Here is a 267780-nt window from a genome sequence, read left to right on the forward strand (position 1 = left end):
TCTGACACGAGTTACAATTTTCACCCTCAAGTAGTTCCAGGAATATTCTTAAGTATACTGGTCTGCTGACGTTTCGCTGGCACTCCAAAAACGTACGGAGTGTCAGGTATGGAATTTCATAACCGTGATTTTCTCTCTTGAATGTGGCCAGATTTGTGCAAACTCCCTTGAAAAAAGTGACGGAAACAACTTGGCAAGATCTGAACAATATTTATAGTTGTTTGAACTCCTTGTGGTCATGGTATCTAGGTGAAAATTGTGCTGACGAGTCCCACAGCAAGGCCTTTGAAGTTCTGCCCGTGCTGCCTGTTTGCAGTTTCCTTAACACCACATGTTTTATTGTATTTTGACACTATGTAAGTACCTAATAGTACCGAATGCTGTGATATTTTGAGGACGGTATACTGTGGACTCTTAAAATCCACTACCACGTAAGTAGTGGGCAGATAGGAGAAATATTTGGATGAATTGTGCCTTTGATGATACAAACATGGCATTTGGCACACAGTCTGATTATGACTTAAGAGAGATATTTGGCTATAGGGTCATCGCAGATTTGTCCTTTGAAAAAATATAGGTAGAATAACAAGCAATTTTCAAAATTTTCAAAAAAGTGCTGGTTATTCCACCTACATTTTTTTTCAAAGGACAAATATGCGATGGTTCTATAGCCAAATATCTTTCTTAGGACATACTGTGACTGCGTGCCAAATTCCAAGGCACAATCTCATCACCTGTCTACCATACTTAAGCCTGGCTGTCTCAAGTAGTTCCGTGGACCTTCTGATTTAAAAAGGTTTGCTGATACTCCAAACATTCTGGCAGAATTTCAAGTCTTTCCTGGAGGGACGTAAGAATACAGTTGAATCTTTTTGGTCAACTCTCTCAAGCAGTTCCGGGTACCTTCCACTGCAGGCTGCGTCCCTCACTGTACACTCGTTTCAGCTCCTTCTGCCAATCATCTGGGTCCTTCTCTGTCAGCTCTAAGTATTTGCGGTAGAGCTGTAAGGCGGTCCGTGCATCCTCGATACTGTCGTGGGTCTCTGACTGGATGTTCATGCCTAAAGACAAGGAGGAATAGGACACATAAGTAGGAGAAGAGAACGAGGCTATATAGACTAATTCGGTGACCAGAAGCTATTTTTGAGGTTGAACCAGGCTCGCGCTCAAAAATAATGCATGCACTCCGGGCTCCTTCGGCCAATAGGGTTACCAAGATGCATGGGTGCCTCATCTTTAAGAATACGTGCAGCATGCATGTTCCACCTAAAAGATAGTTTTAAGTTTTGTTCACCGAATAAGTCTATATAGGCCATATTTTTGGGAAAAAGAGGGTGCTCTGGACACAAAGCAATTTTCTGTTTAAAAAACAATAGAACTATCATGTTAAGTGAAACAATTTAGTTATTCTTCACTTCCATCTAAAAATTAGAAATTGTAATATTGTAATTAGTGTTTCATAGCAACATGTGTAAATAATCAATTACAAATGTTGCAAAAACCAAATGATTGAAATAACTTCCTCTCAAAGCATGATATACTTGTACAGTCTGTAAGACAAGATGCTATTTCCTCTTACCAAGGAAGAACCAGGCCAGGAAGCGTAGGGACAATATCCGCTGCTTGGGGAGGTTGAAGAGGGCAGCCGTGTCTATGATCTGCTTGTGTGGAACCTGCGCAGAGTCAAGATTACACATGTGAAGATCGTAGTTAAATTTACAAACATGTTTGCATACATGGCTTTCTATACTAGATCCATGGCTTTCCACTTCCGATACCAATGGACTGGGGGGGGGGGTATCCTGGGAAGACAAAGTCCCCAACACAAGGATCTTGGAGATTACAGGAGCATCTGACAGTACGCAAAGCTCAAGAGCTCGAGGTTTTCGCTGGACCGGCCACATTTGCCGGTCTTGTAATTTTTTTTTCACCCATTACTTGAAACTTGACTTGCAACTGACTACAACTATTTCCTGTCGGAAAATCATTGGCAAATCATTGTATACTCCGGGATCGTCCGAGGACTTACAAGGAAAAATTCACAAGCTTACTCCAGTGGGACTCAAAATGTTTGGTTGCGGTACCTGCTGTTACATCAGACTTGAACTTGCCAGCCGACCCCGGCAAGCTGGGTGGTTGAGTGGTAAGACGTCTGAATAGTTAGCAGGAGGTCGTGGGTTCGAGTTCCATCCAAGTAAGCTTGTAATTTTTTTCTTGCAAGCCCTCGGACAACACTGAGCCTACAGTGTGTATAAAATACATCAGCGAAAGGCAAAACCCAATATAAAAATGTCGTATTGTTTGAAAAGTAGCAATGAAAAAAATATGCTATACTACAAGCAGTGGCGTAGCCAGGAATTTTTCAGTGGGGGGGCGCTGGGGGGGGGGGGGGCTGGAACATTTCATGGGGGGGCGTCAAGCAGGGGCGTCAATCGCTTCTCAAAAGTGGGGGGGGGGGACATACCTTGATCATAACTGATGCAAGCGCGAAGCGCGAAGCCCTTACGGCGTGGGGTTCGGGGCCCGCTTAAGGGCCCCGAAAAAAATTGGATTCTAGATGTTCTGTGGTGTGATTTGAAGCAATTTCTTACGACTTTCCTCCATGCTTTAACTAATATTTTCTTGGCAAAAGATAATTATATGAACATTGTTTTTGAGGTTGGAGACATTGAATCAGCTGTCGGTATTCTGAGCTATTGGCGTGGGGTTCGGGGCCCACTTAAGGGGCCCGAAAAAAATTGGATTTTCGATGCTCTGTGGTGTGATCTGAGGCAATTTCTTACCACTTTAACCAATAATTATCTTAGCACAAAAGATAATAATTTAAACATAATTTTCGAGGTTTTCTCAGCTAAAGGCATAAGAACATTTTGTGAACATTGTTTTCGAGGTTTGAGTCATTGAATCAGCTACCAGAATTCTGAGCTATAGGCGTGGGGTTCGGGGCCCGCTTAAGAGCCCCGAAAAATTTTGGATTCTAAATGCTCTGTGGTGCTATATCTGAGGCAATTTCTGACCACTTTAACCAATATTTTCTAAGCAAAAGATACATTGTAGTACATAAAAGGCCCATGGCGTCATGTCGATCAATGATAATTTTTTTAGAAACTCAAAATCTCAGTGGGGGGGCGACTGGGGGGGCGACAAGGTTTCATGGGGGGGCGGTCACCCCCCCACGCCCCCCCGGTGGCTACGCCACTGACTACAAGGCATCCATGGACAGTACAGCATTAACTATGCCCTCACCAGGAGGTTGATGACCCTGAAATCCTTGCGCAGTCCGTGGCCAACAAACTTGACTTTGCAGTCAATCAGGTAGCGCAGCTTGAGGTAGGTGGCCTTGAGCGTAGTCAGGTGCTTGGAGGAGATAGTGGCGTCTAGATCACCGGGCTTGATGCCTGAAAACTTGGTCAGGTAATCCACGACCTTAGATGAGGAAAAACAGGACAGATGAAGGATAATCAGTCTGCCTGCAGAATTCTGCACATAATAAGAACCAGCTAATTTGTATACTCTCTAAAAAGAATGACCAGTCTGCATACGTAGAAAAAGCTTCATGCTTTAAAGGAGGGTAAGGTAATCCATGACCTCTGGTCTGGGGGAAGACAAGCATGATAAGGACAAGTGTCAATAGAGAGTCTGCAGACCGTCTGCAGATTTACGCACATTTCTAGAACTGCCTAGTCTGTATACTCTTTGAAAAGTTGACTTGATGCCAGAGAAAAACTTTGTCAGGTAATCAACAACTTGAGAGGAAGGGCAGAGAAACGTGTGACGATTAGGGTCAGTGTCAATAAAGAGTCTGCAGACTGTCTGTAAACTGTCTGCAGAATTCTGCAGTTTACGACAACTGTGCAGGCTGCATATTCGTTGCTTGACGCGAATGGCCAGCCTATTGTTTTCTGACTGACCGAGTCACAGAGTATAAATAATGTCCTATACTGAGGCTTTCAAGTGCAGCTCAACTATGCAAGCCTAGTCTTTTTTTTTTAAATGTATGAACTTGGCACGTAACTGTTTTCGAGTGATGAGATTACATCATCGAAGACACAATATAACAAATTGTAATGTAATGCTGCTGGGCAGATTTCTTCTCATATTTTTGAGTTAGATGCATTAAACTACTGCATTTAGTGCTGTATACTGATTGACTTGACAGCTAAAATATGCTCAATTGTTATTCATTTTGGCTATCCTGCTTGTTTTCCCGATTTAAACTTTTGAGCAGATTCGTTAACCCAACAGTCCCTGTACCACCCCAAATCACCCTACCAGCTGTGCTCTGTACCACCCCAAACCGCTCCAGCACTGTATGGCTGTACAGTACTAATGGGTAAAAAAAATTCAAAACCATCGAAATATGATATGGATACACAAACAGTTTCACGATAAATATGACTGACTTGTTCCTGTGTGGATATGTAGTCATCAATGAAGGCCTGGCTAGTCAGGGGTCCCTGGCCGCGGATCACGCTGATCCTAGCAGCAGACATCTGGCTGGGCTTGATGGTGGATCGTGTGCCGTCGCTACGAATCTCAGCCTCCTCCTAGAAGAGGAAAATCACAAATAAACAGACAAAATGATGAACATTCAGGAGTGTGGCTTGGGTGTGTATGTTTAAGAATTGCAGTCCAGTCCATCCATAGGCAAGTCAAATGTGGGTCCATTTTGTTGTGTGTCCCTGTTACATCTGATGGAAGATTTTGAAACTTCAGGACACATTCTTTAATGCCTTCTATCTGTGTGATTATGTAAAGCAAAGTACCTGCCAAACAAATACAAAATCGTGTGAAGTCAATTTTAATGATACTTATACGGCAAGTTACACAGGTCAGGTGTAACAGGGACACAAAAATGTCACACTTTTTGACCTCCTCATTCACGGACTGACCCAAATCACAAGTCCAGCACATATCTAGCCAAAAGAAACATGGATTGAATAATAATATAGGACTGCTTTCATCACAGTCTACTTGAACAGCTTGTGACTAGACTTGACACTGGAGGAGTTGCAAGGGACTTGTGATGGCTTGTGAAGGCCTCTGGTTGACCCGACTACAACAGTGACCAATTGTGATCAGAGAGTCAGGGGTTTGAAGCCAGATGCTGGCCACGTGCTGTGTCCTTGGGCAAGGCACTTTACTCTCACGTCTCCATTTACACCCAATGATACATGTATTTGTTATGAAGTAACCTACATTAGAATGTTATACCACATATGGGGGATTTTCTGACTACTTACATTTACATATCAGTCTCAACTTGAACTCATGTGCTTGGTATAATTCTACACTGAATATGGATTCTAATTCAGTGAAGTAATCTGCCACTCGGTTGTGACAGCTAGTAATTGATTGTGCTAGTTCATTTTGTCCCAGTATTTTTTGTGTTGAATTCTTCCTTGTGGTATCCCATAAAGGAGGTTTTGAATGATTTTAATATTTGGAGATTATTTTTGAAGATTCAGTGTGCCTTATAAGTGCTTTGTATTATTATTATTTCATGCCAAGAAACAAGGGCTGGAACTGCCGCCTGATCAGCCATGTGGGGAGTGTGGCCTCATGATCAGAGGGTCAGGGGTTCAAATCCAGCTGCTGGCCATATGTTGTGTCCTTGGGCAAGCCACTTCACCCCATTTGCCTCCACCCAGGAGTACAAATGAGTACCGGCATTAGCTGGGGAGTGACCTGCGATGGACCAGCATCCCATCCAGGGGGAATAGAAATATTCTCAGTCGTTTCATGCCTGGAAACAAGATAAACGCCAGCCTGATGGGCCATATTGGTCCCTGACAGACTTTACTGACTGATCAGCCATGCAGGCTTGGAATCATTACCTGATTGAGCGAGACAAACTCAGCATCGATGCCCACAATGTCGCCCTCTTTTGGCAGCTCGTCGACGTCCAGCGGAGTGAAGGTGCTGTGACTGAGGGCGCCCTGCGACAGGGACGCCTCCGGCTGCAGGACGGTGTGGTCTATAGGGGTATTGACTGCAAAATACCAGAAACAAGTACCTTAGTACGTGTTCTACATAGCCCCTGAGGACCGACACACAAAGGGAGAACAACAGATCCTTTCAGTCCTCGGGAGTTGGGTCTTTTGTTGGAAACGGTCCTCTGTAGTAAGTTTGTGTGCTTAGTCTACGGAAGAGTGTTATATTACAGGGACAAAGGGAAACACAAAGCATTGTCCTCGAGAGTATAGTAAAACAGGACTGTATGGACACACAATGACTTTGGTTCGATGATTAACCCAAACAAAAGACACAAATTTGTTTCCACCTTGACCAAGCATTTTTTCTTTGAACACAATGTCTTTCAGATTAGGGGCTAATAACATAGTGCTGCTTAACACTTTGCTAACCTTAAGCACTATTTCATGCGGTGGATGTGCTAACAGTTGCAACAGTGGCAACTGACCCTTGTGCCTGACTTTGGTCCTTATTTTAGTACCTGTAGGGGCTTTTGTGATTTTCATTTAAAATTTTGTAAATTTCATTAAAAAAAGAAAAGAAAAAAACAGGGTGAGTGATTTTTGCTAGAATGGAAATGTCAAATTATTTGGTACTCAGAGAGAGAGCTGAGATGGTCTTTGCAATGTTTTAATGGCTTGATGAGTAGGGATAATAGTGATGTACGTGCTTGAGTGCAAAAATTTGTATGTACACTTTTGTTGATATATAACGCAAAGGTTTCCCTAAATGAGGCAAAAGTTTAAATGTCTTTTTTTTTTAATTTGTTTTCAAGATAAGAGTATTAGCCAGAATAAAATGAATGAAAAAGTGTTTTTTCTATTAATTTTGAAGCCTGAACTCCAGGACAGAATTTTAAAAACCTTCACATGTGTATCGGGAAGAATTTGTTTTCAAAACGCTGTTAATGCATTTTGTCACCCTTTGCAATCCTGCCCTCTCCCGGTTGTCCAAAGTCAGTTCGAATGGCTGTTATATAATTAAAGAATACATGTATAATAAAGTTAAAACTGCATTTCAGAACAGCTGTTGTGCTGTGCATGCTCTATAGGTTTTCATAACCGTCCAACATTATCACTTTTTTTCAAATGGATATTTAACATTTTGGAAATAAAGTCTTCATTTGTTTTTAAAATACAGGGGTTTGAAAAAGGTTGGCCATCTGCAGCCACTGTGGAATTTCAGAAGCGGTTAATCAAGATTTCAGATATTATTTGTCCCTACTTGTGATGTCATAGTGGTCGTTGATGTCTTCTCTCATGTAGAACAGGACGCAAGGTGACTTCCATTCCATGTTGAACTGGACCACCTCGTGCCTCTCAATGGACTCAATACTGAAGTCATTGAAGATATACCACTGCATATGCGTCACTCCCTGTAAAAAAATACAAAAACTACAATTTGGTGACATAACTTTAAATGATGGACTTATTTTGGCAGAGTGTGGCCTGTCCTTGGTGTTCAGGACTTGTGATTGATGGGTCAGCTGTTTGAATCCAGCTGCTGGCTATTTGTTGTGTCCTTGGGCAAGGTACTTTATCCCGACTTGCCTCTCCACAACCACAAGTATAAAATAGGTACCAGAATTCACTGGGGAGTAACCTGTGACGGATTGGCAACCCATTACGTGTAAGAAACATTCACCGTTATGCATACAAAATAACTTCTTTAATGAACAGTCTCTCTATGTACCAAGTGGTGAATGTCCAAATCCTTTCAAAATATATCCCAACCACGAAAAATAATTGAGATTGCCTGATGCTATTTTACTGTAGCAACAAATTCTGTGCTTATGATCTGTGATATATGGCCATATGTTGTGTACTTGGGCAAGCCACTTCACCCCCACTTCCCTCTCTCCATCCGGGACTAGAGTTGTGCAAACCCGACCCGAAACCGAAACCGACTCGACCCGAAACCGACTTAGGGTTGGGTCTGGTTGATTTGTTCATCAGTTGGGTCGGGTCGGTTTTGGTTTCGCGTTTGCGATTTTCAGTTCTGGTTGGGTCGGTTAAACCATTTTGGAAAAACCCAAAATAAACCGCAAAAAAAAACTGAAACAGTTCGGAAACATTTATTACAGAGTCACTGTGCCCGGTAAGACCAAAATGGTTCGTGGTCTAACACGCATGGTCTACAACATGTAGGCCCACCAGTGGGTCACGTTGTGAGTGCCGTACAGTCAGTGAGAGACGATTTTTCACGCGACGTGGGTAAGCTCAGGCACAAAAAGCGGACACAGTTGCCCAAGCCAGATATTTTGTTGGGGGTCGGTTCGGTTTTGGGTCGGTTCGGATTAGTTCTCCTCGAATTTTTGTCGGGTTGGGTCGGGTCGATTTTAGGGAGTTCAGATCGTTTTCGGTTTGGATTCGGTTTGTATCTGTAATGTTCCGGATCAGTTAGGCCCGGACAACCTGACCCGATGCACAACACTACCCGGAGTATAAAATAGCAGGGGAGTAACCTGCGATGGACTAGTCCCATCCAGGGGGAATAGAAATATTCTCAGTCGTTTCATGCCACGGAAACCGGAGATAAACGTTCGCCTGATGGGCCATATTGGCCTGTGACAGTATTTGGAGAAACAGTACTTTGTAAATTTTTTTATTTTATTTTAAAGTCCACTTATAGTTGGTAGGAATGGTTTAGAAGTCTCACCTCTTTGCGTTTGTGGTAGGTCTTGCCCACCTGTATGTGAGCTACCAGGTTTCCTCCCGTCCGTACATCCTTGATGTGAGCGATGGATGCATGTAGGTAGTAGTCAACAAAGCCAGAACTGTCTACCTTCTCCTACAAAAACAATTACAACATCATTAACCCAGATTTTTTTCGTTAGAAACACTCCCTATCCTCTACTGTACTGCAAACCAGTGTGGTAGTCGAGTCCATCACAAGTCATCACAAGTCATCACATATCATAATTTTAACCGTTTCACAAACTCTACAAATAAACGTCAATTTGTCCCATGATGCATTGCATGAAAAGCACTGCCAACCATGGGGTACCAGTTCCTAATAGATGTAGTACTACCATTTAAGCAATTGACCAATGAGCAAAGTACACTTGGCCCATCAATATGCATGAGATGTAACAAAATGTATTATATTGTACTAACATCATCTCTGATTTCCTTGATCTCCAGGGTTCCGTCTTTATTCAGTCGCATCCTGAGACCGAGGGGTAGCCAGGATGCTTTGTTCTCTTCCTGTAGGAGGCTAGTTTCAGAAAGAAAGAAAATGTCCATTTTAAAGTTGCTTTCCCCATTTTAAAGTTGCATTCAATAAATGTTCAACTTATATGTTTTATTCCAACAGAAAAACCTTTTTTTCTCTTTTAGACGTCTGCAACCCTCTGGTTTTGGGCAGGAACAGATCCACTGTGAGAGCAGACTGGCTCCTGTGGGAGTTCATACATTATCGATGCTGATTGTGGGGCGGGAACCAGCCAATAATTAATAATTTGTAAATAATTGTAAATTAATAATTAAATAACTTAACATGGGCCGAATTTTTTGGTCGATGCCTCATTCAAAAGTGAATAACGTTTGTATTGCTAGAAAACTAGCAATTTAGAAAAGGAATCTACTTTTCGGGATTTACTCGAAAATAGCATGGGTAACAGAACTGTTCATTTGTCTACAAGGTTCTTTGGAAACATACCAGCTGTGATAATAATTAAAAAATTTTAAAACTAAAATTTATACAAGAAAGAGAAACTTACGGGTTGGATGCGTCTCTCTCGTCCATGTGCCTGAACTTACAGCCTTGCCTCGTGCATGCTTGGCCATATCGGCACATCTTGATACTGGCCAGGTTAGCTTCTAACTGCTGCTTATGGGCTTCTGCATCCCTGGCGTGCGCTAACTGCAATGGGATATGGATATCATGTCTATTGAATAGTGTTGCTGGACTTGTACATTTGTGAGACATCATACATCATACAGATTAACGCAATTGACTTCTTTCCTGAAAAAAAGTCGGCAAGAACTGACAAGAAACCGCAACCCTAACCTTAAATTTCGGGACCCAACAGGTTAAAAATCCCCAAGGCCACACTGCCTCAGAGGCTGTGGTCGCCAACTGTAGCAGGATACAATAGTGGCATTGTTCAATGGGACTAGCTCTCATTGTCTCAAAATTGACCGTTAATGCACTGGTGCTAAATGCAGCATGGTCCCACAAACAGCTGTTGCACTATGTTGTGTCTGGCAGGGTGAGGGTTATCGTCTATCTTTACCTGTTCCTGTATCTTCCAGAACATGATGTCCGAGTTGGACTCCAAATGGCAGTTGATGGATAACACATCGGGCAAGCGCTTGTAGGTCCGCTTTTGAGACTGTGAAGAAGGAGAAGACATACTTATTATAATAATAATTGATCCATTTTTACAGCGCAATTTCCAGAAAATATGCTCAAATGCACTTTACAATATTGGATATGAAACATTCTGAAAATACTACACTTAAAAATTTAAATTTTATTTAAATGATAAAATGGAAAAGCAAGCACTACACATCAAACCAGACAAAAACCAATGGACAATTATTAAACCATGACATAAATTGGTATGTCTGACAGTCAGCCTGCATGGCTATCTGTCTATTTATCTTACCGTAGGCTGGTACCTGTTGCAGTCATCACACCACGCCTGCATGGTCTGATCCAGCAGCATACTGTTCTGCAGGACGGATGCAAACGACACTTCTTTGGCAGGTCTTGTGGGGGCTGTGAAGACAACATAAAAAAAATGGAAATTTGTTAGGAGAAACACATACTTCATGGAGTTGTTACACAGATGTTTGTGCTTAACTTTGCCGAACAACAATTATCTGAAAACCAGTACGCAATACCTACATCACAGGATGTTTTAGCCTGAGACCTCATGCTCAGCAGCCATCATTCATAATTGTTGTAATTTACAAATCTACGAAAGGTCTTATTATTTAGTAGAATAAAAAATACTGCCCTCTAAGAAACAAAGTGGGCCACGGGTGGCGAAACCACCCCCTCCTCGAAGTGGGCGAGAGCCTCGTTTAAAACATATGCACATTTTATCGGGTCTCATAACTGGATTCCGTTGATGGTGCACATGAACAAGTGATAGCAATAATTTTACAGGGTATTTACTACCAGTCCTTTCTTCACTGCGAGTATCAAATAAATAGGTGTATGTCCCTACGTACTTTTAAAGGTAGTGCCACCATTTGTAATTTGTGCATTATGTTCGTTTGAAGCAACAAAATTGCTCAAAATCTAAAGAAGGGTGCTGAACAACTAAACTCATGAAGTTTCATCTCAGTGAACGCTGTGTATTCCGAGAAAACAATATTCTAGGATCTCGATTTCAAATCAAAAGTTGCTGAGTTGTGTTTCCAATTGGGCCTGAATTCAGCGTCTGAGACACCTTCTCACTGAGCCGATTGCAGCTACGCGATGTCAAGCACTGAACTGATGAATTATAGCAACCGCGCGCGCACATGCGTCGTGTCAACGCTTGCGCGAGCTTCTCCAAATAAAAAATCTACTAACGGAAATTTCCCATGATGCATCTTTAGACCCATCGTTGGAAAGGCCTTCTTTCATTGTTTTCTTCAATATGACAGCTTGCGAGACAGAATAATTCCACAGGGAGTTTAGTCCCCTTACTATCTTTAAACCAAGCATGCTTTTCAACACTAATTACGTCAGTTACTTTTTGGCTAGCTGCAAATGATGGACGGTACCTTTAAGTTTCATGGCTTTTGACTTACTTGGTGGAAGGAACTCTGGGTACGTGAGGGTGACCAACAGGCTAACTGACGACCTCTCCGTTTCCTTCCCACATCTACATTTGACTTCTGTCTTGACGTCTGCTTCAAACATCTGCTTGACCCTGTCTGTTCCTGTTTCCGTTTCTGATTCTGCTGTTGCTGTGTCCTGCAAGGAAATATTTAGAAATTCATCTTTTTATGCCATCAGTGCTGATATTTTTTTTAGCTGCGGGATAGCAGCTTAACAAATCATTGTGTCTCTCTGTTAGTCCGTTAGTTGGAAACAAACGTTGACATATTGCTCCTACATAGTTTGACCGATTTCAACCAAACTTTGTCAAAAGTATCAGTAGCCCAGCCCCAACATGTCACACAACCAAACTGGGGTCACAGGTCATCATGGCGTCACTGGGATCAAAAGCCAGATTTTTTTTTACTCAAAACACTACTCCTTTCCAGATATTTCATGGCACAATCACGTGACTCATGCATGAACACGAATTCATTGGCCCCCAGCTTCCAAAACATTTCCAATCGAGCTTGTTCTTCTAAACACTGGTGGCACTTGGACACATGGGAAGAACAGTATTAAGCTAGATAAATTAGCTATGATGTTGGCTTCTTAAGATTATGCCTCCATGAAATATAATGAATTATTGTTCCAACATCAATTTGATATTTTTCCTTTTGATGGAAAGAAAATGTTCTTGAATGACACAAACGTAATGGAAATGTAGAAAAAGTAACAATTTTTGAATTAATAATAAAATACCAAAATGGTGACTATTATTGTTGCCCAAATAATTTACTGCTAATTAAAAAAAAACACAACGCACCAATTTCACGGCAAAGGTTTTGTTTCGTGAAATTTGCTTCACGATCGGACGGGCCTCAACTGTTAACTGGCCTTACAACTAATGATGTAACTTACCTGTATGAGCTGAGCAAGCACGAATCTATTCCAGCTCTGAATGAGCCTGGGGAAGTTGGCCTTGCCTGCTGCCTCCTCTGCCTCACCTAGTAACAGGCCGAGCGCCGAAGCCTCAGGGATAGTACGGAATGCTCGCAGGAAGTTACTTGCCTGCAAAATCAATTAAAAAATATAAAATTATACCCTTGGTTCAACAAGGAACTTTTTTGGCAGTCTTTTTTTTGAGTAATTTTCTAATTACTCCGAAAATGTCTGGGTCAAAACATTTTGTATTTCACACGTTCCTCATTAAAACATTGGTCAATAACATGTGTGGACCCCTTTAAAATTGGTTGAACCATTGACCCAGAATTTCCTAGCCAAGCACTAGCCCCAGTAACAAGAACCATCTTGTTTATATCATCAACTGAGCTGGTAGGGTGGGCGTAAGCAATCATCCTGTCACTAGAACCGGCAACAAAACTTAAGTGAAAGTTGTTTCCAATCCTGTGAGATATACTACACCCCCGAACAGCTTCAAGACCATAGTTGTGTGTGTGGAGGGGCTATAGCCACAGACTGCATAGTGCATTACCGCAGTAGCGTGCTGTAACTCAATACAGTAATGCTGCATCCAAATCTCATGCCTAGAGCTACTGTCTAGGTATTCACCCATTACAACTTGGTGGGAACAAGCTGAAAATAGACATAGCCGAAGCCCGTAGCTCTGGAAGCCCGGTTGGTACACAGCCTAACATTTAAATTAAGATTGAATTTTGAAACAATGAGCAAAAATTGTTTCACTTGTTCAATGCTACTCAAGGGTCTAGGCAATAGACAATTATTACATAACGTTTACCTTTCTGAAACCAAAATCTATTTGGATTGACTTGACTCACTCCTAATACAAGTTGATTTAGGAATGCCAGTCCAAAAGAAGTGTAACACTAACAAAAAAACCCAGAAGAAAACATTTTCTAAACTCTGACCTAACCACTGTAACCCGATCGTTATAAGATATCAAATGTTTCTATTGTTCCCTTTTAAACGGACATAAAGTTAAGAAAATATATATCAGTTTTTAAGGAAAGTCAGTTTGAGATATAGAGGGCTCTCACTGAACCCGTGTCCTGGCCTACATACGGGTACTGGAACGTCAGCGTTGCCATTGTAGTAGGCAAAGATCTTATAGAACCTCATGCAGTGGGTAGTAGGCAAGCTTTTAAAGCTGTGATGGATGGCAAAAACTGTGAGAATAGTGCAGAGCCAACACCCAGTGCTGGGTCGGCATGATTATGACGACCATACATGGCACATGTAGTGACCATTATGCCATTTGATCCAAAATTTGCGATTAATTTACGTGAAAATAAACCCTACTGTCTAGTTTACAATGCACAACGTGGTTGCTAACCAAACGCTTGCCTACTGCAATGGTGGCCGATCACGGGGGAATCGGATGATCACGTGGCACTTTGACGTCATACGATTGGAACCTATTGTATATTGGCCCCATTAGCTTTTGCCAGTCAGATACAAATGCATGGTGCACACAGACCTACCTGGCAGGTTTGTCCCTTGGATTGGTCCAGCATGTAGAAGAGCAGACCCATCTCACAGGCTAAGCAGAACTCCTTGGTGCACAGGTGACTCTCCAGGACACAACGCAGCGGCTCAACGAAATATAACAACTACAACAGGATCAATATCAACAAATGAATCACAGAACGCAGCGGCTCAACGAAATATTACAACTATAACAGGATAAAAATCAACAAATCAATCACAGAATGCAGCGGCTCAACGAAATATTACAACTATAACAGGATCAATATCAACAAATGAATCACAGAACGCAGCGGCTCAACGAAATATAACAACTATTACAGGATAAAAATCAACAAATGAATCACAGAACGCAGCGGCTCAACGAAATATTACAACTATAGCAGGATCAATATCAACAAATGAATCACAGAACGCAGCGGCTCAACGAAATATTACAACTATAACAGGATAAATATCAACAAATGAATCACAGAACGCAGCGGCTCAACGAAATATTACAACTATAACAGGATAAATATCAACAAATGAATCACAGAACGCAGTGGCTCAACGAAATATTACAACTATAGCAGGATCAATATCAACAAATGAATTACAGATTACAAGATTACAATACAAAACCACTATGAACCAGAAATGTCTAAAACAGTTTAATTCTGGACAAAATTTCTGAAACGTGAGCAATGGTGATTATACTGACATTTGACATTTGGTCACCGTTTCAACATTTTTTTACGCAACAAATCATGGCATAGTTTAAGCAATCACTCTAGGTGGCTCAAGTCATGGCGTAGCGACCGAAAATCAACTATTTTACTGGCAAATTGTGATTGTTGTGGAGCCCGTCATTGCTCAACTTATCAACCTTCATTCAAGATACCCACAGCTTTGTGTTTGAAGTAATTGCTTTGCTATTGTACCTGTGACAGATTTTTTTACAGTTGCTGCACGATTCCACAGACAAAATGGATGGCGGGTGTGATTCAACAACTGTTTTGTGACTGAATAGTCAAATTCAAAAACAGCCGCTGTAGATGCTGTTGATTTCCTTGTCCAAGACATTTAAATTATTTAAAATGCTGCGCAGCTATGCCAAGTTTCATGAAATCGATCGTAAATTAATTGCGCAGCTAGGCAACAAATTTGTTTTGTGAGTCCTACGCATGACGTAAGTTACGCACTGTTTCGTGAAATCGGCTGCACGCAGCAAGTACAAAGGCTGCCTACCTGTAGCATAGAGTTGCAGTAGGCATTGGGGATGTGGGGTTCCAGACCGGCAAAGTTAGTCTGGTTGTAGTGCCGGAAGTCAAAGTCGTCGACCCCAAGTTTAGAGTATTTGATCTCCACCTTGCGGTAGTACTTGGGAACCATGTACATGTGCGTATCGGCATCTGTGATGCATTTAGGGTAGATAGCAAAAGGTCATAGGTTATTTAAATGAAGTACAAAACTACTGATTGAGTGGATGTATATGTGATCTGCATCAAACATGTAAGAGTTATGCAGCAAACAATGTTTTGGGTTTCTAGAGAACAGTTTACTGTAGATTACTGGAACAAAGAAGGACATTCCAAACTTTGGATAAGAATTTGGACATGATTTACCGGTACTTATAAACTGACTCATATTTTGTGAAGGCAGGCCAATTATTCAACACAGCTAAAAATGAATGTCCAGAGATAAATTTATTGTGTGCAAATGTATACGGCTGTGCACATTGCACAAATTGTTCCCAAATGCTTGGCTGGGTTCAAAACAGTATGTGAAGGTGTGGTTTGGAAAAGTTCAAGTAAATTTTAAACTAATTTTGTATTGAAATAAAAATACAATTTAATTGTATTTAGATTAAGTGAATCAGTTACGGTATCTCTTAAAATCAAGCAGAATCTGCGGATGAGGCGCTATAAAACAAATATTGACTGCTTTAACTCGTGGTATAGTAAAACTAGCCTCCTCTGGTGATCCACAGAGCATTTTCTTTTCCCTCGGCTTCGCATCGGGGAAAAATAGAAAGCTTCACGGATCACTTCTGGAGACAGCAGGGAGCCAGGACCAAGACATTTCTTGATTGCTTTTTGACAGTGTCTTGACTAGAGATGTTTGCACATTGCTATTAGTGTGTATGCACAAGTTACATCACAAAGCAACCACTAGTCGACCAACGGTCATGATGGCATCCATTCCTAGATGGGTCATTCTATAAATTTGAGGCCCACTTTTTTTCCTGTCCCTGTCACATCTGATAGATGTGACATGATTTTGTAATTGTGAATGCACTCCTTAATTACAAATAAAAATAAGTTTGAAGTCATTTTTAATGACACTTGAATGGCAAATTATAAGGTTCCAAGGTAACAGGGACAGGAAAACATTCACATTTTGGACCCTAATTTATAGAATGATGTAGATGAGAGTTTAAAATCATTGTATAAAGGAGATAAACACAAAAGACTCAGCATAGATAATCCTGAGATTTCTGATTACCGACCTCTTCCGAGTGGTGACTCTGGCACGTTTCCCTTGCCTTTGCGCTTCTCTGGTTTGACCTCCTTGTACATGACCTGGTTGCGCTTCTTGGTACCCGGGTTGGGGGCGTACCCGATGAATTGCACCACCTTCATGGAGCGCAGGATCTCAGGGTCAATGGGCGGGGCTTGCCTGCAATAAATATTCATAGGACGATGTGGGTGGGGCTAGTCTGCAGTTGATTTAAGTGGATTATATGGGTAGAACTCAACCTCGTCCCAAGTGCTTACTTTATTTCCAACGTTGTTCCAATAGTAAACCCTGGATAGGAAACTTCCTTCCTGCATCCTGATTCGATACCGCAATTGGCTAGAAATGGATTTATATCGTGTACTTGGTGTTGTTATTCACCGTCGTGCAGTACGTTTTTTCACGATCATTCGTCCACGCCTTCTCGAAAATGCCTATTCATTTCCTTTCCAGTTTGTTAATATTAATATGAAATGTGATACTGCATGTTGTCTCGTTAAGATCGTAACAGTTTATTTAAAATGAAATCATGTTTTCGTAACTCACGCCATGATCGCGCTGCGACGAATTGATTCTGTTTTTACCCCAGACACCGCATACAAAAACAAACGCAAATGTAACGCACAGGCAGGCACCAGACTACTCCTAATTTGCATACGTGTTCAAAAATCTTGCACATGCAAATGATCCAATACCAGGGTGAGAGAGCAGGTAGTGGTGGGCGCGTACTGCTCGACACCCTGGGGACGAGGTTGGGTGGAACTAGCCTGCATGACATATTCATAGGAGAATGTGGGTGGGGCATTTCTGCATGTGATATTCATTGCATTATATAGGCCGGACTTGCCTGCATAAAATATTCATAGGAGAAAGTGGGTGGGGCTAGTCTGCAGGTTATACGATCTGTATTTTTGTTGTTTTTTTACCTGACCACAGGATAGCAGTACTCTGCTGGCCAATCAGACAGGAGTGGCCCCTCACTGTAAGGCATTGGGACGCATGAGTAGGAGGCAAACTCATTACTGATGGACAGTGGTGGATGATGCTCCGGCTGAAGAAATATCACCAAGATTATATTAGAAAAGTTCATTAAAGGCACATAAGAACATTGGTAATTACTGGGAAATGGACCTACAGATTAACAAGATCAACCCTTGCTCAAAGTGAAGATAGGACTGGTACCAAACACCCTGTGAAATTATTCTGTCTGAAATGGCATCATTCGGAAGAAAACACTCATTGGCCCACGGGCACACTTTTTTTTTATGTGCATTGGCAATGCAATACGGTTAGGGGACCCAAACAAATTGTGCATACGTTTTCTCTGTGTTTCTCCATATGTATAGTATCCACTGAGCTGAAACTTCCAAGTAGTTAGTTGTTTATATGCACCCTTCTAAAGATTTTTTTAGCATTCTGTTGAGTCATTTTTGTGGTTTGTGGATATTCTAATAGGCAGATTGTTTTTTTTAGTGAATGATGGATTGGATTCCAGGTTTGCAACTTGATTATTGTGATGAATTTTTAGCTTGACACTTTGTGAGATCATGAATAAGTGGGTGTGGACAAAGAAGCGGTCGCTCACAAAGATGAGTCAAAATTTGTTTTCCAATCTGAAGGATTGAAAGAATCGTTTCGTTTTACGTACTGGATGAGCAAATTCTGTCTCTCTTGGAAAAGCATTGAAGGTCACCTCCTCTGAATCAGTCCACTGATGAACATACCCTATGAACAACAAAATTCAAAAAATAATTGAAAGCATTTTCAGTAATGTAAGTAAAGTCTGTCACAAGCCAATATGGCCCATCAGGACAGCGTTTATCTCCGGTTTCCTATGTATGAAACGACTGAGAATATATCTGTTTCTCTGGATGGGATGCCAGTTCATCGCAGGTTACTCCCCAGCTAATACCGGTACCCATATAAAGTCCTGGGTGGAGAGAGGCAAGTGGGGGGTGAAGTGGCTTGCCCAAGGACACGGCTGGATTCGAACCCCCTGACCCCGATCATAAGTCACAAACCCTAACCTCTAGGCCACACTCCCCAACTTGAAATGATAGAGCTTGACGCTGAATCAAAATAAAAAATGAAAACCAAATCTAACTCTCCCAACTTGGTACAAGCACAAATTTATTTGCCTTACCAAAATTATACATACAGGCATACATATCAAACACAATTCTAAAACCTGGTACAAGTGCATCATTGATTTTAAACTGTGCAATGTGCGACTTTGCTGAAACCATTACGTTAGTTAAATTACAGGGCTGTGCAATTTTGTATTATGTAGTATTTTTCGATTATTCTAACTTGGACTTGATCAAATAATTTATGCGCTGATCAAGTTTAACATGCGCCAGCCTATATTGGCTGCTGACTTGGATCTGCGTGTGGCTGCACTTGTTGAAAATTGACATAGAGCTTATTAAAACAATAGAAAGCAGAGGTAGCAGAATGGCTCGCAGTAGATGCTGACTTGTGAAGGACGCAACATGGTCAAGCCAAAGGCATGTCAAGGCGCCTTAGGCAGTCACCATACGATCCATGTCTGATCACGGAGCACAGCCAGATTGAAAATGTTGATTTTTGTGAAGGAAGGAAAACCGGAGAACCCGGAGAAAAACCCTTGTGGCACAGGACAGAATCAACGAACAACTCTACTCACATATGACTTGAGCCGGGAATCGAACCTGGACCACAATGGTCAGAAGAGTGCGCTTTACCCACTGCGCTACCCATGACAGCAGATATGCAAGTAGATGAGCCCAATTCCGAGCCCTGCCCGAGCCCCTACTATAACTTGTGCTTGCACCAAACAACAGCCACCAAGTAAACTATTGTTAAACTCCTCTCCAATCCAAACCATACCTCCAGAGTCCCCAAAAGCGATGGCCTTGTAGTTGCTTGAGACATCCACAGCGAGGGTCATGTCCCCTGCGATGTTGACCTGATAGAGAAGCATGGCCTCGGGAGTCACCAGACCACCGGGGTCAAGTAGCTGAAACTCACCGGTCTGTTCAGGAAAATAAATATACTATTATCAGGTCAAATTTAATGGAGAATTTGCACTGGGTAAATTCAAGGCTGGCCTTATAAGTGAAGTTGTTACGACAAATCAAAGTTAGACGAATGACACGTACTGACAAAATTTGACATCGTGTTAAAATATAAATGTGACCAGATCTGATGAACTTAATATTGTTCAGGACAGTTTTTCAATTTTCAACACCGTGTACTCATACTGGTTATACTAACAATACTAATTTGGAGGATAATCATCCTTACTTGCAGTCGAGAAGCTGAATTGCAAAGGATCCGGCTACAATGTGGTGGAGCCGAAGGCATGTAAAGGTGCCTTAGGCAGCTACTATATGACCAATGTCTGACCGCGGAGCACAGCCAGAGATCGAAAGTGTTGATATTTGTGGAGGGAGGAAAACCGGAGAGCCAGAGAAAACCCCTTGTGACACAGTAGAGAATCAACAAACAACTCTACTCACATATGGTCCGAGACAGGAATTGAACTCTGGCCACAGTGGTTAGAGGCAAGCGCTTTGCGTACTAGCCACCCATGCCACTTGGTTCAAGCGCGTATGGCATAATGTATGCACAACTTAGTTGTTTCTGAATGTGCACAAACCCCATCAGGCACCGTAGGCGGCGCGCCCATTCCAGTGTCCCTCCAAGTGTTCTCCCCTAACTCTTCCTTTGCAACTGTTGAGGGGGTACTTATTTTAATGTTGAACAAAGAAATTGACTGGAGCTGGGTTTGAACCTGCAACCTCCGGATTTCTGTTCCGGTGCTCTACCAACTGAGCTATCCAGCCCTATGTTGGCAGTCCCCCATTTTGTCAATGTCTTTGTTCAAGGGGCACTAGTCAGAAGCCATAAACCTGTATATGCCATGTAGCCAGGGATCACACCCAAAGTCACGATGCTAACGACATTAGCAATGTTGCAAACCCAGGAAATAGCAAATTGGGATTACTCGGACAGGATACAGCTTTTTATTACAATTTTTTTTGGGGGGGCGGGGGTACTTGTGCAGAGTCCATAGACCACCATTTGTACAGGATTTCTACAGAATACAACTTCAGAAGTTTCAGACACTTCCTTCCACTTACACCTGGAATATTGTTAACAAGTCAGGTGTGTTTACAAACACAAATGCCCCGCAACCGTGACTGTTTCCATGACATAACACCACTCTAACATCAACTTACATGTACCTTGGTCAAATGGAACGTTCATTGACAGCATTAGTGTCTTCTGTAGGTTTTATATGAATTAATCCCTAATCCCTATGATCTCAGAATAAATACAAGATTTCTATTGTTTTAGCCACTGTGACCTTGACCCTTGACCTTTCGACCCCCAATGCGATAGGCTCCTTAGGATTGCCAAGGACAATCCACAAACCAAATTTGAAGTTCATATGTAAAGTATATCTCAAGTTATCATGCTGACAAAATTTCTTTTGTTTTTGCCACTGTGACCTTGACCCTTGACCTTTTGGCCCCAAATGCAAAAGGGTTCTTGGGATTACCAAGGACAATCCACAAACCAAATTTGAAGTTCATATGTTAAGTATTTCTCAAGTTATCGCACTGACAAAATTTCTTTTGTTTTAGTCACTGTGACCTTGACTCTTGACCTTTCGGCCCCAAATGCAAAAGGGTTCTTGGGATTACCAAGAACAATACACAAACCAAATTTGAAGTTCATATGTAAAGTATTTCTCAAGTTATCGCGCTGACAAAATTTCTTTTGTTTTTGGTCACTGTGACCTTGACCCTTGACCTTTCGGCCCCAAATGCAAAAGGGTTGTTAGGATTACCAAGAACAATACACAAACCAAATTTGAAGTTCATATGTTAAGTATTTCTCAAGTTATCGCGCTGACAAGATTTGTCCGGACGGACACACACACACACCCACCCACCCACTCATTCTCAAATTTGTATCCTTGTGGAGACATTCCTTTGTTCTCGTGTAGTAAAGTGTTCAATTTTGAAAGTGAAGTTTCAAAATGCTCTTATTTTAACCAGAATTAGTTTCCTTGGCTGAAATTTGGACTTAATATCCCTTTTCTAAAACTCTTTCATTTGCGACAGATCAACCCACCTTGGAAATTCCTAGTTTTTGAGTAAAACCCATATATCTATTTCGTGAAAACCTTGTGGAGACCTATTCATCTATAGAAATTGCCCTGTGGAGACCTTTACAATGTTTTGTTCCCTATTGTGTGTGTGTCTCCACAAGGACACGAATTTGTAGTCACCCACCCACCCACCCACCCACACACCCACTAACACACACACCCACCCACCCACGGAAGGACAAGGCGGAAACAGTATGCCCCTTCGGCTTCGCCGCGGGGCATAAAAATGTCCCCATACCTGACTGACCACCACAATCCTATTGGAGTAAGTGGGTACATAGCGCAGGTACCAAGGCTCTATGGGGATGTGCAGTGGGTTCATAGGTCGCATGGTGCGTAGGTCATACACCATCAGGAAACGATCAAGTGATAAGCCTCCATTCCTGGTTAAGAAGGAACAATCAAACGAGGGAAATGTGTTAAAAACGTACAATTCTGTACTGAATATATGCATTCAGCATTGTTTTGGGGGGGCATTTTCCATGTATGTATTACTGAACCCATTAGTTCCTGTATCACCCAAAACTGCCCTGCCTATTACTCCCTGCACCGCCCCAAACTGCCCGAGCACCCTATGGTTTTATGGATTTTTCAGAGAGTAAAACAATGTAATACAATGTAGTACAGGTTATAAAGGGTTAAATCGACCTATTCAAAAACTTTTTTTAAGTTGTATTTAATTGATATCTTTATTTACATCTTCATAGCCAGAATCAATGCCCTTTAAAGGAATACACTCTTCTACAGTGAACCCAAAAATATAGAACTACCTTGCTTTAGTGACAATTCAATGAGAATTTGCATAAAATGAAAACAAATTATTTTACTTTTGGGCAGTCATTCTATATGATTAATGTACAGGATGCATGAAACGTGCAATTACGCCTTTCAACGTTTACCCAACAGCACCTGTAAATACACTGTGTTTATTTACTGGTGAATCCATGCAAAAAAAACCGACTCAGGTGGTTTCATGAAGTACTATAAGTAAAAAGAAAGGTGGTTTGGGGTGATACAGGGACAAATGGGCTTAAAACCCATCTGCTGAGTGATTGTGCTCTAAAATAAAGTCCTATTTGCTTTAATTTTTTAATTACGCCAACATTTTTGGTAAAAAAATTCATATATTACAAGTTCCTCATTCAAACATAGCCAAGTAATGTGGTGAGTGTCCCTTTAGCCTGACTTGAACTATTGACACCTGAAAATTGTAGCCAAACACCAGCCCCTTGACAAGAACCACATGTTTGTGTAATACAATCTTTATCGTGAGTCTAGCCGGCCTTGCTGCACATATGTGATGCGATCAAGCTACATGAGTCGTTTGTCGACCCTAGTAAAAAAAAAAATTATCACAGATTTCAAAAGAGCACAATCTTAGTATTACTGCTGTGAAAACCGCATGCTGATACCATCTTTAGTTCAAAAATTATGGAAGACAAAACACCAAGAGATGTGATGAAGTGATGTGATGAAGTGGCCTGTATCTCAACATAAAATTTCCCGACAAACGACTCATTTAGCTTGATCGCATCACATGTAGCACGATATTTGACAGAGTGAACCCCCCTCTTTTGTGTTGGTCACTGTGTTACCAGAATCTAAGGAATTCTTTTGAGACATCTAGGGGGGATGTGTTAGGTAACAATGGTCTAGGGTGTCTATAGGGTATAGGGAGATTGGGCGGGGGTGCCCTTCTGTCACATATTGTGCTGGGCATATTGCTGCAGGGCATGGATAATCAATCATCCTGTCAACAAGACTAGTCTGCAAGCTCAAATAATGGCTGTTTGCAGTGGGTCTGACCTCTATAGCATGTAGACAGCACATGGTAACATGGATTTTGACCCTATTTCCTATTCAAACTTGTTCTGTAGCTTACAGTATGACCATGGAACAGTAGGTGTAAAAAGCGATAGTGAGGCAAAGGAATTTAATAAAACACATTCTCCACAAAATGTAAAAAAAAAAAAATTCTGTGCAACGTGTTTTACCTTTCGCCGTATCCGCAAGTGACGAGTTGGTTTCCGTGGACGTCAAAATCAGAGAGCGTGCCTGAGTGTGGATCCAGGACATGCTCCACCTTCAGGTTCCTCAGGTCCCGAAGGTGAACCTTCAAGAGAAAAATGGAATGGTTGAATATTAGTTCACTCTAAGTAATAAATGAAGTTATAAACTATTTAATAATTGTTGTGGTCGTCGCTCCGTGGGCCGGCCAAGGTTGCGCTGGGTGGACAACATCCGAGAATGGTCAGGGTGTGATACCACTGAACTGAAAGCAGCAACACTGGAAAGACGGGCTGTGGTGGAAGCAGAACCAGTGATCCCAACTGTGTATAATTTGAGGAGACCACGGGCAAATGCCTAACGAATGAATGATGTCTAGCCTTAATCCTGCCCAGCTCACATTTCAGAGCCTCCTTGCAGCTCACTGCCACCACGGAATGAAAACATTCTATAAATTTCCCTAACCTTTCCACTGGTGTCCCCGCAGCAGATGAAGTTGGTTCCGTGCCTCATGATTGCCACGCCGGGGTCCTGGGCGGTGAAAGTAGCCACCTCGCGCCCCTCCATCAGGTCAAACTCCACCAGGAGGGTCTGATGACCCCCCATCAGCAGGTGGGTACCGTTGTAGATCAGCATGCACTGCATATCCTGCAAGGACTCTCCACTGGGGGGACAAATGTATAAGACACGCAAACTTAATCTCATTATAAGCATCTTGAGACAAGTACACGTACATCATGACCCAATCTTCACCACGCTAATTAGAGCCCATTCGAAATGGTATGCATACAGGATACGCATGCACCTCGGAAAAGTGGCGTGTTTAATCACCACTTTGTGTGGTTATTTTATCTGGCAGCGATTGTGTAGTTACGAGCCCCTCTTTAGTTTGGGTCAAATTTGGTCAAAGTCTAGGGTGTTTTTTTCCCAGAATTCCAAAATTACTATCTCAAACCTAGAACAGACTTTCCTTAATTCTAATGACACCGTTTTTAGTCATTTTGAACCATTGCTTGCAGTAGAAAATGCGATTTTTTTACGCATTACTGTTACTGCACTCTACCAACGGCTATCCAGCCCTATGTTGGTGGTTCCCCATTATGTCAGTGTCTGTGTTCAAGGAGCGCTAATCAGAAGCCATAAACCCATATATGCCATGTACATGTAGCCTGGGATCACACCCAAAGTCATGATGCTAGCAACATTAGCAATGCTGCAAACCTGGCAAATAGCAAATGGGGATCACTCAGAGAGGAAACAGCTTTTTGTTACAAGTTTTCAAATAAACCACAAGTCCATCATACTCCATCAATATTTAGTCACGCCAGGCCTTCTGAACCAAGTTCCCCAAAATCCACCAAAATGAAGGGATGGACTTGGATGGAGTTGGGGTGGTTAGGGTTAAAGTGTAAATTACCGATAATCAAACACCCGCAGACCCTGCCTGGCATGGCAGTGAAGGCTGTCGCTGGTTAGACCCAACACTCCATCGTCAAACGTCGTGATTTGTCGTATCTCCCTCGATGCGTGCATCTGAAATGATGTGTACTTCTGCATTTGGGTGCCGTAGTAGGAGGTCACATGACCCTGTGTTATAAACGGACAGATATAGTAACAGTAAGTCAATATGACAATTCATGAGAGCATAATAAACAGTTTGGGTAGATTATTTATAATTTTTTTTCCCAAAAAATGTAGCAGATGTCATAGTACTAAGTACTAGGAGCAACTTTTCACCGTCTCTGCGCAGTCTTACTTCACACAGTTGGCCATAAATACAAAAAATTTATTCTAAGACAAAAGTGCCATTCTGGATAACTAAAGAACTTCAAATAAGCCTCTCCTGAAATAAAAGATCATCATAAGGCCTCATCATGTCGAGTAATAAGCCTTTGGCTCGGCCATTATCTGTGTCCAGGCCCCTAGCCAGTTTTAAATGTACTTGTTTATAAAACCGGCCAAGCACATATTTATTCCCATTCATAAATACCTTCTGGTCAAAAAGTCAAAACAAGTCATTCTCAAATTTCCAACGATTTTGTTCAACAATTTTACTTCATGTTATGTGAAACACCCGTTTAGCCATATTTATGGTATGTGCCGCATGCATGCAGTGCTAAAAATCTACTAATATGGAAATTGGCAAGCGCAGCGCATACTGCGCCGAATGTAGCTGTGTTTAACTGGTGGTTACTCACATGATGGACTCTCGACCAAAAGGAATTGGTAAACTGTCTCATGTATTCATGAATAAGGGAATAAATCTGTGCTTGGGAGGTGTTAAACACTATGTTTAAGAATGCTGATAATTACCTGAGACGAACGTTTTGGTCAAAATATCTAAACTTTTCGGTCCAAAAGTCAAAACAGGTCAAAAAATACATATTTCCAGGCTGGAGTGTCCGCTCGCGAGTAAGGCGTAAACAACTTTTATGAAGATTGGCGCACGCGTCGTGCGTACTGCGCGATGACGTGCATCTATGCAGCTGTGGTGAGTGCGTTGTGAATTAAGGACTATGATACACTGGCTCACTGGTAGTATTGCGCATGCCTACGTGAGGATTGTGAACGTTCAACCAATAAAACGGTAAAAGGCACTGGATTTTATAGGAGTCCAAACTTCATGTGACGCTGGAGAAGTGTTTAAGACCAGCCAGCCATGTCTTTATCATCAGTTTAAGACCGGCCACGCGAGGGGCTCTCGACCAACGGGAATTAGTAAACTGTCTCAGGTATTTATGAATGACCATTAAAGAATCTGGTGCTAGTTTTATAATATAAACCAGCTAGACAAGAATCAGTTCTCATAACACAAAAGCGCGCACAAGTTTTACTGGCCAAACTCAAAACTGCCCAATGAAATGAGTGAATCAGCTTATGAATATGCATTAGGTGTTATAAAGTACCATGGGCCAAGTCCAAAATACTCAGCTACGGCTTGCAATTTCACATGCCCCTATGGGAAGCGATGGAAGCCGCTTCCCATACAAGTGTGTTTTACTGTAAGCCAAGTAGCCAAGTAATTCAGACGTAGCCATACCCCCTGGTTTCCCATCCAGAGCAGTTCCTCCTGCCTGTCAAAGGCCACCGCAGACACCCCAAAGTGGTCCCCACCGTCTGCCATCAGGCTGTGCAGTTCCCTGTAGGAGCCGGGTATGGGTAGTGGAGGGCCTGACCAAATATGAGGAGAACATACAAAGGCTGATTAGAATATTTAAAGACATATAGGAACATTGGTAACTACCCGGAAACACTACCACTTTGGTAAGTAAAACCTTGCTTAAAGGGAATATACATCATTTGCTTTTGCTGTAATTTTCAGAAATGGATGGAATTGGGGGGTTTGAAATATATAGCAAATATAGTTACACTGACTTTTTTGAGGTTTTGGGTTCAAAAATGCTATAAAAACCAAGAAAAACAATCATTTTCCTGTAGTCTGGTTCCCTGACTCCATTTAAGAAGAAAGAGCAGTTTACATACATTGGGGAATTGTAAGGTCAGGGAACCAGTCTAGCTGGCTTGTACCCGTTCATAGGTGTGTAATCGATTACAAACAAGTGCGATGGTCAATTGGGGCCAGTATTTGAAAAAAAGCCAGTTTTTTCCAACGCTGATCGGCCGATCAGCTTTGGAAATTGATACAAAAATACCGCTTTTCTTGAAAATGACAGTATACCAGGTGCCATGATTTTACAGGATGCTTTACACTGTCATTCACTAACAGTCCAGCAAGGTATTTCAAAATGATTTGGTAGTTTTATTTTTTGATGTTTGCAAATGTTGTATTTTCCCTTTAAAACGAAGATAGGACTAGTCCTAAATACCCTGTGAATATGTTCTGCCTGAAACGCCATCACTTGAAAGAAAATTTAAGGTGGTTTAAAACAGTGTGTTTTAAAAAGCTTGGTGGTCGAGTGGTAAGAGGTCTGCACTAGATAGCAGGAGGTGGTGGGTTCGAGTCCCACCGGAGTAAGCTTTTGAATTTTTCATGCAAGCCCTCGGACAATGATATAAAAATACATCGGTGACGGGCAAAACCCGATATAAAATGTCATCTGTCACAGCAGAATCTATGTAACTTTTGTGGGCACGTGTGGTAGAGCACAGGATTCATGATCGTGAGGTTGTGGGTTCAAGCCCCGCCGTGGCCATGCGTGTTGTGCCCTTGAGTAAGGTGTTAAATGGGTATCAGCATTATTCAATGCTGGGAAGGTAACAGACTCGCTGTGGAGGAGGTGTGGCGATCCCCCCACAGCAGCATATGAGTCTGGCCCAATCGCTAATGAAAGAGAGATGGGCACCCCGTTCCTGTGAACACAGGTTCGTCCCCTTTATGTAACTTTTAAAACATTACAATACATAACCATGGCAACAGGAGCAACAGATTTTCTAAAAGTGTTAATGACGATATTTGATACCTTCTGCATATTCTTCCACAATAGGGGCGTGGCCATCCTCTCCCACATACCCCTCCACAGGAATGGTCCCTTCCAGGTATTCAGTGGCTGGGTACTGCTCACCAGAATGAGGCTGGAATTCCATGGTCCAGGAACGAGATGAAACCTGGTTACAAAGTCAATCTGGTATTCCGGAGGGAGAGTGCATTAATTAATTACTAAAAAAAAAACAGATCTAAGGGCCAATCATATTTATAGGATCATTTGCATTTCGGCCTACAAGTTACCTACCGAATTATCAATAAGCTTACTTGGATTAAAGATGGTACTAGTACTAAACACCCTGTGATTTTGTTTTGCCTGGCTTACTGTCATTATGTCACGTAACCAGGGTTTTATTTGCCCGTTGGAAAATAAATTCATGTTTCGCTTATAAATTCACAGACCATAATTTTGTGGTAATAGGTAGACAGGATTCCCCCCCCCCCCAGGCCATCTGCCCTCCAGAAAATGCAAAAGCAGGGGGTGGGAGAAGGGAGGGGGAGGGGAACACACCATCTTCTGGACACTATGGCCACTAGTTGGCACTCTTCAACCCTGCAAATTTGCTAACAGACACACAATTTTTTCCGACAGAATGATTTCGCTGTCCCGATTTCACTTTTCGGAAAGAATTCCATGTTATGGCCATCAATTATTTTGCCCTGCAATGACTTATCAACCATCAAAAGCGATAACTTGTCCTAAAAAGCCAAAATTAGCAGGGAAAATATTGAAGCATTTACTGAGAAAACACTTAGAATTTTTCAGACAAGTCTCATTGGGTTTGTGCACAGGGTGTCAAGTGATGTCCAGGTATGGAATTCTTTCCAGCTTTTCAAATCTCTAGCCCGTTGCAATCTGCCACTCTGCAGGTCCCTGACCAGAAAACAAGTTTGGCGGAAAGAATGTAGTATCATGACACCACTTCAGTTCCCAGTCCTCCGTTATTAAAAAAAACCCATGGTGGTAGCTTGAGTTACCTCAGCCCTACATTTTATCATTGGGTTGTCCTGTAGGCCTGGAGGAGATTGTCCACATAGACTAGCATCTCTAAAAATTGAACTCCAAAATGTGCCATTTTTGTCTCTGTGACACACTAATTCCCCTTGGCACCTCAAGGAGAAATAGTATGGCACGGGGACAAAATGGCACATTTTGGAAATGGAATTCAATTTTGAGAGATGTTAGTCCATGTTGACAATTTCCTCCAGCCCTATAGGACAACCATAGGGTTGAGGTAACTCCAGCCACCATGGGGGGGGGGGGGGAGTGAGAAAAAAATCAATAATAACAGCTTTAATTTAATTCAAATCATCGCAGTTAAACGAGTATAGAAGCATAGACAATTTTCTTTTCTTGTTATATGAATTATTTCCCCTTTAACCACATTTAATTTAACATATATAAGGTGTTTCACGGTAATAGGCGCCATCTTGCAGACGGGGCAATTTTACACGCGTTGCTGTGTACGCATCGTCAATGGAAAACTTTGGCGCTTCCAAGTCATCATGTGTTCATTCCAAAATGTGCCTATGTCGAGCAACATGTGTTCTTTTTGCCCTGTGAACAAGATGGCGCACATGTGAAAATGCTTATAAAATTATGCCATGCAGTGTTGTTTAAATAACATTGCACAAAATTCATAAATTGCGCACGTAATATTCCCATGCAATCTTAAGAATGAGCGCTCATTATTAAGATTGCATGCTCATTCTTAAGAATGCGCGCTCATTCTTAAAATTGCGCATGTTGCAAGAAAGCGCACTGCCACTGCACAACAGGGATCGACAGCAAAATGCAAATAGGCGCTAGCCTACCCCCCCCCCCCCCAAATAAAATAATTACAAAAAATGTTGAATAAATATAAAATAAACCAATAGCTCCATGGACTAACCAAAAAAGAACACTCAATTAAAGCATGCCTCATCTTGATCATCGAATCATTTCTTGAACCATTATGCTTGAACCCAACTGCCCCAAAATGTATGAATTTCTTACCGAATCTCAGCGTGTAAATCGGCGAGACAGATTGTTTTCGTCTGTATACTCCAGCGGCACATGCGCCCTCTACGTCAATCCGGAAGAAGATTATATTATAGAGTAGACTCGCTTCATTCAGTCCTGATCCTTTGCCGTTATTCGTCCTACTTCGAGGGAAACAAGTTCTATATCTTCGCAAACTGTACCACCTTTGCTTAGATTTTCCTGCTTTTGTTCATAATAACATCAGTAGCCTTAGTGTGTACTACAAAGATGAGACGCGCCAAAGGAATAGGCGCTATAAATAAACAGAAATTGGCACAGGTAAAATACATTTTTTGGAGGTGGATTTGCGAGATGCAATGCCACTTTGCCAGTGCAGTGAGATTAGAAAATGCACTGTAAATGCGCTGAACAGAACTGACCGCGCTACTGCTGGGCAGTGCACTTGGGGAGGGGGGGGGGGGGTGTTTTGAGGATCCTGGTAACTTGATCATTGATGTATTGATGTTATTGTTACATTTTTCACGTATAAAATCCAGTGATTGTATGTTGCAGGTGTTACTGTTAATCTCTGGAGAGTGGAGTATTTGTTTAACAATAATATTGTTCACACATTCTTAAGCAGATTTGCTACAGACATGCGTTTGTTGTACCCCCGCTCCGTGGAGCCCCAAAGTTCTAGGGGTACATTTGTTGGCCGTGATGGTGGCTTTGCACTTTGTGCAGAAAAGAATACATCCTTTGGCTTTAGTAAATCAGATTTGAAGTCCCTTTTTCAAAACAATCCTCCAGAACCGTCAATAAAAAGAAACAGTGATTGATGGATGTCAGAAGGATCGACTGGCAGTGGCATGATGATCAACCATTAGTGCAGTGCATTTGGAAGATAGATCCCCAATGGCGCTGACAAAAAATTCACTTTCAAATTTTGCTTTCAGAATCACACGTAGATTTAGTTTGCTGTACTCCAAATTACCCAGGTTTTCTTTGGCAACAATGCAAACAATTGCCTGAATGATGTACATCTTTTTTCATATTTTTAAATTTGATTGATTTTATTTGTTTCTTGTAGATCAAATTTTGCACAGTCTTTTTTTGTAAAGTTCAGGTACACCTTAGAATTACATTTTACAAAAAGTTCTCTTTTTATTTTAAATATAAACCAAAGAGTAATCTAATTTTTGTCAGAAATATACATATCACGTTTTTGGTTTTCATTAATCGGTGCTGTTGAAGTCTTCCATATATTAAAGTTCCATCTCTACATCCTCTGCAGGCCAAGTATAAAGACAAGGGCAGTGAGATTGCGGAGGACCAGCTGAGCCAGATGTCTAAGATGCTGGAAGCCTTCCGCACTAACCTGGAAGAGTTTGCCTCTAGTCACAAGAATGACATCCGTCGCAACCCGGAGTTCCGCATGCAGTTCCAGGAAATGTGTGCCACGATTGGGGTGGACCCGCTGGCTTGTGAGTGGCCGTGTTCTAGTCAAATCCATCACAAGTAAATCACAAGTCCAGCCGCAAGTCCAGTCGCAAGTAACTGGGAATGAACAATAATAGGGGTGTGCATAGGAACCGGGTACCCCGCCACTGATGTCAGGAACCGGTTCCAGGTTATGGGATCGGGTACCCGTAACCAACCTTACAAATTACTAAGTACTGGTAACTTCTCAAACAATGGAAAAAAATGGTTTTGAATGCCATTCGCGGGGAATTTTCAAAGGAAAATCGGGCTGCATGGGAAGCCAAAACAGATTTCTTGTTATGTGCATTTTAACACATTTGGAAAGATTCCCATATCTGGCTATCAGTAATTTTTCCTTTAAGTGACCTATCGGCCATCAGAAAGTGATAATATGTCCTAAAAAGTCAAAATTAGCAGGGACATATTTTTAATTTTTACTGAGAAAACACTTAGAAATTTTCAGACCAGTCCCATAGGGTTTGTGCACAGGGTGACAAGTGATGGCCAGATATGGGAATCTTTCCACACGTTTTTGTGATTCTGAGAAAATCTGGAGGAAACTCAACATTTCGGATAGTATGCTCTGTTCGTCAACAGCTGTTCCACTCGTAATACCCGACTAGTCGAGAGTTGATCTCAATATTTATATCAAATTTAATGAGGTTCTTGAGTATAAACATGCATTTTTTCCCTTGATGTTCTTTCAGCCAGCAAAGGATTTTGGTCTGAAATGCTTGGCGTCGGTGATTTCTACTACGAGCTTGGGGTGCAGATCATTGAGGTGTGCATTGCGACACAGCATCGCAACGGGGGCTTGCTGAGCCTGGAGGAACTACTGAGGAAAGTCAGAGCGACGCGGGGGAGAACGAAACAGGCACAGGATGTCAGTCTGTAAGTGGGAAGGGCCATCAACGGAGCAAGACTATTGGTTTGACCTAGTGTTGATTAAAGGGATAATATCATGATAGAGGAGTTATAAACATGTGGTTTAAAACCGAGGAAGGGCCTGGCCGCCTATAATGGCCTAGCCGCCAATACTGGCCTGAGCCGAACACGAGAGGTATTATCATAGACCAGGCCCTACCCGGTTGTAAACATCAGGTTTATAACTGCTTCATCACACTATAATCCCCATTCATAATACCTTTTCAATCAAAAGCCATAAAAAGTCAAAAAGGTCACAAAATCTAGCGATTTTGTTCTAGGCACTTCTATTGTGGCCACTTCTATGGTGTGCGACGTGAGCACGATACGGTCAACATCAGGCCTTATATCGCGATCATATCAGTGGTTCTCAAGCAGCTGGCAGTAGCCGGCACTTCCTGCTTGCATGTGGCACGGAGCAATATTAAATACCGGACTTAAATGTCGCTGACCAGTGTTTAGATGGCATGGGTAAACTAGTCTCAGGTATTTATGTATTCACTGTGGTTTAGCTTGTGCGTGAGAATTAGCCTTACCCCTCTATGGTATTTTGGCTAGAAACAGTGCCTAATGCATCAACATGCTACACTTTTCAAAGGGAGAAGCCTGCTCAGTGTAACAAGGTCAAACAGCTAAAAACTCTCAGGCCAAACTGCCTCAGACTGTTTGCCAACTGCAGCCGGATACTTGGAGTTCACTGTAGGATACTGTTAGTAATTTTACGCTGCAGCCGAAAGTGCCCAATCAAAAATTGCGTATCGAGCATAAAGGCTCATTTTCATTTTGATACACAAAAAAAGTACATTTTCAAGTTCTATTTCATTAGGAAACATCATCAAAATCCAATTTAAAATTGCTTTTTACTAGAAAAGTCATTCTATTAAAAATAAGTTGTTTTTTAAATGTCTCAAAACACTTTTCTCTTATACTGAGCATCCTAAATTTTCTGCCATCTTTTTTCTCAACATTAATTTTAGTATCGGTTGTCTAATTATTTTAATTCCATTTACAGAGACGACCTGATGAGAGCCATTAAGAAGTTGCGTATCCTAGGCAACGGTTTTGCCCTGCACAGACTTCAAGATGGCCGCTACATAGTGCAGTCTGTCCCCGCAGAACTCAACATGGACCACACGAATGTACTGAATCTAGCAGAGGTACATGTAGCCCTATATTACTTTGTTCCAAGAATTCTATATTTGCATCTTGGTTAAGCCTTTGGTGACTGGAACAGATACAAATGGTCAGATAGAAATGACTATAGCAGCTAAGATGTTATCAAGTCAATCACAAGTCAGTCAGTGTCAAGTAAAGTCACAAGTTATGTAAATGAATTGGGGCCAAGGCATTCCCTTTACTTTCATTTGATCAACTCATTACAATTCTCGTAAACGGCCCACATTTTCGATTTTTAAGCTCTGGCAGGAGCTTCTACATGTCACTTGGTGGTCGGTCTGTCGGTCTGTCTTCTATCTGTCTGTCCCTGAAAATTGACCAAAAATATTTGACCAAAAATAATAGACTAATTGACTAAATGCCATGCCGTCGTCAGTAAATGCACTCTTGACGAAAGTTTTCAGAACACGGGCTTTGTTTTTATTGATGCGCATGCGCGTCTATTTTGCATATGAAGTGAGACATTCCGGAACCGGGCCAGAGTTTATTGTGCACTCGCACTTGTTTTTTAACAACACAATGTTGATGATCATTAAAATTGATCAGTTTACGTAAAGAAGAAATTCTTCATAACAGTACACGACAAACTTGTCACATTTAATTTATTTAGACATTCTCCATGTGCAAAGATGGATAGATTTTCAATTTTAGACAAGAAGTAAAATTGATTCTTATTAATCCATGGAAATTGATTTTACTCTTCTTTGAACAGGGTTCAGGTTATGCATCTTTCTCGATGTTGAAACAGCAGTTGAAATGGGATGATGATAGAGCACATCTTGTTATGGTGAGTCTAGGTAGTCACAAAGTAGGATGCATCATGGTGATTTGATAGACACAGTCTGGGTCTGTGTGTGTCAAAAGAAGAGGATGTTTAACTGAAACGGATTAGTAAACTACTGATTGCATTTTTGTTTTTACCATAAAGGCATATACGATCATTTGTATTTATCCCAACAGTAGCCTACCGATTTATTAACAAAACTCACTTGGATTAAAGGTTGTACTGGTACTAAATACCCCAAGAAATTATTGCATCTGGGTTGCTGTCAATTGGGAGAAATCTAGCAATGTAGGTGATTTCCAACGATCAGTCAATTGACTGATTTTTGAAAATAAAGACTCCTATGGATGAAATCATGTTTCCTGATCAAAAGGTTGTGCATGGTTTTTCACTGTTTACCCAAAAAGTGTAATATCCACTGAGCTGAAAGTTCAGCAGGTTAGGTTTTGAACGTTCTGCTTTGGATTTTGAGTGGTGTTATTATTAGAAACAAACAAAATGCATGAAAAGCAAATGATCCTATATGCTTTTAAGTTTGCAAAATCTTTGTCCTGGAACTTTCAAGACCTCATAAGGGACCCAAACACCCAAGTAAAGTATTAATAATTGGGATCTACCTTCCTCAATCCTGCATATTCTCCAAAATCCTTGTGGATTTTTAAGGATCCTAGTGGGTAAGGGTACATGTAGATATTTACACTTTTCTCTATTTGACACAAAAATAATGTCAGGATTTTTCCCTCTTGGTTTTTTTGGACAGGATCGTATGGTGCAGGAGGGACTGGTGTGGGTAGACGACCAGAACAAAGGAGAGCGTTTATACTGGTTCCCGGGCCTCTTCCCTGACACAACGTGATCAAGTCAAGACAGCAAAGTGGCCCTTGACCATGGATATTATAACAAAGAACAGTACTGTACTGAAAATCTAATGACCAGTCACCACAAAATGAGCTTTAAGTTGGAAATTGCCATTTTGCAGTACAGTGGGGCAGTGCCAACATTTGAAGGGGTGGTCAATTGTTTTTGTTTCCAGGTAAACCTTCATCTGTATTAAAGTCCTGTGCTACCTTTCTCCAATGTTTTTGTTCAGTCAAAAAACCTTTAAACCTATTTCATCCCGTCTTATGGAGTGTAAAAAGTGGACAACCATATTTTCTCATTTTCTGCTAGTAGAATTTTAGGTTTTTTAAAATGGCAACACCGGATTTTAAAAATGTAAAATTTTCTGCCAGCAGAAATTTGGATTTTACTTTGAGGACTTTCTCGGCGCCTCAAAAGTGGAAAACCTAAAAGTCTACCAGCAGAAAGTGGGAAAATACAGTTGTCCACTTTTGATGCTCCATACCGTCTTTTATAAGTTGACTGTTCAATCAAAATATAACTTCAGGATTTTTCAATGCCATTTTCTCGAAAATCAGTTTTACACCTTCAAGTAAGTTGGTGGTCTATATTTCCGTTACTGAACTCAGTACCCTTAATGTTGTATACCATTGGAAAGCTCTTGTTCTGCAGAATCCAGATACATAAATATTTCAAATCTTAAAAAGTCTGACTTCAAGCTCATTTTGTGATGACATCACAATTGTAAACTGACAAAAAAAGGCCAACGGGCAAGTTGCATCAAGTTAATGAAAGTCGTAGAAGCCCAACATTTGGAAGCAGAGTTTCGAGAGATTAGTTATGTTTGTAACAAGCATATGCACCTTTTGGTGTGCATATTGTGGAGAAATGTTCTCAGTCTGTCAAAATCAAACAACTTTCAGTGTACCAGTAATAATTTTTTTTAAAAACAAAATAAGAACAACCGATCCATGTAAAGTAATAGCAACAAGAAACTCCCTCCTACACAGACAGTCCAAAATGCCATCCACTTCCCCTGCCATGCCCTTTAACACAGGCTAGTCACTGACAGTCATGACTAGCCAAATTCAGTCAACAGACAAAAGCAGGAAACTGGTGGGCACAGCCGTCTTATCAATCACCTACAGTCAAAGCATAGTTGTATCAAGTTACATGAACAGTCACAGCCAGTCAATCCTGCTTTATGTAGGCTGGGAGCTCTTAACTGTTATTAAAAACAGTCACTTGATTGATTTTGACTGAAAAGACAACTTTGCACGGAATTTATGTTTGCATAGGAGGATTAATCAAGCAAAATATTCTGAAAATGTCCATTTAACAAAGGAGTATATCAACTGTATTTTTATGTAAATAAAGAAAAATAAACTAAAGTATATTAAATTCTTGTCTCACTTACTTTAAGATTAGTATTCTATTTTTAAACAATATTCACACAAGATTCTTTTTTTTCCACGGAAAGCAATCTGTTGTAAAAGTCATCAGTGTTAATATGAGAAACAGCAAAATTAGTTATTTACGCAATATATCCATCATTGCCACAATGCTGAAATTACTTCTTCAAACTACTCGAAACTGTGGTCAATTTCATGAAGCTTTTTAATTGGCAGAGAAAAAGTTGCTACGTTTTTTTTGCTATGCGCAAAGCAGTTGGGAAACCTGTATTACAGTTTAAAGGTAGAGTGATCATTTGCAACTATCCAAAAAGTAACCCACCAATATTTTTGTGTGAAATATCTTACTTGGTTAAAGATAGTAATGGCACTAAACTCCCTGTGAAATTAGTCCATCTGGCATGCTGTCATTTTGAAGAAATCAACAAAAGAAGGTCATTTTCAAAGATGTGTCAAGTGTCCAAAAAAGGTTATTAGCCAAAATGTTAAGAAATGTGATTGCTCGCTATTGGTTCCCAGGTGATTTGTGCTTAGCACACATATTTGCTGAATCAAAATTTCCTGCTTTATAGCAACTCCATAAAACCACATCGAGATTTCATTCGCGCATGAACCGTGCAACATTTTGATAAACAATACACTTTCAGGTGATCCTAGTACATGTACAAGCAATCTTACAACATCATGAGGTCTTGTTTATAAAAAAAAATCTGTTTACCAATTCCTTGGTCACATGAGATATCAAATTGGCTTATTTGGCCCAAGTTGTGTACATTCCTACCTATAGCTAGTGCGATCTGGGCGACTTGGGTGATCTGATGGGTGACTTGGCAGACCTCATAGGCGAGTTGGGTGACCTTAAAGGTGACCGGGATGCGTACCCTTCTGCCTGATGACCGCTGAACGATGATGAGGATTCAGCGTTGCTGGGCAAAATCTCATCCTCGTCGACCAGTCGGATCCGGTCTTTCAGCAGACCAATCAGCGCCAGTATGTCATTGCAGCTGCGCAGTTTGGTTTCGGCCGAGGCCAGTCTGGTCTCCACCTCTTGAAGTCTTGCATCCACGCTGTTTTCTCTGATGACAAGCGTGTCCAGTTGTTTCTGTAAAGATGAAATGTTATGTGGGGAGTCAGTCATAACATGATGTGTTATGAGAGCAATTGGTTAAGCGCGCGGGGGGGGGGGGGGGGAAGGGGGGTGAAGAGACCAGCCCAAGTGGTATAATAAAGGGAAAAAATATTGCAACCTGATGCCACTTCCTCAGCGGTTGTGTACAAAGTCTATGGAGAGTCAAGAACATTTTCTAAGTATTTCCTAACCAAATGGGAAATGTTTCTCAGTCTCAGATTCATGTCTTATCATCATTTTTGCAATGACTGACCTTCATTGAGATGATATATGAAGAAAAAAGGTGGCGTCAGGTTGCAACATTTTTTTTCCAAAAGTTTAAATGGGCCAACCAGCCGACCGGCCAGCATTGCAAATCCACAGGGTGTTGGACCTTTCTGATACTAGGACCGTACATTCTGTTCTCTTTTTTTCCCAGTTACTTTTCTTTATTTATACAAGATCGGACAATCAGCTTCACTTACTCTCTGGTTGAGTAATTAAAAAGGGCATGGGGGATTGGAGTATATCCAATGCAAAGAATGTTGTATCCCGAAGCTACTTTTTTTCATCATGGAGGTAGGAAAATATGAGGGGAAGGGGAAAGAATGTAGTATCCAGACGCCACTTCAGTGGTTGTGTACAAACTCTGTGGAGAGTCAACTTCAAGAACATTCTCAAAGTATTTCCTAACAAAATTGAAAATGTTGCTCAGTCCCAGATTCATATCTTTTCAACATTTTTGCAAGGACTAACCTTCATTGGGATAATATATGTTGAAAATAGTGGCGTCAGCATGCAACATTCTTTCCCTTAAAAACCCTGCGCAGCATGAGCTGTTTACCTTTAGTTTATCATCGCAGAGGTAACTCTCTTCTCCTTCTAGCGACACCGTCGTCTTCAAGTCCGGTGCGGGAGAAGAACCGGGACTTCCCGCCCATGATTGGCCGTCGACGTCCGGGTCGCCTCTGTCACAAGACACTTTGTCTTTATCCGGACTCTTTCGATCTCTGTCCATTTTTTAAGTGTCTGTGCTGCTTCCATACAGAATGCCCGATGTCGAAGAATTCTCCTGACTTAATCACAGAAACGTGAAGAGAATGAGCGCCGCGCAGTGAACCGCAACAGGTTTTTGTGCACCTTGCTTTCAAAGCGAAAAATGTTTCTTTAGAAACGCTCAACATCTGTTTCAGACTCAAGTTCCAGAGTCGCTACTTAAATTACAGGATGGAATTTTCTTTTCCAAAGTCGCGTCAAAACGACTTATTCCTGAGACTTGTAAACTTCGACGTTTGTAACCATTTAAGGACCGACTTACCCCGACTATTATGCCAACTAAGACCGGTTGTTCCAGTCATTCGGAACAACTCTCAAAAGCGCGTCCGAAAATACCCGCAACATTTGTTTTTACGAGGCTCTATAGCGTCGCCACGGAAACACGAACCGCCATTATTTTTTTCATCATGTTAAAGCTTGGCAACTTAGCTGTATCCCCGGTAAGTATTGGTTTGATTTTCAAAAGGGTTTTGAAATGATTCGTGTTCAAATAAAGGCATGTCAAAAACAAACTCAGCCGATTTCAAGGAAAATCAATCATGCGCATTTATTTTCTAATGTGGAAATGGTTCATCATGTTCATGATGTGACGATCTCGATGCCTTTTACTTTTTGTGTTTCCAATTATTTTCGATCCACGTAGACTGCACCTTAAATGAATACACAAATGTTCTTCGTTTCAAGTTCCATTTTGAAATTCACGTGCAAGTATGTACCTATTCAAAAAGCGCGCTCAAAGTGTGACTTGAGTTTGCATCTGATGTACCGCATCATCGAGTTTCCTTGAAATCGGTTGAGTTTGTTTTCGACATGTCTTTATTTGAACACGAATAATTTTAAAACTCTTTTAAATATCAAACCAATACTCGCCAGGGATAAATTTCAGATTCCAAGCTTTAAAATGGTACGGTAGGTGTTTCCGCGCCGACGCTAGAGCCTCGCAAACAAACAAGTTGCGGGTGTTTTGGGGACGTGCTTAGAGTCTTATAAAAACCAAAATCTCGGGTCGACACGAGTCGCTCCAAAATAGTGGCGTCCCCCTAGCGTGGCGCACTGTTTCCCCCGACTTGTTGACACGCTGTGTTGGCAAACCTCTTTGTTAAATTGTTGATAAGCTTAAAGTTCATTCAATTAAATACTGGTACTTTACTTTAATCATGCTTACTGATAAACCTTTGGGATCAATTCCAGTGTCATGAAATTTTGTCGGAAATTTAACAACGGTGGCGTCCGGAGATTGGTCAAAAACTCGGCCGACTGTTCCCTAACGTGGCGCACTTTATTTTGAACAAATATCTCAGAAATCCCCGATTGAATATTTAAGAATTTCTTTAAAGTTTACATATTCTGACAAACCAATTTTATCACCACTCATTTTCTTATTTTTGGGCGCATTTTGAAAGAGTTCACTGCGCACTTCCAAATAAAATCGGAAAATCGCGCCCAAGTACAATTTCTCTTTTACCTTTGTAACGGGAAGGTAAACTCAAGGTTTACGAACGGGAATGTTTAGAGCTTAATGAGAAATTTGAGGTAACATTTTTGCTCTAGCATAGCAAGGCACTAAAGGCAACAAATCTAAGTGCGCCATGTTAGGAGACACCAACAATACTATTTGGTTCGGATCGATTGTCGAATGCTGTCAGAAACGGGTGAAACTTATAGCAACCAAGCCTCGAATAAATGAACAGATTAAAACAACGAAAAGGAGCCCAGTTTACACTTCTTAGGGACAAATTTCAAATGACGCGAGTAGGGAATGGTAGCGATGGGTGTTTTAATAAGAAAAAAAAAGGCTTACGAGGCGATTCCATGTCACGGTTTGAGATGACTGCGCCAAATTTACGAAAATGGTTAGCAAATCAATGTTCTAATAAGCAAAATCTAGCTGGGAACCACCGAACCAGTCAAAAGCATTATGCTTTGCATGACACTTTGGCTGGTAACCTTTTTCTGCTAAGCGAACCTACACTGTATTAAGTAAATTTCCAGCTCAAACACATTAAAACATTTAACAACCATTTCACAGAGGGAATCTGGAAGAATAAATAAACTCAAGTTTCTTTTTTCCATCTTGTTCTCAATACATCGGTAATTTATTACAAAATAAATTAAATCACACGGATCATTTGTACAGTCACGCATAATTTACACACTGGGCATATTGTCAAACGCAGAGAAAAAGAAATTACATCTACCAAAATATATAACTGTACACTCTTTGAAACTCAAATTCTCCATTCTGAAAACAAAATCTCTCCTTAAAACGAAGAATTAATCATGCATAATTGATCAAATGAGCGCAATAACGCATTAAAAAAGCCTCAACTGTTGAGGCACTTTTAAGCGTTACTTAAAGCTCAAACTAAGCAGGGGTTGGGGATTTTAGCACCCAAGCTTGGGTACTAAACTATAGTCCCCTTTAGTACTCAACACGGTGTACACACACGTCGTAATCAACCACAGTCTAGCACACGGACTTGTTCCTGGCTTAGGACACTTCTATTTTATATCAATCACAACCACAGACCACCTATTAAGCCCCGCCTACTGCGCAAGTCATTTGCATGTCGGCGTTTTGTGCACGCACGTCGGACATTAATCATAGCTGTGATTGGTCCAAACGCCATAGGGCGGAGCTTAGCGGGTCAGTCTATCCGGTTCGTTAGTAAAAACGTCATACACGCGTGCGCACCACTGAGTACTAGCGCCCATTGGACAACCACCCAAGTTGCGTTAGCTTTCGGTTCCAGTGGTTCCAATGCCACTTAACGGCCAGTGGGCGTGGTTTAAACTGAACTGACGTCACACTAACGAACCAGATTGTAGCTGGAACATAACTTTAAAATTCCACATTTTAAGGAACTATAAACTCATAGCACAAGTAGGCTCCTATATAAGTTGATCGAAAGCAATCTTCCCAAATCCATTCTCTTGAGAAAAAAAGAGGAAAAGTTATAACATTACTTTTAACAAATTGTTTTAGCACGTTATATTCCATGACTTATATTGCACACATACATGACAATGTTTTAGACGCAGCACACTGCTATTTAAAAAAGCACACTATTATTTTTTTTCTGTCAAGTTTCAGAAATAAGTTCACAAATTCAAAAAATAATTTGTGTCGCCGTAGATTTCGACACAGTATCCGGCAGATTTTCATTTTGTTTGGACCTAATAAAACGCAAAACTGAAATAATGAATACTGCAATAAAGTATCTTTCAAATACTTGATTATTTTTAGCCCAACAACTTGAATATTTGTAAGAAGTAATGAAGTATCATCAACCATGATCCATATCCAGGCATGTTCAAATGTACGAGTAAAAAAAAAGAACTTAAGAACGCATGCTAAATACTGTAAGAGTGATGTTTGGCATGATTTTGTAAAGATATCAGACATTGCATTAGACACTGATACTTATGCAAAACTAATCCATCATAAAATATCGGCTACTTAAGCTATTTAGCATAGTTAAAAGAATAGGTAGAACTCACCATATAGCTCTCGATATAGACCTTATTGCGTAGCAGCTATCTTAGAGGGCAATGCCTTTGTTTTGTTGGGATATGCATGAAAGAACCTTTGTGCATTCATTGTTACTGAATTAAAATAAAAAAAGATGCCCTCTAAGATGGCCGCTAAACATAAGGTCTATAGAACCAATAAACGTAAGCATAAACTCCCCAAAACCACTCCTTTAAAGGTAATCTTATTTTATGCACAAAATGCCAAGAGACATGTCTATCATTGCAAAATAAAGTGATCATTGATAAAATAAATTTGCTACCGTTTCTTTCTTGTATTAAGGTGATAGTTTATACTTGTGCAGAAATTTTAATGGAATGATCGGCAACAAAATATGATTTCTGGATATTGGTATTCTTCATGATAGCACCTGACGACCAATTTCAATATTACAAATAAATATAGAAAAATTATCAAATATCTTATCAAGGTGGTGCACATTGAAGTAAATAGAGTGCCAAGGGGTTTTGGGTTTAGAACTTTTAAATTAATACAGGTATTATGATTTGCATTAGGAACGAACCACTAAAAATAGAGCACAACTTATCCACTATGACAGTACTTAACTTTACAATACTATAGTTTGGTATGAACTGCACAAAGACCCATTCGCCACATATATATACACACAGGGTTAATGCTATAACGATTTTAAGCCACAGTTAACTTTATATACAATTATAACCGTTTTGAAAAAAAAAAATCTTTCCACAAACACACTTCTGAATGGCCTTGTAAGAATGCTATGTCAATATTCTAGATGTTTCCATTTACGCTAATAAATCACTTTTTCTTTTCCGTTAACTTTAAATCTTCTTCAAATATTACATATTTACAATATTTATCTGTAGCCTATATACATTATTTAGCACACAATATATTTACACATAATATTGAATTCAATCACAGATATATATGTACATCTACCTCAACTTTTTCAAATTCTCTCTTTATGAGCAACCCCCGCCACCCAGTAAGATCTTCCTTCCGAGAAGTGTGGCACCAATTCTCTCAAAACCGTGAAAGTTACAGTTTTGTATTGTAGACCGGATATTCTAAATTTGCATTTTTTTCCTGTAAATATTGTTTAAATCTAAAAATATAACATCTTAGCACACAGCTGTTGAGTACTAGCACAAGGTGGTTCTAGCTTGTTAACAAAAAAGAGACATTTAAAATATAACCACGTATTGCTACTTATTAAGGCTATTATTCTTAAGTTATTTTCAAGCAAACTTGAATCTAGATCCTGATTGATATTCCATTGCAACAACAGTGTGATATTATTTCATATACCATGTCCAGATACCACTGAGAAAATCATGCTATTCTAAGATGAGAGTGTTATTCCTGCTACACGCACATGTAATAGGATTAATGCTGAAAAATGTGTAAAGCCTGCAAGTTCCATTTTTACCGTGGGTGAAGTTTACTTGAAGATAAATTTGTTGTCCCACTCGCACTCGTGGAACAAGAAAAAAGAAGTGTGTATGTGTCGCAGAGGCTGAAGGCCAAATGGCCAAGGGGACACAGACGCACAACATTATCCCGTATTCCACTCATGCTCACGCAATAATACTACACTTCTTCTTTGCCTTATAAACAGTACATGTTGCACCCTTTTCTCTATTAAATACATGTAAATACTTTATATCTTAAGACAGTGTAAAGCTCTGGTTCATAATTCATAAATGACTCTCTCTTCTCACTGGGAAAATAAATAGCAAGCTGCAAAGTTTGAATACATTTATATGAATCTGGATTTTGAAAACGAAATTACTCTTTTATTTTTGGTATGGCTCATTTCACACATATTATATTGAGTATGTACATTTGAATCTCCCATTCAATCAACTCGGGCCTAAGACAAGCCAATTTGACAAATATTTCATTTTCCAAACTTTTTTTTCAAACCATGGTTTAAATTCACAGTTTTCACTAAATCTGTCAAACTTACAAGCTCTTGTGTGCCTTACAGTTCAAATATATGTTTAGCTGAATAACTGATAATTCATTTTCAGCATTAAGTACTTTTTGTTTAAGACAATAAAATACAGTACCTCAGAAAAAGTATATTTGTTTTTCAGAAAAAAAAAAACAATCTGTGATGTTATCCTTCAGAACTCATATGCTATGAGCTCATCAAGTACTTTTTTTGATATCAATTTGCTGCTGTGGTCGTGACCTCACTTGGAGGTCAACTTGGTGCAACCATGATTATTGGTTTACGTAAACTGCAACGGCTCATGGTTTCGGTACGGGTATTGTAAATCTGTTTCGTAATTGGCTTGATTCAACCTCTTTGAAGCAAATACAAGCACAATGTGGTTGTAACTGGTGTAGTGACAATCTGCTGAAAGGCAGTGAACTATTTTCGGGTACTAATTTGTGAAATTGTTCTATAAAAGTAGGATGTAAAATTGAAATCCCTTATCATTTGTGTTTAACGTATGTGTAGCGTCGTTATGGAATGTACGTGAACCGTTGTCGAGGAAGAGAGCCTAACCCGGGGAGGAGGTGACGTCACACTTTCTCAGAGTATAAGTATCAGTAACAGAAAGAATGTTGCAACCTGATGCTACTTCAGCGGTTGTGTGCAAAGTCAATGGAGAGTCGAGAACATTTTCTAAGTGTTTCCTAAAAACAAAATTGGAAATGTTTCTCAGTCCCAGATTCATGTCTTATCATCAATTTTGCAGTGACTGACCTTTATTGAGATGATATATGAAGAAAAAAGCAGCGTCAGGTTGCAACATTCTTTCCTCAGTAACTATCAATAGCATCTTGAGTATCTATGTCATAAATTTCACTTCAGTACTTGACAAATTCATTGAACTGTTAAGAAATTCTTGTACATATAGATCTGTATAAGCTGTTGCTCTAGATTTAAAATATATGATTGAAATGGTTGCAGGATCATTCAAATTTGTAAAAGGGGTTTCAAACAAAAGTTAGCATCCAGTTATTAAATATTAAAAATATCAAGTAGGATGAAGTTATTCAAATATCATCTAGATGAAATAAGTTAGCACGTAGTGGCAGGGCAAACAATCCTTTAGCTTAATACTGATACATTCTCAAATACTGTACGGCTGCCAGTATTTCTTTTCTGAGCAAAAAAATATATTAATGCTTGTATTAATTGAATCGGAATACATGATTTCTGTGGCAAATTCAGATTAAAAGGAATACAATTTGGGAGTTTATTAGTATTTCAGCAATATCAAGCACCGCTGTGCAATGCCTATTTTATAATTGCATTATTTTAAAACTGGATACACGCAAATTGTAATTGACTGTGTTAATCCAATGCTGAAGTATTGTTGTGGGTTCACTGTAAAATTGTGAACTACCTTCAAGGGGGCCCACTGTTTAGAACTTTAGTTTTTGAAAGTTTAAAAACGCAAAATCTATGCTGAATGTAACAAGGACTAGATGCTAATACTTATACAATACATTTCTTTGTTTGGGCGTCCAGTCTCAACTGCCATTTTAGCAGAGAAGCGTGTGAATGTGAAAATTTGACAAAATGTATCATTAATTTTGTTCTATCAGCTTTCCATAGTCCGTTCATTGATCAAAATTTTCTAAGCTGGGTTCAAAGTACCATCATGATGATCTTGCCAAAATGCCAAAATTTACCTCACTGACTGAGACTGTCCCTTGTGAATTAGACTTGTTTAAGCCTCACCCTGGTCCAAAAAATTGACTTGGCTGACTACCCAGACAATGAGTCTGGGACCAGTTTTACAAGGCTTGCCTAGCCTGCTTTAAACAGAGTATGTATTTGATATTTTGTCTCGGTTACCAGCTAAAACTATTCCATGTTACACCAAAAAAATGACTGGTAGTGATACCAGTAATACTGCTAGCCCAAAGTAAAAATTGAAAAGAGAAATACGTAACAAACTTGCACAACATTTATTACATGATGCCAAATGATGGATTCCTAATCGGGCATACAATTCCTGTTTGGGTTACAAACTGACTCTATGAAAAAAATACTGTAAGGAGGGCGGCAAAACAAAATACATGTAACAGTAATACACTTTTTTTTTAAGACTTGTTATATGAATACAGTCACCGTAAGTTGATGGGCTTCACGATATTCACCAAAATGAGGCCTAACAATGGATTCCTAGTTGGACAGATAATTCCAATTTGGGTTACAAACTGATTCTATGCAAAATACTGAAACAGGCATAAGTAGGGTGGCAAAACAAAATAATAATACACATCTTTTTATAGACTTCCTATGTTAATATGAATACTTTCACCGTAAGTTGATGGGCTTTCACGATATTCAAATAAGACCAAACAATGGATTCCTAATTGGGCAAAGATTCCTACTTGGGTTACAGCTAATCCCTAGTAAAATACTGAAACAGGCAAAAACAAAATATTGATACACACTTTATTCACAGACTTGCTAGATGAATACGGTCACCGTATGTTGATTGGGTTGGGTGTTCCTTCCAGGAAGTAGGTCAACATTTCTCCTTTGCCTTTGACCGTCACGTAGCCCCTCTCCATTAGAGTATAACCGATGGGACGCAGGATGTTGGCCATTTCTTGTGTTATCTGCAAAGAAATGACATGAATCATACATGTAAGTGTGATTTCAACATTAGGTTGTCCTCTGTGATCAGACAAGTTAAAATAAAAACCACAGGCATGTCTAGAGTGTAAAAGTCTCACAAGCCAATATGGCACATCAGGCCAGCATTTATCTCCAGTTTCCAAGGCATGCAACGACTGAGAATAGTTCTATCCCATGGATGGGATGCCGGTCCATCACAGGTTGCTCTCCAGCTAATGCCGGTACTCGTTTGATACTTCTGAGTGGAGAGAGGCAAGTTGGGGTGAGGTGGCTTGCCCAAGGACACAACATATTGCCAGTAGCTGGATTTGAACCCCTGACCCTCTGATCACGAGTCACAATCCTCAGTTATCGTCCACACTCGCTCACAGAGGTTTTTTGTTTTTGTTTTATAATTCTGCTCACCTGAATTTTATCGGGGACGCCCGTGCTGTCCATGCGGCTTGCAACGTTGACTGTGTTTCCCCAAATGTCATATTGCGGCTTGCGAGCACCGATCACTCCAGAAACCACAGGTCCAACATTCAGGCCTAAAAAAAGAGAGATACATACATGTATTATTACTAACGAAATAACAGTGCTCAGTGATGATAGGTAGGAGCCAATTTTTCAGACAGTCTGTCCTTCTTCTGGGCTGGGTTGCAACTGCCACGTCAGGTGGACAGACTTGTATTTGAGTCACCAAACATCGAGTCCGAGTCTGTGCCACCTCTCCCGAGTCCGAGTCCAAGTCCAAGGCCCGCGTCATGCAGGTATAGTGCCTGTCCAGGTCCAGTCCGTGTCCGAGTCGAGTCCGTGTCCAAGTCACGAGTCAGGAGCCACACAGGTCAAGTCCTTTTCCAAGTCATTTGTCATCGTGACTCGAGTCAGAGTCACGGAAAATGAGACTTGAGTCGGACTTGAGTCGGACTCGAGTCGGAGTCCGAGTCACGAGTCGTACATCTCTGCAGGTGGATGGAACGCCTGGAATTCTACACATATATGTAAGGATTCCTGCACCTTTAGGACAAACAAATTCCATGATTTTCCTATGAATTTTCCACGACTAAATTATGAATATCCATGGCTTACATGTAGTTTATCAAAATTTGTTAAGGGGTAACAAAGTTTGAAATCGAAATGCTTGTATCAGCGAAATTTGTTGCATTTGTCGGTCCAATGCTAAATTATGAAGATTCCATGACTTTTCAATGATTTTGTCATTTTCACAAATTTTCGTGACGTTTCCAGACCTTGAAATTAAAAATATAATTCCATGGCTTTTCCAAGTTTTTTTTGTAGGGCGTGGGAACCCTATATGTGTGCATGGCATGATACATCATTATTATTAGCCCTGCACATTGGGCCAATGAAAACATTTGGAGGGTCGTCTCAGCTCCCTGGAGAGTTTACACGCCCAATGCTGCCATATAGGCAGAAATAGCTAAATCAAACACGACCACCTCTGCCCTGGGTAGGGAACAGTAAAGTGTCTTGCTCAAGGACACACGCACCACATCCCCAGGCTGGACGTCAGTCCACACTCTGTAGAAATACCCACAGATCATGAGACCAGTGCAGGGACAAGCATTGTGTGTCCAACAATACAAGGGACCATTCCATTCAGTCAGACTCACCCACTCTCATCTTGAAGCTGTTGAAGGAGTGTTCATTGACGTAACGCAGCTGGGCCAGTAAGTGGAATGCCAGGTCTGCCAGGGCAACCACGTGGGTGTTGCCTTCCCGGTCAAACGTCTCCTCTGTCAGGCCCGACGCCGCCATGTAGGTGCTGCCGATGGTCTTGATCTTCTCTATCTGGGAAAACTTCTCGTCACCGATAATCTGGGGGAGAATTTGGGAAAAGTAGGAGTCAGAGAAAGGAAATAGTTGCAAGTAGAAGTCTATCAACAACTAGGCAAATAGCTAAAACATTTTACTCAGTTAGAAACACTTGTAGTTTCAAGTAACAAATATATTCAGCAAGCGTTGCTCGCAATAAGCCAAATGGGTATTCCAAATGCGCATGTGCATAACAAGATTCAACGCTTTTAACTTTGGGATAAACGTGGCAGATAAATGCACAAAAATCTATGGGGGGACGTGGTAACAGAATCCGCATGCTGCAATATTTCATGCGATGAAGAAGACGATGTAAATTTTCATTGGGGCATATAAAATACCTCAAAAACACTTCGAAGTCCAAACTTTGTGATTGTTTTTGTTTTACTTCAGAACAAGACGTTTTTCTTTAGTCTTGCCGGTACCCACAATGATTTTGCACGCATACTGTGAATAGTTAGCCAAGGAGCTAGGATAGCAACAGGACCACAGATTTTCAATGAAAAAAAACACATCTGTTTTCCATTTCAGAAATTTATCAATTCCCTTTCCATCATAAAACTATGCAAGAAAATTGCCCACTGCATCATGTGGGTCAAGCAGTGGATTTTCATTGAAAACGGCTCAACAAAAGAACATAGTTCTGTCAAACAATTTTACTACAGAATTGTAATGACAAGAAGAACTCTGCTTGAAAATACAAATATTTACAAAAATTACTAGATTGGAACTGTTTTTCCCTTTTTTTCTGTGCAAACACTATAGAGTGTCTTGTAAAAAGCTGAAATCCATTTGAAAAGATGAATTACATTTCATTTTCTGGTCTATTTTCTTGTTCAGCCGAAAGCCCCCACCAGGATTAAAAGATCGTAAGTACTGCAGTTTGCAGTACACATTATGATAGGCTCCAAATTCCTTAATTTTATTGTCTATCAAATTAAGGTTTTCTAGTGGACAGAAGATTGCAAACAGCCATCACTTGAGCTTGCTGACTAGTCTTGTTGACAAAATGTTTGATTATCCATACCCTGTGAAACATGTGGTTCTTGTCAGAGTGCTGGAGTTTGGCTAGGATTTTCAGGGTTAATAGTTCAACTCTGGTCAAAGGGGCTCTAGCCACTTTATTTGGCAAATGTTTGAATGAGGAACTGAGGCCAACAAACGTTAAAAAAATTAAGCAAAACAGAGTGCACTTTGCTTTATGTTGCCTGCGCAGAGGGAGCATAAAAATTTGATTCGCACCTCATCAAAGTCGTGAAGGATCTCGTTCAGGAGTCGTAGGCACTCCACCCCCTCGTTGTTAGCCTCCAGCTCCACGTAGAAGTCGGAGAAGTTGGTGATGCTGGCAAACATGACGGCTACGAAGTCGTTGGCCCGGTAGTACAGGTCCATGTCCTTGGCGTTGTTCTTGAGGAAATGCTCCGCGACAAAGGAGGGCAGGATGTTGTTGAGGAGACGCTTGTTGTAGGCCTGCAGATTGGCCATCTCATCCTTCTCCTCAGTTGCCTTGGTAACAGATTAAAAAAACCAATACATCTTAATGATTTTAGCACTTGAGCATTTTTAGCACTTAACGAATTTAGCCCTTTCAAGTTAATATTGCCAAAAATGAGAAGCCATTTAAAACGTGGTGCGCCAAGTACACTTAAGTAAGGTATATCACGAGCTCACCAAGCTGGCGTTTATCTCTAGTTTCCTTGTCATGAATAGACTGACAGTATTTCTATTTCCCTGAGATGGGATGCCAGTCCAACGCAGGTTACTCCCAAGCTTAAGTAATGCCGGTACCCAATTTTACATTTATACTCCTGGATGGCAAGTGTAGGTGAAGTGGCTTGCCCAAGGACACGAAGGTTATAGCCACAGATATGCCATTTCTCACAGTGCATCACAGATTTTCTTTTTGAAAATTGCATTCACAACCATTGCAAATCAGTATTAACTGCTCACTTGGTGTCAAGAACTCAATTCAAACTATTTTTGAGATGGGCCTGATATACATTAGACTTTTTAGAGCTCGCTTAGCAGGGCACACATGCATAAACTAGAAAAAAAGACACAGTACTTAGCAACTTTATGGGATCCGCAAAAATCCAGCCAGGAACCAGTTACACATCATGCATATACAATGCATGACTTTTTGGTTGGTAACCTATTTTTCTTAAGCAAACATTCTCTGTCCTTAGAAAACTTTGTATTCAGAAGCTCCATTAAGTTGGGCCTCACTGCCCAGCTTGATCAAGCTGCTCGGCAGGAAACGACTGCTAAGCAAGTTTGTACACTAAGCACAAATCCACTGATCACCGGTTGCTTTGCTTACTGCTTACGGTCTCCATGAAAAAGACGGATGCTCTGTTAGCAGAGAATCATGTGCTTAGCAGTGCCATGAAATAGGGCCCAGCTCCATCACATTGGGCACAGGCAACTTACTTGTAGTTTCCAGAGGAAGTCCAGTCTGGCCGTGGACTCCACCTGTAAGCCATGCATCCATAGGGCAACAATGTAGACCACGATGATAACCGGACCGGTCCACTTCATAGAGACGTAAGCTGCATTGTCCAACCTGGAATGAATAGAGACCGACAGGATTTAACTTTAACATTTTCAAAGTTGAACACAGAAATTGACTGGAGTGGGGTTTGAACCTGCGACCTCCGGATTGCCGTTCTGGTGCTCTACCAACTGAGCTATCAAGCCCTATGTTGGCAGTCCTCCATTATGTCAATGTTTTTGTTCAAGGGCGCTAGTCACAAGCCATCAACCCATAGGAATTTATTGTCTAAACTGTTTAGCAACCAAACTTTTTCATTGTGCTATAGTGTATACATGCCAACAGCATTTCAAAAATGAGACAAATTTTGTGGAATTTTTTTCTGAGTGGAAATTTCGGACAAAACAACATACATTAACTGGCATCGTTTTGGAACCTCTAGAACTAACAATCAACTAAATTTATCAGAACAGCATGTTGACAACTAAAAAAAGACTTCCTGAGCACCAAAATTGTATTCAGTTGCTTCAGAATGGCTGAAACGTTTGTACAATTAGCTGAAGTGGTAACGGAATGGAAATTACAAATCTATTTTACGCCATTCACAAGGAGACTAATTGCCTAAACATGTATCATCCACGTACATGGCAAAAGCAGCACCAGACTAATGGTCAAAAAGCACCCTCTCTTATTTGCGCAGAGCCCATTATTACCCCTAGTGCCAAGTCTTTGCGACTGAGTTGCTTACCCGACGTGCGCCTCGTGCAGCAGGTCGCTGTTGTTGAAGAGGCTGACCTGGGCGGTCTCAATGATGGCCGTGAAGACCCCGCCAATCAGAATGAGCAGACACAGCTTGGTCATGCTGCCCACCTGCTGGAAGACCGCACAGCTGATCATGACTAGCATCACGCAGAATGTGAAGTACTGCAAAGACGTTAGGGAAGGGAAGAGTGTTAATCAGCAGAAATTAACAGCAGCCCAAGATATCACCATGAGATGTGTTCCAGTGGCCACTCATCACTATTTCCCTGATCAAACTTTCAAGCATTCCACTCGCTTGGCTGTCTCCTCACATCCATTCACCGTTACTAAATTTCAAAGTCATTTCTCAACCTTTTCAGAGATTGAAACAAGAACAATAAAAAAATCCTTTCTTTGAATCTTTTTCCCTCTTGTTCCAGCAACCCTATCTGACAGAATGAGAGACTCACAACACGGAAAAGCTGCCAGTGACAGCAACTATCCTGTTTTACCCACACATTTGTAACATGTTGCTACAGTATATAGGGCGAGTAAAAAACAACGAAACCCAAATGTCGGAACCATTTTGTAGTGAAGTTCTGCACGTAGCACTTTCAAAATCTAGGATATGTAAGCCTAATTCATAAGCTTTCTTTTAGTACTAGAATCATTCAAATCACTCATGTACTTTTGAAGTTACGGAATTTTAAACACAACCACCGTTTTATGGTTCTGTCCACGGATCACAAAAAAGTTCGGTGTTCTTTCAGCAAAACGAAAACAAATGACATAGGGATGTGTGTGAATTGCTTTCGTTTTGCTGAAAGAACGCACGCCTTTTTTGTGATCCGTGGACAGAACTTTAAAACGGTGGTTGTGTATAAAATTCCGTAACTTGAAAAGTACATAAGTGATTTGAATGATTCTTGTACTTAAAGAATACTTATGAATTGGGCTTTCATATCGTAGATTTTGAAAATGCTACATGCAGAACTTCACTAAACAAATGCTCCCGACAATTGGGTTTCGTTTTTTTTTTTACTTACCCTATATGGTACATGTATTCATTTTGCACTATGAGAAAAAGACTCAGCAGGTCAAAATTTGTTTGACCACACACAATATCAGTTGACAGTGAAGACGAAAAGCAGCATCTCTTAGGAATAGTTTGCCGGTGCACTCTATAGAGTACCGAAATGAACACATCACGCGCACAATATGTGTGTAAATGATTCAGCCCGTGAACCAACACGCGCACGTACTCCATTCATTTGCACTACACTTCCCGGTTCAAAATGATGTCACACTTCGGTACTCTATTACGAATCCTACCATTATCCAAACTCTCTGGATCTTTTTACTTGTTCCTACCTGTGGGAAGTGGCAGGCCGGCTTGTCTCCCTGGCAGTCGGTGTTTAGATTGTACTCTTCACCCAATGTCAATCCACTGGCATCCACTTGCTCCTTGCCGACGTCAGACTCCGAGACGTTACCTTCCGCCGTGGCCAGACAAGCGCGGAGATCTGTCGTGTCATATGCAAACTGGGCAGAGATGCGATGGACAGGAATCAGATGAATCATGTTTTGAAACTATTTCACAGCGCCGATTCACAGAAAGCAAATTTTTCTGCTTATTTTGGGACAAAAAAGTTGCTTAAGGGTAAATGGTTTTCTCCAGCAGTTGCTTAGTTTTAAAGCAAACAAATTTCTATATGTTCATCTGCAGCTATGGTTTGCCTGAAGTTGCTCTACCTGTGCGCTTCAACATATTCATATATTTTTCTCATAGACAACTTTTAATATGTATGATTTATTCAAACAAAAAAACCCCAACTTTTTCTACTTTGAATGTTTTCAACACTTTGAAAATATGTTTTGATTTTCGGTTGCTTTTGTGCCAATATGCAGTTTGACAAATATCACGGTACTCGAATTATTGTCGGGCCGCATATAATTTGAAATTTGAGATGTAATTATTCCACAAGTAAACGTGAACAGATGTTTTGTTTGATGTATCATTCGAAAGTACGTAAATTTAATATTGACAGAAAAAAAATGAGCAATTCAAAAACAAACGATTTTTCAGGGGAAAAGTTGGGAAAAAAAAGCAAAATATTTTAGTGAAAAGGCATACATTGTAAAATGGTAGACAAACACAAAGTGATAGTGACATTGGACATTTCTCCTTTGTCTTTGCATTAAGACTTTTCATAAGCCTTAAAGACGGCAAACATAAGAATAACTTTTTGCTTACTTATTGCTTAATGGTTATGATGAATTACAAAAAAATCTGTTGGGCATACCCTTTAAGCACCAAAATAGTTCTGAAATGGCACTAAAAAAGCTTGATCCATTAATTTCTTCAAGTGTTTCGCTACGGCAGGGGGTAAGCAGTTAAAAGACTTGACCATAACGCCACTCACCATGGAGCAGAAGGAGGCTACAAAGATGATGATGACAGTACACACAGCAATGACTGAACTCAGATTTCTCCTCTCCAGAATGCCATGGGATATCCTAGCAAAGCGGTCCGGTACGCACTGCACGGAAGGGAACAGACAAACCGGAGAACCATTCAAATATTATTATACAGTCCTACAGTCCATGTCATCTGCTGGGGGGGGGGGGGGGATGTGGACTAGTGGTTAGGGTTTGCGACTCATGAACAAAATGTCAGGGGTTCGAATCCTGTTACTGTCCTTGGGAAAGCTACTTCATCCCCATTTAACTGTCTCTCTCCACCCGGGGGTATAAATGGGTACCAGCATTAGGTGGGGAATAACGTACCATGGACTGGCATCTCATCATACAGGGGGAAATCAAAATAATATTCTCAGTAATTTCATGCCACAGAAACCGGAAACAAATGCCGGTGCCATGAGCCAATTTGGCTTGGAACAGACTTTACTTTCAGCTGGTATGCACTGCATAGGAAGTACAAGCAAAACAGCAAACCATTCTACTATTTATTCCTATCGACCCTATCACCTGCAGCATCACACCTATCATTTTCAGACTGGTCAAGCAGCCACCCAAGCATCTTCACATGTTTTTGTCTTGTATTGTGTTTTAAATATTTTTTTCTCAAAATCTAGCGATGTTTCAAGTAAAGTGAAAAACAAAACACTGTTTTTTTTTCTCAATGAAAGTGGACGTCATGTGACCAAAGCATGCATTTTTGTCAACAAGTGTGATGTGGACCCAAGTTCATAGTCCTAGGCATAGCGTAAGTTACGCACTGTTTTGTGAAATCGGCTGCAGTTCCTCAAAAATCCTCCAATATGAATTAATTGGACATTCTAGGATGGAGAAGGAAAATTAAAAGAGTTCAGCAGCTAATACTGCACTGATGCTCTATGAATTTAAAGCAGAGATAATTCATATTTTTCTTTCACATTTTAAATTCTAAAGTAGTACTCACAAAGCACTTTTCTGCTAGGACAATGAAGAGAGTGGAGGCAAGGACGACAACTGTGCTGAGAAAGACTATAAGCATTATCACGGTCCTAGAAAAAAACATGAAATCATTAGAAGACTTAAATAGTCATCGTAGAAGCTCTTCTCCTATAGCTGCTTATAATTCAAAACATGTCACTCAGGATGTACCTATAACCATAATTGACTTCGGGCTGAGAAAATTATTAAAAATGTCAACAACAAAAAAGGACACTTCAATATCAAAATTCTATTCAAGTGGTTAATAATGGCTATTCATAAATACCCGAGACAGTTGACCCATTCCTATTGGTCGAGAGCCCATCACGTGGGTGGTTTTAAACGGCTAATAAAAACACTGCGTTCTGCGCCACACCACGCAGTACACGCAATGCGCACGCCAATTTCCATATAGGAAAGTTTTCACCACTACGCGTGCGTGAGGCACATAGACATGGCCGGAGGGGTGCTTCACAAACAAAAAAGTGAACTGTTGAAGTAAATTGTTGAACAAAATCGTTTGAAATTTGTGAATTTTTGACATGTTTTGACTTTCTGACCCAAAGGTATGGATGAATGGGAATAAATATGCGCTTGGCCGGTTTTAAACAAGTGCGTATAAAACCGGCTAGGAGCCTGGATGCGAGTAATAACCCTTACCTTACGCTCGGGCCATTATCGGTGACCAGGCCCCTAGCCAGTTTTAAATGTACTTGTTTTATAATTTATTTATTCCCTCATTCACTGAGAGTCTTTTCTTGCATCTGGGCTAAACAATGGACTGGATTTAACCCATTCATTTGAATTGCGGGTAATCCCAGGGTTCGACCTTAACTTAACCTTTCACTAGCCAGCTGGGCTACTGAAACAGACTCTTAACTAGCCTGTGGGCATTTGCACTAGCCCGCATGTTTTTCTTTTATAGAGTGTCTCATAAACAACGATGTGCATACATGTAAAACGCGTATCCTGAGGCAATCTTGTCAGTGTTTTTAATAAACAGATCTAATAATTTAACCCTAAACAGTTAATAAAATTAGACACAAATTGATACAGATTTGCTATCTGAATTTAATGATTTATTTCTTCTTTCTTCTTGTCCTTTCATCTTTGCCGTATCCCAATATTTTTTGACTCGCCAGCTGGGCTACTTAAGGAATAGCTTGACTAGCCCGCCGCTGTTTTGACTAGCATTTGGCTAACAGGCTACGCTAAAGTCGAACCCTGAATCCTATACAATAGCACTGCCCAGCCCTCGTCGCCAGTCTACAACCAAACTAAGCAACAAGTACCAGTCATCAGTCCATACGAACAGGACACTAGACTGGCCCTCTGGGGCCAGCAACAGTCTTACTTACTTTGGGAAAATGAAAAGCTGTATTATGCAGATGAAGAGTAGGACGAGGAATGCAAACAGCATGTAGGAACTGAACATGTGATCTCTCACTTTGGAGTACTGCAGGGACAAGACGGATATCAAGGTTTAGTAATCTAATTTTACAGGAATTTTACTCAGCAGGAATCTATTTATATTCATAATTATAAAATTGAACAAAGACATTGACTGGAGTTGGGTTTGAACCTGCGACCTCTGGATTACCGTTCCGATGCTCTACCAACTGAGCTATCCAGCCCTATGATAGCTTTTCCCCAGTTTGTCAGTTAATTACAGTGTATTACATATACACCTATATTATTACATATACACCTACCGTATATTACATATACACCTAGTCAGTGGGGTGCTGTGGTCCAATGGTTAAGGTGTTCGACTTGTGTGCCGAGGTACATGGGGTCGAATCCTGACGGGGAACATGGTGCTTGTGCTCTTGAGCAAGGCACTTTACCATTATTGCTTCGTCCTTCCGATGGGACGTAAAGCCGTATGTCCCGTGTGTTGTAAAATGCACGTTAAAGAACCCAGTTTAAGAACCCAAAAGAGAAGGGGTTGCCCGAGTGTTTCTGGCAGTGGCTGCAATATGCACCGCAACGTAAACCCTTATGAAGGTGCTACATAATGCACCTTTAGTACCTATTTATTGGTAGATATAGTTATATAAGACTCTGGTATTTCCCTTTGTATTCATTTGATGAACTATTTATTTATGTCACTTTGTCATTCTTATATCACATATCACTGCCAATTATCTGTTTCAAAAAATGAATACTTTTGAAGAAAAATAAAATCACAGATTTGTAATTTAGTTCGCATGCAGAATTTTACATGCCTGCTTTCTTTTGATTGTTTAAGTAGTTCTGATCACGCAAAAAGAAAATGTTCCGCCATACCTTTTCCTCTAACTCCGGCTTGCGAAATGTCAGCGTCAGTCGTTTGACATGCTCCGAGCGTAGCCTGTCAATGCTTCGAGCGTCGATGGCGCGACCTAAGAACTCGTTGACCTCCTCATCTGGGTCAGCTGGTCGCTTCATGTCCTGTAGGCCGAGTCTAACGAACACAGGAGATAAGGGAAAACAATTATAGCTCATAAATGACTGTTATTTTGTGTATCTGATTCTGTTTTCATTGGTCTAGAAAATTGACTCACGTCAAATTCGGACAGAAATTTGACAAGGTTTTGTGACATCATTTAGATCATAAACGTCCAGGTGCTGTCTGGTACATCTTGGCACCACAAATGAGCAACAAATGGAGCTGCATTTTCAGATGTGTAGGGATCACCTCTACATGTCATCAATTTTCTGTCATCACCTCTGTCATCAATTTTGGCATAAATCCATCCAAATGAAGCAAAAAGGTCGCATTTGATACAACTATGCTGTAGTTGGTGCGCTGCTCTCAACAACTGTCTCACACAGAGGCAATGGAAGCTTAAGCCTAACTCCCTATAAGTACTGGACCAAGTCCGCCCAAATCCATCAATCACACTGCTTCCAATACATGCTTTGCTTTAGGCCTCCAGGCCCAAGTCCATCATACTCCATTGATATTTAGTCATACCAGGCCTACAGGACCAAGTCCTCCAAAATCCACCAAAATGGGGGGGGGGGGGGGATGGGTTTTGATGGAGTTGGGGAGTTAAGACATAGCACTGTACATAGTGAAGTAAAGTTATTGTGAAAGTAAAGTGCACGTGAATGGTGTGTAGGAGTTTGTTTCTGCATTCAATAGGGGACGTTGAACAATAGAGGACAATAGGGTCCCCAATTCTTGAAGGTCCCCAATTTGGCGATGTGTACAAAACATATGGGAGGTCTTCCTAAAAAGAACAAACAAGAGGGACACTTGTGTGTGTGAGGATGTGTGCCAGCCTTACCATCTTTGTGTGGACCTGAAAACAAAACAAGTCCACACTATGCAGTTTGTGTGAACCTCCTGTGGACTAAGCCAGGTCCACACAAGGTTTCCCCCTCTCTGGAAAACAGGTTTAGAGGCATTTTGGGATTAGGGTTATCCATCGCAAAAGGAAGAGGAACACTCAAGGAAATCATGATAAAAAAAATTGTGTCGAAAGACTGTTCGCAGTGCGAGTAAAAGTGCGAAGACAAAGGAATGTCCACGCTAGGTATGTAAGGTAGGCCTGGATGTGTGTGTGGTGTGATGACTGAGAACGTAATGCACATTTGTTGGTGTCTAGACTGTATTACAATGAATGAGTAATTTTTTTTTTAAATTAATTTAAAGTTGAACAAAGAAATTGACTGGAGCGGGGTTTGAACCCGCAACCTCCGCATTGCTGTTCCAGTGCTCTACCAACTGAGCTGTCCAGCTCTATGTTAGCGGCTCCCCATTTTGTCAATGTCTTTGTCCAAGCCATAAACTCGTATGCCATGTAGCCACGGATCAGGTCCTAAAGTCTCAAAGCTGCCAATCTGGGAAATAGCAAACGGGGATCACTCAGAGATGATATGGCTGCCCTCTGTGGTTTATTTGAAAGTTTTTAATTTAAAACAATTTTGAACATATATTATTGACATTGTCTGAATAACATTAAATCAAACCATATATGGTTGGATTTAATGTTATTCAGAAAATGTCTTGGTTTACATGACAAAAATGTCCATCATAACCACCTATGTACCTGTACGCCAATCCCTATTTTATTAAGATTTTGCCAAATCCAATACTATCCAACATGTGTAATTAAGGCCTGCTGAATCCAACTGAAGCTAACCAGAGGTATTTTTGATGACCACTAACTGGCTAAGATCAACGAACGAGGCCAGACAGAAACCGCTCCCTGATGATAGATCTTGTTAATTTCGGTGGAGTTAAGGGTTAGTGTGATCTTAATGGTGCCCACAAATATGAGTGCTTGTTTGATATCTGCAATATAGTGTGCTGTGATCGACTCTATTATCACTGCAACTGCAATTCTGACATCAAATGGGCTCCATGCAAAAACTACACGACACATTTGAAAAACTGAATATCCAAACGTGGGCAATTTCAAGTTTTGAGTGCTATAGACTCCGTGCACAAGTACCCCCTCAACGTTACAAAGGGAGAGTTGGGGGAGACCACTGGGAGGGACTCTCAAAATTACTGCACTGCCCGTCGCGCCTGATGCTCACACCAACTCGCCATGGGTTTGTGTCATTGCAAGTGCACACTCAGAATAAGATTAGCGCGTGCACACGCTGCAACTTTCAAAAGGGGTCAAAGGGCGCCGTCTAGTGTTCATTAACAGAGCCCATAGTGCTGTCTCAAGCAAACATTTGCAGTTGACTTTGCAATATGGTCAGCTGGTTCGCACACACTCAAGAGGAGGAGTTCGCAATACAGTGTTCAACCAAGGGCTACCATGAATTACACATATATAAGTACCATTGCACAGTGCATCTTTGTGGAAAACATCTGTCAACATTAGGCTATAAAGAAATTGCACCCTCATTTGGCACTTATGATGCAACAGCGCCCTCTATGTACGTGTAGTTCCCACATGAAGCCCAATGATTGGTTAATCTGAATCACTAAAATCCTAAAAAAAAAAAAAAAAAATTAGCTGGTGTGATAAATACCCACATCATGGACCTGTAGTCATGTACCGGTAGATTTGGATCGTGTCCAACACGGTACCTGAAACCATAACAAAAATGACACCGGTTGCGTTGACGATTCTTGAGTATTTTGTTGGTAAATGTTTTGGGGTCTAATGACTGGTTAAGCAAGAGAAAGTTATGTCAAATCCCTTGAACAAATGCATGCACAAAGAACACTGGGACCACTCTTATGGACTCGGCAAACACCCTTATAATGTACTTTAAAAACATATTAAATAGCTCCATTTTTTCCTTTTTCTTTTTATCAAGATGGTGTTTTTGTGAGGGGGCAGAATGCTATGCCGCAATCTATCAAAAATGTCCCCAAGTTGTCCCCAAGTTGTCTGGATTATGCTTGAAATCCTCCGTACTGCTCCAGGATGTCACTGCCCAAGCCTCAACATATTGACAGTCACTGCCGCAGGATTTTGCAGGATGCAGGAGTGGTCACCCCTCCACGGACCATATTCAAGAAATAATGGAGGAATTTGCAGGATTTAGGATATATACATGTATGCTATTTTTCCATGATGCCAATTGGTGGATTTTGCAGGATTGAGGCTACATCCAAGCAAAAAGGCCATATATTCAAGAAATAATGGAGGATTGAGGCTATATGCAATTTTTCCGTGAGTCCAATTGGAGGATTTTGCAGGATTGAGGCTACATCCTAGCAAAAATGCCCAGGGAGTTAGGGTTAATAGAGAAAAACAAATTGACGCATAGGGAAAGCAACTTTAAGTTTATATTCCCTCCAAAAACAGAGAGTTGAAAATTTAATCAATTAGAGAAAAACATATTGACGCACAGCGAAAGCAACATTAAAGGGAATATACAACATTTGTAAACATCGAAAAATAAAACTACCAAGTTTTTGCGAAATACCTTAACAGGATGTTGGTAAATGACAGTCTAAAGCATCCTGTAAAATTATGGCACCTGGTATACTGTCATTTTCAAGAAAAGTGGTATTTTTGTATCAATTTCCAACGCTGATCGGCCGATCAGCGTTGGAAACAACTGGCTTTTTTTCAAATACTGGCCCCAATTGACCATTGCACTTGTTTGCAATCGATTACAAACCTATGAACGGGTACGAGCCAGCTAGACTGGTTCCTGACCTTACAATTCCCCAATGTATGTAAACTGCTCTGTTTCTTCTTATATGGAGTCAGGGAACCAGACTACAGGAAAATGATCGTTTTTCTTGGTTTTTATAGCATTTTCGAACCCAAAACCTCCAAAAAGTCAGTGTAACTATATTTGCTTTATATTTCCAACCCCCCAATTCCATCCATTTCTGAAAATTACAGCAAAAGCAAATGATGTATATTCCCTTTAAGTTTATATTCCCTCCAAGAACCCTTTAAATGGTATCAGTGTTGGTTCATCCACTGACAGCTAATATCAATGCAATGTGGTAATGACGATCTCCAACCAGCACCTTTGGGCCTTTACCTGTCTATAGCTACGTGATGTAACACCATCTCCCCTACGAGCAGAACAGGCGCGACCACTGACGACATTATTTCCTTCCGTTCTCCTCATGGCGACAGTGCAGCTGCTCCCATTTGTTTGTTTCCCCCCCACTGTCTCTCCCCAAAAATAGCCGCCCGCCCCATAATCATTCACCCGGTATTCTGCGGTAATGTAACCAACCGGAGGTGCTAATCGAATAAGCCACTGTGGCACATGGAGAGGTGAGGGGGGGGGGGGGGTGTGAAACGATATGTTACGAGAGCTGGGCATGACCTCCGAAGGTGGAAGCGTTCGTGTTTGTCTTAACGCCAACATGACAGCTATTGCGTATGTGACCAATGTTGTCACATTCTGATGATGCCACACAGGATGCAATGCTCCAAAAGGAGGAGTGTTGCTTATTCAAGGGTGATGTTGGGAGAAAAGGATCAATCCACGAAATTATCAGCAGAGGGTTTAAGGGTCACCGAGTCCCCCGGGCCAATTTAGGGTCTATGATTTACAGTATTTTATCTAAATTTACCTTACGGTGCCCCTAAAATAGCAAGGCTATAGAGCCTTGCTATGTAGGCAAAAACACCTTTAGGCCCTACGGTGAAACATCTGGAATTCCAGATTTCAAAAGAAATTCCTTAAAAATCCTGAAATCAGGGAAAATTCTAACCAAATAAAACAAAAATCAGAACAAACTCTGATTAAAAATCCTGTAAAACAAATCCTGAAATCATGAAAAATCCTGCCAAATCTCACCCTTGCTTGAACTTACTGGATAACAGCATTAGTGCTGTTTTTAGAAATTTTGATTACACAAATCAGAATTTGTTTGGACGTGAGTGCACCTAAAGCAGGAAATACACAGATGAGGCATAAACAAGCGATGTATACATGTTCATTATAATGTATACATTGTATACATTGTCAATGTATACATTGTATATAATTTCCATGTGAAAGACAGCCACATGCATGTACTCTGTCTGTTGAGGATTTGGGCTTGATTTATAATGTTATTGAATTTATTAAATGTACTCATACCAAACTCAGCTACACTGACGCCACATTTACATGGCCTGTACCAACCATTGAAAAATGAAGCAAATAGTTTCAAAAACACATTCACAAGGAACTCCCTTACCCCTCCTCACAACCTTCCTCCTGCCCTTCTTGGGGTAGAAAATGATCCTAACTAAAAGCAAGTCTTTAAAATCAATACGATGATTATCAATATTAATACTGATATCATAAGTACATTTAAAACCAGCTAGGGGCCTGGCCACCGATAATGGCCCTCGCCGATCCATGGCCAGGCCCCTAACCGGTTTTAAACGTACCGGCCAAGCACATTTATTCCCATGCGCAAATACCTTTCAGTCAAAAAGTCAAAACAAGTCAAACATTTTCCAACGATTTTGTTCAACAATTTTACCTCATGTTTTGTGAAACATCCTCTTCCCGTGTCTATGGTACATGGCATGTGCCTCACGCGAGTAGTGCTAAAAATCTCCTTTTATTGGCACACGGTGCATAGTGCACAATGTGGCGCATAGTGCACAATGTGGCGCATAGTGCACAATGTGGCGCAGAATGCAGTAGTGCAGGAATAAAGTGTAAACCATTTTGTGTTTATTAACCGTTTAAACGTGACAGGCTCTTGACCAAGAAATGGGTAAACGGTCTTAGGTTTCTATGATTTTTTACCAGTTTTTTTTTAACCCTTTTTTAAAATTTTCTTGGAAAAGCAAACAAATTGAATGTTACATGCACAAAAAACAGTACTTATCAGGAATTAGGATTTAATGTAATTTCAGGTGTTTTTTTTTTTAATGACATGTCTGGTGCCGTGACAAATGATGCACCAACTCTCAAGAACCATGTATTTTAATTGATACACACACTAGACCTTTGCTCTAACACGATGCAGAGTGGCCCCTTACACAACACCGGTCAACAACATGTCGGTTTGTTCTCGGACAAATGGGGTCAGAGCAGACATTAATCTTCATCAATCGACATCTGGACGGTGAACGGAGACATTTTTTATCCAAGTTTTGTGGAAAAACCTGCTATCAAACCTTAAAAGGTCAGTTTGACGTCAGAATATTCAACCTAGTTTTTTATGCCCGATTTGAAAAAGAGGAAGACCAGTGTTTTTTCTTGTTGATCAAACTGCCAAATGGTCTGTGTTTTTTGAAAATTTGAAAAATTTTTGGTTTGTGAGGCAAACTGGCAAACATTTTATTAAATGTTAACCAAAACATTAATGCTCCTGGTGACCACTCCCCCCCCCCCCCAAAAAAATTATAACCAAATCCCAGACCACATTAGGATGGAATGACTATGTATATATATTTACTGGTGACAAAACAATTTTGTTTAATACAGTGTGACCCTCAAGCACAAAACCAGTTGGAAGTTGCGCAACCGTATCTTGAGATACAGCCTATAATAAGGGAATAAATGTGTGCTCCGGAGGTTTTTATCACTCGTTTAATACCGCTTAGAGTCTGGGTGCTGATAATTACCCGAGCCGGAGGCGAGGGTAATTATCAGCACCCAGACTCTAAGCGGTATTAAACAGAGTGATAAATACCGACCGAGCACATATTTATTCCCATTCATAAATACCTTATCCGTAAAAAAATATTAAATAATTCGTTCAAAAAATCCCGATTTTGTTCAACAAGTTCACTTCATGCTTTTTGAAACATCCCTCTAGCAAAATAATGGAGTGTTCAGCTGGCGAGTAAGATGTAAACAACCCTTTTATGGAGATTGACGCGCGCGTAGCATGTTCTGCGCGATGTCACGCAGAACGCACCTGGGCGTTGCGTTTTGAATTTAGAACTATAAAATTCTGTCTCGCTTGTAGTGTTGCGCATGCCTACGTGAGGATTGTGAACGTTCAACCAATGAAACGTTAAGAGGCACTGGATTTTTAGGAGTCCACATTTTGTTGTGACACTGGAAAAGTGTTTAAGACCAGCTAGCCATGTCTTTATCATCCGTTTAATACCGGCCACGTGACGGGCTCTCGACCAATAGGAATGGCTAAACTGTCTGAGGTATTTATGAATACAATATATAGGCAAAATTATCAAAATTCTGACTTAGGTGTTAAAATATAGAACAATGAATAATATTTTCATTTCAATGAAGTTAATTTGTAAGGCCAGCCTCAGGTTGGCCTGCGATTTGCTTGTGCCACGACAGAACTAGCCTTGGTCAAGCGTTCGCTAATAGTGCTTTGTACAGTGCAAAGAGCACGGCTGTGGTCAAGGCATTCATTAATAGTGTCTCTGATGGTATCTTGCCGCTAAAAACAAAAACACTATTATATAAATAAATAAGTAAATTATAAAACCGTTACAGTGTTTTTGTTTTTGGCGGCCAGATACCATCACGGACACTATTAACGAACGCCTTGACCAAGGCTAGTTCCGTCGCGGAGCTAGCAAATTGCACATTGACCTGAGGCCGTCCTATCTTATTAATGCTACATGTACATGTATACCATACGGTTGCTTATGAATGCTTGGAGTTTCATGTTCATAACAGTTTTGTAAATTTTGTAACTCGGGATCAAGTCAAATGTCGTATCAAGCCAACATGATGCCACTTCCATCACTGCAGTATCACAACCGAGATTCTCCATTTCCAATATCTTCAACATCACGAACACTCCGCCCTAGTTAATCAGAATAATACAGGTTAATGTATCGTGAAATCGGACACAAAAACACTGTGCGCGCACTCTACATTGCCGACTTGCTGACATTATTAAAAATGTCCCTCCCAGGTACGAAGGCTTGAAATCGAATGACACACAATACAAGTCTGGACTGTTAATATTAACACTGCACTGAATACGACTGCGCCACTGCGTGTTACCGATAACATTTCACTTCCTTATCAAAGTAGGCTATCCTTGATTTTGACGGATCAGTTCACCTTTCTGAAACCGTGTTTTAATACTGATGCATGTGCGTGGACGTGTTCGTGTACGTGCGCCACAATAATGGGGCAGCTTTATTGTGAACGGGGTTGACAAGAGCACAAAGCGCGCTGTAAGTGATCGTCCAACAGAACAGATGCTGCAGTCAGAAATGTGATAAGGCCTGCACTGAGATCTAGATACAAATTAAGGCAATGAGAGATGTTCTAAGATGTTGGACTTGACCAGTGAGATTTCATAATTTACTGTTACACCATTATTACCTCCGGCTCCGCCAAGGAGGTTATGTTTTCATCGGATTTGGTTAGTTTATTGGTTGGTTTGTCTGTAAACAAGATAACTCAAGAACTTATGGACGGATTTGCATGAAAATTTGTGTAAGGATAGTCCTTGGTACAAGTGCAAACCGATTAGATTTTGGAAGTGATCCGGATCTGGGTCTGGATCCAGGTTTTTTTTAGGGGTTCTTCACCATTTGTGCGAGTATTTCTTTTGGGTGTACTGACAATATGGTGGGGAATTGTTTAGCCTTGGCGGAGGTTTGCACTCTCTGCGTGCTTTCTAGTTTCAACTGTTAGGAAATGAACAATAAAAACCTTGTCAATTTGTTATCAAGAATACACCAAGAATGTAGGCAAATTGAGTTGACTTGTAACTCAAGTATTCTGTCAAAGAATGTTTCCATGGCCTTCTTTTATCAATGAGGGCTAATTTCAGAACAACGCTTCTCCTCTTGCGTTTACTGTGAAACAGATGTGTACATGTACGTCAGTTTATGTGTTACGTACTTGGCAGGGATTCATACATTGTACTTCAATGCAAAAATAAATTGTATGTTGGTGTTCTGTTTTTTTTTTTTTTTTTTTTTGGAGAGATATAATTCCAACTCTATTCTAGTAACAAGTTGTCTGAGCACTCAAATTTGTTCTACAGGGTAGTCACACAAAAAAAGTTTCACTTTTCAAACTCAGATTTCTCAAAATTGGGGAGACATGTTAAAATTGCTTTACGATATTCCTAAACTACAAAATCTTCATGGTATTTGGTGAAAGCGGCGTTAAAAATATAGCCTTAATTAATAAATGGCGGCCATTTACATAAATACCAACATGGTGAGACATGGTCATTGTTTTGCAGTTCTTTGTGCACGCAGTGCTATTGTTTTGACCATGTCTCATAGACTTGCGTGTGGATAAACTGGTTTTTGACCATTTTTCTGTAAGTTGCTGCTATTTCTTAATTTCGGCTTTATTCTCAACGCCGTTTTCACCATGTACCATCAAGATCTTGTAATTTAGGAATATCTCAGAACAATTTCAACACGTCTCTCAAATTTTGAGAAATCTGCGTCTGAATAAGCGTAAACTGGTTTTTTTTTTACCACCCTGTGTATGTATTAATTTATCATCCTTGAATATAGTTGCAATTTCGTCATGTTTTGGTTTATTTAGGGTTCTTTCATAGTGATACACGATGGGGAACCTGTATTCTTTATGCGAGATATATTAATGCTGTCCGAATTTTTTAACCCTGTCTTTACTTGCTTTATCCCAATGGAAGGCTGGGTGGAGTTGGGGAAATGATTTTTAGGGGGGGGGGGGGGGGAGGACGACACAGATGCTCAAGCACCACAGTTGCAAACATCCTTCTCTTTCACCCAAAACAAAAAAGCAAAAAACAAAAATCAAGAGAAAAAAAAACGAAAAAAAAATAACCCAAAGGCTTTGGTGAAAGGACACAGCAATTTGCATATAATAAGAAAGACACCTACTTATTTTCCAGGTTAGCCTGTCCCGCCGGGCGGTCCCCCTCAAAGTGCTTGCGCAGGTCCTTGGTTCGGTGGGCCGGCACGGTGGTCAGGTAGTTGGAGAAGGGCTTCTCAGCCCCCCAGCTCTCCAGCTGAGCCACGGAGGAGGAGCGGCCTCGATGTTCCCCATTGGATGTCAGTGGGGAGTTGTTCAGGTCGTTATTCTGTGGATGGTGGGGAATATGAGAGCGCGATTAAAGGGCAATCAGATAGCTTTGCACGATTGTTTTTTAAAAGAAATTGAAGATTCTAAATTCAGTTGGGCAAACGAAATTGACTGAGGCAGAATTCTCAGGTTGTAAAGTACATGTACATGTACATGAAGATAAAGCTGTTTCAACAGGCCAGTTTAGACCTTATACGAATACATCAAGCTTAGAAACCTTAGTAAATATCACGATGATGCATTTTGGACAATTTAGCACACTGGTGTTTATGATGTCGACGAGCTGACTAGCACAGCATGCTGAAAAAACACCCATTCATTTCTTACCATATTAACAGAATAAAGTACATTGCCCCCCTAGAAATGCCAACAAAAAAAAAAGGAGAAAAAAAAACAGGTGTGAAGTCAAATTTGCTATTAATTTAATACAAATTTAACAAAATGGGCGTCTGCAGGCCTGGGGTGTCAATGGTGGGTGGGGTGGGTAAATGTCCTCTGCCCACCCTCGAAAAAATGATAAATTGAGAATATCCTAGAGAAAGTACAAGGATTTTTTTTGGGGGGGGGGATGTGCTTTGCCCCCCCCCCCCCCCCTCTAGAAAAAATCATGGCGACGCCCATGCATACAGTTTTCCATCCCTGTGTGAAATGTTCACTTATGAGCAACGGACCATTTTCATCTGTGAATAGGGGCCATGAGACTTTATACGCCTGAATACAAGTAAATCCCTGTCATCTGATTGGTAGGATGCTGATCACATGTCACTAAATCATGTGTCCCAACCCTCCTGGAAAGGAACATTCCAACTGTCACCTCATGAAATAATTCTTACCATTGCACTTGTAAACATTCATTATTTATATAATATAATCTGGGCACGTGATCACTGTACACTCTTGAGGCCCCCTTCAATGGCGAAAGCATTGTGTAAGCTATTGTGCAAAGGTACTGCCCCATGGCGGATTATCTGAACAGTAGCTAGCACAATGCTTTCGCCATTGAAGGGGGCCTCCATGATGGATGTGATAGCATAAGTAAGTAGTAAGCTAGTATGGAGGTAATAAAGGTCTTAACATTCAGAATTTTGAGAATCAGACATAATTATTCACATTTTTTTCTGTCTGCGCTTGATCATCTGATGCTTTGCAATATTGAAACGGAAATCACTGCAAATGGCCATACATGTAAGGTACAGTCAAGGGCCGATCGGGGGGGGGGGGGGGGGGGGGGGGGGGGGGGGGGGGGTGGCACAGGGGCCATGGCCCCCCCCCAAAAAAAATGAACCCATTTTTTTTAAAGTGACGTCACAATAAAGGCAGGCACTCCGTACACCACCATCTTTTCCTCAATTTTTTTTAAAGTGGTCAGAAATTGACTCAGATCACACCACAGAGCATCTAGAATCCAATAAAAAATTTGGGGCCCTTAAAGGGCCCCGAACCCCACGCCGTCATTTTTTGGTCACACTTTTTGCCCCCCCCCCCCAAATTGTGTTCTGGATCCGCCCTTGGGTACAGTATGAATTTTGCATTGCCACTCAATTTCGCATTGTACAAATATGAATGTTGCAATTACACAACACTAAACAGGGCAAGTTAGCGAGCACAGTTCCACAGCAAATTATGCAGGGCATTTCATCATGCAGCCTTGGACAATAAATTTCACGGCAATTTACTTGAGAAAAACCTGTATCAAAAACAAACCAGCAAATCAAACCTACAAAATGTTGCTAGGCTCATTATTAACATTCATCACCAGACTGAAGTACGCATGCAGCCGCAATCCAAATAAAAGCTTGTCTCTGGGGTTGATTGTATGTAATCAGTAGGGCAGATTTACGATGGGCAAGTGCACACAGAGATTATTATGTGGGTGATTAGGGACCAGATTTATGAGTAAATTGAAGGCATAAACTTGCAGGGTAATAATGAGTTCTTGGGCCTAATGGTGTGTTCTTTGCCCAGAGACCCTTTGGTGGCTTCCTGACTGAATCAAGTGCAGTGACATTTGATATTTTAGCAATGCGGCGATTTCATTCAAACTTGTCGAACTAATGTTCATGTTAACCCAAGTTTTTTTTTTCTCCTATTGAGTTTGTGAAATTTGTTTGTTTTATTTTAATGAAGGAACCACGTTTGTTTTTGCTGGTCCCAGGTTCTTGCTTAAGTCTCACCTTGGAATAAAAGTTTGAAATAAGATTGCCAGGGGCAGATCAAGGTTTGACACGTGAGAGGGGGGCCTGAGCTATCGAGAGGGGGGATTAACGGTTTGTGTTTTTGTTTTTTTGTTTTTTCCTATAATTTTTCTTTTCTGGCGCCCCAAAAGGAGGGTTTCGAGCCCTGACGGGAAACATGGTGCTAGTTCTGCTGATGTTCTTGGGCAAGACAATTTACCACAATTGCCTCTCACCACCCATGAGTATAAATGGGTACCCATGAGTGGAGATACCAGATTGCGCAGATCTTAAGCTGTGGCAGAAAACTGGTCTCATGAACTTGTGATCAGGTGTTATAATAAATGTGAAGTACCTTGTGACTTTGGTATGGGCTCCGTGCGCCAACAAAAGAGGGAGCCCTTTTACTTAGCAATGACGTCCCATGGGCGGGACACTACATTTCGCTGGTTGACGTGCGCGCACCGTTCCTTGTGTGTGACGCACGTACACCAGGGGATCTGTATAGTATGTACCCGCAGTGCCGCGGCAAAATATTGCAGTCAGGCAAGATGGCGTCGTCCGGTCACCCCCAACTGAACTTTCTTTGCCGGTGAGGGGGTACTTGTGAACGGAGCATATACATGTAAAGCGTTATAAATGCATAAGCACCACATTATCACAATATTATGTATCTCTTTGCATGTACATGTACCTTTCGGGGTCCCTTGGCCACGATGAGGTAGGTATCAATGTTGTGATCTCTCAGGTAGGAGTTGCGGTCCTTCCCGTTGCCTGGCTCGACCTCGTAGTCGCCATTGAGGAACTTCAACGTCGGCGTGGTGATGTGGACCCTCCTAGAAAAGGGGAACAAGAACAAAAGAACAAATAATGATATATAAATATAAATGCCACATGCTTCTTTAGGCATAAAGGGTCATTTGCTTTTCATGCTTTTTGTTTAATTCCAATAATAACACCACTCGAAATCCAAAGAAGAACGTTCAAAACCTAACCTGTAGAAGTTTCAGCTCAGTGGATATTACACTTTTCGAGAAAACAGTGAAAATCCATGCACAACCTTTTGAACACGAAACCAATTTCGTAATTATAACTCTTTATTCCAAAAAACAGTAAATTAACTGATGGTTGGATATCACCAACATTTTTTTATTTCTTCTAAATGACAGCAAGCCAGACGGAATAACTTCACGAGATGTTTAGTGCTAATACAGTCTTTAATCCAAGTAAGTTTGTGATAATAATTTGGTAGGTTACCTTTTGGGTAACTGCAAATGATCCAGTACGTGTTTTAGGCTGAGAGAATAAAAGCAGTTCACAATACTTTCCGCCACAAAGCTTTTGTCCCAAAGATGCCGAGTTTCAACTACCTGTTCAACATACCGCACATCCTGCGGTTATTCATATGTCCTGCATTGCTTATAAATGTGCAGGGCAAATCAACCTCAAGTGTTATTCCAACTAAAATCACACACGAGAGATCTTAAAACTTGCCAAGTGTGAAAGTGGTGCAGTTATTGTTTTGGTTTGCGGTAACACCATATGGTAATAACTACCGGTACTGCTTAAAAGATATTTAGTTCTGAAAAGAACTTGTCCTGCTTATTATCAACTTTTGCTAAGTAGTTTCAGTTCTGATAAAAACAGTCCTGCCTTAAGTTCTAAAACAACTTGTCTTTGGTCTCAACGTTTCGACTAGCCTGCTCTAGTCATCGTCAGGAGACTCGATATTGATACTCCACCATGCAAAGCCTAAAATCTTATATGGTGTAATTATGTTTGTGGAATTCTTTTTTTTTTTCATAACGCTGACAAAAAATTTTACCACTCTGTCCTTACTCCTAACGTCTAAGAAATGAATTGAATCAGTTTATTTTAAGTGAGGGTTTAGTCTATGTATATATACAGCCAAAAGACAGGAACAATTCATTTACTTCTCTCCTTTTGTGTGTGTGTGTGTTTTTTTTTTAAAAAGCAGTCATATACTATGGTAAAGGTTTACTGTTGTACTACGCAAGAAGAATTAGATCTTTTGAACTTTGATGACTAACTAAAGGCAAAAATAGCAGTTATGCAAGAAACACCCAGAGGAAAATGACTCTAATTCCATTTAAAATAAAATGTCAAAATCCTGAAAGTAATTACAACTTTTAAAGAAAAACTGAGGTTTTTATATTTAATTAATAGAATATTTCAAATTTGATTTGAGAACTAGATTACGAATTCCTAGAAACAATGATGCGTGACACGGAAGTTGGTTAGCGCTAGTAAATACTTCAATCAAAAATAGGAAATCCGGAGGATTTGGAGTCTTTGCGTAACCCAAAACAAATATTGGCTGACAAAACATCGGCTCAGCATAAGCCAGGCCTGGTAATGAGGTCTGAAATTTGAAGACGCGTCCTTGGCACAATTTCATGTTTTCAGCAAATGGCAAATCCCATCTCCTCAAGGTTTGACAAGCTAATAACCATTCATTGCAACCAGGGCGCAATTTACCTATCGCGGTAGTATCGCGTCAACGTACCGTAGCTTGTCATATATTGTCTAATTACATGATACACAAATGGACGCGGAATGCGCAAAAATTGAGATAAACAAAACTTAACGTACAAAATTCCATAGGTTTGTCTAGGGGGCGTGGCTAACTTGCAAACGGTGATGTCAATTTCATGGCTCTGCTTTATACACTAAGTAAAAAATCCCTGCTTACTGTAGCAGAACATTCTGTGCTTACAGTAAGCGTCTTTCACGGGTTAGTGAAGAATTTTGGCTTCTGCGCATGTGTACTGGGTACATCCTGTAACTTATGATTCTGCGCTTACAGGGTTAGCGCAGAATTGTTCTGCCAGCGTGGTTAGCATCGAATGGTGATCGTAAGCGCGGAATGCTGATTTCGGGCACAATTCAAAACATCACTCGGCAACTTTTGAATTAAAATGAAGATCCTAGAATATTATTTACTTGAAAAGTCCAGCATTCACTGAGCTAAAACTTCATCAGGTTAGTTGTTAAGCACCCGTCTTTACATTTGGAGCACTTTTGTTGCTTCAAACGGAAAAAAATGCACAAACGACAAATGACCTACCCTACCTGTTAATCAACCATATTGTGAAGTGTACCCTCTGAAACTTCAACAAAAATTAACTGTCAAAGCATCATTGAAATTAGCAGTGTGTTCCCCCTTGATTAGTTTCTGATCCCCACAATTTTGTTTTCGAAAACAAATTAATTTGTCCCTCCCCTACAAAGCAATCAGTCTGCTGTGCCACAACGAAAGAAAAAGCTGTTTTCTGCTTTGCCGTTTTAATTGCTCGTCCATCCCGAGGGACAAACAGAGTTTTGTTTATATTTAATAAGCAGCGGATATGAAGGATATGAAGAGATAAAAATCCACAAGGAATTGCCCACATTACTTTGTATCGAGACTTTACTGTTAGAGATTTCAATTGGCATTCAGTCATTATCCGTTTTAAACCTTCTCATTTCCGAGTCACAGTGCCCGTGCACTTTTGAGAAACTCTTGATTTAATTTATACCAGAACGTACTAATTTGAATCTGACCAGCAACAAACTACAACTCATCAAAATACATGTACAAGTCACTGAAGTTGAGTTCAAGGTAAGGAACAACTAAAAGTCAAACCCAAGCCTACAAGTCAAACTGTGTACATTGCTTGTTTGCAGTTGATATGGGGAAGTTTTTTATTAAGCAAATTAGGACTGAGTTAGGCCAAAAAAAAAAAGTCTCCGGTTTCTGGTATGCGCGCGCGTCGCCGTAGCCATGCGCGTCGGCAAAATGAAAAAAAAAATTTTCAATACAAGATGATGTCTCAAAACCGCCAAACTCACTGGTTCGACTGGAATTCTGCTGCTGCACAATTTTAACGTGTTTTTAGATGGGGTTATGGTCGAGAATAAGCTTTATGTGGCCTCTTTGGACTCCCATATATTTGCACTAAGTTTAGTCGGGCACCATTTGCAGTCATCAGCCGACATTTGAAGCCAAAAAAAAAAACCAGGTAAAAAAAAAAAAAAAAAAAGCCGCGTCGCCGCACCACTTTTGGGGCAAGCTCAATACCAGAAACCGGAGACTTTTTTTTTTTGGCCTTATGGGGACTTTCTGCTGTCCCCACAGCATTTCCGGTCCCCACAAATACCTCGTACAGACGAGTGTTCCTGCATGGCATTACGCCTGAGGACAGACAACAAAAGGAGCACAAAGGGGCCATTGATCCTCGAAGGAAGGTGCCTATTGTCCTCGAACGCAGGTTTGTGTGCTTAGTCTATGGGAGAGTGTTATATTACAGGGACAAAGGAAAACACAAAGCCAATCCTCGGAAGCATAGCAAAAAACGACTGGGTGTACGGTATGTCCCCACCAATACAGAACAAGTATGTGTGTGTTTTACAGCACACTTGTATTTTCATATAGCCCCCTCAAATTTGTAATATTGGCCCCAAATTTTTCGTGCCTACTTAGTCTACTAGTATGTAACAGATCATGGCGAAAGCCATGGTCTAAATACATTGGAGCAGATTCGATGATTAATTATACATGACAACCGCATCTTGACCTCTAGATTTTGACCAATCAGCAGGCGCATTCTACATACGGTCTTCGGTCATATACCGTTGTCTCATCATAATAGACATGGATACAAAAACCTATAATAAAAAAACCATATAAACACAGCAACAACGGCTCTGGTCACGTGCTCTGTATTATGTTACACGACAAGCGCCCGGCTGTTGTTGTATTACAAATACAAAATTGACATTCAACACAACATTGAACAACATTCAAATTGACCAATCACAGTTTTAGTCCTGATTTGAGAATGAAATGACGTCACGATTTAGTAAAGTCGACTCTGATTGGCCGAGGCGCGAGATCGCATTTATAAATCTGCACACTTTGACATATCAGATGTTATACAGGAGACTTGGCTCCATGGATAACGGGCGATAATCAGACTAGTGCCTACTTTGCATGTGATAACCCAGGCCTGCATCAAAAACTGGCGCCACTTGTTTCACGTACATGTGCTCCTAAAATGTCAAAACTCCATGCGAACGGCGTAAGTGGATAAATATGTTATTTCCATCACGTTACCATGCTACTGGGTACACACTGTAACTCATTCTATGACCTTTAAATCATTCTGAATCAATTGAATAGAATTTTGTGCGTACCTTGACCAGATTTACTAAACGTACCAAGTCTACAATATGTTGCAAAGACAGAGCGACTTTGCCCTCACCCACTCACTTTCTTCGCTACATTCTCTCATATTTTTCTGTGTTCCTGATGCCAATCGAGCTGTCTCTTCCTTGGATCTCGCCATTAATTTCCCCGTCATCAGCACCAAACGGAAGTGGCTAACTCAGTTTCCGTTCTTGAGCTTCAGAATTTCATACTAATTTTTGTGGCGCCTTGTTTTTCTATTGCAATCACGTTTTTCTATTACAATCACGGCAATGTATCCACATTTAATGTACAACCTTGAGTATTAAACATGATTATGACAAAAGGTTTCGTTAGGGCTAGATCTGCATGTCTGTTTATGTGGTTGTATAATGTTGAGCCCCTGTGCCTAGCAGTGGGCATCTAGAGGGGTGGGTCGGAACACCCCCCCCCCCTTCGGCCGCTGACTAATATGATAGTAGTAAATTAGGGCCAAAAATGTTATAAATGGAATGCTAAAATTCCTAAATTTATCAGGAGAAAGCATCGTCGATTTTAAGATTTTCCCGGGGGCATTCCCTCAGAGCCCCCTGGGCTAGTAGGCCGTTACTCCAGCACAACTTCACTCAACCCCCCCTTCCCCCCCACCCATTTCCTGAAAGCTAGATTGGTCCCTGTGTAGCTGGCGTCATCAAATCTGAACTGCTTTTTAAAAAAATCTTTCATTAGATCAGGGAAATGCAGCAAAGAGACGAGGTTGGGAAATTTGGCCTCCCCACCTCTGATCATGCATGAACAAATTTAATTTGCTGTAAAAAGTGAGAGAAAAGGCTAAGGGTAGTGATTGGGGGGGGGGGGGGGGGAACTACGACGAAATGTCCCACCCAATAATTTTGGGCAGGGGAAGCCAATGGCATTGTTCTCCATTGTCCCCCCCCCCCCTCTCAATAATTTAGCCCAGTACTGTGTGTATTGATTTTAACCCATCGTGCCTAAATGTGCACTTTATTTTTTCCCAAATGGTGTTTTAGTTGTAAGATATTGCTTGTGCACCACCCTTTTAACGGAAATAGCACATGGGCGTAAATGTGCATGTGCATGTGCATGTGCATCTTTGAACAGCGCCTCATTAGCCTATTCTGCATTTCGAAACATTTATCCACTGGAAATATTTTGCAGAAATGTCTGGAATAATTTTATAAACATTTGTTGCTGTGTGCATGCTCTGTTCTATATGGGCTTTTTTTTCAGCGAGCTATTTTTTTCTGCAATAAATTTTACCTTTGTGCTCCACTTCAATTGGATTGTAGGTTGAGAAATAAAATGATATATTTGAAAATTGAATAATTTGAGAATCTTGGGGGGGGGGGATTTGATTTCTTCTTGTTTTGCAGAAACAGGTCAATTGCAATGTATTCTGAGAATTATGGGCCACCTGACAAATGGCAGGAGGAAACTGATCAAATAGACTAGCTGGTATCATCAGGCTCCCTATTGTGTAGCAACCGGATCCGACCAGATCCGACCAGATCCGACCGGATCCAGCAGGTCAGCTGAGCATCTCGCTGCAGCAGGTGATAACCTAGATAGTCCACGGTTGCTGCTTGCACACAAACAGCTGTCAGGTAGTTCATTCAAGATAGGCACAGATTAACAAGTGTGACCGAGTGAATTGTTTCGCGGCTTTTGCTAATATAAACTATGCATGGTTCAGCATGCACTCCTCAAACTGAACCATAAGCATCTGTAATAACTGAAACATGTGCATTTTAATACATTGTAGGCAATCGTGAAGTTTAGAACACCTCCCTTGTTTACTAGTTCCATTCAAAAATTGCTTTTGCAAATGATTGTCAAATTTTCCAAACTGAGTTTTGCAGCCCCAAACAGTCTTTTTTATTTAGATTAACTCTAGGTTTTTGTAATTTTGAATAGTAGGCCTACCGTTCTTTGGAAGAAAATGTGACTTTCGTACCTGTTTTAGCACTTAAAGACGTGCCAGTCACAGCAGTTCAGGTGCTGTCATCATTTTACCCCATAGAGTAAGGTTGGCGTAGCGGTACTTTCCTCGCCTTCCACCGCCTTCCACCGCTGTGACCCGGGTTCGAATCCTGCCGGGCCAATACCGTAATTTCCTGCGGATAAGACGCGTCTTATCTGACTTTCTAGACCACAAAAACATCGCTGCGCCTTATCTACAGGTGCGCCTTATCTGGTGTCGCTTGAGTTCAAAGTGACGGTCTTTGTGTGAAGAATTCTTTCAATGCCGCAATCAATAATGCGGTCAACCGAGGCTCAACTCTCCAGACATTGTGACCATATTTTCATTCCAACAATGCTGCGATGTGTTGATCCCCCATGATCGTGCTTTCCTTCCAACAATGCCGCAATGCGTTGATCCCCCTTAGTGATCGTGCTTTCGTTCCAACAATGCCGTCATACAAACGTTTTTCTTTGTGGCCGTTTTTTCATTCCGAAAATGCTGCAATCAGAATTACTTAAACGTTTGGAAATCGCATTCACTCAAGTTCTATTGTGTGAACGTTGAGGGTGTTTATTGTACAGGATATCTTCGAAGTCTGCAAGCCTGAAGATCAAGATGAAAACAGTGCGAGTCGGTAAAAGCGGCTCAGGAAAGCGTACTTCCGGCCGAGCGCCATGTTATGCATACAGAGACCGCGCGAACCTCAGTGCACGTGTGGCCGAACATTTTGTAGAAACACGCTGCGGTGTATCATCAAGTCCGAGCGGTAAAATCTCGTTAAAATATATATTTCAACGGACAAATACATACACAGAGAAGAGAGATCACGTTCTGAGAATTAATTTGCGGAAATTCTCTTTCTCCACCGATGTATGTTATTTTCTACGATCCAAATTCGTCCTGATACGCTACTGTAGTCATGCACGGAACATCATGGTCCGGTACCGTATGTAGGCCGTAGTCACTGGTTCCTGGCCCACATCATAGCTTCGATTCTGTAAGCATGCGATGGGAACCAACGAATACTGATGGCACTGCTGCCGCACGGAATATCGTACAGCGGCATGGCTTCGACGACGTGCATCACAAATGCGTCAGAATTACAGGCCTTTTCGTCAAGATTTAGCGTGTCAAGATGAAATAATATCGTGTAAACGATTATGTTGTGCATGCAAATGGCGTGTGTAATATTACTGTGCGTATCGGCGGCTGAAAATGTGATCGGCGATTTGTTTTCTGTGTACGGTGAGTAATTATACTGACACTGTGACAGCTCGGTTACTTCTCCCACGCGGTCTGGGTATATTTTCCCGTGTCGAAGTCCAAGTGCGGACAGTGGTCACATTTGACCATTTCTCATTTTACTATCGTCTCGGTAAAACCTTCCAAAAAAAAAGTCCAGTGCGGACACGGCTTAATTCATCCTCCGAATAGTGTGATCGTTCTAAGGCAACACAATGGCCCCTTTGTGGCGATGTACCGACACCGGGTGACGCCTGGTGTTCTTCTGTGTGCGGTCAAACATGCGTCTTATGCGGCGGTGCGCCTTATCTGTTGGCGTTTGAATTTTTTTGGGGTGATTTTAGGGACCTGCGCCTTATCCGCCGCGCGCCTTATCCGCAGGAAATTACGGTATGTGGATTGGGTTTTCAGTCCCTACCTGATTCCGTGGGTTTTCCTCAGAATATTCCTCTGGGCTTTTCCTCCCACCTCTAAAACTGTAATTTCTTCTCATTGTCTTCTCTCTACAGGTTTCTTCAGGCTTCCGGGCTACAGTGCTTAAGGCACTTTTGAGGGACCCTTGGTTTCATTACCAGAAAGAAATAAAATAAAATAACAAATAAAATAAAAAAAAATTCTCTTAAATAAAAGCCCCACAAAATGAAGCCTGCTGATATTTTATTTAGCAAACTTAAAAATATACAGTTACTTTTCATTCTCTTATATGGAACAGGGTCCTAAGCTCCATGATTACCACATTGCATTTATTTCCTGAGAAATCATAAACCATACAGTGCTGGGGATAGTTTGGGGCTGTATAGGAAAAGGCCTCACATATTACTTTCATCACACACATATTCATAGTGCATTTTGTGCAGTTTTCCCTAAAAGTCACTGCCTGATGAGTTCAAACTTTCCCTAGCAAAACCTCTGTACTTTGTTAATGAATATGCCCATAAAAAAAATCAATGCACTGCCTGATTTGAGGTCTGAATAGAGTTATAAAGCTCATGTTGAAAAACACACAGTTCACTGGAGTTCAGCCCAATGTAATCACATTGCCAGTCCTGTTGTTGGACCTTTTGTTCACGATTCCCTTTCATGGGCCAGCTAACTAACAATTTCTTTTAACCAAACAAAATGTTGCGGAACAATTGATGCTTCTGGCAAGTGAAAAAAAAAAACCACAAGAAGAAGAAGCAAAAGTTACAAAAGCAATCTACATGTATGTCCTATCTTTTGCTTTGTGGCAGCATATAGTCACGCTTATCAAATCAAAATGTCAGTAAAGAACAGAGAACGCACGCCCACTCCTGCAACTTAATGTTGCAATCAATTTGATCACAAACTTGATAGCCGCTCACAAAAAAAATAACAAGTACTAAAAAGTGCAATTCATAACAACTAAATTAACATGTACAACTTATACATTGTATACACATTTAGTGTGCACTGTATATTTGCTTACTTTCACAATATTTTCATATGAGAACATGAATTTATTAAAGGTTAGTCCATCATTTGTAATTTGTGCATTTTGTTCGTTTGAAGCAACAAAAGTGCTCAACTTGAAATTCTAAAGAAGGGTGCTGAACAACTAACCTGATGAAGTTTCAGCTCAGCTTCAGCTGTATATTTTGAGGAAAACACCATTCTAGGATCTTCATTTCACACACTGATCCGACGAATTAAAGCAACCGCGTGTGCGTGTGCGTTGTGCCAATGATTGCGCGCGCTTCGCCGAATAAAAAAACAAACTACTAACGGAAATTTCCAACAGTGCGTCTTAAGACGCACCGTTGGAAAAGACCTTCTTTCGTTGATTTCTTCAAAATGACAGCTTGCCAGTAAGAATAATTTCACAGGGAGTTTAGTCCCCTTACCATCTTCCAACCAAGTATGCTTTTCAACAATAACTACGTCAGTTACGTTTTGGATAGCTGCAAATGATGGACTGTAGCTTTAAATTCAGTGTTTCAGCTTCAGAATCACATCTGCAAAGATGAGACCATACACACACGAAAACATACATGACAGCCTACAGGTACTACTTGTAATATTTTGAGAATCCCACATTTGACCCGTTAGGTTCCCTTCATTACTACACCACATTAGCACCTTGAGCATACATTTAGCCAAGGGAAATGCTGCAACATATTATGGATTTCCCAATACGTGGCGTACATGGCGCACCTTGTTTTTCTGCCGTTAGTACATTGTTAGAGCAAAAAAAATTATCCAAATTTCACAGGGAGTGAAATTTCATCAAGCTCTTAACATTCTCATTCAAAAATCCTGAGTTCCCTAACCATTACAAAGTTAACGGAGAAATGATTTTTTTCGTGATTTTCCAATTTTATTTTGAAGCGCACAATGAATCCTTTGAATATGCATCCAAAAAAAAAAATTAAAAAAATTTAAAAAAATTCTGACAGACTTACTTTGGGTATGTGAGTGGAGACAATAATGTTTATCAGAATTTGACTATGTCAACTTTAAAGAAATTCTTAAATGTTAATTTGGAGTTTTCCGAGATGTGTTCAAGTGTGCCAAGTTAGGGAAAACTCAGTCAATTTTGTGCCCAATTTCCGGATGCCACCGATTTGGAATTTCGGACTTAATTTCACGACACTGAAATTGTTCATATTAAATTTTAACAGTAAGCATTATTAATATTATTAAGGTAAAAGTACCAGTGTTTAATAACTGAATGAAGATGAAGTTTGTCAACAAAGAGGTTTGGCAACACTGCACGAGGAAAGTCGAGGGAAATGTTGAAGTGCGCCACGTTAGGGAACACCACTGTACACTTTTACATGCAGAATGTAAATGTGAGTATGGTTTTGAGGCACAAACAATCATGATAGGCACGCCAAAAAGACCCTAGCTACAGGCAATTTTTCCCTGTACTGTAATGATGTTTGCAAAGTTAATGACAAGGGACAGAACTCTAAATAAAGCTGACATACAAAAAGGCTGTGTGGGTGTTGCATTTCTTTTCCTGCTGATAAATGACACCCCCACCCTAAAAAAGAGGAGACTTATTTAAGTAAGATACATGTAACTAGCAACATTAATAAACAATGACTAATATTCTAGAAAACTGACGTGCTGAGAAAAAGGGCTTCAGAGATGCAGAGATGCCACAAGGTTTGCTTGAAAAAAAACGGAACTGGGTCTGCTTGAAAAAAACCGGAACGGCTGCTTGAAAAAACCGGACTTTTGTGTGTGTGAAAAAGCCACTCTGTGTCCGACACAAAGTCCCCGCTGTCATCTTTATCTTGTAGCCAAGCCAAGTTCTGTTTATTTTTTAATTTTGCTTCTATGGCCTTGAAAGCTGTCGGTTCGTTCAATCACTTTGACTTTTTCCATCCTAATATTTATTCTGCCTACCCGAATTTCCAACGTAATATTCGACACGAAACATGCATGATTCCACAACACTGCAATCGGTGTACATGATCCTTGCACTACGCGATGCGCTCAACGAAAACATGGTTGGTACCCGCATTTTTTGTATTCACATATATCACTGCGATCGGAAACCACCGATAGCTGAAATGATAGACTTGATTTCCAGGCTGAATGCTACGTGTGCTTAGCACACAACACGCCCGCACGCGGTGAAGCACGCGCGAGGCGCCGTTGTATACTGCGTGCAATTAAGTACGTTGGCCGTTTGTATCGCATGCAGGCTCGGCAACAACATACACAAAGACTGTTTTTAAGACTACTTCAACGAACAACGTTGTGCCATGCGTGCGCCTAAATGTACTAAATCGAGGTAAAAATCAACGCATTTCCACAGTTTTTCTTCTCTTTTTCTGGTTAATTTGACGGCCGGAAAAACCGGAATTTTGTGAGATTTTTTTTAAAAACCGGAATTCCGGTTAAAACCGGAAAAGTGGCATCTCTGGAGATGGGAAAAAAAGTAAACCACCTGTGTCAGAGATTATCTGAAACAAGATATGTAACCGAATACATAACATGCGTATTAGTAGCAGAAGCTTTTTTTTTTCTTCGAACTAAGGTACAAAAATTGACTTGACATTTGAATTTTGGTAAATACTTTTTACTGTTCATTCGGAAAACGCAGCGGGAGTTCAAGGCCCTTTTTGATTTCGAGTTTGAAAGTTTACCACTTTCGAGAGCCCACGTGGGAGGGATACGCCATGTGAGCATGCTGGTTTGTGCACGTATTGCACAAAGTAAGCACAACTCATTTTTTTTTCCCGACATTTTTTCAAAAGAAAAGAGGGGGAATATACCCCAGAGAAAAAGAGAGAGAGAGACAGTCTAAAGACCTTTCAGCTTCTGAATCATAAAGGACTTAGAAATCAATCAAGATGGTTCATGGTAAACAACGTCAGTTAGCAAGCAAAGCACGACTCTTCCAATCTTCGCATCTCCCACTTGTCAACTAACAAAAACCCCACTGCATACTTGTTCCCAAGGCTTCCATTATACAAAATTTGTTCTGCAAAATATCCTCAAGGGCCAACAAGGCACTCATATTACGCTTCAGTGCAATTTCCACTGAACCCCTGGTCTCATATTCTTGAGCGACAAGTAAAAACCTGATGCGGTTCGAGTGCACTTACAACGTGCAACATAAACGTCTTAAGTATTTCACGTAAATTTCTGGCAGGTAACTGCTTTTTTTGTCTTCCTATGGGAGTCTATTTTTGTACGTGGTGTGTTCTTTTCTTAACACCACTTTGTTCGTAACTCAAGGTATCCATTCCATGTCAAGTGACATTGGTTGTGAGTGGAGTACTCCACGCCTATATGGGGTTTTGACAACCGAACAGCCCTTAGGGTGTTCCTTATGGAAGCATGTTAGCAGCGCACATAAGGAGTATGCTTTCTCTCATCTGCAAAGTTTCACGATCAAGAGCGTAAACATATTTTGTACTTTAAAAAATATCTCCTGCCGTTTCGAGTGTAATGTTTTCGCAGATCTGATCCTGCATCAATTTAGTCCTTTTTTGAAATGTTGAGCTCGATAACTCTCCAAAGTTTTCGTTATTAAAGGCACGTGTATATGTAGGAACAGTAGTAATTATGCTGAAACGCACTTAACGACTTTAATGAGAAAAATCTCGCTCAAATATACCCTGTGAAAGTATTCTGCCAGTAATGGTCTCAATCAGAACAACAAAATTTATTAAAGGTGATTTTTAACGGGCACATACGTGCGTTAGCAACGGAATCCAGTTACAAACTAGAAAGCACTCAGAGAGCACAAACCTCTGCAAAGGCTAAAACTAGAAAGCACTCAGAGAGCACAAACCTCTGCAAAGGCTAAACAATTCCCCGCCACATTGTCAGTTCACCCAAAAGAAATACTCGCATAAATGGTGAAGAATCCTTAAAAAAAATCCTGGATCCAGAAACAGATCCGGATCACTCCCAAAATCTAATCAATTTGTACTTGTACCAAGGACCACCCCTAAAAAATGTTCATGCAAATCGGTCCATAACTTTTTGAGTTATCTTGTTAACAGACAAACCAACCAACAAACCAACCACATCCGATGAAAACGTAACATCCTTGGCGGAGGTAAAAATTGTGACTATGTTTTTCTGTTTTCTCAAAATGCATAGTACTAGTAGCCAATCAATAGCTTAGTTGTTATGCACTCAACTTAAAGATAATAGACACCATTTGTCAAAAATTAGTTTTTGCAGCTTCAAGGAACAACACTACAATAAATCTAAAGCAGGTTATTAAAAAACTAACCTGTGGAAACTTTTTCAGAAAAAAAAATGTGACGCTCCAACTTCATTGTTCTCAACGCAATTTTTTTTTCATTCAAAGCACGACGGGTTGGTCCTAACCATCGCGAGGAAATGATGGCTATTCCTTTTCTCTCAAAAACGACAGCATACATGTACCAGGCACGACGATTTCACAGGATGCATAATCCTATTATTTTCTTACAGTAAAGTCGGCTATTTCATGATACAATTGCAAGTTATAATTACAATTCCGGACTCACTTTTACGTTGTCTCTGACGACGTTATAAGGACCGTCCTTCACATCAGAGGCCACCAGAAGGCGGCGGTTGTTACATGCAATCGCCAAAATGTCGTCAGAGACAACGTAAAAGTGAATCCAGAATTTGAATTATTACTTGCAATGTGATTACTTTTGATTGGATGAATAATAATCTACATCGATATTTCATGATATTTTGACAGTTTCATTTTGTAACATTTGTAAATGGTGTCCTTTGCCTTTAAGATTTTGAGTAATTTTGTTTTTTTCAAATAAAAAAAAGGGACAGAGAGAAAACGATCCTATTACCTTTAAACTCCCTTCAGGTAGTATAATGACTACTTTAATCAAAAAGGATAACAAACCATATGTCATTGTCCAGCTGTGACCTATAGTCATGGGGACAACATCCACAAGCTCTGGGGCAGGATTTGGGGTCTGTCCAACCAACCCTCGCTGGTGAGACAGACAGGACTAGAAGCTTTCTAATCCCTTCTGTAGTCCCAAGGGCCAAAGATTTACCATGTTTACTACCGCATGACTAGAAACACAGTACCGCTTAAGTGGTTTGTCAAATTATTATTATTTCTTTTTAAAATTGATCTCCCTGGGCATTTTACTAATCTGCTGGCTGCAATAACAAAACTTTACTTAGGTAAGTACCCTACTTAAAATGCTTGTACATGTACAGGTTGAGTAAAAAAAAAAACGAAACCCAAATGTGGGGACTATTGTTTTAGTGAAGTTCTGCATGTAGCACTTTCCAAATCCTGGATGTGAAAGCCCATTTCATAAGCTTTCTTTAAGTACAAGAATAATTCAAATCACTTATGAACTTTTCAAGTTACGGAGTTTTATACACAACCGCCATTTTATGGTTCTGTCCACGGATCAGAAACAGTTCAGTGTTCTTTCAGCAAAACGAAAGCAAATCACATAAGGATGTGTGTGAATAGTTTTCGTTAATTGCTGAAAGAACGCACACCTTTTTTTTGTGATCCGTGGACAGAACTTTAAAACGGTGGTTGTGTTTAAATATAAAACTCTGTAACTTAAAAAAAGTACATTTATAAGTGATTTGAATGATTCTTGTACTAAAAGAAACCTTATGAATTGGGCTTTCATATCCTAGATTTTGAAAGTGCTACGTGCGGAACGTCACTAAAACAATGGTCCTGACATTTGGTTGTTTTTTTATTTTTAACTCACCCTGTACACTGCCTAAAAGAAAATATTAGAAATTAAAAGTCATTAGAATATGGAAAACTGTGGGTAAACCTTTGATGGCCAACCATCATTTCAGCCTCTGCGCACACCGTTTTCCTTGGGCCTAGATGTTTGCAACTTGGAGCAAGTTCAGGCAGGGACTACAATTTTGTTTCAGCTTTACCAGTAAGCCTTCTTCACACAATGCCAAAAAATATCGAGCAAGGTTTGAGCAACAATTTACGAGTGGGGATTGTTTACTTTCAACATTACACGCTTAAAATCATTTGCATGCTTTAACATTATATAGTAAGATGAGATTTGAAGGTTTGCATGGTGGAAAAATACTAAGACAAGATAAGTTTGCGGTAGCACCATGTGAATAAATCTCTTTTGTGAGTATGTGTGGTTTTGAAAAGAACCATTACATAGTAATAATTCTCCAGCTTTCCTGAAGACAAGGACGCTGGTTACCAGTAGATCAGTGGTGTTTGCATGAAAATGTTGCTAGTACCAGGGAAGATTGGATATTTGCAAACATGAGCATATGAATGTGATGAACATATACATGTAAACGGCACATGAATGTTGTACACTAGAACATCGATAGAGACTTCACAGAAAATGAATCTTCATGAGGCCTAGTTTACATAAAACACCATTGGCTTTTAGGTCAACCTGAAAATCGGGCGCTTGCAAAAAGTTGAATGTGGCCGTGATTGGTGCAATTGCCTACACTATTGCATTGGACATTTACAATAAACAGTTTTGAGGTTGTTAGAGGTACCTTGAGAAAATTTGTCATAGGTCCTGACCTCCGCCAAAATCTCTCAAAGGCTTGAGATTACTTCGGCAGGGATATTGGTCATTTTCTAGCATGAGTGTCCCTTCACACGACTGCATTTTTGTAAGATTTCTCAAGCACAAAAAAAATTCTCAAGCATTGTAAGGTTTGTTTTGGTCTTGTGTGTACAGGGCTGAACTTGGTTGGGCTACTCTAGTCAAGTACTTACCCTGGCATGCCGCCTGCCTCCATGGTGTTGGCCAGCGTCACGTCGTTGGACCAGACATCAAACTGCCACTTCCTCATGCCCAGCACCCCACAGTGCACCTTGCCGCTGTGAATACCCACACGCATGTTGACGTTGACCTGTGTTACCTCACGGACCAATCTACAAAAAAAATAGAAATATCAAACTATTCAAATTGCTTTCCTGTGCTCTTCAACAAATTCAATTTGTTTTCTTATATGAAAACATTTTTCAACTTTTTCCTTTTTTGGACATCTGCAATCCTCTCTTAGAAAAGGTTCTTGTTTTGGGCACAAACAGATCCGCTGTGCAAGCAGACTGGCGCCCGGTCTGTCCATTATGGACACTATTTTGTGGGGCGGGAACCAGCCTACCCCGCGTGAGTGGAAGCATTGTCTGGCAGCCAATAATTTGAAATTGTAAAGAAATAATTCAATAACTAAACACGGCCAATTCTTTTCGTTCGGTGTCTCATTCAAAAGTGAATAACTTCTGTATTGCTTGAAAAATTGCAATTTAGAAAAGGAATTTATTTGGGGGGGGGGATGAAACTTGAATATAGATGTAGCATGAAGAATGTAAGAAAGTAACTACATGTACAGGTTCGTTTCAATAAATATTAAGTCAAATCCTAATAAATTAATTCAATTTATATTGATCAGCAGTCTCAAATCCCAATATTAAAGTACATTTTTGTGAGCTGAACAGCAGCTTTCAATCTTGTTTCATTTTTTTTTGAGGGGGGGGGGTGGTGGCTGAGGAGGAGGCAAAGTAACAAGTTAAATGTATGGAAGTTAATTCCTATTTCCGATCAATTTTTCAGTGTTTGGCAAGTCAATATTCCCTTCACTGGCACAACTCTTTAAGTCCTGTAAACTCAGTGTGGCCAAACAGCTTGAAGAAAGAAAATGTCAGAATGTACATTTCCCGAATCCCCCACCCCCCAAATTCATAAAAAAATCCCTGTTGGCTTTCTTTCTTGGCAAAGCAAGCCAACGTAATGTAATCACTAACATAGGCATTATATTCTGAAATTCAGAAACCAAAATCCTCACATAATCCCCTCTAAGAGGATAAAACAAATGTTTGCAAAGCTATCCGACATGGATAAGACCATGATGAATTGGGATTTTAAGATCAGACCTCCGGAACTCAGCACCGCGATGTTTAATATCATCAAACACCAAACAGCGAGTTTTAAGTCCTAAGAGCGGCTCAGACTGGTTATAACCTGCCGCCGTCGCTGCCCGGCCGCCAAAAACCAAGCTGGTTTTACCTCGCCACTAAAAATCTCCCTTTCAAATCGCCGCTGGCTGATACCGGGAATAAGCCATGCGTGTCTCATGCGGAGAGACAGCGGGCCTAAACATTATACGCTGGATGTGCTACAGGGTATTTAAAGCTGAAATCTTAGACTACAACATGGCATTGGAAGCAGCCAATGTGATGTGGTGCAGTGATGAATTGAAATCTACCGTATTTAATTGGGCCAATTTTATGGTGCTACTAAACACTATATATTACTTAGCAAATTTGTTTGCTTAAAAAAAAAGGACTGAACTGAACAATACAAGTCACACGAACTTTTGGCTTACGATCTTTCCACTTTTTGGAGTGCCGTCGATGCCACTAAGGATGTGATGTTTAAACATTTAAACAAACAAAAAGCTAAATCCATTTTCCAATACTATCTAAACAAGCCCCGAGTTATAAAAAAAGGGACCTAAATTCACACGATCTTCCTATGAGTTAAACATTCATAGCTTAAATAACAATGTTTTCAAACCTATGTAATTTAGCACTTGATTACATTCAGGGTACACACAGTTACTGGTAAGTTTTTACTTTTTCATTGACTGCCCACTATTTGTCATGTCAATCGTTGTTGATATATCGTGTCAATCACGCCAGTCTGCAGACATACATGTAACGGGCAGGCGTCAGCCTTTGTTAATGGCTAAACATTTAAACAATTCTTAAAATATTTGATAAATGATTAGAAAATTAAATGCAAAGTCACATCCTTTTTATGCCACTAACTTCAGCTCCGTGAAAATTGGCCCCTTTTTCAGACTTGGTTTTATGGTGCTCTATACTTTCACTTCAAAGTTCATTGCATTTGGTTTGGAAATGGAAAAGTGGCCGTGGCATTGAAACGTAACTGGGAGGTACTCTGCAGTCTACATAACAGGTGATTCAAAAGTGGGGTCAAAATTTACAGTTTTCAAAGAGAGCAGCGTGAATGTGCAAGTTGAGAACATTTCTGAGAGGAGGGAAAAGTACAAATGTCTCGTCAGCAGGTAATCAAATAGTGAAGGGAAGACTCAATTTTTTTTTCCAAAAATGATGTCTTAACCCATCTGCAATCTGTGGGAAGGGGGTCAATATCTAGGCCCCGCAACCCCCACAGAAATTTTCTTTAAGAAATTTCCATGAAAATTTGTTACAGGATGGGACGTAAAGCCGTAGGTCCCGTGTGTTGTGTAATGCACGTTAAAGAACCCGGTAACACTTGTCGCTAAGAGAAGGGGTTCGCCCCAGTGTTTCTGGCAGTGGCCAGTACCTTGTAAACCCTGGTGCCACATAATGGGTCTCACATCTCTCATGTACTTCATTCATCTAATAATAGACATAACTCCCAGTGCCTTGAGTACCTCAGTACTCCGTTGTGCTAATGCCTGAAACATAGCCATACAGATACAGACAGACAGATATTTTTACAATATTTATGTATCTTAAAATTTTGATATCAGTGCAGCCGTCTGGGTTTCTATGCCAGTGCCCTACACGTAATATACTATTTATTAAGGGGAAGTCTTAGTCCCAGACTGGGTCTACATTTTATTGGCCTAATGCAGTCGATCCCTGACTAATGTGGTTAAACTGCTGCACTAGACAGCTCTGTCAACCAGATGAATCAGATTCTGTCTTGGCAACTTTGCAGAGTTGTAATGACTCGAGTCAATGACTCGACTCGAGTCCGACTCGAAGCCACAATTTTTGGTGACTCGACTCGACTCGAGTCCCAAAGGGCAAATGACTCGACTCGACTCGAGTCACTGCGAGCAAATGACTCGACTCGACTCGAGTCCCTCATCAGAATGACTCGACTCGACTCGAGGAAGGCTAATGAGACTCGAGTCCCAAAAAATATTTGCAATGACTTACGCCGGTGCCGGTTTTTGTTCACGTCACGTTAGAATGTTCGGGAATATTGTATACATAAACATACGTGGTTTGATCAGTGTCCCCATTAGTTGAATGACGATCAGCTGGCACCCCCTTTTTATTTTCATTAAGAGTCAAATGTGGTGTCGCCACATGTAGTAGCCCGAATGTAATATTTAAAAAGCCAAAAAATGACTTTCTCTTTTGTGCTTTTTATTGTATAGTGCTCAAATACTTGACTCGACTCGACTCGACTACACACTGTGACTCGACTCGACTCGAGTCACAAAAATCAGTGACTCGTTACAACTCTGCAACTTTGGCAGTGCTACCCAGAAAATGTCTATCATACCTGATACGCTTGCATTAGCTTGAACACAGCGCAGGTGAGGCATGCTCTAAATTTCCTGGGTAGCGCTGCCAAACTTCCCAAGATTGGATCCAATTCATCTTGTTGATAGTGACATCTACTGCCACAGCAGCTTTATCAGCATTTGTCAGGAACCAGCTGGGATTTCAATACCAAATCTTGGGCCAAGACTAAACAGACAGTGTGTGACATGACCCACTTGGACAAAAGCTGAAGAAAAGGTATGAGTCAGAGATACGCCAGTTCATTGGGGAGGGCAGGGAATACTTTTGATTACTGCTAATATATTACCCACTTGATGGTGATACGAAGACATTCATTCAGGTACTGAGGTGTCACATGGCTTCCAAGTTTCATTCATCAAGCTCACCGCTTTCGAGCTCACGGTTTTACGATTGCGGTTTCGGCATTAAAATTTATCGACCATGAGCCACATACAGGTGCATGCACTGCACGAACAATATATTTCCAACACTTTTTTGTTTTTTAAATGTTGGCATATCTGGGTTGCTACTCGGGTCGTGTTTCCAAAAACTTGGTCGGGTCTGCTGTGCCTGAGGTCTGCTCAAATGTCACCAGGAAACAGCGTATAATCCGCCTGTAAGTCCAAGCGTAGATGCTTGTTTTGGTTTACACTTATTTTTACTTTTTTCCCCCTACTTTTTTTCACCTGTGGGCAATGGCACAATGAAGGACAAAATGAAGAGCGTTCATCAAACTCCGACCGTGACAGGTTAAGATACAAGGCCTGGCAGGGCTGATTCGGAGAAGATAATATAACCTCCTCGTCTTACAAGGTTCTTGATTGGTCGATGGGTCATGAAAAGACTGCGATAGGGAGCGTCGTTTCTTTTCGCTGTCACTGACACATGATGTATGGCATATGATTGCTGTGTCCCAGTTACATTTTTGTGTTAAGAATTTGGGCTCCAAATCAGCATTTGGGATCACATGTGTACTTGTGTTCCTAAGCAACACACTTTGCAGCAATGTGGCTGTGGTTTGAACATTGTATTAACCCTTACCCTACTAGACCCTCCAACGCATGCCAATTGTGCCTCAAGAAAATCTCCTATGTTTTTTGCATGGCCCTCCAATATCTGCCATGTCATTTCAAGGGTAACTGGACAGGCACTCCAATACATGCCACAGAGAACAATGAGAGTCCTCTGATAACAAAGTGAGTGCCCCAGCTGGTCAGTATCAGGCACCCTCCAGGGCCTCCAACTCCTGCCAATTGGAGCCTTCACTGCTACATCAAAGTATCCTCCAATAAACTGCAGCTGGAGGGCATTGGCATAACCAACTGACATGCAGTAAACTACCCTCAGAGAGTAAGGGTTAATCTCCCCAATTAAGAGTCAGAGAACGATCGCTGTTATGTTTGTCCTTCAGACCACTGACACAGAGCTTCAACTTGAATATTCGAGGTTCACAATAGGTGCCTACAGTCAATGTGAACATGACCTAGCAAGCTCGGCCAACTGCAACCCACACGAAAAAAAAACATGTCTAGAGTATACATCCACCACGCCACATAGCAACCACTGAAAATGTAATAATGTAAGATCTTCGGCGTCCGCCATGATCTTCTGAAAACTGCCTGTTATTTTGCATCTCAAACGCACAAAGGATTGGACTGAATTATTATCAGACTGCATGTAATTCAAAAGTTGAAAAGTAAATATTCAAGAACTAAACTTGGACACTTTTTTATTTATTTCAATATCTTATTAAAAAATGAATAACGTTTATATTGTAAGGGGGAAAAACAATTAAAGTATTAGTATTTTTGGGTGACTGACACTGGAAACTAGCATTGGAAGAGCAACCTGAACATGAAAGATAGATTAGATCATTTGCAGCTATCCAAAAAGTAACTGACCAAGCTTAAGATAATAATAATAATAACAGTGGGTATAATTTATAAAGCACACGTATCCACCAGGACTGGCGCTCACGGTGCTACATCATTATTACCCCTGCTCACTGGGCCCATGAAACATTCCAAATACCATCTCAGCTCCCTGGGAAGTATAAAGCTCAATGCTGCCATTTCGGCACTGGGAGCTAAAATCAAGCACAATAACCATCTCTGCCCTTACATGTACCCAATTTACTCCTGAGTGGGGAGAAGCAATGAGTGGCAAAGTGCCTTGCCCAAGGGCACACCCACCATTACCCCAGGCTGGACTGGAACCCACAACCTGCAGCTTTATACGCAGACCACAAATTTGATGGCCTTAACCATGAGGCCACAGCAACTCCACATAGTAATGGTACTTAAGTCCCCGTGAAAATATTCTTTCTGGCATGCTGTTATATTGACAAAAATAAAATAAAGGAAGGTCATTGCCGCGGTTGCTATCATTCGTCGGTTCAGTGTATGACATCTCGCAGCTGAACGTGTTCTGGATGCTGATTTTAGGCGCAATTCAAAATATGACTCTGCAACTTTGAATTGAAATAGAGATCCTAGAATAGTGTATTCTGGGAATACACGTCATTGGAAGAGCTAAAACTTTATCAGGTTAGTTGTGAAGCACCCGTCTTTAGATTTTTATTTTATTTATTTTATTTCAGCCATATCCAACAGCGCAAGCACCAATAACAGGATGGATAAAAACATTAAATTAGAGCACTTTTGTTACTTCAAACAAAACAAATGACAAGTGATCAACTTTACCTTTAATGAACTTGAGTTGAAAAATCATAGTATGCCTAAAACCTTTGCATATGAGGGGAGAACGGTTGGTGTTTGACTGACTTTGAAATTATCCACTCCATAGCTTGGGGTTAAAATTACCCGTCATATCATGCGCTGTCACAGTCAGGGAACTAAATCTTCAAAGTTTTTAATCGTTGTATGAATCCCAAATCCCGGTTCATTCTATTTTGTATGATCACAGCAGGCAAGGTTTTACTGTTGATAGGCTCTTCTCCACTCTGCAGCCTCCAACCTGCACTCTGGAGGGAAAAATGCCTCAGGGTTCAAGACCCAAAAGAATCTGATCCATCACATTTTGGATTAAAGGGTTTCCCACTGGCTTGTACTAACCCACCAATCAACCCACGAGGGATGTTTCTCTGGGCGCGAGGCAACGTGACAACCGTCTATGTTGCTCTCATTAAAGCCATTGATTACTGCAAACCGTAAGGGGTCGGGGAAAACCTCAGGGGTACCGTGCAGTCACGAATTGCAAGAATTTTGCCGTTGATGTTTTGAATGAAACGTGAGTGTGCAAGTCTCTCTGTGGCAATGGAGGATCATTTGAGTGCAATTTTAATGCACTTTGGTGTTAGTGTATTATTGAAGTGAGGCTGTAACCAAAATAGTACTACACAGGTTTTTTTCGCAGAGGCGGCGGCTTGCTGCACTGCTTCTTGGGGGAGCTAGCCGCTTCGGAGGTGGCAGATTCACTGCTTCTCAGGGAAGGTGGCAAAGCACTTTGCGGGAAGGTGGCGAACGGCTTGGCCGGGAGGTGACTTGGCTACCTTGACCAACTCCTGAACACACACATACATTCACCTTTTCTGCTTTACAGCTTAGTGGTGATAGTGATGATAAGTCAAATACTTCAGTTTTGGGGGGATAACTTAACAAATCACTGATACATGAGTAAAATCCAGCAGAAAGGATGGATTTAAGAACTTGATCAATGCTCACTACTTTACTTGTACAGGGTGTTTCAAAAAAAAGGAAACCCAAATTCAAAGAATGAGTATGGACAGACGATATGTTTACTGGCTATAAAACTGGTATCATCTGAAAGCGTAATCTCTATGCTTTTCAATGATACTGTGTTTAGGTTTTCTGAGTCATGCATCACTGAGCATCATTGTCTTGAAAACTGGATGCAAAATGCAGTTGGTTCACTTTCATAAAAAAACACCACTGGGCACGGTGTGCCTATTGTTACGGAAATGTCTGTGAAATGGCTTGAATGTTAATCCTCGGGAAAATGGCACATTCTTTTTAACGTGGCTTGGTCAAATCGAGAAATTCATGACAAACAATAAAATCCAGTTTTGAAACCAACCCGACTTGTTTTTTGGTTTCTTTTTATGCACTCGTGTCTTCTTCTTGAGTACTTATTCTCATGCACACCATGCCTATTGTATTTGACATGAAAGTGAACCAACTGCAATTTTGCATCAAAATCTCATGACAGTGGCGCTCAGTGATGCATGACCCTGGAAATGTAAACAAGGTACCGTATCATTGAAAAGCATAGAGTTTACACTTTCAGATGATACCAGTTTTTTTGCCAGTAAACATTTAGTCTGTCCATACTGGTTCTTCAAAGTTGGGTTTTTTTTCTTTTTCTAAACACCCTGTATACAATGTGTGTTTATCAGTTGCTCATTAGAATTAGGCAGTTAATTGTATTACTTTTATGTGTTTTCAAGTACGTAGGAAGGGGACCATGAACAATAGAGGACAATTGGGTCCACAAATACGTGGAAGTCCTCGGTTGGAAATCAAGTACAAAGCCAAAGCCGATGGGGGTTCTAAAGTGACCTTGAACAATAGAGGACAATAAGGTCGACATTTAGGTGGACAGTTGGAAATCATGGACAAAAATAAGACCAATGAAGGTTCTTCCAACGTGATCTAGAGGTCAATAGGATCCACAAATACGTGGAGGTACATGTATGTCCTCAGTTGGAAATTATGGATGAAAGCTTGATCAATAAAGGTTCTTCCAACGTGATTTTGAACAATAGAAGACAAAAGGGTCCACAATTAGGTGGAGTTCCTCAGTTGGAAATCATGGGCAAACCAATGGGGTTCTTCCCAAATGACCTAGAAGTATAGAGGACATTAGGGTCTATAAATACGTGGAGGTCCTCAGTTGGAAATCATGGACAAACCAATGGGGTTTTCCCCAAATGACCTAGAAGTAAAGAGGACAATAGGTAAAAAATAGGTGGACGTCCTCCGTTGGAAATCATGGGCAAAACCAATGGGGGTTCCTCTCAAGTGACACTGAACTATAGAGGAAAATACTGGTAGGGTCCCCAATTGGTTGGAGGTCCTCGGTAGGTAATCATGTGCAAAACCAATGAGTTATCAACAACAGGGGGACAATTGGAGGTCCAAGATTGAAGATAACTGAACAAACATCTAAAAATAAACTCCCAAATGACCTAGAAGTTGGAAATCAAGTACAAAGCCAAAGCCGATGGGGGTTCCAAAGTGACCTTGAACAATAGAGGACAATAAGGTCCACATTTGGGTGGACAGTTGGAAATCAAGGACAAAAGTAAGACCAATGAAGGTTCTTCCAAAGTGATCTAGAGGTCAATAGGATCCACAAATACGTGGAGGTACATGTATGTCCTCAGTTGGAAATTATGGATGAAAGCTTGATCAATAAAGGTTCTTCCAACGTGATTGTGAACAATAGAAGACAAAAGGGTCCACAATTAGGTGGAGTTCCTCAGTTGGAAATCATGGGCAAACCAATGGGGTTCTTCCCAAATGACCTAGAAGTATAGAGGACATTAGGGTCTATAAATACGTGGAGGTCCTCAGTTGGAAATCATGGACAAACCAATGGGGTTTTCCCCAAATGACCTAGAAGTAAAGAGGACAATAGGTAAAAAAAAAGGTGGACGTCCTCCGTTGGAAATCATGGGCAAAACCAATGGGGGTTCCTCTCAAGTGACACTGAACTATAGAGGAAAATACTGGTAGGGTCCCCAATTGATTGGAGGTCCTCGGTAGGTAATCATGTGCAAAACCAATGAGTTATCAACAACAGGGGGACAATAGGAGGTCCAAGATTGAAGATAACTGAACAAACATCTAAAAATAAACTACTTTTCTCAGCCTGCTATTGACTATCCTTCCACGCTGAAATGACGCAAACCTCCCAAATAAAAGGCTTTAACAACAAAATGAAATTGAGCAACTCAAAATCAATTTGTCTAATGTACAATGACAATTCATCCTCTCCCCTTCCCAAAAAAACCCCTTCAACAGTTAAAAAAAGTGCCCTGTCTGACTAAAGTACCACACGTCAGAAGGGAAGTCCATTCCAGAAAACCGTTGACGATTCAAGTTGATGAAATGTGAACCCGCTGACGTGAAAATCAATATATGGCGGCAGGAAATGTTTGGGACCTGATGTCCACAAGTGAGAATTACTATCGATTTGCCTAATAGGGTGAAAGGATGATTGACAGGTTATCACTCAAGGGTGACTGACAGGCTATCAGCGGCTGGGGCATGAGTTGAGAAAATTGAATTGTGTTCTCGGTTCAACTTTGATTATGGTAATTCTTATGCATATTAGTTTGCTAATAGTGTAATGCACATAAATGCATTGTGTTCATCTCAAGTTGTCAGTCAGTACAGCTGTGAGTAAACTATCGGTTATTACCCTCACCTCACCTTTGCTATTTTCAACTTACATCCTGAATAATAGATTTTTGTGTGTGTCAATGAGACTTGAACACAACAATCCACCCACGTTTAGTTATGGAACAATTACATGCAGGGCTCCAGCGGTTAGAGCACAGGCCTCATGATCGTGGAATTGTGGGTTCGAGCCCCGCCGTGGCAATGCCTGTTGTGCCCTTGAGTAAGGCGCTTTACCTCAATTACTTCTCTCAACCCAGATGTTAAATGGGTACCGGCATTATTCAATGCTGGGAAGGTAACAGACTCGCTGTGGAGGAGGTGTGGCGATCCCCCACAGCAGCATTTCATGGACTCGAGTCTGGCCCAATTGCTTTGAAAGAGAGATGGGCACTCCGTCCCTGTGAACACAGGTTCGTCCCCTTAAACCTTAAACTTTTACATGCTTTTACATGTAGTTTATAATAATTTGCAGACAGCCAATAATTCAGGCGGATCTTTTGGGGTATTACAGGTGCAAAAACAATGAAAAATAAATGGATTTCTGATGCCTAAAATATAAAAAAAAATTCTTTATTTAAAATTGTCTGTAAAGGCAACAAACAACATTTGCAAACATCAAAAATAAAAACTACAAAATTATTATGAAATACCTTACTTGACTGTAAGTGAATAATAGTCTGAAGCATCCTGTGAAATCATGGCACCTGCTGTGCTGTCATTTTTCAAGAAAAGTGCAATTTTTGTATCAATTATTGATCATCGTTGGAAAAAACTGACTTTTTTTCAAATACTGCCCCCAATTTTACCAAATTTAGTTAGGTCAACATTTTGTTAGCAATCAGTTACACATTCGTGAATGGGTGCAAGTCAGCTAATCTGGTTCCGTGACTTGACAATGAATTCCCTGATGTTGATAAATTACTCTTTTTCGTCTGAAGTAGGATCAGGGAACCAGACATCTACATGTATGAACACAAAACTTGAAACAGGTCAGTCAGTGTAACAATATTTGCAATAAAATACTAACCCCCAAATCCATCCATTTCTGAAAATTACAGTAAAAGCAAAAGTTGTATATTACCGGATACCTTTAAAAAAAAGTCATGAATGACATTTTCAAGAGGATTTCAGGGTCCTTTTGACTTTCTAAACATTCCATGAAAATGTACCAATTTTGGAAAAAATCAAATCTACTGCTCACCCCCCCCCCCAAAAAAAAATTAATTCTAAAAACACTTTCTCCTGTCAAAAGAATGGAATTCCTTCTGACTGTGCCTCTCCACTGTTCCCTACTTCACTTAGATACTCATACTGAGCCGTGCTGCTCATGAAAAGGTGTCCATTACATCAATTGATCGCTCCTTAATCAAGTTCCCGTTCGTTTCCTTGTTCCACCCAGACACACCTGCTTTATGAGTGTCCCGGTAATGAGACAAAAGGCGTTCAGGTCTAGACCCTGGAAGACTGGAGCGTTTCAGTTGCTGTCTTGAGGGCAAGCACAAAGGGCTGTGGCATTACGACGTCGCAAATGAACGGAACGACTGCACTAAAGGGCTTTTAACTGCTTGCAGGTTCATTAAGTAACTTCAGTTCTGTGATGCAGCTCTATATGTTGTCCAATCCATGATTGTTGATTCCATCTAAAACATAGATCACGTCGTGTATCTGTGTTCATGAGAGTTGCATTCTCTGTGCACTTTAACAAAATTGTGTTTTCGACTTGCATGTTTTCAACTTGTAGGCCTATGTTTTATTCAAACCAAAAGAACTCCTTTTTCCCCTCTTTTTTTGGATGACTGCAACCATCTGAACTAACGAACATTTGGTTTGGGCACAAACAAATCCACTTTGCGAGCAGACTGGCTCCTGGTCTGTACATTATGATTGTGAGGCAGGAACCAGCCAACCCCGTGATAGAACAGAATTATTGTCTGGCAGCCAATAGTAATTTAATAATTAAACATGGCTCGTTTTTTTTTTTGCGGTCTATGTCTCATTCAAAAGTGAATAACTTTTGTACTGCTAGAAAAGTAGCAATCTAGAAAAGAAAAGTAGTCTATGGAATGTCCGCTTGCACACAAGTGTCTGTGAGATGTGTGCAGATCCGGCGATTAATTATGCAAACCAACACGGCGTCTCGACCTCCAGATTATGGCCATTCAGCAGGCACCTTCTATCAGGTCTTCAGAACCCTGTTGTTGTTTTACAAAACCATGGCAGCAAATTGACCAATCAACAGCACGAAAACACACAATTTCTATAGTGGACACCGATTGACTGGTGCAGGGGTCACATAAATTGGCTTTGCACACATCAGACGTTCTTGTGGAGATACGGTAGCATGCAGACTCCATGCATTGAACAACGGATGATACTCAGACTACCTCCCACAATGTCTTCTTTAAAAAAATCCGTAATCCTAACACAAAAAAGTGTGGCCTTACAGTTTAAAGAAATGGACTCTTACACAGCTGTGAAAAATGTGAATACGCAGCAATAAAAAATACTCATGTACGTACTACATGTACTTGTAGGGTTTAAGCGGCAACTCAGCAAACAGTTAAGAAAGCAGAAAGATAACTAAAGAACCCTGAGAACCTTTATAACTCAATGTAAGACTAATACTGCCTTGGGCCTTTTTATGTCACTTTCAAAACTACCGTAGACTGCCCGGGCATGTATAAAACATGTTGTGAGTTTGAATAAGAGTGTATCGCATTGCAAAAATCATATTACAGCATCGTCAATTGAATAAATGAGAAACAACACCGAGTGCACGTTTCTGCCCGGAGTACGTCAAGCCGTGTTTTCTCCGCGGATATCATTAATATAATAGTAGAAGGATATGTGATCCGCATCGATCTTCACCCAGACAAGCACACAAGACGCATAAAAAAAAAACATGCCTCTATGCATATACTGCCTACCCTAATGGGTTTGCCTAGCAAATACGTGCATAGTCCCCACCGGCCCCCCCTTCTCACAATTCAATATTGGCAGGGGGCTTTGCAAGCTTTGTTTTCTTATCTGACATTCTATACTTCAATTCTATTGCGTTCATCTCCCCCGGCACCCTCGAATGCACGGAGCGATGATCTTGCGTCATCCGACAAGACCTTGACGCAAAACGTCATAGGCGCGAGCGTGAAGAGATTTTTGAAGTAAGAGCCGACGGTGCCATTCTTGTTTCTCCATAAGCTTACAGTAGGGGTTTTATATTTTTCTTTTTTGAAACTTTGGCTTCATCGAGCGTCTTCGCCTTCAAGATAATTTGTTAGGCTTCTGACCACTCTTTGGAGTTGTTACGATAAATCTTTCTTTCATTTTTTTCCGTACGGCACGTTTCCGCGGGTTTTCTCCTAAACGGTTTACGGTATGAACTACTAACTTGCAATATATATCGACCCTCAACCTAAGTGGTGCATAATACTCTGGCGTCATTATGACGTCATCGAGTGTCAAATTACAAGTGATTTTAGCTGAAAAAGTGACCAATTACTTTCACCTATAACTCTTGAACTCAATAACCAATGATGGTGGTATTCTGTAATCAGATAGACCATTAACTGCTTAACATTTTTTGTCCCGTACCTAAACTCGCTTGACCTTTACTTCCGAGTCTACCGGAAGGTCAAAGTTAGGTGAATTCAAAATGAAGACGTTAGCCTGAAATCAAAACAAAGCACAATTTCTTCTGAACGGTTCATGGTATGATCACAAAACCTTGTGTGAACTTGTACCATGTTTCGAAGATGTTGTAAATTTTGTTACGTCATCATGACGTCATCAGATATAAAATTACAAGCGATTTAATGGCAAATTTTGACAAAATAGTTTGCATTATATCTTTTTAACTAAATAGAATATCGTGTTCGTTTTTTCGTGAGTTGGAGACTATGCCGCGACAAACATTTCGTGTTCCCGGACACAAAACCGCTTGACCTTTACTTCCGGTGTTACCGGAAGTGCAATAAAAACTAAATATAACTCAAAAGCGGAAGCATTTTACTACAGACATATACATTATGAAAGTGTTTAGTGAGGAATGCTAGACACAAAAACAGTGTGATGACGTCATCATCCGAAAGGGCGCCCGCTAGCGGCACATAAAATAGTGTTTGCTTTCATTAATTTTAAAACCTTAGGTTCAAATTTTACCAAATCGCCCCTTGATATTCTTTGATTAACCACAGATGACTTGGGAAGGTTTCAAATTCATGACGTCATCAGACCGGAAGTTACTCCTATGAGAATTTGCCAACGATCATATTTTAAATTCAATTCTATCATTTGATCCATGTCGTATATCTTAGCCCAAATAACGATACCATTATTATATTCAAATTTTGCTTCCACATACTGTGACGTCATCAAACCGGAAGTTCGGTGTTATATGTACACTGATATTTTTCAAATTTGCATACGTTATTTAACTTCACAATGAACATCCACTCCGAACTAAATCAGTATTCAATTCCCGTTTTTGACTAATGACGTTATCAAGCCAGAAATAACTTGTATGTGCACTAAGGAATGTTTACTGAAATTTATCACACCGTTAAAGACGCATTTTTTAAACAAAATAATTGATTGTCCTGGAAAGGAATTAATTTCGTGATCCTTCGTTCTTACACAAAAATATTCATGACTTAACGGGACAGTGTTTCATAAAATAGTTTTCTACCCGACCACTCTGCGTTTGAAACAACAAACGCGAATCTCTAGTTGGTGTTGGTGTTCAATTAAAAAACTCACAGAGGGTTCTACCGGTAGATATACGTCTAGCTGTCAGCATATACGTGTAAATATCCTCACGACAATAACCCTGAGCTCGACCTGCCTGTCATGACAATGGCTTACCCGCCCCCCCCCCCCCCCCTCCATGTCCATCATGATATTGACGGTCGATGACGACTTTTCAACTAGCCCCAAGGTATCCGATTTCACATCACTAGATAGCGTTCATGTCCGCGTAGGGGCTCCCTAAAGGAAACGCTGAAATTAACGAAACCCGATCGCGGGTTCCGTCAAGTACAGTCATGATTTTCTTTTTTCTTCTTCATTTCACATCCCCCGCCTAACCCCAAGTTCACCATACAGTCTGCACCAGGGGAGCGCGCAAGGGGATTTAATTAGTCATGCGTAGTGTACATGCATCGACCAGAATTCTTGGCGGGCGGAGTAGAGCTCGCGGAGATTGACAAGTGGTCAGAAGAGCACTTGTACAGGTTTATTCTTTCGGAAAGCGATCTTGTATGCAGAACGGGAGAAAAAAAGAAGAAAAAAAAACAACCTAAAAGAATCATAGTTGGAAAGTGATCGGGGCCCGAAAAACGGGATTCCCAGTTTGGACTTCTTTAGGGTACCGTAATTAAACTGAGTGCGGGTGAGAATTAGCCTGGGTACTTCAGATTCGAGGAAAAATTTCAACTGACGTGCTTTGCATTTTCCTCGCACTCTAAACATTCATCTGGTGTGACTGAAATTGACATGTACATTGTACGTGGGGAGCTCTCAACAAAATAAAGTCCCTACGTATCATTTCCATTAATGTTTTTCCCCTCGTTTATCTGGTTGCTTTCGTTAAATAAGAGTTGTATCAAATTAAAAAAAACACTTTTTTTTCCCTGGGTTCTTGAAGAAATTTTGAACAGTCTAGTCAAGAAACATGTTGTGTCTTAGTGAACAATACAAGCTAAAGGAACACTACTCTTATTAATTTCGGATTTTCGGGATTGACCAAATTAGTGGGTTTTTTTTAAGTACTATGTTTAGAATTACTATACCTCATACATATTCATGACCGAAAGCCCAATTCTCACTGGTCCATTCACAATCATGTGCCAGGTGCTATATTTGCTGTTTACCAAGCCCGCGCGCGAGTATTCACGCACAGGCTAAATATGCATGCGTAGTAGACTGTCGTTACCCGTGCGACAGTCTACTACGCATGCACTTTACGAAGTAATCATGGAACTGCCGCACGGGTGTAGTTCGCACACACGAACATCGCCCTATAGCTACACCATGAAAAGATGGTTGCACACGTAAATGATAATTAGTGTTTTCCCGAGCTCAATGATGCCGAATTGGAGAATATTGTGGACAATAAAGATGCCTCCTGTACTAAAAAAAAAAAGTTGTCCACAAACAATTGTATTAACAACCGTAGTCACTGTATTGCAAACGAACTGAACTTTTCGGAGGTTAAGCAAAATTCTTCTTCAGGTGAGCTGGACAAGTTTTTCCGAAGCTTTTTTGCCCGTGAGGTGCATACTGCGGGAAAATTTGGCAACTGAATATGTATGAGGGACAGTAAAACAAATATAACTTATTTCTGGTGGACCATGCTATATTTGTATACTGTCACACTGTAGTTTATTCTGTTGATGCATGATGGCAATGCCAAAATAGAGTGCTGTTCCAAATGCACACATATGTGAGGCGCTCTGGCAAAATGAAACAGAACTGGGCAGAGGTCGAAATGAGGGTTTGCGGGTATTAGAAAAGAGAATAAAATTCTGCTGAATACTGTACTGCTTGTTGCACGTCAATCGGACACTCTGTTGACAAGTAATGGCTGTTTAAAGTTTGCACTTCAAACTTGTCCAAAAAATCAAATACGTAGCAAAAGGCCTTTAAACTTTCAAGTATGTAGTCGTGAAAATGAAAGACGCCAATTGTTTTTCCCTTAAAAACACCTGTATTCCATACTTGTTCTACTATTTCTTTAAAGGATGTGAAGTAGACATACCAAAGATTACAAATATAAATAAATCTGAAAATCAAAAAAAAATCAAAAAAAAAAAAAATCACCTCCGTTCGTTTTTTTGCATGTTTTTCTCCACTACGGACTGTGGGCATGCAGTTCCATCTCATTTTGCGAGAACGCCTCACATATTACACGTAAAATGACTTCATATTTCAGATGACAGTTACCGTACATGTACCGGTACATCTTAACTACATGTATAATGCATTCGCTAATGCTCCTAATGCACGACAGTTATACAGTGTGTGATTATACTGTCAATTCATGTCATGAATCACAAATTCCACCTTGGGGCACAATGGTCTACATACTCTCGTCCAAATGAAAGGTCTTGCAATCCATTAAAGCAAGTCACTATGTTAAAGTAATCTGTTGTGTCTGGTTTCCGGAGGCAGCGTCTTTACCAAAGCCCTGATTTACTAATACAGGTCACAGCAACCAGTCTAGACTAAGTGGTTTCTATGGGCTATGTGGGTCATTTCATATTATTTGAGGTCCACTTTTTTAACTGTCCCAGTTACATGTATGATGTTATAATTCTGATGCACTCATTTATGCAGTCAGCCTCCAAGAGTGATTACGAATAGCAAACTACCTACCCAACAAATAAAAAATAGATTGAGGTCATTCTTAATGATACTAGAAGGGCAACAGAGACAGGAAAAATGCCACACTTTGGACCCTAAGTTTATAGAATGACCCACGCACAAATTATGTTTTGCGTGTATGTATCAGTTGTAGACAATGGCATACATATTTCTTTTCTTTCTTTCATTTTCTCTCTTTTTTTTTTAATAACGGAATTTACTCTTTTGGTTTAAAGGTATAGTCCATCACTTGTAATTTGTGCATTTGGTTCGTTTGAAGCAACAATAGTGCTCAAGATCTAAAGAAGGGTACTGAACAACTAACCTGATGAAGTTTCAGCTCAGCTTCAGCTTTATGTTCCGAGAAAAACAGCATTCTAGGATCTCGATTTCAAATCAAAAGTTGCTGAATCATGTTTTGGATTGGGCCTGAATTCAGCGTCCGAGACACGTTCTCACTGAGCCGATTGCAGCTACGCGATGTCGCGCACTGATCCGAGGAATTATAGCAACCGTGTACGCGTGTGCGTCGTGCCAATGCCTGCGCACGCTTCGCCCAAAAACAGAACGAACTACTAATTTAAATTTCCAACAGTGCGTCTTAAGAAGCACCGTTGGGAAGGCCTTCTTTCGTCGATTTCTTTAAAATGACAGCTTGCCAGAAAGATTAATTTCAGAGGGAGTTTAGTCCCCTTACTATCTTTCAACCAAGTATGTTTTTCAACAATAATGACGCCAATTACTTTTTGGATAGCTGCAAAAGATGGACTCTGGCTTTAACTACTGGAAAGTTTTTTTTTCTTCAATGTACTACATGTATACGTACAATGAATGTTAGCCAATGTAAAAAGCAAAGTTTTATAAGACACAACTCTAATTAGGAGCACTAAGAAATTTTTAAAAATGAATACATGGGCACAAATATGGTGTGTATGTGTTTTGACCGTATTGTGAATTGGTGTCCTTGTGCATGAAGCTTGCCATAAGATCCTCTCTGATTTTTCTTAATGAAGAACAAGTTAGGAACATGAGGTTCATTTTAAATAATTCGGGCCAGCATGGGTGGGGCAGTGGTCCAAAGCCCACAATGACCAAGAAAAAAATGAAAAAAGACAAAAAAAAGACAAGAAAACGCAGGCCTGAAGCCAATATGTGTTCTGTGAAATTAACACAAAGTTTGGACGATGGACCTGCCAGAAAAGGGCCTAAAATGTGTACATGTGCATTAATTTGTGAACATGTACAAACATGTGCACGAGTCATCGACACCACCCCTAGTATCAAATGATATGCCCCGCCCCCTCCCTAAACAACAACAACACCCCCCCCCTTGACATTTCCCCCACATGTAACAAATTTCACCTTTTTACCCCCAGGCAGTAAACCTCCTTCTATGAAATATCACTCACTACATTACTGGTGTACGGACCCCATTAACGTGCCTTTACTTTTCTTTTTTGATAGCAGCCTGGCGCCCCCGCAGTTTGGGGATCGAGCGGTTAAATGCACAGTTGCTGAAAGAAACATCTCGTGAGCATTTTCTTTTTATTCACTCAAGTCCGTCCTAAAAAGCAGGTTCAGACGCAGACAACAGAACTCTTCAGTATCAAGTTACATAGCAGCTATCAGGTTACGGGCTTGAAAAAAAAAAATCCACAGTCAGTGGTACCGATTTCATGAATTTCAACCGGAACTCAACCATGAACATGTGATGTGAGCATCTGACGTAAATTTTTTAAAAAATACGTTGTCTTCAATGGTAGGATTGTGAATCGTGCAATTGTGGAGTTCCATCATGTGCTTGGCCATTCATGACAAAACAACTTGTGTCAATCGATCTAATGGTTCGCTGAGTGGTTTCAAGTCCCACTTTTCCTCTAAAAACAAGAAAAAATGTCATGTTTTGCTCTGAACATGACAACTAAACACTTGCAAGTAAAAAAGGTCACCTGTTTGAATTGGATCCATTAGAGACTGAACAGTTCACATTAAATAACAAAAGCAATTGATGTATGCACTTTCAGACGATATGAGGTTTGGACTGTTTCGCTATTAAAAAGCATCATCCATCACTGCGGATGTCGCTCTGGAAAGTTCCGCTCTCCTTCAGGAAAAGGAGGTGAATTTAAAAACAAGGGAAACATACAAATGGACTCCGGGCAATCGACTTACGAGTAGGAAAACATTCGTAAACTGCGTCCAACTTCAAATGGCCGCCTTTCCATTGCCAAAGTAAACAGCACAGTTTATCAGACTGATTTTTCCAAAAAGCACTGCAAATCAAACATTCTGCTTTCACAATACCAGCTTAAAGGGAATATACATCATTTGCTTTTGCTGTAATTTTCAGAAATGGATGGAATTGGGGGGTTGGAAATATATAGCAAATATAGTTACACTGACTTTTTTGAGGTTTTGGGTTCAAAAATGCTATAAAAACCAAGAAAAACAATCAATTTCCTGTAGTCTGGTTCCCTGACTCCATTTAAGAAGAAACAGAGCAGTTTACATACATTGGGGAATTGTACGGTCAGGGAACCAGTCTAGCTGGCTTGTACCCGTTCATAGGTGTGTAATCGATTGCAAACAAGTGCGATGGTCAACTGGGGCCAGTAGGCCTATTTGAAAAAAAGCCAGTTTTTCCAACGCTGATCGGCCGATCAGCGTTGGAAATTGATACAAAAATACCACTTTTCTTGAAAATGACAGTATACCAGGTGCCATGATTTTACAGGATGCTTTACACTGTCATTCACTAACAGTCCAGCAAGGTATTTCAAAATGATTTGGTAGTTTTATTTTTTGATGTTTGCAAATGTTGTATTTTCCCTTTAACATTTTTTTTTTCATATATGAGCAAAAGCTTGGCGCCACCAGAGTGAAAAGGAGACTCGTATTTTTTTGCGGGACAAGAAATTGACATAGGCAAGGACGCCTTCTGATTATTTGTTAAGTCGATTGAACACACACTAAGGGGCACCCGTACGACTAAGGATAATTAGTTGAAAGGTTTGGTTGGGGTTGGGGCTGGGTGCTATTTTTTTTGCCCATTGCTGTTCCGGCAGGATCGAGAGAGGGCGCCGTCCTTGTGCCATGCATATTCATAGATGTCCTGGGCTTTTGGATTAGTTACATAATAAGGAATAAACGGAAGACAGGGGCGGATCCAGGAATATTTGCAGGGGGGGGGGTGTATCATCAGCAAAAAATTCTGAAATGTAGACCCTTTTTTTGCGGACACTTGGCCTCCGAAAATCAATAGGTAGGGGGGGGGAGGGGGGTTCAGAGCAGGGGGGGGGGGGCTCGCATTATTTTAATGAATTTATATGAACCCCCCCCCCCTAATCCATGCCTGGAAGAGATTTAAAGAGAATTAGTTACATGTATGTAAGAAATAGATCATTTACATCACTGACGACGGGCAGCAGATTCAGGGACTGGTTGGTAGTAAGGGCCAGTCTCGATTCATATCAGTTCCGGACAAGTTGCAGACATTGTATCGGGTATAAGTTGCACAGGATTCCGAACAACTTCCCCGCAATCTTCCCGCAATGAAGTTATCAGTATTGTTGAGTCAAGCAGTTGCTACATCCCAGTAATCATGCTCCAGATTTTTGTTTTGTTTTTGGAAACCTTGAGGTACATGTTTTTGCAAATTTGTTGCCATTTTATGAAAGAACATAGACCTTCAGGAGTGATTTGAAGCTGAGATAGCTAAGGACGGGGAAATGTCAATATCATTGGACCTCTAACATTGCTACATGAAATGCATTTTATTGATTGCGAATACATTGTATGGTAGCAGCCCACGCAAGGCTGATGGAAATGAGATTCATCTTTTGTGCAATGTCCCTTGAAGGTGATCGAGTATGATTTTTAAGATGGAATTGGCTTGAAAACAGGAAGGACAGAGTAGGAGCAAGCTTCACTGATGTAAAAAGTATGGAAATTGGAGTTTCTCTTAAGTTATACAGTACATCACCACTTGGGAAAAAAATCCATATGTTATTGTGATTTGACTGGTGATTGACTTGCGATGGATGTGTTTAAGTGTCAGACTCGCACCACAATTGACTTGTGATGAACTTCTGATTGCTAGTGTCAGGCTTGTGATGGACTTGTGATGGACTTGTGATCAACTAGTGTCAGGCTTGTGATGGACTTGTGATCAACTAGTGTCAGGCTTGTGACTGACTTGTGATTGACTTGTAAATGACTTGTGATTGGCAGGATTAACCAGTTCGCATGGGAGGACGTGATAACACACACTGGCTCTTTTTATACACAGACATGGCTGACGGGTAAAGATGTCAAGATTGACTCGACTCGCTGTCTAAACACGCTAATCCCTTGTGCCTTTTGTACACACACACAAAGTCTGTGAAATCTGTGGAGGCAGACCGTGGGTTGGTCTTGAATTTGTCATTGTGCACAGCCTATTGTTGTACAATTTAATCTTACAGTATTGAAACATAAGAGGTTTCGGCAAGAAATATCGTACAAATACTGTTGTAATTACTCTTGCCAATCAGTATTTGTGGCGTTTTGCTGTACATCAGAAGTTGGCTGGAAAATTTTGCCTTTTGCGAAAATCGAAATGTTCGGCAAAAATAATCACGGCGTGAAGTGGTTAAAGAGCTGCCTACTTACGATATGGCTTCTATCATGTCCAGTCCCATCTCCACACAACAGTGGGCGTGGTCCGGGCGGGGGTCTGGCAGGCCTGAGACACAGTAGTAACAGTCCCCCAGAATCTTGATCCGCAAGCAGTGGTTCTCCTACACAAAGAAAAACAGAAATCAAATAGTATACAAATATTGACTGCTTCAAGTGGTGTGGTAAGTCTAGCTTCCCGAGGTGATCCATTGGGCATTATGCTTTCTGGAGGTGTAACCGAGAGAAAACATGGATCACAGAGGGAGGCTAGTGTTACTACACCACAAGTTAAAACAGCCAATATTTGTTTCATAACACCTCACCCACAGATTCAACTTGATTTTAAGAGATAACCGATTATTAAATTTAACCAAAATTTACCCATCAAAATGTACTTCCATTTTAATATGAAATGAATTGCAAATTTACTAGCACTTTTCCAAAGTACCCCTCCAGGAAATGTTTGAACCAAAGTCTGTAGCAGGTGGGAACAATACCGATGCACCGGTATGTGCACACAGACCTCTGGTTGCTACGTTGGTTTCTAAACGTACAGAACTTTTTAAACCGAGGCAGCCGTTGTATCGTCTTTTTGGATGTGCACATCAAGGTAGTAAAAACATCATTCTAAGCCAATCAAGATACATAATCAGTGAGTGAGATGTTTAATAATTATTTGCTCGTATGTTCTAGTTTGGAGGCACATTTTTAACTCCTTGAGTAAAGAATTAATTGTCTCCAATATACCACTTGTAAAGGGAATAAATATGCGTTTGGCCGGTTTCAAACAAGTACGTTAAAAACCAGCTTGGGGCCTGGACGCGGATGATGGCCCGAACCGAGGGTTATTATCGGCGGTGACTGCTCTATGTTCTGACACCCCTATGTTCCGACAACCTAGATTGTGTTACTCCCGGTTAGGGTTAGGGTTAGGAATAGGAATATGTGCAGTCGGAACATAGGGGTGTCGGAACATAGAGGTGTAACCATTATCGGCGACCAGGCCCCAACCCAAGCCCCAAGCACATATTTGTTCCCATTCATTATACCTTTCGGTCAAAAAGTCAAAACAAGTAAAAAAATATATATATATAAATTTCCAACAATTTTGTCGACAATTTTACTTCATGTTTTGCAAAACACCCCTCTAGCTACATGTGTATGGCTCGTGCCTCTCATAAGCAATACTAAAAATTTCCTTAAGCCCCTGTCACACCTTTGCGTATCGTAATTCCTTATGAGTTCCTTATCAAAAATTTTCAATACGCAGCCGTACGCTCAATTAACGTCGAAATGTTTTGATCACTTTGACTTATGTGCGACGCACATCTAGCGTACAAGTAACGAATTCAGCGCATCCATTGTGTATGAGATGCGTATGAGTTGCGTATGCAGTGCACAACATTATTTTTTGGGCTGCGAATAGGTCAGTATGCAGTGCGCATGCCGAGCGTATTCCAGACGCACCCGACTTATGCCGACTGCATGCTTGACGCACTTCTGAGCGTATTCCCGCCGCATTTCCGCCGCTCGCCGTTCAGCGTGCGTTGCATCTGCGCTGCAAGTACACTATGTATACGTCCAATACAGGCGGCTCATATGCTGACGGGGTGCGTCACGAACACATAGCGTACTCGTAACGCACTCGACCGATGCGGGACCGATGCGCTGCGTATTTATAACTTATGACCTGCGTAACAGCGTACGCAGCATAGTTTTGTGCATGCCCAAAACTATCCTGCGTACTGGGCCGTACCATGCGTATATCTGCGTACATAAAACCTACACAAAACGATAGAGATGCATATGAGGTGCGTATTGTGCGTACGACTGCGTATGAAACAAATGTCAATGCGCAACTCATAAGGAATTAGGATACGCAGAAGTGTGACAGGGCCCTTATATGTAAATTGGCACGCACGTGGCGCGTACTGCGTGATGTGGAGCAGAATGCAGTGGTGCTGGAATGAAGTGTTTAAAACAAGTTGGTGTTTTAGCAACCATTTAAAACCACCCTTGTGATGGGCTCTCGACCAATAGGAATGGGTAAACTGTCTTAGGTATTTATGAATAATATTATTAGACATAATAGACAGCTTTCATTTTGGAGGCATACTCCTTGAGTACAGAATTAATTGTCTCCACTACACCACCTGTGCTACATTGTACTACATTGTATTACATTGTATTTATTCCCAGACAAATCCATACATCATACAACACTGGGGCAGCTTCCATGGTACAGGGAGTAACAGGCAGGGTGGTTTGGAGTGGTACGGGGACTAATGGGTTTAATCAGGTGCAATAGGGACAATGCACCGGACGTTCGGGCTGAGCTAACGCCTCGTATCTCCAGCAGTCACAATTTTTAATTGATTCATCAATTTGCTGCGTGGCAGAGAGTCGAATGGTTAATGTTTACAAGATGTTTGCTCTAATAAACTAGGACAATAAAGTAACGCCGTAATATATAGCAGTATTGCAATGGAATTACAATACTGCTATATATTTTTTAATACAGCACAATATTTGAGGCTATGCATGGTGGAGTATCGGTATCGTTTCGGTTTGCGGTAACACCATGTGGTAATAAGTACTGCTTAGAAGATATTCAGTTCTGAAAAGAACTTGTCCTGCTTATTATCAACTTTCGCCAAGTAGTTTTTGTTCTGATAAGAACAGTCTCCTGACGATGACTAGAGCAGGCTAGTTGAAACGTTGAGACCAAAGACAAGTTCTTTTAGAACTGAAAGCAGGACTGTTCTTATCAGAACAAAAACTACTTAGCAAAAGTTGATAATAAGCAGGACAAGTTCTTTTCAGAACTAAATATCTTCTAAGCAGTAGTTATTACCACATGGTGTTACCGCAAACCGAAACGACACAAAAAAATTAATTTTTAAAAACTTCCAAATATCCAAATCCCACAAATGAAACATACATGCACACATCATTTTGAAGCTTATTGGCTGTATTTTATTGAGATATTGGTGATTTCTAACAATGTTCAACAGTTCAGGTATTACTTTCAACTGCAAAATAAATAAACTTGTAAACACACAGAAATCAATTTGTGAGTACATGGTGTTTCAAGTCGATTTCTACTATAGCAAAAAAGTTGGTTGAATAATTTCTGCTTTAAATCATTGTAGTACCTAACTGATACGTTTTATCAACATTTTAAATCTAATTTATGATTACAAATTTTATTATGCACTAATGAATTGTCCAAAATGTACGTCCGATACAGTGGAACTGCCCAAATGTGGATTAAGCTGACTTCCAAAACAAAATATTAACCTTATTAACTCTCGCAATGTATTCCATTTGATGTACTCCTACGATAAATTTTTAAATTGTTGGTATTCGATTTTGGATTTAGCTATGGGTTCCTGCAGATTAACGCAATTTATTTCACTCTTCATGTGTCCACATCGCAATTTCATAGACTCCAGCTGGTCTCACCACCAATGGATATTGAAATTTATTCCATTCTCGGTACAGTCCGTGAATACAAAACAAGCAACAACCAGTGCGGAGGGGGAAATAGTCCTTCACAGGGCCAGATTTCCAATTACCGATGCAATATCGCCAACTGTGGCACTGACGTGTGAAAGTACCGCACCGGCCTGGAGAGATACTGGTAGAGAGAGATAATAAAAGTCACAACCATTTTCTCGCACTCACTCAGCATGTGAGTGTAGCCGCAGCTTCACAAGTGTTTTTCTTCTCTGCACTGTGAATTAATTAAGCCGGCAACAAGCCAAGGGAATTTTAAAAAAAAATTTATTGACTTTTCCAGGTTGGCCCCTATATTTTCTTTGTTCTTTTTACAATAAAGATTCAACAAAGAAATTGACTAGGTCAAGATTGAATCTGCAAGATCTGGAGTGCAGTACTGGCATTCTACCAACTGAGCTAGCCAGCAACAAGCTCTTTTTGCCTTCAAAGATTTTTTTCCAATTATTAATTTATTTTTTATTTTTTATTAATATTTCGGTACATTTTCTCTTTGATTCTTTTTCCAAAATTAGGTTCAACAAAGGAATTGACAGAAACAGGGTTTGAACCTACAACATCCGGAGTACCATACTGGCATTTTACAAACTGAGCTAGCCAGCAACAAGCTCCTTTTGCCTTCAAAGACTTTTCGAACTATTAGTTTCTTTCAGGTTTTTTTTTTTTATTGATTATTCCAGGTTCGTGTCTGTCCCTTTCTTTTGCCAACATTAACCCTAACTCCCTACTTACTTTTACTAAGTAGAGGACTAAATCCGTCAAAATCTATCACTCATCCTGCTTCACATAATGCTTCAGGACCAAATCCATTAAAATCCACCATTGGTGCTGGTGGATTTTGATTGACTTGGTATACATGGCTTAACATCTGCCAAACTCCCCCAAACTGGGGGGGGGGATTTTAATGGAGTTGATAAGGTTAGGGATAAGGTTGAGCAAAGAAATTGACTGGATTTGAAACTCGGAAAAACAGGATTTATACTGTGAAATCAGGAGTGCTATACTTGACCAACTGTGCTATCAAGCCCTTTGTTGGCCTCCTGGTCAATATCTTTATAGCTCATGCAGTACTAGTCAAAGCCTTTGATGTTTTTGTTTAAACTTGTCACAAAACACACACAGAAATCCAAGACTGGTACCTCCAATTTCTGTGACTCTGGTTCGAATCCACATGTGTATTTGTTTTTTTTCAGTCCCTGCCTGATTATGTGGGCTTTCCGCAGAAATCTGTCATTTTTTATTTGTAGTTTTCCTCCCACCTCTAAAATTACACCCTTCTCCATTGCCTCCTCGCCACATGTTTCTTCGGGATATTGCATTCATTTTGCCTTTCGAAGCTTCTGAGGAATCCTGTTTCATTACCCGATGAAATTACACAAATGAAAAGAAAACAGTTGGTACAGTCGCAGCTACGTAGACAAACCTCGGCTTTGGGAACTAATTGAATGAAAAGGGCAGTTTGTGTGCGTCAATGCTCAGCGACCCAGTTCACTCCAACGCCTGTCATTTCATTACACCGTGGGCATCCTTAATTTTGAAAAGAGCCTGTTCTTCGTGGGCAGCGACGTCTTCAGCAAATCCGCGAGGGTCGGTGAAAGGGATCACCGCAGATGGCCGAGTGTGGAAAGGATGAGTGATCCGTGGGTTGGGTGATGATAACAGGTGAAGCGAGAATACGTCAAGTTAACCTTTGCTGATAAAAGATACGTGTAGCTGGTCAAACGTTTCTGAAAAGAGCAGCTTGATAATGGGGGCAGCACATGGTAAATTTAATGCGGACTGTATGCCATGTTTCAATAGTAGTAATAATAATAATAATTACCGATAACAGGTCATTTGGGAGACATTCCCATAGACTTGTGCACAAAATTGTCCAACTTTAATGATCCCTAAACCCAATTTTCCCTTAGGCCAAAAAAAAAAAGTCTCCGGTTTCTGGTATGCGCGCGCGTCGCCGTAGCCATGCATGTCGGCAAAATGAAAAAGTTTTTTTTTCAATACAAGATGATGTCTCAAAACCGCCAAACTCACTGGTTTGACTGGAATCCTGCTGCTGCACAATTTTAACGTGTTTTTAGATGGGGTTATGATCGAGAATAAGCTTTATGTGGCCTCTCTGGACTCCCATATATTTGCACTAAGTTTAGTCGGGCACCATTTGCAGTCATCAGCCGACATTTGAAGCCAAAAAAAAAAAAAAAAAACAGTTAAAAAAAAAAAAAAAAACAGTTAAAAAAAAAAAAAAAGCCGCGTCGCCGCACCACTTTTGGGGCAAGCTCCATACCAGAAACCGGAGACTTTTTTTTTTTGGCCTTATCCTATACCCCCACAAATTTGGTATATGTATGTTTTGGACCAATAGCAATCGATCTAGCCTATTAGCAACAGTAAAATTTGGCTTCTAAGTAGGAGTTGTGACATAGGAAGAACTTGAAATGTCTCCCGAATGCCCGTTGTCTCCCTACGGTATGACTTATGACGAAAAACAGGTCTCCTTAAGGGTTCATTAACAGGAATATTGTGGTGCTCATATAGCTCTTTGTACCTAAGGTTTCCAAGCGCTTTACAATTATTACCCCCGTTCATCAGGAATGAGTCTATTTTTCTGCAGCAGCTCAAGATCAGCGCAATTTGGTCTGATGAATGCTTGGTTGGCACGTGAAAAAAAAGATTTATTTGTTTTGTTTTACTTTTTTGGCAAATTTGTTTATGAGACTTTGAATAGTAAAATATTAGAACGTTATCTCTATGAAAACACTCCAAAACGTATCACTATTACGCAAAACATAACTCGATGATGAAAAATGTAGCAAAATTGCTCCACCAAGGTTTACCACGGGGTCAACATGCAAATTGAGGTCAAGGTAATACATTAGTACATGACTCCACCCTGCTAGCGGGTGACGCGTAAAGCGTGGCATCCCAATAGCACCATTAAAACAGTCTGGTTCTGCAGAATCCAGGTACATACATCAATTCTTAAGATGTCTGACCCTATGCTGATTTTGTAGTGACAGCTCACACTTGCACTCTCTTAAACCTACACTGTCAAAAGTTTGACACTCCCCAAATAGAGTGCATTCTTTGCAGTTTCAGTACAAACTTTGAATGACAACATCAACCTAAAGACGCATTTGTTAGTGCAGTCGGCACAGGAACACGTGTGTACTCAGATGGGACCTAAATTTAATATCCTCACTCCAAATATTGGGAGTCAACACTTGCAGGGATGCTGTCGCCCCGGCAACGGAAACAGAATCGCGCTCTCGACACAGCCAAACACGAGCCGCTCCACAAACAGTTCACGTGCCACGGCAAGGGGAAGGAAATCGCTTTGAAAGGTAAAATGCACACACATAAAAGCGGCCAAAGTGGTGTGTGTGTATTTTTTTTTCTTTTTTTTTTCGCCCGTCTCCCGTGATTAAATGAAACCATGTCGGCACGTCTGACTGGCTTCTCAATTTTCAGTGGTTGCCGTGGAACCCGTCGGCGCGGGGATAAAAAGAAAACCTGATATGATTTTGGTGACACCTTTTTCTTTTGTTGGGGGCTGGGGGATTGATTGTGTTGTCAGAAGGAATTTCTGGAAATATCATTCTTCTGGATTTGTTACGGATGAGCGAATCAGGTTTTAGTCCTCAGGGAAGGAGACTAACATACTCTGTTAGCTTCACAGCTGGGGTGGGAAGCGAGGGTTTATACTTCTATTTCAAAACTGAAATGAAGTCATTTTATTAGATAAATATATTTGGTTTCCTCAGATACCTGGGTTTAAAAATGGATTTTCAAAATAATATCCATATCTTTCAAATTTGCTCTCAGTGAGTATGAGATTCTTTCTTGAGGGAAAATAATTACTTACAGTGGAATCATATATTGTATGATTGCACAAGAATTTCATGGTGAAAAATAGGTAAATAATGAATCAAAGTCTATTTTAAAGCAAATTAGGTTTTGCCGTTCACCGACGTATAAACACTGTATACTCAATGTGTTACATGTACCTCCCGAGTGAAAGTTGGGAAAAATCACTCAGGTGAATTCGAACCCATGACCTACTGCTTTCCAGTGCAGACGTCTTACCACTCGACCAACGAGCTTGCGGGATTGTTTGGCCGGTTCAGATCAAATTTTGCATCATTGTGATGTTAATCAATATTAGTTTTTGCCCTTCATTTAATGTGCGTACAGGTGCGTTCAATCCAATGTCCCGACCGACCACCAAGTGACATGTACAAGCTCCTGCCACAGCTTAAAAACCCACTGTTCGACAGTCTACACTGTGTTCGGTCTTTAAAACAATAGTTATTTCCTTACATGCGACACGCAACAAAACATCCATACTGTGAGAATTAGACAGGAGATGATTTTAACTGAAACAAACTATTATTTGTGTGTGTGACATCGGTTTTGAAAGTTAGTGACTACTGTTTCAATATTACTCATTCAATTTGAAAATTTTGGGGTCCTCGCTCCAAAAAAAAAGACATAAAATCTTCAAAGTAATATGTGATTCACTTTTCAGGCATACAACTGGGAAATCAAAAAAAAGAGGAAATTCAAATTTGTCCCAGACTTTGTACAGTGTTTTTCTATTTTCAATGGCACACATGGGAAGTAAAAAAAGAGGAAATCAGCTGAACCGAGGAAAAGTTGCATGCCTGACTATTACTTTCCACCGTTACAATGTCACAATTACTCATGCATTAAGATAGTAATTTCCACCAAATTTTGATAACACTAGAAAAACATTTCCTTCCGAGACCGTCATAACATCACAAGAAAGAATAAGTTATTATAGATCACTCACATGAACTATGCCATGTACATGTGATCAGGGCTAGAGCCCTTCTTAGAGGGAACAGTCGGAATAGCCACCAGGGAAATAGAAAAAATATATAACCCAATGATTTGATTAATAGTCACGATAGCCTCCACGGCCTTATGTGACTTTTAGCCCTGCCGGGAATAGTCGTGAGACAATGATAAAAATGGACGGAGAAACGAAACGATGACGGAGCCCGATAAATCTGACGTCAAAGTGGCCATGTGGTGCACACAGGCCCGCTGTCGGAGCGTGCATGCCGTTGCTAGGATATCGCTACTTTTCTCTCGACTGGTCCCCATGGTGAAGTCCGAGCGCCGATGAACACACTTCAAAGCAATATTAAGGTTATCGTGCATTACGGGCAAGCCACTGAATCATGACTTTGGTATCGCTGTCAATTTTCCATTCGAAAAAAAAAATTTGCCTTCTTGAAATACATGTAATCCCTTTAAATTAAGTTTCAACGGAAAAGAACAGTTCAAAAAAATTATACATTGTTTTGTATTTCGCCATGTGAGTCAAAAGACTATTCTGTTAAACATGTTACACAATTTGCAAAACCAACACATGGTGAACTTCATGCTTACGTTGTATAGAATTTACAAGTTCTATAAAGAGTTCTTTTAATTTCTTATGTTTCTAGAGAAAAAAACGACAAGATAATCGTGCAATGTTCGATTGCAATTTAACCAGGAAATTTGTTGCGGCCTGAGCAACAATTTCTGATATTTTTTTATCATAAAAGAAAAGCTTGCCATGGATTAGCCATTAGTATTCATGCTGTTGGTGCATGTTTTATTGCCAATTACTGACAAATTGCAAAGGGACCATATTGCTCACAGTTGAGCAGTTTAGCAATCCGAGAATCAGCCATTTCCATGGCAACAAAGCACTCACTTAGATGCTAATTATTGACGTGCGCACATTCCCACCTTCATCAATCTCAAATAACTGCAATGTTAAACCACTCAAATTTGCATACGGCGCGGCAACGCATTTGCAAAATGGCCTTGAGCGGCAACATAGGCGCCGCAATTACTTGATTGAATAGCACCGGTAATCTGATATCGTAAAACTAAACCATGGATTAGTAATGTACATGCAAAGTTGGTCTGTTTGTTGGTCAACTGAGAAAATCACGCTGCTCTACCATGTCATTTTTCACAGGCAGGTTACTTTTACCTTATCATGTATGAAGATGACAAATATCCATCTATTTGTGAGGCATCGAAGTTGTAAATCTTAATTACATTATTAGACATGTGTCCAAGTATTTCTCTGAAATACAAGAAAAATTATACTCCCCAACTACGTGGCCAACAAATTGTAATCAAGTAGGCTAATAGTGGCCACATACTGGTACAAGTAGTCAAAATATAGAATTTGCCAAATCATGGCCAAATCGTGGCAACATCTATCAATAAAGTTGCCCAACTGTGGCCAAATAGTGGCCAATTACATGTACATGTATGTACGTACATGTTGTCAATACAGTTACCAAATCGTAGCGAATGGACACATAAAATACTGTGGCCAAATTGTAGCCAAGTACCGGCCTCACAGTCAATACAGTTGCCAAATTGTAGCCAAACAGTGGCCACATGGTGGATACAATTGCCAAATTGTGGCCAAACAATGGCCATTTTCACAAAGTTGTCAAATGGTGGCCAAATAGTGGCCGCATAGTAAATATCTACTGGCCAAATGATTGCCAATACCGGTATGTAGCCACCAAATTAACCAATCATTCCCATGACTTACAGAACATTATACGGCTGTGGAAATGTAAAGTGCACATGTACATGTACAGTATGTAAATGCATTTATTGTGTTTCAACCTAATAAACCTACATGCATAATTAGTGATCAACTTGTTTCATTGCAACCAGTGATCTCTGACCTCAAGGTATTGACCTGTTCACTTCAGCCAACCCATTGGGATTATCTCTAGACTATACCAGTGTAACTCTTGTGACCACCTGTCTATTGTGGCCACCTATCCAGTGTTTAACCACCTGGGCCCAAATTCATAATGCTGCCTAACAGCCAATTTTGTGTTCACAGAGCCTCTGTCTATTTCATAGAGACCGTTAAGCAGTAAGCACAGCAAAAGCATGTTTAATCCCAGATGAAAAAGTTGCTTCAATCAGTGACGTAACAACAGAAATCTCCACGAGCGTGCAACTGTTACAACATTCGCGCCATAAGTGCTTAACCAGTTCGCGCTGGAGGCCAAGTACATTTGTATACATGCACAAAAGTTTTGCGGTATTCGGAACGGATGGCAGATAAACACGCAGGGAGAGAGGCCGGAAATATCTGTCAGCGACCTGCTCGCAGAGAGTGAGGCTGGAAATATGAGTGTGCTGCCCGAGGGTGATGGCTAAATAAATAAATCCCGCATCTCGTTCTGTTCTTGTCAAAATAATCCCTGTGTGAACTGGTTAAGCAGTGCAGCATGATTTTCTGCTATTTTCTGTAACTGGTAAGCAGGGCTATGAAATTGGGCACTGCTTATTGTAAGCATCCTGAACATGTCTATCCTGACCACCTGTCCATCATGGCCCACTGCCAACATAAGGATCTATTATGACCACCTGTACATCTTGGCCATCTGCCAAGATCTGTCTATGGACCCCTTCCCCTACCTGTCAATCAAATTGCAACGCAGTGAATCTCGTTCAGGTGACCAAGGTAGCTCAGTCAAACTCTGTTACAAACACTGCGAGAAGTTTACAAAATGTTTAAGATGGGCGGAGCTTATGACCACCTGTCCATAATGGCCACCTGAACTGGAATCAGCCTAACTCTATGCAAACATACCTGAGCCAGTTTGTCGAAGCGAGCAAACAGCTCGTTGAGGATCTTGACCAGCTCCTGTGCCGTGCACTGGGAGGACAGCTTGGTGAAACCCTCGATGTCTGCGAACAATATACTGCCAAGAAAGAAAAGACAGATAACCGGAGCAATTACAACACCTGTTTAAATAAAAAAGAAATATCAAATCGATAAACTGCCTTAGGACTGCCATAACCTCCTGCACTACTGTGCACTGGGGGCGCAGCATACATGTATGCTGCCAAGAAGAAAAAAATAAACCTAAACAATTCAATAATGTTCATAAATACCTATTCAGTTTACCCATTCCTATTGGTCGAGAGCCTATCATGTGGCCGGTCTTAAACAGTCGATAAAACACCAGCTGACTGGTCTTAAACACTTTTCCAGTGTCGCATGAAATTTGGACTCCTATGAAATCCAGTGCCTTTTACCGTTTTAACAATCCTCACGTGGGCATGCGCAATACTATCAGTGAGTCAGTATTTTGTAGTCCTAAATTCACACTACACCGTCACAGCTGCGTTCTGCGTCACATTGCCCAGTACGTGCGACGCGAGCGCCAAACTCCATATAAGGAGTTGTTTACGACTACTCGCGAGAGGGACATACCATAACATAGCTAGAGGGGTGCTTCGAACAACATGAAGTAAAGTTGTTGAACAAAATTGTTGGAAATATATAATGTTTGACTTGTTTTGACTTATGGACCAAAAGTTTTTGGGTCATTATCAGTGTCCAGACTCCCAACCAGTCTTAAACATAGTGTTTAAAACCGGCCAAGCACACATTTACTCCCTTATTAAAACTGCCTACTCCTGAGGCACAAGCAATTAAAGATGATTCAGGGTCTTTATCTGAAAGACAAAATAAACCCAACCTTCATAATTTTACGTGCTTGTCCTAGATGTTTTCTTCATTAGTGCTCTATATTGTTAGGCCTACGTGCTTATTTACTGCTGTATTACAGCTACCATTTGTAGGTCATTAAATTTAATTCTCCAGAGTCCAGACATTATTTCTTGGAAGGGGGTTGGGCAGCCTTCAAATTATTATTTTGCAAATTTACAAATGACAAATTTATGCAAAACAAATATTCCCAACTTTACATAAAAAAGCAAATGTTGTGCTTAAACATTGACTCTTAATGTGTAAAAACTACAGGTACATGTGTATCTTTTGAAATAGCAAGTGCATGTTTACTGCATCAACACAGCAAACAGAATCCAGAAATAATTAGATTTCTTTTTTAAATTTAAGATTCAATTTGCACCAGGCCTTGCCCAACCTTTTATACACACATACACATGTAGCTGTAGCTGTGCTTTTCACATACATTGTAACAGTCACTTCATTCTGATGCAGTAATTATATAATATTGAATGGCTTTGAAGAGATACAAGAATATATGGCAATATTCTTATAGCGAGTGCAATATATTCTTGTATTCCCCGAAGAAAAGCCATCCAATATAATTTTTATTATTTATATCAGGCTGACTTGATCCAAAAGAAATAAATTTCATGTCGCTGTCTTGTAAAAATCGCCGACTACTTTCTTAGTACTTAATCATTAACTTTAATAAAATACCAGCTAGTGAAAGCTTTTCCAGCATCTCAAAATCCGTCAGTAGCTTCTTCTCGGCAGATACCAGTAGGCCTACATGTTTATTCACAGAATATTTGCGGGTGTCATCTTGGTTGCTTTCCAGGTATTTTCAGTATCTTTAGTTCTCAAATTTCGTTGAATTCTTCGCTAACTGAAGCGTACCTCGCGCCGCTTGAAGCTGCCATTTTTGTCGACAAAGCACTACCGAATGCGCGACCGCGACCGCTAGGCTCTGTTCACTGGTTAACAACTGTGACTTTCTACACTCTTGATTGAGCGGGAACCAGTGAAATTTTTTTTAAATCCCCGGATGAGGGCAATATCAAAAATAATATTGTCCTCATCCGGGTGCTTTAAATACTGACAATATTGCAGTCATCCGGATACTTTTACTAACATAATACTGCAGTCATCCAGGTACTTTTACTGACATAATACTGCAGTCATCCAAGTACTTTTACTGACATAATACTGCAGTCATCCAAGTACTTTTACTGACATAATATTGCAGTCATCTGGGTACTTTTACTGACATAATACTGCAGTCATCTGGGTACTTTTACTGACATAATACTGCAGTCATCCAGGTACTTTTACTGACATAATACTGCAGTCATCCCGGTACTTTTACTGACATAATACTGCAGTCATCTGGGTACTTTTACTGACATAATACTGCAGTCATCCAAGTACTTTTACTGACATAATACTGCAGTCATCCAGGTACTTTTACTGACATAATACTGCAGTCATCTGGGTACTTTTACTGACATAATACTGCAGTCATCTGGGTACTTTTACTGACATAATACTGCAGTCATCCAGGTACTTTTACTGACATAATACTGCAGTCATCCCGGTACTTTTACTGACATAATACTGCAGTCATCCGGGTACTTTTCACTACAGCATACAATACGCTGATCTATTTTTACCACTGGAAGCCTGATATAAGTAATAATTCACAATATTTATTTTCATCAACGAAAGGTCAGACACAGGATGAACAAAGCAACACCTGGAGCGAAATTAATGAGCTGCCGAGCACGGGAATTTGCTATTAGCACTGAAAATACTTGCTTTGCAAAAAACAGTTCACCAGTTCAATTATGAAGTGGTTTAGATGTAGGATGAACTGCACATTTAAGACAGGAAATTTGTAAGTAGTACTTGTAAAATTTGCCCTGGTGTATGGATGAATGGAAATGTTAGTAATGGTGCTAGTGCTCAGTCCTGATTCTATCAAAAACAATCAAAACCAGACAATGGATTTTGTTGGGTTTTGGAGGGTTAAGCGTATACAATTTATCATCTGTCAATCTGTTACTATGATAGAAAGATCTGCTGAAAACGTAACGCTTGATACACTGTAGTTAAAAATCACATCATAAATCATCGGTGTCGGCTGATCACATATCGGTGCGTGTATCATTAATTAAAGGTAGGATGAACCATTTTGTCATGTGTGCATTTTTTTCAATTGAAACAACAAAAGTGGTCAAAGTCTAGAGACGGGTGCTTAACAACTAGCCTGATGAAGCTTTAGCTCTGTGAAAGCTGTATATAAATTATGAACAAAAACCCACAGTATTCTGTATCACGATTTCAAATCAAACTTGCCGCATCATGTTTTGAATTGCGTCTTCTCATGACACAATCCAAAAATCAGCATTCGGGACATGATTCTCATTCTAGCTACATGTACATGATGTCACACGCTGAACCGACGATTCTCGCTAATAATAGCAACCGCAGGCGCGCGTGTGCGTCATGTCAACGCTTGCATGCACACATTCACGGATTCGCCCAATTACAAACCAACTACCAATGGAAATTTCCAAAAATGTGTCACTTGACACATCTTTGCAAATGACCTTCTTTAATTGTTTGTCTTCAAAACGACAACATGCCCGGAAGGGATAATTACATGAGGAGTTTAGTGTCAATACTATCTTTAAACCAAGTAAGCTATTTTTTTTTACGATAACTTGGTCAGTTGTTATTTTGAAAGCTGCATATGGTCCATTCTACATGTACATGTACATGTACCTTTAAAAATGCTAAAGCAATATGTACATACTTCTTGAAATTGTTTGAGGTGCTCACTTTAAAATTCAATTTCTCTAGCTGATTAATTAATTGGGCCATGATTCATTGGTCCATCAATAAATCGCCTCCACACGCACCTTACAATACCCCCACCCCCCCCCCCTTTTGTACCTGACGTTGCTGTGACGCTGGATGTAGATCTTGTGGAATTGAATGTCCTCCCGTTTGCTAGCAATATCGGCCTTCATCTCCATGGCAACGTGCCGTGGCAACACCGACAACAGCAGTCTCTCCTGCACGAGTGGAAAAAAAAAAGGAAGAAAAAAAAAAAAAATGAGCCAAGGGTAATATTAGTCTTTAAAGTAGGAGGTACAAAACAAACACGGGTCGTGGCAATTTTTCGGGTCAACTACCACTCGCCGAGTTTGCTGTCGCTCATTTTCTCGCCTCGATGGCTCACTTTAAAGGGCTTCTGTGTGTGGTTCTAGCGAAATACCAATAGCCCGAAGCGCAGCTTGTTTTGGGGTTAAGTAACACCTTGCAAAACAACCTGTATTAATTTAAAAGGGAGTATCATTTACAGGTGCAGGGTCTTAGGGTGCTGCTTTAAAACTAAGACGATATTCCTCCGGCGTTTTTATGAGATTTCCTGAATTGGTCAGCATTCTGTAGTTGGCAGAGCCATGAAATCGGGTCCTGACCTTGTGTTGGGCGATATCCTTATCAAACGCAAAATACGTTATGTTTACAAGCACATTAAACCTCATCATCTCCTCTCTCAGTCCATCTTGGTGACTTGAAACATGTTGTGGCTAAAAAAGGATTGATTCAGAGTACAGTGCGCCCAAAAGATACATGTAACTCTTAGGACCCAACCCAAATTAGAGCCATATTTGCGACACAAAAGATTCCGCACGAGCCCTCTGCCTTACATGACATTTTTTTGGAATGGGAAAAAGTGCAATTTTCTCCTGATTCCACCATTTTTTTGTTTAAGGTACTCTTAAAATACCTTTGTACGTGCATGTATTTATCTATTTTTATTTTGACTTTTATACGATTTGATTCAACTGTTTGTAAATACAATTTCATGGAATTATTTTATATACCGTATTTGTTACTGATTCCAAAACTTTGCAATGTAATGTAAACTTCACGTTATTCAGCTTCTGGCCGCAGTAATGATTTAAAGCAATAAACCAGCTGAAAAAAAAAATGTCCACATACACACACCAAACAGTATTACTGCTGGCACAAAGCAACTAGAACTTGCCAGTTTTTAATCTAAGTTTTTAATGGCTTTTTTTTGGGGGGGGGGAGTGGGAAAGATGGAGAAGGGACACGCAAATTTCAAGTTGGAACTTTCTTTCTTCTTACAGCAACGAGTTTTGTTTTTAAAGAGGTTTCCAAATTTATTTGTGTTTACGTGGTCCTGTAAATAAACAATAACGGACACATATTTAACTTATTGGTCGCTCCACAAAGCGATGTATCATGTGAACACATCCACAGTCGGCAACTTTATGGTGTGTCATAGTTACTGTAACCAGTGGTAGAGCATCAGAGGAACTGAAAGGAAAACATGCAGGGATGTTGCTCATCAAATTGGAAAGTGGCCGTTTTGTTAGTTGATGCTGATTGGGCCACTGTCTTGTGGATCACTCAAATTTTAAGCACAATTCAAGGACCTGCAGGGCCCAATTTCATAGAGCTGCTTAAGCAGAAAATTTGCTTAAGCACGAAAAAAACATTGCTTAGTAAAATTAGGTTACCGGCCAAAACTCCATGTGATGTACATTGCTTGTGACTGGTATTTAGCTGTTGTTTACTTAGCATAACAATCGCATGGAGTTTTGGCCAGTAACCGATTTTATTAAGCAAGACGTTTTTGTGCTTAAGCAAATTTTGTGCTTAAGCAGCTCTATGAAATTGGCCTCATGTTGATTCTGACATTCAGAGCACAGCTATGAACGTGTATGTGCATGGTAAACTTTCCTTGTTGACCAATTAAATGGACGCATACATACACATACATCTACAGGTATTTATTCAAGAACATTGTCAACTACCAGGCTACCTCCCACGGAGAGTTGGAATACGACTTGAAAGTGAAAATGACTTGAAATTGAATCTCGATCGTAACTCCGAAAAAATTTCACCGAGACTCCATGAAGTTAATCTCATGCAAGGCAGAAAGATAATATACCAAGCTTCAGACATCTTGGCACTAATGAAAAAACAAGGGGAGACGTACCGTAATTTAGATTGGTAGGGACAGTAAAAGGTTTGAACGCAGAGAGCAAGTTGTTGATAGATCCAAATGCTTTGGCACGAGACAGGCTCGGGTATCGGTGAAGTAAATGAGATTTACTGGGGCAGTCGAGGTGGAATCTCGGTTAAGTACTTGTGCAGACACGGACTTGAACTGTGGTTCGACTTTTTATTGCAGATCGACTCACGACGATTGTGTGCAAGTGAAAATGTTCTCTCCAGAGATTGGCACAATACATAAACATGTAAACTATGTTTCATGATGGTATACGGACTCCGTGCACAATTGGGGGAGATCTGGGAGGGAAATTTGAACGCATTGCTGATGGCAAGGAAGACGCTACAGGTTTGGCCACATTCAGAATCAAATAAGCGGTGCATATTTCGCGCGACACGGAAATAACAAGTACATCCATGCAGCGTGTCACTCCCTCTAGGGTTCTCAAAAATGGTTAGAAGTGGTCATGTACACAATGAGTCAATACACGGGTTGGGTAGGATCCAACGTCTGAATCATACATGGAAGAAGGGGGTTCAAGTAGTCTGAGTATCACCCGTTATCCACGGAGCTCATCTCCGGTAGAACGTCTGAGCATGCGTGATGTCATTTCATTCCGAAATCAGGACTAACATTGTGATTGGTCATTTTTGATGCCACATTTTAATACAACAACCTGTACAAAAATGCTACTCAACATGGGTGTGATGTTTACGCCCGCAGGGAGCTCGCATTGCGCGCGCATAGAAGGCGCCTGCTGATTGGTCAGTTTCTCTAGGTCATACGCAGTCTAGTTGCATATTTAATCGCCGTTTTGTGTTTACATATCATAGACCATGATCACTTCACCAGGGCCAAGGTCTATTACATAGACTAGGGTTCAGGGGGGGAGGGGAGGTCCCCCCCCCCCAAAAAAGAAATCCTTTGCCTGCCCACTTTTGGGCATCCCCCAACAGCGACCCAATGTACTGTGCCCATAATTTTCAGAAACGTTCCATTTCCATTGGGTCACTACCGGTATGTTCATATTTATCTTCAAACAGATTGACATTTAACCAAGGAAATGTTCAATTTCATTTTTTTCAATAACTCATTTTCCCAATTTCTTTATTTTTTTAATGATTAATTTTCTTTAAAATTGCTGAGAGAGTTTTTTTATGTTTAATAAATGTTCCTATTATTTTAGAAACATTTCCCAAAATTTGACCTAGAGGTTAATGAGAAAGAAGTCCTTTCAAAAATTGTTATTCACATTTGTAGAAAACTATCTTAAGTGCCCGAATATGTGCATACATTTTTTTTGTAAGTCAAACTTTAACTTTAAATAGGATACAAAGTGTGACAATTTTGCTATCCCTGTTACTTTGTTTCTTTGTAATTTGCCATTCAAGTAGCATTATGAATAACTTCAAACAATTTTGTGTAATTGTTGGGTTTGTAATTTGCTATTCAAAATCACTCTTGGAGGATGACTGCATTAAGGAGTACATCAGAATAATGAAATTATAGATGTCAGATGTAACAGGGAAAAAAACCGGACCCACATTTATAAAATGACCCACATTTATAAAAATGACCCACATTTATGCTTAGCGGAAGAAGGTAAATTTGATGTGCACAATGAGGCTACTGTGAGTGTTTAAAGGTAGAGTATATCATTTGCAGCTATCCAAAAATAAGCTGACCAAATTATTGTTAAAACTCTTACTTGGTTTAAAGATGTTAATGGCACTAAACTCCCTGTGAAATTATTCCTTCTGGCATGCTGTCATTTTGAAGAAAACAATAAAAGAAGGTCATTTCCAAAGATGAGTCAGTTTTCGATATTTCCGTAAGTAGTTGGTTTGTTATTGGGCAAATCAGGGAACGGGTGTGCGCAAGCGTTGACACGACGCACACGCGTGCACGGTTGCTTTTGTTCGTCGGTTCAGTGCATGACATCGCGTAGCTGCAATCGGCCGAATGAGAACATGTTCTGGATGCTGATTTGGGCGCAACTCAAAATATGACTCCGCAACTTTTGAATTGGAATCGAGAGATCCTAGAAAATTTGTTTTCTTGGAATAAACAGCATTGACAGAGCTAAAACTTCATCAGGTTTGTTGTTCATGACCCGTCTTTAGATTTTGAGCACTTTTGTTGCTTCCAATGAAAAACATGCACACATGACAAATGATCTACTCTACGGTACCTTTAAATCACATACCTTTGCAACTAGGCATTTTATATGCTGGAAAATAAGGGACAAAAATAGAAAATGTACATGCCTGTGCCAATTTCTGTCGTGTGTGTACACTCCATTAGCGTAGCCATTGGCAAACGGCAACGAACCCAATTTTTTTTTTTTTTAAGTGACGTCGCAATAAAAGCAGGCACTGCGTACACCACCATCTTTTCCTCAAAAAAAATTGTCAATGTGGTCAGAAATTGCCTCAGATTGCACCACAGAGCATCTAGAATCCAAAAAAAATTCAGGGAATTGAAGTGGGCCCCAAACCCCACGCCGTCATTTTTTGAACCCACTTCCCCCCCCCCAAAAAAAAAATTTGTGTTCTGGATCCGCCCTTGGCAAACGGTTTTAGCTGCCAACTGGTCATGTACATTTCTTTCGGTTATGTTATGCGCTCTATAAGAATGATTTATTATTATTATTATTATTACACAAACAACCGTCTGAATGTCCGTGTTACTAGGCTTTAATCTGAGGTACTGGAAATGATTCATGTGCATCTAGTAATAGTCTGAACTGACGCTTGTTTTGAGCAACATTTAAAGGAGTACTTTCGAGAGAATGTGCCCGTTTGGGCTCCAATGTTGCATTTACCACAAAATGATAATGCGATCGTTAAAAAGTGAATACAAAGGTTTACACATTTATTATCTTGGAAATATGCTGGTTGTTTGTGTAATTACCTCGTAAAGGAATTTCAGATAACAAAATGGAGCCGTGGGAGCATCAGTTGTCATTACAGTGACACTTCTTGCTTTTCAACGAGCATGCGACCCGATATCCTACACTGACACTGGCGCCAGTCTTGATGATTGCGCCAGTCTTGATGTTTGAAAATTTGGTTTAAAACTCTTATGGCTTCATTCACCACTGGTGATATGTATGTAAATACACATGGCAAACATTACTGCCACGTCAGATGTCCATAGTGTGCAAATGGAGGTTTTCAACATTTTCACCCTACACGTAGGACATTTTTCACGGGAGATTGCGTGGGAAACTAAAAATCTACGAAGTAATGGCTGAGGATTTAGTGGTCACCGAGGGCCCCAGAACAATGTTTATAAGTTTGTTTAACTTTCCCTAAAGACACCCCTAAAATACAAAATCCTTTTGCTCTATAGATGTAAACTTTTCAAGGCACATGTAAACCAACGTTTCCAGTAAAACCTCAGGAACTCCAGATTTCAAAAAGGATTCTCTAAAAATCCTGACAAAACTCCTGAAATCAGGAAAAAAAAATCCTGACAAAAAAATCCTGAAATCAGAAAAAAAATCCTGACATATTGTCACCAACACCACGAAGTAACACCCAAGTTCACTTCAGTGTTACTTCGTGAAAACCACTTCATGACAAATTTTGGTTTCACAAAGTGGACGCGCACATCGGACGCGCGAACGATTTTCATTTTCACAAAGTTACAACACTGTTTAATACAGAAAATACAAATTGGATACAAAGGTTTTAAAACCTTTTGACAGGAATGTAATTAATCCATATTCTTGTGGGATTTACAGAGAAATTTAACAAACGCCTTTAAACTGGTGAAATAAAGATGGGTGTTACTTCGTGAAAACGAAAATGTAAGGTGCATTTTCACACAGTACCGAGTGAGCGCACAGTGTACATGAACTTAGGTGTTACCGGTACTTTGTGAAAACGAAAATCACTCGGTTCCGTAAAATACGTGTGCACTAGAAACACGCACTCAAGTCCACTTGGGTGTTACTTCGTGGTGTTGTTGACGATATCTCACCCCTGATTATGTGGATTGTCTGGAAGGTATTCGAACTACGGTCAATAAACAATCAAAAGCACTAACCAATCTACTTCAACCAGACTGTGCACAGGGTTCGTTGCGTGTGCAGAAGTCTAGCAGACTGGCTAAGGGAGGATTTACGGTTCAAAGAAGAAATCAACAAATACCAGTTTGGCTCCATGGCTGTGTTCGAACTACTTCAAGGCTACGGCAGGCAGAAAAACACGCATGTGTCTTTGTAAAGTGGCTTCAGCCGCGTCCATAGGCATGCGTGTAATTGTTCGAGCCGCAGCCACTGATTTGGACGTGGCCTTGCAAACGTCGCCATCATCAGGACTGCCAGAATCTAGGTTAAGAGGTAGCTGATAATCACATCATGACAGACGCTGCTGAAAGGCACCCAACCGGCAAAGCTACTTTGCGGCCATCCCACCAACATTTTTGTTAGCGAAGGGGAAGTTTTAAATTCCCTCACACAATTTTTACTTGTTTTTTTTTTTTTTAACGTGAGAAGTTCAAGTGCAAGTTTCATGGGCTCAGCGTCAAAATCTGGGGAGCTTATGTTAAAAGGGTCAAAAGACATCTCGGAGCTTCATAAATTAAGGACCAACAGTGACAGATCGAGTTTAAGGTTAAATTGTGGCCCAGAAAGGAATTCTGGGTCTAATGTTCATTTTTTCCCCCAATGTTTAACAAAGAAATTGACTGGAACGGGGTTAGAACCTATGACCTCCAATATGCCGTTCCGGTGCTCTACCAACTGAGCTATCCAGCCCTATGTTGGTGGTTCCCCAATTTGTCAATGTCCATGTTCAAGGGGTAACCACCAACATACATGTAGAGCTGGATAGCTCAGTTGGTAGAGCACCGTAAAGGAAATCTGGAAGTTGCAGGTTCAAACCCTTCTCCAGTCAATTTCTAAGGTTTAACTTTGAAACAATTATCATAATGTACCGTACCTAGTCCATTTCACTTTGTGGTTTATTTGAAAAAAATATATACATTTTTCACAATTTAGTGTTCATAAAGTTTCAATAAAATGCAAACAATTAAATAATGCATGATACGCATTCTTGGAGAGTAACCCAGATGTATTTGGTGAACTGCATTAATGTGTACATTGTTATTATCAAGCACTCATGAAGTTGCATTATTTGGAAAACTGCTCTTCAAAAAAGTCATTGGAAATTTACAGAATTTCAATATTATTCAGTTTCCATAAAACACACATGAACGTAATATTTTCCACTGCTGGCCTTTGGTTTCTCAGAAACACGGCAAGGCCAGCAATCAGATGCCTAAAGACAGGATCATCCAGGCTTCAGCACATTCAAGGACATCTGAAAACAGTTACCCAAGCACAACCCCACATCTCCAAAACAAAAATTAATAAATAGAAAAATATATACAATGCAATCATTGACCAGTCCTCTGTCGCCTGTCGATTAAGCCGAAACGGGGTTGCCATGTCAACAGCTTCCTGAGAAGGCCATTGAAACGTAAAAAACGTTATCCTTGGACGTCATGGCTCCTGGCTAATTTGATTCTTCTACAGACAGTATGGAGTACAGCGTTTTTTTTTCTGTGAAGAATGATGTTCAATTAATATGTCTAATGAAAAAAGTGCAACACAGATCTACCGGTACACCGACTACACAGTACGGTATCGATGTTGCACGCAATCCCGATTGGTCAATCAAGAAAACCAAACGATCACTCTAAACACCCCCAAAATTAAATAAAACAAAAAACACTAAATTTAAAATGAACAGAAATACAGTAGAAATTAAATTTAATAATTTTTTTTTTTAAATCAGGAAAATTCTTGAAATGTCTGATCCTCAAAAAAGGACATTGGACATGCACATGTATATATATGTATGTTACACGTGCAGTGTACAGATTACATAGACAACCACATCTGGCAACCATAATCAGAGCACATTAATGAGGTGGCCCTGTTTTCAAACTCAAATGCAAATCATACGCATGAATTCTGCATTCTGGTACATGCTGTAATCTAATTTGGGACTCTCAATACTGTGCATTAGAGTCCCAAAACTTCAGGTATTGAAAACATGCAATACAAGAAAATAGACTGGCACATGCAACAACCAGTCCAACATCCCTTTAGTACTGCATCAGTCAACTGTGTCAAAAGAAACATCTGGTACCGGTCTCTATTTCTACACATCTCTCCATAATGTGCCACCAGACTACTGAAGTGAGTAGTCATTTCAAACAGTTGACCAGGTTTAATAGTTGAATTCGCTTTGCTCCACTCTCAGGTGCAAAATATTGAAGAAAAGTCTCCTTTAAAAATTGAATTGAGACTTCAAACTTGGCCGGTGAAATACTGAGGACCTTGTCTTTGCCTCATGAAAATTTTGGAGAATTTTGTCAGCTACAGCGAGTGAGTAAAGTTGGCCTGAATTTGTTTTGCATGTTTTTAAGCAATCAAGACCTGTCCCAGTCTGGTTGTAATTGTTTCAATTGTTGACATCATGAAATTCGCTTCAAATTGGATTTTAATTCTGATTAGACGTACTGGTATATATAAAGTTAGTTACTACAATGATTTGTGGAGTGCCATGGCCTTGTGGTTAAGGGCACTGAATTCGTGGTCTGCGAGTAATTCTGCGGGTTGTGGGTTCGAGTCCAGCCTGGGGCTATGGTGCGTGTGCCCTTCGGCAAGGCACTTTGTCACTCATTGCTTCTCTCCACTCAGGAGTTAATGGGTACCTGTGAGGGCAGAGATGGTTATTGTGATTGAATTAGCTTCCTTGCGCCTAACAGGCAGCATCGAGCTGTATACTCCCCAGGGAGCTCAGATGGTATTTGGAATGTTTAATTGGCCCAATGATCAGGGGTAATAACAATACTGTAAAGTTTACTAATAAGAGCATTCTTAAATGCCTATTAAAAAAGAAGTTGCTCATCCAACTTTTCTACGGTAATAGAAGTCAGCTCGAAACACCATGGTGAGTGACGTACCCTGACAAATCGATTTGTTTTTATTGCACTTATGAATTAATTTTTTCAGTTGAGTAACAGCTGAACTTTTGAACACTGTTGGAGATAAACTATGTATGTTTCCATAAAATACATATACCGGTAATAAGCTTCAAAATGATATACACGTGTACATGTTTCATTGGTGGCATTTGGCATTTTTCATTTATGTTTATAATTCCATGGAATTGCCCTTTTCTAAAATTTCAATATTGAATAATATGATGATTGTTATTTGTACCGGTGAGCTTTGGTGGATTAATAAAGTTAATGCTTACTTCATTCAATACTCAAATAACTGATCCCTGAAGATTGCCTTTCCGCCCCCTTCAGAATTCAGCATAGTTTAAAGTTGCATTCGCGGTGCTACTTTTGAGTTTCTACTTGGAAAAAACAAATTACTTTTCCAAATTGTTATTTTTCTAGCAACGAAGGTTATTCACTTTTGAATGAGACACTGACCGAAAAGATCAGCCCACGTTCAATTATTGAATTATTACTTGAATTATTTGCTGCCAGACACTAATTCCATTCTCGCGGGGTAGGCTGGTTCCCGACCCACAATCAGTATCAATAATGTACAGACCAGGAGCCAGTCTGCTCGCAAAGCGGATCTGTTTGTGCCCAACACAAAAACCTTTTTTTCAGAGGGTTGCACAGAGGGTAGTCTGAGTATCACCTGTTATCCACAGAGCCCAGTCTCCTGTATGACATCCGATATGTCAAAAGCATGCAGATTTATGCGATCTCGCACCTCAGCCAATCGGAGTCGACTTTACTAAATCGTGACGTCATTTCATTCCCAAATCAGGACTAAACGTTTGATTGGTCATTTCGAATGCAGTGTTTTGTAATACAACAGCCGGTCACGTATCATGTAACAATACAGAGTGCGTGACCACAGCCTTTGTTGCTGTGTCTAGGGTAATTTTTTTTATCCATGTCTTTGACGCGACAACGGTTAATGACCGAAGACCCGATATAGAAAGCACCCGCTGATTGGTCGAAATCTAGAGGTCAAGATGCGGTTGTCTTGCATAATTATTCAGCGAATCTGCTCAAATGTTATAGACCATGGCAACTACACAGAGGGTTGCAGACGTCCAAAAAGTAGAAGATGTCTAGTTTGAATAAAATATACAAGATGAAAATTTATTAAGAGAAAAAAATTGAATTTGTTGAAGAACACGGGAAACAAAAACAAAACAGCATCCAGTCCAGTCTTCATCCATGTATCTTGTTTACAATAACCTCTTCTCTCACTCCCTCCCTTCATAATGATGGAAAGTCTCCACTTGCTAATGACTGCAATTATGGTCTCTAATACCCGTCATTAAATCTTAGTTGAACCACGGAGCTTAACCGATAACCGGCCTTGTCTGTCTTCCATGCAAATCTGCCACAGGAAAAAAGGATGCCCATGTTCATTTACATGTATGTATGCAATGATTCAATATACAGACAAACAGGCTTGTCATGTTTACACGTGTTGAAAACGTGATGACTTGGAGTTTGTTATAAAGAAACTTGGAATTATCCCCTACAGTATATCCCCTATAATGACAACCCCCCCCCCCCCCCCCCCCATCAATTATAATACACACAGCAACACAATTCTGATCAAAAAGGTTTTACATTATCTTGGCAAGAATTCTGCTGTTAAGCTGTTCTATGGGGTCGTACTAATAAGCGTTGACACAGCGTCAACACATGATAGAAGCATCAACACCATCAAATTATTTGTGTGTGCTTCGCGCTATACGCACACAAACCAATGGGTGTACGCAGTGTGACCCATCCATGGGCTCTCGCAAGTTGTTGAAATGCGCCCTCTCTTGCTTGCGCACGGAGACCATAAATATTTGGTCCAGCACTTTTTCATGCATGCATACTTTTAAATGTATCATGGGAATTTGAAAAACAGACTTTTCCCCATATATAACCAAAATTATGCCTTGTATTAGCATGCCAAAATGTCAGAATAAAGACTTAGGATTAAAAGCTGAATTTTAACGAAATGAGAAGCAATTCTGATGTATTTATTATCTTTCAAGGATTATGTCTGCCCAAGCCCTTGGGGAAAGGGATTAGCTGTGTTAATTTCAAGTATAAATAGGGATTAATTTTCAAAGAAAACTTTTGCAACACTGTCCAAATACAGTATAAACTTTTCCAAATTTATAAACATTACTTTGGCATACTAATGTTTGTTTTTGAATGGCACTCATTTATGCCCTATTTTGAAATCATGACAGTGAGGGGTGGTTTGAAAGTAGGTTCGTGCTTTAGACAAAAATTGAACTTTTCTCTCCAAAGTTTAAAGGTAATAAACAACATGCTTTTGCTATAATTTTCAGAAATGGATGGATTTGGGGGTCAGTATTTTATAGCAACTATTGTTACACTGACCTGTTTAAAGTTGTAATGTGGTTCCCTGACCATACTGCACACGAAACGATGCCATTTACAGACATTAGGGAATTGTCAGGTTAGGGAACCAGACTAACTAGCATGCACCCTTTCACGGATGTGTAGCCAATTGCAAACAAGGTGCAGACTAACTAAATTTGGTAAATTGGGGACAGAATTCGAAAAAAAGTCAGTTTTTTCCAACGATGGTCGGCCGACCATCGTTGGAAATTGATACAAAAATTTCGCTTTTCTTGAAAATGACAGCACACCAGGTGCCATGATTTCACAGAATACTTGAGACTATTAGTTTTGTTTTTGCTGTTTGCAACTGTTGTATATTATCTTTAAACAAAAAAAAATGTAACAGAGACAAGCTGTACCGGTATCTAGATGTACCAAAAAAGTCACCAAAATGACATTCTGTGGAAAGCCCACAGAATGAGGCAGAGACTGAAAACTAAACCAAACTGTTGGCCAAGGAAGGATTCAAACCTGGGTCACAGAGGTGGAAGGCATTGATGTTTGTGTGGTCAAGCAAGTCAACAATGAAGGATTGATCATCATAAATTCAGTGCAATAATGCAATTTGTCCACTGAACTGTTGAAAAGTGTGGCCTCTTACATGTAGGCGCAAATACTATTCCACCGGTCAGCTCATGCTTTGGAGGGAACCGCTTTCAGCTGGTTGGCACCAGCTAGCACCACTTGGCACAAGGGCCCAATTTCATTGCTCTGCTAACCACAGAATTCTGCGCTTGGGATCACCATTCTGAGCTAGCGGTAATAGCACTAGCTGAAAAATTCTGCACTAACCCTGTAAGCACAGAATCCTTAGTTACAGGATGTACGCATATGTGCACAAGCCAGAATTCCTCGCTGACCCGTGAAACACACTTACCGTAAGTACAGAATTTTCTGCTGCAGTAAGCAGGGATTTTTCGCTAATGGTAAGCAGAGCCATGAAACTGGGGCCTGCTGACACTGCTCAAGGTGTATGCCTAGTGTATGCCGGGGGGGGGGGGGGGGGCGACGGGAGGGCCCGAGAAGATCGCGAACGATGGTCTGTGTGCCTCTTCCTTTCGTAAAAAAGGGAGTGCAAAATGGTGATAATAGAAATATCCCTTTTAAAGTTGTTATATGTACGCTTTCTTTTTTCTACAGTCATAATTCAAGCACTTGTTCCATACCGAATGTGTATATTAGTCTAGTATTGAAGAGCAAATTCTAGAAAAGAGTCTGCATTTGCTTCGTTCTGCCATGCGGTGAGTCCTGTACGCCGACACGTGGTCCATGCACTTACAGTGTATCGTACAACCTTCATGACGCCCCTATAATTCCTGCTTACAAACGATCTTTTTTGTGGAAACGCCTTCTTAACATTTTGTTTTTATTTCCAAAAAAGATCATCGAAGGTCTAATCTTTACTCTGTAGTCTTTAAAGGAAATCCCTCAGTTTAACACAAGCGTTTTTTGACCAAATTTATGAACATGTCGAAAGTGAAAATGAGACATGTTCCTTCGCTGGGGGTACCCAACGGCATGGACCCCCCCCCCCCCCCCCCCCCCCCCCCCCCCCCCCCCCCCCGGTGTATGCATTTAATGTACTTGTTGGAGTGTGGGCAAAATGAGAATAAAACCAGCCAACTCTGATTCGATCACAGTGCCTTGGAGTGAATCACTTCAATCCAGTTGGCAGGGGCTGGCTCCAGCTGACACTGCTAGAGGCACACACCTGAGTCCAGATGAGTCCAAAATGTGTGGAGTACATTGTTGAACATGTGCATGTAATGTTCTGGTACTTGTTGGAGTGGGCAAGATGAGAATGTACGGTAGCTATTTCATTTCTGAAATAAAAACCACTCAACTCTGACATGTCTGATTCTCAGTGCCTTTGAGGGAACAGCCAGTTGGCACCAGCTGGCTCTGGCTCAGACTGCCCTAGGCACACACTAGAAGCCTGGTGTGTCCAAAACATGTGTGTGGTTCATTGTTGGCCACGTAAATGTAGGCCTAATTGTTGGGGTAGGCAAAATGGCAATGTACTGTAGCTACTCAATTTTTGATATAAACCCAGTCAACTCTGATTGCCTATGAGGGAACCGCTTCTGGCCTGTTTGCTCCGGCTGGCAGTGGCTGGCTCTGGCTGACACGTACCGCTCGAGGCACAAACCTGAGGACAGGCACATGAATGTCCAGAAGGTGCACGGCACCTTGTTGTCCACGTGCATGTACATGTAATGTACTTGTTGGAGTGTGTAAGATGAGAATGTAGTTGTTCCAATTGACACGCATCTCGAGGCGTGCCACACCACTTTGCGTACCACTTCAGCATTTGCTTCCCACATGGGTGCTAGCTAATACTTGAGAGAAACACGATCCTGCCACTTGCCCCGGGCAAAATTTATTTGCCCTTCTGGAGCTGTGAACTTTCGGCTGGCTTTTTCTAGGCATGACACTCACATGAACATAATTAAGTCCATGAGCACATACAACATTCTAGCTCCAGGGATATAGGCGAGTCCATCACCAGTCCAGTTCAGTTACAAGTAATCCATACGTCAATTCACAAGTCCAGCCACAAGTTTAATAAGGGATGAAAGATAATAATGGAATGTCTTTGTCGCAATATTTTGAACCGTCTGTGACTTGACTTGGAACTGGCTGACTTGTGATTGATTTGTGAGGCCTTTAGAAGATGGACTCAACTGCACGTACACACTTTTTCTTATTAAAAAGTAGGATGAACCATTTGTCAATTGTGCTCCAAATGTTAAGATGGATACTCTGTGAATGCTGTATATTTCGAGAAACACAATATTCTGGATCTTGAGTGAATAATTGCAATTTAGAAAAGGAGATGTAATTTTTCGGGAATAAACTCGAAAATAGCACAGGGAACGCAACTTACACGTAAAATACAATAAAATAATAACAAATAAAACTTAATCATTTTGCAAGCATACCTTTGTACCGGTACTATATGATCAACATTTATCCTATCAGAATGGGGGGGGGGGGGGGGGGGACGACCTAATAGAGTAATTCACTCAATTGAATCACTCCCTTAAACTCTTATCCTACATGTAAACGTGTACATGTACATGTATGTACATGTACATGCCTCTCTTTTATTCCGTACGTGTACATGCACACCCCTCCACTCTTCCTCCGAAAAAAAAGGAAGAAAAAAATGTTTGAAATCCAGCTATGAATATTCCTCTCGGGGCCTAACCCTGTCAATAATTCCACCGTGAGTAAACAATTGGGGCCGTTATAAACAACTGACTTTGGTTGTGCGACGGGGGCAAATACTCCACGGCAAACTGCGCAGGGAGGCTCCAGGGGAACGGACTGAGCGTGCTTAAAAGAGTCTCGAGTTTCAGTCCTCAGAGGAGACTCCAGAAACGATTTTTTTCGGGGGGGGGGGGGAGGTAAAAAGATGCCTTCTGCCGGTATTAGGGTTACCTGCTTTGGCGGCATGCTGGCGCCTGAACCCTTGCTCCAATTCGTTCTTCTTCTTTTTGCAACCAAGTACTGAAAAAAATATGTTACAAGGTCTGGGGTTGTTTTAAAAGGTTATTCAAAGGCAATATGGAAGCAACTCCAACTTGCACACTATTTTGGGCGCGTGTTTAGAGTGTAGAGCTTTGGTCTTCAAACCCTCTTTTTTATAGGGCTCTCTCACGAACCAGCCTACATTTACATCCGGGTACAAGAAAGTCAGAAATGCCATTGTAGTAGGCAAAGATTGTATAGTGCACCGTGCAGTATGTGTAGGTAGTAGGCAAGCCATCAAAGCTGTGTTGGATACATGTAGCAAAAACTGAGAAAAAAATGCAGAGCCAACACCCAGTACATGGACGGCATGATTATGACAACCGTACACGGCACAGGTAGTGACCATTATGCCACTTGATAAGGAATTTGCAGTTATTTAAACCTAACTCCCTGGGCCTTTTTGCCAGGATGTAGTCTCAATCCTGCAAAATCCTCCAATTGGCCTCATGGAAAAATAGCATAGCCTCAATCCTGTAAATTCCTCCATTATTTCTTTAATTAGGTCCGTGGAGGGGTGACTACTGCCTGAACCCTGCAAAATCCTGCGGCAGTGACTGTCAATATGTTGAGGCTTGGGCAGTGACATCCTGGAGCAGTACGGAGGATTTCAAGCATAATCCAGGCCTGTATTTACAATGTATGAATGGCTGATCAAAACCAACACAAGGTCTGGCCTACATGTAAGACCTTGACAAAGTGCATCCTACGAAATCAGTAACGCACTTTTGCCATTTAACCTCAATCCTCCAAATTCCTCCACTTTGGCAAAGAGGATTTTGCAGGATTCTGAGCGGTGAGAGTTAACATGATAATAAGCTACATGTATACTGTCTAATTTACAATGCACGACGTGGTTGATACCAAACACTTGCCTATTGCAATGATGGCCGATCACGGGGCAACCAGATGGTAACACGATCAGAACCTACCGGGTATTACCTGACACATCTTTTTTTTTTTAATTATTTATTTATTTATTTATTTATTTATTTATTTTTAAGGGAATATACAACATTTGCAAACATCAAAAAATATAACTACCAAGTTTTTACGAAATACCTTACTAGGATGTTGGGTAATGACAGTCTAAAGCATCCTGTAAAATTATGGCACCTGGTGTGAAGTCATTTTCAAGAAAATGGTATTTTTGTTTCCAACGCTGGTTGGCCGACCACTGTTGGAAAACCTAACTATTTTTCAACTACTGCTCCAACTTTACACTTTTTTCAGTCCAAATTTTGTTTGCTATTGGTTACATGTTCATGAACGGGTGCAGGCCAGCTGGACTGGTTCCCTTACCTTACAATTTTCCGGCATCTATAAATTTGTCCATTTTATCTTTAGTGAGTCAAGGAACCAGACTACTTGAACATTTTTGTTTTTCTTGGTTTTTCCAGCATTTTCGAACACAAAACTTCAAATATGTCAGTGTAATAATATTGGATCTATTATACTAACCCCTCAAATAGTTCATTTCTGAAAATTACAGCAAAAGCCAATGATGTACATTCCCTTTAAATGTTATTTATCGTATTAAATCAAATCGTACATGTTCGGTACCATGGAGGTAGAATCAATATTTCTTATCACCATTTCTTTGTGGTTCTTTGTGATTCATTACCTAAGAGGATGTTTTTAAAGAGAACTTAAAAAGTGTTCCAGAATCCTCCCAGGACAACTGACGTTTGCATGTTATGGTCAGTGACTATAACTGGTTGCAGAAGAAAAGAAACACTATACCCTAGCAGGCGGGCCACTGCAGATTTATACAGGATCACCTTCTGCACACATGCTGTTGGCATTTAATCATACAACCTGCTTTGATTGATGAGGATTTGGCGTAGTAATGTTGGGAATTTGGAGGGATTGAGTAGTGTTGGCTAGCATCAATTATCTTCAAATTAGGTTTTTGCCCTTCACCGACGTGGAAGATTTGTTGAGCATCTCCAAATTAGTTCCGTTCAAGATGTAACAAATGCCGGTACACGTAGCTCAGTGACCAGGCTGAGTCACTATGCAAGTATTCTGCAAAACAGTTCTTGGAAAATACTGCAAGTCTGCGACATTTTGTAAAAGCTGTCACGACAACTGCTGGCCCCCCAAAAATAAGAAAATTTTGTGAAAATATTTTTGGAGACTATTATGTAGTAGGAGTTTGCAAGTACAAAATGGGAAACAACAAAGTTTCTGAGACGAACCAGTGGTGTTGATGTAACTCAACAGTTCCTCAGATCATGCTGAATGAAGTGTCAACCAAAGGATAAAATTAAACCAATTTTGTTCACATGCATCAGCCACTCTTTCCAGAAAAATTTCTACGACAGACTTCTCATTTTTCCTCAATGACTTTTCCATTCACTCTAACAATTAGCTGTTCCTGGTTTTCCATTATGTGGTGAACCTGGCTTCAAGGGAAGCTTGTCTCTTTCCTAAACAATTTCCGGCGATTCCAATTTGTCCAAAGACTTTTCCGACACACTTCCATTTATAACTGAACTGAAACAATTAGTTCCCGATCTTTTAAGGCAATGACTGTTTTGATTTCCCATAAATATACACGCACTTTATCTGCATCAGTTGCATTTTCCCAATATTTTCCACAAATTTTTCCATTTTTCCCAGTGTTTGTTCCAAACACTTCCCTTCATCGTTTCACTAAAACAACACGTCTTCCTGTTTTTCCCCCATTTCTTCAATTACACCAGGTCTTAAGGCAATGACAGTGTTTGATTTCCCCGATTGGACACTCACTGAATGATTTTTCCCAAAGAGTTTCCATGAATCTTCCCATCATTCCAATAACCTTTTCCTTACCTGTTCCTGGTTTTCCCGTTGTGTTGTGAGCCTGGCTTCGATGCATCGCCGCGTCTCAAGGAAGGCTTGTCGCTGTGCGGCTTCCGTCGGGTAGTGGGTGAAGACCCCAGCCAGGTTGGCGCATATGAAGATGAACACATTGGCAAGTATCTGGGACAACAAAAGACAGAACAGAGGTCCATCACCAGTTATTGCTACTCAGACGCTCATAAAATAAATGTATGTTCAACAAAATAAGGAAAACTGTGCACATGTATCATGCCTGAAAATAAAAATGTCTTCGCTATGTGAAGTTTTTGTGTTTGTTATTGATTGATTAACCGGGGTCTACCGGATGTTCCCCAATACCTATGTTCCCCAATACCGATGTTCCCCAATTCCGATGTTCCCCAAAATCCTTAGGGTTAGGATTAGGGGTAGGGTTAGGGTAAGGATTTCGGGGAACATCGGTATTGGGGAACATACACGTAGGTATGCACCCGATTAACCCGCCTATTCAAACATTCATTCTGCGCCAAGTGGTCCTTGCAGTCAAAATCAATCAAGTGACTGTTCTCAACAGTTAAGAATCCCCAGCCTACAAAAAGCAGGATTGACTGCCTTGAACTGTTTTAGTTACTTGATACAGAGCAACTTTGCCTCTGGGTGAGTGATAAAACAGCTGTGACCACAACTTGCCTGCTTTGTCTGTTGACCCAGTTTGTCTAGTCACAGTGCTTACTTGACATATAATCTGACTGCTGGTGACTAGCCTTTGTTAAAAGTATAGCAGGGAAATAGAAGTGAATTTTGACTGTCTTTGACTCTTTAAACAGAGTACTGTTAAAGTAAACAAACTCAGTATAAGAGACCAACAAAGGCAAACAAAATTTCAAAATAAAACTATTTTCCTACCTACCGGTACGTGTGCCTGCATGTACACTCGGATAATTTTTAGGGCATCACCATGGACACAAACACATTTTCTTCTCGGCCTTACGATAACAATTACGTAGAAAAGTTAATACATTGTCACTTAGATTTGTTTTTCAGAAATTTGCATTCAATCAATTTCAACTGGACTTGTTCGCCATTGAACTATTATTTGCACAACCCCCGCACATCCCATGAGAGTGTGTGGACATAAGGAATAGCCTAAACAATTCATTAACTTACAGGTTTGAAGAGTAACTATTTCTCCATTAATATTATTGAATTTTATATGAATTAGGAAATGAAATGTCTTAAAACAACATGCCAGGCTAGACCAACATTAACATGCATGGCATGTTTTTGTTGGGTGTGGGTGGGTGGGGGGGGGGGGGGGGGGGGGGGGGTCGGTGGGGTGCTTCCAACTACTATTTTGGTTTTCCCTCTCCCCCATCCAAAAAAAGAATTGAATAGAATAACTAATGGCCCTTTTTGAGTTCATGTTTATCCTAACGAAAATGTTGAAATTTAAGGAAAAAGTCAAAAGCTGGTTTTTTTTCCCTTTTTTTTTCAAAAAAAAAAATAATGTGTTTTTTTTTTAAATCAGGCCTGAAAAGGGAATTTTTTTGGTTTTTATGAACCCCTTTCACCCTAAAACCAAGCCTTAAATTTCTTATAAAACTATATGTAAATTATTTATGCATCTGTAAGATTGTCACACTTATGGGAGAAAAAAAATTACCACTGTGAAAATAGCCCCCAAAAATATTCAATTCCTTTTCATCTTGTCCATTTTTAAACGAGGGGGAGGGGGGACTTTTAATTCTCGCCTTATGGCGACCCGTACTTAAAAGGTCATTTTGCTTCACTGGGCGGTCATAATAAGCGCTTCAATCTCAAAATCAAAAATACATTTAATCATTTCTTCATGGTCACAGGGCATTAATTGTATTACTGCCCATTACTGACCCAATCTAATGCTTGTATGGAGAACCGCTGTTCAGGGCGAAAATGCACGTAGCCCATTGTCAATTATTGACTTAAATGTACACATGTGTACATATGAGCGCGTTTTTGCAGCCCTACATGTGTTTGCAACATAATGTATGGGTACCTATACGTGAACGTGCGTGACTACTTCGGAAACCATTTCTGAGGAAAATATCCTCGAGCATCCTTCTATCCATGAAACATATGTTGTCCAAAATGACTGATGATGTCAAGTACGGCAGTATGAAGATGAAATAACAGTCGGACACCGGAATTTTTTTTTTTACGATTTATCATATTTGTCAGTAGTCTTGAGTATCACCCGTTATCCACGGAGCCAAGTCCTGTATAACGTCTGATACCGGTATGTCTAGACATGCAGATATATATATATGCAAGCCACTCGCCAGCCAATCGAGGTTGACTTTACTAAACCATGACGTCATTTCATTCCCAAATCAGGACTACATGTAAATGGTTTGATTGGTCAATTCGAATGCAGTGTTTTGTAATACAACAACAGCCAGGCGCATATCAAGTAGCATGAAACAGAGCACGTGACACAGTTTTTTTTCCATTGTCTATGCCGCACAACTGGTGAATGACCGAAGACCTGATATTAAAAAGCGCCCGCTGATTGGTCAAAATCTAGGAAGTCAAAAGGCAGGGTCTTGCCTAATTAATCAGCGAATCTGCTCACATATCATAGGCCATGGCCTTTGCTATGGTCTATTACATAGACTAATTTGCCACGAGAAAAGCAGTCAAATTGTGACTGTCTAAACGACATAAATTTTTTTTGTGACATAAGAGTAGATGTCCTGAGAAGTGAGTACCGTAACTGCAAAAGTTCAAATACATCTGAGTACATATTGTACCTTTCACTGAAGTTTGGTTTTTTGGCACATTTTATTTTTGTGACGAAATTGGCACTTACAGATCATGTGACCTGCAGTCATGTGACTTTGATAGTTTACACAGATCTGATCAAAACAGTTTCAGTACTCCTTGGTCTAATTTCACCCTCCGTAACCATGGCAACCATTTCCTAATCCAGTTTCTTCAAATTCTGAGAACGTGACAATCATTGAGAGTGCCAACTGTCTCCTGTAAATGGATCACTCCGGAAGCTGGGCTTTGAAACTACACACAACCTGATTACAGATTGCAATCTGTCATTAGGCATGTACACGTATTGTACCCGGTAGCAAGGGACTCCTATGAATACGTGTCATGGTATGGGCAATTGGATTCAAGGGAAGCAAATCTTTTCAAAATCCTACATACGGTACAGGGTGAGTCAAAAAAAGCAGAACCCAAACCCCCAAAAATATATTTCATATTTAAAAAAATATGTAGCACCAAAAATAATAATGACTGGAAAGCCAATTTCATAAGCTACTTTTAGATGAAAAAAATACTGAAATTGCTCAATCCGTTCAAAGAATATCACCATTTAAACGCAACGACCCTAAAACCTTTCTCATCCAAAAAAGCAATTTATTGTGTGTTCTGACTGTTTGGAACAACAAAGAAAATGACACAGAACAACTGTCACCACCTGTAGTGGACAATATCTTTATTAACAACCCCGGTTAGGCAAACAATATAATTTATAAAATCTCCTTTTTTTAAAAGACGGGCCTTCAAAAAGACTTTGTTGAATATTTAAACGTTTAAACTGAGATTTTATCGCTGGTGATGTTTAAAGACAATTGTGACGACAATTCTTGAAATCGAATTTTTTTTTTGGACGAGACAGGTTTTAGGGCCATTATGTTTAAATGGTGATATTCTTTGAACGGATTAACCAATTTCAGTAATTTTTTCATCTAAAATTAGCTTATGAAATTGGCTTTCCAGTCATAATTATGTTTTGTGCTACATATTTTTTTAAACATGAAATATAAATTTCGGGGTTTGGGTTCCACTTTTTTTGACTCACCCTGTATTTTTGGGGCACTGTTAAACACAGCAGAATATCTGGTGCAGTTTCAGAAATGTACTGTACAAAGATTTCAGCATTGATTACTGCTGCTATTTCCAGTGCCATTTTCTTCTATACAAGGACTAATTCGGCTCTGCGCACGCGCTTACCCCCCCCCCCCCACCCCCCCCCCCCCCACCCCCGTACATTAAATACATGTGTAACATACAGACTTCAGTGTGTTTTGGCGAATCTATTCCAAACCAACCTGTTTTGATCAGATTGTTAGTGGTATTTAAATGTGTCTGCCTTTGACACATCAACATTTTACAACACTTTTCAAATCAATGCAGATTATGTACATGTATGCAAATACACGGAACATGGGAAAGGGTAGCGAGTGGCCTAGTGTCCCACATGCCATGAGGGCGAAGGCCGAGTAGTATTATGTGGGATGGAGACGCACTACAATTTCCATGCTCCAAGAGTACGAGTTGGATAACGGACTATTAGTGAGAGCCGAATTATTGGCATTCGAATATTGTGAGGAAATCATTCAATATGTTGGTGGATTTTTTCGTTCATTTGTCTCATTCAAAAGTTAATAACTTTTATATTGCTTGAAAATAGCAATTGAAAAAACAAATTCTATTTTTTAAGGTGAAACTTGAATGCAACTTTAAAATTCATAAGCCTACATGTACATGCACACTGCACAGGTAGATGTAAACCTTGACTATCACGTTTCATATTTGGCTAAGAGGACGTCTCTATCCATAGTTCGTCCATCCAATCCATATTCTATGTTTACTCCCCGTTGTGAGGACGAGGAACAATTTACATTGTCCGGGCGCTGTCCCGCTGTTATTTTTGCCCAAGGTGAGATGCTGTTATGTAGTTCATACATAAATGCATACCTGCCCTTCGTACTCATTCTGTGAAAAGCATATTTTCTCTTCGGCGCAGTGACCATGGTGACCCGCAAAAACCATTAGGGAAATCAAATCACTTACTCATGTAAGTCAGAGGGAAGTATGCATGTACATTAAAAGGCAAACAAATGTTATAATACAGGAGATGCTTTTTTATGAAGAGGGCATACAAAACATTCTCTGTATTCAGAAAGATCTAAAAAAGAAAAGAAAAAAAAGAGCTATGTCTGTTCGAACAGAACATAGAACTTTTTTGCATTTTACTAATGTAAATGTTATGTTTGTCCCTCTGCAGTCACTTTTTAGAGTGCTTGATACATTTAAAGGTTGTTCAAAATGCTTAGAATAAATCCAAAAATAGCCCTAAAGCTTTATCACATGACGCCACATGCCCTGCCATGACGTCATCTTGACAACACTTGTAAATGCAGATTTTGTCATTGTGCTCTTGGTTTGTACCAAGTTGGAAGTCAATCCAATGAAAGTATGTTTACAATTTTGAGAGTGGAATAAAAGTTTAAATATTAAAAAAAGTCATAAAAAATTAACTGATAATGTCATCGTGACGTTGCTTCGGACATCGTATTCTAGTACCTTTATCTAACTACCCACCAAGTTTCATGACAATCGGATCTTCCTGTTTTTTTTTTTAAATTACATTTTTGATGACGTCATCATGACGTCACCCTTTTTTTTTTTTAATTTGAGCACATATCTATTACCTATTAAACAAACCTAATCCAAAAATAATTTTTAAGTTAGCTTGTTCCATTGATGAGAGGTCCAAAAATTTAAGAAGTCATATAATCACATGATGTTATCATGTCGTCACCTCATTTTTTACCTATAACACATCCCGGTCTACCTACATACTGAGTTTAAACCCAATTGGACAAGTTCTGTAGATCTATCTATATTGGACTTCAAAATATGCACGTTTGTGATGACGTCATCATGACGTCACTCTCCGGGACACAACTTTGCTATAAGGACAATGCGTACACATGTATGATGTTTGACAAAGATTAACCCTGTTATGCCCAGTGCAGTTGGCAAAGAGAATTATCAGACCTTTCAAAACATTTTAAATTTGCCTGACCAAAGGGTTTTGAAAGGTGAAATACATGTAGTGCTGGAACTTTGGGACTTTGAAGGTGAAGCAACTCTCTCTGTGGGCAAATTCAGTAAGTTGCATTTCAATACCTTTCAAAAGGAATTGAAAGGTGTGGTAGTGCAGTAACAATAAATTCTGGAGGATTTTAAAAGGTCCAGCATTTTGTTTCCTCCAATTTGCCAGCACCCAGATTTTGAAATGTTTTGAATGGTATAACTACAAGAAAGTTGCCAGAAGTGCCGCACACAAACATCATGCGCAAGGCCTACAGAATTCTGGGTGTGGAACAAGACGAAGAAAGAAAAAAATCAGAACAAAAACAAAGGCGTTTTTCGCAAATTTGCGAAAAAGCCATCCAAAAAAATGAAGGACAGGAGATGGGCAGGTAAAGATGTCACATTGACAAGTCTGAATTTTACAAAGCACACCAGATTTCACACAGCACTCTGATGCACTCTGTAAATCTCCAGTTGCAGTGCCAAACATTTCCCAACTTGCGGCATTTGCGGGTATAGTACGGGAACCGGGTACCCTACTGAAGTAACACACAGGTACCTGAGTAACAGAAACCCAACTCCAAAATTTACTTCCCGGAAGATGTCTGAAGGGCTTTATAGCTTTATGGTGCGCACTGCAACTTTTGCGAGCGTCAACTGTCGGGTGTTAAAACTGCACATAAACATGAAATCTGTTTTGGTTTTTCATGTACCGGCAGCCTGGTTTTCATTTTGAAAATTCCCAACAAACGGCATTCAGAACCATTCTTTTTCATTGTATGAGAAGTTACTAAGTAATTTGTAAAGTTGGTTACAGGTACCCAATCCGGTTCCTGGAACCGGTTCCTGACATCAGTGGTCGGGTTCTACAGTACTAAGTTCCCATGCACGCCCCTATGGCTGTACAACATTTGCTCCATTTCATAAAACTCAAGATGCAAGTCATCGTACATGTACATTTTGTAAGGTCCTTGACAAAAGCGAATTAATTTGTGGCACTATTACAAGAAACAAGTGTACAATGTATAAAAATGTGCACACACACACATACCAGTTTATACAACGTCTACACACATTGTACACTTCACAATATGCAAACAATGTATACCGTACCAAATACCGGTACCGGTATAAATACAAAACGCACAGAAACAATTTAACATCCAACTTAAAGCTATAGTCCATCCTTTGCAGCCAACCGAAAAAGTAACTGGCGTATTATTGTTGAAAAACATACTTGGTTGAAAGATAGTAAGTGGACTAAACTCCCTGTGAAATTAATCTTTCTGGCAAGCTATCATTTAAAAGTAATCAACGAAAGAAGGCCTTTCCAACGGTGCGTCTTAAGATGCACCGTAGGAAAATTTAGTAGTTCGTTTTGTTATTCGGCGCAGCGTGCCCAAGCATTGGCACGACGCACAGGCGCGCGTGGTTGCTAAATTCATCGGATCAGTGCGCAACATCGCGTATAGCTGCAATTCAAAACAATTGAAAACATGATTCAGCAACTTTTGATTCGAAATTGAGATCCTAAAATGCTGTTTTTCTCGGAATACACAGCTGAAGCTTAGCTGAAACTTCATCAGGTTAGTTGTTCAGTATCCTTCATCAGATTTTGAACACTTTTGTTGCTTCAAACGAACAAAATGCACAAATTACAAATGATGGACTACCGGTATATCTTTAAATGCAAGGCCAATCATAAATAGGATATCCCTTCCAAGTCAAAAGCGTTTTGATCAACTCATGTCTTCTGTCAGTCAAAATGTAATTAATCCGAATTTCATGCAGCAATGCATCAGTCGAGCATTTAACTCTGCTGTGTATGACTGCGTGTCAAGGTTGGTATGGCAACTGTGCCAACCTGTTGCTAGGCAGCCATGTTTATGGGTAGGAAGAGTGCTGATGTACTTTTTGGATGTGGAACTATACTGCTTGAAAATAGAATGGATTTACTTAAAGCAATGATAGTCTTTGTGCATAAATTACAATGTACCGGTAAGTGTACATTTGGGGCCACTAGAGATGTTCAATTCTCTCCTACCGGTACATGTACGATCATACCGAAACAATCATTAAGATACATACTGTAGAAGCAGAGGAAAGGGAAATTAAAAGAGGAAAACAATGAATAAGATACAAAAACTCTCCAAAAACCAAACTTGTATTTCACTTTAACAAAAGAAACATTAACAGACAGTACACATGTACGGTAAATGTTGGTGTATATGTATACATTGTTCTTGTGAACATTTTTGTGAATTCACATGAATGTACAAATGTAACTGGGAATTTGTACTACAATTCTGTTCCGACTATGTTTAATAATGCAGAATTTTTGTTAAAGCTGTGGTTTTGAAGAACTACATGTATAAGAATTTTCATCTTGCAAAGAATTTTCACGATACTTGGTGCATTTATTCTCATTTGCAGGGAACAAGTCACGTATACATTCATTTCAAACACTGGGTAAGAAAAAGCATCTGGCTTGTCAGCATGACAATATTGACGATGCCACAGGCTTTTCCGTACTGCAAATTTGCCGTGGCTAATGGCCACAGAGGACTAAAACTTTGAGTCTTCATTGAATTGTCAACGTCCTAGCAGGGTTTTTGGCAAGATCCTACTCTGACGAACCTGCATGCCCCCCAGAAATGTAGAAACAAAACATTTGAGAGATGGAAAGGACCCAGAGGTCACTGACACTGACGCGGGATAAACATGCTTTCTACTGTATGGACAAACTTGGCAGAAGACAGGATTTTGCATAGCTTTGGTCAAGGCGTTCGTCGATAGTGTCCACTGACGTGGTATCTGGCTGCTAACAATGGCCGCACGCTATGCACTGTACGAAACGCTTACCGTACAGTGGCCTGAGGCAGCTACAATATGCAAATCAAAATGAACGCCTTGAGACAAGGGATCGTGTTGGGCTATACACAATGTATGTATTTGTCTTTAATTTGTCATTCGTAAGGATGTGACTTTGCGTTTTATTTCGTACACGTTTAGCAAATCTTTTAAGAACCGTTTAAACATGTAGCCATTAACAAAGGCTGACGTATGCTCATTACAATGTACCGGTATGTCTGCAGACCAGCGTCTTTAACATGATAAGTCAGCAGTGGCAGTCATTGAAAAAGTAAAACCTTAACTACGTCTGCCCCAAATGGAATCAAGTCAAGTTTTGAAGTGCTTCGGAGGTTTTGTGAATTAAATACACATATGTAAGTTCTGAAAACATTGTTACACTGTTCATGTATGCATAGCCATTCATCTACATGTACTCAATGTTTATTCTACATTGTACATGTTTCACATTCTCAGTACTGCAGATCTATCATCACCATTACGATATAACCCAAATACTGGGACCGATGACAGAAATTGGATTGTGTTCAGGCTCTTTCCTCCCCACCAGCCAGCCTGCCCCCCACAGCCGCAAAAACTATCAATCAATTTCATTCCCTGTCCCAACATCACCTCCGGGAATACTAGCGAAGAAGAGAATTTTCCTTTAATAGGCTTTAGACCATCCGCGGAAACCCTCGAGTCAGAGCGGAAACCACTGCCCAGGGCGGGGTACCAGGGGTTTTTTTGGTTTAATTCCGGCCACAGGATCTGTTGGACTTCATCCTGTTATGACCGAAAGGTTACAGGTATCGCCGACGGCTGGCCTTTCCTAGTTGATAAACACTTGACAAACGTCTTGTAGGGGGAAAACTAACTTTAAACTGATTGGCAGTGATGAAGTGCTGTACGTGCGTTGGGCTGTTTCCCCTTCTCACCTCTGACAATTAAGATGCGCTGTGTGTCATATGGGCTATTCCAGGTGTCAACAGCACTATTGAGGAGTGTGATATCCTTAAGCAGTCGTTGACTGAATCTTAAGAAACAAGTTTCCAGTGTCTTCAGTCACTGTAGTGTTTATAGCCACATTCTACTAGAAGGGCTAGAGCTTGACTCTTTAATGCAGGCATTCCTGAGCTACAAATGTACGTGTATTTCAAATACGGATGTACCGGTATGTTCCTTATATCCACAGTCAAGTCTTAGCCACAGTCAGAGTCTTAGCCACAGCAAAAGTATTAGCGGTTGATATGGCCATACACAGATCTACAAAATAAATGTACACATACAATTCTGCAGACTACTTTGAGACATGTCTGTACATGTATCACTACATGTTGGATTTCCACGTTCCAAACCAAGCAAGCAACGAAAACCTTAATTAAAACTTGGTTGGCATGTATACAATAAGAATGTGACGTTAAACACGTTTAAACCCCCCCCCCCCCAAAAAAAAACCAACATATTAGTTCATCTAAAAAAGCTGCTCCTTTTGTTGACATAGTTAATAAATAAATTAAACTGTGTATGGTGCGGTCTTCATAAAAATGATAAATTGCACCTTCCATGTACATGTACATGTATCACAGAAATTAACATTAAAAAAGTGTGACTGTTACCTCCCGAGTGGAAGATAACCCTACCGGTAACTCCCTAGGGGTGTGCTACATTGTAAATCATATTAAAATTAGAGGATTCAGGACAGTTAGGGCTAAAAAAAAATACATTTAACTCAGGTGGGACTCGAACCCATGACATCCTGCTTTCCAGTGCAGACGTCTTACCACTCGACCACCGAGCTAACGGGATTGGTTGGCTGGTTTGAAGCTGACGTACATGTATGTAGCAGCGGGTACCACAAATTAAACTATTCACAAGATGGAATTTGTGTCAGGGTGATGTAAATCAATATTAGATTTTGCCCTTTGTCGGTAAATTTGGGCTGACCATACCCCACATGTGGTTCAGGACATCACCCCACTTGTGAAACCTATGGAAAAACATCACCCGGACGTGAACTCTTTAGAAAAAGGGATAAAAGGAACACAATGCCATCATCCCACATGTCTCATCCGTCTGACTGTCCGTTCTTGCAATTCAATGCCCACGGTACATGCACCACCTATGTAAAATGATACTGACTGCACTATGATCTATAGACTAATTAGTGTGTTAAAGGGAAGATACAACATTTGCACACATCAAGAAATGAAATTATCAAATTATCACGAAATATCTTACTGGATTGTTGGGAAATGACAGTCCATAGCATCCTGTAAAATCTTGGCTCCTGGTGTGCTGACAGATTAAAAAAAAACTTGTATTTTTCCAAACTGGCTTTTTTCAAAAACTGCTCATAATTTTTCATATTTAGCTAAATTCTACAATTTTTTTGCAATTTATTACACACCTGTTAATGGGTACAAGCCTGTTAGACTTACAATGTATTGTCCGATCTTACAATTTCCCAAGTAGTCCATAAATTGTTCCGTTTCATATTAAGTGGGGTCAGGGAACCAGACTACAAGAACAATTGTTGGTTTTCTTGGATTTTCCAGCATCTCCGAACCCAAAATGTGAAGCAAGTCAGTTTAACAATATTTCCTATGACATAGGCCTACTAATCCTCCAAATGCATGTATTTATGAAAATTGCAGCAAAAGCAAATGTTGTACATATATATTCCCTTTAACACCAACTTGTCACCTATCAAACTGTTTAATTAAATTTCAGAATAAATGTTCTTTAGAGTAAAAAAAAACCAAAGCAATCAGCATTTTTCCCAGGAACGGGATGCGTGTAATCATTTCCCAATGCTTCACTAATACATTTCACTGTAAATCGTCAATGCTCTGAGAATGTAACATTGTTCTGTGTCATGTTCATCTATGGGAGATGATTGACGGCTCGATCGCTCAAATGGGGGCCCTATAAAAAATAACACCGTGCAATGAAAAGTGGTTTTAAATTATTGGTTTTATTCTGGTACCGGTACATACATGTACGTGTACATGATGAATACAAAAATATTATGCCAAAAAAATTGATACTGATTATGAAGACCTGTTATGTCTTTCATATGAGAGAGTCATACCTGTAGTCTTAATATTAGGGACACATTTGCGACTTTAAAAAACCTTTACATTGTATAAATACTAAGATAAATTTTTATGAGAGTATCTACCAGTACATGTACGGGGTATGTAGGCCTATCCAATGAAAATACCTTTCATTTGCACACCAGTTTTCATCCGTTGCTACATATTTCTCATAAACTTCATTTACCCGTCTTTAGACATATCTTCCAATGCCTTGAGTACCGGTACCTAATGGTTGTTTATATTAGACTCCGGTATTGTTATTTTTATTATTACCGGTTTGTGTAATACTGGTACCATTCAGCACTCAAGACTTACCGGTAAGAACCACTGAGTTTCAACAACAAACGAGCTAGATTTAAGCCGGATGTCCAAGCCCACCTGTGGTGTATCTTAGTTTGCTGTACAACAATTAAATGTACCGGTATATCCACCATACTTGTGCATGTACGGTACGTCTCAGAATGGATTGTGAACCTACAATCTCCGCCAAATCTCGCTGGACCCCCAACCCCCGGCCCCTGGTCAATGTTGTCTCTCATTGCGCGGTGAGAACAACATTGACCGGGGGAGTGGGTGACCGTGGGAGGCTAAGATTATTTCCAAGTGTCCCAACCATTTTGGCCGGGATTGAAGTACATGAAACAGTCTGCTTTCAAAACCTTCATAAATTTGCCAGCACATTTATATTTACTGATGCTTTCTGATGGGTGCAATTCATTTGTAGCTGAATCGTGGCTTCAAGATCAATAGTTATATTTTACCTAATATTCCATCAGGAAAATTGAAATTAAGTTCTAAATACACCACTTTGGAGCGACCGGTAGCACCATGGTTATACTATGCAGGGCTGTACATGTACATGTACCTGGGCAATTCCAGTCACAGTATTTTTAGGAGCTCAGTGAATACATTGTAAACTTGAAAATGTATTTTATTTTTTTTCAAATCTTATACACGTACCAGGGTATTCATCATGAGGTCAAGGAGATTACAGATTAGGAGCGATTTTTTCTCTTTGACCATTAATTAGATATCATGGTTAATTGGCTCTGTCGCGGACAATACACTTGCTTTCATAATGCTGGTATCGCCCACATGTTAGTGAGTGTCGCCTGTGACTATATTTAGTACTATACCACTTGACTTTGGCAATACACGAACTGCCTTCTTAATTTAGTTAATTGCTGTCATGCATTTCAACCAGACGAAGCCTTGACTACAGCAAAGCATGGTCTATATTGACAGAGGCAGCTTAGAGTCTTGGCAGGGGGGGGGGAGGGAGTGGACTTTGTGCGATAGATGAGAAAATTAGACACTGGAATTAGTTTCCAGCCTCTAGGAGACTTGGGTTAATTTTGTTTAATTAATTGCCCGCTAGGGTGTTTTCTTTGATTGTTTACATGCATGTCACTAATGTACGCGTACGTGTTAAACTTGGGTACCGGGGTACATGTACATGTACATGGAGGGGCAGGTACTTTTTTAGAATTGCTTTGAATTCTCTTTTCAATATCAGATGCGAACTGGACTATTAAAGGGAAGCCAGGAAAATCAAACTTTACCAAACAAAATCCTGTATGCCAACCAAACATCACTGTTTTGAAATAGTCTTTTGGCCATGACATCCCGGTTGTGAGTTTTGAAAGTGTGTAACGATAAAGGTACGTACGGAACATTTTCAATTGCCCAGAAAAGTGATTTAAAGAGGTAACTTATCCTTTTTCAAAGTGAAGATAGGACTGGTACCAAACACCCAGGTGACATTATTCCGCCTGAAATGGTATCGTTTGTAAGACAACAATCATTGAAGGTAGTGTAGCGGGCAAATGCTTTTACGTGCATTAGCTATGGAATCCAGCCAAATGAGATCCCAAAAATTGTGCTGTATTCTCTGTTTTCTCAAAAAGTACATGTTGCTGAAACTTCGTCTGTAACATGTAGTTGTTACATGTACAAATGCACCCTTCTTAATTTTTTAGCAATTTTGTTGCTTGAAACAGAACAAAAATTCATCAAAATCAAATGATCCTATACTACATGTACGTGTTCCTTGCTATCCCCAATATAGGAATAATATATACAAAAAACAACAAGGTTTCAAGGGAAGTACTGACATCAGGACATTTGACAACAGGCTCTGATGCAAAGCTGAACTTGTACTGTTAAGTATTGTGAACTTTTGATTTGTATCCCATCGATTTACGGTACATGAACATGCAATTGAAATACCGGTAATAAACTGCTCTGAAACTTCAGCAATTCTAGCGTGGACTGATTCTTCTTTTTCTTGACACCTCTCTTGTGGATTCAGAAACCTTCAAAATCAAATACACCAATCGATTGAACTTCCAAAAAGGCTTTCAGCAGCAGTTCAATATCCCCCCCCCCCCAAGACAAAAATACAACAGTTGATATGCAAACCTCGAGATATTGTATGTAATAACTTTACACTATAGACAGAAAGTCTAAGGGTTTTAATCCTTACTCCCTTGTCAAGGAGTAATGATTTGTTTATTTCATTAAACGCCATGGTAACACTCCTCCCAACGGATGACTAGTCAAGCATCCATGCGCGAGACGCTAAATCGCCGAGCGCAGCGATCGAGCCACGGGTCCGTGACTAATGCACGTCATATGGTAGCCGGTGCGTATCGCGCTCGCCGGATGCCGTATGGCGTATGCTTGTGTAACTAGTCAATGGTTTCTGCTCTGAGCTAATGATGTTGTTATTTCATGTGTGGCATCAGGTGACAAATCAAACGGTGTGTGCTGCCTGTAAAATGATGATCTGCTGACAAGGCCAATCACACATTAAAGAGACATTTAGGTACATTTACAATCAAAATGTACATGTAAATTACGTTTAATTGTGCCTTAAATGACTTTCTGTCTTTTTCCACCAAGCCTAAGACTTCTTGAACAGTAGGCCTACACTTCATAGAGTTGTGAAAAGGCTTTGTATGTACCGGGTATACAGTATGTACACTTATTTTTCCTCTTAATATCTGATTATACGTAATGTAGGCCTATACATTGTACATGTAACAAGCAAAAATGGTGAATGAAGCTTGTGCAGTGGAAATGCTATGTTACTATCACAATAACATCACAAATTTATTCCGGCTAGGAGCTGTAATGGCTGAAATTATACGGTCACCTTGCATACATAATTATGCCAACATCAGTTTGAATAAGGAAGTTTGAAGGATGTCAGAGAGCTATTAACAACAAAAAAATCTCTTCTACTTTTTACATGTGTACGGTAGGCCTACATGAACATGTAGTGGGGAGTAAACTTAAAATAAAAGTACAGTCGATCAATTTTGTCAGAAAATTAAACCAAACAATTCATAACCTGCACCTCAGAATTGACACATTTGTAGAGTTTTTATATTAATGTTTCTTAAAACTACATATCGGTAGAATATCTGCAGTTTGCTCCAAAAACTGAATTGTTTCAAATAGAATGTTGACTGAACAGCTGAATTACGAAAAGGCAGAAAATCATTGGCATCTTACATGGGCACTTACACATGTAAACATGTACATGAACATGTACATGTGTATGTTAAAGAGCACTGGGTCACACGTTTTTGTTGATTTCTGTCATTATCAAATGATACAACCTATTTTTCAAAGTTTTAACAAAATTTGCAAAACCTGCACATTTACACAAATTTACAAAACTGTCTGTATTAATAATGACAAGTTAAAATATAATTATATTGCACTGTTATTAAACCTCCATTTCATAAAACCATTCTTTTCCATGTCAAAATAGCAACAGTAGTTTGTAAACAATCGTCTCACTGTCCATTGCTTTTTTTAATCAAATATAAAGCCAAATTTTTGTACGACCATGGAAGCAGACTTATAAATACCATTCGTTCTGTCAGATGCCTACCGGTAGTTTTAACAATTGTATTCAGCTATTAAACAAATTCTGCATTGAGGCCTCTTTGCACAACAGTTTTTCACTATATCAAAATGATAAATTTATATCAGGTTATCTTCTGAATTTCATATATTTCTTATCAAATAAGTCAATTGTCCGTGCAGCCCAATCGAATACAGTCTTCTGTCAGATGCTTTTGACAGCCTGCTTGTCCTGAGGATTATAGAAATGCTGTAAACCTGTTTAAAATTTAATTGGATCGGCGCGAGCCGATGAGGCATCAATAATACACTCGTTCCCTGCGGGCTCGGGACCAATATTTATTATAGATTATATTTATATTCTCATACAATATCAATGGAATAAATCTGATTTCAGTTTCTATTCATAACACGTTGGTTCGACCTTACTGATGCGTAATGCATAATTAATTTTGAGAAGACAGCGTCAACTATGTACATGTACGCAATCATATTTACACAAATACATGTAGGATATTCAGTTGCATGTGTCACACCAATCATAAAATATATCGAGACAGATTTTTGTGAATGCACAAGTAGTTGTGCACCAAATCTCGCAAAGTGCTAATATGATTTTCAAGTACATAATTTGTCGGAGTTGGCCAAAAAAGCAAATATGAACCGGCGCAGATCGGGGGGGGGGTAACAAACCAAAAAAGCTCTGTCCAAAAAAAAAATTTCATAAAATTCCTAAAAAAATCATGCAAACAAAAAAAGCTCTGTCCTAAAAAAAAAAATTCAGAAAATTCCTAAAAAAAATAATGGGAAAACCCCCCTCTCCCCCGCTCTGACACCCCCCCCCCCAAAAAAAATTATACTGGTATAATGTCCGCCTGTTCAAAATATGGACAGAGGCAGCTTAGAAAACAGCGCACCCTATTGAAATATGGTACCAGCCCCCCCCTTTTGATTTTACGGAGGCCAAGTGTCCGGCAAAAAACCTGTCTACATTTCAGAATTTTTTGCTGATGAAACACCCCCCCCCCCCCCTGCAAAAATTCCTGGATCCTCCCCTGATGAATACTGCGCCAAATCTGGATGCATGTTAAATTCAAATGAGATAAATTTCAAGAAAATGAAGCCAGTCCTGTCTTCCAACTGTGCATACATGTATGTGCACATCGAGATTTGATCATTTTCCTTACGGGGTAACCAATTTGTTGTAGGCATGCAAAATCATAGCGGGTACCAGCAAAATTAAAGAAATGTCTTGTTCGGAAGTCAGCACAACATTTCAAAACAGTTGGACAAAAAGTGTTTGTTTATGCCTCAACTTTTGTTCATTTGAACGAAAGTTTCCATTATCTGTTTGATTGCAGGAAATATTGCAGAATGCAGACTTGGTTATCACCCCCCCCCCCCCCCCCCACTATCTTGTGGGTACTTATGCCTCGATTATTCCAAAGTAAAAAATTGTTGAATCTCGTGCACATGCACGGCTGGAGAACTGATTTGGCTTACCAAGCTGGTATCAGTAGAGTCAGTGAGAGGATAATATGGGATGGCCAAGATGATTGTAATTGTGGATTAGGGCTGTCTGTTTTCGAACAATATACAGTAGTTTCGATTACTCACAACTGTGTTTGACCAAATATTCGGATATTCGAAACTGCCAACTGCAACTGCGTGCAGCGCCGGTCAAAAGTAGCATGCAGAGCACGCCAAAAACATTTTCATGCAGCGATCGGTATGTAGTTTTTTGCAGGATTTTATAACCGTCAAAGGGCTTGAACCTGCTAAAAGGATAGAAACTACGAACAGCTGTCGACCAAAGATTACCGTCGACCAAAAAAGTGGCACATGACAATGAAACGCTGCAACTATACGATAAAGAAACGTCACAGTCGTGTGTGTCCATGTGCATAGTTTGTTGTTTTTGAATATTCAAAGCAGCAAAAAGCTATTTGAATATTCGGTTGATGATCAAATACTAGGGACAGTCCTATTGTGGATTGCATACTTGTACATGTACATACCGGTACATTACTGAATGTACAACATGGATATCGTGATCGTTTAAACTTTCATCTCTGCTGCTGTATACAACATACCGGTACAGTTCATGTACCGGTACGTGTAGCTAAAATAAAACAATAATAGGACTGCTGCAAACTGCTTACTGACTGGGTTGACCTGAAATATCTAAAAAAAAAAAAAAAAAATTACATGTAAGTCCTTCTTCAAAGGCAAAATGACAGAGGTACAAGAAACAAACATGTACCGGTACCGTAGGGACGAGTTCACAAGCATGCAGGGTTGGGAGGAGATACACAAATGGGATTAATTGGGTGAGGGCACACAAGTGTAGGTGAAGATCACAGAGGATGGAGTGGATCTGGAAGGACTAACAAAGGACAGATTAAATAGGGGAAGACTGGTAACAAGGTTAAAATAGAACCTAACACAGGAAACAGCCACACTGTGACCCAAAACAAGACATGCAACAGCCACAGACAGCATCAAAGGCGCCACAGTGCACATGCACATGTATAAATTTCCGATGCTGTGCACACACCGCACCTGCCTAGCGTATGCAACCCCATCCCTCCCCGGCCGAGTTGGACCCTCCAATCCGGGTCTTATTAATATCTATTTATAGGCCGCGTCGATCGGGGAGAAGTGGTAATTTCACCCGAACCGGAGACGCGGACCATGTACGGTGTACTCCACGATGCAGATTATTGGCTGGAGTGGGTTACCGTTGGGCCAGGGCCTTTCATTCCCCCCCCCCAACCGCCCGAGCTTTACCCCAAAATAAGAAGAAAAGACATCAGCCGGGTTATAGATTGGCCTACTTTGGCATTTACCGTTCCAATCAAAGGGTTTCTCCCCTCGTACATACACAGCAAGGTGATGGCCTGCAACTTATTAAAGGAGGTCTGTGTGATGATTGGTTGCTTGTGGAGGGGGAGTCAGGTGCAAAAAGTAGACTTGGGCGATTCCAAACATTTCTGAACTCAAGTCTGATTCTGTTCAGGAGACTTTACTTTAGTTTCAAATTGACTGCAAATGTCATTTGCAATAAAAGGACAAAACCCATACATATACGGTAAAAACATAGATAATGAACTGTAGAACTGTAAAGTTGTCCTTTCAGTCAAAATCAGTCAAGTGACTGCTTTTAACTTTAAGAGTTCCCAGCCTACCGTACATAAAGCAGGATTGACTGGCTGTGACTGTTTATGTAACTTCATGCAGAGCTCTACATGTATGCTTTGACTGTAGGTGATTGATAAGCCAATTGTGCCAACCATTTGCCTACTTTTGTCTGTTGACTGCATTTGAAGGGGGGAAGGGGGGCGGAGGGGGAGTACATGTACTGCGCAGAGTTTTCTCAAAAGCAAAAGGACCCGATTGAAAGTTCCAAATAAATTCTTTTCCATTATGATGAAAAGTTGCCCAAGCCTTGGGTAGTGATAAAGGGGAACAGTTGGCCCCGAACCACCAATGTCTTGGAACCACTTAAATTTGGACCCAGTTACCATGGTTACACAAAGAAAGATACACAACGAAATGATAGAAAAAAGGAAATCTAAGAAAAAAGAAAAATTACTTCAAACTTGTAGAAAAATAAGTATTGATGTTGGGCTTGAACTGGGACAAATTATAATCAACTGGAAAACAGGATACCGGTAAGGTGTTCCATATAGTGAGGAAGTGCGTGGGAAGAAGCTGGGTGAATTCTTCCTAGAATTTGTTGCTGGAACAATGTCTTATATGGCTGTAAATGGCTGGAGAAGCCTGTAGTTTTATCAATCTTTGATTCAAAGTGTTCTCACTTTTAACTCTGGCAACCTGCCTAAAGAAAAAATGTAGAAATTGGATAGACTGAGGAAGACCGCCCAGTGATTGACTCGTACAGATCTTCCCTCAATTGGTTCATTGTATGAAAAACGTGTTCTATCGAAAATTCCAAGATTATCCAAGACCCATCTCATCCATTACATATTGTTTCAAATACAATTGATCAGGCATCCATATTCATGTTCCAGGTTCTTTGCATTGTTGATCCAGGCAAGCATTTGTTCCTTATGCTATACAAGTAGCAGTCATGCACAGCCAGCCTGCCTGTAATCTGGACTTTGGTTTGAACACTTCCTATGATTTTTCGTGCTTTTTATTTTTCATGAAGTACCGGGTAAATTGGTGTGTTTTTTATTCAGATAACATACTGTGTAATTTTTAATTTTTAGAAACGTGTGGTACTTTACTAACTTTAGTTTTTCTTGTATTGTTTTGTTATTTGTGTATTAGTGTGTGACTGTGTGTGTGTTTTACTAATAAGACTTTTCAGTGAGCATCAAATTTCTATGTGTTTAATGTAGACAATAACACAGAAATGAATTGAACTGAATTGAATCGGACAGTAAGGAGGTACCGGTACAACCAGAGAAAGAAGAGCCTTTTATCCTTTGTGAGACATGCACTTTAGTTTTGACCATGTATACAAACAATCCAAATCAGCCTTGAAATGACAGTTGACATGACAAAATACTCCATGCTGATGCGATCAAGTGGTCAACGCTGTCAATAAGGCAATTTGTGACAAACTTGGTAAACTGTCAGTTCTCTGTCACTTACTATGAAAATCTGAAGGTTCTCTGAAACCTTGCACAGGTATATTAACTTGTACTTGTGTGTTGTGACACGTTGCAAATAAAAATTATGAATACAACCGATATTTAATCCATTCTGTCTGTTCTCTGTTGAATCCAGAAAATCTATAGGCGCTGCAATAAAGTTCATAAAAAAAGAATCTGTGGTAATTCAATTGTTCACATTTCAATTCCGAGTGTAGATAATACGTAAATATATTGAATTCTTGATCTTATCATTTTGCAATCCGCTCGACAGAAAACTTGGCCAAATATTACCCTGGATGGGTACACACACGTGTACACACATAATTAATTCCAACCAAACTTGCGTAGTGTTACTGCGCTCAGATTCAAACGGGCCAACGTCTGACGCGTGCGCTTCTGGCCAAACTCTCCAGTGCAAACAGGGACATTTGAATGGCGTAATTACAGTTCTACAGCGACAAAATAAACAGTGTGTCCGTCTGCTCTTAGCAACTGAACCTTCCCCAGGAGAACTGGCGCACGTAGGGAGGATGCAGGAACACGGAACCGGGGAGAGAGATTGAAAAATGAGAAAGAAGTTACAGAGGGGACATTTGTTTATGTAAACTGAGCATAAAAAACAAGTCATGTCCCTGAATTTACTTACATGTATCGTATGCACGAAGAACACACACCTGTTTCATAAACTGTACTCCGAAAGTAATGGACATGTACACAGGTAAATGTACATAAGGTACAATTGTTTACAAAGTAGATGTACAATGTATACATAGTATACAGTTACATGTTTGCAGATTGCTAAATCAGAAGCAATATGTTATCTACTGTGCCTCAAATTGTTCTTCTTTTTTTGTTAAGAATTTACAATTTTGTTTTGCGAGACAATTTTCAAATGTAAATTATTTGGATTTTATTTGATTCATTTATTTAAATATATGCACATCAAAGGCATATCGAATCATTTATCCCACCAATAACCCAGCAAAATTTTATTGAAAAGCTTACTTGGATTCAAGATCATACTGGTAATCAAAATTAACACCCTTTCAAATTATTCTGTCTTGCTTGCTTTCATTTAGAAGAAATGAAGAAATATGGGCAATTTCAAATGATCAATCAATTGACTGATTTTTTTAAATAAAGAGCACTACCGATGAAATAGTGCTCCATTATCAAAAATTGTGCGTGTTTTTGCACTATTTTCTCCAAAAAGAGTAATTTCTGAGCTGAAACTTCAACAGGTTAAGTTTTGAACATTCTGCTTTGGATTTTGAGTGGCGTTATTATTGGAAACGGACAAAATGCATGAAAAGCAAATGATCCTATAGGCCTACATGTACCGGTATGCCTAATTTAAAGATTTCTGTTGTGCAGAACTACATGTACACAAGGCACACGTACATTTACATGTTGTATCCGTGTATGTGTATGCTCTTTATTAATAATTTATCTAGTGTAAAGTTCTACATGTGCAGGCAATGACAGCATGCGATACTTAACGAGGGGTTTCTATGGTAATTACATTTAAATGTACTCAAACCAGTATTCATACTCGTTATGTTGGCGTCCATGCAATATGTACTTTGGTACAAGTACACGGTTCATAGATTCCACGCATAAGGGCCATAGACAAAGCTTGCGCTTTGAAAAACCACCACAATGTCAAATACCGGTACGTGTATTTTAAATGACATGAATTTCAGAGGGGTTTTTTTCCCTTCAGATTTCCTTTGAAGTTGAGGACAATTTGAAAAACACTAGAACTGACTTTTGAAGTAAAAATCTCAAGAAAATATATTCATAAAAAAAAAAAAGGGGGACGCATTTTTATATAATTACTTAATCTGAGTACTTTCATTTTTCCCCGGGGGGGGGGGGGGGGGGGGGGGGAGGGGGAGAGAATAGGGAACAGCACTATACCACAGGTCATCACACACTAAACCTATCAAGATATTCAACTTGTGAATCAAATGTGATTGTAATTACATTTCTCCGATTCCCAGATGTGCAGGACATCTGGGAGGGACTCGTTACCACAGCAACATAGCAAAAATCCATTATCTGGAGTCCCAATAGGCCTTTGAACAAGGGAGAAGAAAAGGAGAGATTTTAATGCACTTTTCAATTACAAAACCCAGGATGGGTATCTCCTGAAATTTGATAAACTGCCGATAGTGTCCGGGTGATTGATTGTAGACAAAAACTCAGGAGAAAGGAGCATTTCCCTTACCATGTTCATTACACAAAAGGTTGGTTCAAGTGGATACCGGTAATCTGCAATTTAATTACATTGTAAGGAATTCCTGAGGATATAAATATAAAGCCTTTCAACACTATCCAACATGCAGATTTCAGGAATCCTTTTCGCACTGGGAAGAATCTAACATGTTTTACACCATGTACACAGGTCCAGTGCTCTACGTACATGTATGTACCGTACATGTGTGTACATGTATGTACGCCGCTATAACATCGCAGGATCCACAGAAATTGTTTGTAATATTTAGCAACCGTTCAGTATACATGGTATATGTAGCGATTTTAGCCGGTGATTCGGTACTCAATTTTCAATTGGTACTCACTTTTCAATAAAAAGCGCCCTGCAGAAAACTTCACCCTGCACACCCTGGTAGTTACTGAAAGACGACTTTGAACAAGTGCCAACTATTGAATTACAATGTATGTCATTACACAGTTTTTTAGCTTACAACCTACAGCAATGGGTGGCTTTCCTCTTCTATTCCTTGGGGAAATAATAGCTGCTTTTCGCTTTTCTCTTGCCATTTTTCAACAACTACATGTATGTTCGGTACGTTTTGTACACAGAAATCGGAAGCCACAGAGGATGTTCGGTATAGCCGAATGTTCGGTGTAGCAGTTTTCGGTATCCGCTCCGTTCACAAGTGCCCCCCTCACCGGCAAAGGAAGTACAGTTGGGGGTGCGCGGCCACTGCGTGTACATAAAACAAATCCCCTGGTGTACGCGCGTCACACACAAGGAACGGGGTGCGTCAACCAGCGAAATGTACCGCCCATGGGACGTCGTTGCTAGGTAAAAGGGCGCCCTCTTTTGGTAGCGCACGGAGCTCATAGCGACGTACCACTGTACACATGGAATAAAAACAACCCCTAGAATCAGGGTAAAGAGGTTTTCCCACCCGGTGGAAAATCCACTCTGTACAACGCGGAGTACAAATATGTGTTGTAAATGTGTTTGATAGGACCAGGTTTCATTCAGGAAGGACCCGGGTTGACTTCAACATGGGTAGGGAGATAGTGGTCTGCATTGACGGGTAGTACGGGAACCAGGTACCCTATTGAAGTAAACCACGGGTACCCATAAAAGAAACCCAACCGTGCCAACCCTAAAATTCAAATCCCGGAAGTTGTTTCAACGGCTTTATAGTTTTATGGTGTATATTGGAGATTTCACGAGCGTCATATATCGCTTGTTAAGATGCATACTGCTAAACGTAAAATCTGTTTTGGTTTTCCATGTAGCCTGGTTTTCATTTTGAAAATTCCTCGCAAATGGCATTCAAAACCTTTCTTTTCCGTTGTCTGAGAAGTAACTGAGTAATTTGTAAAACTTAGTATGGGTAACCGGTTCCTGACATCAGTGGTCGGGTACTAGGGTACCTGGTTCCGATGCACACCCTTAGATGATAGCGTGAAAAGGCTTTGAGTGCATGTACAAACATGTACCGGTACCCTTACAAGGTAAGGGCAAATTCATTTGTGAACGTTGATGATTGAGTTTTTCACTGAAAAAGTTGAATTACGAAGAGCTGAATAAGGCTTTGTACATGTACATTACATATGTACACGTTCGATAGAAAACTGACGAAAGCAAACCCATGCGGTACATTGTACATAATCAGTTCCTCTTGTGCCTTATTTAATACCCTCTTAACCCTAACCGCCCTGAATCCTCCAAAATCCTTTTTGCAAATTGGAGGAATTTGCAGGATTGAGGTTACATGGCAAAAGTGCGTTGCTGATTTCGGAGTACGCACTGTGTCAAGGTCTTGGGCCGGACCTTGTGTTGTTTATGCTCAGCCGTGCATAAATTTAGTCCTTGATTATACTTGACATCCTCCGCACTGCTCCAGGATGTCACTGCCTCTGCCTCAGCCTATTGACAGACATAGCCGGAGGATTTTGCAGGATTCAGGCAGCGGTCATCCCTCCATGGACCATATTCAAGAAATAACGGAGGAATTTGCAGGATTGAGGCTATACATGTATGCTATTTTTTTATGAGGCCAATTGGAGGATTTTGCAGGATTGAGGCTACATCCTAGCAAAAAGGCCTAGGGAGTTAGGGTTAATAATAATTTACCTTTTTAATAAATCATTTATGAACTCCAAAATAATATTAGCTATGTACATTAATACAAGGATGTACCGTAGTACATGTACTGGTATCTTGAAACCCTGGCTTGAAAATAACTGCTTGATGTTGTGTATTCTGACCACCTAATCGACACGATAAAGTTATTTTTGTCTTTTTTTTGTTTTTTTGGTTGTTTTTTTTTGGTTGGAGAGAGATAAAAGCATCTGCCTCTTCAGGTCAGACACGACCAGCCTCCCTCAAAAGCAAGGCCGAGTGCCTCTTCTTGAAGTAATGCCCTTGCAAGTGCGTGACCTGCCCCTTAATGCACATCGTTGCTTTTCACACTTAATATGATTAATAAACAGGGGGACAAAATATTAAAGATGAAAACCAAAAAATGACCAGAATCTCTCAAAAGCTGAGCTGATGAACGGCGAGCCTCATAAAGAGAAAGGAACGAGGCTCATATAGCTAAACACAATGGAAACAGCAGCTGCGTTCAGATGGAGTTCCGATCGATTTATCAATTTTTTTTCTCTTCTTAATGCTGCAGTATCCAGCTCAAAAACCAACCCTTCGACCTGACACGGCCGCGAGATGGGCAGATATGTTACACGTTGCTATGGCGTGGGGTTGTAAAACTGTGTTTGTCCTGGAGGCTATGTGCTGAAAGGCCAGGTGTATTTGTAAACTGTTCAAATGTTAGACAGGGTGATTTTTGTTTCTTTTCTTTTCAGTTTGGTTGTTTCGCTGAATGGGTTGTGGTTGAGCATATCTGGATACATAGCCTACAGTCTTCACCCAAATTAATAACGCTTAAATAAAAGATTACGCTCAATTTGAATTAAGATGTTAACGTTGCTCATATTTTCAACACATAGAAGCCTACGGGGACTACCAAAAGTAAAAAAAAAGTTAAGAGCAAAAATGACTGAAAGGAGCTATTTTTTGCAATGATGTGCTCTCACGAAACTGTGCCGGTAGGCTTTAATGTGAATTAAGTTGGACTGTAAAATTACCGGTACTGTATGTCAGACACTGCATATAGAATGTAGTTATTCTGAACAACAAAGATCGAGAATTTAGTGCATAGTTTCTGCAAACACACTTTTGGATTGATCACTTACCGGTATGTACGTGTATCCTTCAAGGAAAATCTTTTCAAAAATTACTCCCCACAATTCTGAAATCAAGTTTTGATTTCAGAAAAATTATAACAATTGTATGAGCTACCGGTACATGTATGATTATATGTATGATTATATGTTTTAGCATGGAGCTACTTTGTGATACATCTAGGCCTCAAATAAGCAATGTGTACACATGTATTTGTAAAAAAAAAAAAAAAAAAAATCTACAACTGCGGAGGACTTCCCTAAAGCATATTTTGTTTTTAATGCCAACTTAATGTAGACTCATTTGAAACGTAAAATGTACTGAGAAATGGTTACACTGTACATGACAACAATATCTGAAATGACTCTTGAAGTGAACGCAATTTAACTCAATTCCAAAACTGTTGGAAGATCCCAAGATCTACGCGTATGTGTGATGCTCTGTCAAACGTCAGAATTTTCTATTCAAGTTTCCCCCAAGAAAAATAGGCAACAAATATGCCGAGACACATTGAAATTGCGTCTAACACCGCCTCAACACCAGTTGACATGTTTGCAGATACTGGATCTGCACAATTTGCCACCGATCACCTTAGTTTCTTCCACTGTTTTTTTTTTCCCCCTTCTTCTTCTCTGTTTTCAATTTGTCTGATTGTGGCCTAAGACGCCAGGGCCCTATCAATCTGTAACAGCCCCGTGGCAGGGAGGTAATTTAGGAGCCATTCACCGGTGATATTAATGCAGCATTTGGCCGGAGGGGGAACCTGGCCTTTCCCTATAAGGGGGAAGAAAATTTGCCAATATGCCGCTCACAGACTCCGTTTCTCTCTCCCCCAGAATGTTAATCATGAGTGCTGCTCTAGTGGTGGGCAACACTCATGAGTTGTGTTCTGGTGGCTGAATTTTACAAGAATTTCCATGAAACATACTACTGTCCACTGGCACTTGAACCCTTCCATCAAGCATTTTACCCCCCCCCCCCCCTACCTAAGGTGGCACAGGCTCTTCTGGAGGCGTATCCACCCACATCAACATTTTGACAGGAAAAAAGGATTGTAGTTCATAATAAGAAAGTAAGTACCTCTTCCAAATTGAACCCAACTTATGCATGTCAACACCCCCACCCTTTTTTTTACCCCAACTCCCAAAATTCCTAAGTTACATGTGAACTTCCTTACAACAATTTAAAAATCATCAAAAAATTATGGCAGTTGGCTGTAAATATGGTAACTACAAATTCCGAATGGCCTCTTTTGTAATTCAATTAAAAAAGCAATGTCAATTTCAGTAATTCGATAAAGGTACCGGTAGTACATATACTGTACGCTATTTATGCACTTTTTCTTTTAGCAAAAGTACACTTCACTGCCATGCATTGTAATTCAATACCATGCTCTTAACAAATACTACGGTACATTTTCCTCGAAATAATTGAATAGCTTCAATTTCTGATGTATTTCACTCTGAAGTAAAGTTCATTAATTTGTCTTTTCGGGGTGTGTTCCTCTATGCTCCAAGAGAGCATTTTGGATTCAGTTTGGCATCTGGATTTTTTTGTAAGCCCACACATGGTTGTATTAGAAGATACATTACAAATGTTTCACCCAAAACAAATAGGTACACATGCATTAAGACTATTGAGAATATTATTGAAGATCAGTGAAAAAAAATAATGTGCTAACTTGTGGTCCTAGCTCCAACAATAAAACGGAAGCCATGTGCTTGAACGTCTATACTGGTTAATGTCCAAAATGTCTTTTTTCTTCAAAAGATGGACCCTTAGTTTGAGAGCATAAATGTGGAATAAAAAGGAGAGAAATAGTGAGGACTGAGGAGCCGAGGAGGTATGTTTCTTGTTAAATACATGTACAATGTATAATGTGCATGTATCGGTTGTTTCATTTCACTATCTTAAATACTGGGTCTCTTATTTAAGATTCATATGCCTCAATTTTGGACTATGTATCCCATCCTGCGCCGCCGTGTCCCACCAACGCGCCGCTTGACTTCTGACACTTGTTTGACTGGCACTGCCGTCGGGAGGCTTGCGTCCCCACGAATCAAACCGCACCAAAGGCGACAACCGGCTCCCACTTAATGCACTTAATTTCTGGGCCCATAAGAATATCCCCAGGTGTTGGCACTGATGGTTACGGATCCTCCGAGGCCAAAAATCTTCATCAAATTAAAGACATTCGTCTCTCGTATCTTCATCCGAGGGTTTTTTTTTTTTTAACATCCATGCTGGACATTCACTATCATGAAAGCAGTAGCTTGGTTCGGCAGATTAATTTTGTTAAAAGCATCTTGGCACAAACATCTTGCCAAAATCAAAAGGTGATGAGCGTAGCTTTTAGGTCTTCTTGTTGATTAACTGACAGATCTGTCTTAGTTTTAAATTTTAAAATGCAATTTGTCCGTTTGTTCAGTCCGAGGCCAATATTTGTTGATAAAAAATATAAATGTGCAAATCTTCTTGTCAAACTGTTGATCTGAGCTAATTTGTTCCCTTCATAAAAAAAAAATACATTATTTTCAAAAGCAATGTCTTGTTTGTACTTAGGATAACCAACATCAAATACATTACATGTAGTAAGGGGACAGATCCGTGAATCTACATTAAGAAAGTTACACAAGATACACTGTACATGCAGGACAATTGGGTAATGAAATTCATAATGGCTAATGTGTGTTGCACAGCTACGGTACAGTGCCCAAATTTGATAAAATACATTACCACATAGTCAAAACTAATGGGGTTTTTTTTGCCGCTATTTCCCCTCTGAAGGTTTTCCGTTACCCCTCCAATAACAGCCCCCCTTCAAAAACTTGTTGTGCATGAGATATTCCTATGATTTTAATCCAAGGATATGCAACATTTTCGAACTTATCTACCCTCCTGCACACTCCTTCATCATCATCCACAAAATCCCAACCCTAACCCCACCCGTACAAACATTTTTTCTTCCAAATACCAGTTTGTTCACACTCTCCGAACAAAACCATCCAGTGATTGGCCCTATTGATGTACGTGTATGTAGCCTGGGCAACTGTGCAGTAGCTGGGTGTCAGTTATAGACTAAGTCCCATGACAATGTCATTAAGCAATGAATAGCAGATCAGATCCTTGGCAGGGATTAGCCCATGGCCCAGTGCACATTGCCAGCATTGAACAATGGACAGATTAGGCCATCAACAGTACAATATAATCCCTTCATGGTTCTCCCTGTATTCCAGGATGACGCTACATTACATTAAAGAGATTGCATGCACTGTGGTGGATGTGTGTATAAAAACCATGAATTCAACTTGTTAATTTTCTTCAGGAAGCATCAATTTTCGTCCAAAGTCTAAACTGATTTTGCATTTGAAGCAAAATTTTTGCGGCACAGTTCTTAAGGGCATGTACCTTGATATTTGCTTTTTGTGCATTTTTACACATTTCAAGTAATAACAACACTCAAAATTCAAAGGAAAATGTTCAAAACCTAACCTGTTGAACTTTCATTTCAGCTCAGTCGATATTACACTCTTCAAGAAAAAAAAATTAAAAACGTGCACAACTTTTTGATCATGACAACATGATTTCATCAATAGAACTCGTTATTTCAAAAAATCTGTCAATTGACTGATCGTTGGGAATCACCTACATTTCTTGATTACTTCTAAATGACAGCAAGCCAGACGGAATAATTTCACAGGGCGTTTAGTACCAGTAGGCCCCTACAATCTTGAATCCATGTACGTAAGCCTTTTGATAATTAATCAGTTGGGATATTGAAAATAATCAGGGGTGTGAGTGACCACTGATAAAAATAGCTGAAAACAGCTGAAAAAGGTGTAAAAAAGCTGAACTTTGGAAATCTCCTATACTTTTGTACACAGCCAGTGAGGGAAAAAAAGCTGAAATCCAAAACAAAAAAAGCTGAAATCAGCTTTATAGCTGAGATTTCACACCCCTGATAATGCTGTATGCCTTTAACTTTTGATTAAGAGTAGTGCAAGAGAGTTTATTCATAAAATTAGTGCAGAATTTGTTGGATTGTCTTCACTGCACACTTACTTTGCCATTTCTTTCACAAGATGAACGCCACGGAAATTCAAACATATAAAGAACTTTATAGCTAATTAAAACATGTACCCGTATGGTACTGTATAATAAGTAATTCCACAATTACATGTAAAGTACAAAGCAAAAGCAAAGGCTGTCACGAGCCAATATGGCCCATCAGGCCAGCGGTTATCTCCGGTTTCATGGGCATGAAACGACTGAGAATATTTCTATTCCCCCTGGATGGGATGCCTGTCCATTGCAGGTTACTCCCCAGCTAATGCCAGACTCGCCAGTACCCATTTATACTCCTGGGTGGCGAGAGGCAAAGGGGGTGCAGTGGCTAGCCCAAGGAGACAACATATGGCCAGCAGCTGGATTCGAACCCCTGACCCTCTGATCATGAGTCACGAATCCTAACCTGCAATAGGCCATACTCCCCCACACAAACAAATGTCAACTCCACACCCAAGGAGACAACATATGGCCAGCAGCTGGATTCGAACCCCTGACCCTCTGATCTTGCGTCACGAATCCTAACCTTCACTAGGCCATACTCCTCCACACAAACAAATGTCAACTCCAACCCTAATGAGAGAAGTCACAGTCTGCCCACTCAAAATTATCGAACGTTCTATACATGTACGTGTGTGTTTGTAATCTACAGGGTGAGACAAAAAGAAAGTGACCTTTTGAGAAAATATTTTTAAAAATATGTGGCTCACTCTATCTTATAAAAGTAACAAAGCACATATATTTTTGACTAGTGAAGTCAAAATTTCACTCAATTTGCTTTCTACATGTATGTCCACAAGTTATGTCTATTCTAATACAAACATCACAAATTCAGCAATCCACCAATGATAATTGACCGTATTAATACAATGAAACAAGGGCGTTTTCCTGCCTTCATGAATGAATGTAAACTTGCACAGGATAACAGATAAAAATCACCACCATTGTTTCAAAAAATACTTCCTCGTACATGTATTCAAAACTCAAAATCTTACAGTAAAAATAGTGATTCAGCCTGGGACAAAAATTATAAAATTCTCGTTTATATCTGAATGCCTTTGTGAAATCTCTGGTTCTCACTCAGCTCAATAGCATCAAATGGCTTTCCATCATGTCCATGGACAACTGTAAAAATAGATTCTTTTAGTAAAATCTGCATTTACTTCTCATAGCATGGATCAAATCAGTAATTCCTTTTTGCAAATGAGTGGAAGAGCATGCTCGTTTAATGCTTCGTTGGTGTGTCAAATTTAACTGCTGTTTAATTAAGGGAGAAAAATCCTTAATCGTGGTCAGTCTCTTTTTGTCTCGCCCTGTATAGCCACAGTCCCTTTAAGATGTGAAGAAGTTTACATTTACCCCGTCGCCATGGTGTAGTTGTTAAGCCCCTCATAGAATTACAGTTGTAATATTGATTGGGAGGCCCAACCAGCAAGTCCCACAATTAACTCGAGCTACTCCCTGTTTATTTGATAGCCGCGCAGAGAGAAGTAAAGCGCGGAGACAAGTAGGCAGGACAAACAGTTCTTACAATGTCCCTGTAAACCCAACACGGGACGGTGCTTGAATAGTTTGTACACACACTGATCCCAAGAAGTGGAATACTTGGGAAAAGAAATTGAGAGCACATACAGTACATGTAGGATTAGGAGGAGTGTTGTATTAGGCCCCCCTAAAAATAATAGCTTCCGGTTACCCTACCTACCCTATTCTGACAGCCCCTACCCTAATTTTTTTGGGGGGAAAATGAAAGAAAAAAAATGAAATCTTCAATTACTACCTTTTACCCATGACTACATGTACCGGTACATGCAGACACCTCCATATGATCATACACACAAAATATTGCCAAACAAAAAAATATTCCCTACCTACCCTACATGTATTTTTAAATGCCATGTAATCGGAGGCAGAACTACATGTATTTTTTTTGTCTTACATAAAACTTCATGATCTTGTTCAGAACTGTGAAAGGTGTAAACTTTGGGTGTTTTTACAAACAGCAGTTTCTGAAAAGCTCTCTCCCCCCCCCCCCCCCCCAAATAAAGGTTTCCGTCACTGATGCATCCTTCCCCTTATCCCCATAAACGTGTCTCAAATACTGGACTTCCTCCATATTTAGAGCCACACAACGATGTTCCGGTGCGTACTGTAAAATTGCTGGAAAAGTTGTATTTTCTGAATTTGAAATCTAGACTGCTTTTTCAAGTTTGATATTTGCTATGGAACTCCTGAAGCTCTCTCCTGGGAAAAAAACCCAAAAGGTCAAAGGTGCACGACCCATGACCTCGAGAAAAATCCTGTTGTCATATCGGACAAACTCTGTCCAAATTTCCCCGGAAAATTACACGATAACTACGGTACATATACAAACAATAGGTGTCTAGAGGTACAGAATTCAATTTTTCCTGGTTACTATAAACCACGTAAATAAATGTACGTACATAGCTCCCGTAATGAATATCAAGTGGAAAAACACTGGAAAAACATTGAAATTCTTAATTTGGTACTTCTGGATTTAATTTGATTTATTCTTAAAGCAACTTGCACACAAAGTCCAATGGGAAAAAAGCGTAATTAGATTTTTCTGTACATAATTGCCCATAAGCCTACTTTCCCGCTGGAATGACTGACAACATATTGACACCATATTACATTTTGAATCTTTCAACAGCTTTTTGTTTTGGGGTTCGACTGTTTGTTTTTCTGTCTTCAATTCTGCAGCCTCGTTACAGAAATAGAGACATATTTGTTTTGCTTAATTTAGTCAGCTCTGTAAACATCCAAACCCCAGGTGCATTGGACAACCTGTGGGAAAACACACATGTCCACGCTTCTCAATGGATAGTTGCACATATTGCTCTTTGCCTAGCATTTTGTTTACAAACTTTTGTTTTAGCCCGGTTCGTAAATCATCCCGCTGGGGGGAAATTGATGGGCTTTTTACTTCAAAGGTTGCATCAATGTACACAAGTTTGATAAAGTACCCAGTGAGAATGAACAGTTGTCAGCAGCACGGACCGCTTTTATGCCAGGACAATTTTTTTTTTACCCATATCATGTACAAATGCCATAGCAAGTTTAGAATTGCTTTTAGGACAACACTTAACTTAGGGACCTTTAACATTCCGAACCGAGGGACGAAGCCTATTTTTTTTTTGTGAAAGACAAAAGCTTGGTATCGCACGCATGATTAATTGACTTTAATAGCTGTTTACTTGGACGCAAAGTAAACATTCTGCAAGTTTCACAACCAGCGGCACAAAAGCCACGGCAAACGACACCAACATTTACAGTTGATGGTTGATCAATTAAATTGCTGTTTATATATGGCTAAATTGCCTGTCATTTTTCATTTCTTGTCAAAATGCGCAAGTGTTATCAAAATGCATGCAATGGGACGATGTTTCTTTTAAGTTTCATTGCATGAAACTTTGAACATTCTGCAACATTTTGTCTCATTAATCATGATATTGTACTTTCAGTCAGCAGGACCTGACTTTATGTGCATTTGTTGGTCTTCAAAGATCTCATGCTCTGGGCATTAGCTTTTCCCCTTCTGTTCATTTCGGCGGTTCGGCTGCAGCACTGCCACCTACCACACACTTAAATACTTGTTCATCGCTAATTCTCCACACATTTCAATCGGCTTGTGATGAAGTGCCATAGGCACATTTTACGGGAAAACAAAAATTGAGAAAGATTGTTGCATCCCGATGTATTTTTTTCATGATAAGAAGACCTAAATCTCAATGAAGGTCAGTCATCACAAAAATTTGGAAAGAGTTATGAACCTGGGATTGAGAAACAATTAAGTTAGAAAATACAGGGTGAGTAAAAAAAAATGAAACCCAAATGCCAGGACCATTGTTTGAGTGAAGTTCTGCATGAAGCACTTTCAAAATCTAGGATATAAAAGCCCAATTCATAAGCTTCCTTTTAGTACAAGAATCATTCAAATCACTCATGTACATTGTAGTTTTTCAATTTTGAGTTTTAAACACAACCACCGTTTTAAAGTTCTGTCCAAGGATCACAAAAAAGGTGTGCATTCCTCCATCAAATCGAAAACAATTCACAAACATCCCTATGTGATTGGTTTTCGTTTTGCTGGAAGAACACTGAACTTTTTTGTGATCCGAGGACAGAACCTTAAAATGGTGGTTGTGTTTTAAATTCCGTAACTTGAAAAGTACATAAGTGATTTGAATGATTCTTGTACTAAAAGAAAGCTTATGAGTTGGGCTTTTATATCCTAGATTTTGAAAGTGCTACATGCAGAAATTCACTAAAACAATGGTCCCCACATTTGGGTTTCTTTTTTTTTTTTACTCACCCTGTACGGTACTTTAAAAATGCATGCAACTCTCTACAGACTTTGTACACAACCAAACAAATTGGTTTCTGTGGATAACACATTCTGTTATCTTGTTAGAAATGGAATTAAAAATATTAGTCCTATTAGAATAAATATTTTATGATTAAAAAAAATTACCAAAAGAATATAATATTTTCAAACAAAAATGTACTCACCTGCTTCCATAGAAACGTATCCGAATGATTCTTGGCAACTGCACAAATTGTGTGGATGACTGCAAACGAGCACCCGCTTATGACGGCTAATCGCATTCGGATCGGTAAGAGGGTGTACACCATGTAAATGAAGAAAAGCGTCGTCCACACCCCTTTCGAGGCGGAGCGCACCGACGCGTCCAACACGTCAATGGCAGTCACAGCTGCTAACGAAACGATCACGACATAGCACACAACGCTGAGCTGGCACTGGCTAAAAGCACTCCGGTAGCACAGGGCGAACATGACAACGAACACAATGATAAGTAATCCCAGCAATACCCCCGTTACGGGTAAAGTTAAGCCCGGGATGTAGTAAAAGCAGATCATGACGACCAGGATAATACCAATTAGTACAAGGAGGTTCGATAAAGAACTCTTGTTCAAGCTGAAAAAGTAACGCTGGTACAGCCTTTCCAGCTGGGGGGACTTGAACTTTTTGGACTGAAACACCTTGGAAATTCCCTTAATTGATTCCATGCAGGAGGAGCCGCGTCGCGACTCCTCGCGATCGCGCATCCCGCGGCTGCCGTTCACTTCTTGCAGTTCCACTGAACGCACTTGCACGTCCCCGTTCTTGCCCATCTCCGCGGCGATCTTCCCCGGCCGCTTCTTGGACAAGTTCTTCTCCTCCGGTGGTTGCTGTTGCCGCGGCGACTCCGCATCCTTCGTCTCGGCCGCGTCCCAGGCCGACCGCCGACTTTTGCCGGACGCCGTACTCCCGGGTCTCGGCTGTTGCTGATGACCTTTCTTAGTCATGCCCCCTGGAGGCATGGTTCTGTTGATCTCGCCCGCAGTCGGAGGCGAGGCAGCCCGTTCCAACTCCCCAGTCTCTGGTACTACCTCGGTCTTGTGCCTTAATTTATTCTTCTTTTTACTTTTCTGGCCGTCTGGAGTGCTGTCCTCCACGCATAGGGCTTGTTTTTCATCCTCGACCCAGGCAGAGCGTTGTTGACTGGTCCCACTTGCAGCAGAGCCAGGCGCCGACTGACTCGGCTCCTCAGCCGTATTGCTGTGGGCTGACATTGGGCCAGCCTAAGTCACTGCCGACTATAGAACGCACACTGTGGACGGCGGCCGGTTGCCAATGTACACACACACTAGCGTTCTCATTGACTTGCTAATAACGTATGGTAGTCATGCACGAACAGCCTGTAGCAGTCAAGAGAAGATAGACAGAGTTGGTTGGGCTTTGATTCAGACAAGTTACCAATCAATAACACTAGGGCCTGTCGTCTGGAAGAGTGAACTAATTAATAATTCGACTTTTTTAAGAGGTAATCTTCAAATGAAAATCTGGCATGAAATATGCCTTAGAGTCTTGGCCTTTGGCAAGGTGCATTTTTATTAGTTTCTCAGCATTAATCCGTGAAAACTACATTTTTACTAAGATTAGAATCTGTGCAGGGTCTGCGATCCCCCCCCCCCCAAAAAAAAGGATAATTAAATTTGTCTCTAGCAAAATTTCATCACTCAGTACGCAAAACCAAATACCAGCAAATTTCTACACTAACAAATTCAAATCACAAATTTATTCATAACTGTCAACTTAGGCTAGGTATAGAAATTTGCAACTTGTCAAATTAAGAATTTTTGTACTATATCTGTTTAAAAAGGGTGGATAAAACAGCCAATATTGCTGCAAAGGATGCAGTTCACTGACTCTGAACAAAAAGGCTATTCAATAAAATTCTTTTTTCTTTTTTTTGAGAATCTAAAATGGCACATGCATATTTGTTTAATTTCATGTTATTAATATTGAGAAACCATACCTTGCTACCGGTACATGTAAATTTAGAGTTCAACTCACAAGTTATGACTTTTGCTTTTAAATCCTTGGAGTGATTTTTTATTTATTAATATAATTTCCCTTTTTGTGTGGGATGCTTTCTTTTCTTCCAGCCCTTAAAAGGCTCACAATATCCCCGTTTGGGAAGTAGTATAAATTAATTTCCTCAATTGCTCTCTATAGCTGAAACGTGCTTTGAGGTCTATGTTTAGATGTCAACCAATAAACAATCACAAAAACAATCACATTATTTTATTTGCACCAATGAACTAAAAAGGACGAAAATTGGATTTCAGATATTAAATGTAAATTCAGATGCCACTTTATTGGTTATGTTAACTTGTGTATTCTATGGTGCTTGTGTGAACTTTTCAAAAAGATTTTCCCCCAAATTTATTTATGCTTCAGGTGCTGAAAGAAGGTTTTTTTACATGTACATGAAGTGGCAAGAATGCCTTCTTTTCTGATTTTTATCTTGATGCCGGGGAGTCAGGTTGGCGTAGCGGTACTTTCCTCGCCTTCCACCACTGTGACCCGGGTTCGAATCCCGCCTGGGCCAATATGTGGATTGGGTTTTCAGCCCCTGCCTGATTCCGTGGGTTTTCCCCAGAATATTCTTCTAGGGTTTTCCTCCCACCTCTAAAACTGTAACTTCTTCTCATTGTCTTCTCTTCACAGGTTTCTTCAGGCTTGTTAACTACAGTGCTTTTAAGGAATCCTTGGTTTCATTACCAGAAATGATTAATAATAATAATAATAGTAATAATGTGCACGTATACGAATTTACCTCTATCCTCATTTATAGGGTTTTCCCCTTGGAAAAATTTTGCAGTTGCTCCCGCATGGCTTAATTATTATGATGCCAAGTAGGTTTTGTATAGATCTAGATTTGTTTTGCAATGAGTTTATCATGAGTTGATATCACTGAATAACATAATTTCTGGCAAGATGTAGTTGACATAGGCCTACATACATATACATGTACAGGTACGTATATGTACCACGCAACTCACTGACGTTTTAGCTATAGCGGCAGCCATGACATAACTACCGACCTCAGATATGATAAGAGGCAACACCTTGCATCTTCTGGGACTGCATTGGTTGCTATACGGCCTGTTTCGCTTAGTACATTGTAGTATCAGATATTTTTCTTTTCAAATAACATAGAGCCTGATTTCCTTACCATTTATGTATTTTTTGGGTAGATATACAGGGTCGACAGTAATAAAAAAAAGGTGTTTTTTCTTTGGTAAGGATCCCAAAAAAGGATTCGTCAGAAATTAAAACCACATAATTAAACAGGGATGCCCTTTAAGAATGTTAGAATGAAGTACATGTGTGTGATAGTGTAGTTACGGGCCCTGTTCCTATTAGAGAACGAAAACAAATGTTTAGGTTATATTCGATTCACCCAATTATTTAGTTATGGTTAATACCAACAGGAGTGTTGTGGACAGGGGACAGGGTTTTAATTTATTTAGGGAAATTTTGGCCATTACAAAATGCAAAAAGAGAACAAAGATGGTGATCAACTCAATGCACCGTGAATTCACAACACTGCCTTGATTCCCATGGCACCAACTGGAAAATGCGAAATGAAATTGCACAATATTTTCTTCCAAAAAGTACACTACAAAATACCAAATCATAGGGACTTCAGAATTAAAAGACTCCTCATTAAGGTTGCAGAAGTCGTTTTGGAATGATGAAAACACTCTATAAGAACTAAAATGAAAGAGGAACCCGATACAATCACCCACTTTTTCACCATACATGACCATACCCTCAAATAAAGGTGATCGTGTAGTGTAGGGCCCCTCTTTAGTTTTAATCAAATTAGAGTCAAGCGTGTTTTTTAGTATTCAAAAATGACCTTTTCAATACAGCAGACTTCTCTCAATTCTAGAGACACCTTTTTGGGTAATTTTGACCAGTTTCTGGAGTAGAAATTGCTATTTTTGCGTTTTTGGCGATCATGTAGTTACGGGCTCAGTTCCTAGGCTAAAAGAACAAAATCCACTTTTAATTTATTTAAAAACTAGTTGGCAACATTAAGAACATGCAGGTATGTCATAGATAGAGAGGGCAGGGTTTTGAATTTGAGGGAAATTTGGGGGTAAAATGATGACGACAGCGCGTTTCGTCAATGTCGTCAATAGAAGATAGCGATCACTGCAATGCACAGTGAACGCACAAGGGGCGCTGAATCACATGGTGTCAACGTTTTTTTTCAAAAAAAATGTTGCAACCTGATGCCACTGAGAAACATGTCCAATTTTGTTAGGAAATACTTAGAAAATGTTCTTGACTCTCCATAGACTTTGACACAACCGCTGAAGTGGCATCAGGTTGCAACATTTTTCCCCCTATTTCTATGCACTTGCCTTGAATTTGCATTCACAACACGCGCACATTGTAAAGCACCTGCGCAGATTATTATTACAATCAGAAAAAGACAGAATCGACATGATCATGATGATCGAGGATCATATATTCTACAAAATATTCCAAGCCTGAGGTATTAAAATAGATTTTTTTTTCCATAATATACTTCAGGCCTACCACTAGTAGTAGGTCTTGTTACTCGACTCGGCAAGCCACTTGAGGATCTAGACATTCTCTAGCGTTACATGTGCGATATTGAATCAAGTACCATTGACACTGTGTGTATCCAGTTACATTGCAGTAAACATGTTAACAGTCACCCTTACGAAGTTGACCTCCATTAACGCGTTTAATTTCCACATTCAGGCGATGGCAATCCCCCATGTCAACACCCCACGATTCAAGATATCACTAGGCATTACCTTGCTCCCAACTGCTGCATTTGGACGGTGTAAAACTTCCAGAAATTGTCCATGTTTTGTAGTTTTCGCGGCCTGCATCGTATACAACACGTTCACATAGTGGCCATTTTGATTAGAAATGCAATTTTGTACGGACGTACGACGTGTAGTTCATACACTTGTGTACAGCGTTGCCGGGTACACGGGTGTTCTTATGACTGAAATGTGTACACGCTCCCCATAGAAACCAAAGCGGCTTGCTGGAAACACTCAAAGTCAAAATTTTGTTCTTGGTGATAAGATGGATTGGGTCCTCAGTGGATTCAGAGAAGTTAAGCACGAGAGCAGATATCTGTAAAGTTAAGTTTCTTTTACAGCTTATCAGAGCAAGAAATTTAAACAAAATATAAAATTTTAGGTATGTGCCGATTGGAGGAGGGCAGAGGCCGGGTAGGCGGGGAGGGGACACACCCTTTCAAAGGTGATCTTATAGAAAAAGTGAAACAAATTCAATTACCTGACGGGCGTGATCGGGCAGGGTGTATGTATTGGGGCCAATTCGGAGGTTTAATTATGAGGTCCTCATTTTCCACGGGGGGGGGGGCACTCAGTTGGTTGGTTATTTACAAACCTGTATTACATGTATATTTTATTATTTTATCTTTATCCGAATTTTGAATGGTAGTGGGACATCTTTACAATTAATAACAGTCTCATAATACTGAGAGGGGGTGGGAGGGGGGCATCTCACTTCACTTGCGTTTAGGTACAGGAACATAAGACATTGGTTTATTTGTACATAATGATGTTGCAAGTTGACGTCAGTACTCAGTACAGTTTGGGTGCTATCACAAAATCTCTCTTTTGACGGCTCAGAAGAATTAACCCTCGTCGGCGCCTTGGATACTGGTTGGGGCCGATATAGTACGAGTACGAGTTACAAACGATTACAAACGAAAAACTTCATGCAAGCGCCTTTCAGGGTTCGTTTTTTTTTCAGCAAAACTGCCAAGATGATTCAGGCCTAAAAAAAAAGATTTCAGGTTTTTTTGGGGGGGGGATTATCGATAACTAAAACATTGTTGTGAGCTGCTGTATAAATTACATGAAATTATTTTTCCCATGCCAATGAACTGAAAAGTTGAATTAAAGGCTTGAACAGTCTGTGCACCTGTAGGTCGATTTTTGCAACACTGTCGAGAGCGGGACGCTCGGCTTATTCAAAATACAAAACATTTAAAAATGTACTGCCCATACTCTTCAGTCAACAAAATTCATTTCCCCTGGCGAATTATCAACTAGTACGTTTGCTTGTTATTAAGTAAGGGGGAATTGGTGTGCGATAACCGAATTTAAGTCGGGCAGCAAATATTTCGAAAATTATAAACTAAATCATTTCAATGATGGCATGGCTATACATGGACCTTGTTTATTCGATGTCTCATGCAAAAGAGAATTCTTTTTTGTGTTGCTAGAAAAAAAAGCAGCAATAGAGAAAAGAGTTTCCGGGGTAATACACGAAAATAGCACGGAAAGTATACTCTTTGTGCGCCTATTTTTTCTTATTGCGTGATCCCTAGAATAATGGAAATTGGATCAGCTATAGACAAGTTGCAAGGACAATTTATTTCATTCTTATTTTTGACTGGGTAGCCCATTCAGTGGAATCCACTGGTCTTCCATCGGGCCCAGTAAAGAAAAGAGAATGTGAAGAAATTACAGTTTTAGATGTGGGAGGAAAACCCCAGAAGAATATTCGGAGGGAAACAGACATGGACTGAAAACCCAATCCACAAATGGACACAAGGTGGCGCTCGCCGCTTTTCGTTATGTAGGTCTGCTGCTGCACGGTCTTCCAAAATTAAGAAAGGTATATTGGCGCTCTTTTTCTACCACAACTTTTCACCTTGCGAGTTCTGATCGACATCTTTGGTTCGGGCGTGGTCAATACTAACATCATGGGGGGAGCTTGCAGGCCCTGGTTACAAAAATGGGGGAGTGGATATGATTAAAAATGGAGGGGGCCGGGAGAGACAAAAGCGAGATATATCACCCCATCCCACAAAATGAGGCCCTATTAAACTAAAAATACTGTTGCAAAATGATTCAAAACAGGACATCAGTCAGCACTAGTCATGTTTTTCCTATGGTTTTAATGTTTGTCGCACAAGATTAAATATGTAATTTGAGAAAAAAAAGGGAAAAAAGGCAACAGAATTGTAATACCCTTTGAGTTTTATTGATTACTCTCTCAGTTTACAAAAAGGAGAACCTTTGTACGAAATTTAGAATTTGGAACAGGTTTTTAAATAATTACTTAAATAATTAATTTAAATAATTATTGGGAGCCAACAAAAAAAAACACAGGGGGAAAAAGAAAGAAAAAATATGTGACCGTGGGAATCTCCAAGATACAAGTTTGGAAGGACACCTATTTCAAGAGATTGAAGGCTGCAAAGTTTTCCCAAACTTCACAAACAAAATGCCCAATTGTACACAGATTGACAATAACATGAAAAAAATTTGTAAATAAACGGGAAGACCACATCCTTTTTGTGTGTGACTGCCATAATTGGTGAAACAGCAAAATGTCCATTTTTTTTAAAATGAACTTTAATTAACAGCGATTAGGGAAACAATGCGAAATAGAAACCGGAAAACAAATTTGTTTATGTCCTGCATTACATAGAAACTTCCAACTTTTGTCTTCAGCATATTTCCTGGATATTTGCTCAGGAAATAGTTAAATTTTGAATATTTTAATTGTTTTAACTGCAAGGATAAACAGGAATCTTCTAGGTGCTGATATATACATTAGGCTATTTGATATTTGGATCACCCACAAGACTTCTAGGTGATGTACATTGTCTGGATAATTAATATATAATAACGATATTAATAGAACTGAAAAGAAAGTAATGAATAATAAAAAAAACCAAAAAAAAAACAGGAAACATATCGTTTCAACTCAGTCATCCTTCTGATTGATTACAAAAAATAAAATCTGTTTTAGAATGGCTCTTTTATGAAAGCATCATTAAATGATAATGGAAACTGAACCCTGCCCTTTTTGCATAATTTTTACACCGTAATCGGACCAATTTTCTGTTAAAAAAGGCTTTACTGCAATAAGTTATCAGAGATACAACCGTATCAATTCCATAGTGTCAATCAAGAGTAGGGCTGAGTATTTACGGGTGGCACAGAAATCGGGTACCCGATTGAAAAAAAAAATTGGGTACCCAGGTACTCGTCAAGAAACTCAACTCCAAAATCTAAAACTCGGAAAGTTGCTGTTCTCATTGGTCATAAAGGTCTGAACGATAACACTATCACATCGGTATGGCAATACAGAAAAATACAAGTGTGTACAGTGAGCTCTTTACCAGCTTTACGGTGTAAATTGCATTTTGGTACGCGTCATAAACGTGAATCTGTTTTTTTCTGTTTTTCCATGTAGCCTGGCTTTCATTTGGAAAATTCCTCAGAAAATGACATTCCAAACCTTTCTTGTTTCATTGTCTGAGAAGTTACTGAGTAGTAAGTAAAGTTTATTACGGATGCTTGATTCCATAATATTGAACAGGTTCCCGACATCAGGGGTCTGGTATCTAGGTACCTGGTCCCGATACACAGCCCTAATCATGGAGAATTTCTCCATGCCCTAATCAAGACATAACAAGTACCGGTACACATCATCAGGCCAAATGACAAAGTATCCAGAAAGCAGGGCCGTCGCTATTCGAAATTTCTGTCGGCAAATCTATAATTGTTGTCTGCAAATTTGTTAAATGAGTGAAGGCATGAAAGGCATGCCCCTGGAAAGTTTCCCCTTCATTCTCAGGCAATTTCAGAAAAAAAAGTTAGGAACTGTAGCATTGCATGCATTATTTTTGGCCCATTTTACAAGTATTATAACATTGAACAGGCATGCATCTGAAAATTTAGAAGAAAACAAAAAGAGGAAATTCCAAACCACCCAAGACTTTGTACAGTGTTTTTTAATTTGTAATGGCATTCTTGAGTTTTTCTAAGTAAAAAAACAGAGGAAATCAGTGGATCTGAGGAAAAGTTGCATGCCTGTAGTCAGCGATTAAAATGGGGGGGGGGGGGGGGGGGGGGGGCTGTTGCTGTAACCCATACCCCCCCTCCCCAGATCTGCTAATGGCAGATCTGCTGAGGGTGACGGTGGGTCACGGTGGGGATAGGGGGAGTTAGGGGATTTACCCCCTCCCCCCTTTAGCCCCCCCAAATAGGAAAATCATGCATAAAAACATAACACATGCCTGTTAACCCCCTTGACATCTAACCCCCCCCCCCCCACTCTCTTGGGCCAAACCTGGCTCCGCCCTGATATCTGCAGCCAAAAACTGCAGTGTCTTCCATGTGCAACTCAATGCGATATCCTTTGGATTTGTGCATGCGTAACTTGGGAAGCATTTGCCATGATGAACTATCTGACTTCCCAGGAGTCAGGGACCTCACTGTTATCCACAATGGGCTCCTTGGGCTGAGGCGGGGGACTGGTGGGACTCTCTGGCCGGGGCATCTTAGACAGGGACCTAAAGAAACACATAGAATCAATCAATCGATTACTTTTAAAGTTGCATAACCTTGTGCTCTTCATAAAATGGATTTTTTTTCTGAATGTGTTTTCAATTAGTCTGTTTTGTTTTAACAAAAAATAACTAGTCTGTTCCAATTTTGCCCATCAGGGGCATTCATTATTGTCTGGCAGCTAACAATTTAAATTTTGTGAAGAAGTAATTCCACAACTAAACGTCAGTGGATTTTTTTCATTCGATATCTCACTCAAAAGTGAATAAGTTTTATATTGCTAGGAAAATCAAAAATAGCACGGGGTAACGCATCTTTAGCGATCGTCCACCGGGCGATATTGAGCAGCTACACTCAATCTGAATAGACCAGCTCAAGCTAGCCATAACCCTTAAGATTCCCTGTTCAAAGCAGCGCTGTAGAACTGGTCTTCTTAACAATTTTGGTTCTTGATTACAGCTTGCGCTGAAGTTGGGACCTGATTTCTGTACTTTGGGTATTTTGTTGTAATTGAAGGCGAGTTGTTTAAAGGTACAGTCCATCATTTGCAGCTATCCAAAAAGTAACTGGCATAATTATTCTTGAAAAAAATACTTAGTTGAAAGATAGTAAGGGAACTAAACTCCCTGTGAAATGATTCTTTACGGCATGCTGTCATTTTGAAGAAATCAATGAAAGAAGTCCTTTCCAACTATGCATCTAAAGACGCATCGTTGGAAATTTCCATTAGTAGTTCGTTTTTTTTTTATTCGGCAAAGCGCCCGCAAGCGTTGACACGAATCAGTGCGGGACATCGCGTAGCTGCAATCGGCTCAATGAGATCGTGTATCGGACGCTGAATTCAGGCCCAATTCAAAACATGATTCAGCAACTTTTGATTTGAAATCAAGATCCTAGAATGTTGTTTTTCTCAAAATACACAGCTGAAGCTGAGCAGAAACTTCATCAGGTTAGTTGTTCAGCACCCTTCTTTAGCTTTTGAGAACTTTTGTTGCTTCAAACGAACAAAATGCACAAATTACAAATGATGGACTGTACATTTTATAGGTTGGTTTGGGCATTCGAGTTCTGTGCGCAAGGTATTTGGTTAAGGGGATGCAAATTGAACACGACGATCTGTTGTAAAGATTTTGGTATGGTTTTAGTTGCAGCTGCATACTTGGAGTCTGATTTCAGGAAACAGTGCATAACTTATGCCATGCGTAGGACTTGTGCAACAAATCTGTTGCGCAGCTGTGCAATAAACTTACAATCGATATCATGAAACTTGGCATAGCTGCACAATATTTTTCAAATCTAAACATCTTGTGCGAGGATAACAGCATTTACGACGGCTGTTTGTGTACGATTTTTTTTCGGTCTCAAAACAGTCGTTGAAACTTAGACGAAGAGGAGTTAGGGTCATCGTCAAGAAATCCTTGCTAGGAAGGGCAGGCACATGGCAGGCAAAATTCGCAGAGCGTGGAACTTACGTCAGGCGTCTGGGTGTCTCGTGCTTGGTGTGGACGATTGGAGGCGGGGCCTTGGGGTGTGTCTCCCGATCAATGACGGTGGACAGCGACACCGTGGGAATGAAGCATGTGCCTCTGTCGAGGGAAGGCGGAAAAAAACCAACACCAATTCTTTGTCAATAAACAAGAAAAGCAATGAAACTGAGTAAATCAAATACTTCTTGACAAATAAACAAAGATTAATTTACTAGAAATTGTCTAGATTTCTGTACTGAACAGAAACAAGGTTGGGCAAAGAAAATGACTGGAGAAGGGTTTGAACCTGTGACCTCAAGAAAACTGGGCTGGTGCTCTACCAACTCAGCTACTGAGCCCTAGGTTGAAGCGCTTCCAATTTGTCAACATGTTGGTTCACTGGATGTTGGTCAGAAGCCATGAATCAAACAGTAACAGAACATTGGAATGAAGTGATTTTTAACATTTTTTGGTTATTGTTAACAATGAAATAAAAACAAAAACAACATATTTAAGCCTGGAAGTGCTGGAGAAAAATATTTTTCATTTGGGGAGTCAGGTTGGCACAGTGGGTTCTTTCCTAGCCTTCCATCTCTATGGACCAGGTTCGATTCCTGCCCTGGTCCACATGCGGATTGGGTTTTTAGTCCCTACCTGATTCTGTGGGTTTTCCCCAGAATATCCCTTTTCATTCATTCATTCATATTTATTTCCACTTAATCATTTTGAAGGGAAACGGTTTAAAACAATAATTTAGATAACAGGATAAGATTAAGCGGTGGGCTTCTCCAAAAAGCAAGCTTGTCAAGTGGAGAAGTCCATTATGTGTAGAAAAAAATATATATTAAATACATTTGTACCTTTAACTTAACTACACAATGAAGTACACTTTAAGTTACACAAACACACATATACAAGGGACCAACACAAACAGGACAAGACAAAACAAATCAAGTACAATCAGAACCTACATGGGAAATCATAAGAAGAATATGTTCACAGCAAATAATAAGTAAAACTAAAATTAAGCATTAAGCATTATTGTAACTTTCCATAAGCAGAGACTTTAGCTTCTTCTTAAATAAAGGCCTACTGTTGACAATTCTAAGAGTTTGATTCAATGAGTTCCAAAATTTGGGGCCCTGATAATGAATGAACTTTTTAGCTTTAGCAGTACGTATGTGTGGGATATGGAAATCCCTAGAACCTCTAAAACTGTAATTCCTTCTCATTGTCTCCTCTCTACTGGTTTCTTCAGGCTTGCGAGCTACAGTGCTTTTTGAGGAATCCTGGGTTTCATCATAAAAACACGCACTTAGAATTTGCTCTGAAAGGTAAAAGATTGTTCCTTGTCATATTCTGCTATAAAAAGCACTGAAATGATTTGAATAACCTACTTTCTAGCAGTGGTGACCACGTTGCGCTTGGGTTCCTGGTCATAGCTCTGTGATTCACAGCCGTACATCTCAGACAACTCATGGACCACACGGCGATGGATCTGGTTCATAGCTGGGAAGGCATGGCTACGGCTAGGCTGTTTGGACTGTAAAGGAGGGAGGGGAGCTTCAGTTTATGGTCTACTTCTCTGAGGCTGTGACTCTACATCTAATTGTACTAAAACTTTTAACCGCCACGTTTTTGAGACCCTAGTCTTCAAAGTTCACACAAATCAAGATATGGGAACGTTATCAATTGATGTGGAACAATGATGGATATAGAAAATGAAGTATATTGTTGTTTTAGTAATTTATTAACCCTTTAGACACTGTAGCACCCAAAACCGCCCCGTCTATTACTCACTGTAGCCATGGGCGTCGCGAGGGGGGGGGAGGGAAAGCTTGCCCCTCCCCCCCTCCGGACAAGCCCAAAAAAGAAAAGGGGAGGGCAAATGTCCCTGCCCACCCTTGAAAAAATGATAAATCGGGAAAATGCTGGACATTTTAGGGATTTTTTGGGGGAAAATGTGCTTTGCCCACCTCTAGAAAAATCCTGGCAACACCCATGATTGTAGCCGGAGCACTATATGGTTTTATTGATTCTTCAGCGTGTAAACACAATGTACTACAATGTAGTACAGGTGCTAATGAATTAAAGGCTCGGCACAGAAAAAAGGTAATTCCTCCTGACCCCACTCGTCCTGGCTGTGACTTCAATTGGAGAAAAAAAAATATGGTAGACACATACACCATGAGTTTTATACTTGGTTCTGGAAATTTGGGGTGTGGCAAAACAGCAAAACAAAAAACAAACAAAAAAGTTTAGTTCTTATAAAGGGTGTATCCAAAAAAAAAGGAAACCCAAATGTAAATGTAAACTATAAAAAATATAATAAAAATGTTCAAGTAAGTTAAAGATCATGTGAAACGCAAATGTGTCCTCTTTCCAATGATACCTTGATTGTGTGTGTTGCCACGGATGACTGAGCATTCATTGTTATTCTGTCAAGGGTCAAAACCTGCACTGGGCCAAATTTGTGCAAAAGGGTAACTGGTATTCTGGGTGTGTTGAACAGCTGAATTTAAAGAAAGAAGATGTCCTTTTCTTTTAAACAATTTATTCAATTTTGACGCAGTGATTTAACCACTCTTATTGTTGAAGTTAATCTCTCATGGCCCAATGCCTTCAACTTGGCCACCACCTCCTTCCACACACAGCTCTGCACGACGTGGCATATCGCCAACCGTAATTACCTTTGCATAACAAACCAGCAAGCAACCAGTTACTTTTGCACAAACTTGGCCCAGTGCAGGTTTTGACCCTTGACAGAATAACAATGAATGCTCAGTCAGGACACATTGGCGGTTTCACGTGATCTTCAACTTATTTGAAAACGTTTAATCAATTTTTTTATAACTAAAGTTTACATCTGCGTTTTTTTTAAAAAATTTTTATACACCCTGTATATTCTTTAAGTCTCTCAGGATTTCTAAAACCATTTTCATACTGAAATATGTTTGAACTTTCAATGAATGTAGGGTTACAAACATAAGCATTTGGTAACGAGTATTTTTGTTGGAATCTACACATGTTTGATGCTAAGACTTACAGATTGTGCAGACGTGACCAATGCTGATAACTCCTTGATGATGTTGGCTATCAACTGAGGGTTCTTCCTGCAAATTGAGAAAACACACAAACAAACATGAGTGCCAGGGCTTGGCAGGGCAGGTACTTTTAGACCATTTTTGCTATGAACCTTCCCCCCAGAGTGGCCTAATGGTTAGGGTATGGGACTCACAATCAGAGGGTCAGGGGTTCGAATCTAGCTGCTGGCCATAATGTTGTGTCCTTGGGCAAGCCACTTCATCCCCACTTGCCTCTGTTTACCGACAAGTATAAATGGGTACTGGTGTAGCATGAATTTAGGTTTTATGAAATACGGACTCATTGGTGGTATTGCCCATGCTCATGCATAGATAATTAGGAGAGGGACCGGTCACGTGAGAGGGTTTAACCAATAAAAGGGAAAAAGAGTCCGATTTTCATACGAGTCCGATTTTCATATGACACCAGCATTAGTTGGGGAGTAACGTGTGATGGGCTGGCATCCCATCCAGGGGGAATACAAATATTCTGTCGTTTCACGTTAAGGAAACCAGATACATGTATAACGCCAGCCTGGTGGGCCATATTGGCTTGTGACAGACTTAACTTGCTTTTATTTTACTTCCCTCCAAAATCCTCCTCTGTGCAGGAATTTGCACAATATGAATTCCAAATTATAGTTTTTCGGCCCTACCTTCCTAAATCCCACAAAAATCCTTTAAACCTATTGGCGTATTTGGTACTGTAAGCTGTCTTAAATATATTGCTAAGACAAAAGGATTGATTACAAGATTTTTTTGTATTCATTTGTATACACAACTTTGTTACACCTCTGTCTCAAATACTGTAGAATGATCCCGTGTTAAGTCATGGCACACTCCCTGTGGGATATCAAGTACGTGATATCCCACAGGGAGTGTGCTATGACTTAGTACGTACGATACGTACGATGCAAAACGCTTGTATCGTTGGTACCCACGCAATTTTCACCATGTTTTCACACATGAGTGGGAGCAGCGAACTAGCAGACGATCAGCTGTTTCTAGCACGCGACATGCATGTGAGCCGACGTTCGATTGTCAAACAAAACCCAAAGAAGCTTAAACAGAGGTATAACAAGACAATTGTTGACTGCTGCAACCCTCAGGTGTTCAAAACGTCATATCCCACATCACAGTAGTCAACACTTGTTAAGTGTAACTTTAAGGTAAATAATTTTGACATACAGTGGAGATGGACTGGTCTTAAGGAAAAGACTTTCTGTGCTCGGAAAACATCTTCTGTGAGAAAAATCCTCACTAAATACTTTGACTTTATTGAATAACAGCTCAGAGTTGATAGAAGACCCTCCTTTAAATGTAGCGTGAGTTACCATGGAATTGCCCATATAATGCTAGCCTGAAGATGTTCTGTACATTACCTAGCCTGTTCTTTAAGGAAGGGATTGTAGGTCGGTGAAAACTTGGCAGAGTCTGGATCCTTGATTTGTAAGGCTGAAGCAAGTCGCCTGTGAAGAGAAAAATCCAGGACAAGGATTTCCAACTGATACATGATGTGCACAAAAAGTAATAGGTCGAGACACATTTTCATGTAACACTACTTACTTTTACCCCCCCCCCCCCCCAAAACCTCCACCCCAAAACAAAACAAAAAAAAAAATAAAAAAATTAAAGGGTCAGTACTAGACCAATACAACTTAGCATTTCAGGTTATATCATAGTAGTAAGTATTCAAAGATGAAATATGCTTACTTGTTTCTGGAGAGAATGGAACAATGTTGATCACATTCCAATCTGCAATGGGAAAACAAGGGGTAATACATTTTCCATCTGGTTTTAATATTTCATGCTTACTCCAAGTATTGGGAGTTAAAATGGACACTTGGCAGCAAATTGACAATACATAAAACCTAAAAGCAAGCTGCGTGACTCTGGTTGTGTACTGAACAAACCGTACTTCATATGAGACTCATATCCCGCATGTAAACCTGATTCACTGTGATGTGACTTTGTTGGTTATGGGAAGGCCTATTTGCGAGATAGAGAGAGAGAGAGCATACTGGGGGAGTCAGGTTGGCGCAGTGGTACTTTCCTCGCCTTCCACCGCTGTGACCCGGGTTCGAATGTGGATTGGGTTTTCAGTCCCTACCTGATTCCGTGGGTTTTCCCCAGAATATTCTTCTGGGCTTTTCCTCCCACCTCTAAAACTTTAATATCTTTTCATTGTCTTCTCTCTACAGGTTTCTTCAGGCTTTCAGGCTACAGTGCTTAAGGCACTTTTGAGGGATCCTTGGTTTCATTACCAGAATGAAATAAAATAAATAAATAAATAAAAATACAGGGGTGGGGAAATGGTGGGGAAGGGGGTGAGGGAGGGGTACAGAGGGGTGGGGGTGACAGAGGGGTGGGGGAGTCACAGAGGGGTGGGGGAGTCACAGAGGGGTGGGGGAGTCACAGAGGGGTGGGGAGGGGCTGGCGGGGAGGGACTGGCAGAGGGGTGGCAGAGGGGTGGAGAAGGGGTGGCAGAGGGGGTGGGTGGCAGAGGGGGTGGCAGAGGGGTGGAGAGGGGGTGGCAGAGGGGGTGGGTGGCAGAGGGGGTGGCAGAGGGGTGGGGGAGATATGGCAAAGGGGTGGAAAGGGGGTGGCAAAGGGGTGGAGAGGGGGTGGCAGAGGGGTGGGGACAGGGTGTGGGACAGGGGATAGGGAGGGGGTGGGGGAGAGGGTTGCTTTTGTATGACTTACTGTCGTTGTGTTTTGCTGTTTCTCAGTGCCATCAGCTGGCTAATGTCGACGTCTTGTCCTGATTGGCTGCCCTGTCCGGCCACGGTAGACGTCGCCAGTCTGAAGAAAAAGCATCAATGCCAATTTTCAATCTTGTGAAGGATCAAACAGTTCACTGGTGCCTTCATCCCGGTCAATATATTAATGTTGAGATGTGAAAACTGGGCCTTCATGGGGTCACTGACACTACGAAGGGCACTTAGATGTTCACTAGTGCCCTCATTCCCATTTAATATTTCAGAACATGATGTGAAGGAAAATATGGCCTTCTTGTTGTCACTTATAGCACTGGGTGAATAGGTCACTAGTGCCTTCATCCTAGTTTGTTACATGTATCATGAGATATGCAGCCTACTACTGACCAGACACAGCTTCTTGGGGCCAATAGATGTTTACTACTGCCCTTAGGGCACATAGATGTTCACTAGTGCCCTCATTTTAGTCAATATGCGTAAATTATGAAGTGTACCTCTGGAATGCCTCCGTCAGCCTCACGTCATCTCCACCTTGCAGGCACTGGATGGTCTCGGAGCGGTTCCCACAGGCACAACGGATGACAAACCTGGTCTTGCACTGGGAGGGTGGGCAGGGCGAGCCCGCATGGCAAGGGGCGGAGCAAGCATGGCCACACTCTGGGCGAGGCACCAGGCAGGGCTGCTTGCAGGCTTCACAGCTACCCTGGATATTTCAAGTCACAATATGGACACAACAGGTTACATGACTGTTACTCTGAATGATAGCTGGAACAATGCTTCTTCCATTATTGGGGGCCACGGTGAGTGTACAGCTAGTCTATGGATTGGCCTATTCCAACTGACCATGCCCGCATAAACATTTGCCAATTTTAAAAAATCATATAGGGCACTGATGAAAATTCAGAAATATTCTTGTTACGTGGGAACTTTTTTTGTTTACGCCATGGCTATAGTTATGGCAGTCAACCGTCTGGTTCCCTGACCTGACAATATTCAACGCCAGGATATTTTGGTTTCAAAACCAGACCAAATTGTATGCAAGCAGATTCAGCGATTAATTATGCAAAACAAGACTGCATCTTGACCTCGGGATTCTGACCATTCAGCGGGCGCTTTTTATATCGGGTCACGGTAACCCGTTGTATTACAAAAACATGGTAGCCAAATTGACCAATCAACAGCTTAGTCTACATTTCTGATCGAAATGGCATCACAATTTCTAAAGTCGACTCCGATTGGCTGGCATAAAATGTGCATGCTAGCATATATCAGATGATTGATCGTGTGGCTCTGCACGCATGAATGTCTGGTCCTTAGTCTAGCTGCATGGCATATACAGTTTATGGCTTTTGACTAGCACCCTTGAACAAAGACTTTGACAAAATGAGGAACCGGCATCATACGGCTCAAAAGCTCAGTTGGTAGAGCACTGGAACGGCAATCCAGAGGTCGTAGGTTCAAACCCCCCCAAGTCAATTTCTTTGCGTAACTTTAATATCAAAATTAGAAAAGTGATTTGGGAGATGTTATTCAAACAACAGGCTTCACTGTAAGGATTAACTGGCTAAATTTGGAAACTTCCAATTCCCCTTTCTGATTGGGCTGATTTGAATGTACCTTATGACAGATCATCTTGCATATGTGCATTCCGCATGGCACTTTCTTCCCACAGGGGTGGCCGCATGAGATATCCTTGATGTGGCATGGAATGTTGTGTCTCTTCTACAATGGATCAAGAAGAAGAAAATCAAGATATTTGATTAAAGTTGCGTTCCCGATGCTCTCCAACAATTAATTTTTTCTCCTTATACCTTTTCAATTTTATGTTTTTATTCCAACCAAAAAGGATCCTTTTTCACTTTTTTGGATGTCTGCAACCCTCTCAAAAAAGGATTTTGTTTTAATATTAATAATACCGGAGTCTTATATAGCGCACGTATCTACCAACAATTAGGTACTCAAGGCGCTGGAAATTATGTCTATTGTTAAAGACAGGTAAATGAAATTTATGAGAAATATATGACCCATTATGTAGCACCTTATAAGGGTTTACAAGGTGCTGCGGCGCATATTGCAGCCATATCTTAGCGATAAGTGTTGTGTTGCTGGGTTCTTTAACGCGCATTACACAACACACGGGACCTACGGCTTTACGTCCCATCCGAAGGACGAAGCAATAATGGTAAAGTGCCTTGCTTAAGAACACAGGCACCATGTTCCCATGGTCAGGATTCGAACCCATGTACCACGGCACATGAGTCGAACACCATAACCATTGGACCACAGCACCCAAGTTTTGGGCACAAACATATCCGCTTTGCGAGCAGACTGGCTCCGGGTCCAGGCAGTAAGTAATTCAAAATTTGAAAAGTGAAAAATAGCAATTTCAATATAGTTGAGATGATAAAACCAACAAATTATTGCCTTACCTCGTGGTTGCCCATGCACATTTTGGATGTCAAGTCAGCACACGGCGGGCAGACCTCTTCACTATGGCAGGTATGGCGCACCGGGTGCTCACAGTCATGCCGTCGAGCGCATGGCTCACTGCATTCGGGAGGCTTGGTACCACACCGGATGGGCGGCATCATGACGCTGGCACCACAGTGGCAGGAAAACTCGTCAAAACCTGGCAATTGGAGGCACAAAAACATGCATATTAACCCTAACGTACCTGAACCCATCAAAATCAGCACCCCTGTTTTGGAAGATTTCGGTGGATTCCAAATACCTCCATATTGAAAAAAGTTGGGGGACTTTGATGGATTCAAGATCTCAATAGTTTAACTCCTTGGCTATATGTTTGGTGTGCATGAGGTATGTGTACTACACTGGTGGATTCTGATGGACTCACTGGTGGATTCTAATGGACTCACTGGTGGATTCTAATGGACTCAGGACACGTACATTTTTTGCATGACAAAATTTATGGATTTTGGCGGATTCAGGAAACTTTCTAGTAAAATTGCTCAAGAGGCTAGGGTTACTCATAGTCATGGGCAAGACTGGATTTGGACTTTAATTTAAGTGAAGTATTAAAAGCAGCCGTGCGAGTAGAGGTTGCTGTCAACTAGATGAAACTAATCAAGTATTGGGAACTTAGGCAGCGCTACCAGGAAATTCCGAGCGTACCGCATGTGCACCGTATTCCAGCTAATGCATGCACGTGACGTATGACGAATTTCCTGGGTAGCACTGCCAATACTCCCAAGTTTGAATAGTTGAAGAAAAAAAAGCTAAATTATTCAAAAAAGCACAGCACTAAGATACAACTTACTGGCATTGAGGCAGCGTACACAGTTGCCAGCATGGCACATCTCCTCACATCGATGGAGACCACAGTTCAGCATCCGACCACAGACCTGATTGCAGTTGTGCTCCTTGGCCTGAAAACAAACACTTGATTTGATGAGTCAAATTTGTAGTATGCTACAAGTGTGCTTACAGTGCTTTGTGCAGTCTGGCTTTTGGCAGTTTCAAATGTGGCTACGATTGAAACTGTTCATGTCTGTGTAGAAACAGCATTGTCAACTATTATACAGAAGCAGAAATCTTACGTTAGCCTTAACCCTTTAGGGTATTTGGCTAGACACCCTGCTGAACGCAGCAACATGCAACACTTGTCAAAATGACAAGCCCGCCCAGTGCAGCAAGATCCATCAGGTCAAAAGTCTCAAGGCCAAACTGCCTCAGAGTCTGTGGTCTCCAACTGCAGCAGGATACAACTGTGGCACACTTCAGGGGGGACTTGCTCTCATTTTCGCAATGTCTGTAGTTCATGCACTGGTGTTGATGACTGAATGCAGCAAGGTCCTCACATATGGTCTTAGCCGGGAATCGAACCCGGGCCACATTGGTGAGAGGTGAGCACTTTACACACCAGCCACCCATGCCACTTACAGGCATGCAACTGGGAAATTAGAAAAAAAAACGAGGAAATTCCAAAGCACACCAGACTTTGTACAGTGTTTTTCAATTTGTAATGGCATTCACGAGAAGTAAAAAAACAAGGAAAACTTGCATGCCTGCACTTTCATTCACAAACAATATTAGATTAAATAACATTTAATAACATACCACACAGCATTTGACGTTGCACTTGTGCTTCCCGCAATCCTTTTTCTTGGGGCACTTGCGGTCACACATCATGGACACCTGGCCTGTCAGCGGGTCATACGCCTTGACGAGTTCGCGACAGAGGACGTCAATCATGCGATGGCCGCAACGGCACCGGACCGTGGAGTTCAGAGGGCAGACGGGGCAGTCGCCCTCATGACATGGCTGCTTACAGGTGTGCACATCTGAAATGGACATTTAAGAATTAGATTAACCCATTAATATCTGTACTACTTTATATTACATTGTATTTATTGATCATGATCATGAGCAAGTTCGAGCGAGGACCATTAGTGGATTAGTGGTTGATTTGTGACGAAACTTAAGCCTGTGCACTATTAACCCAAACTCCCTACTGAGTACTAACAACAGTTCCAAGTCTGTCAAAATCCAGCACTGACTCTGCTTCTCAAAATGCTTCAGGACCAAATCCGCCAAAACCCCCACAAATCCACCATTGCTATAGGTGGATTTTGATGGACTTGGTATACATGACTTGTCTGCTGAAATCAACCAATGGATTTTGATGGAGTTGGTTTGGGGGACAGAGTTGGGAAGGTTAGGGTTAAAAGCCCTGTCACACTGTCTGCGATCTTATATGCACTCTCACTGCGTCCTTGAAAAATAGTTGGGGCGCAAAAACAACTACTAGATCGCAGCGACAACTACATAGGTCGCCAGATGGGCGCCAGAGAGTCTTAATGGTCTCCGATGAGCGCCAAGGTCTTTGAACATGCTCAAAACAATCGTAACACCTCTGCGCCCTGGCCAGGACGTCGTAATGATGCATCTCGGGCGCTGTGCGAGCGTGAATCGTGCGACATTGAAGTGGCATTGAGGCAGCCTATAGGCGCAAGGCAGTCGATGTAGTCTCCATGAGAAAGTAACTCGACTGCGATGAACTTGTAGAATAATTTTGAAACTGGACTGTGTATTGACCGTTTTGTCGTGGTATTTATACAGCGCAAGTGACGTCACATGAGCGTCTTTTGGTCGAATAGAGAGCGTGACGCGAGCTACTAGGACGTATCAACAGCGAGCAGAGTGTAGTGTGAGCGCAGAGACAGCGCAACGGCAGCGACTAGATCGAGTAATTGTGACCTGTTCTGTCAAAAGCAGATGCTTCTGGGCACAGGTTGAAATTGAGATAGGGCAAAAAAACACTGTGGTGTGATTTATTTTCCATTTTCAAATTTTTGCATATTTGTAATCCTGAACATGTCTAAAGTATACTATAAAAGTTTGAAACCCTAATTTGAACTCTAAATATATTTTTGATGATTTGTTAAGGTATATCAGTTAAAGAAATTACTGTTTTGAGACGTTAATGGCCATTTTCTCCGTTTTCTAATTTTCGACACAATGAACTTCAAAATAGCATAACTCTGCACAGGAATGACCAGTTTCAAAAATTAAGCCACCTATTTTAAGGAAAAAGAACATATTTTAACAATATGGAACAATCTCATTTTTGATCTTATGCCCAGAAAAGTCTGATTTTGACAGAACAGGTCACAATTGAGCTTGACAGGGGCGCATAGAGAGCGAGTTGAACGCATCGTAAGCGCGGGAAGAGCACAGTATGAGCTTAGCTTGAGCTTCTTTGAGACAGAAAGTTGTCATTTTCTTGCGTCCTCGCTGCGATTGTTAAATTTATGAAATATTTTTGGTCGCCGTAAGGTCTCCTATGAGATCGCATATAATGTGACAGTCCCTTTAGTGAAAGGCCTCCAGTCAAATGATAGTCAAAACATCATCACAAAACATCTGGGTCCTGGCTCTGATGTACATTATGCGCAGCTACTGGTAACCATCCATGGAACCGTGCTCCATGGTAAGGCTCCAAATAGTCGACTAGAGTAGTCCAACCATCCTGCGTTCAAGTGTTAAGTCACAATATGGGTAACCGTAATCTTTGCCCGAATGTGCTCCATGCTGATAAATCAATAAAACCACACAGAGTGTAGGCATTTTGGGAAATACAGCTAGTAACTGGCAGGGAGGTATGGGGTGATACAGGGACCAATGGGTGAGATGGAATCGCTGAAGTTCTTGATATAGCAGTATTACAAATATGGAAACCTGTTCAAATTACTATGGCATCAGATATCAGAGAAACTGGTGTACTACTCAGACACGGTTACAAATTGATGAAATTTCTCAAAAAAGCAGAGCAAATCCTTCTGATTTGTAATGATTTTTGAATTCAAAGAAATGCAGAAGACTTTTTGTTTACGATTGGGTTTTAGTATTACGGATATTTGGAGGTTTTTCACTCCATAAAGTAGCCCAAGTCTACGCAGTTTTGGAGCTGTCATTTATTTCATAATTCAAAGCATCAAGTCATTTTACAGGAACTGCAGTCTTAATAGCTATCCTCCTGATAGGAGGAAAGCTATCAGACAACATCCCCTGAAAAGCCAGTTACAAACTTTCATATGTATCAGTAATGGTCCACGTTTCTTACTGGATCCGTCAACAAGGTATCAAGAATGTTTCAGCTCTTGAGAAAGCTTTCACAGTTCAGTTCGACTACCTTCCGAACTGCTTGAACTCTGTAATAAATGGACTGAGTCAAAAACAAACTTTTTCAATTTTTTTTTCAAACTTACAGTCTCCACCACACTTGAGCGGCTTGCCACACGTATTCTTGCACGTCGGCACTGGATCCAGGCATGTCTTGCGGACTTCTCCGTGGGTTGTAAGTTCTGACAACTTGGTCTGACTGCAGGGACAGCGGGTGACCAGGTCAGGGGTCAGGGGGCATAGGTCACAGGGTCCAGGGTGGCAGGGTCGCTTGCAGGTGTGGTTGCCACAGGATAGGGTTCTAGGATGAAATGGGGATGTCTTTATGAAGTAAAAGGAACGTACTTCTAGTAGCCCGTACTTGTAGTAATGTTAGTGCAAAACCGACACGAAACCGAAATGGACCCGACCCGAAACCCAGGTCGGGTTGGTTTTTCCATCATGTCAGTTGGGTAGGGTCGGTTTGCGTTTGCGATTTTCGGGTCGGGTAAGCCATCTTATGAAAAACCCGAAATAAAAACAAACAAAAAAACCCCAACCAAACAGTTCGGTAATTCACAACGGTGCCATGTCATTGCATAGTTACTGTGCCCAGTTCAACCATACAGCAAGGAGTGGTACGACCAATTCAATCCACCGCGTAAATGTGCATGTGGTTTGCGGTTTATCACGCTAAGTCTATAACGTGTAGGTCCACCAGTAGGGAACGTATCAGTCTTCACCATACCGTACGGCATGATTCTTTACTGAGAGAAGACGATTTTCCCACGATGCAGGTATTAAGTTAAGGCACAAAAAGCAGACGCAGTTTCCCAAGCTGATATATTATTTTTTTTCAGGTTGATTCGGTTTTGGGTCGGTTAAGGTCAGTTTTTGCTTGAATTTTTGTTGGGCTGGGTCGGGTTGGATTTGGGGAGTTCAGATCGGTTTCGGCTTGGAATCGGTTGATATCTATAATGTTTTGTGTCCGTTTGGCCTGGTCAACCGGACCCGATGCATAACATTAGCATGTTGGTATTTTTGTAAAGAAGCTTTGTAAAGATCCCCCTGAATCCAACACAATAATTCATTAACAGAGTTTTTGTTCCTGAACAATATTAGAAAAAAACAAGAACTACTGTAAAACTACAGTACTTGCACATGCATATGGAGAGCAATTTTCTACTTACACATCGACAAAATGAACAGAATCCCTCATTGTGAAATAGAATTGAGATTTGAAACCAAGCTCTGATACCACATAGATAGAACTAAAATTTGAAAAATCAATTTTGTTTTACTACAAAATTGATGTTTTCAACCATAATTAACAGCTTCTCATACTTTGTTCTAAACATAATTTCTGTAGCACATTTTGATGAGCAATTTTCAGTTGTCATTCATGCATTATGAAATATGAAAACAATTTTTTTTTCACACTTCTTAAAGATAGGATAGATCATTTGTCATTTGTGCATTTTTTTCGCTTGAAGCCGAATTACAAACCAACTACTGACAGAAATTTCCAAAAATGCGTCACTTTACACATCTTTGGAAATGGCCTTCTTTTATTGGTTTCTTCAAAATGACAGCATGTCAGAAAGAATATTTTCATAGGGAGTTTAGTGCCATCCCCATCTTTTAACCAAGTAAGATTTTCGACAATAATTTTGTCAATTACATTTTGGATAGCTGTAAATGATTTGGTACTCTATCTTTAAGGTAAAAATGTAAATAAGAATAACCTCATTTAAATGAAAAAAAATGAAATCTTGTTTTCAATAATTTACCTATCGCAGACAGCTTGGCATGGGTACTGGGCTGGGCCTTCCTGTAGTAAGTTACCATCGTCACCAAGACTACACAAAACTACCTTGGAGTCCTTGCCACAATAACACTCTGTCAAATGGACAACACAGAATACCTTCAATATGTCCAAATATGTCCAAATACAGATCATGCCACGTGCAATGTCAGCAGCCAATTTCACAAAACTTTACGCAGTGGCATAATTCGCCTTGCGCCAAAATGTATTGCACAAGTCGTGTAACATTTCACGCTGCGCAAAAAATTCACTTACGACACATTTCACGAAAGTTTAATAGAGTGTTAGGTCCGTGACTGTGGCGTAACTTGCACAACCATTTTAGGTGGTGCAAGTTGTGGTGTAGCGCCTGCAAATGAACTATTTTACTAGCAAATTGTGATCGTTTTGGAACCTGTCGTTGCACAACTGATCAAGGCTGATACAAGACAATCATAGTTGTGTTTTTGAGGTAGATGACCATATATTTTAGTTGTGACAGCATTTTTAGAGTTGCTGCAAGACTCCAAAGGAACTCGGGCAAAACTATTTTCAAAATGGCGGGTGGAGGTGATTCAATGACTGTTTCGTGACCGAACAAAATCATACAGAAACAGCCGTTGAAAATGCTGCTATTATCCTCGTCCAAGATGAGTAGATTATTTAAAACATTGCGCAGCTGTGCCAATTTTCATGAAATCGATCGTAAGTTCATTGCGCAGATGCACAACAAAGTTGTTGCATAAGTCCTACACACGGCGTTAAGTTACGCATTATATATCTGCCACACATATCCTTGTCATTTGATTGGTGGAACGCACATCACGTGACATTCATTATTGCTCCCATTCACGCCGCGGCTCAAAAAGTCCCATTCGCCCATGGGGAAGGGGAAATATTATTGAACAGTTAGGATCATTCTTGTTCCATGATGCGGTATTTGTGTGCAAATGCATGCTGGTGTGCACGTTCAGCGTTGTGCGTAGCACGCATTATTCCAAAGAGCCAGCGCTACAGAGTTGGGTTCAAACATTTTCGTGAAGGGGTGGTTCGGAAGAGAGAAGTACATTTTCCACCAATTCTGTATTGAAATAAAAGTTCAAATATATCAAATGACAAGCATCTATATGTCAGTTATATAAAACAAATATTGAGTGGCTTTCAATTGTGAAATGGGAGGAATATTATCGCTCGGTAAAATCTGGACTTTTCCAGTACACTCGGCTTCGCCTCATGAAATGGGAAAGTCCAGATTTTACCTTGCGATAATATTCCTCCCATTTCACTCTGAGCCACACAAAATTTTTGTATACTGTTTAGTGAAATTTGTTGCAGAGCTGTCGGTTGCTGACACTGCTTGAATGCTTGGGTGGCTGCTGGACAATTGTATGACTTGTGTTTGACTTGTTCTGACCTAACAACAACTCTGGTAAACACCTTATGTACGTGCGTACCTTGCTTCATCTCCACCTCACACGGTTTGCAATCCCCCTCGTGGCACACCGCATCACACGAATGCACACCACAGTTGAGTTTCTTCCCGCATTCCGCCTGGCAGCGGATGACCTGCTGCGTGCCGCACCGCACGGTCTGCGACGTCTTCTTACACAGGCACGACTGTTTGATACTCGCCGGGCACGGCGGGCAGGGCCCCGGATGGCACAGGATGTTGCAGGTGTGCACGCAGTTGGTCTTGGCCCGCGCGCGGCGGCAGACTTCGCCGCAGCTGTGAGGCATCTCGCCACGGTGGTAGGGCGGGTCACGCTGCTTGCCACAGAAACACTTGTAGCCGTAGGGGATCAGGAGGGTGACGTTGCGGCACATGGGGCACTGCCAACCATCCGAATCTGCAAACCAAAAATAAATCCCACAAAATCCAGCACTGACAACAATGGCAAGTGCTTCCTACAAAACTGGACATCAAGTTCTATGCTAGTCTATTATCCCCTTGCACAGCAAGGGTCTACGGTATGCGAGCAGATTCGGCGATTAATAATGCAAAATGAGACTGTGTCTTGATCTCAAGAGTCTGACCATTCAGCGGGCGCCTTCTATCGGGTCTTCCGTAACCACTTGTTGTATTACAAAAAACATGGTAGCCAAATTGACAAATCAACAGCTTAGTCCACATTTCTGATCGAACAGACACCACAACAAATATCAAAATGTCTACCCAATTTTGAGAAAACTGCCTTTGAAAAACTTTTTTAGACCACCCTGTAGTTTACAAAAGTCCAACATGTATGCACATGCATAGCTCGGTAATGCAGCTTGGCGTTGGAGATGCGCATATATTGTTGCCCACGTGCCAATTGGACGGAACCTTACAGATCTGTCTCCTGATTGGCAACCCGAGCACCCGATTTCATGAAACTCATTGTAACCCTACGACGCGTCACAGCTGCGACGCATCCTGCGATCATTTCACAAAACACGTCGTAAGTGCAATGCATCGTAGGTGTATTTATAGCACAACTCGGTGACTGTGTTGTGTATTTAGTCAGCGTACAGTAAATAGTCGTCTGATATTCAACAAAGAGTCGTCGGATCTCCGCTTGAAATTTGTTAAAGCATAAAACAAAATGGTGGACGTGTGATGCAATTTTAAAGGAAAACAAGCTCTCAGTGGACTGTATAGCTACTTTGAAATTTCAGCTGCAATATTCCAGTGTTGCGACATGTCGCAGCGCTTCGCTCAATTTCATCTCCCAAGGGAGCAAAATAGCTGGGCATAAACTCTTACCTTCGGCCGCTGCAGCTGGGGACTTGGCCCACTTTTTGATGCACTTCAGGTGGAATACTGTATAGCACTCCTGGCAATTCCAGATGGGTGCCTCACAGCGCACCGTCTCACAGCACACAGTGCACTCATAGGCCCCCTCTGTCAGTTGCTCAATCATGGAACCGGTCTGTGTCTCCGTGCTGCCCTCGTACTTGGGACGATTCCGCACTTTGGCAACGTCATTTCTACAAGAATGTTATCGTGGAAGGAAATGTGAATACATCAATTTGAAAAACAAGAGTATCTATGACTTTTATTATATCAACAGTCTTTTGAGACAAACTTCGTTAAATTGTATTAAAATTTGCATAGAAACAAAAGTTCCAAAAAAAAGGAGAAGGGAATAATAATAACAAATCACTTCAACTTCAGAGCTAATCAGAGTTTTGAATTACAATGTGGTTTCGTAACCCTTGGTGCTCAGATAAAGGTCGGCGCGGACATCCAGGATTTTTTTAATTGGCTTTTCTAGCTCCCAGACCGATGTTCTTGAAACACAATGGTTCTTGAGTCTTGAGTGCTGAATGGTAACACACAGCAACCGATGAAAGCTGGTGTGCCAATGAATAGATGTTTTCATCGGATGACGTTACTCCGCATCGATCTGTTTTTGCAAGGATTTTTATTGGTAATCCTCCAAAATCCATCACTGTGCCAGTGTTTCCTAATGATGCTGAAAATGTACTGTACAATGCATGCAATCGACAAGTGTAATTTTCAACTCTTCAATATAGGTTCCATTGGCTCGTCTTTATATAAGGTAAAATATCATGCAAAGGTTACTGTAATTAGGACATTTACCTATAACTTTGCTTTGCTGCACTATTTTTACTCCTCCCCCTTCCCGAATTAGGGCGCTTGTCCGCATTTCTGCTTTCCACTGATGGGTTGTCATAGCGCCACCTAGTGTCAGAACTTCTACCACTGCTCTGATCGCGTGGCTCGTCGCCTTGATACGAGGGCGCACCACTGTGAAAATACGGCTGCTGCATCTGATGAATCTGACCTCTGAATGGAGCCCGCTGCGACCTCAACCCCCGACCTCTATAAACTCCAGCGACCCCACGCTGGCCGCGCGCTTCGAAGAACTCCGGCATATGGGGTTGGTTATGGTTGAAGTTGCTGTATTCGGCCAGAGGGGGCTGGAATGGGGGAGGCTGGAAATGTCCAGCCCCGAAATTCTGGTTGAAATTAGGGGCGTACCGGCCCCGCTCCCTCCTACTGAAAGGCCTGCTGCGGGAACCGCGGGGCCTGTACGCTGGCTCTGAGGAGACATAGTTCTGGGTGACCAGGTACGGCTGGTAGGGTTGGAAGTTTTGTTGACCGGTGTACTGGTATTGGGGCGCGTAGGACTGTGACTGTGTGGGTTGGAATTCAGGCGCTGTTTCCCGTAAGTTGGATTCGGCCATCGGAAATCTGAAGAGGAAAAGTGCGAAATAAAACATACAAACATAACATTTATCACGGTTAAGAGTAGATACTTTTTGAGGAGAAATTTAGAGGAAGTTTGTCTGAAGTTACTGCAGGATTTTACAGAATCTAGACATCTGAGGGAAATCTTTTACCTTTTTAACAGATGAGTAGCTTCCATAGTGAACATCAAGTGGAAAAACAGTCTAGATTTGAAATTCGGGGTAACACTACTTTTCAGGTAGCCCCTATGGTCACGCACTGGACTAAACTCTGTGCTCAAGGCCATACTTCCCTGACAGTGAAAAATTACTGAACGGATGTTCTTTTTTTTCATAGAAATTATTCCACCTCAAACTCGGCATGCAGGTTCACTTAGGCCAAACAAAAAAATACCTTTGGTTCAGGTCACCTGACCAACCCTATTTTTGAAAGCAATAAAATGCAACCCCCCACAATTTCATTTGTAATTTAGAAAAAAAAATTACAATATCGACTTCCAATCACAATTGGTCAAAATCGCCAATATCAGCAAGTAATTTTTTTCTTTCTGGTAATACCTGAAAGAAAAACATCATGGTCTAACATCAGTTTGCGTGTACTTTGAAAATGTGAACGTTGTACCAAGAACGCTTGGGTCCTTCGTCATGTAATCCTCATTGCAGTCAAAAAGGCTGGTCCGTGTGTCTCATGTTCCTCCATACACACACACGTGTGTGCAAGCAGTGCGGTATTGCGTGCCAGGAAAAATCCCAACGGCAATGTCTGTGCCCAAAAAGCAATTCTATTGGTTGATCACGAGTTACACGGCCGCACAGACTTTCGAGCCTAGGGACGCCATGCATCATGGAAACCGATTTTCGATGAAACTTTTGTTTGAAATTGTGGGAGAAATCATGGAGGCAAAGTGTCCTAATGATCTTTTTTTGAACTAAACGCTTTGAGGTTGCTGAAAGCAAATATTTGTTGACATTGCGTTAGCCAATAGGAAAATTTGTTAGGCGATATCATTACACCACGTGTGTTGTAGACTTCACATTGGATCGGACGGCCGCACGTCTTCTGTGGCTTTCGTTCGGTTCTCGTGCATGATCACGCAAGACTGCAATTTGCTCTAGACCTCCGAGAATGTGAACATTTTACAAAAACAAAAAGGAAATTTCTTCCAGTGAAATCTCAAAATGACATTCAGGGAATTCTTTGTGAAAAACCATGGGGAAGTTGACGACGATTTTTCAATTGATATCGCCGCAAGAGGCCAACCAAACGAACCACGGAGAAGCGTAGAGAACGTCGACACGACAGTGGTTGAACCATGTTCCTTGCTCTATGGTTGAACTTACGAACTTCTTATGATAAAAAATGTCATCAATCGCGAGCATTGCGAGTCGTTTCAATATGGTGGTCAATATGGCCGAAAATTTACAATTATGAGTTTTCAGTGCTATGGCTAGTTCTTGTGCCCGCTTATTCTCAATGCGAAGACCTAGACATAAGCTTTAGACGGAAGGTTTGGTAACGACCATTATATCACTTCTGCATAGATGCAATAGCTCATTATCGCAGGCAACACGTAGCTGTTTTGTGCAGTATCGTGAACTTTAGAACCGACATTGGCATTGCATTGCACGTTATGAAGTGTCAAAGTGCGTCTAGTGTGTTTCATGAAACAGTCGCTGGGATTTGTCATGATTGTTTGTCGCCGTGCAAATAATTCATGACGTTAAGCGCTATCGAATCCTAGTGTTATGTTTATGCATAGTTATGCGCTTGCACGCCATGGATTTTAATATCGTAGCCGAACCTCCTGTATAGTCAAGCTAAATGTCTCGGTCTGAGAACACGTGGAAAGAATATTGCTTCCTGAGAAAAGATTTCCGTATAAGGACGCCACTTTTTTCCAATAAATTTTCACCCAAAATGAGCTCTAAAAACACCCTTTTCATGAGATGTTTTCAGTTTTGCGTAGTCTCCTGGATTTGCCTTCGATAAAATCACGAGGTGAGGTAAAATTTAAGTTTTTGGATAAGTGGCGGAAAAATTCGGCTATCCGATCACCACTTTTTTCAATTAATTTTCTAGCGCCAAAAGTTACCTCTTTTATGGTTATTCCCTCCACTTTCCCTCCTCTACTCTCACCCTCTCCTTTCCTTAATTTCTATTTATCAATCAGTCACTTACTTCATCGAGATTCGAACCTCGGATGCTTGCTTGATACACGAGACTCTTAACCGCTAGTCTGCGCACGATCGCTGTTGCAATAATCAATCTTTGGACGTATTTGAAGTATCCATTGAAATAAACTAAATATTCATGAGAAAATAAATATTCATAATGACGTATTGCACTATCATTGGCCGGCTCATGCGACGTCTCATGCGACGTCATGGTAGTATAACGTAACGCTGTTCCAGACACTTCAATCAGTTTTGACCGGCTGCTTCAACTCAGATCTGCACTACATGTGCATGCAAAATGTGCTCCAAAAACACATTTTTACCAATTTTTTTTCACATGTCCACTCTTTCCTGGATTCCTCTTGGTTGAAATCACAAGGCGAGGTGAAAATTTTGATTTTTGGCGGCAGGTAAGTGGTGATCGGTTGGCCGAATTTTCCCTAAATGGCTTCCGTATACAGACCTCTTCCCGAATCTGGGACTGAGAAAAATTTTCAATTTTGTTAGGAAATACTTTGAAATTGTTCTCGACTCTCCAGACCTAGCTCTACTGAGTGGAGCGCTGAATTACGGGTACCCCTCCATACTAGCGCTCCACCGATTCACCATACTTTGGTAGCACCATCACAGTAGCATAGTCAAAAACCCACGCGAGGACAAAAAGACCCCAAAAAACCAGTAAAGAGATTACAAATGAGAGAGACAGTTATCCTGGATTGATCTATACATTCTTGACATCCCATGAGACCCCTTACATTGTTCCCAAACAGCGAACATTTTGGAAAAAAACAGGAAAATAGTCTGAAAACTTACAGTTCAATGTGTTTGCATGGAGGTTCAGTTCTTGAATTAGCTTGTCGCTGAGGGCGTCTGACGTGACGTCACCGTCGTTGCTCGATCGTGAAGAAAAACAAGTCGCGCTTTATCTGCGACTGTTTTGTGTAATAATACGTGCTCCTTGGGTGTGTTCAAAGCCCATACTGTCGTACGGCGCGGCGCGGATCGGAGCACGTATTATTACACGAAACAGTGGCTGATAAAGCGCGACTTGTTTTTCTTCGCGATCGATCGAGCAACGACGGTGACGTCACGTCAGACGCCCTCAGCGACAAGCTAATTCAAGAACTGAACCTCCATGCAAACACATTGAACTGTAAGTTTTCAGACTATTTTCCTTTTTTTTTCCAAAATGTTCGCTGTTTGGGAACAATATAAGGGGTCTCATGGGATGTCAAGAATGTATAGATCAATCCAGGATAACTGTCTCTCTCATTTGTAATCTCTTTACCGGTTTTTTGGGGTCTTTTTGTCCTCGCGTGGGTTTTTGACTATGCTACTGTGATGGTGCTACCAAAGTATGGTGAATCGGTGGAGCGCTAGTATGGAGGGGTACCCGTAATTCAGCGCTCCACTCAGTAGAGCTACTCCAGACCAAGTTGTACACAACTGCTGAAGTGGCATCTGGATACATTAATGAATAATGGTTATAATACTATAAACTTATTATCATGGAGGAACAAAGTAGTCTTCCTCCCTCTGCTGTCAGTATGGCAACCCGGAATTGTCCCCTTAACTTAAGTTACTTTTAAGCTTTGCACATGTTGCATGGCAAGTGTTCGCACCGAACATGGAGCCGAACATTTGTTGGCGTGGAATACATAAAAACTTATGCAGTTAAAATTAAATATCCCCATGTTTAAGCTAAGTACTAAACAGATAACAGACCCCTACACTGTCCCAACTTATCCGTACTTACCTCTCTTCAATAATGAATTAATCTTGTGACTGAATTAACAAATTGGACAGTTCGACATTGCACCACACTCACGACACTTCTGAAATTATGATCTCACACACGTTGCTGATATTGCGCCCTCTGGTGGCACCAGGGGATAGTCGACACCGCCAAAAATAATGTGGTATGAAAAAAAAAATACCAAAATAGTCTATCAAATATGCATGTTTTTTTTCAATATTTGTATCCATGCACCAAATAGAAAATTGCACGGGAGACCATTTTTCCCCCAAGTCCTTCAAGGAGTGGGACAGTTACCAGGGTTTTCAGGAAATGTCTATAAATTTCCACCAACAAACAAACAAAACTGAGTCTAAACACATTTTTCCTAGTATTTTATCACCATTATTCCATATTTTTTATTTGTTCGAGATATTATCATGTAATACATAATGTCAAGGTACCCCATACAAATTCCTTGTTAACACAATATCCAGAAAGACTGGACCATGTGTACTTGTCAAACACAAACATCACATTAATTAATATTTCTGAAACTACACTTACTGAAACAAACAATTATTACAAATATTAATATTACAAAAAAAATGAAGTGAACGAAGTTGTTCTATTATTTCAATAACAACTGTTTGCAGGTGCAGTAATTCGATTATACATTATTAAACAAAAGGTAATTATTGAAATTACAATACACGTATTCACTGAAATCAAAAATTTCCCAAATGAATTACTTACAATTTTATCAAGGAATTTCTGAAAACCACCTTTGGCTTCATGCAAATCAATTAAGACAATAAAATGATTGATAAAGTTATATTCACAAATTGTTTATTGCAGTCATCGCATTGGCCAAATACTCCAACATTCCTAATTAAGCAAAAATTGATATTATATTGATAATCAACTTGGCATTACTTGATAATTGCTTGAAAGTAAAAGGCATCAATGTCTTAAATAAACAATTCATTAAGAAGACAACCAACAGACCAGAAACTTCAGTGTGCAAGGGCACTATCAATCAAAAATCAAATTCCAATGTTAAAAGTTTGCATCATAGTTATGCAAATGTTAACTTTAGATTTTCCCCAAACAAATTTGGTCAGTGTAGAGCAAAACCTAATTATGACACACCTAATAAAATCTAGTTTGTCTTCGCAAATTATTTTACTGTTTTGCAAACAAGATGACTGACATTAAAGACAAGAGACACACAGAACCCAGATCTCTTTCCTGATTGAGCGAAATCTCTAATTACCTGGAAAAAATGTGGTTTTCTACGAACTGCTTGTGAGGCTTAGATAATACGCTATGAGAGTTTTTTTTTCGTTGATAATTTACACAACAGCTGCCAAAATTGTGGTGTCCCAATAGTCAGCAGTAAAAGAGTGTAAATTGGTCTCCAGTAGAAAAGTTGATCATATTTCTCAATGTCCCAATTTCAACGTAATTTTTTCCCCAAAGCCGAACAAAGAAAATGACTGGAGTTGGGTTTGAACCTGCGACCTCCGGATTGCCGTTCCAGTGCTCTACCAACTGAGCTGTCCAGCCCTATGTTGGCGGTTCCCCATTTTGTCAATATCCTTGTTCAAGGGGCGCTAGTCAGAAGCCATGAACCCATATATGCCATGCAGCCAGGGATCACGCCCAAAGTCACGATGCTAGCAACATTAGCAACGCTGCAAACCTGGGAAATAGCAAACGGGGATCACTCAGAGAGGATATGGCTTTTTATCACAAACTTTCAAAGAACCCACGAAACTGACTAGGTGCATTGTAATAATTTAAAAAAACAAATTTGTAATAATTTTTGTTCAGTTTCTACATGAGCATCATGACACTGAGAAACCCTTATTACAATATGCAACAGAGAAAACTTCTCAACTGAAGCATTATGTGACTGCATTTCACATACTGAATTAAGGTCAACATGACTTGATCCATCAAGGGTTACACTCAAAATAAAGGCCTCAAATTTGTTTAAAGGGAGTGTACAACATTTGCTTTTGCTGCAATTTTCAGAAATAAATGGAATGAAGGATTAGTATGTTGTAGCAAATATTGTTACACTGAATTGTTTCACGTTTGGGTCAGTAGTGCTGGAAAAACCAATCATATTCTTGTAGTCTGGTTCCCTGCCCCCACTTTAGATCAAACAGAGCAATTGATTGATTTTGGGGAATTGTAAGATCAGAGAATCAGTCTAGCAGGCTTGTAGTCTTTACAGGTGTGTAATCAATTGCAAAGAAAATGCAGATGCACTAAATATGAAAAATTAGGAACACTTTTTGAAAAAAGCCAGTTTTCTCCAACGCTACAGTTTTGCTTGAAAATGTCAGCACACCAGAAGCCACAACTTTACAGGATGCAAATAGACTGACATTCCCTAACAATTCAGTAAGATATCTCATGATAAATTGATCATTTCGTTTTTGATGTTTGCAAATGTTGTATCTTCCCTTTAACAATTTCCTGTACTTACATCAAACAAACACGTTCGTCGTGCGTTGAAGATTTATATTTGCGACCATCACTGCCACGTTGGTCACATCGTATTTAAAATGTAAAAAAAAAAAAAACAACCCCAAAACCCCCAAAAACCAGGAAAAAAATAATATGTTGTCAATTGAGGGCACTATTGATGACACGGGTTGGCGACAGTTTTGGTTGACAGAGGGAGCTGTTTATGATAATGGATCATGGTGATTGCTAGAGGGCGCCGTTGCATCTTATGTGACGCGGACCTTCATCTGCTTCATGCCGGGGTTCAGGCGCTTGCGCATGTCCTTGCGGTACTGCTTCTCCTGAAAACAAAAATCCAACAGATGAAGTAACGTTAATGCAAATTAATGAGTTTGCTGAACAATGATGGATTTTGGAAGATCCACGAAGGTAAGGCCAGGTAAAAAAAATAAACCAGCTTCTCGTTCCTGCCTGCTTCTGTTTTACTGCCCGCCTCCTATTTTTTTTTAAGTCATAGGCCTACATCTGCAATATATTTTGCAAATATATTGCCACTGTATTTTCTTTTTATTTGTTTCCAACAATATTATGGCTATGTAGAAAGGGTTACGGCTGCTTTGGACACAATTTTATATCAGCAAACAAGTCGAGAAAATGGAAGAATCCATCAGCAATAATGGAAAATCTGCCATCTTAGGGGAAAAAAGCGCCCGCCTCCTTCATTATTCCAAAAAGCCCAGACGAGAAACTATTTTATTCTTCTACTCGGCCACACTAGTAAGCTTGACATCTGAATTAGGGCTAGGGCCATGTCACACAAGGCAATTTACAGGCAAATTGTTCCACAAAATCTCCAGAAAAAAGGAAATGACAGGCAAGTTATAATTCTTTATAAGGTTGTAAGGGATTTCCATAAGCTGATGGAGAAAAGTACATTGTTCCTCCACAGCTCACTGAGCCTCCAATGTGTCAGTGTTACTTGGCCCTTAACCCACTGCATTAAGTTGTTGCTGAATCCATCAAACCATAGAGCAGGTTTAGGCTGCATTATGGAGTAACAAGGAAGTACAGGAACCAAATGGTTAAACATAAGCACAATCCCGTAAGCTGATGTAAAACTCCTTACCTCCAGCTTGCGTGCTTTCTCTGGGTCTTCCTCGTTCAGCAAGCGGTCTTTCTCGACCCGTCGTTTCTCCTCCCGGCGTTGCTGGGCCGCCTCCTGGCGCTGGGCATGGGCCAGCTTGACGAAGGACTCGGACACTTTAGCACGGGCCTTGTCTGCCTTCAGCTTGGCCTGCAAAGGGACGACAGAGGTATAACTCAATCATTAGGATTGGTCAAAGACAAACTTTCAGACCAGCGACAGACTCATACTATTTCAGACTGGAGTCTATGTTTAAGTTGAGTCCATCACAAGTCCTGTTACAAGTCTGGTCACAAGTAAATCACCAGTGTTGTAGTACCCGTACTTGGTACTCTTACTCGAGTACTACTCGAGTACTTTTTCAGAGTACTCGTACTCGTACTCGAATGTCAAAGTACTTGTACTCGAAATGATGGTACTCGTACTTGGACAGGAGAGTACTCGTACTCGGGCAGCAAAGTACTCGTACTCGACATGTCAAAATTGTACTCGATCATGGAAGTACTCATAATCGAATAGCAGTACTGGAGAAAAAAATGGTATAGCTTGACTTATCACGGCCTTATTTTATCGATGCTTTCAGTCTGAAATGGTTGATTGGCTTGCGGAGAAATCAAAGTTTCCTGATTTTCCTCTGTGCACGTCCAGACAAACACATTTAACAGCTAGCCGTGAATGGGTCTGTATATCGGTCTGACTGGGCCTGGGCCAATTACGCACAATGAACCATTTGCCGTGTGGCCGTATTCCGAAATAGAAGTACTCGTACTCGTACTCGGAAGAACAAGTACTCGCACTCATACTCGGAAGTACCAATACTCGTACTCGTACTCGGAAGTAAAAGTACTCGTACTTGGAGACCTGTACTTGTACTCGGAAGTACTTGTACTCGTACTTGGTAACCTCGGTACTCGGCAGTACTCGGTACTCGGAAAAAAAGTACTTGACTACAGCACTGTATATCGGAAGTCCATTCACAAGTCCAGTTGTAATAGTGCTGTGCTCTTTCGGATAATTTGGTCATTCCATTATCCTAACTTGGACTTGATTGCATATTCGAATATTCAAAATGCACCAGGCTCCCGGTCTGTACATTATTGATACCGATTGTGGGGTGGGAACCAGCCTACCCGCGAGAATGAAATTATTGTCTGTCAGCCAATAATTTGCAATGTGTGAAGACATAATTCAATAACTTAATATGGGCTGTTTTTTTCAGTCGATGTCTCATTCAAAAGTGAATAACTTTTGTATTGCTAGAAAAAGAGCAATTCAGAAATGGAATCTATATATTGGGATGAAACTCGCAAATAGCACGAGGAATGCACAGTTAAGCCTCACAATTTTCACAACAAATGGGCTCAAACATTAGCAAAGCGATTAGAGGAACAGTCTCAACTCTTTCGCTACGGCGAGCCGCTGACAGCGGCACACAAAAATTGTACATGTCGTACAGCAAGCCGCTGGCAGCGGCTCAGTGACGTCGCTGTGAATAAACAGGGTATCCCCATGACGTGTGCCTTATCTACATAATTTATATCGTATAACCTCTGACCCTAGTTTGAGCCGCTGCCAGCAGCTCTCCGTCTCGCCGGGGTCTGCTGCACGTTATTGTGAGCAGTTTGTTTACAGAGAGACATTTCAAGATGGCGGCGTCCACATCGACACACGGCGGAATTTCCAGCGGTTTATTACGTCCAAACGTGGAAAAATCGGTAAATTAAATTCCGTAGCGAAAGAGTTAATGAATCAAGCACAATATCAGTCCTTGACAGAGAAGACATAAATGAATTGTGAAATTGTTTACCAATCTGCAAGCATTACCTCGCGGCTGAGCTTGTATCTCTTGACCTTCTCAATGCAGTACAAGACCATCTTCATCATGGGCAGCATGGACTCCATATCCACCTTAGTGCAACGGGCACCTCCAGGTACTGGGAACCAGACAATAACAATACCAGAGTGTCAATTTACAGTTGGAAAGTAGAAGTTACTGTCACCTCCCATCCTGGATTGGAAGCTGTGATACGTGGGTGAGTGTTGCCTAGTGGTTAGGGTTGGTAACTCACGACCAGTGGGACAGGGGTTCGAACCCAGTCATTGATCATATGTTGTGTCCTCTGGCAAGCTGCTTTACCCCTATTTGCCACTCTTCACTGAGGAATACATACTGTAAATGGGTGCCAACACTAGCAACTGCCTGGCATGTCACCGTATGAGAGTAGAAATACTCTCAAATCTTTCTTGCTAGTGTGACGAGATATTACCAGCAGCCAGATAAGGCAAACAAAAAAAGGTCTCCCGTTTCTGGTATGGAGCTTGCCCCAAAAGTGGTGCGGCAACGCAGCTTTTTTTTTTTTTTTACTGTTTTTTCTTCTTCAAATGTCGGCTGATGACTGCAAATGGTGCCCGACTAAATTTAGTGCAAATATATGGGAGTCCAGTGAGGCCACATAAAGCTCATACTTGATTGTAACCCCACCTAAAAACATGTTAAAATTGTGCAGCAACAGTATTCCAGTCAAACAAGTGAGTTTGGCGGTTTTGAGACATCATCTTACATTGAAAAAAAAACAACTTTCATTTTGGCCGACGCGCATGGCTACAGCGACGCGCGCGCATACCAGAAAACGGAGACTTTTTTTTTTGGACCTAAGCTACTTTGGCTTGAAACTGACTTCATTTTTGCTACAGGCTCCCTTAGAGCGAAATAGTTAACAATATATTTTTAAGAACAAATGTCCATTTCTCATCCATTTGCTACTTTCTGCAAGGGTAAGAGCATCTAGTACTATCATCTGGTTCAAAGGGTGTGATTGGAGAAAACTGAAAAATCCACAAAATAATCAACGGGGGTTTTGAGGGTCACTGAGGGCCCAGAGCAACATAAGGTCATGGCATATGTTTGTATTTGGGTCATTCCATCAATTTGGGGTCCAATCTTTTGTGCCCCTGTTAAGTCTGACATGTATAAGAGATTGTAATTCCAAGAGTGATTATGTAAAGCAAAGTACCTGCCAAACAAATAAAACATGGTGTGAAGTCAATTTTAATGATTTAATGGCAAATTACACAGGTCAGGTGCAACAGGGACACTAAAAATGTCACACTTTTGGACCCTGAATTTATTAAATGACCCATTTGCCTATTAAGGCACCCCTTTATAAATACCAAATATTTTGGGTTCTCTTTAAACTATTGTAGATAATATAAAACACCTTTAACCCCAACCCCCTAGGCCCTTGTTGCTTACAACCATCCTCAATCCTCCAAAATCCTCCAAAATTTTGCAACTCCGCCTAAATTTTTCAAAAATGTCAGACAGTCCTGCCTCAAAATGCATTCATCCTCAATCCTCCAAAATCCTCCTCATCCCAAAACTTTGCACTCGTGTTTAAATGAAGGATAACCAACGCCAAATCCTTCAAAATCATCAGACAGTCCTGCCTCAAAATGCATTCATCCTCAATCCTCCAAAATCCTCTTGTGCTTCAATCACCATTCATCCTCAATCCTCCAAAATCCTCATGTGCTTCAATCACCATTCATCCTCAATCCTCCAGAATCCTCATTTGATTCAATCTCCATTCATCCTCAATCCTCTAGAATCCTCCAAAACCGCCAGGAGGATTTTGGAGGAGTGAGGTGGGTTAGGGTTATTAAGGTAAAACCTCAGGAGTTCCAATTTTTAAAAGGGACTATTTAAATATCCTGAAATCAGGGAAAAAACCTGAAAATATCCTAAATTCAGGACAAATCCTGACCAATCTCCCCCTGCTATAGTGCTCACCTTTGAAGCAGAAGATGAGTACTTTCTTGGTGTCTGGCATCTTGCTTGGTTGCTCATCACTGTCATGTAATCAAAGCATGAAACGTGAATACTCATTTCTAATAGAACTTGAGTGCAGTGACGGACACATCGCTTAAAGGGTCCAGAAATGAATTTATAGGAACATGTTTGCAGCAAATATCCATTCCTCTGAAATGTATAAAAACTTAGAGACATCCCTAAAAAGTTATGCAAAGTGCATTTTTTTTTTTAAACATTTGGATTGTTTCGTGCTTTTCCTGCCAACTGAGGGCGCTGTTGCTGTGATGTCACTTTAGGAACACATTCTTCACGTTTGTGTTTTTCTCTTCATAGTATAAACCCAAAATTCTGCATAATGAAAACATTTGCGCATAAAGTTTTCTGACTGTCTTACTGTTATGAACCACTGAAAGCAGAAAAATAACCACAGCAAACCCCTAAAATTCTGGTGACTTTTTATGCCGAAGCAGATGGGAAACTGAAGTGTCTGCCTTGAACGACATCACAGCTTTGCTCATGAATATGGAAATTTGCATTAGCATAAAAAACAACAAGGCACCAAAACGCCCTAACAATGGCAATATGAAGATTAACAAGTCAGGTGTGTTTACAAACACAAATGCCCCGCAACCGTGACTGTTTCCATGACATAACACCACTCTAACATCTACTTACATGTACCTTGGTCAAATGGAACGTTCATTGACAGCATTAGTGTCTTCTGTAGGTTTTATATGAATTAATCCCTAATCCCTATGATCTCAGAATAAATACAAGATTTCTATTGTTTTAGCCACTGTGACCTTGACCCTTGACCTTTTGACCCCCAATGCGATAGGCTTCTTAGGATTGCCAAGGACAATCCACAAACCAAATTTGAAATTCATATGTAAAGTATTTCTCAAGTTATCGCGCTGACAAAATTTCTATTGTTTCAGCCACTGTGACCTTGACCCTTGACCTTTTGGCCCCAAATGCAAAAGGCTTCTTAGAATTGCCAAGGACAATCCACAAACCAAATTTGAAGTTCATATGTAAAGTATTTCTCAAGTTATCGCGCTGACAAAATTTCTATTGTTTCAGCCACTGTGACCTTGACCCTTGACCTTTCGGCCCCAAATGCAAAAGGCTTCTTAGGATTACCAAGGACAATCCACAAACCAAATTTGAAGTTCATATGTAAAGTATTTCTCAAGTTATCGCGCTGACAAAATTTCTATTGTTTCAGCCACTGTGACCTTGACCCTTGACCTTTTGGCCCCAAATGCAAAAGGCTTCTTAGAATTGCCAAGGACAATCCACAAACCAAATTTGAAGTTCATATGTAAAGTATTTCTCAAGTTATCGCGCTGACAAAATTTCTATTGTTTCAGCCACTGTGACCTTGACCCTTGACCTTTCGGCCCCAAATGCAAAAGGCTTCTTAGGATTACCAAGGACAATCCACAAACCAAATTTGAAGTTCATATGTAAAGTATTTCTCAAGTTATCGCGCTGACAAAATTTCTATTGTTTCAGCCACTGTGACCTTGACCCTTGACCTTTTGGCCCCAAATGCAAAAGGCTTCTTAGAATTGCCAAGGACAATCCACAAACCAAATTTGAAGTTCATATGTAAAGTATTTCTCAAGTTATCGCGCTGACAAAATTTCTATTGTTTCAGCCACTGTGACCTTGACCCTTGACCTTTCGGCCCCAAATGCAAAAGGCTTCTTAGGATTACCAAGGAAAATCCACAAACCAAATTTGAAGTTCATATGTAAAGTATTTCTCAAGTTATCGCGCTGACAAGATTTGTCCGGACACACACACCCACACACCCACCCACCCACCCACCCACCCACGGAAGGACAAGGCGGAAACAGTATGCCCCTTCGGCTTCGCCGCGGGGCATAAAAATTAAGTTAAATGGAACACAAAGGTAGATTTCAAGGATTGCATTTAAAAAGAATTCCATTAGGTGGGCATGCACCATGCCACTAGATTTATCAGCAGAATATGAAAGATACTGCAAACCTCTAGCACTTTTATATCAGAGTAATGAACCTAAGTGTGTACACCAGGTGAAAATGTCAGTTATGTTACATTCAATTTTTGTTTCATTGATGGTGTTATGCTTTGATCCATGGGCCTTATTCACGAGTCGGCCATATTGGACTGAGAGTGAGGAAAAATCTTAATTTTTTGAACTTGTGTAGAGAAATGAAAGCAATGACGTTACAAATTAATACCAGTCTGCTCTGATGAATCATGTAAAATTTGTGATTAAACATACCCGAATGTTTTTAGCCACATTTAAATAAACAATGAAAGTGAGGCTACAGAGAATAAATAGTCTGGCACCATCCCATTCAACAATTCACAATTTATGAAATACATTCAGGGAACACGACAAAATAGGCCAACTTGTGCATAAGGCCCATTATTGAGAAACCACTACAGACAGTTCATGGGCGGATTGCAATAACTGGTCTTAAAGCTGTCTATGCGCATGAGACAGTCTTAAAGCTCTGGCTGTCAGTCAGTCTATAAGTTAGACCATTGCAATGACACGGTTTAAGTACTAAGACTTAAAATAGTCTATAATCTATAGTCTGGCTTAAAATGGTCTATAGTTGGGATTTTTGGAATTCATTCGTGTGTTGAATTATTCTTTCCCAAAATGTTATTTTTTCAGTTGATGAGTGTTTGATAATCTTAAAATAGCAGAATACTGCTTGGAGGGAAAATTCTCTGGGATAGAAGAAATCTTCTAGAAACATGAAATGACACTGAGTTGTACTGCAAATACAATTTTCTCAACATAAAATTTTGGAATTGACAGATTTGATTTCGCATGATTTGAATCACACAAACCGAAAAAAAAATCGTGCAGTCTCTCCAGTATTCGCCCGTAACCATGGAATGTTTGTTTGTGAATCATTACTCTAAGCGGGCGTAGTAAAGCTTATTGCTTATTGCAATGGGCTAAGTTTGGTGTCTTAACCAAGACCGTCTAAGAACAATAGCCGGCTAAAATCGGACTGGTTTAGCCAGCCGACTAAGACTGCGTTATTGCAATCCGCACCCCTGGCAGCTCTAGCTGCTTTTGACCACCACAATCAACAGATGTTTACACATTATTATTAAATAACCACAGAAATGACAGGACTATCGAACACTTCTAAATTAAATAGTTATAATAGCTTACTCTGCGTTTGGCTTGAGACCAGAAAATTGGTCTGAGAAGTGGAGGTACTCAAACATGTCCTCATACTGGCCCAAACAGCTGCTGATCTGTACAAAAAGGGTGAAAGAAAAGCACATTTCAAAAATGATTTCTTAGTTAAATTACAAAACTGCACTTGTGATGCATTCTGGCAAAGTAAGACGGAACTGGGCGCAGGCTGCAGTGGAGAAAAATGCAAAAAACTGAATGGAGGTTATTTTTTTTCATTTTCAGATTTGCTGATATTTTGATCTTTAAAAAAACACCATATGATCAGCTACAAGAAATATACATCATATGACATTCATTTTGGCTGGTAACCTGTTGAAGCAACACTTTTTGGTGCTTAGTAGGTTTGGTTGCCAACTTTTTAAGACTTTGGCATGTCTAAATCATTGCAGGTCGTAGCCAAAGACTGTGGATACGGCTTTTACCTTTCCATCAACGACTCCCTGGATGACCTCAGCAGACTCGGCAAACACCACGCTGGACGATGGCAGGCCGTACTTCTCACCGCTACGTTTGTCTTGGCAATACTGACTCTGAAATTACAAAATATGATGACAAATCTCAAACCTTTAACCAGCATGAGAGAAGTGCAATGTGTTACAGAGATTAGCAATAGACTTTTGCCATTTCAAATTGAATGCAAGGTGAACTCTTCATTTTTGGAACATGCGAGTAGAAATGAAAGCAATGAAATAAAAGTTCATTACTAATTAATACCAGTCTGCTCTGATGAATAATTTAAAATGTGTGATTAAACATACCCTAATATTTTATACCAGATTTAAAAACAAAATTGAACGTGAGGCTTGGAATGCACTCCAATCAGGAAATAGTCTGGCACCATCTCATTCAACAGTTTACAATATATAAAATAGAGTCAGGGAACACGACTGAAAATGGCTTGCTCGTGATAGGTAATCACACTTGGTACGGACTCCTTGCGCAAACAGTAGTTGAATGCTTTTCGACCACTTTCGAGAGCTCCGGTGGAGGTTTGTGCCCGTATGGTACGAAGTATAGACAATTCTTTTATTCTAAATATGCAGAAAACAGTTGCGTCCTCGTCTGAGGAAACCACTGCCAGGAATACATTTGCATGTGTCTCCTATCCTTTAGTAAGCACTGGGGATATTTGTGCACTGAGTCAATTTTGCTAGGAACCAGCCTGACTTCTGCAAGATCCTCCACTATGCAAGAAAGTCAATGCTTAATTCTCTGCACTGTAATTACTGGGCTGTATATTTGTCAATCCGTGCTTTTGATTTCAGCTGCACGTAATTTATGGAATCATTTACCACCTGATATCCGTAATTTGCAGTCACACAGTCTGTTCCAATCTAAACTCAGAAGTTTCCTTTTTCGGAAGCATTTGGTGATGTGTGACGTGCTGTTAAGCTCATCTGTTTAAGGTATTTTTTGTGTCCCTGTGTACCTTTATGCAAATTTGTTTAGGAATTCTGATGTAATTTTAATGGCTTCAGGTGTTTTTGATTTAAATTTTATGCTAACTTGTATGTCTCATTTTTATTTACGAATATTGATGTACTTTTAATGGCTTTTGGCGTTTTGGATTTGAATTTATGCTAACTTGTCCACTTGTATCATTTTTAATTAGGAATTTTAATGTAGTGCACCCTGGAACAGGCTGGTCCTGGAGAGAGCACAATATAAGTTCAACAAATTATTATTATTATAATTTAAAAATCCTCCAAATCTTTCTCGTCATTTTGAGAGGGTAAGGGTCAATCTGTGCCCCAACAAAGAGACAGCACACAAAACATATATCAGTCTCGCTTCATGTGAAGGCCCACAGTAACCTCTATCAGACTACTAACATAGAGGTCCACATGCACAAACTAGATATGTCATCCTTGCAGCCTACCATAAAATGGGGGTATCCCTGCAAGTTGGGGTACTTACCAAATCTTGCATGTCTTTCTGCATCTTGGAGGCAATTTTCTTCCTGCCAGCGAACAGAATGAAGCTGTCCATGTCCTCACTGTTCATTGTTACAGTTATTAACTGTTGGAAACATTTGAAAAGGGGGTTTAAAAAATTGGCAGGATTCTGAACATACAATACTATTTTGTTCAGTATTTTATCAACATTTACCACCTTTTAGGGTTGGGGTTTATTTACAATAGGGATTTTAATATGAGCACTCCTGAAATTATTAAGTACAAGAATAATGTTATGCTTACTATTTCGTCGGATCCTGGCTTCATCAGCTTGGCCACCACACTCACAAGATCCTGCCTTTTCAGGAGCTTAAAAAATGACCAAAGTGAGAGAAGATTAAAAAGACTGATTACACTTGAAAGTAAATATTTGTTAGCATGAACATGAACTTCTTCATCATGGCAGATATACTTAAATAAATTAAGCAATGTCGTATATTTCTGTTGATTTAAAAACTGATGGCATTTCTTTGATAGTCAAATTGAGATTTGAGAATGTCCATTGAGATTTGATTTTGAAAAAAAAACCACCAATCATCATAAAGGTGTCTTGGCAGATTGCCAATATTCAGAATGAAGGTGTCTTGGCAGATTGCCAATATTCGCATGAGAAAAGTGTACTCCAGCTGGGCAAATGAAAGTTTTTTTGAGGTTTCCTCACTTTTTGTTGTGGCATTTGTGCATCTACAAGGCATAGTTGTGTACAATTCCAATTATGAGCAACTTTGATCAAAAACGTTCGGCTTAAGCCCGGTTCATACTCGGCGCGAAAGCAAAAGTGAACGCGAATTTGTGACGTCATGGCAAGTATTTGCGCTCGAATTCGTAAAAGTTGAACACATTTCAACTCGGGCGATTTTCGCAGCGAATGTTTCATGATGTCAAATTTGCTTCGCATTCGCTTTCGCATGAAGTATGAACCGGGTTTTACTAGTGGCTAATTCACGTTCAATATTATACTTGCAAATAATTATTAAATTATGTGAGAAACAATGGTCATACACATTACTTCTCTATCTTGTCTCCCTGCTGTGCATTTTAATGCATGGGAAATTTGGTAGCCAGCATCGTTGACTAGCCAACATTTGATGACCGTTAGTCAAACAATTGTTAAACATTGTTCTTCATCACACTTGCTTTTGGGGTTTTGATTGTCCTACCTTGAGTTCCACCAGCATGCCTTCACAGCAGCTCCTGCCTGAACACCAGAGGCAGTATCGGCTCTCGCTCTCCTTGAGTAGCTGACCCGTCACTGGGGGGTCCTTCTGACTACCGTCATCACCTGAAAATATATGACATCATGTAACATCTTCATGAATATTTATGACCAATGCATATTTATGAGAAGCAGAGGCAGTATCGGCTCTCGCTCTCCTTGAGTAGCTGACCCGTCACTGGGGGGTCCTTCTGGCTACCATCATCACCTGAAAATAGATGACATCATGAACCATCATAAGACTTCATGAATATTTATGACCAATGCATATTGATGAGAACCAGAGGCAGTATCGGCTCTAGCTCTTCTTGAGTTGCTGACCCGTCACTGGGGAAGGGGGGTGGAGAGAAGGGGGGCGGAGGGTCCCTCTGGCTCCTGTCATCACCGAGCAAGAGTCATAGAAATCAGCAAATATTCTACTGATAAATACAACATCATTTTAACTTGTGGACTACAAATACTTATTTTGATTCAGCATGTCTAATAGCCTGATTGCACATAGCTGGCAATGGTATAAGGCTGACCAACTAAGTTTCACAGTATAAATGTCAAACGTACAGGTCCAGCTCAAATGGGCAAGCCCAGTCTTAAAGGTAATATACGCAATTTGCTTTTGCTGTAATTTTCAGAAATGTATGGATCTGGGTACAGTATTTGACAGTAAATATTGTTACACTGACCTGTTTAAAGCTTTGTATTCATAGATGCTGGAAAAATCAAGAAAAAAACTGCTGTTCTTGTAATCTGGTTCCCTGACCCTATTTCAGACGAAATGGAGCAATTTATAGACGTCGGGGTCAGGGGACCAGACCAGCTGGCTTGCACCCATCAACGGATGTGTAAGCGAATACAAACAAAATGTGGACTGACTAAATTTGGTAAAGTGAGGGCAGTATTTGAAAAAAAGTCAGTTTACTTCCAGTGATGGTCGGCTGACCATTGTTAGAAATTGATACAAAATTCCACTTTTCTTGAAAATGACAGCACACCAGGTGCTATGATTTCACAGGATGCTTGAGACTATTATTCACTTATAGTCAAGTAAGGTATTTCATAATAATTTGGTAGTTTTTTTTTCTATGTTTGCAAATGTTGTATACTATCTTTAAGTTTATGTAACAGGCCACCATATGTAAAGTGGCCAGGGTGGTGCACAGTTGACAAGTGACTTACCGACTAATGCAAAATTTGACTCCAGCAGCTCCAAATGCGAATTCAACCTGCGGAGGAAATATTTCGAACATTACTCTTCACCAATACTCTTTCAGGGTTAGTGCTACAAAATAAACTCCAATTATAAATGGAGTGATTTTGGGACGTTCAATCTCTATCACAATAGTCGTACATTGTATTACTGTGCAGCTATCACCACGCAAACATCATGACCTTGATACAAAGTGTGGTCTAATATAGTACTGCTATACCACAATATAAGTCAGGCCAGCATTTATCTTTGGTTTCCTTGGCATGAAACGACTGAGAATATATGAGGTGTTCTGGCAAAATGTGACGGAACTGGGCACAGGCCGTAGTGGAGCAAAATGTAAAAAAAAAAAAAAAATTGTAGGTGATCATTTTTTCAATTTTCAGATACATTGAACTTTGTAATCTTTGATATGTCTACTACCATCATGGGTTAAAAGTGTTTTTCGTTGAGAAAACTGGCATCTTTCATTTTCACAACTACAAAACTCGAAAAGCCTTTTTCTCAGTATTTTACTTTTTGACATGTTGATACATTTGAACTTTAAACAGCCATAACTTGTCAACAGATGTCTGATTCAAGTGCAACAAACACCATTTTAAGGAGAATTTTATTATCTTTCCTCATACCCGCAAACCCTCATTTTGACCTCTGCCCAGTTCAGTTTATTTTGACAGAACACCTCACATGTTTCTATTCCCCAGGCTACTCCCCAGCTATGCAGGTATCCATTTATACTCCTGAGAGAGGCAAGTGGGGGTGAAGTGGCTTGCCCAAGGACACAATATATGGCCAGCAGCAAGATTTGAGCCTCTGACCCTCTGATCATGAGTTACGAACCCTAACCACTAGGCCACACTCCACCTTACTACAATCCTGCAAAAAATCATCAAAACCTTCTGTTCGGGACCACAGTTTATGTCATTACCGTCATCAGTATTAATGTGACTCACCATGCAGTTGAGAGCTTCTGGTTCTTGCTCTTGCCAGTGACATAGTTCAGAACGTAGGCCAGGATGCCCACAATCATCAGAATCTCCATGTAGTAACTGTCCCAGTTATTGCGCAAGTGCATTGGCAGCTGTGAAATGACAAAAAGAAACCAGTGGCCCAGGTGCATTTGTAATTACAAAGTCAACAGTTTTCCATTTCACAGTGTTGTTGAGGTACTTACGATGGGTCACAACCAAAGATCTTATAGCGCCGAAGGCGCAAGATGGGGAACTCCATAGAAATTGCGAAATCGTCATGGACACCATTGAGGTAAGCACACCATTGTGCAAACCATTGTTTGCACAATGGTTTGCTTCGAGTAAGCAAACCATTGTGCAAACAAATGGTTTGCACAATGGTTTGCTTGCTCGAATGGCGTCCATGACGATTTCCCAATTTCTATGGAGTTCCCCATCTTGCGCCTTCGGCGCTATAAGATCTTTGGTCACAACACAAGTCCAGTCACAAGTCCAGAATTAACAGGGGATGAACAATAACAAAGGAATGCCTTTGACACGCTTCGCTTGAATAGCTTGTGATTGACTTGTGATTGACTTGCGATTGACTTGCGATGGACTTGTGATTAACTGGTGATGTACTTGTAATTGTCTTGTGATTGACTTGTGATTGACTTGTGATTGAGTTGTGATTGAGTTGTGATTGTGTTGTGATTGACTTTTGATGGACTTGTGATGGACTTGTGATGGACTTGTGATTGCTCAATGATCCAAGACAAGTATGTCGACTGTATTGTCATTTCACAGAAAATGACCGGAAAATCAGCCAAAATGTTACAGTTGTGACTGGCTCTAAGCCATTTGTTTCACTAAGCAAGAAAATCTGGTAAGCAATATTTCAGATAAGCAGGATTCTGGTGCTGCAAATCCTACCTTAGCTATTTCCAGGTCTGGCGTGTCTGATGACCCCTTGCCCTTGAACGGCTTCTCCTTTTCAAAGTTTTCAAACTCCTCTGTGTCATGGAAGTGTTCAAATTCATCTTCATCCTGTGCATAAAAAGACGTACAAGCATTTTGATGATGCAAGCACAATAATTAACATTCCTAAAATGTCATGTACAAAGTAAAAGAGGAAATTCAACATTTTGACATGGATGTTTGAAGTAGTTTCTGGACCATCAACAGTATGTATGTGACCTGCTGACAACATAATAACAATAATATTTATATGAATTAACGATAATTGGGTATTAGGGAGACATTCCCATAGACTTGTGCACACATTTGTTTCCCAATTTTAACGACCCGGGGCGTGGGGCACCTTTTTTTCCTTCAAAAAATAAAAGCAAGATGTAGAGAGGGAGAGAGACCCTTCAACAGAGAAGAAGACACAATTAATACGGCAGTTCACGTCAGACCGTAGCCTGCTAGGATTAGTTGCACACAGGACAACAATTATTATTGGGGGTCTGTCATACTTTTAGTTTTACGAAAATAAAAAAAGCGACGGGATCAAGAACTGCGACAAGACAGCACGCGGCGACGAAACCTATGCTAGTATGTTGTACATTACAGGAAAATGCACCCAGACCTCTCAATCCGCTCCGTTCACAAGTACCCCCTCACCGGCAAAGAAAGCACAGTTGGGGGTGACCGACCGATGCCATCTTGCCTGACTGCAATTTTGCCGCGACGCGCGGCCGTACCACTGCGTGTACATAGTACCTATCAGCCTATTTGCGACAATAAAATGTTGCCTCTAAATAGGGGCTGTGGCATTAGGGAGACACTGAAATGTCTCCCTAATTCCACAAGTCTCCCAAAGGTGTAACTTATGACGCTAAAGTCTCTCCCAAAGGTTATACTTGTGGTTGAATTCGAAACGGACACCGAGCCAAAATTCCCCTTCTGTCTCGCTGACAAATTCACAGCAGTCAAAACCAATCAAGTGACTGTTTTCAACAGTTGACAATTCCCTTATTAGTTTGATACAGCCATGCTTAGAAAAGACGTGATTGATATGCCAACTGTACCTACCAGTTACCTCTATTGTCTCTTGATGGAATCTGACTACAATAAGTCGAAGTGTTTACGCAAATGTGCACGGACTGTCTTTTACTAGTCTGTACACAAATGCATGGCATGGGAAGTGGAAGACATTTTTGATTGTTTATGACTGATCAAACAATAGGAGGGTTAAATCAATTGTCAAATACATGGCACTTCTATGTAGAGAAATTTTTTGCCGAGTTAAAACAGGATACCAGCCAAAATGTCATGCAGCATATACTTCATGCAACTGGTTCCCAACTGCTTTTCACTAAGCGCATAAATGTACCAAACAATATGTTCTGCTTAGCATGCAACACCATGAGATTGGGTCGTGGACCCAAGACAGACTGGGACCTTAAGTGCTAGCTCAAAACGATACAAAAGAAGATCAGGCCAACTTTACTCGCTCTTTAACCAGCAAATTTCTCCAAAACTTTCATTGGGCAAAGAAAACATCCTCAGTATTTCACCAACCAAGTTTGAAGACTCAATTTAATTTTTACAGGAGACTTGGCTCGCACAAGAGAGGAAGTCAAGTGATTTCAAAATGAGGCTAAAAACTAGACTTGTACATGTCCATCCATGGTCCAACTGTTTGACAAGACTGACTTCTTATTCATTGTCATTAGTCTGGTGCCTGAATAGGGAGAAATGTGTAGAAATAGTGACCTAATACCCGACATCCTAGATCTTTCTTTTGGCACAGTCAGCTGACAGTTGATTGATGCAGTACTAAGAGTTGTTGGACTGGTTGTTTCAGGTGCCAGTCTATTTTCTTTGTATTGCATGTTTTCAATACCTTAAGTTTTGAGACTCTCATACACAGTAGGCCCTATTGAGAGTCCCAAATTTTCGGAGTAGATACTCCCCTGCTTACCTCCACTACACCATCTTCCTCCTCATCAAAGTCTCCTTCAAACGGCCCCTCCGCCTCAACCACATCGTCAAAGTCGTCCCCGTCTCCTTCCGTCTCCACGGTCCCATCATCTTCTTCTTCGTCGCCCAGGTCCTCAAACTCGGCAAACTCATTGTCCTCGATATCCGCCCCGCGGTGGTTACCGGCAGCGCCGAGTACCAGCGGTGCTAGCAGTAGACCGCACAGGGCCAGCAGGAGAAGGGAACTGCGTGACATGGTGTCTGTTCTAGGTAAAAAGTTATGAAATTTATTTAACTCTTTCTAAAGTCATGAAAATGAATTAAACTGCAACAAACTGCTTCCTCTCTGGATTGACGATACAAATCAACAAAATTAGATGGCCTAACGTCTTAACCCCAACTCCCTAGCATAATGTACTAGGAACCATACCCATCCCGGCAAATTCCAACACCATATGGGAAACACATATTTCTAACTTTGATTCTGGAGGTGTGCCCCATCCACTGTAAAAGACTGTCCGTTTAGGGCTACAGTACCCATGGGCTGGGGGAGGTTAGGGTTAAGCAAGACCTTTTTTAGAAGGATCTTTCTTTCTTAAGTCTTGTATTTTCCTTTCTTGCTCACCTCTGTCTAGTTCAGTTCAGTTTTTATTCAACTCAAGATCAACAATCAAGAAAGGTTGTTTCCATGTCATTCCAAAAAGAAGTATTTTAAGAAATTGTTTGCTTCCAAATGTTCTTTGGAAATTACATGAAAATTCCACAACTATGAAATATGAATGCCCAAATCAGTTTCCCACGTTAGTAACCTTTGTAAGAAGGCAATAAAACCAGAAATAATATTGCAAATTGCCAAAACATTTTCCTATCATTTTCGCTTTTGAATGAACATAGCAATTTTGGTGATTGTGTAGTTAACATGGACCCTGCATTACATGTATTAAGAGAACAAAAATCCACTTTTAGGTTATTGGGCAAACAAACTATTCAGCAACATTAAAAACCAACAGGTACCTGTATGTCGTAGATATAGGCCAGGGTTTTGATGTTTTGAGGGAAATTTTGAGATAAAACGACTATGAATATGACACAATGCAACATACATAAAAATAAAGATGACAATAACTGTGATGCACTGATCTTAAAATGTGTTAGAAAATTGTATTTTCTGCAGCAAAAACTGTGAAAAATTACAAAAAGGTGTCATTTGAATATTAAAGGGAAAGTATTCCGTATCCAGCCCCCACTTTTTTTCAATAAATTTTGAAGCCCCAAAAAGTTTCGTCCTACATCATTATTTTCTCTACGTTTCCTCCTCGACTCTCACCCCTCTGCTTGTCACTTAAAAATATCTATGACTCTGAAAATTGTTGTTTTTGGCAGCGAATACATCGTGGCCGGATACGGAACTCTTCCTGAATTGAGACAGGTCTGCTTCAGACTTAAAAAGACATTTTGGAATGATAAAAAAACATGCTTGAGTACACCAAAACTAGTAAAGAGGGGCCCATAACTACACAATCACCGAAACTTCACCGACATGACAATGACGGACCCTTTGTCACGTTTGTTTGTTTCCAACAACAATATTTGCAAAAACAGAACAGATAATCATAAATGTTGTATACTGTGAAAATAGTGACATACTCGGGATACTGCATTCTTTCTGAAACTTCAATATGTCACTGTCGGAAATACACGAATTAAGCTTGCTTACAAAAATTTTGTACGCATGACAATGCACAACTCAACTGCAGTTACCGGCATGACCGGAAACTTGCAACACTTTATGCCGGGTAACCAACCAAATATCTAAATATATGGATAAATGTTGCACAGCAATTAGAAAATTATCATATTTAAGGCACAAAATCAAAATGTAATAGGTTTTAAGGAGTTTAAATACTTAACAAAAACAAAGACATCACACTACCTGCAAATTAACCCAAAACGCTGCAGTGCGTACCCTGCAGTGCAGCGTTAGCGCATGAATTAGACGGGTTCTGTGCTTAAAATTGTACACGACCAGTACAGACACAAGACCAGGAACCAGTCCCAGTACGCGCATACTTAACAGCGCCCTCTCTTGGTGAGATATGTCCAATCCCTACGTACCTACCTCTTCAACAGTTCAAATCGCCGGCAAAATGACTTTTTAAAAAGTGCTTCAAAACAGTCCCCCAGTCTTTTTACTCAAAATTGGGAAGGAAAAACAATTAGCCGTCGTTTCCTCAAAATATCCGAAATTATGAAAAAATTGTAGGGCTCATAGCAACATTTTGCTGCTTATAAAAATCGGACCACGGGTTGCCGCGCAGCTAATTTTTTTCCGGCGCTACGCGCCGTGAAAACTGAACTTTAGTTTCCCATGTACGTCGTGTACACAGAGCACAATTACCATTCGTACATATGAAAAAATAATAAGCCATAATTCCTAAACCGTTTGACCTATAGTCATTAAATTTTTTGGGTATGTTCATGATGAATTGTTCTATGCATGTACCGAGTTTCAAAATTTTTCGTCACTCGCGTTGGCCGAGATCTTGGCCCCCCCCCCCCGGCTGAGAGATGGTCAAAATATTCCGGCCCTTTTAGGGTTAAGGAACTGGAGATATTTTCTTCTTACTTGATAGGCCCACATAATAACCATTTGTCTGTCGGGGATGGGGGCAATGTAGCCACCCGACCGTATACTTCGATACTGGGATACTTGGACCGTATACTTGTATACTTGGATCTGCCCCTTAGTCAAGTCCTCAGTCAGCCTACTCTATAATTTGGTTTTCAGAAATAACCTGACGTCGACGGAAGGTGGCTCAGTCCGGCGGGCAAAATAGACGACAGTCGTGCTACGATTGGGTGGTGGGTAAAGAATATTCGGTCAACACTATAGGCATCACCCTTATTTAGTTCACGCAAGTTTGTTTTTCTTCCAAATCCCAAGTGCTAACAAAGTGGCGGGCAAAGATCACATTTACTTAGGGTGCGTTGCCGGGATTGTTATGTGTGGGTATGTAAACGTCATACAGTTTATGACTTCGGGAAGTTGTTGCTTCAGGGGATCAGAAAGTCTAGTCTTGCAATTCACTGTCCAGTGTTTCCCTTCGCCGATCTTTTTACACTCTTTACTGTGGCTTTATTAGCGCATCTTGGTATATAAGCCTATAGTTCACGGTGAACCCTGCGATGGAGAATTTGTTTTCTTAAGTATTGTGGCATCCAGAAATCGGCAGTGTATATCAACGAGTAATTAGTGCCGTGCCATCAAATCTAATGTTTGCCACGGACGTTGATCAGAAGAGGTCGTGACGTCAACATAATTGGATTTCGTCACTAAAGGGTAAGTAGGCCCATCACCTTTAAATGGAATACGACTTTTCATTGAAAGTGTTGGAAATTTCTGTATCAAATACCAAATGGAGACGCTTAAAACTTGCCTTCAGGTTGACTTATTTTTGAATCCATAACCATTTAGGATATTATACCATGACTCAATTAACTTTTCCGAAAACATAGGCATAAGACGATATACATTGTATATAGGCATTTTTTTTTTAACGATCTTGCATGTGTAACTATGTGTGAATTTACCTTGTGACGTTTCGTGAATCGCAGCCCGGTCATCTTCATTTATACATGAACTACGGTAAGCCGATATTTCATTACTCCCTTCACGATCATAGTTAAGCGTTTGTTTTTTTAAATTGATTTTCCTTTTAGTAGAGAATGCGACGTATAAAACTGACCAACCTGCTGATCTGCGGAATCGCTACGTTCCTCTTCGGGGCAACGTATCTTGCATTCAAGGAACCACCCAAAGGTAATGCCCGGTATGAGGCAACACTTCATAATTATTGCAACAGAAAGAAACACAAGTTAGCAAAAAAAGTTGGAAAGCCTAGTGTTCAAAATTGTTCTACGAACTCTCTTTCCCTAATTTCTAAATCTTGGAACCGCCCATAAAAGCCCAAAGCGACATCTAACCAAAGTGATCTTTCGATCAACCCCACAACTGAGCTCAAGAACTCTTAAACGCAACTTTGGCAAAAGGTTTGGCAGGTATGGGCATTTTGGATAGACTCAAAGTATTCATAATTTTCTAAAACGTTAATGCGTTTATAGCTATAAACGCCAGACTTTAAAACCCCTACAAGCTTACTCCTACATACTGACCAAAATGACTACAGATGAAAGAGTGCAGTATGGATGGGTTACCAGTTTTAGATTGCCGTTATCAACATTACGCTGTCACGATGATTAAAGACGTTTTCCCGCGAAAAAAAAATTTGAGTGCTTTTTCCTAGCAATATAAAAGTTGTTCAATAGCAATATAAAAGTGTGTTTTTGATGGATATAGAGAATATGATGATGAAGATTTTTTTTTTACGATGAGACATCGAACGAACAAATCCACCAACGTTTAGTTATTTAACCATTTTTACCCAAAGTTCGAATAAAATGGCACTAGTAATTCGGCTCTCGTAATTTGTGGTGTTTCGTCGATCAATTTTACTTGATAATTAATTTTGTTTGAAGGTAGAAATTGAATTCCTTATTAAACGGCTGTCCTCATTATTACAAATTATGCGTTTGTAATTTTGCATTGCTTTTAAACAAGACTGTACTGTAGATAACGAATAATTTGATAAGCCCTTTCCCACATCATGCAATGCAAGCCATGCATGATAACCTTTCCATATTTTAACGCCTACACGTGTTCTACTATCACAACTAACAAGTGAATTTCCATGCGCCGATATCCCAGAGCAAATACATGGACGTTGTGTACACATTGGGTGGGCCGTGGTTAGGCTGTTTTATGAGTACATCGGCAAATAGTCCCGACAATAGCAATGCAAAGAATCGTGCATACCAAGCACAGGGTCACTGACTGACATTTACATAAAGGTACCTATAATTAGAAAACCATGAAATTCGACAGCTATTCAGTTTAATAATGTCAAAGATTAAAGGACACATTGGCCGAGCTTCTTGAGTGTTTAAACCCTATGAACTTCATAATCACGTAATAAACTCCTTTAGTAGGCCTACTAATGTTGCATGCAGACCAGTAAATAAACTGCCATATATAGACTTCAGTGATAAATACCCACACTTCCCAAAAATAAGGAAAAATACTCACAACTCTCCAAGATGTTTGGGACACACATCAAATTAAAAGCTTATTTCACGATCGTTTATTTTCTGTTAACTTTTTTGGGGAGGGGGGGGGTAATCTGATGACTTTTGGGAGAGATTTCATAAATCGAATGATACCGCTAAACGTAGCTCTGCGGAAGCTTATTGCCATTTTGACACATGATGTCATCAACGCTCCATTGCAAAATAGAGCAATTACTGAGGGCCAGTGGCGTAGCCAGGAATTTTTCAGTGGGGGGGAGGGGGGGGGGGGGCGCTGGGGGGCTGGAACATTTTATGGGGGGGGGGGGCGTCATGTAGATCAATGATAATTTTTTTTAGAAACTCAAAATCTCAGTGGGGGGGGGGGGGCGACTGGGGGGGGGCGACAAGGTTTCATGGGGGGGGGGCTGTCACCCCCCACGCCCCCCCCCCCCGTGGCTACGCCACTGCTGAGGGCCCAAGTAAATCCAAATTTCACAGAAAAACAAGCTCGCAGTCCTGTTCACGGCTTCCACCCTAGCAAAATCCTCAAGTTCATGACAAAAATACTCTTATACCATAGCCTTCAAGGGCATGCAAATCGGAGTTGGTCGGCGCAGAAAATGTTGGGCCTATTTACTGGCCTGCAACCTTTTACATGTACGTTTTGTTCCGAAATGACCCACTTCACGTTCAAGACACGGTATTCAGCATTACACTTTCAAACGTCGCGAAAAAAAAACACGTCCGGTAAATTTAAGGGTAACACAATCATCAGTATAAGTGTAGTCGAGGAAGTTATCTCATTTTCAGAACTACATTATACATTCAAAAGAGATAAGTTACACTCCAAATAACTGCAGTGAAAATATCTCCTTTAGGCAACCGGGTGAAGGTTGTCTAAAGGAGATATAACCGAAACGTTGTATAACCGAAACGTTGAGGCGTAACTCTGCCATTGTCAGAATTAAACAACTTAACTAAGTCATGAGCGACATCCTAATAAGTCGACTCGTAAACTCATGGATCCAGAAAGCACCAAATCAAAATCGTGGTTGTCCGATGACGTCACACAAAGTTTCTTCTATGATCCCTGTTTCAGAGAGGACAGCACCCGCTTCCGAGAGGGGGTTAGGAGGTAAGGTACCCGACCTGTCCGGTAACTCAGCCGTCAAATCTCGGCAACCTTTGGGTGACGACGATGATGCCTTACTGCTCCCCTTCGCCGACCGTGCCTTACCGCGCCGTCTCCTGCAGGTACCCAGCTACATGCGTATGCTCAACGCCTCAACAGAAGGTAAGTTTAAGTTTGCAAAGTAAACTGTGCCACAACTGCTGATTTATGGCCCGATATTAATTGGCATTCAGTTTCAACGTTTCCAGAATAGCATTAACATCTTCAACAGTACCCCATTAATAGCTTGATTTTGTTTATTGCTTCTGAGTACATGATGTGCAGCCCGTATAGGCCTACATCTTACGGTTAACCATGGTAACTCTTGTGAATAAATATTAAAGTAACGTAGGACTAAAACATTCCACACCCTCTGAATTGATTTCGAAGGTATAGACATCGACATAGCGTGGGGCGACATAGACTTTCACAATCTGGATTTGAAGACGGTCATAGTGACAGGCCTGTCAGGATACACGGAGGAGGAGGGGGTGGGGCTTGTTGCCTCCGCCCAGATTCACATGCCCTTCAAGAAGATCATTATCTATGACCTAGGGGTCAAGCAACGTACATTAGACAGGGTAAGTAAAAAGGGCCTTGTCGTGCGAAATTTGGATCAAACCTACATATCGACAGGTGCCAGACTATAAGACATCAGTAATTATAATATCCAACATTGTCGGATCTGCAAAATGAAACCAGGGAGGGAAAGGGCAGCTTGTGGTAGCGCACTCGTATCCTCGACGCCGGGGACGAGGTTGGTCAAAGAGCGGTTTACCAGAGCCGGACCTGTGGAATGTGTTACCCGTGACGTCATGCCAACAGGCAACCGACACCGACAGGCACATACACCTAAGCATCTTTTTTTCATTTTGCGCACAAATTCAAGGAACATCAACACTTTAAACGCTCAGTAAAAAGTTGCCCTTGATACTTAGCTTTTAGGTAGAATTTTAGAATATTAAACACTTTTTAATGCAAGGCCTGCCCTGAATAATAATTTATTTTTTCTGTCCCGCAGCTCTCACCGCTGTGCAATGTGGAGATTCGCAAGTTTGACTACACCAAGTACCCTGCTCATGTCAAGATACTAAGGAACAACGCGTGGAAGCTCGTCGTGATAACGGTACGAAACCACATGTTGCTCCGTGTGAACCCATTTTGACCGCTTTTAGTTTCTGCCAGTCGTTATTTCATGTACCCCTAACTGCCATTTCAGACTGGCGTTCCAGAGTCGTGCCAAAACCAAATAGCATTAGCGCTAAGAGTCTGCGTTTCTATTCGACCAAAATAGATGTTTTAAACATGCGAACGTATGTTAATTTTTTTATTGGCCATAGACGACGGGGTCACTCCGAACGAATGCAACAGTCAATCTCTCGACGACTTGTGCGTGCAGTCGTTCCTTATTGTCTCACAAGTCGAACATAATTCGAATGGGACGCCAGTATAAAATAGTGGGAGTATCACCCGTTGTCCACTCCGTAACCAACGTCTGATGCAATTATGCGAGCAATGCAAATGTTAAAGACCCAGTGTTTGATTCCTTACAGGAAGCTCTTGAGGAGTTCGGTTCGGTCTTCTACGCCCACCCTCACCTCCGCTTCAGAGCACCAATCAGCATCCTGTTCCCTTACGTCAAGCAGATGCACGGATTCATCCCCAGCATGAACGACGACACTCCGTTACTTGAGGTCACCCACCCGACCACGCTGCGGCTCATGCAGGTGAAACCGGCCCAGCTGAACCGGACCAGGGGGCCAGGGGGCTCCAGAGGCCCCGGAGTGATCTCCGGCCACATGCTACTGTTCGTCATGAACTCTACTTTAGCCAACCGGGTTCTGCCAGGGCTCCGTAAGTGCTACCTCCGCAGCAAGTGCCTCAGCCCGCCGGGGGCCATGTGGCAGCTGCAGCGGCCGGGAAAAAAGCTACACCGGCACCACTTCGACCAGGCGGTGCTGTCCCTGATGATGTACAAGCTGTACGGGGTATCCTGGCAGCCTCGGGAGGAAGTACAACGCATGATGAAGAGGCTGTTCGTGGTCCTGGACGAGGGAGACCCGGTGCATGAATTGTCCTGGTCCTTCCGGTGCAATCCGCCCAAGGAGGAGTTCGACCCCGCCAAACTGCTGCAAAAGAAATTATGAGATGGCCATTGTGAGATGCGTGGACACAATAAAAGAGCGCTATCGCAAGTTCGTTCGTGAAAAAAAGTTGACCAAATTTCGACTAACTCTGGTCGAAAGCTCGTCATTCAACGATGTATTCGGGACCACAGGTTACCGAAGTCGGCCGCATTGCTGGTCATCAGTATCCGTGGGCATCATAATGCACATAATGCACAGCAGGAGGCTACCTGCAGGACCAAGAAGTTTCGTGATGAAGTTTTGACCTAGGGTTGCCAAGAGAACGGTTACTATTCGTGCACCATCCATTACGTCACGAACCATCCACTATATGGTCCACCAATGGTCCCCAATTGGACTTGTTAAGAATGTATCCAATCCAAATAGCGCACTCCTTGAGTCTGCCATAGCTATCATAAAGGATAATATGTAAATATTGCAGCACTGTTTGACCAACATTCAAGAGCCCATGGCACACCTTGCTTGCGAATTGGGTTAACAAATACTAATTGCCTACTTCCTCGTTTAGAACAAAACTACGACAAACCGAAATAATGAGACGCAATGCGAGTATTATATCAAGCATAAAACAAAAAAGAAAACAAAAGGGATAAAAAGAGATTGGTTGAAATAACCAATATATTGGTAGCATTGATAGATTGTGTCCAACCAAACCGAGAAATGGTTGGACACATATCTACCAATCCTACCAATATACTGGTTATTTCAACCAATCTGTTTTTAGATATGTAGCTGTGTTAAAAAAATTACACCTTATTACAGGTTTTCCCGGCCAATTTCCTAAAATGTTCATTCAATTCTGAAAATCGGTCATTCATTTTCGTCTGAATTTGAGAACTGCTCTGAACACGCGTTTCATTTTCGCTACCAGAGCATTCGATTCCATTTCAGTTAAATCAATTAAGTGATTGAGCAGCACCTTTTGTTTATGTCCATTCAGATTCGTTCACAAGATTTCTTTTTCACTTTTTGAGGGCGGTTTAAAATATTCACCATTCTATTTCACTTTCAGTTAGTGCCATCGGCACCAGATACAATTAGGGGTTTCTTTTTCATTAACCGTCAATCAAATTAGCTGTACTTGAAATCAATTAAGAAAAGGAATGCTTGCGTAAATGAATGCACAGGTAACGTAATTGGCCGTCTGTTTCTCAAAACCGACGGCACGGACAATGAAAACGATTGAACTTTCGTTGAATTGAAATGGATATAAAAGACGTGCATTCAAACTCAGACGAAAACAAATGACCGATTTTTAGAATTGAATGAACATTTCAGGAAAATGGCCGGGAAAACCTATACTATCAAACTATAAAGGTTGTTTATGGAGTGCCTTTGATGTTTTTTTTGTCACACCGTTCCCCTAAAATGAATAAGCGTGCACAAATCAATGACAGATAACGGAAGGAAGTTTAAGGATTATTAATGAACAGCAATTAGGCATATGTGTTTTTCCTGCAGAATGTTCGTTTCCAATAATAAAGCCACTCAAAATCCAAATAAAAACCTGTGCTACACAATTGAGCGTTTGATATACGAAGTTTATTCCAAGTAAGATTTTTGATAACAGTTCAGTAGGTTACTTTTGGGATAAATGCAAATGATCCCATATGTCTTTAAAGAAAGATTTAAACTTAACAAAACAAATATACGTCAAATCAGATCCGTGCCTTTCACATGTACCTAACAACGAGCATGATGGGACAATGAGTGTTGATTGAAAGAATAGTCGTAATAAATTGGTGAAAACATAAGTGTGTGAATTAAGAAGTGAATTAATGTGAATTCATATTAAAACTATTCATCTAAAAACATAACGCATCTACATCCTTAGCATGATAACTTTGGTATCATGAAACTGGTATCTAAAAGGAGGGACTGCATTAAGAGTACAGAAAAGGACAGGGGAAATCCCAAGCCTTTTGGATTTCTTTTAGTGATCGTAGAGTTATATTTGGGTGGTTATCATCTGCTTGTGGTGATTGACAACAGAGGGCGCCAAACAGATTTGCCACTAGTCTCTAGATGCGGTGTTATCAAGGGAGGGCATCAAGTGAGCAATTCTCTGTCATCTATGTACATAGTTTGTTTTGTTTTTTGTTTTTTTGTTTACACATATTTCTCCAAATCAATGAACATTTGGTCCGCTGTAATCACTACTATCGAAACTGTAACGACATCTGCAAGATTCAATTCACCTTCTAATCACTAACAAAATGAATCTGTATTTCAATTTGGCACGCGTATCAAAACAAATTACCTTTTCCTACAGTTACATACATGCGAACTATCATACTGAAATTTGTATCCTTCTGGAAACATTTCTTTGTTCTCGTGTACTAAAGTTTTCGAGTTTGAAAGTACAGTTTCAAAATGCCCTTATTTTAACCAGAATTAATTCCTTGGCGGACTTAATATCCCTTTTCTAAAACTCTACCATTTGCGACGGATCAACATACCTTGGAAATTCCTAGTTTTTGAGTAAAATTCATAGTAAAATTCATATATGTATGATTAAAATGTTACATTCTAACTAAAGAAGAAGTTCTAAACTGCATGTCAGTGAAAAAGCCGCTGTCATCGATGCCGAAATGTCAATACTGATTACTGTCAAAGCTGACCTTAAAGTCTGGAAGAAATCGTTCGAAAACTTCCCCAAATGCATATTTTTAATCTCCATTTAAGTTGTTATTTCATGATTAGTTGAACACTTGTATCATCTAAGTATATTCCGAATTTTAAATTAATCTGTCGTTGCGGACGCTAATGTTACACATGGAACCGTCTCCGAGGAAAATTTCGAAGAGGATAATTTTCCGTCTCTTCCCATGTGCATTGTTCAGCAAAGCGCTGTAGGCGCTACGGCTGACCGATTTCGGCGCGGCACACAATGATGACGGGCATATTAGCATATTCATTGGCGTTACTCGGCGTGACATGGCGTGGGTCTCGGTATCGACCAATGGAAGACGGCAAAAAAGGGTGATATATGTTAATTAACAACTCGTGAAGGAGGCTTTTATGCAATTGTCTACTGCACACCATAATAGATAGGAACCTCATTAATATTCGTGAGGCTTGAAAATATTGTTAATATTGTTAAATAGTGTTACAATTTTCAAAATTGCACCTAGCCAGGCCTATTTTTCCGATTTCAACAAAAAGCAATGAGCATATCACAACGATTTTTAGCATGTAGGTGCATGTAGATACGGTCTTCCAAACGGGAGAAATTAATTTTCAAAGATTTCACCCGCCAACGTGAACATGTCTGTGTACATTTAGAAATCGCCCTTCACAACCACACTGCTGGTCTAGTGGGGCAGATAGGGAAACCTTGTTGTGCCTTTGATGACACAAGCATGGAATTTGGCACGCAGTCAGAGTATGTCTTAAGAAAAATATTTGGCTAGAGTCGCAGATTTGATCTTTGAAAAAAAAATAGGTAGAATAACAAGCAATTTTCAAAATTTTCAAAATGGCTGACACTGCTTGTTATTCTTTCTATATTTTTTCAAAGGACCAATCTGTGATAGCCCTATAGCCAAATATAGATCTTTCTCATGACTATGTGCCAAATACCATGCTTGTATCATAATATCATAAAGGCACAATCCCATCACCTATCTGCCGTAGTCATACTATAGTCATGCAAAACTATCCAAAGAATTCCCCATGTTTCTATGCATATTTCTCCACCTCGGTAGATGAGAAATTACAGGCATACTGCTCGGTCCCTCCCCATGGGCCTCGTCGATCGTCATTAATGATGGCCATTGTCTTGCACTGTCTCGCATCTTCATTGCATTATTAAACACGATGAAAGGCCATAAACGAACATCAAGTTCAGTGTAGCTCTGCACGATAACATCGTAAAGCACCTAAATGTGTACGTTACCTTGCCAACAAGATACAGCCCTCTTATCATAATAATATGCAATAAGAGCAACCCTGAAGTATTGCATTATATTCATAACTTAAAATCACATAAATTTGGTGTACCAAACCTTTATGATGGTTTCCTTGACATCCAAAATATATTTCGTACTAAAAGTTAAATTTGACTAGGAGTTCAATTCATTTTCGTTCAGATAAATAGATACATGTAGAAGCATAAATTAAAGACATTACTCTAAACTTTAAAAATAAGTATAGGTTTTCCCGGCTATTTTAAACGATTTTCATTCAAATTCACCAACTCTATCATTCAATTTCGTCCACGACAAATTTCACAAGCTCTTAACAAATCAATTTAGTCATTTACCATTCAATTTTTTAAGTTTGGTCACCCTCTTTAGTCACCGGGTCGAGAATATTCGTCATTACAGATCAAATTCGTCAAAACTGCTGCCGAATGGCAGCATTTAGAAATCAAATTCGAACATTATATAAATCAATTAGACGAATTTGATTTCTGAATAACAAGGTTTGCGTAGACGAGACGCAAAATACTCTTGGACGAAAACGTGTACACATTGTTTGAATTTAATTGAACTGAATTTGAAATTGTATGAGAAAAGGCGAAATTAAACATTGGAAGATCACTAGATCGATGTTTCTGGACGAATTTGAATATTGGAAACGGTGAATTCGAAAGATAGACGTTTTAAAATAGCCGGAAAAACCTAGGCGTATATTACCTCGAGATTGGAATTAAACCCTTGCGACGAATTATACACTGTGCCGAACAGGCATCGACATTGTTATGTGAATAATGAGGCATTGAAGTCAAGTCGACGCACGTCACATTTTACGGTCACGCACAATGAGCTGAGCCAGCATAGGTTGCTAGCTGTTGAGGTCCGCAAAATTACTTTATTAGTAAATCGTTGAGAATGGACGCAGCAGCAGTGGTAATTCTTTTGGTGGTCTCATCAGTATCAGGTAAGACAATTTTGGCTTCTTGTACAGGGTTCGACCACTTTAGCGGTAGCCAGCTAACCAAAAGCTAGTCAAAATAGCGACGGGCTAGTCGAACTATATTCCTTAAATTTGGTATATACGTGCGTTTTGGGTGTAAAACCTTAAGAAAAAAATTTGAAATTAAATTGAAAGGTTTTTGCATTACATTAATGATGAGCTTTCCAATGAGACATCGCACGAAAAAAACGGCCTACGACAAGGAGTCAATAAAAATAAATTTCAACTTTTGAATTAAGAGCGGACGCTCCTAATTCGTTCTGAATAGTGAGCGCAATTTCTGAACTGGAGTGCGCCATTTAAAACCACTTTTTAAAACTGTGTAAAGGCCTGAAAGAAACAAACAAGCAAATTTATTTTGTACCATAGGTTTTCCCGGCTATTTTAAAACATTTTCCGATCAAATTCACCGACTCTTATATTCAAATTTGTCTAGCAACATCGATTTAGTGCACTTCCAATGTTTATTTTCGTCTTTTGTCAGACAATTTCAAATTTTGTCCAAACATATTCAAACAATGAACACACATTTACGACCCGGAGTATTCGATTTCGTCTCGTCTACGCCTAATCGTGTTTTCAGAAATCAAATTCGTCTAATACCACACAATTTAACATAATTTTGTTCAATTTTGTCATACTTCATATCGAAATCTTCAAAGGCATATAGGCCTCTAATAAGAATAAGTCTTTACTTTTTCTTTCCTTATTTCTTCATAAATGTGTCATTTCTTTTGATTGTAGCTTTTTAAAATATGTTAGACTCAATATTGTAGGCATATTACACGGGGATTGATGGGCTATCGATTCGTGGCCTTTGACATTTCTTTTTTCATTGTAAGACTTTTTCTTTTCTTTCGTTTATTTTAAATAATGTTGTATTGTTGATCTTGGTAATCTTTACTTTTTTGGGTAACTCTTCTTTGAGTTCAGTACTCTACTTTGGTCCGAAAGTCGTGCGATCGAATGTGCCAAATTGTGCTTTGGGACACAATGAATATGTTTTAGAGCACACCTGACTAATTTACTTTTTACAAGTTTCAAATTGATTGATAAAAGACGCATTCGATCTCTGAATGCTGACATTCGGCAGCAGCTTGAACGAATTTGATCTGTAACGACGAATATTCTCGACCCGGTGACTAAAGAGGGTGACCAAACTTTAAAAGTGAATGGTAAATGACTAAATTGGTTTTGTTAAAAGCGTGTGAAATTTTTCTCTGACGAAATTCAATGTTACAGTTGGTGAATTTGAATAAAAAATGTTTAAAATAGCCGGGAAAACCTATATTAAACGATAAAGGCTGTTTTAGGAGTGCCTTTTGAAATATTTTTTGTTCAATAGCATAACTCCAAATTCGTGAGTTATTTCTTTTGTCTCACCATCCGGAAGGATGTCAACGAATTATAGGCTTTCCCGGCCAATTTCCTAAAATGTTCAATCACTTTATGAAAATCGGTCATTCCTTTCCGTCTGAATTTGAGAATCGCTCTGAACACGCGTTTCATTTTCGCTACCAGAGCATTCGATTCCATTTCAGTTCAACAAATTAAGTGATTGAGCAAAGCCTTTCGTTTATGTTCATTCAGATTCGTTTACAAGACTTCTTTTTCGCTTTTGGAGGGGGATTTCAAACATTGACCATTCTATTTCACTTTTAGTTTAATGTTATGTGATGTAATCTGCATTTTTGAATGAGAAAAACGTACTTTCGATTGCACATTCTCGACATTTATTGTATTCCAGAACTCTGCGCGAAAAGGTGCTTGCGTTTATGAATGCAAAGGTAACACAACTGGCCGTCTGTTTCTCAAAACCGAATGCACGGACAATGAAAACGATTGATCTTTCGTTGAATTGAAATGGGTTTAAATACGTGCATTCATATTCAGACGAAAACGAATGACCGATTTTTAGAAGTAAATGAACATTTCAGGAAATTTGCCGGGAAAACCTATATTATAGGTTTTCCCGGACAATTTCCTGAAATGTTCATTCACTTCTGAAAAACGGTCATTCATTTTCGACTGAATTTGAGAATCGCTCTTATCACGCGTTTTATTTTCTTTACCAGAGCGTTCGATTCCATTTCAGTTCAATCAATAATATTACGTGATTGAGCAGCACCTTTCGTTTATGCTCATTCAGATTCGTTTATCAGGAAAACCTATATATAACGGCAATTATGCACGTAGGATCATTTGCGTGGTTTCGTGCATTTTGTTTTCTTTTCCCAAAAAATAACGCCACTCAACATCGTATAAATAATTAAAAATACTGACTCCACGCGCGGATGCATCATTAAGCAAACTGAATGGCATAAATGAACAACAAGTTCCGTGTAGCTCCCTATGATTAAATCATAAAGCACCTTCGTGTTTACGTTACCTTGCCAACAAGATACATCCATCTTATCATAATAGTATGCAATAAAGAACGACCCTGAGGTATTGCATTATTATTAGTTTAATAGTGAAAACCACAGAAATTTGGTGTGCCAAACCTTCATGATGGTTTCCTTGACATCCAAACTATATTTCGTATTAAATGTTAAATTTGATCAGGAGTTCAATTGATTTTCGTTCAGAAAAGTAGATACATGTGCATGGAAGAATGAATTAAAGACATTAATTAAAGACATTCAACTTTAAAAATGAGTATAGGTTTTCCCGGCCGATTTCACCAAGTTTTCATTCAATTTAACGCCTGGCTCATTCGATTTAGATTGAAATTGAAAAATCACGCAGATCGGCATTCGTTACTCAAAAAGAATCATTCAATTTCACTATAAGACCATTCTATCGCCTTTTAGCTTCACTCGTCCCTATCAAAGATGCATTCATATTAAAAGTATCGCGTTGTTCATTCAATTTCGTTTAAACCATTATTCATAAATACCTCAGACAGTTTAGCCATTCCTATTGGTCGAGAGCCCGTCACGTGGCCGGTATTAAACGGATGATAAAGACATGGCTAGCTGGTCTTAAACACTTTTCCAGTGTCACAATAAAATGTGGACTCCTAAAAATCCAGTGCCTCTTATCGTTTCATTGGTTGAACGTTCACAATCCTCACGTAGGCATGCGCAACACTACCAGGGAGTTAGAATTTTATAGTTCTAAATTCAAAACGCAACGCGCCAGGTGCGTTCTGCGAGACATCGCGTAGAACATGATACGCGCGCGTCAATCTCCATAAAAGGGTTGTTTTCATCTTACTCGCCAGCTGAACACTCCATTATTTTGCAGGAGGGATGTTTCAAAAAGCATAAAGTGAATTTGTTGAACAAAATCGGGATGTTTTGAACGAGTTATATGATTTTTTTTACCGAAAAGGTATTTATGAATGGGAATAAATATGTACTCCGTCGGTATTTATCACTCTGTTTAATACCACTTAGGGTCTGGGTGCTGATAATTACCCTCGCCTCTGGCTCGGGTAATTATCAGCACCCAGACTCTAAGTGGTATTAAACAGAGTGATAAAAACCTCCGGAGCACACATTTATTCCCTTAGTAAGGGGTTGATCGGGCATTCGTTTTCATTAATGGGCAAACGTTTCACATTTTGTCAAACATCTTTTAAGACTTCATACGTATGTATTCCTTAGCGTAAATCATATGTAATGACTTCAAACCGTAGATTGACTTTCTTTCTTAAAGGGTATGTGCAATGAATCTTTCTCAGGAATTATTTTTGCGCAAATCTGTGAAATGTAAGAAAACTACACATTTGACAACACTTTTTGGGCTAATCTTATTGCAAATGTGCAATTCTTTAAGCATTTAAAAGTTTCCATGTTTATCCGGACTAACGCTGTTACTGTGATGTCATTTCAGGAAGACACTGTTCAGTTTAGGGTTTTTTCTTTCAAATTATTCATCCAAAAGTTGCTAATTGAAAACATTTGTGGGAAAGGGATGGTTATGGGATGACTTACTACCATGTACTGACACATCATATAATCACCACATAAAAGAAATTTATGACAGCAAAATATCCAAAATTCTAGCAACTTTTGCTGAAATAGCCGTGTAACATTAATCATGCTCGAAATGCCATCACAGGTTTTCTAAAGAATATGAAACTTTGCATTAGCATAAAAACAGAGAAGGCACCAAAACACTCCTCAAAATGGAAAATAAAACTTGCAAATACGGTTGAAAGTGACACAAAGATGTATTTTCAAGGTTTGCATTGAAAAGTTTGCAAGGGCCCTGTGAATATGGTAAGTGTTCGGTCATACATACGCAAGAAAACACTTAAAAAATAACGCAAGAGAAGTGTTCCCGACGGTTCAACCATTTCCAAACATATTACGCGTCCCGATGTCTTGCACGTCAAGAAATCGTCAACGTAAAAAAGCCCCTTGATCAAACGTTTAAACAAGTAGAAAAGATCAACAGTCCCTTTCAACTCATTATTTCGTTACATCTTGTTTCCCTCATATCAGTTGATTTGTAACATTGTAAATTTTACAGTCATCAAGATTTTTTTTTGGGGGGGGGGAATGAATCTCGGAGAAAAATAGGAAAAAAAATCGATTAAAAAATCTTACTAATTTAAATGATCAAACGATGAAAGCGACTGCCCATAAACGAATAAGAAACGAAAAGCATGGTTATACGTTATAAGCGCACAGATGTTCGCTAATTTGAATGCGTCAACCGTCAAAGGGTTGCAAAGACTTAATTTTAGACTGCTACAATTATTTAAGTCTTGAATGCACCAAAACGAAATAGGCTGCCAGAAAACGAAAAAGAACATTCACAGCAAAATCTTGGCTGCCTAAAAATGAAATTGAATGAACCCCAAATGAAAAAGAAACCCCCATTGGACCACATGTGCAAAACTCACGCGAAATTGAATGGCTGATAATGAAACTGATTAGAAAAATTCGGAAATTCGCCGGGAAAACCTATACTATTTTGTATTTTGCATAATATGTTTGCCCGGCTATTTTAACAGATTTTTCATTCACATTCACCAACTCATATATTCATTTTCGTCCACGAAAAATTTCACACACTTTTACAAAACCAATTTTGTCATTTACCATTTAATTTTAAAGTTTGGTCACCCTCTTCAGTCACCGGGTCGAGAATATTCGTCAGTTTAGATCAAATTCGTCAAAGCTGTTGCCGAATGTCAGCATTCAGAGATCGAATTCGTTTAGACGAATTTGATTTCTGAATAACAAGGTTTGGCGTAGACGAGACGAATACTCTGGAAGTCGAAACGTGTACTCATTGTTTGAATTTACTTGAACTAAATTTGAAATCGTCTGACAAAAGACGAAACTAAAATTTAAAAATTTGTATGCTCGGAATTTTCTGGGGAGGCCTGCCCGAATCGCCAAGACTGGATTTTATTCGTCTCGTCGATAGCGCCCTCTATACCTCTTGATGTCGTTCGGCTGCTTAGCGCGTATAGGCGTACACAAACATTACGTGCGTACACAAGTACAAACGTTATACAAATTCAGTCTCGGACCAAGACTATATTTCCTTGCATTTTCCACCGTTGTCGAGGTTGTTGTTGTTTAATTGATAGGATATTTTATCTATATGTATTTACTGTTTCTAATTTACGATTTTAAATATGCTTTAAATATATAGGTTTTCCCGACTATTTTAAAAGTGTTTTTCATTCAAATTCACGAACTCTAACATTTATTTTCGTCCGCGAAAAATTTCACACGCTTTTACTAAAACAAATTCATTTACCATTCAATTGTAAAGTTGGGTCACCATCTTAAGTCACTGGGCCGAGAAAATTCGTCAGTAGGAGTACAGATCAAACTTTCGTCTAAGCTGTTGCCGAATGGCAGCATTCTGAGATCAAATTCGTCTTTTATGAATCAATAAAACGAATTTGATTTCTGAATAACAAGGTCTAGATAGACAAGACGAAATCAAAGACTCCGGGACAAAAACGTGTACTCATTGTTTGAATTTGCTTGAACTGATTTTGAAATTGTCTGACAAAAGACGAAATTAAACATTGGAAGTGCACTGAATAGATGTTGATGGACGAATTTGAATATTAGAAACGGTGAATTCGAATGATAAACATTTGAATATAGTCGGGAAAACCTATATTAACTACAAACGAGGTCATTGGGTCTTCTGTATAAAACCAATCATATTGTTTTGACAAAGTTAGGCCGTCATGGAAGTTATATTAAATGCCCGATGCGCCTTAATTTGATTGGCCTCTAGGCTCCTTTTTTGACTGAATACCTGCTGTTCAAAACATTCCGTGTTAATTTTCTAAAGGGCTTAATTATTAAGGCATGGCAGAAAAGCAACATCAATAGTTTAATTTCCGCCAATTACTCTCACGATTTTACAGTCTCCATTTCTGAGATTTGAACTTAAAGATTTTCAAAATTCGAATTGAGTTTCAGGCTGAAAACTATACCAAGTCTTCTTCGAAATTCACAAAACAATTAAACAAACTGCATGTTTGCAGTGGCTTTCATATAGAAAGTATTAAAATTCTCATTCTCTACGCTGACATCGGCACGATCTTTAATATGTCAGTTCTCCCATTTCTGTTAATGGCAGTCACTGCACTTCACTCATGCATAAATGGTACAAATAACATGTATTGTTATCTGTATCATACAAGTCGGCAAAGTATCCCGGGGAAACATCACACCAACTTGATGTAAACACATCCTTCCTGCCAGAAACACCGGGGCAAACCCCTTCTCTTAGCGATATAAGCGTTACTGGGCTATTTTACGCGCGTTAGGCCCTATACAACACACGGGACCTACGGCTTTGCGTCCCATCTGAAGAACGAAGCACTTGCTTAAGGGCACAAGTGTTATGATATGGGAACTGAACATTGTATTTTCAAAATCATTTTTTCAGTCATCCAATTAGTGGCGTCACACGAAGTTTGCTACGTCGGGATTGAGTACAGTGACGATCAACCACCGCACCAACGTTGGGTCTTGCACAAAGATCCGTGCAGGTGTACGGCTATACGTCTCGGTGGTGTGCGCACAGCAAACCATCAACAGGTGGTGCCCTACCCATTGAGCAGGCTCGTTCTCAGTGAAGATCCTGGTGAAATACGGGCATTCTTCGAATGTCCAGGTAAAGAAACAAATTGACCGTGTACATGTTCGTAACGCAATTAGTATAATCTATTTACATATTTACCTGGAAAGGTATAGTAGTGATTTGCCAGTGGATGAACATGATACTCTTATGATTTATGTAGTTCCACTAGAAGAGGATTAACATTCCACACGGTATAAAAGGGCATTTGTAGATGTGCATAACCTACCATAGTCATCCAAGACTTAAAAGTTACGTACACTGTATACGTATTAAACGGTGTCAACCATTATTATTGAGCATTACAAACATTCTCGCTAAAGCCCCTGTCACACTTTCGCGTATCCTAATTCCTTATGAGTTCCTTATCAAAATTTGTCAATACGCAGCCGTACGCTAAAAACGTCACATTTTTTTGAATACTTTGACTTATGTGCGACGCACATCTAGCGTACAAGTAACGAATTCAGCGCACCCATTGCGTATGAGATGCGTATGAGTTCCGTATGCAGTGCACACCATTATTTTTCGGGCTGCGAATAGGTCAGTATGCAGTGCGCATGCTGAGCGTATTCCGGACGCACCCGACTTATGCCGACCGCATGCCTGACGCAATACGTCGGCATTCGCTATGAGTTCGTTCAGCGTGCGTTGTATCTGCGCTGCAAGTACGCTATGTATACGTCCAATATAGGCGGCTCATCATGCTGACAGGGTGCGTGCCGGGAGGTCAGCGTATTACTGCGTATGAGCCGCTTATCCCCCACGATTACATAGCGTACTCGTACCGTGCTCGACCGATGCGGGACCGATGCGCTGCGTATTTATAACTTATGACCTGCGTAACAGCGTACGCAGCGTAGTTTTGTGCATGCCCAAAACTATCCAGCGTACTGGGCCGTACCATGCGTATGCCTGCGTACATAAAACTTACACAAATCGATAGAGATGCATATGAGGTGCGTATTGTGCGTACGACTGCGTATGAAAAAATGTCAATGCGCAACTCATAAGGAATTAGGATACGCAGAAGTGTGACAGGGCCCTCAATTCACCAATGAGAACACTTAACTTTTCTACAAGTGAATGCTGATAATGATGACAAGTCTGCCATAACACGTCGACCGAAAATGACTGAATTGAAGTATAGTTCTTGAATGACCTTAGATCAGGCCAGAAGGATTGCATGTTGAAGTTTGTGGTCGCACCATGTTACACGAAATCGCGTTGTGATTTTGGATGCTTCTGAATAGAACCGAGGAGGGCGGGGAAACTCAACGTTTCGGATAGTAGGCACACTCTGCTGACAGTCTCCTGAGGATGGCCGGAGCATGCTATCCGAACCGTTGAGTTCCCTCCGGTTCCCTTCAGCTAACCTCACAAACTCACAAATAGATTTCTTGTCACAAGCTGCAACCGCACACTAATTCTTATTGAATGAACTTTGACATAAAGCTTGCCGTGACGTCATTCCCCTGGGAATGGAGAACAGACGGATACCGGACAGCAGTCTGGAAGCCTCAACTCTGGGCGATAGTGGATACCACACCCAAGATTCTCGGCTCAACTCCAACTGTACGTACTACTTCAGGCCCGGCGGCGAATTTTTTTCCCCAAACGAGATCGGACAATACCAAAAGAAGGCGCCCTCTCTGCGTTATGCATATTCATGATGTCCAGGGCTTTAGAGAATAATTTATATGAAAAGGAATAAATCACCGACGATTGGCAGCTGATTCGTGGACTGGTTGGAAGTACTGCTTACTTCTAATCAAGTGATCCGAGATCAAATCAAAGTGAGCGTTTTTCACATCTTCTCATTTTATCTTTTAAATAACTTAAGTGGGGAAGGAACATTTCTCACAAGACGTAAAGCCTATATTGGGTTTGTGTTGTGGAGAGCAAGGCATTAGATATGCATGTAACGGACCGATCAGAAGATGGACAACGGATATGGTTTGGGAAAAACGATTCGCGGCCCGGCGCCCATGTAACTTCCAGAAGATGGATAGTTTTGGCTCAAGACGTTGATTTAACATAGCTTTGATACGCAGTAATTCATAGCGAAAATCTTCCGCTTGAAGAGGGCGATGTTACCAATGCTTTGCTAATATCACGCATTAACTGCTTTGGTCACAGGTTAAACCAACTGTTCACTATACATGTATATATATTTGCATTAAAAGAAACGCACACACATGTTAAACAATACAAGCTGTATAAATCTAACCCATAGAAAATTTCAAATCGTTACTAGCACCTTTAGATAGAGCAAATGGCCTTTTAAAACAGCCTTGTAGATAAGGCCATAAGGCGATCGGCGCGGATCGAGTGAAATAGATTTGCACCCATTACCTCGGAAATACCGATATAGCTGGCTTGGTGATGTCATAGGTATTGCTCGGTAACACCAATGGTATATGTCAGTGATACCATAGACAGCTCTGTGATACCACATAGAGCTCGGCGATACCACAGGTATAGCTCGGTGACCACAGATATAGTTCGGTGATACCATAGCTCGGTGACATCAAAGGTATATCTCTGTAATACCATATAGCTCGATTATACCACACAGGTACAGCTCAGTGATGGCACAGGTATAGCTCAGTGATACCGTTGCCCGGTGATAACTTAGGTATATCTCGGAAACAAGGCAAAGGTCTGTGATAAAACAGGTATAGCTCGGTGATACCATGGGTATATTTCGATTATATTATGCATAGCTTGGTAACACCAAATTTATATCTCGGTGATATTACAATTTATTGTAGTTCTATGGTGATACGAAGTATTAACAGCCCTGACTTGGTTTGCTGTCCCCAGCCGGGTGGTGTGCCAACTCGCAAGACAACAAACACCCGTGGATCCGTGTTGACCTAGGCGAGGTAGCCACGGTGGCCGGACTCATCACACAGGGCCGGCACCAGAGCAACGTGTGGATTACGTCGTACAAAGTCGAGTACAGTCAGGCCGTGTCTAGCTGGAGCACCGTAACAGAGGACGGGGTATACGGGCTGCAAATGGAGGTAAGACATAGGATTTATTTAATTTATTTAAAAGTTGCAAAAACACGAAGGAGAGGGGAACCCATGGACAGGGTGACAGCTTCGTATTGTTAAACCACCCACTAACCCCTCCTGAAAATGAGCCCTCCAAAGTGCACCTGCATTTGCAAACTGGACAACAGTTATGCTCCTTCACCTGGTGTAAAGTCGATACCAGTTGCTTATACAAACGGATCCATGATGACTTCTCTTTTCCCATGATGCAGGATTTGCGCCACCAACAGCATCTTTTTTGGTATGGGTCATATTTTTCAACGATTTAGGGAGCCGTGAGGACGCATTCTTTTTTTTGGGGGGGGGGGGCTACAAACATAAGAAATATCAGCTATTTAAGCAACGTAGCAATTTTAACTAAATCTAAATTGTAAACATTTTAATGTAATAGATTTATGGCAATGTATAAAATCACGTCAATAACCTTGGATTCACAGCTTTGTAACAGCGCCCTCACTTGCCCTGAAATACAGCCTAATGCCAATAAAGCCCATCCCCCTTCCGGGTCTGTGAAAAATCATCAAAATTTGAGGATTAAAATCCGTTAGGCTTGATCACTCAAATAGACCTAAACTTAATGTTACGCTTTGTGGGTCATTCCATGAAATTTCGTAGTCCAATTTGTTCGTGTCTCCTGTAATAAGACAAAAATAAATTCAGGACACATTGTTTAAGGCCTCCTTTGTCCAGAAGTGTTTATGGGAGTACCTGCAAAACAAATTTAAATAATAATTTGAAATCATTTTAACGATACCTGGATGGTAAATTACACAAGTCAGGTGTAACAGGGACACAAAAAATGTCACTCGTTTGGCCCCCAAATTTACTAATGCATGTACACTTTCCTATTATGACTGCCATACGAAAGTTAACATGTAACGTCATCACGTCTCAGGTCTATTATCTTTCTAGTTTCAGGCTAACACGGACCACAGCACCCCAGTGACTGTCCACTTTCCCGCAGCTGTCCGGGCCCGGTTTGTCAAAATACTGCCGGCAACGTGGGCAAGGGACAACGCCGTTTGCCTTCGCTTCGAGGTAATCGGCTGCGTCAGCGATTAAATGACAAAAGCTTTCAGAGTAATGCCTGATTGGTGTTTAAAACATACAATTATGTTTACCTATATAAATATTATTTCGTGTGTAGTAATATAGGTTTTCCCGGCCAAGTTAGCAGATTTGGCGGCCAAATTGGTGACCAAGCACCCCTTTTCGCACGAATGTGAATGCACGTTGAGATCAACATTCAATTACCTAAAAACACCAATCAATTTAAAATTAAAAGCATGCGATTTCACATTTAAATCATGCGATTTCAACAATAAGGCATTCAAATTAAAATTGTACAAACGAGCATCCAAATTCGCCGGAGCTTCGAGCTGTGTAAGTTTGGTCATTCGACTTCACCATTAAGCAAGCATGTGTGAAAAGTAAGCAAAGTAATTCAAAATAGGTCCATGTCGTTCCGTTGTTTGTTAGAATAGGATGGAGTGCTTTTGTTCCAATTTGGACACATGGGCGTCGCGATGGGGAGGGGGGCGCTTTCTCCCCCCCCCCCGAAAAAAGAGGGGGAAAAAGAAGGAAAAAAAAAGGAAAAGAAAAAGAGGCGCGAAGTCATTATTGCTGTAAATTTAATGGGTTGGGGGAATGTCCGTGCCCCCTCTAAAACTGATAAATCGAGAATATGATGGGAAATACAGGCATTTCGGGGAAATATGTTTTGCCCCCCTCTAGAAAAAATCCTGGGGACGCCCTTGTTTGGAAATATAGATATAAAAACCTCCGACAAGACTCTGCGACTACTCTGATCACCATGCAAACTGTTAGATTGAAGCACTATAAATATAAATATGCCGGCTAATTGGCATTACATGAGAATGCAAATGTAGACCCTGGTAGTTTGATCGAAGCTTTCGATGGTAATGCACAAGACTATCTTGAACCTGCAGACGATCTTGCTATAAACAGATCTACTTACAGGTCAATTATAGCAACGCATCTCAGATCTGGCAGACAGAAAAACCTGCCAAGAGGAGGGGCCAGAAAAACAAAAATGGGCCACGACCCAGAGCAGAAAAAAAATTGAAAGAGTGAAAGAAATGAAAAAAAAAACTCGCATCGTCTACTTTCGTTTACTTTTATTTTGAATGAAAAAAGTGCTAAATAGAATGCGCGGAAATGAAAACGAAAACAAGAATCTCATGCAAATAACCCTAAACCAAACCGACTGCTAAATTGAATGATCACTTAAACCGAATGACATAAATTCAATTTAGGATGTGTTATACATGAAAATGTCGGATTTTAAAACGAATTTGAACGCCTGATATCTAATACGAACCACGGGAATGACAGCAGGACGCTACGTCGCTTCAAATTGGCCACTATCAAGATGGATTCGAATGCTAATTGGCCGGGAAAACCTATAATAAAGACCCTGTACTGTGAACGTAACTGTTGCGTCCAAGAAAATGTAATGAGAGTATATCTTGAGTGTTTACTGTGATTAAAAATTCTAAGACTGCCTGGAATGTTTGATGTTGCTGTAACAAGTCTTTTTAACATCATCTGTACAGTTGGATTAATTCCTGTCAATATACCCTTCAGGAGACATTTATTTCGTCATTAGTTACACCGGACATTAGATAGACATTTTAATATATCCCAACTGTCACAACTCCTATTTAGAGGCGAAATTTAGGCTAGAGTCGAAAATAGGCTAGATCAATCGCTAGCGGTCCAACACACACATATGTCAAAATTCAGGGATAGGACGAGGGATAATTGGGGTTAGGGGTCATTAAAGTTGGAAAAATTGTGTGAACAACTCTATGAGAATGTCCCCGTAAGGTATCATTTCCAGTATTAACTATTTACCAGTATTATTTTCCATTAATTGACAAACCCAAAGATTTCTAGGCGTCATTTTTTTTGTCGATACCAATTCTTATTTTTTTTTCTCGTCAAAACGAAAGCATTTCAATCGCATGACTTATTTTCTTTTTCGTAAACTATGTTTATTATGATGAGATATAGTCAATGTATTTTAACGGTTAACTAGAGAAAAAAGACACGCATCTATGTTACCAAGTTGTCTATACCGTATCAGATAATTATATTTCATTAATTCGAAGAATTTATATTGTCTATTATTGTAACTTGTTCTGAAAGCCGCAAATTTTAGCTCGCGTAAAAATAAATTGCTCTTTATACTCGCATTGCACCTACATTTTAGATATCAGTGTTACCATTCTAAGAATTCCTTCATTACTTTTTTTTTCTTAATGCAATTCCAAAACTTTACGAATTGAATCCTAGATAGAAGCTTCAATTTCACAGCTGCTGGAAGGCAAACAAGTCATGACATTGTTTTTCTAAACCTACATCGTAGGTTAAACATTGATACACAAAACGCTTATAACTAAATATAACTTCACATAAGAATAGTTTAAGCTTACCCTTGAACGTTGCTTATATCGATACCAGAACTGGGCCTACATAATTACAGGCACAGGTTCACCAAACTATTTCCCTACAATAGGCATAGGTTCACGCAGAAATGAACTGGTTGGTTTACATAATAACAATGTAATCATTTCAGATATTATTACGCTGTTATGTTTGTATTTTTAGTCCAGAGTGAGTGGGTCTAATTTTGAAACACGTATAATGGAGACACGGTACAGTGTAATGATCATGGATCCTAATTGAATCACATATTGCACTTTGGCACTACACAGCTAGCTAACTCTCGAATGATAACTTATGTTGAACTCTCTCTCTGAGTTTGTACCTCACATCAATGGACAATTGACAAACATTGTACTATATGTCGCTAAATTGGCCTACTTGGTGAGAGTTTCTGCGCCATTATATATTGTCTCAGTCTCCACAAATGTTACATATACATGTACACGTAGATCACAAATATGCAGCAAATGTCGGATACAAGGATTTGTCTTAATTTTGGTTCCCGGATTGTTTTGTTATTTACTTGCAGGTGACACGAACTTTTTTTGAAGGCAATTGAAGTCGCTGGAAATGTAAAAACAAAATTATAGGCTAACGATACAAACACGTTTTACAGCATTCGAAACCATGAAACGGGTAACCACGTGTATTTTTGTCATGGTTTAATTGAACCAAACTTTCTTTCAATTTAGGAAATATGACATTTACATGAGTTAATATATCTGTAAATATGTTATTGACATGAATATAGAAAACATAGAAACATTAATTTTGTAGGTGTAGTGATTGAAAGACCTCTATTCATAGGAATAACGTTAACATGACATATTTCATATATAAATTAGTTTTTCAACATTTCCAATGAATAACATTATAAATACCTGCGAAATATTCAATCGAAAATGTCCTTTGAAAAACGATAGTACTGCTTAAATGTTAGTAATTTCTGATGTTCATCCTGTTTTATTCTATACACTTTGCTATTTATGCGGCTTAATGTGTAGACATGTAGTAGCACACCTCTTCAAAGTATTCATCCGAACACCAAAACCTACATATAGCCTTTCAATTTATGAAATAAAAATGCAAACATAATTATGATGACTTGAATCGAGCATTCATTTCATGACACGTCATTATGCATTTGAGCATTCGAAGTTCCTCCACATATCACCAGAGGTGTAGTCGAGTCCCAAGTTCTCATACGTCTATTTACAAGTCATCAACCACACGCTATTCAAACGAGCTGTGACCAGACATTGCCCGTTTAATGTCCACTCATATTGTGACTGGACTTGGGAGTGAAATTGTGATGAACTCACTTCAACAATGCATATAGCTTAAGTTTCAACATCACAGAAATATATTGTTCACTTATCTTTTGGTTTAATTCCATTGGCAAATGAACCAGCCGCAATAATTCATCAATGAAAGGAACGGTCACCTTGTGCAACTTCCATTATCAAAAAGCTGCAGCAGTTACTTGTCCTCAACCGGGTTTTCGAATTCAACGTAAGTTTTCCTCGGAGGCCAGAAAATCTGCAAAGCCCTGTAAAAAATGGACGATATCAAGTCAATCACTTTAAAATGAAATTCGCACTGAGCAGTATCTTGCGCATTTAAAACCTCGAATTATAGATCGAATGTTGGTAAAAAGATTACAATAAAGTGAGGGAATTAAACACAAATGTTGCGATGGGCTTTCAATGGAGATTTTAAAAATGAGCCGTGAAACATGACGTTCTTACAGTGTCATTCCTGCGGGAATAACGGTAATACTGGAATACACAAAGAAGGTCAGTGGCGGTAGGAAGGATACGGTGGCCGCGTACAGACTTGTCGACAGTAGACTGGATGTGAATGAGATGCTTTCCATGCACGCGATGATTGACAACATTGCACCTGCACAATGAACGGGAAAAGAAGACACCGAGCAGTTTTAGGTTTTGCAAGGGGTTTGAAAAAGTTTGCAGATACACCAAGTGAGGTGAATTCCCTCTAAAACCGAAATGAAACCGAGAGCAACCAGAGGTGCTTAACTTGAACTACCCGTCATCATTGTTTAATTGAGAGTCTATCACAAGTCCTCACAACCATTACAAGTCATTGAAAGTCTTCGAAAGTTTACACAGTTATCCAGTCCTATCCAGCTTTTCAAATGACCGGTGAAGAAAAACATTCCTTTGTTATTGTTTATCCTGTTACCGTTTGCCTGGACTTGTGAACTGACTTGTGATTTACTTTGGACAGGACACGCGCGTGAGAGACTTGTGATGGCCTATAATGCAACCCTCGCATTTGGAGAAAGCTCTACCACCAAGATTAAGACATGTTCACCAAGTATAAGTCCCTCTATGGCGGCCATCCAACCTGGACAGAACTGAGTACACTATGCACCCGGCCCATGGCGTCATGGGCCAACTTTGGCCTGTTGCCATGTATCCATATGAAGATGATGTATAAGAACATGACGCTATCCGTTAGCATTTTTTTCATCGAGGATCTTCACGACTGACTATTGGGTCAGTCAAACCCTATCCTGTAGGGCCTATGTACAGAGGAAAGTCTTCTAGCTGTTACTTTCTCCCTGGACACTTAAAACAAAAGAGGGACGCAAAGAAAGAACAAAGAAGGTTGAAGCCTTAGACCAATCTATTCATTATTGTGAGCTCACCGCAACTCATTTACCCTCATCTTGTATATCAAGAGTTGTGTGGGAGTCGTACGTTATACATGCATCTCCCTTTTTGAAAAATGTAAGTCACCAATTACAAGGCTAAAGCCACTCAATATAACGGGCTACCAAAATACAGGCACAAGGGTCGCTTGACTCTGTACCCCAAAGGTACTTCTGAGTGACACGGTATAGAGGAATACGTGCTATACACATGACCTAATCTGAAAGCATCTTCTCATAACGGGAACGTTACTCGTAACAAATTGTGTTCAATGAAGAACCACTTGACCAAACGATATCTGCACATGCAGATGTTGTAAGTGTACATGCACTGCCTAACTCTAACGGACTATAACACGTCATTTTCTCTGCTTGTATGTGGGTCCTCACCTATCTCGTCTGGGTGGGATATCTTTGAGAGGACCGACCGTGCAACCGAGAGAGACATCAGTCGAAGACAGCCCACAAAAGTTCCTGTGGGAAAAAAAGACAGTTTTTGACCTCGGTGATTGCGAGATACATATCAACATTTAGCCACATCTGGCAATTATTTCTGCAATTGACATTATTTTGGGATAAAGTTGAACTGCTTTCCATCGAATTGTTTGTACATACTGTAGCCAGGATCATGAGATGTTTTGAAAGGAATAGACTTAGAGAAGTTAGAGGCAGGTCCTAGTTTATCGCCATGTTACATGATGGCTTAGCTTCCCAAGTCCATGTCGGAATTAAATTGACGTAAGCAGTGTTTCATTTCTCAGTATCCATTCCTGGTGACCTGGATTCGCATCCCACCCACGCCAACATGCGGAATGAGCTTGCAGTACCACCTTAATTCTGTTGTTTTTGTTGACCACCTTAATTCTGTTGTTTTTGTTTAATCTTCTTTACCTCTTAACCAAACGGTACAGGTACAATATGTCAATGGAAACTTTGTAGGTGTACTGAAATAAATCAATAGATAATGTTTACATATCATGGAAGGCCGTAACACCTCTTAATCAGTCACGGCTGTTGTAAGGTGAGAATCTCACAAACAGTGCCTTAACAAACCAATGTAGAGGACCGCTGTGGACTTCGCTAATCCCATGATGAGGTAGGAGGCCATAAAACTGAGGCAGCTAATCTGCATCAGCCAGTAGTCTCCCAGACACAGTGAGAAGAGTTTGGTACCAACCAGCATACCTGTCCAGACAAAACCAAAGCAGTTACCAGCAATACTACTCGTATGGGGAAACTAGTGTGTATGCATTCAGTTACCGCACATTTATGTGATTTCGTAGCTGTAACAGATACTGCAATAATGCAGACCATACTGGGAATCTGGCTGCGACATATTTTCTAGATGCTAATGATGCTATAGGTAGATGATTGTTCATCCTAAGTCACAACAGCTGTTGAAAAAGAGAGGAAAGTACTTAAAAACGGCAGCATAATCGGTTCCATCTTTTTCGGCAATGTTCCTGTACCGATATGTGCCATTTGCATGATTGGGTTGAAAAACGGACAGCACTGGCAAACTTGGCACGTTTTGCAAGTCCTTATATAGTTTGAACAAGTCCTCGTTTGCCATTCACGATATGACAATTGAATGCAAGCAGCGAATATCGGTAAAAACTGGTGTTAAACCTCTTTTGCTTGAACTTACCAATAGCCAGAGAAATCCATATAAGTGACGAGGCGAGTCCAGCAGTTTCAGACAACCAGCAGAAGGGCTTGCCGGTACCGTAGAGCACGTAGATGGCCGAGACACCGATGAACTGCCCGATGCAGAAGTAGACGTACAGGGTCAGAAGAATCATCTGCCATCGCCGACCGTTCACGTTGTACATTACCAGCCTCTTCATACTCCGCCAAACCTGCCGCAATCCCTGGTGTTCTATGCTACCTCTTTCCACGGTCTCAATCAGGCAGAGTGGGATTGCAATATAGACCAGGGCAGCAACATTACTCCCAATTGCAATCGCCAAGGACGGGATATAACCGACTTTGATCAGATAGCCTTGTCCTAGTTGATTCAACCCTCCACTGAGATACTGCAGCATGTCGGCGACCACGATCCGGATAGTTCTCTGTTTTTCCGAGGTGGCATCTGCCAGGTAGGCGTTGGTGGAGGAGAAAAGGAGTCCGTACCCGCCGGCCAGCCCTTGGAGGACTTCGCCCGTAAAGAGGACGGCCAGAGGAAGCTTGAAGATAACCGTGAAGAGGTACACTGCAGCTTGGATGGCGAAGGCGCTGAGTGGTATAGCCATCGTCAGCTTCCTGCCGAGTCTGTCGCTGGTAGAGCCGAAGATGATGGTGCTAAGCATGGCAGGAACTCCAGAGGCAGCGGCGAGATACAACAACCACATGGCGGACTCTGCTTGTATCTTGTCGCTGAGCGAAGTACCGTTACTTGGCTGGTCGGCGCCACACTTGGTATGGTTGTCGCTAGTCTCGTTGTAGTTGTAAGACTCGCTGATTACATCCTTCACGTAGAGCGGCCTGACGAGGGCCGTGCAGGTGTTGCCAATCATCGCCAGCACGTAGATCGGCTCCACGGTCACCCATCTCAATCGTGCCCGTTCGCGACCCGTCGGCAGCACAGTTTTAACCGGTGGTGTATCCATTGGGGTATTCGGTGATTTCATTTCAACTTCTTTGGACATTGTATGTCACCAGATATTGGCCCTGGAAAGTGGAACATTTAATCAATCATAATTGGATTGTTTCAAATCCTTATGAAAAAGCACCTAGCATCGGTTTTATGTTGGTACTGCAAAGACAATATGACAGAATGACAATATTCACAAATAAAGCCTTGCTCTATTTGCTCTTTTTGTACTCCACTCTAATATCTGCCACTGCACAAAGTCCTATATTCGGAGCGTTAAACAGACTTGGCTAAACAAGTCTCAGTAGTCAGACCCCATCCTTATCTCTCCAACTTATCGTATACCAGAGTTCACTTTGTTGGTGAGCGAAAGAAAAAATCCTCCAATTCACTTCAGCTGCTGTAGTGCACTGGCAGGTCCAACTGAAATGAGCTGCATTACACTAAATGTAAGATTTGACAATGCAAACTACGGAACCGCCACTGAGTGATTATGTCGGGTGAATTCAAAGGAAACATAATATTTTGATCTCAAACGTAGAAAACAAATATATACATACTTCGATGCAGATTGAAATATTCCTGGCAGGAAATGCAATGTCAGCTCAAACACAGCTTGGATAGGAGCACATCAACAATGGGACACAAACACTGTGTAATTTTATTATACAAGCCCAGGCTTATCGGCAATTATTTCCAGAGTCAAGTTCATAATCCACCAGACGGTCATTTGATGTTCTTTGTTTGTGATTGTTCAGAGAAAGACTATGCACTTCGGCCGATCAGTCGCGGGTGTGTTTAACTTCATCTGAGCGGTATTACTGTGCAAAATATTGATATTGTCGGACCAATATTATAAATTCAGTTGTCATCAGCCTGACTTGGGACGACATCTCACCATTACTTTATATATTTGTAGTAGGCCTAAGTTCTGTTTGATATTAAATTATGTTGAGATCAGATTTTGTTTCTGAAGCTACTTTGTTTTAGTAGTCACTGTATTCGAATGATCCTGGGGAAAAAAAGAGACCTACATAACACTATTATCGGGAACTTTTGCGCCATTTCCAAAGTATACCCATGCACAAAATAGATAAGGATTATGTATAAATAGGCTTTGTCGGACGCCCTCAGATATTAGGTGGTAATCCTACTTATTTGCAATATGCAAAATTAAAAAAAAAACCAATGATATTGCATAATAATGTCTGACATGAACATCAAGGGAAGCGTCAGAAAAAAAGAGGGTACGTGGGCTTATGGGGTTGGGGACATATAGCTATCGTCCCATTTTTTTTTTTTTTGCTTTCAAGAAAAAGGATGGGCTTGACCAATTTTTTTTTGGTTATACGAGTTTATTTCCTTATTTCCTTGGAGTATCCAACAGTTTGATTGATTTCAAAGATGTGTTTGTTCAATTCTGATTACATGTTTGTTCGACTTATGATTTAGGATTATATCTGGGTATCAAGCTATTTGATCATGAGTCCGTCCAAAGAGTGCCTATATCACAGCGAAGCAACGGCGGCAGAACCGCGTACCATTTCTAATGGTCTTATGTCTTTGTTCAAGGGTGCTAGTCAGAATAGAAGCTAAAGTTTATTCTATACACAAAGCACATTAGATCGTTTGCAATGCAGCCATCTTTAATAGCGTGTGGTTTTGGTATACCAGTGGCGGCCCCAAAGGGAAGGGGGGAGTTGGGGGCAGCAACCCCCCCCCCCCACCCACCTTCAGCCGCTGACTAATGTTGTGATACTAGTAAAAGAAATAATAAATGGAATGCTAAAGTTCCTACATTTATTTTCAAATTAGAATACAGGAGAAAGCATCGTAGATTTCAATATTTTTGCCGGGAGGGACCCAGCAAGGCATCACCGTCCATGTCACACAATAGGTGGCGCTATTCAATTTCCACGGGACGTTAAAATAAAAAGCCAACCGCGAAAATAAACAGAAAACGTGCACAACTGGCACCATATAGACCTGCTAATCATGGTAACTACTAGGACTGTGATTTTCTCAGGTCGCCAAATTTCCAGGGGGAGGCGACTGGGGGGGGGGGGGATTTTGTATGGGGGCGGGGGGGGGCGTGCGCATTGTGCATTAATACATTTACATAATAAAACACACGTCAGAGATGCACTGCTGAATGCAATCGTCTATAACTGTACTGTATCTAATCATAGACATGATAGAGCAACGATATCTATGATCTAATCATAATATCAAGACGTTAGCACATTCAACCAGCATTTCGATACCACCATGGCGATAGGTTATGGCAGTGCATAATGAGCAATTAGTAGCCTAGACTTCATTTATTGAAGAACAAATCCATTATATATAAATGCATAGACCACGTACCATTAATATATGCCTAAATGATGGGGCCTATGCATTATTACTTGGTTATGTATTCGCACAAAGCTGACGTGACGTGCTGACTGAAATATCCACCCAATACCCCTTCACAAGTTCACCTTGACGGCCTCCGGTCTTGAAGAATTCATGCTCTTGGTGAGTTCTAATCTGGTAAGAGTACACCTCACGCACAGCATTTTACATGTTTTATTTTGAGAGAAGGGCTTTTGTTTATTATCTAGGCAGTGCACCTGCTCACAGCTGCCATGCCGAGATCTATCGCCCATTGCAGCCATTTGTAACCACCGAGTCCCTTTTTATAGCTTCATGGTTGGACAATAATGGAGGTAGGAAACATGGTTGGAATGGACATTCCTCCATGGAATGGACAAGGCATTTAGAGAGTATACTCACCATAACCAGTGGGCCTAGCCGGGGATGTTTGTGTGCAGCCATCTCCGTTGAATGTTGTTGAACACCGACCATGGAGAAAGTGTACATGACTCACCACGAACCGATCACGTTAGTCAAAAAATCAGTTGAAAGGAAATGCAATTGTTTTGTTGACTGGGCCTATGCGAGCTGTGAGTATAAAAGGTCAAAGTAACATCTGCCGTCAGACGTGTACACATGCCAGACCGTACCGGCAAGGCCAGCTGCTTTCAACTATGCTGCCGCTATGATGTGCCATCCGATGTTGATGATCCTGATGATCACGTCAGTAGACCATAAACGTAATGGTCTTGTTATTCTCACCACGATTACCCACGAGCCACAAACATAGGCATGAAATTTATGACAGCAAAATATCCAAAATTTTAGCAACTTTTTGTGCCGAAGAATGACAACACAGTTTTGCCATGAATATGGAAATGCATTAGCATAATACGAAAAAAAGCACCAAAATTACCTTCAAATGGCAAAACGAAAAGGTTACACGGGACAAAAAGGTGCATTTTCACAACACAAGGATAGCATTAAAAACATGTTTACATTACATGGGCCCTTTAATTAATAACAAAAAAACCCGCTTGTTAGTTTCCTGTTCAATCATGCGATTAATTTACGCCTCAATGAGCATGTGCTGTATGCAGACCACAAAAGAACCTAATGTATTGACTTCTGTATTGTGCGTAATGTAATCGCGGTTGCAATTCTTTCAATTTGCCGGTATATACACCGTCGTGGCGCATATAGCTCCCGTGGTCACAAATAATGTACAAATATTGACTGCTTCGAGAGGTGTGGTAGCTGTACGAGGTGATCCATGGAGCGTTAATTCTGGTTCCTGAGGGAAATGGAACGCTCCATGGATCATATCTATGGTGCGCACAGACCTCTGGTTGCTACGTTGGTGTCTGTGCGCGTATTCATGTGAAGGCTTTTTCAGACCGAGGCAGCCATTGTATAGTATTTTTTGCGGGCTGTGCACAGCAAGATACTTAAAATAGCGAATGTCATGTGACTCGCTCTCGCGGCCAATCACGATACAGACTTGTGGATGAGGTGTGATAAGAATGATATATCTGCTCAAAATTATTCAATTTGACATAGCAGTTATACACACTGTCATGTTCCAGCCCGAACAAGTGCATTTGTTTTTAATAATCAAACCAGAAGGCGAATGCAGACGACTCCCGTCTACGAATTTGTGGAAATAAAAAGTGCTTAGAAAACGGGGAAAGTGTGTCTCCTCGCGTCAAATGAAGTCCAACTCACATGCTGCGCTAAGAAAATTTAGGTGAGAAAAATCAGTAGAATGTGTATCTCGTTGTCTACCCGTGTATGGGGTTTCTCTATCTTGAAGAACACAATATGGATGTGGTTCCTTCTGTTGGTACATACCTATGCAAATCACATAAGTCCACGTAAGATCTACTGTGTTTAATTTATGTACAAAGGGGCGTTGATGTGTAACCGTCTTGGGGAAGCAATAGTCAAGCATACGTCGATATACAAACTTACAACATGGTTTGCGGGGAAATAGTGAAAACTAATAACCCCGAGGATGATTGTGACTATCTCCTGAGGGAAGGTGGAAAACTGCAGAAGCAAATAATAGGTACATAAACATAGAAACAATGAGCAACGTTTAATTATCTCACGGTAGTCCGAAAATTTGGGACTATCAATACTGTGTATGAGAGTCCCAAAACTTAAGGTATTGAAATCATGCAATACAAGAAAATAGACTGGCATCTGAAACAGCCAGTCCAACAACTCTTCAGTACTGCATCAATCAACTGTCAGCTGACTGTGCCAAAAGAAATATCTAGGATGTCGGGTACTAGGTCACTATTTCTACACATTTTTCCATAGTCAGGCACCTGACTAATGACAATGAATGAAGAAGTCAGTCTTGTCAAACAGTTGGACCATGGATGGACATGTAGAAGTCTAGTCTTAAGCCTCATTTTGAAATCATTTGACTTCCCTCTCATGTGCAAGCCACTGCCAAATATTGAAGAAAAGTCTCCTTTAAAAATGTAATTAAAGCTTCAAACTTGGTTGGTGAAATACTGAGGACCTTTTCTATTATAGGTCTTTACAGAACAGACCTCTACGGAATTACAGAAAATGACATCAATTAAATGGAATAACATTTATTGAACTTAAACTGAATTACAGATATTAAGGTTCACATTTTCACTCTCCTGCTGATCGACCTCATTCAGATCAATGCATAGTTGTACCCGTGTCCCCAAGTCTGCACTAGCTCTGCGGACAATCCGTGTTCTTCTGAGGGCTTGGATTTCAACAGTAATTTGTTGGCGAAGTTCCTGCAGAGTGTTCGGCACAATGCGGTACACCCGGTCCTTGAGGTACCCCAAAAGAAAAAAATCAAAGGGGGATGAGATCTGGAGATCTTGGCGCCCCTTGTTCAGGTTCTTGTTTGCACTATTAAATAACGTTAAATACCCGCTTTAAAATATTAAGAAACATTGTGTTGGTAGTGTTTTGGGGTAGTCACAAAGAAAGGCCTGTAGTCTTTGCATGCATGGCTGAATTTCAGTAAAACTTGTACTGAATGTGGTCAATACCCAGATCGAATGTTGGCAGTAGACCTTTCCCGTTTATGTGGGAGACAAAAACGTATCCAAAGGGACACCTTTTTTACTCACCCAGTATAAGAATATTGTGCTTCAAACTTCATGTAATTTGACATTTGAATCACCTTTGCGAAGTATTAAATTTCCAATTAAAATTAAAATGCGATACTTTAATTTGTCTTCTCACTAATAATGGTTATTCAAACAGTCGAGAGAGCAAGAGAGTAAAAATATCAAAGTAAAGTCTATGCAAGTTGGGTATTTAGAACTAACCGACTGTTTATGCTTTTTGTGTTTCAATACTAGATATAGTTCAGAGTCTGAGACCGAGAGGCCTTGGGGGCCAAAACTCCAAGGGCATGCACAATTACATGTAGTTAAAGATACATTTCTATTGTTGTTTAAAATGGATATCGGAACAGAGTTCGAAGGGTCGAGAGAGCCGAAGTTCCAAGGAAGAACGTGTTGTAATTTGTAAATCGAAATTAATTAAACACTTCCCACACTTCTATTATCCGGACAGACTCCGAATAGCCAAAAGGGCCGAAGTTCTAAGGTGGAAAGTGTCATCTTTACTATGAATTAAATAATACTACGATGCTGTTTTTTTTTCTCTCCAAATAATTATAATGCATATGTACCTGGAAAAACGACACGCTATTTGTGAACGCGCACTAATAGATTGTCACGGGATTTACAAACTAAACTTAACTAGAGGAAATTGAATTAATATAGACCAGAGACAATTAACATTTTAGATTCCAAACAAAAACAAGATAAAAAAAGAGAATTTATTTACAAGAGCTCAAAATCAGGACTAAACCAAAATAATAAGGACCAAAACCAAGAACCAACTCAAAAGACAAAATCTAAAATCAAAGCTAAAGGCAAAGACTAAATCCAACCAAAATTGAAACCTAAAAGACTAAAACCCTAAAACCAACACAGTGTGAATCGATGGATCTTAGAAGAACACTTTGACAAAAATCTGTAAACAAGACAATACAAGAAGAGAAACATATGAGAATGATCTAATTAATATTCATGATGCAATAAACAAGTTCTCTCACACAAACGAAGTTGGAGACACTATGGAGTACTAGTAAGCAACATGGTGAATTTGAAGATCATCAATACTGAGGTTTGGCAAGACTACTATGATTTATCATAGTAGTCTTGCCAAACGAGCTTCAAATATTCACCATGTTACTTACTAGTACTCCATGGTGTCTCCAACTTATAGGCTATCTGTAGAAAAGGTAAATGCGCGCAATTTTAGGGTATGATAGTAGCCAATTTGGATTGTTACTATGTCCTCATAATTATTCAGTTACTTATATGCTTTAGAAAATGTTATTGAAGTAAGGAAGTGTAAGTAGAATCACCAAAAAAAAAAAAACTTTTCAAAACATAAAATAATAAAACATATACCCAAATATGGGAACAAATATATTACACGACAGCGACAGGTATTAAAGATGTATGCAAATTAGGCAGATTTCCACTAAATATCTAGCTGGGTAACCGTTTTTTTCGGATTCAGCACCCCCAAATTAGGTAAAAATAAATATTACCAGCTTGCTTCTCGAAAATGCCTCTTCATGTAATATTTTTTTAAATATCCCCTAGACTATCTTAAAAAAAGTAAACACAGTAGTGTCTTGAACAAAATAATCACGATACAAAGAAACAAATTTAGTTCCAAAAGTTTTAAAAGAAAACTTCAAACTGGAACTTCTTCAAGATTAACCTGACCAGAATCAACTTTTACTATAAGCAAACTGTCAAAGAATTCAAACTGGATTTACTTACTGAAAATAATTATGTACAAAATAAATGAAAAGAGGCACAATATTATACAAGAGAAATCCCACCGATGACTCCACGCGCAGTCAAATCCAAGCAAGAAAACACTCTCCAGGTAGGAGGAAAATATATACGACTATTGTTGACTATTGTCTGCCCGCTAAAACTAAAGAGTGGCTTGACCATGTGGCAACTTATATGTGGGACTTGTGAGCTAAAGTAAACAAACAGGGGGACAAACTACCAATAATGGGAAGGGGCATTTAACATTTCTTTTTCTAAGGGGAGCTACTCCTATTTACTACACTATAAAAATGTATAACTAAAACTTGGCACTGCCACACTTACAAGACAGAGTCTGGTATGCCAA

General features: G+C 40.4%; 10 protein-coding genes and 1 non-coding gene across 18 annotated transcripts; 3 read left to right on the forward strand and 8 right to left on the reverse strand.

Annotated features, from left to right (window-relative positions):
• Positions 1 to 658: 658 nt before the first annotated feature.
• Positions 659 to 30391, reverse strand: LOC119719278 (PAN2-PAN3 deadenylation complex catalytic subunit PAN2-like). The gene is made up of 26 exons (XM_038188671.1): positions 30307 to 30391; positions 28288 to 28449; positions 26907 to 27037; positions 25284 to 25453; positions 24332 to 24530; positions 23854 to 23972; positions 22098 to 22242; positions 19567 to 19711; positions 18347 to 18423; positions 17625 to 17749; positions 16691 to 16860; positions 15430 to 15593; positions 14196 to 14324; positions 12655 to 12804; positions 11724 to 11889; positions 10586 to 10698; positions 10211 to 10309; positions 9695 to 9837; positions 9090 to 9189; positions 8632 to 8763; positions 7198 to 7348; positions 5838 to 5992; positions 4404 to 4547; positions 3247 to 3426; positions 1580 to 1673; positions 659 to 1061 (listed from the first exon to the last, which is right to left on the reverse strand). Exons 2-26 carry the CDS (start codon positions 28409 to 28411, stop codon positions 886 to 888), a joined length of 3501 nt encoding a protein of 1166 aa, XP_038044599.1. The 5' UTR covers positions 28412 to 28449; positions 30307 to 30391; the 3' UTR covers positions 659 to 885.
• Trnas-aga lies at positions 20453 to 20525 on the reverse strand. The gene has a single exon. It is a non-coding gene; the product is annotated as a tRNA-Ser (tRNA).
• Positions 30392 to 30439: 48 nt separating the features above from the next.
• On the forward strand, positions 30440 to 36551 carry LOC119719279 (vacuolar-sorting protein SNF8-like). Its single transcript, XM_038188672.1, has 6 exons — positions 30440 to 30612; positions 31568 to 31757; positions 32463 to 32646; positions 33692 to 33836; positions 34568 to 34642; positions 35400 to 36551. Exons 1-6 carry the CDS (start codon positions 30562 to 30564, stop codon positions 35493 to 35495), a joined length of 741 nt encoding a protein of 246 aa, XP_038044600.1. The 5' UTR covers positions 30440 to 30561; the 3' UTR covers positions 35496 to 36551.
• Positions 34308 to 39074, reverse strand: LOC119719280. The gene is made up of 3 exons (XM_038188673.1): positions 38844 to 39074; positions 37673 to 37993; positions 34308 to 34703 (listed from the first exon to the last, which is right to left on the reverse strand). Exons 1-2 carry the CDS (start codon positions 39015 to 39017, stop codon positions 37679 to 37681), a joined length of 489 nt encoding a protein of 162 aa, XP_038044601.1. The 5' UTR covers positions 39018 to 39074; the 3' UTR covers positions 34308 to 34703; positions 37673 to 37678.
• Positions 39075 to 45253: 6179 nt separating this feature from the next.
• LOC119719137 (adenylate cyclase type 5-like) lies at positions 45254 to 141850 on the reverse strand. The gene is made up of 18 exons (XM_038188459.1): positions 141704 to 141850; positions 123820 to 123941; positions 119977 to 120088; positions 108801 to 108928; positions 86866 to 87024; positions 70946 to 71087; positions 67876 to 68075; positions 57962 to 58118; positions 57031 to 57128; positions 55659 to 55743; positions 54661 to 54777; positions 53609 to 53779; positions 52245 to 52420; positions 51436 to 51568; positions 50248 to 50511; positions 48804 to 49008; positions 47593 to 47717; positions 45254 to 47168 (listed from the first exon to the last, which is right to left on the reverse strand). Exons 2-18 carry the CDS (start codon positions 123900 to 123902, stop codon positions 47031 to 47033), a joined length of 2493 nt encoding a protein of 830 aa, XP_038044387.1. The 5' UTR covers positions 123903 to 123941; positions 141704 to 141850; the 3' UTR covers positions 45254 to 47030.
• Positions 141851 to 176016: 34166 nt separating this feature from the next.
• On the reverse strand, positions 176017 to 181033 carry LOC119719138 (adenylate cyclase type 6-like). The gene is made up of 2 exons (XM_038188460.1): positions 180712 to 181033; positions 176017 to 177264 (listed from the first exon to the last, which is right to left on the reverse strand). The coding sequence occupies exon 2, from the start codon at positions 177136 to 177138 to the stop codon at positions 176032 to 176034; it is 1107 nt and encodes a 368-aa protein (XP_038044388.1). The 5' UTR covers positions 177139 to 177264; positions 180712 to 181033; the 3' UTR covers positions 176017 to 176031.
• A 3767-nt stretch (positions 181034 to 184800) lies between these two features.
• LOC119719422 (transcriptional repressor NF-X1-like) lies at positions 184801 to 209167 on the reverse strand. The gene is made up of 18 exons (XM_038188861.1): positions 209064 to 209167; positions 204522 to 205136; positions 203682 to 203905; positions 202393 to 202785; positions 200925 to 201033; positions 199242 to 199456; positions 196591 to 196814; positions 195791 to 195899; positions 194943 to 195142; positions 194131 to 194235; positions 193008 to 193216; positions 192500 to 192598; positions 191510 to 191551; positions 191179 to 191265; positions 189760 to 189826; positions 188111 to 188256; positions 186720 to 186833; positions 184801 to 185252 (listed from the first exon to the last, which is right to left on the reverse strand). The coding sequence occupies exons 2-18, from the start codon at positions 205127 to 205129 to the stop codon at positions 185144 to 185146; spliced, it is 3060 nt and encodes a 1019-aa protein (XP_038044789.1). The 5' UTR covers positions 205130 to 205136; positions 209064 to 209167; the 3' UTR covers positions 184801 to 185143.
• Positions 209168 to 211515: 2348 nt separating this feature from the next.
• On the reverse strand, positions 211516 to 229986 carry LOC119719295 (coiled-coil domain-containing protein 47-like). Of its 2 annotated transcripts, none has more exons than XM_038188701.1 (14): positions 229885 to 229986; positions 227953 to 228217; positions 225957 to 226070; positions 225027 to 225154; positions 224043 to 224089; positions 222814 to 222935; positions 221897 to 221962; positions 221616 to 221717; positions 220121 to 220228; positions 219669 to 219754; positions 216458 to 216516; positions 214492 to 214601; positions 212650 to 212817; positions 211516 to 211864 (listed from the first exon to the last, which is right to left on the reverse strand). In XM_038188701.1, the coding sequence occupies exons 2-14, from the start codon at positions 228205 to 228207 to the stop codon at positions 211790 to 211792; spliced, it is 1440 nt and encodes a 479-aa protein (XP_038044629.1). In that variant the 5' UTR covers positions 228208 to 228217; positions 229885 to 229986; the 3' UTR covers positions 211516 to 211789. The 2 variants fall into 2 exon arrangements, with proteins under 2 accessions (XP_038044629.1, XP_038044628.1); XM_038188700.1 differs by having other exon boundaries at positions 227953 to 228212; positions 229885 to 229972.
• Positions 229987 to 230926: 940 nt separating this feature from the next.
• On the forward strand, positions 230927 to 237162 carry LOC119719296. 3 transcript variants are annotated; one of them, XM_038188703.1, is made up of 6 exons: positions 230927 to 231291; positions 231675 to 231771; positions 234175 to 234369; positions 234637 to 234827; positions 235268 to 235372; positions 235800 to 237162. In XM_038188703.1, the coding sequence occupies exons 2-6, from the start codon at positions 231678 to 231680 to the stop codon at positions 236391 to 236393; spliced, it is 1179 nt and encodes a 392-aa protein (XP_038044631.1). In that variant the 5' UTR covers positions 230927 to 231291; positions 231675 to 231677; the 3' UTR covers positions 236394 to 237162. The 3 variants fall into 3 exon arrangements, with proteins under 3 accessions (XP_038044631.1, XP_038044630.1, XP_038044632.1); XM_038188702.1 differs by having other exon boundaries at positions 230928 to 231291; positions 231672 to 231771; XM_038188704.1 differs by lacking the exon at positions 230927 to 231291 and adding an exon at positions 231341 to 231394 and having other exon boundaries at positions 231672 to 231771.
• Positions 237163 to 249868: 12706 nt separating this feature from the next.
• LOC119719693 (probable carboxypeptidase X1) lies at positions 249869 to 252588 on the forward strand. Its single transcript, XM_038189189.1, has 3 exons — positions 249869 to 249962; positions 251214 to 251488; positions 252362 to 252588. Exons 1-3 carry the CDS (start codon positions 249869 to 249871, stop codon positions 252509 to 252511), a joined length of 519 nt encoding a protein of 172 aa, XP_038045117.1. The 3' UTR covers positions 252512 to 252588.
• Positions 252589 to 254829: 2241 nt separating this feature from the next.
• LOC119719292 (proton-coupled folate transporter-like) lies at positions 254830 to 263393 on the reverse strand. 5 transcript variants are annotated; one of them, XM_038188690.1, is made up of 6 exons: positions 262969 to 263383; positions 259246 to 260267; positions 258651 to 258782; positions 257988 to 258071; positions 256669 to 256822; positions 254830 to 256469 (listed from the first exon to the last, which is right to left on the reverse strand). In XM_038188690.1, the coding sequence occupies exons 2-6, from the start codon at positions 260243 to 260245 to the stop codon at positions 256400 to 256402; spliced, it is 1440 nt and encodes a 479-aa protein (XP_038044618.1). In that variant the 5' UTR covers positions 260246 to 260267; positions 262969 to 263383; the 3' UTR covers positions 254830 to 256399. The 5 variants fall into 5 exon arrangements, 4 of the variants coding, with proteins under 4 accessions (XP_038044618.1, XP_038044619.1, XP_038044620.1 ...); XM_038188691.1 differs by lacking the exon at positions 262969 to 263383 and adding an exon at positions 262558 to 262824; XM_038188692.1 differs by lacking the exons at positions 254830 to 256469; positions 256669 to 256822 and adding an exon at positions 256829 to 257514 and having other exon boundaries at positions 262969 to 263393.
• Between the last annotated feature and the right edge of the window lie 4387 nt (positions 263394 to 267780).

Source organism: Patiria miniata, unplaced genomic scaffold (genome assembly GCF_015706575.1).
Source record: "Patiria miniata isolate m_02_andy unplaced genomic scaffold, ASM1570657v1 HiC_scaffold_8, whole genome shotgun sequence".
Taxonomy (NCBI): domain Eukaryota; kingdom Metazoa; phylum Echinodermata; class Asteroidea; order Valvatida; family Asterinidae; genus Patiria; species Patiria miniata.

Excerpts from the sequence above, each read along its gene's own strand:
- LOC119719296 (XM_038188703.1), top strand. The coding sequence starts at position 231,678 with ATGCGACGTATAAAACTGACCAACCTGCTGATCTGCGGAATCGCTACG. Across the intron at positions 234,828-235,267 it reads AGCAACGTACATTAGACAGG|CTCTCACCGCTGTGCAATGT; the intron begins GTAAGTAAAAAG and ends TCTGTCCCGCAG. Across the intron at positions 235,373-235,799 it reads GGAAGCTCGTCGTGATAACG|GAAGCTCTTGAGGAGTTCGG; the intron begins GTACGAAACCAC and ends GATTCCTTACAG.
- LOC119719279 (XM_038188672.1), top strand. The coding sequence starts at position 30,562 with ATGAGACGCGCCAAAGGAATAGGCGCTATAAATAAACAGAAATTGGCA. Across the intron at positions 30,613-31,567 it reads ATAAACAGAAATTGGCACAG|GCCAAGTATAAAGACAAGGG; the intron begins GTAAAATACATT and ends CATCCTCTGCAG. Across the intron at positions 31,758-32,462 it reads TGGGGTGGACCCGCTGGCTT|CCAGCAAAGGATTTTGGTCT; the intron begins GTGAGTGGCCGT and ends ATGTTCTTTCAG.
- LOC119719138 (XM_038188460.1), bottom strand. The coding sequence starts at position 177,138 with ATGTCAGCCCACAGCAATACGGCTGAGGAGCCGAGTCAGTCGGCGCCT.
- LOC119719422 (XM_038188861.1), bottom strand. The coding sequence starts at position 205,129 with ATGGCCGAATCCAACTTACGGGAAACAGCGCCTGAATTCCAACCCACA. Across the intron at positions 196,815-199,241 it reads GCTCAAGTGTGGTGGAGACT|ATGTGCACACCTGTAAGCAG; the intron begins GTAAGTTTGAAA and ends TGTCCATTTCAG. Across the intron at positions 191,266-191,509 it reads TCCATTCTCTCCAGAAACAA|GCGACTTGCTTCAGCCTTAC; the intron begins GTAAGCATATTT and ends TTCTCTTCACAG.
- LOC119719278 (XM_038188671.1), bottom strand. The coding sequence starts at position 28,411 with ATGGAATTCCAGCCTCATTCTGGTGAGCAGTACCCAGCCACTGAATAC. Across the intron at positions 24,531-25,283 it reads CTGCGGGTGTTTGATTATCG|TGGAGAGTCCTTGCAGGATA; the intron begins GTAATTTACACT and ends TTGTCCCCCCAG. Across the intron at positions 22,243-23,853 it reads ACTTGCGGATACGGCGAAAG|GAATGGAGGCTTATCACTTG; the intron begins GTAAAACACGTT and ends CTTCTTAACCAG.
- LOC119719280 (XM_038188673.1), bottom strand. The coding sequence starts at position 39,017 with ATGGACAGAGATCGAAAGAGTCCGGATAAAGACAAAGTGTCTTGTGAC. Across the intron at positions 37,994-38,843 it reads TCTGCGATGATAAACTAAAG|AAACAACTGGACACGCTTGT; the intron begins GTAAACAGCTCA and ends TCATCTTTACAG.
- LOC119719295 (XM_038188701.1), bottom strand. The coding sequence starts at position 228,207 with ATGTCACGCAGTTCCCTTCTCCTGCTGGCCCTGTGCGGTCTACTGCTA. Across the intron at positions 221,963-222,813 it reads GCATGCTGGTGGAACTCAAG|CTCCTGAAAAGGCAGGATCT; the intron begins GTAGGACAATCA and ends TCATTTTTTAAG. Across the intron at positions 212,818-214,491 it reads GATACAAGCTCAGCCGCGAG|GCCAAGCTGAAGGCAGACAA; the intron begins GTAATGCTTGCA and ends GTCCCTTTGCAG.
- LOC119719693 (XM_038189189.1), top strand. The coding sequence starts at position 249,869 with ATGGAGAACAGACGGATACCGGACAGCAGTCTGGAAGCCTCAACTCTG. Across the intron at positions 249,963-251,213 it reads TTCTCGGCTCAACTCCAACT|CCGGGTGGTGTGCCAACTCG; the intron begins GTACGTACTACT and ends TGCTGTCCCCAG. Across the intron at positions 251,489-252,361 it reads GAGGGGAACCCATGGACAGG|TTTCAGGCTAACACGGACCA; the intron begins GTGACAGCTTCG and ends TTATCTTTCTAG.
- LOC119719137 (XM_038188459.1), bottom strand. The coding sequence starts at position 123,902 with ATGGAGATGAAGGCCGATATTGCTAGCAAACGGGAGGACATTCAATTC. Across the intron at positions 71,088-86,865 it reads GAGGCAGGCGGCATGCCAGG|GAGGGTCCACATCACCACGC; the intron begins GTAAGTACTTGA and ends CCCCTTTTCTAG. Across the intron at positions 68,076-70,945 it reads TGGCCAAGGGACCCCGAAAG|AATAACGACCTGAACAACTC; the intron begins GTACATGTACAT and ends CACCATCCACAG.
- LOC119719292 (XM_038188690.1), bottom strand. The coding sequence starts at position 260,245 with ATGTCCAAAGAAGTTGAAATGAAATCACCGAATACCCCAATGGATACA. Across the intron at positions 258,072-258,650 it reads CACAGCGGTCCTCTACATTG|GAACTTTTGTGGGCTGTCTT; the intron begins GTTTGTTAAGGC and ends TTTTTCCCACAG. Across the intron at positions 256,470-256,668 it reads ATTCCCGCAGGAATGACACT|GGCTTTGCAGATTTTCTGGC; the intron begins GTAAGAACGTCA and ends CATTTTTTACAG.